Genomic DNA, 205,761 nt, shown 5'->3' with positions numbered 1-205,761 from the left:
TATTAATATATTCCGTTAATTTTAATAAAAATTTTATTTTTAACTAATAATTACTATTATCTTCCTCTAACATACAAGTCAATATATTTTTTGTTTTACCTTAATTTGGTGTTGTCTGATGTCTGATCCGGGAATTTTGGAGGTTGGCACGAGCTGCTGGGCATGAGCAGTGGCTTGACTCAAGCAGGAGGGTCTACGTGCGGCAGGTTAAGGAATTCTATTAAGGGTTTGTAATTTTTGTGATACAGGAGGAGGGTTTCTAGTTAGAAATCAATTGAATTTTACTGTTTTAGGTTTGTGATTTTTAGAGAACTTTTGGGTAAAAATTCACTAGTTATTAATAAGAAAATGTACCATATTAACATTTTAATTACTTAAACAAACAGAATCCATTAACAAATTAAAGATTAGATGCCTTTTTAAAAAGTTAGCAAAATTTGGTGTCCATTTTATAAATGTTTAGGATGTATAAGTCCTTTTCCCAACATAAAAATTAGTTGAAGCAGTTGAGCATTTCTTGTTTTCTTTTCTTTGAATAATTGAGCATCCCTTAGCAAAAATGATAAAAAAAAATTCTTCCAAAATATAAAAGTAGATATTATATATATATATAGATTTAAAAAGTAGAATTGAGCAATTGCATTTGAATTTTCTGAAAAATAGATCAAAGCATATTAAGAAAAGACAGGGATTCAGGAAACAAAAAACGAGAAAGTTTGAAAGTGAATGTGCCTGGCTATAATCCTAATGTACAGAGGCGGATGCAGCACATGACCAGTGGGGGCTCAAGCCCCCACTGGCCAAAAAAAAATTAAAAAATAAAAGAAAAAAATATTTTAATTTTTTAATTAACCCCATTAAATTTATTAAAATAGTCACTATAAAATATAAACCCCATAAAATTTAAACTTTTACTTTAAAAAAATATAAAAACATATATTTTAATTAAAAATAATGATAGCCCACTACTCAAAATATTTTCTATTCTAAAAAATATGGTTAATTATTTCAGTTTATATAATAATAGTAGAACGAACATTTTCAATAACAAAACTCATGAGGAATCATCTTTAGAATCGGATGGGATAAATGATAGTTTGATTGTTTATATAGGAAACAATAAATTTAATAATATTGATAACGAGTCTATTGCATAACATTTTTAAACTATAAAAATGTGTAGAGACTAATTATAAATATTTTATATATTCAAAATTGTAATTTTTTATATTTTACTATTATCTAATTTAGCCCCCGATAAATTATTTTTCTAGATCCGCCATTGCTAATGTACTCGATTAATACTCTCGCTAGGTATAGTACTAATGATGATACCACTGAGAAAAGCAACACAATTGATCTTCCATTTAAACGGATGCAAATTAAGTTGTGCATAACACATCCTTAATCACCATAACCATCATTACTCTTTTGCTCTCTTTTCTTAGGTAACAAGCTTTCCCCGGTCCCGAACGCAGAAACGTATCTTCTTTACCCTGCTTGTACCACCGATACACAAAATAGGAGAAATGTTGAGGATAATTAAGTAAATTTCAAAGAAAATGATGATATTTTAGACAAGGACTGAATAGCTTTTACCCATCATACTAATCTCAATGGAATAAAGCTGTTATACTTTCTAGCCGTCAACTTTGCGAAGTTATTGCCGATCCACGATTCTTGCATTTTCTTTTATACCATCAAATTTTCTTTCGATATCAATCTCCATATATTGTTGTTTACCTTCATAACTGTAGGAGGAATTCATTGTCAATTTTGGTAAATTTGCATCTGTTGTTATCACCGATAGATGCTGTCGAAGACTACAATATTTTTATATTACGTACTATTAGAACCATCAATTACAGAACAAGTAAGCAAAAAATAGGTATGAAATTATTCTTTATTTCTTTCTAGATTTGAGTCCAGTTTATAGTTTATTCATTCTACATATAAACCCAATCTGTTCCTAACGAAAAGAGAAAAATCTAATCGGAGCAAACTCGAATGCAAATATACAAACACAAACGAAGTAGTATATTCCTCTTCGGATTCATATTAATTCCATAATATTTTCGAGAATAAGGATTTGGTGATCGTCATCATTATCAACGTGAGAAACTTGATATTCATTTTTGGTAATATATATTAACTGGCGGTCTAAATTATTGTTGCAGGGAAATTTATATTTGATTGAATCTAAATTAGAAAGAGATGTATGGAGATGCCATGGTCGAAATTCTTTCAACTCTATCAGTAAAAAATCTGTTGCGGTTCAAGTGTGTTTGTAAATCTTGGTATTCTTTGATTGAAAATCCTATTTTTATTTCAAAACATCTAAAAAATGTCAGCACTCGTCTAATTGTTGTTTATGTGGATGAGGATGATGGTACAGACGAGTATTACCATCCCACAGATTTGTCATGTATGTTCCCTGATGAAACTTTGGCAGACTTATCAGTGCAAGATCTTGACCATCAACAGCCTGCTACTGGAGTACTTGGTGGTCCTTATGATGGCATATATTGTATATTCGGACTTCGTGATCGCATAACTTTATGGAATGTCGCGACTAGAGATTCTAGAACGCTCCCAAATTATGGACCTACATGTCCACCCAATACTAAGGTTTACAAGACTAGTGTTGGATTTGGACTAGATCCCAAGCATAATGACTACAAGTTAATTATGATATACACCTTTTGGGATGAAAGAACGACTGAGTTACATGAATTCTCACTTTGTACTATATACAACCTACGTATTAATTCTTGGAGGGATTTAGTATGCTTCAAAACAATTCATTACTGCATCCCTCATTCACATGGCTGCACATATTTGGATGGACTTTGTCACTGGTTATGGGAGTTGGAAGATAGTAAACACAAAATAATTATTTCATTTGACATGGCCAACGAGGTGTTCCAAGAGGTTCAGTGCCCGGACATTGCTAGCTCAGCTTATATGGAAACACTTGACTTGTATCATGATTCTCTCTCTTTACTGTTTTTAAACACGACCAATAATCATTATGAAATATGGGTGTTGAAAGAGAGGATTTGGAGCAAACATTTATCTGTTACTCTCATCGGAGTCGAAGAACCACTTGGAGTTTGGAAGAATGGTGGATTTTTTGTACAATCCGACTCTCGACCTCGACGACTGCTGTTGTATGATCCTAATACCCAGGAAATGAGGGATCTTGGCCTAAGAAGTTTTTGGTTTTCAGTTTATAACTTTAAAGAGAGTCTAATTCCTGTCAAGGGCGTAGATAGTTTCTCTGACATTTAAACAGATACAGATTGATGTTGAAAAGTTTTACTACCCATATAATATTAATAGGATTGCTAGTTGGTTTGATGTAAGAAATTATTTCTTTGATCTCAGTTGCGTTAGGTTACCGACGTCGGATTCACATTTTGGAAACTAATAGCTTGTTCCAAAGCATTCGACGAAATGAATCAAAATCGAGACCTATTTGGTAATGTTGATCGTTTAACGGAATTAAATTTCAATTTACATATGGTCGTATTGTAGTTTTAAGAAACTGAAAATTTTTGTATTTTACCATACGAAAGTCAGATTTTCTTTTTTTTGTTTGTTTTGTTCGTTTAAAAGTCTAATAATTAATTGTTTAGTTCAACTGCAGTCTATAATTATCCAAATGATATGTTCGCATGCGTCTAGATATAACGAGTTGAGAAAGTCATTATACAACCCAGGAGTCACAAAATGTTGAATCAAGAGAGGATGGTTCAGGGAGTCAGGGTTAGGTATCTCTCGTTGGGATTGTAAAAATAAGATAATTTTAATCAACTCTCCTAATTTATGCAAGAGTTTATACTAAAAATAATTATCGAGTACAATAATTTTTTATTATTATTATTATTATTATTATTATTATTATATATAATAGCGAAAGTAAACCTGTTTTGTTATGTTATGTGTGTGAATTGTTAGTGGAATGTATTAGGTGTTGTAGGTGAAGTTGAATGAGTTAGGTTGAGAAATAGTGTGGTGGTTGAGAATAAAGAAGAGATTGTGATTAAATTTATTTAGTTTACATGTGTGGTTTGTATTAAGTTATGGGCACATAAATGCCCTTGTTGTTTGTGTTGTTAGTGTCTAAAAAATAAGAGATCAAGTCTAAGAAGAAAATCTAAGTTGTATAAAGAGCTAGTGAGTGTTGAGTTCAGTGAGTTATAAAAGTGTTGAGGTTTAAGGCAACCAAGATCTCTTTCTTTTGCGAGATTGACACTTTTTTCTTGTATAGTTTTCAGCTTTTACCACTTTTTGACATCAAGGGCTATTCTATCATTCTATCTATTTGCCCTCTTGATTGATTGGCGGAAAATTTTCAAAGATTGACATTAAGATCAGATCAACATCAACATGGCATTTCAATTGCAAAGTAATTGTAATATTAGTAAGATCTTATCTAAAATAGACACCAAGACTATTCTAATTAGTGAATTCTACTTATTCAAATGTAAAATTATAAATAAGATAATATACTATAGGGAAAGGACAGTGAATCCCCTAACGTTTGGGAAAAGAGACAAAATCTCTCAACGTTTCAAAAAAGACATTTAACCCTCATTTTTATTATTAAATTTCATTTGTTTTAACAGTAAATTTATTTTTAATTTACAATTACTATTATGTCCTTATAATAAATAATTCAATATATTGACTTAAGACATGTCATTGATAACGTGTATAATGAAATCAATAACTTTTTTATCTAAAACTTAAAATTGAGTTGTAATTATCTTTTACCCAAATTATTCACTCTAAATTATGAATATACCTTTCCCAATGATAGGATGATAAAAAATGATGAATAATAGGTAAAATTAAAATCAAATTTATCATTTGGAAGGGTATGTTCGTAATTTAGAGTGAATAATTTCGGCAAAAGGTAATTACATCTTAATTTTAAGTTTTAAATAAAAAAATTGTTAATTTCATTATACCCATTATATGTTTTAAATCAATATATTGAATTATTTATTATAGGGACCTAATAGCTATTGTAAATCAAAAATAAATTTACTATTAAAACTTATGGAATTTAATAGTAAAAATAGAGGTTATATGTCTTTTTTGAAACGTTAAGGGATTTATATCCTTTTTTTCAAACGTTAGAGGGCTGACTATCATTTTCCCTATACTATAATCATCAAAATTAGTAATTAGAGTACTAAATTGTCCTCAGTAATTGATCTACTAAACCGCCAATATCTCCACCGAGATTAATGTACATTATATCACTATCTCCAGAGGCGGATACAACACATGACTAGTGGGGGCTCAAGCCCCCACTGGCCAAAAAAAAAAATTTAAAAATAAAAGAAAAAAATATTTTAATTTTTTAATTAGCCCCATTAAATTTATTAAAATAGTCACTATAAAATATAAACCCCATAAAATTTAAACTTTGACTTTTAAAAAATATAAAAACATATATTTTAATTAAAAATAATGATAGTCCACTACTCAAAATATTTTCTATTCTAAACAATATGGTTAATTCTTTCAGTTTATATAATAATAGTAGAATGAACATTTTCAGTAATAAAACTCATGAAGAATCATCTTTGGAATCGGATAGGATAAATGATAGTTTGGTTATTTATATAGGAAATAATAAATTTAATAATATTGATAATGAGTCTATTGCATAACATTTTTAAAATATAAAAATGCGTAGAGACTAATTATAAATATTTTATATATTTAAAATTTTAATTTTTTATATTTTACTATTATCTAATTTAGCCCCCGGTAAATTATTTTTGTAGATCCGCCACTGACTATCTCCCTCTAAATCCGTCGAGCTTTGATACAGTGGGGCCTAGTTTTTATGTAAATGCAAATTAAACTTGGGTTATGAATGCATTTTTCCTTATAGAATCAAAATTAGAAAGTGGGGAAAAACGAATTTTGGGTTGGTCTAACTATCAATTTGTGATACATGCCATGGAATGTCAAAAAGATCCAATAAAACATCCCCTCCGTTCACACCGATTAGACTTTCCTTGTAGCAATGAACACTATTTTCAGGTGCGGCTGCTCCCTGGAAAAAGCAATACCAAGATCTCTTACTTCTTGGATAGCAGGATCATATGGGAGTAATCTTCCATCATCAGATTCTGTGAAAAGTGCACCGTTTTTCCACAATCCAAGTGGATAACAAGCTCCTTTGATAGGTTCAACAGGTAATTGCTTGAACCAGTCATTCATTTCTTTCATCACCCATATTTTGAAAGTTAAATTGATTGTTGGCATCCAAGAGTAGCAAACTCAGACAGCCATTTTGTATTCCAAGAGTCTCGTATGCTAAATCAGGAATACGTGGCTTTTTTATCTCTTGAAACTTCTCATCACCTATGCGAAATGAAAGGATTAATTTGGTGTACGCTTCATCTTTTCTCGATGCCAGCCAATAATATACTCCATTCAAATACGTGCTTTCACCCGCCGGCAGGTCTTAAGGAATCCAATTAACATTGTCTTTTAAACTTCTCCAACAGCCGGCACGTGAAGCGTATATCATAGCAAACGAATGCTCCTCAATATTGTCGTAAATCTTCTCATCAATCGACTTGCATATGCAAATTACCTTATAGTCAGTACTTGTTGGATCAACTAATCCAAATCCAACATTAAAGTATAAAGGATATGCGTAACGTGGAAGACAAGGCTTCCATTTTGGAAGAACCTTATATTCTTTTTTCGCAAGGTTCCATAAAGTTATAAGAGTGCTGTTGCATACACAGAATATACCATCATAAGGACCCCAAACGATTCCAGGTTTCGGCATACAGACATCTTCATACGATATATCTGTTAGTGTTCCGTCAGGGAAAACATTTATTATATGGTCTCGTCCACAATCGATAATAAGATGAGTATTTTCATCATTATAGTATTTTAGGTGTTTGGAGATGAAATGAGGACTTTTTATTAAGGCACTCCAAGATTTACAAACACACCTCAATCGCATCAAAGATTTTACGGACAGTCTTGATAAAATGTCCATCCACACATCCTCGTGCATGACTATGCTGCAAGCATTTTTCGTCGGGGTAGACGACTGCAAATAAAAGATAAGATAAAGAATAGCATTAAAGCTGCGTGATCAAGACAAAATCTTAAAGAAAGTAAATATGGGAGATCTCATTATGCTGCCAAACTCATTAAAATATTATTGCAGCACAAAAACAACGAATTAATCAGTCTTAACAAATAGTAACTGCAGGATTAATGATTCATTTGACTTACAAGAAAAAATAAATTAACTTAAATAACAGATTAGCAACTAAAATTTTGTTATCTTGTTTTGGGTAAAAGCTTGTTTAGTCCCTATATTATGAGGTTAATGTCCATTTAGTCCCTGTATTTTTAAAAACACCTCAAAACATCCCTGCTACTAAATATTGACCCTTATGCCATTATTTTTTATTATTTTTAACTTGCTTTTACAATATTACATTTTTACAATAATGTTTCTTTTTTGGATATTAATAAAAAATTAAATTATCAAATTAAACTCAAAAATAAAATAAAAACAAAAAAGGTATATATTAATTTTTGTGGAAGCTCACGTATGTCTAAAAAATTAATATCTTAAAAAATTACATTATCAATTTTTTTAGAAAAATTAATATTTTATCTCAAGAGTGTGTTCCACAAAAATTAATATATATTATTTTTTGGTGTTAAACTGGTAATTTATTTTTTTCTTTTTAATAATGTCTAAAAAAATTATTATAATAGGGTTATTTTTTTCTTTTTAATAATATCTAAAAAATTATTATAATAGGGCAATATTATAAAAATAAGTTAAAAGGAACAAAAGATAATGGCAAAAGTGTCAATAATTTAATGGTAGGGATGATTTGAGGTATTTTTAAAAATATAGGGACTAAACGGGTACTAACTTCAAAATATAGGGACTAAACGAGCTTTTACCCTCTTGTTTTCTTGCATTCCTAAATGTGCTTGATTTCCTTGAATGTTGATTTCCAATAAATTTCAGAATTTTGAAAAAAAAAATGTAAATTTATTTTTGCCACGTGATTTGAGTTAACTTCACAAATTTTTAATTACTTTACACAGAACTGCAGCCTGCAGGTGCCATATTTGCTTTAATTTGCATGTTCGATGGTGTCATTGTTAGAGATACTGGAAGGGTATTTCGGGAATCACAAAATATTCATTAAAAGTGTGCTTGTGCGTCAAGCACTATTTTCAAAGAGCATCTATCAAAGGGGTATAAGCCTGTGACTAAAAATCAGAGCTTCCGATATTTGGATCGAGTAATAACTAAAAATCACAGCTTCCGATATTTGAAATTTTGAATCGAGTAATACCAGTAAATAACTACAAAACAACAATAAAATCATATAGTGTTAAATAAAATATCGGCACTATTTTTTAAATATTATTATAATACCACATGATTTGATTATTAACTTTATCACTGTTGTATCGCTGAAGGGGCTTTTTATCATTTTTTAAAATCACCATGTTTTTTAAATTTTATTTACGATAAATATTTTAGATTATATTGTCAAATACATGTACAAGTATTTTTAAATTAAGTCAAACTTTTAAGCTAAGAAAACGTTTTTCTAAAATATATTGCCAAAACTATACATGTAACAACATACATTCTTCGACTTCTTACAAAATTATGAACAAGCGTATGAAAATCTCAGATTTTTGAGAAAAATTGCTTAACACAAGGATATGAAAACACATTCTACCATAAATTTTCATTTATTCTAAACAAATTTTCACATGAAAAATTTAAAGAGTTAATAATTAATTGCCCTTTCATTAGTTATTTATAGATTATTTTTTCATTTACATAAAGAGTGTAAAATGAAATTTCTTAAAATGAAAATGTTAATATGGAGAAAGGAAAATACCGCCGAAGTATTGCAAGAATGAAAAGAGAAAATATCGGCGTACCATGGCTTGTCTGCGAAGTAAACAATTATAATTAATCGATGGGATTTTGATCTAAACAGTGGATATCATGGCCTCCCGGACCCGGACGTTGAAGAGAAATGAAAATGGGAATGTCTTGGACGAGGAAACTTTTAACCAATTGAATCTCGTCTTACACACAACTTCTCCAGGTGTCTATTAGAACTCACTTGTATCTTTCAACAGATCAAAATCTGACCGCAAACTGGCCACATATCTTGCAGTCAATATGGTTGCGAGCGCGAGGTCATTGCCCGTCCAGTAATTTTCTTTTCCTTTAGCCTTTATATTTCAGGAATATTTACCCTTATTTCATATTTGTTGCCTTACTCGAAGATCAAGAAATCCAATTAGTATTATATATTTTAAAAATACAACAGTAAAAACCGACTGCCTCTTATAAAAAATATTAATTTTAGAGATATGAGAGAAACAAAAGAAAGAAGGTTGATTTCGAAGAATCACTCTCCAAATGAGAAGCACAGTCTGTAGATAATAAAATTCCTCTCTGCCTTGTTTTCCTTTCATGATTCATTTAAATACAGTGTTGTGAAATTCAGCTCCTTCTCCAATCTTGATCAATCAGTAATCCAAGTTAACTTGACCAATTCCTCAAGAAACTAATAATGCTATCTTTGAAACCAAGAATCAAGAACAAAATAACCAAAAGAAAGAGAGAAAGAAACAAGAAAACCAGAAATAGAAACACAGCAAGATTACGTGGTTCGGTACCAAGGTACCTATATCCACGGCTGAAAACACCCTTAGGACTAGAAGCTTTTATTAAGAGACTCATTACAATAGATCTTGAGACTGCAGAGAACAAATCTCTTCTTTACAATTTTCTAGAACCCTCACTTAATCCTAATCGAAATCTCCTCATAAATGTCTGTACTGACCAGGTCTGCTCCTTAAATACTAAATCGAGAAGCATAAAGAACTGTAACAGAATTACCCACCCAGGGACCCATTTGCCAGCTCACTAAGCCACCTCAGCAGTTACCCATAACAGAATATAACTAACACGTTTCACATACAGCTAATAAGATAAATTATACAAGACTACTTACAATCTAACTACCTCAAACCACTACTACAATATAACTACAATATTAAAACTACAGTAAATTAGCACACATCAAAAAATGTGCGATACATTCATTCTAAGTAGGTTATTAATTCTTTTAAATTTCTCCATTAATACTGTGGTTGGTCCTCTTGTTTTACTCTGAGTTTGATTGATTTAACTCAAAGCGTTTCTTGTGCTGTGTTAATAGATAATAGAAGAGGTTTTGGAGACAAAGCGGTCGGTCTTTGCCATCAGGCAGTTGGATACTTCTAATTCCTAAAGCTAAGAAAGTTCGTGAACATATTTTGTAATGCGCAGTTGGATAATGTCCTTCCGAAACCAGAGGGAAACGTTTACAAATTCTGCAAAAACTAGATAATTATTAAACGAAACGAAAATTCCATTAATTCTCTTAAATTGTCATCATCAGGATTAAGACCGCGCAAATGGTAATTGGTAAAATGTACAAGTAATCGTTTTTCTGGGATGCTCCTTTTAATTCATATCCCTCTCTTGATTGTGAATTGAGAAAATAATAAAAATGTTAGTTTATGAATTTTCATTTTCAGTTTACACTAGAAGAGCTGAAAATTCTATGGAATTTAAAATTAAAGAAGACCTAAGGTGTAATCTTAAGTGCAAGTTTATCGAGTAAAATAATTTTTTTAATTATTAGTACTATTATTATTATTATTCACTGAGGGGGTCTAATTTAGAGTTAAATTCGAATGAGTTACAAAATAACAGATTCGAAATTGTTCCAGTACGACTAGATCACCTCCTTTTCAGGAAGAACTAATGCTTGTTAGGTATTTTAGTTTGACACTGCTTCACACCCAAAAAGAAGCGAGCTACGCCTGAGTTAAACTTGGAGAATTCATTAAAAGATAGATTTTTGGTTGCAAAATAATTATTTTTTTTTATCATGTCCAAAAAAGTTGATAATTAAACTAGCTGGATATGCATCCCAAAATAAATTATATAAAAAAAAATCTAGGAAACATCAATTTCTATTAATCTCTTTATTTAATTTCTATTCTTTTTAGTTTAAGTTTTGATATTATCAATTGCATTTGCCAGATTGTTATTTATGTTGGCTATAATCTAAACATTAAGTTTAACCATTAAAAAAATAACAAAAAAATTAATTAATTGATGAAAATGCTATTCAATAAATATACGCTCTTAAACAATATAGTTTAATAGAGTTATTTTTTAATTAACTATAACAAAAGACTCTATAAGTGTGTGTGTGTGTAGAACAATCCATATATCATATTCGCCAGTACTACAAGTACGTAGCCAGTGCATCGAATTAGAAATCAAATATTGTTTTGACTTACATGCCGGATAAAAGTTATCAAGCTTCCCAGAATTCAGGAAGCCCTTTTAATTCTGCTAAGGAGGGAAGGCTCAACAAGCTGGACTCCACAAAATTAACAAGGTCCAAACTTGATGCATCACATGCTCTTTCCACGCCCACTTGCTGCTTCTCCATTGATCTTGAGCTTTGTCCTTCAGCTTCAGGCCTCTCATCAGTATCTAAATGGTTCATCAATACCTCACTTGGATTAACATTTTAAATTAGCTAAGATGCATCGTAATCTAGCTGCTGTTTAAACATTTTTTCAACAAAGAATAGTTATCTTCTGGGTGTCAGCTTGAAACTTTTAAAACAGAGTAACACAGAATTTAAAACATCACTCAACTTCAATACCTTCATATTAAACTTTTATATCTTTTCGTTACTATATATGTGGAGGAGTCTTTTGTTAGATGTAGTTAATCTCAGCTATAATTGTGAATTCAAGCATCCTTCCACGTCCACCAATGATTAAATTTTAGTATTAGATTTCTCAATATGAATGTTACATTGTTGATTGTCACGTGTTTTAAAATATAAATGACGTGTTACGTCCATAAGATTCTCTCTTCAACTCTTGTTGTAAAGCATTCTTCAACCAAAGGGCAACACTTTTGTGTATCAAGCACACTTGCTTTATATCCCCAAAACTTTTGAGCTTCATGCAAGTTGGATGCGTTTCTCTTGTTTCTGGTGGCGTAGTGGCTCCAATCGGTGGCTTGGCGACGGGCTATTATTTCAGTTGTAGAGCACAACCCCTAATGATTTTGTCATTGTGCTGTTTGACTGTGAGGGCGCTCTAAGCTACAAGGATCGTTCACTGAGCTCGTCAGAATTTTGGATCATCAACTTCTCCTATTCAAACAACTGTGGAGAAATAGATGGGCAATTAGGTGGAACTTAAAGTGGCTCCAACTTTTTATTCACTCATTGGATAGATACATCCCATTTTATTATAGAGATTATATAATACTGCTGTAAACACTATAAACCGTATATAGTTTTATCCCAAGTTAAATGCACCTCACTTGAATACAAATAATATATCCTAATCATGTAATTACTTGAGAATCGACTCAAGAAAGGAAAACACTTAGTTAATAGATTTTAGTCCCTATTTGATATTGAGGTAAAAGTTATAGTTGTGATAGAAAAAATAATAATAATAACTATAAAGTAAAAGTTAATAACGTATTGTGAATATAATTTTTAAATAATAATTTTAATTTAAAATAATAAAAATTTAATAAATTTTTTATTATATAAATATGAAATTAAATTAACTTAACTTTTAAATTATAAATGTGAAAAAAATATTATACTTATTTACCTTCCCTTAATTGTAGGAAAGAAGTAAACGTGAAAAATTAAGTAAATTCCATTTTTGGGGTTTACATTAAACTCGATAGTTCCATAACTGCCCCACATCTTTTATGTGACCCAATAACAAGGAAGATAATGATGAAATGAAGATAAAGGAATGGTCACTGTCTACTGCATGCCATAGCAAAATTAGCAATAAGCCCCAATCCAAAGTCGAAGCCAGATTTCGATTGGCACCTGCCATTCACTGATTGGAGGAAAACAGCACACATCCCAATCTCCATCGCCATCATAATTCATAAATGAAGGGATTCTCTTAACCACCGCTCAATTTGGCTATATCTCAAGTTGATTAAAGTCTTATTTAGTGTCGAGGGTACTATAATTTTTAAGTTATAACTGTTGTATAAAAAATTATAATTATAAAATAAAAATTAATTATATGTAATAAATATAATTTTTAAATAATAATTTGACAAAATTAATAAAAAAATGTAATAATTTTTTCATTATGCAAGTATAAAATAAAATCAACTTATCTTTTAAGATACATCAACTAGTGTTTACCAAATAGTTTAATTCTGTAACTTAAAGGATACAATTGCCCAACCTCAATTCTAAACATGATCTAAAAATTTGTTCGACTTTTTTTTTTCCTTCCAGTACCTAAGCATGTGGTTTTTCAAATTGTTTTTATTTAACTAATCATCTGAATTCAAATGTTAATGAGATAGAAGATTAAAAAAATTGTCTTGTATTTGGTTAAAAATTTATGAATTTATTACTCTCACTAATAATAATAATAATAATAATAATAATAATAATAATAATAATAATGTTGCACTTAGTTTGGGTAGTTAGTTAAATACTCACTAACGAATTATCCATCATTTAATACTATAAATATGCATTAATTAATTTTATTATTAATTATTAACTTATTATTTCGCCCACTCAATAAAAAGATACATAAAATTCCACATGAATGAATATTCCAATTAAATATCAAAAAAGAGTGAACATATATAATATTCTCAAATATATTTTTCTTTAAGTAATGAAAATATTGTTAAAACTCAAAAGAAGAATACAACAAGCAAATCATCAGTTTTATAGGTGTTTTTGTATGTAATTTGAAATCTAACTACCAAAAACTTGTATATTGAGAAAACAAAAATTAGGGTGGGGTTATTTACTTTCTAAAAATTACTATGTACACTCATATGCTTGTATATTGAGAAAACAAAAATTAGGGTGGGGTTATTTACTTTCTAAAAATTACTATGTACACTCATATGCTAATTTTGAAAAAATTAAGTTTTACTTTGTACACTCTTTAAAATTTCAAAAAGATCCTTATTCAAACTATTTAAATTAATTACCTTTATTTACTTAGAATACCAACAAAGCTATTGAATACACCAAATTTCAAGAGATTTAAGAAAATTTTACAATAATATAATCAAGTTAAGTTGTATAAACAAATTATTTGACAAAAATATACTTATTAGTTTTTTATTTATGTTCAATATTGAATTTTGCATCCAAAATAATTTGCAATTACAAAATTATAATAAAAAATATTCCATAAATACTTTTAAAAAAAAGAACAAGAAGAGGATGTAAAAAAATGCTTTATAGTACTTTTGTTTGCTTTATTTTTGAAAAAAAATGAGTACAAAATTTATTTATTTATGGAAAAAAAGTAGAAATACTGATTTCATCATTAGTTCATCTAACTATTGTTTAAGATGTTGGAAATAAAAGATTTAAGGTTTAGAGCATGAGAATTATATACATTAAATAATGAGTGAGCTATATGAGTGTTTAAAGTAATTATATAATATTGACTTATTATCAATTATTTTTAATAGTACTTCCTATGATGAATATTTTCATAATAAATTTTTTATTAAAATTGGAGTATTTAGAGTAATTTTTAGAATGCAAATAAATCCACCCAAATATTATTGTGTTATTGTCATTAATTTATTTATGAAACCTACGGTGGCAATTTGGGTAAGGATTCATTTATCTGATTTAGTTAGATGCAAATTTAGTGGGTTTGAATTTGAAAAAATTGATTCATTTAATGAATGGGTGACATTGAGTGGATTCGCTAATTAAACTAATTAAATTTGCGTTTATGGACATTGATTCCTTTATTCATTTATGATTCATTTAATAAATGGGTCATAATCGAATATGATCCATTTGTTTAAAGATTCATTTACTATTTATTTTATTAAATTATTTATTTATCCTTAAAATGTATGAAAACTTTTGAAGTTTGAAGGCTAATTTAGTAATTATAAATGATAATGAGTTTGTATTTTGTAGGATGTTAAATTTGTGGTCTTTTTATATCTATTTTGTTTAATTTTTATTTATTAATTATTTTTATGTAAACGAACTCATATTCAATTCGATTCGTTGTGGACATGTTATAGAATGAATGAACAGTAAACAAATCCAAATTCAATTCAGTTCGTTTAGTCCGTTTAATTTTACTAAAGGAATTAAAGGAATCGATCTGAATATTCATTTAATAAACGAATGAAATCCGAATTTTAAAAAACTCGGATCAGCATAATTTTTACCTAATTTGTTTAGGATTTGACTCTAATATAATTTATTTATTTTGTCACCCCTAAATTAAAACCTCCTACTGTTATGCACCCAAAAATTATTGTAATTGTCGTTAATTTATTATTGCGAGTAATTTATTTGACCTATCAAAAGGCTTAACTCTAGTTAAAACCGTCAACTCTTATAAAAGACACGGAACAAAAAGAAAAATCCGCCCATAGGCTGTCTCGTCACAACACAACGACTCGTCGTGTACAATGCTCGCCTCCTCTAAAGTTCCCTTGTCCCTCAAACTCTGCCTCAAATTTTGAAACCTCCACTCGGCCGCCGCTACGTGTCGGAGTCTATCTACCAATCGCAGCAGCCGCTACAGCAGCTTGTTCATACACATCAGCACAGAACACAACTTGGACTAATTCAACGGTGTCGAATCCTCCTTAGCACCGGATGGCGTCGTGCGCTTCTCTGTACGAGGTTCTCGGTATACCGATGGGGGCCACCAGCCAGGATATCAAAACGGCGTATCGGCGGCTGGCGAGGACTTTACATCCCGATGTCGTCGCGATTGAAGGCAAGGACTCAACGGCCGACGAGTTCATTAAGATTCATGCTGCTTACAGCACCCTATCGGATCCTCTAAAACGCGCCGTTTATGATCAGAGACTCTTTCAAACAAGAAGAAGACCGTTGACCGCCGTGTCCGGATATTCCGGGTATTCTGGAAGGAATTGGGAGACTGATCAGTGCTGGTAGCGAGTTGACTCACTGTACTGCTTAGGTCACCAGTAATCTTTCTAATTCTAGCCAGTAGTAGATCTGTATATTTATAAACACTAATATTTCAACACCTTCAAAGCACCGTTAAAGTAGAAAATAAGATACTATGTAATAACTAGCGGTTCGTGTCAAAGGTATTTCAAAATATGCTCTCTCTCTTTCTTGTGATTTTAGTGGATTAGAATCTTCTCCTGTCTTAACTCTCCTGGGCCTTTGTTAATCTTATGCCAAATGAAATGAAATGAATCTATTTAATATTGTATTTGTATGTGGAGCCCTTACTGTTTCGGAAAACTTACGTTAAAAAGATATGAAAGTAGTTAATATGTATGTTAATCGGATATGCGAACATATGATTTTAGAAGTTACGGATTACGATGATGAGAATTCAGGACGAGAAATCAAAAAAACAGAAGGCTGTAAAACTGAAACAGTCTTGCTGGCTAGCACCATCAACTTCGATCTGCACTGCAAATGGTGCATGCCCAGCCCTTCAAGTTGCAGGTCGACTTCATTAATTAAATGGTATGAATTAAACTGGAGATGATTAGATGTGTTGACGAATTTTAATTTAGTCTATAAGTTAAGTTGTAAGGATAAGCTTCGTGCAGATTGCAGAGAACCGAGAAAGTCCAAAAACTTTCATTTTTTTAATTTTTTAATTTTATATTTAGTTGCTCTTGCAACATGATGTTAAGTGAAAAGCACAGTTAATTAAAACCGCTGTTATTAGTCCAGTGGCCAATCATGGAAGATTACCACTAGGATCCCAATCAGAAGAGCTAAATGCTAATATATACATATATATCAATCATCACTCAGCCATATATATATATATATATATATGTCTCTCACCCATGGCCCATGAGACATGGACATGGTAGTATATCTTAATTATTTCCAATCACGATGCGCTAAATTCATGTGGTCGGTCTGGATTTTATCTTAAACTTTTTCTTAATAAATAGCTTGACACTGAAACCCATATAATTAGTCACCTATATTATATATGAGAGGGAGGCTAACTTACAGATTCTGCACCTTACAGCCACCCTTGCACAGTCAAAATGAAAAGTGGGCCCAGGTGGAGCCCACGACCATTTTGTGAGGGTGCTGTAAGGTACAGAGTCTGTACCTTAGCATTCTCCTATATATGATGTAAACTATGCTCTCATGAAATACTTTTAAATGAACGTTGTAGATCATATTCACCCATATAATATTGTCACAAATTGTTCCTATTATTAAAAAAAAAGAGAGAGAGAATTGTAAGGAGTAGAAAGAGTAGATGTAGATGAATAGGACGCAGGAGTGGAGAAGGAAAAAAAAAAAAAAAAGAAGAAGAAGACAAGATCATCATGGGGACATGTAAGGTGGCGTTTGTTTTTTAACTTAATCAGTTAAAGTGATTTAACTTAATTAATTAAGTTAATTAGAGGTGTTTATTTTTATAACTTAATGAGACTTTTTAGATAATTTTGACTTAATAAAATAAACTAATTTTTTTAACTTTTTACTTAATGGAGAAATCTGAATTAAGTCAATTACTTGCTAATGTCAAAAATATCCATGTTTTATAATTTATTTTTCATGTCTATCCCAAAACTCACCCATAGATATTTACCCCACATAAAAATATCCTTGTTTTTTCTTTCTTATAATATATACGATAAAATTTGAAATTCATGGTATTTTATATATTAAATTCCAAAATAATTATGTATTCACTTGAAAATAGTTTTACCTATAAATGTTAAAATATTGTGGTATTTAATATATTATTTATTTGACATTCAAATTTAATAAGGATACAAATGTAAAAGTATATATTTTCAGTTTTTTAAGTTGAAAAAAACAAATAACTTAATACTTATTTTCTGAGATTCAGACGAAAAAAATAAACATATTATTCAGATTTAGACATTCAGACATATTCAGAATTCAGACTAATTCGAGTCTATTCAGATTTCAGACAAAAAAACAAACGCCACCTTAAGTTGGAAATTGATTTGTTTGCCTATATCATCGTGTCTTTCCTATTTTTCAATAACACGCGCTTACAAATTGTCAAATTGATACCCCACTTGTGTGAGTGTATGCAATTTGTCTTTTTATTTGGAAAAAATGGAAATGAATCAGAAGAAACCTTCTACAACTGCATTTAGAAAAAGAACACATTAGTCCAAAGAAGCTGGACCACCCACCCCTTACTTTTTTTCAAAGGCCAACTTAATTAGCAAATTGCCTGTTAAGATATCTTGAAAATTATTTATGAGTTCGACAAAACGACAGCGAGAGAATGAAAATGAGAGTATTAATTTATTTATCAAAACCACTTTCTAGAAAAATTAATAGTCCAAGCTGGTGGGGCCTTGGGGGGGGACATGATTTTGGTGAAATTATATGTATCAGAAAGGGGGCACTCTAGTGTGTCCCTTATATTATTTATGTTTTAATACTATTGTAGATGGTTAATTTACCTATTTTGGCCAATTATTTAACTTCTAGGAAGCTTCTTATAAAACAAATTTTACTGTCTTTTTTTTTTTTTTTTGTCAGTAAAAAACTAGGCTGAAATAATTAATTTAGGGGAAAGAGCAATGTTCTATAAAATAAGCAACATGCAGCTGAATCTCCGCATTGAAATGGTGTCCGTGCTGAACAAATTAACCACCTCAAGGAATCCATCATGCACGCGCATGCTTTTGAAAGAAATTACGCCACGCCCGCACAAATTTGACGGCAAGCACATATTTTTCTCTGAAAAAAGATCGATGTATGAGTACACTTCATTTTCAAAATACTATAAATTCATAACGAAGATTTGGAAAAACTTGATTAAAGAAAGACCATGATAGATGATAAAATAAATAAATAAAAGATGATGAGGATAAATACAGAATGTGACGATTGTATGAATAATCATTATCATCATTTACGAGATTGAAATTTGATGGTTATCATCGTTTATATAAAAAGAAAAGGAAAATAAATAAAAGATGATGGGAATAAATACCATATTGCTTTTTTTAATACTCAATAATCTCTGATACCAAAACTTTTAAAAGAGAGAGAGAGAGCTAAATGAGTTAAATATATTTTTGCTAAAAAAAGTGTAATAAATAATAGAAGTATAAAAAAAATATTATTATTCATTCTTTTATTCGTATCAAAATCTATATTTCTTATTTTTAATATTTAATATTTTATTTTTATTTCAATTTATATGATTTATTTAATTTGTAATAAACATGAATAAAGTGTATATGAAGGTAGGTGCAATATTATAAATTATGACACCAAGGAGGTATTAGGTATTATGAAAATAATTACAGTCAAATGTTATATGTTAACTTTAATAGAGAAAACTGACCATCTCCTTAAATTTAAATTCATTAAATTTAAATTAAAAAAATAAAATGAGTGAGTTCATGTTACCTAAGAAAGAATCTATTTACATGTTTAACTATTACAACGCCATTCAATTCTTTTATGCTAGGAGCCCTTACAAAGGAGCAAATGAGATAGAATTTCGACTCGATTGATTATGCGACCAAGGGCCCCAACAAATAAAAGAAGCCCACAATTCAATTATTTACTCATTTACATATGTTCATAGCATGTAATTGAATAACTAAATTTTGTTAATTAATTTTTTTTCCTAAAATAAAATCTTAAAAATTAATACAACTTCCCTAATCAAAATATTTTTGTGAGATACATGAAATCGAGAAAACTAAGCTTTATAGATAACAAACAATTCTTTGTTATAATTTTCCTCAGGGACCAATCTTTCACGAACTGTCTAAACAAAATATTTGCGTAATTAGAGACTTCATAGATATCATTGTAGTTTCTAGGTTTATTTTGAGTTGAAATGATGCCAAAATCATAGTGAAATTACACACAATTACAAGGTAATTAATATTTAAATACAATGATATATCAATAGAATGTTAGTATTTTTTTATTTTTCTTTTTATTTTATTTTTATACGATTAGAATCTTAGAGATTAACCCAGCCAGCAGGGCTAGGGAGCAAGTGGGGTTTTGAAGAGAATTTCGTAAAGGTGCTGTTTTCTTACCTATTGACACGTAGGTCCAGTTTTAAACTTTTGCATAAGGCCCGAGGTCTATTGATGGCCCTGAAGAGAAAATAGATAGACAGACACCCCAGAGAGTATAGTTAAATTGTATCCTAACACACCCCCGACATTTTCAAAGACACCAACATTTTAACACAAAATGCAATGCCTGCATCTTGTTTTGGAAACAGGCGTAGTCGGCAATGCTTGGCTGCCCACACTCACTACGACAGTGTTTGTCAATATTTGCCTCGTGAGTCGTGGCGGTCGTATTTTTGGTTTCAGGATTCTAAATTGGCACGACAGACACAATATGGTTGATGAGTCGTGAAATGCTTTATATTCTGTCAAGCTAATGATGGCTGCCCCTGCCCCCCACACTAACTTGATCAAATCCATTATCCGTGCATTTTCGGCAACTTTTGAGGATATTGGTGTCTAATCCACTTTAACTCAAACTTTTTACAAATTAAAAACCGATCATCTTTGTCCCCCAACCTAATGAAAATAAGCACGTCCTTTGGATCCCCTGTTAGTTTAGAAGCGATACCGTCTCTAAGCAAAGCTCTAGCGCCGTCTAGGGTTCTTATAGTAACATCTTGGAATGTATCAGTACATCTTTTTTTTTGTTTTTGTTGCCCCCCTCGGCCCCTCCTCTTCATTCGAAAGGTATAAAACAGGATTACGAAGATGAAAAGTGGGTTCAACTGAACATTTTTTCTACAAATACGGAACGAGGCCATTAACGTTGGCCCAAAACTAAAGTTAGCTGATGAAAGTGAACCCATAGCCCAATACCAACGAGGACTCCGTTGCACTTACCTGTGACTGTGCTCTAATCAGCATATCTCGAAATCTAATCACAAGTTTTAGCTCCATTATCATTGCGTGTGAATCACTCACACCTTTAAATTCAAAATCACATGATTATGATTCTCCACCATTATCAATGGAAACACTTACGTCCCTATATTCATCATGCCCCACTTTTAAAAACAAGTGGGGAACACATTACAGAAGCTTGCTGGCACAGATACTAGCAGCATTTCGCACACCGTTCACGTGTCACTTCCTGATTTCATGCCACCGTTCAAATACATGTATGCACACATTAATTAACTCTATAAATAAAATATTCAGTAATATGTGATAACATATAGTATATTTTCTTTATCACCCACGCTACTTAGTTCTAGTCAGTTCGTTAATTAATTAAATAATACAGAAAAAAAAAAGAGAAAGAAAAATGGATGAGACTCTTTTTCTTTATGGGTACATTGTTTTCGTAATTGGCATCGTGATTATTTTGATCATAATGAATACAAAGAAGATGCTACGGGGTAGATCAACGGTTTCTATTCCTCCGGGCAGTGAAGGACTACCGTTGATTGGAGAGACCTTGCAGTTCATGGCTGCCATTAATAGTAGCCAAGGCTTCTATCAATTTATACAAGTTCGTCATCTCAAGTACGTATATTTCATCTGTTCATGCATGCATCGCTTCATCAATACTACATGTACATGTACATATTTGTTTATTAATCAATGTTTGGATGTGACCTCGACGGAATGAGAGAAATTAAACTGAATTGTGGGCGGTGCAGGTATGGGGATTGCTTCAGGACCAACATATTTGCGACAACTAATGTGTTTTTTTCAAGCACGGGGGCAGCAAAGATTATACTAAATAATGAAGGGGAGAATTTTACGAAGAGATACATTAAGTCAGTGGGAGAGATCGTAGGCGATAATAGTGTGCTCTGTGCTTCGACCCAACGGCACAAATTGATACGCAGTCGTCTTGCTAACTTGTTCTCCTTGAGTTCTTTATCAATTTTCACTAAACAGTTTGATCAACTTGTTTTGGAAAATCTTAGTGACTGGGAACACAAAGCAGCCACCGTTGTCGTTCTCAGAGAAGCACTAAAGGTTATATTATTTTTTTATAATTATTTGTATTATTATAAATACGTACGTTAATGGGTTTTTTATTATTATTTTAATTAGTATTACTGTACATTTTGTGTAGGTAACATTTAAAGCAATGTGCAAGATATTGTTGAGTTTAGAGAGTGGAAAAGAACTAGAGATGCTTGAAAATGATGTGACTCGAGTTTATGATGCCATGCTTGCATTCCCTTTGAAGTTACCGTGGACCAAATTTTACAGAGGAGTTAAGGTAATATAAATTGTTACTACTTAACATGTATCAGGGTGATGATAACTGAATTAATTATCACTTTGTTGTTTCTTTAAATGATGATGATTTCAGGCAAGAAAAAGAATTATGAGAACATTGGAGAAGATGATTAACATTAGAAGAAAAGGCTTGGAAACTCACGAAGATTTTTTACAGTGCCTTTTGGCAGAGGATGCTGTTGACAAAGATAGAGCTTCTTTGTCTTCTTCTTCTAGCGAAACCCCAAAAAAGTTAACGGATGAAGAGATCCAAGATAATATTTTGACCATGATCATTGCAGGTGATCAGAACTTACAAAAATTCAATGTTGTCTACACCAAAAAAGGAAAAAGAAAATATAAAATGTTGTCATAAATTATTCGTAGTATAAACAAATAATTGGCTGCAGGTCAAGATACCACAGCAAGTGCAATCACTTGGATGGTCAAGTACCTGTCCGAAAATGAAGAGGTCCTAGACAAACTCAAGGTATTATTCTGCCAATCATCATTTTCATTCACTATTTTATTTATTCGTTCATTTTCCTATGTCCATTCAATTAAAGTTGACTGAAGCAGGCAGAACATTTTCCGCTCATGGAAAGAACCAAAAAATCACTTCTCACCCTGGAAGATCTTAACAGAATGCCATATGCTTCCAAGGTATATCATATTTGATCGCACAGAAATTATTAGTTAATTACTTTCACTTTTAAGTTGATTTCTTTAATTACTTTGAAATTTAACAAGAATTAGTAAAAATGGTAATTATCTAACAGGTAGTTAAAGAATCTCTGAGAATGGCCTCTATAGTGGCATGGTATCCAAGATTAGTGATCCATGACTGTGAAATAGAAGGTTTGTTTGATTATCAACAGCAATAAATTAAGGGCGATTAATTAACGATTATCTTGTATACTTGAAGTTTATTTGAATTCCAATTGTTTGTATTTGTCAGGCTACGTGATAAAGGCTGGGTGGAGTGTGAATATTGATGCTAAATCAATACACCTTGATTCCACGGTCCACAGCAATCCCTACAAGTTCAATCCTTCAAGATTTGATGTAAGTGATTGTTTTGAATTAATATAAACGAATTCTGAATGAATTAGAAATTAATGCAAAATTGAGTAATCAAATTACTTGTTATTATTCCTGCGGTCACAGGGAGATGAGTCAAAACCATATGGATCCATACCTTTTAGCATGGGGGGCAGGGCATGTTTAGGAATGCACATGGCTAAAGCTATGATGCTTGTTTTTCTTCACCGGCTTATCACAACTTATAAGTGAGTTTAAAGTCTTTTTAATCTCGTTAATTATAAGCAGTTTGGCAATTAATTGCTGAGATTAATCATGAACGTTTATATATGAAAATTTCTTTCTTCAGATGGGAGATGATTGATTCGGATTCAAGTATTGACAAGTGGGCAATGTTTGCAAGATTAAAGAGCGGATGTCCGATACACGTCAAAAGTACTAACATACAGGATAAAGCAGTTGCTGCATAAATAAAGCTTAATTATTATTAATCAATTAATTAAGTGAATAATTGATGAAGCTTTTAGTCTGTTAATATGGATATCAAAATTAGAGGATGATCAAGGTTTTATGTCTGCTTAATTATTAGCATAATTATATTATATTGCGTTCTAGGTTCGAAATTAGATAGGTTAGCCTTATTCTAATTAATGTCCAGTCAAATATGTATTGATTTTGGTGTGCAGATACTTTCTTCTAACGACATATTTAAGGTAAAAGGTGTTGTATTTCAAGTACATGAAGAAACAAAAGTATGATAAGCTGATTATATGGAAATGAAAAAGAAGAAAAAATATATTTACTTTTTAATATTTTTCTTGATCAACTTGTCATATACCCTTTTGTATTCACAAAGATAGAAAGTAGAAACATCCATGGCGTCATCTAATGGCCAACTGGCAAGGACACAAATCCTAGCACTAATAAGCATTTTATATATTGTCTTATATGATTTCACTTCATCATTGGGCAAAAGTAATTAAGAGAAAATGGAATGTGTTAGTTAAAATTATATTTAACACAAGCATATTTAATCATGTTTAGTAAATTACTAAAACCAAATTGAAGAGCTCTCCCATTGATTCATCTGCACCAACTTCACCGCCAATGTTGATATCTTTTTTCAAGTTTTAATCTATCTTAAAATTGAGAAAATGAAGCTTTTTTATCATTCTTCATTTTATATTATGCTATGGCACAACACAATACACACTTTTTAGTTTAAATTTGATCATTGTAAAGGGAATATATAGTTTGTCAACACTATATAATTAAAAATGCTAAAAGACAACTCCACGATAAATATCTCATAAATACAAGTGTGACGAAGATTATTTGGCATGGGAATTGGACAAACTCAAGCAACTAGCTAATCTACCTGTTGTGATGTTGAAATTGGGCAAATCGAGTGCCTTTTTTGTTTGAATATAGATTTAGTCCTCTGTATATTAAGTATCACCTAGTCCTAATACTCGTTTGTAGTTGTTCGGAGGAGGGATCATTATTCATGCAGGTACAGGTTGATCAATTGGGTTCTTATGATGTGTGGGTTCGTTCGCACATTACTTGGGCAACTCAGCTCACATTGTTACGAATTATTTAGATTAGAGCCACTAGCACTACGAGCAGGCAGTTAGATTGGCATTGGCCAGCCCACGTCTAAGAATGAATTTTAATATTAATAAGGTTTGAAATCGAAGACATGTCGTACGTGTAAAACATCCAAATTCATTTAATTTAGCTGCAAAGTCAAAATCAAGAATCATAACTACATACAGTACTTTCAAATGGTCAACGTGATAAGTTATTCAGAATACGAGTGATTTGTCCATTGGTGTGTCCTCAGTCAAATAATTAAGAAGCGAAAACCGGAACAAAGAATAAACATGTATGCTTGGCCTGCTCTATAATTTTCGGAATCCCGCCTGGTTATGTATATTCATTCGATATATGTACGCATGGCCAACTCGCCATTGCTTCTACTCTACGTTGATTAATCATTATTTTTAACTGTTACTCTGAATCATTCATTCTGAACTATTCTGTAACTTTTTCTGTTAATCATAAACGCGTGCTAGCTGGCTGCTGGATATACAGTTGCAAAGATTGGACAAGTTGCGGTGACCGTTGCTTTACAACCATCCAAAATGAAACTAAACCTTTCAGAAGAATCAGAGGAATCTCTTGAAGACGCAGGATAATTAATTAACGTTGCTCCAACTGGCCTGGCACCTTTGACTCGTAATTATGGATTCGTCCACATTCTGCCTCATGAATAGGAATCCCTTAAATCTGAAATCTTTACAATCGCTCCAAGCACATCATGCCGTTATAATTATATCTCAGTAGTAGTTTCAGAATCTGGTACCAAATTTTGTTTTGTAATACTTGGAGCGATATGAGATGGGATAGTCTTTAGCTTTCTGATAATCGAATCCACAAACTATCGAATTCATTTCGTTTTCTGGGTCCCGAAAAGATCTACTGACACCACCACTTCATCATCTGACAATTCGATTTTTGACTCGCAGCTTCAAATTTTCACTTTTCATATTTAGCTTTATTTTACTCAAGGATTGGGCCACTGAAGAATGAAGAGACAACGTGAAAAAGCCAACTCCATCTGATTGCTGGGCCAACCCAACCCAACCCAATCGGGTACCATCATCTTTCCAATGAAGGCCCCATTAAAAAGCCCTAGGCAACAAATCCAGATAATAGTTTATTGGCTAAGTGGCTCCTAAACATTGGAAAGATGATGGCACCCGAGATCCTTTCTGCTGGTCCTGGCGTATTTTGTATAAAGTAATAATCCTAGCAATAATATACACGCTCTCCATTAGGATGTTATTAGTAAAAATATGGGATTCCCCTTAGGTGCAACTGTGGCACGGTGCCACTGTTGCCCCTAGCCGTTGGATGCAGTTGGATTGGTGGGATCCACTGACATCCAACTGCATCCAACGGCTAGGTGCAACTGTGGCACGGTGCCACTGTTGCACCGTAGCCTGATCCAAAAATATGAATAAGACAGCAAACAAAATTAGGTTAAACTACAATTTTTTATCTTGAAGTATACGGGTGTCGAAACCATAAGCACCTTCTCCCATAAAATGTCTGAAGACGGAGCAGTCACTTGTGTAAATTTGCAAATTGCCCACTCTGTGAAAAATCACATGAAATTCCGCGTCAATTGTCTAGTAGTTACCAAATTTGGGAAAATCGTCAATACTTACTATGGTCACTAACAACGAAAAAGAAAGCAGTTTTGCGATGGCGCTTCTTTTGATTCACTACACAAATATAGTAATATTATATATATATATATTAAAAATAAATATGGAAGCCATTAAGCCACGCATAGAAAGTTTCCTACATTCCTTTCCTTTCCTTTTTGCCCTTAACAAAAACAAAAAAAGAAAAAGAAAATTGACCGAACCAAATATAAAGGTCAACAGAATTTTGGAATTGATAAAGTCGTGGCTTAAGAGTTAAGAGCATGAGAGACGTCACGTTAACATGTTTGGGTGTCGCTAATGGTAAGCCAGCTATTGGGTTCTAGTTTTATATTCTTTTAAAGGGAAAAGGACACGTATAAATTTAGAAAAATAGTGATGGAAATCTTCAAATTTTTAATAAAAGATATCAAGACCTCACTTTTATTATATTATTTTTTCTCTATCAACTAAAATTTTTTGACTCTAATGTTCTATAAAAAAATAAAAATATAATAGTAAAATAAATTTAACAATATATACATTTAAAAATAATTTCTTTAAAATATTATTTGCAATCTTATATTACATTAAACTAAATTTTAAAATAAATAGAAACACAATATTAAAATAAATGTATAAAAATTTAATATTTTTGATATTATACAAAATAATTTTAATATTATTATTACATGAGATATATTTTATTAATTGTAAAAACTATTTAACCTAAAGTTATTTTTTTTAGTCAATTGAACCAAAAGATACTAAGGATGGCAATATTTCCTGTTGGGATGGGATCCTAAGGGATCTCATTTCTTTTGGGACATGATTAGGATATATTTTTTGTCCTAAAAATATATTAAAGAGATGAAAATAAATTTTTTTTTTATCTCATTTGCATATACGAGATAGGATTGGGATTGAGAAATCCCATTCCATTGCCAACCTTAACTGTTGATTTGGTTTATTTTTATATTATTGAATTATTGAATATTTTAATATGGTTGAAGTTGGTTACTATTTAAATCTATAGTTTTTTAAAGTGTAAATCTTAATATTGACGCGCAATAGAAGCAAACAGACAAATAAAAAATGTTAGTATAAAATTATATTGTATTCGAACATGTATGTAGTCAAAATAAAACTATTATTTGATTATTCTACTTTATATTTATTCAAGATTTTTGCTATATTGAATTATGATGATCCTTAAAAGAAAAAAAAAAAGAGTATTAACATTTTTTATTGAAAACATCGAGATTTACACAGCATCTCCCCAAATATCGGGATTATAAGTGTCCATTTCCCTTCTTTAAATCAGAAATGACATCAACATAATCATAAGACCCATTTGGTCATTTGCTATACAAGATTCTCTCTATTTATCCCACCATACATAGAGCTGCCATCTTTCATCTCCATGATAAAAATTGAGTGGCTACCTAGGTTTTTTTATCTTTTTCCCTAAATAATAAATTATTTTATGAAAAATATAATAATAAAATTAATTGAGTGACTTAGCTTGTTTTGTTGAAACAGATTAATCCAAACACGATCCACTAATTTGACTAAAACTTTATATCAAAAAAGAATCCAACTGTATTTTCTCAATTTCTACACAAATTAATAAAGAGAGAGAGGGGTTAAGAAACTAAACTAAAATAACTGCGCGAATAAAAGAAAATCATGCAATCTTCTTTCATAGTAAAATATTTTAATTATATTCACTTAAAATTTGTAATAAAAAACTTCCAAAACCATTAAACATTCAAATAATCAACTCTTAGTACTTGAAAAGCAAATTTGGCAACAACGTCTCTACATAATCAATCGGAGTAAACACAAACCAACACAATTTAGATCGGCAAATACTTTATTTTGATGGATTGGTTTAACTACCCACAAATAAAATTTTGAAAGAATCATTACAGAATTAGCTAAATGCCCACCACATACTGGATCTTATTATTTAATACAATTAATTACCAACCGTTATGCGGCACTCTTTCATTTATTTTGTCATTAATAACGTAACTCTAAATGAGAGGCAGAGAAAAAAATCAAATGGTGAATTAAACTCCCTGATCAAATGAACAGAAACAATGAAGGAGTGGTTGCATCTTCCGTGTCTCCTGTCATGTCGTGTAATGAAAAGATAGAATTGTATTGGAGCAGTAACTGCGAGTGTGACATATATGTATGCATCAAGATGCATGTGAGCGATACTCTGATTGGGCAAACAATGGAATCGGATGCCATTAAAATGAGAAGTATTGTAAAAGCGGTCGCCACTCACCAGATCAACGCTCACCAGACATCAAAACTGGCATTTGCCAAACGAGGTTATAAACAAAGAAAAGAAAACGCGTTTGACCTTGTAAAGCCCGTCCATCATTCACTCACTTTCACCGTGAACATTGATTCCTTGTTCTTCCAATTTCTGAATCTTTCTTTCTTTCAGACTACTACCACTACATCCTGATTTAAAAACCCCCCACAAAGCCCAACAACACACAAAATCTTGCCCACATCAGACATAACACAAAAACAAAGGCACAACTTAATAAGTTGTTAATTCACATTTCCAGCTCATTTGCTCAAATCTCAACTACCCCACCACGCCCCTCCATCATCTCCGCCTTTCAAGGCTTAAGGGGGAAAAAAAAGAACAAAACAAAAAACCCACAATTCATTCAATAAAGCATTTGTTTTTGTTGTTCCATTTCTTGATCTGTTTTGTGTTAGTAGTGAAGGCGGGTGATAACTGGTAGAGGTTCAAGTTTTGTTTGTGTCCGCTGTGACATAAAATGGCGGACAAAGTGAAGCAAATCTTGGCAAAACCGATCCAGTTAGCTGATCAAGTGGTCAAAGCAGCTGACGAAGCGACTTCAATGAAACAAGACTGCGCCGAGCTCAAATCCAAGACTGAAAAACTCGCGGCTTTGCTCAGACAGGCTGCTCGAGCTAGCTCTGACCTTTACGAGCGACCAACGCGCCGCATCATCGATGACACTGAACAAGTCCTGGAGAAAGCTCTGTCCTTGGTAATCAAATATCGCGCAAATGGTATCATCAAGCGCGTGTTCACAATCATCCCAGCTGCTGCGTTTCGCAAAATGTCTTCCCAGTTGGAGAATTCAATAGGAGATGTTTCATGGCTTCTTCGTGTCTCGGCTTCAGCCGAAGATCGTGATGACGAGTACTTAGGCCTCCCGCCAATCGCTGCCAACGAGCCAATCCTCTGTTTGATATGGGAACAAGTTGCAATTCTTTATACTGCAGGGTCTCTCGAGCACAAATCCGACGCCGCTGCATCGCTTGTATCCCTGGCGCGTGATAATGATCGCTATGGCAAGTTGATTATCGAAGAAGGTGGGGTTGGTCCGTTATTGAAGCTAGTCAAAGAAGGGAAACCAGAAGGACAAGAGAATGCTGCGAGGGCAATTGGGTTGTTAGGACGTGACCCTGAAAGTGTCGAACACATGATTCATAGCGGAGTTTGTTTGGTGTTTGCGAAAATCCTCAAAGAAGGCCCAATGAAAGTGCAAGCTGTTGTGGCGTGGGCTGTGTCTGAATTAGCGGGTAATTATCCTAAATGTCAAGATCTTTTTGCTCAACATAATATAATTCGCTTGCTTGTTGGTCATTTGGCGTTTGAGACTGTGCAAGAGCATAGCAAGTATGCAATTGTCAGCAAGGCCACCTCCATTCATGCGGTTGTCGTTGCGAGCAATAAGACTAACAATGCAAATGCCAACGGCAGTAACAACAAGGTTATTGATGATGAGGACAAGCAGTATCAGAGCCGGATTCCTCATCCAATGGGAAACAAGACGCCTAGTCAAATGCACAATGTGGTTACAAATACAATGGCAATGAAGGTTGGGACCAAGCCGGTTCAGAAGCAAGGAAATGTCATAAATCAGGGTACCGATGTGAAGAGTAATGGTCAAGACAACAACGTGAAGCAAAATCATCAGTCTCAGCATCAGCATGGTCTCTCAAATTATGGGGCTAATACTAAGGGAAGAGAACTAGAAGACCCTGCAACTAAGGCTTACATGAAAGCAATGGCAGCAAGAGCACTTTGGCATCTTGCTAAAGGAAATTCACCCATTTGTAGGAGCATAACTGAGTCTAGAGCATTGTTATGTTTTGCAGTTCTTTTAGAGAAAGGGCCAGAAGATGTTCAATACAATTCTGCCATGGCATTGATGGAGATCACAGCTGTGGCAGAGAAAGATGCTGAACTGAGAAGATCAGCATTCAAGCCTAATGCCCCTGCCTGCAAAGCTGTTGTTGATCAGTTATTTAGGATCATTGAAAAAGCAGATTCCGACCTCCTCATTCCCTGCATTAAAGCTGTTGGGAATCTGGCCAGGACTTTTAAGGCAACGGAGACAAGAATGATTGCTCCATTGGTTAAACTTCTTGATGAGAGGGAAGCCGAAGTTTCAAGGGAGGCTTCAATTGCTCTTACAAAATTTGCGTGCAGTGATAACTATCTCCACTCTGATCACTCCAAGGCAATTATTAGTGCTGGAGGGGCAAAGCACCTGGTTCAGCTTGTGTATTTTGGAGAGCAAATTGTTCAGTTATCGGCATTAGTCCTTTTATGCTACATTGCATTGCATGTACCAGACAGCGAGGACCTTGCACAAGCTGAAGTGCTCACAGTGCTAGAATGGACATCAAAGCAAAGTCACATGACACAGGATGAAACGGTAGATCCGTTGCTACAAGATGCCAAAAGTAGGTTGGAACTTTACCAGTCCAGAGGTTCAAGGGGTTTCCACTGATAGAACCAATTATTTATTTAATGTAGAGTCTAATTGGTTGTTTCAGCCAAATTTTTTCAGTTTGTTGTTTTGTTAATGTTCCATCATCCCCATGGAGTGTACATACAATCAAGTGTTGTTATGTGATTGTTTAGAAGTATTCTGAGTCATTTAAATTGAAAAAGTAGCTGCTTGCTTCTTTTTGCTTTTTGTTTCTATTGTTGATAAATATCTATTTGTAAACAAGGCCAGAAACCCAATGATGATCCGCTTGGGGCTTGGCGTATCATTATATTCTCTCATATTCAATTCAATATTCATTTAGAAACTTTTTTTTCCCCAATTGAACCGTAAAGTGCTGATTTTAGCAACTCTGTACATGTTATGTTTTTCATATATGTATGTATGTATGTATGTATACATACGAAATTGGAACGTGATTTTGCTGACCTGGGATTTTATTATCAGGTCAGCTCCAGATGTGGGCTATGGCCATCGCGAGGAGAAACATTCAGAATCAGCCCCACGTGTAGGACACTTTCAAACTCAACCGATTTGATTCCGTCAACTGAATTACCTCAATAACTTACACTTCACACCTAACACGAAAGTGTTTCGACCAGTTTACTCGGCAAATTTCTGTGCAACTCCAAGAGGTTAAAGGGTCTTCGTTTGACCATTCTTTTAAATGTCACTCCATCCTTATCGAATTCAGCCTTATAAATTATAACTTAATACGCAGTCTTGATTTAGTAATCTGGAAATTATAAAGACTCATGTCATCAGAATGCAGGGCGGATATTGACCTTCGAAATTGCAGAATAAAACTAAAGGAACCCATTGAATGGTCAATCTAATTGTTAGTCAGCAGTCAAACGATTCTTAATGAGACCCATTGAATTGGAACCATTTTTTTTAGAAAAAATGCAGAGATTTAATGGGTATACATCTGATCTAAAGCCATGTAGGCAAGTCACGAGCAGGGTGGAAATATAAATAAATAAATAAATAAAAATCTCGGTTAAACTTCAAAGAAAAATGTAACACAGAGCAATGTGAGCTGCAAATATGAAGATATGATTTGTAGCCCAGCAACCGTAGACAGAATAGACTCAATTGCCAAACTTTAGATCCAGACGTGTGAAATTAAATACATTATTACAGCTTTTAAGGAGACCAACTGAACTGATAGATGAAAGGGCCAGTATTAGAAAGACAATGAAGAGTGGAAGTGAAGATTGTCGTTTTAGTTTTCTACTGCAACCAAATTAAAGCACTGAATTTGTAGAACGCTGTCTATTGTTGTATTGATGACCGACTGACTACTTGTAACTTGATAAAGATGAGCTCAACTGCCTAATTTATTGCAGTAAAGTCAACAAGCCTATCCTCATCCAGAGTAGAGATATCACTTCTGCATCAACAATAGCTGAAATTACCAAAATCTTATGCCTCTCTTGCTCTTTCAAGCTCTTAATCAACATTAATAAATTAATATGGCACGAATCACCCAACAAACATAAAGTATCCGTCATGATGATCTTTTAAGACGAAGACAAATCACTTCAATAAAATGGCATAAAGAGGTTTCTTTAGAAGTAAAATAGGTGTATTGAGTTCACGAGTAGTGCTATTACCACCACCCGAAAGTCTTTATGATACCCCCTTTCGATTGAGTTTGCACAAATAGCCCAAGACAAAGTTAATTCTTTTTTAATTGAAATTCAATTAAGCACTTTTATATAATTTTTTTTAACAAAATTTTTACTTTTTACGGCTACACAATCTCATAATCTAAATTATCTTTCGAAATCTTTCCGGAAATAAAAATATAATTTTAAAAATAAAATAAAACTATTTAAAAGAGCATTCTAATTGAAAATTCATTGAACCTTTAATTATTTGGTTTTCTGAATTTTTATTTAAAACCGTGTATACATTAGAAGAGTTCTAATATCACTTTACGTAAGCCCACAAACTGATCGGAGACTCCCGACCCAAAAGGTAAAGAGGATTCTAATCTTGTGCAAAGCTAGATACACCCATCATATTTCCCAAGGGACCAATTGACGTGGTAGGGTTGTGAGGCCCAGCCCATTCAAATTTCTTCAAATAATTTTTTTTCCAATATCAAACTGTGTGTAAATTTGCTATTTGTTACAGTTTTTATTTTTATTTTTGATAGATACTATTTGTTACTTTTTTTTTAAAAGTAGACTTCAGTAAATTCATCATTTTTGGAATTTTTATTTGGGTATTATTTTTCTAACCCTATAAAAAAATATTATTTTTCTATTCGGAATAAAAAAAAGTTGATGAATTATACAAATAACTGATGGTGTGCAGTGAGAGAAAGGATACTGTCACTGTGGTTCAGGTTACTAGATTCACTTAGCAGTCCAAATGCCCATTAACTAACAGATCTTCATGGAACAAATATCAACCGAGACGACAGCATGTCCAAAAACAAAGTGTGAGAATCATAGATTTTACTCATAAACTTATCCTTTCATAAGCCACTGCATTGGCTTTCCAATCTCCTCCACCCAATTCAATATCCATAAACACAACCCACTAAATCAAATACACAAAAATCTCAACCTTTTCTTTTTTCTCATCTCACTTCTTCACTTAAAAACGTCAACACCCCTTTAAATTTTCTTCTCTCTTCATCTAAATTCTTCTTTATCATCACTTATCAATCATGGCTGCAGTGAGTGCTGCAGTTTCTCTTCCGACTTCCAAGTCCACTTCGCTTCCAACCAGAACCTCTATCATCTCTCCTGACAGAATCACCTTCAGAAAGGTAACAGTTTTGCGCTCATGCATGGTTAGACGGCTGCCTTCTTTATTGTTGAATTTCAAGTTTTTTTTGGGTGAATGTGTTGTGGCTTTTTTCAGGTTCCATTTTACTACAAAGATGTTTCAACTGGAGGGAGAGTGGTTTCTGTCAGAGCTCAGGTTACCACTGAGGCTCCTGCTAAGGTTGAGAAAGAGTCCAAGAAAATGGAGGAAGGTGTTATTGTTAACAAGTTCAAACCTAAGACACCTTACATTGGCAGATGCCTTTTAAACACTAAGATCACTGGTGATGATGCTCCTGGAGAGACCTGGCACATGGTCTTCAGCACTGAAGGTATGCCAAAACTCATCATCTTCTTTCGTTATATGTGAAGCTGAATTAGATTTTTTTGTTGATCGGTTAAAGTCATTAGTTTGATACCCTTAGCTTGATTGATAAATGTCAAGAGTTTTCATATTGTGCTGAGTGGCTTATTGGGTTCTTAATTTAGGAGAGGTTCCCTACAAAGAAGGGCAATCAATTGGGGTGATTGCAGATGGTGTTGACAAGAATGCGAAGCCTCACAAACTGAGATTATACTCCATTGCTAGCAGTGCCCTTGGTGACTTTGGAGACTCCAAAACTGTGAGCTTCTTATCCCCAATGGTTCTTACTTTGTTTGCACAAAAGTTTTTTTGATTGCATAAAATATCTGGGTCCTCAGCTCGTGTCACCTACTGCTTGCATATTCAGCACACATGACACATGCAAATCTAGTTGATCAATGAATATATCTCATTTGTTATCCTTTTTTTTTTTTTTGGGGGTTAACTTGCCTTTATGTGATCGTATCTGATTACTGCCACACACATAGGTTTCTTTATGTGTGAAAAGGCTTGTGTACACCAACGAAAATGGAGAAATTGTTAAGGGAGTCTGCTCAAATTTCTTGTGTAAGAATGCCAAACTTCAAGCTTCTCTGTTTAATTCTATGTATTTTGAAAATGGGGGCATTTTAGGCTCTCATTATAGTTTAAAAATATGTAATAATATGCTAAATACAATAAAAGATGCCTCAGTTAATGTAACTTTTTAACTCTTGAATATTTTCCCTTTCAGGTGACTTGAAGCCTGGGGCTGAAGTGAAAATTACAGGACCTGTTGGGAAAGAAATGCTCATGCCAAGGGATCCCAATGCTACAGTCATCATGGTATTGTCCACAATACTAACGTTAAATAAGTGCAATACAGGAATTTAATAGATCTCACCCTGTTTTTGGGTCTAATTTCTGTCATTTGATTTCAAGGCACTGTTATTACTATTTTTCTTTTAATTGCAGCTTGCAACTGGAACTGGAATCGCTCCATTCCGTGGATTTTTGTGGAAAATGTTCTTTGAGAAGCACGAAGACTACAAGGTAGAATGAATTTACTTTTCTGAATAATTTCCTCATACAGCACTGTATATCTTAAGCAACCAACATGGTTGTTGCTTTCAAATCCCTTGGTCCAAGATCTTAAAGAACTAATTCGTATCTTTGTGGTTGCTTGTAGACTGTCATTAATTTCATGTTTGGCACAATTAAGTATTTATTGTATTCAGTGGTGCTATTTTATTAACCAATTTGGTATCCTTTATAGTTCAATGGTTTGGCTTGGCTCTTCTTGGGTGTCCCGACTAGCAGTTCCCTACTCTACAAGGAGGTGAGCAACATTAAGTTTCCTAATTAATCATATTCACTTTACTACTTGCTTTTTTGTTATCAAATGCTGAATAGACCTGTTGATATGTGTTGGGGGGCTTAGCTTAGGATTTTTAGGTATTCAATCCAAAAGACTAGCTTATTGGGTGGAGTGATCTATCCTATTTATTAATCCAAGTATCCTCATTTTATTAGCTAATGTGGGACACAACTCAATAATCCCTCCTTGAGTCCTCAGAGAAACCACTGCCAGAAGCTATCACCAAACTCTGGTCTTTTCGTTCGACACACCTGAGTTGTTCAACCACCATATTCTGGTTACTAGGGTCTATCTCTGATACTAATTGCTAGGCGGGGCTTGGCCTAGGATTTCTAAATATTCAACCTAAAAGACTAGCCTATTAAGTGGAATGATATATCCTACTTATTGACCTAAGTATCTCCCTTCTACTAACTAATGTGGGACACAACTCAACAATATGAAAACTAATTTTTCTCACATTGAATGGAACAGGAGTTTGAGAAGATGAAGGAGAAGGCCCCGGAAAACTTCAGGCTTGACTTTGCAGTGAGCAGAGAACAAAAGAATGAGAAGGGTGAGAAGATGTACATTCAAACCCGAATGGCTGAATATGCAAATGAGCTGTGGGAATTACTCAAGAAAGATAACACTTATGTGTACATGTGTGGGTTGAGAGGCATGGAGAAGGGAATCGATGACATTATGGTGTCATTGGCCGCTAACGATGGTAATTAAAACCTCCCATAAATTCTAAAACCTTTGCTAATTAAAGGATTCCAGTAAATTATGCCTCTAATTGTGTCTTTAATTTGCTGCATTTTCCAGGCATTGATTGGCTGGACTACAAAAAGCAATTGAAGAAAGCTGAGCAATGGAATGTTGAAGTCTACTAATGCTTTACATGTACAAAACATCCCTCACATTTTCATTTTTTTTCCTTTTTGTCCCATTGTATGATATTTCCCTCTGCACTGTGTAGATAGGTAGACTATTTTCAAATTTTCTTTCTATTTTTGTCTTTTTTAACGGAGCAATTTACGGCTATTGTCTCTACAGATTTTTATTCTTGAGGGATCACGTATCTTGCAAATATATATTTGGAGGCAATTCAACTTGCTCAATTTTAGCATTCTGCCATGGACTATTGCAGTTACCAGGCTTTAAAGAAGTAAACAATTTGCTACTCAATTACTATGAGCCTTCCTCTTGTTATCTATTATATTATACGCAGATTCTAGAACCTCAGGAATTTAATACTAGATTACTGTGAATTTAATATAGGTTTCGCCTTTCAAAAAAAAAAAAAATATATATATATATATATATATAGGTTTCGAGGATCACGTGTGAAATTGTGTATCCAAGTCCCAAGATTTTAAAAGTACCTTGAGCTATCTTGATCAGTGATATCAGCAACAAATTAATTAATATAAATAATATATTCAAAAGAGAATTAATTACCTTTTTGTTTTAGAATAATACTTTTTATTAATATTCTTGAAGGTATTAATAAAAAATAATAATTTATCAAAATAACTTTAATACAAATTTTTATATTATTATTTTATTTTAGAATTAATTTAAAATAATTATTAGTAAGATTGTTATAAGGATATTAATATTTTTTAAAGTTTGATGATATTAATTTATTTATAAATAATTATTAGTAAAATTATTCTATATGTATAAAAATTACTAGTTTTTTCACACTGGAATTTATTGATTAATTTGCTAATTAAATTTTTTTTGTAGATAAATCAATTAATTTCAAGAAATTTATTAGAAGGATATTTTGTTAAAAAAAATAAAAAAGTAAAGGTAAGAATATAACATATTTAATTACAAAAGTGTTTTGAAATCCTTTTTAAAAAACTTGGGAGTGCCAATTATCATTTCTCCAAACTTTTGGAGTATCAATATCCTTTTCCCTAATATAAATTCATAAGCATACTACTACAATAATAATAGAAAAAGTGATTGACTGAATGGATACTTATTTTTAAATTTAATTATGATAGTGTAAATGAAAAGTCTCTAATATTATATTTTTTTCACCAAAGGAGAAATGTACTTTTATGCGAAAATTAAAGAAATATTTTCGTTTTTAAGAGAAATAAGTTTTGAGGGTAAAAAAAGAAGAATAAAGATTATGAAATTAGAGCTTTTCAAAAAGAAAAAGAATAAAGAAATGAACCATTAAAAATCGAATAAAGAAATAAAGCAGAATTTTATTTTTTTAAAAAAAAAAAAGGGCGACGCGGATGCGGACGTGGACGCATCAACTGAAACCAGGCAACTTCTTTCGGTAAACGAATCAAGGGACGTTAAAGTCTTAAACAGAGGGGTTCCAAATTGTAGTCAAAAAGTTCAAAAAGGTCTCCCACAGCAGGCCCACGGAGCACCAAATCGGGGTCCACGAAGCCTTATCAAGTACCGTAGAGCACCAAATCACAATCATGATGATGAGAGCAACGCAATAACCGTGTAGAGGAAGGACTTGCATTAGGGTTTCTCCTTACTTCTCCTCCTCTTTATATCCCTTGTTCAATCGGTTCACTTAGATCACGCCCTCACACGAACTCGAAACAATCTTATCCGTTGGATTTCATCTCTCCAACCAACGGCAATGGCGCAGCTCACGAGATCGACTGGCAAGGTCACGTGGTTCGACGGTGCCAAGGGTTACGGCTTCATCAGGCCCGACGACGGTGGCGCCGATCTGTTCGTTCATCAGAAATCCATCAAATCCGACGGCTACCGCACGCTGTACGAGAACCAATCCGTTGAGTTCGATGTCCAGCTCGAAGCCGACGGAAAATACCAGGCACTTGACGTCACTGCTCCCGGTGGCGCCCCCGTTCACTCTTCTAAGAACAACAACACCAATAACAACAGTGGCTACAACAATAACCGTGGAGGACGTGGTGGCGGCGGAGCTGGATTTGGTGGATACTGGAAAGGCAACAACGACAGCAGGAGAAACAACGGCGGCGGTTACGGTCCCGGTGGTGTCGTGTGCTACAATTGTGACGGAGTGGGACACGTGGCGAGAGAGTGTACGAGCAATAGAAGGAACAGCAATTATAACAACAACAGCGGTGGATGTTATAACTGTGGCGATCCTGAGCATTTTGCGAGGGACTGTCCACGTCAGCAAGGCGGAAGCAACAGTTACAATAACAACAGCGGCGGCTGCTTCAAGTGTGGTGGTTACGGACACTTGGCGAGGGATTGTATAACCAGGGGAAGCGGGGGTGGAGGCGGTGGTCGGTGCTATAACTGTGGGAAGTCGGGGCATTTGGCCAGAGACTGTGGAGCCGGAGGCGCAGGAGGTGGTGGTTCGTGTTTCAACTGTGGGAAGCCAGGGCACTTTGCGAGGGAATGCACTAAGGTTGCGAACTGAAAAGGAAAAGGAGTAATGGTAGTAAATATTACTTCTTAAGCGCTGGTTTAATTTTGGGGTTATGGGCTATACATAGTGAGGGTTTATGCGTTTTTGTTTCTATAGCCGCCTAATTTTGAAGAGTAATTCTTCAAGTTTTGATGCATATATGAGGTGGTTATGATAGGGTTTCTATTTTTTTTTCCTTTCTAATATTGGTATTGGTGACTTGGGGTGATGTTCTAATTCAACGGTTATATTTTTATTATGCTTATATTCATATCAAGTGATATTCTGGTGGTTTTACGATATGATATTGTTCTGCGCCTCAAATTTGCCAAAGGGCTGGGTATTTGCAGTTTCAGGCTTCTTGTTGAATTTGCTTGATCTTGGATATGTGATTGCTGCTGTGTTTATAAGAAATAGATGCAGCTCTTTGTGTAGAAATGGAATTGTCTAAGTAGCCTCAGGGTGAATCTAAGACTCTAGTTCACAATGCCCTGTAACCTTAAGCCCTTATGTGTAGGACTTGGTGTACTTGGTTGTGAATGAATGTTAAATTTGGACCCATCTTCACTGGTGAAGGTAAATTAAGTCAGGAAAGGTTTCTAATCACTACAAGTCTACAACCTTGACATTTTCTCAGGTGGACTTGTAATTTTATACAGGGCTGTAGTTTGACAATATCTCTAGGGGCTGTTAGGGTTGTAACCAGAATGCCCTGTTTGCTTGTAGTCTCATATCTAGGGTAATATTTTAAATAAGTTCTGCAATCATTAGGTTAGCTAAATTCCTCTGTTTTCAGTTTCCACTACACAGGTTTTTGTTTCCATTCCAGTAGGATTTATTGAACACCTCATCTTCTCTTTGCTGCTTCTTGTGCTTTGCTCTATTCTTCTCTCTTTAATTTAAAGATGTGCTAACCCTTTATTAGGTGTAAAACGCCATTTGAAACAACCATAACATCGATTTTGTCATATTGATTTCAGACTTTCAATGAGTGATTTTGATCTGGGCTACAACCCCATCAGCTCCTACTCCACTCCTTCTGAGCAGCCTTTAATGCTTTATCCATTTTTCCCCCACTTTTTTTTTATGATGGAATTCATATGTATGATGCTAAGTTGAGGACATGCTAACAGTCATGATTTTATGTTGGCAGCAAAGAGCATTGTGTTGAAATCATTAATTTGAGAATTAGCTTTTGTACTTTGAATGAATTATATATTGGATCCAGTTATATGAGTGAACTGAAGTACTGAACCTTGTGTAAAAGTGACTGTAAAAGTGACTCCAAATTTTCTCATATCAAAGGCCTAAGATATTGCTGCTTCGCGTGAAATCAGTGAAAGTGTTTCATGGATTTGATTAATTATGATCTCTGTGCATTCTAATATGCACATAGCATGTGGAAGGAAAGTAGAAGCTTTTATTTTTTAACAAATAAGAAGCTTCTGTGAGAATTTTCTGGGTAAGACACGTTAAGATTGCGTTTATGACTTTATCGGCAAATGGACTATGCGCAATGAATGCTATTGATTATATTTTCGTGCATGAACTTTTTGTGTGCCGTTGCGTTTGCGCTGTAGGTTAGCAATGCTCCATTGGAACTTGGAAGTGTTTCACAATAATTAACTTTTGAAGTACTTGCAGTTGATAATTACTTGCAGAATACATTGATGCCCTGACAATGCAAAAATGACCTGACCCAAATCTGGGTACATGCAATTAGTCCGAACCGTTTGGGCTGGGTTAAAACTCTGTCGGAAGTCAATCGGATGACTTTTAAGTATTGGGCTTGAGTGGCCTTCGAACTAACATGGCGTGCTACTGGTACTGGGCTTCAGAGTTTTCCAATCCAGTAACCCCTAGGATTTTAACAGGACATTTCCCTTTCCATAACCAGTCCAGTTCCGAGTTCATTCTGTTTTTCTATGATGGTTGTATTTGTCAAGTTGTTTACTTGTTTCGTCGGCATGAAATGATGGTTTGTATAGGATACACTTTGTCAATTTGAGATGATTAACGAAATGCTTTTTTAAGGGAAAAGAAATGTCATTATTAAGAAGCTTTTCAACCCTTTCAAGGGACGCGATCTTTTTTTGCCTATTTGGATCAAATTTATTGGTTGTTTTTTTTGTTTTTTTTTGGTGCCATTGTACTCTTCAACAAAAGGTATAGCGCTTGAGTTTCTCTCTCAAGCGCGCACACACATTTACTAAACATCCGAATCCTTATCACTGGTGATTGATTGATGGAGGCTAAATTTTAGATGAAGAATTTATTTTGATGAGCAACTCATTTCTTGCACTTACGTTGGTCATGTGGTCATTCCTCATTCATGATTTTGCTGTCTACATATAGCAGACGTTTATGCGAACACATTTTTGAAAATTGTTTTGGCTGAAGAGTGAAAACTGAAAGGGAAAGACAATGATGACAAGCAATGACAATTTTTTTTAACATCTTTACTCATCGAAATTCTATCAGGAGCCTTTATCAACGATAATAATGACGGTAGTCGACTTATTGTTTTGACGAGTGGGACCGCCGTACGTCCTGTTCCGTGATGAAACACTGGTAGATTTATCAAACAAGGAACAAATTGCATCCCCTATAATACACGATTAATTACTTTTCGGTAATTGTAATGGCTTGTTTTGTTTACATGATAAGCCTTGTAATCGCGTATTTATGTGGAACTTGGCCGCAAGAGATTTCAGAGCTCTCCCAAAATTGAAACACAAACTTCGGCGCCATCTATTCAGTTGAATATTGGATTTGAATTAGACTCATCAGGTAACGACTGCAACAAGATAATTAATATTCATGCATAGTTTTAAAGTTGGATTGTAGTGATTATTCTTTCCTTTCACATGCTTGATGAGGTGCTCCACGTGATCAGAAGCCCTGGCATTTCTGATTATTATACACAACCGACTCTTGGAGTAGAAGACAAGACAACTCTCTTCATTTTCTAGATTCAGATAGCGTGATGAACGAGGGGCGTTGGACAAAGCAATCAACCATTGGTCCGATTTTTGGAGTCTTCAAGGCACTTGAATTTTGGAAGAACGGTCCTTTTTTTTTTTTTTTTCTTTAATTAGAATCTGAAGCTTACCAACTTCTTTCGTACACGAGGCTTGAGAGATATTGGACTAGAAATTAGAAACTGATGGGAGTGCCTTTTGCATCAGGTACAAAGGAAAGCCTAACCGCTACCGAGTGGGAAGAGGGGGGTAGAAGATTTTTCAACATTCCGACCGATTCCAATTTCCATGGCAGGAGGTATATTGGGTGTGCATCAAACAATTTTTGACTCAAGCGGTTAATTTGCTTTGAATGAAGATAATGCAATCTTATTAGTAGGGTAATCTTCTGTTATACATCTATCTTTCTTTCTTTCTTTCTTGACAGTGGTTAATATGCTTTGAATGAAATGCAAAATTAATATATATATCTTTGAGGGTCCTTGTGAAATTGCTATGGAGATAATTCAAAAATCATTTAAAAAGTTTAAATGGGTTGCTAATTTTTGTTTAAAATTCATTTTAGCAAAATTAACTTATCTTACATTAGATTTTGGTGCAAAATGTGAAAATCCTTTATTTTGAGGAGATCATTGTTTTGTTGTTAAAAAAAAAAAACTTTTTATCGCTTTATCTCATGTAATTTTTATAATACTTCATTATTTTATTGACGTATTCAAAACATAAATTAAAAAAAATTATTAATTTATTAGAAAGATTTAACTGATACCAAAGTTTGTAAACGCAAATATTGAATTTAAATATTTATAATAAATTAACAAAACTATATAAAAATTTTATACTATTTTGACTATTAAATAATTGTTAATATTGAAAAGAATCTACGAAATATTTATTGTTCCAATTTTTGACTTAATAGATAAGTTATATTTCTGACTTCGTTTAATTGCGTCGTGTTTGGCAGTTCACAAGTTCTAATACACATTAGAAGGCAATTGGAACATAATATTTGCAATGGGATTGGGTGGTCATTTCCGTATAAAAAGAATCGAATAATCTAACTTCCTCTGCCTAGAACGAATAAACCATCGACGCCATATCTGAATTTGGAGCCGTCCCCTCTGGAATCTGAAAATTAATCAATCTGCAAAGAGAGGAGAGGTTTAATTAAACTTTAATTCACAGCCCCCGAATTAAAACACCCCTCGCATCATCCCAAAAGTCTCTACTCTCTATACCCCCATATAATTTATACAGTGTACATGTATATTTTTTTTAATGTAACCACCCTAATGGGTAACATCACTAATAGCTTCCTGGTTCCTACAAAATGAAATTGGTGACATAGACAACGTCATCTCTTATATTATTCTTACCGAGTAATTTTTAAAAACCTCCCCTGAGGTTTGGGCTTGTTGCAAGTAGATGGCGAGAATTGATTTATTTGTAAAAAACCCCCTACCGTCAGTTAAGTTTAACATTGACCGTTAGTTGACCGTGCAAAGACAATATTACCCTTAACAATAGTTTGTAAACAAAAATAACTAAAAAAAAACCAAAATTATTGGTGCAAAAAGCACAAATCCTATTTTTTGACAATTTTATCCTTGTCAATTCTAAAAATTTACAATATCATAGGTAAAGATTATGACTATTTCATTTTAAAATTTTAATTTTATCTTTCTTGTAGGAATTTTAAGGAAATATCAATAATTTAAAGAGGATTTTTTAATTTTTTAATTTTAACTTTTTTATAGGAACTTTAAGAAAATATCAATAATTTAAAAAGGGTAAAATAATTAATAATTTTGATTTTTTTTTTAGTTATTTTCGTTTATAAACTATTGTTAAGGGTAATATTGTCTTTGCACGGTCAACTAACGGTCAATGTTAAACTTAACTGACGGTAAGGGGTTTTTTACAAATAAATCAATTCTCGCCATCTACTTGCAACAAACCCAAACCTCAGGGGAGGTTTTTAAAAATTACCCTATTCTTACCCCCACCCCTAAGAAACCAAAGAAACTAAATAATAAAATACACCATACTCAAGACTCGTACACGTTGCCGACCTGACCTCTGTGTCAGTGGCCCGGCGGCGTATATTCGTAATATTATGTATTTTTGTATTTGTGTTGCATGTGCCAACCCCAACTAGGGCAGTGGGTCCTCCCCCCACCCATAAATTGCGCCCCACCTCTGCATACTCGCACACACATACATACAACATATGCAACAACAGCACAAGACCCCCACAATCTCCCCCAACACTCTCTATAAATACATAATCACTCAAAACTCTCTGCCCCTAACCGCGACCACTACCATCAGATTAATCAAGAGTCAAAACCAAACAAACATTTCATTTACACATTTCTTTCTTTCTTATTACAAATTCAATGGCGGCCCCTATTCAAATTTCTATCGCCATAACCACCCTCTGTCTTCTCCAATTGCTTTCCGGTAACATTTCTTATAAAATTAAAATTTCAAAAGCTGAAACTGCTTGTATACATGTAATTCATATATTTTCTTCTAGCTATTTAATTCATGTAGGAAATAAATAATAACGGTTCTTACTTCTGCTTGTTTGTTGTTAATTTTAATTGAATAGAAACATTGTCAGCGACATTCACAATCACAAACGAGTGCAGCAACACAATATGGCCAGGCATACTCTCAGGCGCAGGAACCCCACAACTCTCGCCCACTGGCTTCTCCTTGGAGTCAGGCCAGTCCACTTCGATCTCTGTTCCAGCTTCTTGGTCAGGCCGCCTTTGGGCCCGCACTCACTGTACCCAAGATTCCAAATTCACTTGCCTGACCGGCGACTGTGGCTCCGGCACTCTCGAATGCTCCGGCAGTGGCGCCGCCCCTCCCGCCACCCTTGCTGAATTCACGTTGAACGGCGCAGGCGGCCTTGATTTCTTCGACGTCAGCCTCGTGGACGGATATAATCTCCCCATGCTGGTCACACCCCAAACTCAAAGCGGGACCGCTGGCAATTGTACGGCAGCTGGGTGTATTGCTGAATTGAACAATGCGTGTCCCTCGGAGCTTAAGGTTACAGAGGCCGGCAATGGTGAGGATGTTGCTTGCAAGAGCGCATGTGAAGCCTTTGGTGACCCCCAGTACTGCTGCAGTGGAGCTTTCGCGACGCCGGATACTTGTAAACCCACTTCTTATTCAATGTTCTTCAAGAATGCGTGCCCTAAAGCTTACAGCTACGCTTATGATGATGGCACCAGCACCTTCACCTGTGCCGCTGCCGATTATGTCATCACTTTCTGTCCTAGCCCCAGTACCAGGTAATTTTTTTTTATTTTTGTTTTTTATTTCTCTTTTTAGACTAACTAATTTTTTTTTTGATAAATTTGTTTAATAGTGTTAAAATTTTGAATTGATTTTAAACTTAGTGGTTAGCGGCAAGGAAAACGCGGCAAGATTACAGCCGTGACGGTTTTACAGCTAAAGCCAGTTGTGTGATTGGCGGTTTACTTAAAAATACTCTTGTTAAATAAATATTTGCAAAAAAAAAAAAAAGGGAATAAAATCTTTTGTTCCCTGGTTGGGTCGGGACGGTTGGGGCTTTTTGATTGGGGGACCATTTTTCTATTATGCCCCCCACGTTTTATATAAACGATAAATGTTGCATCCAAGAGTTTGTAATTTTGTAAAACAAAGACAAGCACGGTTCATGCTGTGCTTTCGTTTTTGTTCAAATGGGAATCTAATACGTTATTATGCTCTCGGTTGTGATTTTTGGGTGCAGTCTGAAATCGGCAAATGGGACACTGCCGGTGGCGGCCAATATATCGGCCAGCACTCGACGCACGAGTCCGACTTGCTTCGGTACTGCCGTCGTCATGCTGGTGGCAGTTTGGCGGTTGTGGCGGCTCCATTGAACCCGCCAAGCTACTAGGCTACTCAAAAAGCAAGTACCATCCACTTGCTCCTTTGTTTTGTTGCTTGCCTCTGACATATTGGGCTTTTGGATTTTGCTCACGCCTCAGGCCAACCTACCCAGTGGGTCCTCAAATTTTTCTAAACGGTGCATGTTGCAACAAAATTGGACGGCACAGCTCAGAGGCCCAAAATGGTCAACTTGCTTGTACACTAGCCACTACCCAGCATTAGCTCTTGGTTCCCGTCTCTTCATCTCTCCTTTTCAACAACTTATAAAAATCAAAGGAGAGAGCAAATTCTTGGAATTCTTAATTGGATTTCAGGTGAAAGATGTGATGGAATTCTTGTTATACGCTATAGAGAAGATTACAAAAAATAGCATTATGTCACACATCAGCAGTAACGTTTCTTGATTTGAGGCAGAAACAAATGACTCGGTGTGCTACCGTAATGAAGTTTTGTTTTTTAGCGTTATATTATTTTCTATTGCCAATATAATATTAAAACTAGAGAAATTATGGATTATGAGTTCGTAATCTTTTGCAACTGTCGCCTAATAATGCCAACAGAGAAATGACTTCTTCTCACATTTCTTTTTTCACTTTGTACATATTCCAATTGTCATGAATTGGTGACAGTTGCATGCGTTTTTTAACCTTTTTTTTATTATTAGCATATGCCATATGGTGTGGGATTTTCCGTCATTTCTTAATCACTATTATATTTTAGTAACATCGGATGCCTCTCTCTTTTTTTTCAAAATGGGTTTATTATTCTATTCATTGTTTTAAATTTTAATGGGTTGAATTTAATTTCTCTTTAGTGACGCGGCATATTCAATGATTGAAATGCTAGCCTCTCCATACAACTCCAATCACCTAATATCGAATATAGCTTCTGTATTCATCAAGAACGTAAACCTAAAAGAAGCTTTCATTTGTGTGACAGTGGCTTAATCAATCAGCAAATTAAAGACAAAAATATTCGTTTTCGGTGGTAATCGAAGCGGTCAAAAAGTAACAACGTCGAGAACCACCCACTCGACTTCGCATAAGCCAAAATCCTGAAAATTAATGAGTCTGTCTGATGGCTGCTGTTAAGCCGAAATCCTGGGCCCACTAATGACTGCAAACAATATGAAATTTACAACTTTAAATTCGGCTGACACACAGAGTAAATTGTTTATTATATTCCTGAGTTTGTTGACTATGGTATTGGAGAATGCGATTGTCCGCCCGCATCATTGTCAAAAAATTTTGTGTCAAATTCCACTTCATCTGTTGTAATGTTCACTTGAAATATACAGATTCATTTCTTGTGGTCACAATCTAGTGGACTCACAAATATATGACTAATTAAAATGGGCAATCAATTGCTATCATTTCCATTTCCAGTCAATTTTAACGGTGAAATATTAGAGCACAAAATAAATCAAGTTCACGTCTCCGTCCAGAAATTAAAGAAAAGCAAGTTCAGTTCCCATCAAACTTTCGGATAAGATGATGGAGAGTTGTCTGAGGACTCAGGACTCAGTGACCATTCGAGACTCAAGAAACTGACCATGGCAATGGCTGCCTTGCTAGTCTTAGGGCGGCTTCAATTGATAAAACAGGCAACATTTAACATGTTTCATAAAAGCAGAGGCGAAGTATCCCAGAAAGTAGGCCCACATTTTCCTGAGCTCTTTTTTCCAGGTTTTATGAATGCTGATTGCAGCTAGCCAAAAGTAGTCAAAAAAATTCCATTCTATTACAGTGTATATCGACATGGTTTGAAAAATGTGAAATTGTGGCGCAAATTAGTCGTATGCCGATGTGTTTGATGTATCTGTCTACTTCAATACACGTATTCATGTCTTATCATGCTGGATCTCCATGAATGCAAATGGTTAATTTCTTTCAGATGGGATTGCCTTTTTATCATGAATGACAAGAGTGCTACATAAAGAAATTGAAAACTAATTAAGGTGGATGTAAAATGGATAAGGTCATTAGACTAATTAATCAAAGTTTTCTAAAGGCAAATTTTCTGTCATGGGTGTGGACTAAAATGGTGAATCCAAAACTTGAGCATGTGAAACGGCAGCGTTTTCTGTTTGTGTTTAATGAGCTCAGGTATCACGAGTTTGGCATGTGGATTACTTAAAGTCTGAAACGGCAGGGGCTTTTGACGTTTTGAGCAAAGACTTAAGTGGAACATGTGGAATGCACGTGAAGAGGGGAATCAAGTTAGTTACGAAGCTGTTAGTACAGGTGGCAAGAATCTGTGCATTCTGGAATTGATATCAGCTGTTATATAAGCTAGTTAACAGAGCAGCTTCAAGAGAGATCTGTGAGCGTGATAGAGAGAGTTAAGATACAAAGAAAGCTTAGTCTTGATCCTTGTAGTTAGCTCTTGTATTACGGTGAAAAGATTGCTTGAATCATCAATAAAGCTTGTTCTGTTGGCTTCTCCCGTGGATGTAGATTGTGCTCTTTTGCACATTCGAACCACGCAAAACACTTTCTTGTTCTGGGTTTTGATTAGCTTCTAATCTTGTTTCTTTTGGTACTTTCTGATTATAACCATTTACGTTAAAGGTTCTGTTAACTCTCAAAGTGAGATTGATTAGGTTCTTAGCATCTTGATTGGTCTAGTTTGTGATCTTGGGCAGTGTATTGGGTTGTTCATCATTTTCTAAAGCACCCAATTCACTACACTTGGTATCAGAGCAAGGTTAACAAATCTAAGATCCCTGTATGGCTAACCCAAAGATTGACCTTGAGAAGTTTAACGGAAAGAATGACTTCAACATGTGGAAAGTAAAAATGGAGGCTTTGCTGGTTACTCAAGGCCTTGGCGATGCAATCCAACCAGTGACCAAAAAGGAGGGTAAAGAGTTCTCCACATCCAAGACTCCTGAGCAGGTTGCTGAAATTGATAGGAAGGCTAGAGGGACGATAATCTTGAGCCTTGCAGATTCTGTAATAAGGGAGGTGGCAAAAGAACCTACTGTGGCTGATTTATGGGCTAAACTTGAGAGTATCTACATGAAGAAATCTCTGGCCAATAGGTTATACATAAAGAAGAGAATGTTCACATTAAAGATGATGGAGGGCACACCTTTAGATGACCACCTTCATGAGTTTAACAAAGTGTGTGACACTTTGGAAACTATTGATGCAGCCCTTGATGATGAAGATAAAGCTCTTCTGTTGATAAGCTCTCTGCCAAAGTCATATGGAAATTTTGTTGATGCCTTGATGTATGGTAGGCAGACACTATCTCTGGATGAAGTAAAGTCAGCACTCAACACAAAAGAACTACAAGGCAAACAAGATCATCTGGGAGTTGAATCAGGTCAAGGCTTAACAGCAAAAGCCAAATCAGATGGCAAGAAAAAGAAACAGGGCAAGTACAAAGAGAAACCAAAAGATCTAAAGTGCTTCTTGTGTCACAAAGAGGGACACTTCAAGAAAGATTGTCCAGAAAAGAAGTTTAAAAAGAAAGGGCAGAATGGTGGTGCAGCAGTAGCTGAAGAAGAAGGCTATGAATCTGCTGGAGTGTGCATTGCCACAGACATCAAAGATAGAGGTAAATGGGTTCTTGACTCAGGGTGCACTTTTCATATGAGTCCATATAAGAGTTACTTTACAGATTATTATGAGTATAATGGTGGTAGAGTAATGATGGGGAATAATGCTGTGTGTAAAATCATGGGAATTGGCAATGTCAATCTTAAGCTACATGATGGAACCATTAGAGAGCTAAAACAAGTCAGGTATGTGCCTGAGCTGAAAAGAAATCTGATTTCTTTGGGTATGCTTGACCAGATGGGGTGTAGTGTTAGGATTGAATCAGGAGAGCTGATGATTGTCAAGAATTCACAGGTTGTTATGAAAGGTAGCAGAAAGAATGGGGTGTTTATCTTAGATGGTGATGTAGTTAGTGGTGAAGTTAGAATGTCAGTAGCTGATACCACTGATAAAATCAAAATATGGCATCTGAGGTTAGGGCACATAGGTGAGAGGGGCCTTAAAGAACTTGAGAAACAAGGTGTTTTTGGAGATGATAAACTTGGAAACTTAGACTTCTGTGAAGATTGTGTACTAGGCAAAGCAACAAGGTCTAGTTTCAAAAGATCAGTACATAAGTCCAAGGACAAGATGGAGTATGTTCATTCAGATTTGTGGGGGCCTGCTCAGCAGATATCTCTAGGAGGAAATAGCTATTTCTTGTCATTCATTGATGATTTTTCCAGAAAGGTATGGGTCTATACTTTAAGGAATAAAGATCAAGTATTTGATAAGTTCAAAGAGTGGAAGATTTTAGTTGAAAATCAGACTGGAAAGAAGCTGAAGAAGCTTAGAACAGACAATGGCTTAGAGTTTTGTAATCAGAGGTTTGATAAATATTGTGCAGAGGAGGGAGTTATGAGACACAGAACTGTTAGGTTAACACCTCAACAGAATGGCTTGGCAGAAAGGATGAATAGGACACTCATGGAGAGGGTGAGGTGCATGCTTGTTCAAACAAAGCTTCCCAAGTCACTGTGGGCAGAAATACTCCTAACAGCCTGCTATCTGGTCAACCTCAGTCCATCTTCAGCCATAGAATTCAAAACACCTTATGAAAAATGGACTGGACAACCAGCAAACTATGAAGACCTGAAAGTGTTTGGCTGTACAGCCTATGCACATATAAACCAGGGAAAGCTAGCTCCCAGGGCTCTAAGGGGAATCTTTATAGGATATCCAGAAGGGGTTAAGGGATACAAAATCTGGTGCACAGATATAAACCCTCCAAAATGCATAATTAGTAGGGATGTGATATTCAATGAAGAAGAACTCATAAGCAAGAAACCTGTTAAAAGAAAGTCTGAGGAAGAAGAAAAAGTTTTTGATACACATCAGATTGAGGTGGAGCTACCTAATCATCATGAAACACATGAAGCTGCAGATTCAAGTGATATAAATGATGAGTCAGAAGCTCAGGAAGAAGCTCAACTGGAATCAGAAATACAAGGTTACCAGCTAGCTAGAGACAGAGCAAAAAGGCCAATAAAGCCATCCAGAAGATATGGATATGCTGATCTCATCACATATGCCTTGGAAGCTGCACATGAAATTGATGATGAGGAACCAAAGACCTTTAATGAGGCAATCCAGAGCAAATTCAGAACAGAATGGAAAGAGGCCATGGATGATGAAATCTTGTCCCTACACAACAATGAAACTTGGGAACTGGTAGAAAGACCAGAAAAAAGGAGAATAGTGGGCTGCAAGTGGATTTTCAAAATCAAAGAAGGACTGACCAGCTCAGAACCAAAGAGGTTTAAAGCAAGACTTGTGGCAAAGGGCTATACACAGAAAGAAGGGGTTGATTTTAAAGAAGTTTTTTCACCTGTTGTTAGGCATGCTTCTATAAGAGTAATCTTATCACTCACAGCAGTACAAGACATGGAGCTTGATCAACTTGATGTCAAGACTGCTTTTCTGCATGGGAGACTCCAAGAAGAAATATTCATGACTCAACCTGAAGGGTATGAAGACCCCAAGAAGCCCAGACATGTTTGCTTGCTCAAAAAATCCCTTTATGGCTTAAAACAGTCTCCTAGACAATGGTATCTCAGATTTGATGAATTTATGGTAACACATGGATTCATGAGATGCAGTTATGACTGTTGTGTGTACTACAAACTATTGAAGGATGACCTCTACATATATCTCCTCCTATATGTAGATGACATGCTGATAGCTTGCAAAATAAGGGAAGAAATAGAAGATTTGAAGAAGATCCTAAGCTCTGAGTTTGATATGAAGAATTTGGGGATTGCAAAGAAAATATTGGGGGTAGAAATTGAGAGGAATAGAGCTGCTGGTCTTATGTTCTTATCACAGAGGAAATATTTGACCAGGGTACTGCACTCTTTTCAAATGCTGAATTCTAAACCAGTAGTGACTCCCTTAGCAGCTCATTTTAGGCTTAGTAACTTGCAAAGTCCTAAAACAAATGAAGAGAAGCTGGAAATGGAAGATGTACCTTATGCTAATGCAGTGGGATGCCTTATGTATGCCATGGTCTTAACAAGACCAGACATATCACATGCTGTGAGTGTTGTGAGCAGATACATGGCAGCACCTGGAAAGGAACACTGGAAAGCAGTCAAATGGATAATGAGGTATCTATCTGGTACATTGAGCTGTGGGCTAGTGTATGGCAAAAATAAGGGAAGTTGTGAAGGTCTGCTGGGGTTTGTGGATTCAGACTATGCAGGGGACTTGGACAGGAGGAGATCTTTAACTGGTTACATGTTCTTGTTTAATGGTTGTCTTGTGAATTGGAAAGCAACTCTGCAACATGTGGTAGCCTTATCAACCACTGAAGCAGAATATACAGCTGCCACTGAAGCTGTGAAAGAGGCTTTATGGCTACAAGGATTAATGAGAGAACTGGGGGTAAAACAGAAGACTGTAACTGTGTATTGTGACAACTCAAGTGCACTTCATCTGTGTAGGAACCCTGCACATCATGAGAGAACAAAGCACATAGATATTAAACTCCATTTCATTCGAAATGAAGTATCCAAAGGAGCTGTGAAAATGTCCAAAGTTCATACAGATGAGAACCCTGCTGATATGCTTACTAAGGTTGTTACAACGGCTAAATTCAAGGTATGTTTGAGTTTAGTCAGCTTGGGTGACTGCTGATTGCCTGAGGTCTTGGAGAAGGAAGCAGATTGAGGAGTTTTGGTTCAAGGTGGAGAAATGTGGACTAAAATGGTGAATCCAAAACTTGAGCATGTGAAACGGCAGCGTTTTCTGTTTGTGTTTAATGAGCTCAGGTATCACGAGTTTGGCATGTGGATTACTTAAAGTCTGAAACGGCAGGGGCTTTTGACGTTTTGAGCAAAGACTTAAGTGGAACATGTGGAATGCACGTGAAGAGGGGAATCAAGTTAGTTACGAAGCTGTTAGTACAGGTGGCAAGAATCTGTCCATTCTGGAATTGATATCAGCTGTTATATAAGCTGGTTAACAGAGCAGCTTCAAGAGAGATCTGTGAGCGTGATAGAGAGAGTTAAGATACAAAGAAAGCTTAGTCTTGATCCTTGTAGTTAGCTCTTGTATTACGGTGAAAAGATTGCTTGAATCATCAATAAAGCTTGTTCTGTTGGCTTCTCCCGTGGATGTAGATTGTGCTCTTTTGCACATTCGAACCACGCAAAACACTTTCTTGTTCTGGGTTTTGATTAGCTTCTAATCTTGTTTCTTTTGGTACTTTCTGATTATAACCATTTACGTTAAAGGTTCTGTTAACTCTCAAAGTGAGATTGATTAGGTTCTTAGCATCTTGATTGGTCTAGTTTGTGATCTTGGGCAGTGTATTGGGTTGTTCATCATTTTCTAAAGCACCCAATTCACTACAATGGGCTGTGAGTAGGAAGAGCAGCCGCTATTGGTGGCCTGAAAAGATCGTTTTTTTTTTGTGGGGGGGGGGGGGGGAGGTCTTTGAAATTGTCTAAGAAAGCCCACAATGCGCCAAAAAGTTTTCAGGGCTTCATGTGCATAAACGATAAAGCCGTCGTCTTATCGGCAAGTACACTGTACACTGTGCTAAAGAAGTCATCAAAACAAAGCCAAGCCCTGCCACTTCCAGCTACTTGGGTAGCCAGCCACTCTGCTTTATCCGAATTTTCTGTCAAACCCAGATGCTTAAGTCTTTGTGACAGGCTTTGGGTTATTGCTTCCTTGTCACGGAAGGCCAATCCAGCTTGCTTCTTAGTTCTTAATCTTCAAATCTAGTTTAATTTCTAGCTTTTCTTGGAAGCACTTTTCCTCAAAGTTTCAGGGTCTACTTATTTTCCAATTACTTGTTGATGACAATTGGCTTTACCCTTTCAAAATGCACTCAGTATCAACTTGATCCATCATGATATGATCTAAAATTCTAAATTGTACAATTGTTTTGTCTCTTTGGGCTGTCGAGAGGCTAGATTAATTGAAAAAATAGAACGTGTAAACCCACTCAAGTTGAATAAACTTTTAAAATTCTTGCACAGATAATTTGGGGAGGGATGGATTATAAAAGAAAAGTTATAATAATTAATTAAGAATTGAAAAAAAGGAAACAAAAGGCATTTTCGATTGAGTAACCATATCTAGATAACACAAAACAAAAGCCGTTGCATACACAATACAACTTTCCTTCCTCCAACTAATGTTTGCTTTCATCTCAAAATATTATGTGCTTTGACCCCTCCTTTTAAAAATTGTTTCATCCCTCGCCGCACCTACAATCTTTAACACCTTTGTCGTATTCAATTCTGATTCTCATCAGTCATAAAAGTCTTTCATTATGACTCATGCAGCCTTTGAGTGAGTGCCACTTTTCATTAGTACTCGTATAATACAAGCCTTTTGCCTTAAAGAAACAAGTGAACGAATGAAAAATTTAACTTAACAAGCAAAGATTCTGCTAACCCTTTTCAGAAATTTACAATGTTCATACACTATACTGGAGTGGGATCGATGACGCAAAACTTTAATAAAGAGACACGGCTGATCGAATGCAGAAAGAAAAATTGCAAAAGATGGATGGATGATACATGTTGGAAAGATAAAGCTAAAAATTGTTATCCACGTGGGGCACTTTACACGGCACATTAAGGCATCAATTTCAAGTTTTATGGACGTGATCCGAAGATGTGCACCGTTTAATTACAAAGGACGATTCCCACAAAGTACTAGTTTTCTATTAGTTTCCTTATTGATAAGCGATACGTGGTCTCAATTCTTAATCATATTTTCTGATAAGTTTCATCAAGTTATCATTATCTTATGTTTCACTGGCAGATGAACAGACTTTTTCCTTAGAATTGATTGCCTGTTCATTAGATTGTTAGCCATGATCACAGATCATAACAGCCCGCCAATTCTGTCACGCTCAAATCTTTTGACAATATTTGCATCCTGTGACAATCGTTCTTAATTTCACATGGCCTTACTATGATATCTTTTGGAAGCAGATTGCAGCCATAATTTGGAATATATTCTCTGTAAAATCAGATTTGGAAGTGATTTTATGGACCGAGTGAGCGAGTAGGGTATGGGGCTAGGGGCCTGCTTGCTATAAATTTTCGGCCATCTGAATGTGGTTTGAAGCAAGTTCAGAACTGGGCCCATACTTCCTCTGAAATTGGAAATCCACGTGGATGGAAGTGCAAAATAAAGGAGAGCCAGTTGAGTGAACGAACGATGTTAATTAATTGCTTCAGAAAGTTCAGAAAGATACGGAAGTTGCCAGGTTGAATATGTACTCATGTTTTCTGCGGATAGAGTTGAAAGATATGAAGGCTATGACGTCATTCAGACACCAACACCAGTGGCCACTTGCATGTTCAGTCGTTGGCCTTTCATCCAATCTTCAGACATTTACCCACATTTCATTTTTTTAGTCTTTACACTGACATCAACTTGCAACAGAGCAGACAGTGAAAGCAATAAAAGCATCATAAAATTTGCTCTCATTCCCTGTCAAATTAAGCTCTCTTTTAAATTGAAAGAGCCAATTTTGCGCTACCTTGGTACCTTATATCAACTTTTCATTCTTATTTTTCTTTTTTCTTTTTCATCTTCTGTGTTAAGGTAAAAGTTGCTTTTGACCCATTTGCTTCATCTTTTCCTATGCGATTATACACCTGGAAAAAGTGTACTATTATGCATAACAACTAGCAAACAATTAACAACTTCCTTCCCCCGCACGCCCCCCAATATATATTTCTATAACAGTGAGTCGCTGATTAAGAACAAAGCTATTTTCTTTTCACATGATTTCTATGAAATTTAAGTCTTTTGTTAAATCGTATTAAGAAGGAGAGAATCTGCATGTGCCTCTGACTCAACTAGAATATTTTCTCGAAAGAGAACTCCTAAACATAATAAGTATCTATTAATGAACCTATATGAAGGACCCTTTTTGCAAATTGAGGACCAGGTTACCACTCCTCAATCCTAATTCTTAAATGACAAAATTACAAAGATGGTACAAGAAAATCAAATCTTTTAGTCATCATCGGTCCGACGGTACATAAAAAATCGATTCTTTACTGATGGAAATCAGAATGGTACAAACACAATGAAAATAACTTTTCCGACCGAAAAATGGCTCGCTACAGAAACCTCTCAAAGGGCCATGTGAACTGCAACCTCTTTCCCAGCACTCCCGCTGGTCAAGCAATGATATTGTGCCACGTTTTAACGCCTCCAGGAAGCACCATTCACCGAGACAACCGAAATGATAGAATCGGTGAGTTCCGGGCGCCGACTGACGGTCTCATTTTAATAATTTTCCTCTTTCGGGTGCTAATTTGTATGATGCAACCAGGCAGCACCAACCGTTAGGGGACACGTGTTGCATTGTGTGAATTATAATGTCGAATTGTTAGCTTGCACTGGGTTCCCACTCTCTGAAACTAAAACAAACAATTGAATAATAACAATCCAGTGACAGAAACGTCTCCCCGACACTGCCAAAATTATGAAAATAACACACAAATACTATGATCCACAGTCCTTACAGAGAAATAACAAAAACGTTTTCCAGAATGTTTTATAGAAATAACAAAAACGATTTTCAGCTATTTACCAGTGTAGTATCGAAATGGTAAATTATAAAGAAAATATTTTCGTTAATAATAATATATTTATTTTCCACAATCTCAGTGATTTGAATTGTCAATATAAGGTTTCATTCCATTCAAACCCAAATCATTATAGAACCAGCACAGTTGATGCAACTCAAATATTTCATAGAAATAATAATAAAAGTACCGATCCAAATCTAATAAAAATGAAAGATTGATTTCTAAGATTCATACTCCACTTACAAAATTGGGATAAAAAAATTTGTATCCTAACTGATTGACAAATCAAGTGAACTTCATACAATTAAATTCAGCATGTGATAATTAGATGATGAAATAAGTAATACACAAATACATGACTATATTATAATAATATCATATTAATTAATTAAATACAAAACTTTGTATCTCAAAATTGTAAGCATAAGTTATTACCAATCTAATAAAACAAAGGCAATCACTATCTTACATGCATGTAAGATACATCCCTCTCACATGAATAGTGCATGTGTGGGATCCACACACTATTCATGTGAGAGGAATGTATCAAACTAAAACAAAATACCTCAATGATTGAGTTTATTCCTGTTGTACATATAGCATTATAATATAATCAGTTGATATTATTTTAAATAAATAAATAAATAAGAATGTTAAATGTAAGAAGTAATCTAACGGAAAACTGTGATAATTAGTGCTGTCTGTCTCTTTCATGATTTTTTTTATTAGCTAGCTGGTAAAAAGCAAAGACACAGCAAATGGCAGAGTGCCACGTCAAAAATAAAGAGGGAGTTTCCAGCTAGAGAAATAACAAAAAATCAGAGATATTGTACGATTGTAGCAGCAAGTAGCAATAAGCAGAGGAGCTCCACTGGTCGTTGAGTGGACGTTACCACAGAGCATCAAGAATTTCCAGGAAGTATCGGCCATTCTTTTTTATTTCCTCTGCTTGTCGTCTGCTTATAAATAATAAACCGGCAGTCAAGATTCCCCACCACTCCACTCCCTCTCAATTCTCATCCTCCTTCCTACACTCTTTTCAAAAAGAAGAAAAGAAAAGTTCCAAAGAAAGGAGTGACAGTGAGTGTGAGGGATACGGTACATTCATTTGCTGCCATGGCTGACTACACTACTCTGTTTACCCTCAACCTTGCTCTCCTCTTCATTTCAAAAGGTTGATCATCAAAATGCATTACTCTTTAACATTGTTTTTTTTTTTTCATGTAATTATATTTATTCTTTTACAATTTGAAGAATTCTGTAATTTAAGCTGGTTTCGTGTATGTAGGTGTAACGGCCGCTACGTTCACATTCGTGAACAAATGCGACTACACAGTCTGGCCTGGAATTCTCGGCTCTCCAAAGCTGGACAGCACCGGCTTTGAACTTCAAAAGGGCGGTTCCCGTTCTTTCCAAGCACCAACCGGCTGGTCAGGTCGCTTCTGGGGCAGAACCGGCTGCAACTTCGACAGCTCAGGCCACGGCTCCTGCGCCACTGCCGACTGCGGCTCCAACCAAGTCGAATGCAACGGAGCCGGCGCAGCCCCGCCTGCCACCTTGGCCGAATTCACCCTCGGCTCCGGTTCACAAGACTTCTACGACGTCAGCCTCGTCGACGGCTATAACATTCCCATAGTTGTTGAAGGGAGTGGAGGATCAGGGGCGTGCGCCCCCACTGGATGTGTAACTGACTTGAACAGAAGCTGCCCCAATGAACTCAGAGTCCAAGGCGGCTGTAGGAGTGCCTGTGAGGCTTTCGGTAACCCCGAGTACTGCTGCAGTGGTTCCTTTAATTCGCCCGCCACCTGTAAGCCCTCCATGTACTCATCCATTTTCAAGAACGCATGTCCCAAATCTTATAGCTATGCCTACGATGATGCCACCAGTACTTTCACTTGTACTGCTGCTGATTACACCATCACATTTTGTCCCAGTTCACCCAGGTAACTAGTTCTAACGTTTCATATCTTTTTGTTTTCTTCACCTCGTCCTGTCCTGTTGATTTGTTCGTTCTAATGCCTTATGCATTGGGTCAATTTCTTGGATTGCAGTTTGAAGTCAGCTAGTAATTCTAATTCATCTCCAAATACTGGAGCAGAAACCGGGTCGGATTCGGAGCCAGCTGTACAGGCTGATTCATTAGCTGATAGTTCATGGTTAGCGGAATTGGCCGTCAATGGGGATTCCACAAGAAGCCATCCTTCTTTTGCTATGCAATACGCTCTTGTTCTGGGTTTTTCCCTCTTTCTCGTGTTCTTACAATTGTAGTTTCTCACGTTGTTACAAAGAGACAAGGAGAAAGCAATGACAGCAACACTTTGGTTCTGCAGATCAGATCACTTTGGTGTTCTTTTTTTTCTTTTTTTTTCCCTCCTCCTTCCTTAGATAGGAAAACATGACGACATTCCAGAACGTAAACTACTCACTTCCAATTCTAGCATATTTAATGTTAAGTAGAAGAAGCATTATTAATTAATATGTAAAGCAGATTCTTATTAGAAAATAGAATGTGTTTAAAATCTCAGCCTTTGCTTTTTCGCTTATATTTCTGTGGTCCTCTATCTTCCCAGCTAAAGCGAACGATTCAACAGAAAGTAAAGAAAACATAAGTAAACAACATTGTTAAGTGTGAGACTCGAGTCTCTTCTCTTTCGTTCATTTATTCTTCTTCATAATTAAAAATATTAGCAGACAAAGGCTTGTGCTTCTGTTCGGTGGCTGTGTGGGGTTTGCAAAGCACTTTACGGGCATCTCAAGCCTTTTAACTTTTATGCTGTATTTACAAGTAAAGAAAAATTTAAATGAAGTGAAATCAAAGCAATTAGACAGCTTGGCCCAGTCGAAGGAATTTTTGACAGTTAGTAATGGTTAATGTAGTGCGCGGATATTTTAATACTAGTTGTGATATTTTTTTCAATCAAAAGAAAGGCGCACTTGTTCATTAATCAAATTGACAAACAATTATGGCTCCGTTGAATAATATTACTTGCTTAGAGTTTCAAGATAAGATTTTATGCAATTGACGAAGTGGGAATTAATGACAAGTGAAATCACGATCAACTCTCAATCATTAGCTCTATCTCCACTTCCATTGGGCATCGTCATGCCAAATTCTCGTCTCCTCCTCACATTTTAACGACAACTGTTAGTAAAATGAAATGAGAAAGCACTTAACTAAAAAAAAAAGTCCCTAATTTGGGAGGTGCGATGTCACGATGGATGACTCGACTGATTGAAGGTGTGTTTGGGAGTAAGGTGCTGTAACTTTTAAACTACAACTGATGTGGAGTAAAAGGTACAGCTGTGAAGTAGAAGTTAAAAAAAAAAAATTTACTAAATTGTCAAAACCCAACTACAAGTGTTACCAAACACTTTAGTAGCTGTACTTTGACAACCCAATTACCTCACCACACTCCCAAACGGGCTATGAATCCCAAATCTTGCGATCAGTTCTCCCAAATTAGTGAACGCAGAACAGTCTCGCACGGGTCGATGATGGAAAAAATTGAGGGACCATTTGCTGTTACTGAAAGAAATAAAGCTAGAGAAGACAAATAATCCGAATGACCGTCCAAAGGAGCCAAGCTACGCTACACATGATGTCTCAGTCAGGTGAATGCTAAGAGTAAGAGATGATTCTTTTCACCAACTTGTGTGGGGCAACCATCAGCAAGGAAACAAACCTACTTTTGTTGAAGATAAGGAGAAGATTACGATCTATTTTCAGTGATGCTTCTTCCCCTTTTAGCTTTCTCCAAACTTTTTACCACATCACACACACACAACTTTATGATGAAACAAGTAACATTTAAGCCTATTAGAGTTAAAAAAGAGATTTTGCGCAAAATATTGGTACGATTCTTAATGGAGTAATACCTATACAGATAAAAATACGTTTACCAAGTTCACTGGCACCGTATCACTTGTCATATTTAGTGAATATCAGTTAGAATCTATCGATATGCATTAGAGTCTACCAAACTTAATTACCTTCAACTAACACATTTCGATGGATCGAGATAAAGATAATGATCATCCAAATTTGTCACAGTGGTTAGTGATGGTAACCCTAAGAGCAGGGAAAATGACATGAGCAGGCAAACAGACCAAATGACAAACTATTATAGAATGGTGAATGGAAATATGGAAGGAGGAGCGATTTGATTAAGCAAACAGAAAACATATATATGGCAAGAACAAAATCATTTGATTCAGCAACTGAAGCAAATGAAATGAGGTGAAAATCAAGATTAACAAAAGCATAGACTCTGTATTAAACTCGTGATTGTTGTTTCAATGTTAGGGCGACAATAACTACATTAACAACATATTAATAACGGCATCAATGATCATTCACTTTGTTTGGCCAAGTTGCTTTCAGAGGATTTTTAGCAACCACCCACGTCAAATTCTACTGAATCAATTACAATGATCTCACCTTTATTCTTAGAAAATAGTGCATTTTTCTTTAACATTCAATTGGCTCTCCTTTTAGGATTGGCAATGTGATGATGCATCATAGATAACATAAACTTCCAAGGAAACTAACAAGACGTCAAGAATTATGAAAACAATGTTAGTTCAATGTGTTCCTTAATGGTGATGCAAAAGACTCAAAAAATAAGTAAACAAATAAAAATCCAAAATAGCCAAAAAGAAAAGAAAAAACTGCAATTGCCATAATTCAAGAAAAGCCATTCCGATTTTCAGTCCATGGATTACAGGATGAATATATAATCTAAAAGCATTCAGCAATTATTTCATGTGAATGCTTAGTTTACTTTATCCAAAGAGCATCAGGTAGCTTTTGACATCGTTCTACATCATCCTTTAGGGGGAGCCGTTTTGTTTACTCATTAAGGGCTATATCTTAAGGCAAGTAAAGTTCAACTTTGATGCTCAAATGAAGATAAGGAATCTCCTATAAAAAGTTTCAGTGCACTCATCTATATTGAATTCAAAAAGGAAAATAAAAATAAAAATAAATTAGATCAATCAAAGACAGCATCCATGTACTTTTTCTTCCTATTGGCAAACCATAAATTAGTAGGACCCATGTGCTGTAGTGATATACGGGTATTCACCCCCCCTGTAGACCACAATAGTGTACTTGGCAAGTGTTTATTATTTACTACTCATGCACCTATATCACTAAGGTCAACTAAAGATTTCCCAGGAAGCCGCATCTAAGTACCGGAAATATTTGCAGATATGCAATAAAAACAGGCTCCAAAAGTTCAGAGTGTAATTCTGACCAAAAATGGGTAGCAATGATCTTTATCATAGTTCGGCCAGGACTCGTCTCCACTCATGAGCATCTGATGACGCTTCCAAATTTCAGCATTATAGTTCTCTATTATGCTAAAATGCAAATGATTTCCTTCAATTTCCTCTAAAAATTTGTCCAACGAGTCACCTCTTTTAGGGCTAAAAAATAGAGCTTCAGAGGGGCCCACCTTTTTCAACAAAAATTTGATTATTCGGGCGAGATCTTTGTGGAACTCCTTAAAAAAGGTGCTGCCAAATGACATTACATGTCAAGTTAAGAAGATAAACTTGTCACAAAAGGAAGAAATGTCAGTGTGTGGTTGCATGTGCACATGTGTTCATACATTGCATACTAGGTATGAGTGTTTTCTTTGTTGACTAATGAAGAATACTTGGATATCTCAACACCCCAAGCCATTCAAAATTGTAAACGATGAATGAGCAAGGACTTTATGGAATTACTTAAAGAAAGTGCTGTCGAAATGACGTAAAAGAAGATAAACTTGTCAGAAAAGTGACAATATCACGTCATTTTTGCTTGGATGTGTTTGTTCGTGCATTGCATACTATGTACAAGGACCTTTTGTCAAGTGGTAGAGAAAACTGAGGCCACAACATTAAAAAATTGCATTCGACAACAAGCTTTTCTTGTTCAAACACCACATAAACTCAATTTAAAAAGTTCACCGTGAAAGAATGAGGAACTAACAAAGGGCATATTATAAGAGAAACTTATACTAAAAGTGAGACAATCACGTCATCCCGTGATTTCAAGTGTATGTAGCATGCATTATGCATTATGCATTAGCAACAGATCCAAATTGTCAATTAGTGAAAAGACATGAAATTATCTTGACGTCTCCAGGCCATTAACAATTGTAACCAAAACAAGATTTCAATTTATAAAGTTAGTGATTATAAAAATCCAGGTAGATGAGTATTTAGTCTGTTGTCAGCATGTGAAAGGTGGGTTGGACCCATCATGACACACCTGTACCAAAAGCCATTCAACACCTTCTTTATCCTATGGTAAGGAAGAACATATCATTGGGCAACATAAAGCACTCTGTAACATGATTAATGTGTAAATAATGTTTTAATCCAAATATGATGAATCCCTTTACAGTATACGGACTTAAAGGAAGCATGATGCTTATTGTATTAAAATTGCAACAAAGAGAGTAGAATATACCAGTCACTTGCAACAATCACGTCAAAAGTGTCGACAATATACGGAAAATCATCCTGGTTCCAATGAAGTGTCATAGACTTCACAGTTGTGCCACCAAATGCTCCAGAATTGGCATCCACATTACGCTGAATATCTGGACGTTAAGAACCACTTTCAACAGTAATAGAAAATGAATAAGGGAAAAGAAAAGCAGGGATGGGGTTGCTTCATTAACAAATAGAAAAAGACAAAGCAGAAATGGGAGTAAGTGTGCCCTGGGAAACCAACTAAAAGCACTTATGATGATAATTACCAAAAACACATAGCATCCATATACACGATTAAATGACCAGCACAACCAAGGATCTAAATCAATGGCAAGACTGGGTGAAGACTACACAACCAATAAAAGACATCTCAAACAAATACACCAGAAAATCCACTCGACAATTCCAAAAATAAAATATAAGAAAATGGTAATAGAGATCCCATGCCTGATTGATTGTTCTTGGCACTCCAAAGGCCTAAACCTGATTCTTGGCTCAAGCAATTCATAATGCAGCTGTTAATTGTGAAATTATACAATCAAGTCTTCACATAACTTTATAATTTCACAAACAAATTCAAATTCTTGGAATTAGGCATGAAATTATGAATCTAAAAGGTCTCATAAGCAAGATCACCGTCAGTAAGAAAGTCGGTCAAATATTCACTTAAAGCCAGATAATTTTGGGAAATGGAAACCGTACCAACTTATATGCAATTAGAAATATTTCATCATGCTATAAAATAGCCAATAACACAAACTAGGTTAATGAATTCAATGTATAAGGCTGATTTAGATCTCAGGAATTCAAATCTAAATCAAAAGTCACAACATAGCAAATTATAAAACCTTGCTCCCAGACCTCCTCTTAACAGCTCAAGATTTCTAACATGGAAAATCACTTTTCCACATTTTTGGGACAAAGCCAACCATCTTAAATTCCTGAACTGTGAAGCAGCAGAACACAAATACGTGTTGCCAAATTATTCATTTACATTTTCCTGTCTCCTCTAAAAATGTAGAACAAAGAATTTGCCTTCAGTACCACTATACAGAGAGTAATTTCATTTTTTTGCGTTTAGTTATTAGTAAGTTTCTACCCATCCAATATACAGAACAGGAAGAAATTGGCAATACATTTTCTAGATAATCTGAAATCCAATATTTTGGAATTACCTTCTCCCCTAAGAAATCTAACAGAGAATTATAAGCTTTTCCAACACGCTTGTGGCTAATATGATTCATGTAAAAGGATACAATCGACTACTTGAGGATTTCCATCAGAAATTACAACTTCTAATGCTTCTGTGGTTGCTGCAATAACTAATCCAGCTAAGCCATAGCCTGATCCAAGCTCAATAACTCTTTTAGACCTGGAGAAATAAGAAAAAAGGAGAGGTTCATAACTTATATAAAACTGGAAAAAAAAAAAAGGTTCTAGGTAATGAAGTAAACAAAACAGAGAGCAAAAAGGTAAAGTCGATGTCCAAAAAAGCAATCAACCTAAACATGTCCGCATGTGACAAGGAGAAAAAAGCAAGGACATCTTCTGATGGCCAATGACCTGTACAAGAAAGAACACACTAATTATAAACACAAACATAGAAATTAATAAAGAAAAGAAAACATATACGAGCAGAATCACCAGCATTCCTAACATTAAATGGAACAGAAATACAAAGCAAAGAGAAGACCATCAATTAATTAAAAAAAAAAAAGGCTTTGCAGGCAAGATACACAACATTTTGTAGAATTTTGTTCTCGACTGAACCTAGACCATGATAAAGCAGAGACACATCTCTCTTCTTTCTTAAATAACAAATACAAATATTGACAGATGATAATTAATCTACAAAAATATAAATTGTCAACCCGAAAAGAACTTACAGACAAGCCCTGTGTTATCAATATTGCATCTATTGCAAATCTCAAAGTCACCGAGGTCAGCATGGTTGTCCACTCTTTGGCTGCAAGAAGTGGTACTGACAGTAATCATCATATTGCAAACATATAAAATTACTTACAATAGCGAAGGTTCTACAATCAAAGGCAACAAGGGCATCACACTCAATGCTAGAGCTTCTTTTACAATAGCTATCATTTTTCAGAAACAAAAAATATTAAAACTTCAAAATGGAAAATGCCTAATCTAACTAACATTCAAACTAATGTTCAACCTCACTAACAGTTGGAGAAAACGAACTCACGTGAGAAAAAGTTTGGGAGAGCCAGCGACGGGTAACGTGTAACACACGCGCGCATCTCTAGAGTTGGAAATTTTCTCGATTAATTGGCAGGGAATCAAGTTGAAGCCTTGTGTGGTCTTACGAGATATGCGGTTCATAACGCCAATTTGAGACTGCTCATCTGAGGATTAAGACTAAAAATTATAACCTAATCACAATCATAATCATATTCAAAGTTTTAACTGAAAACGGTAATGCCGACGATCAGAGAAGGAAAATATACCTGAGTTTTGCGGAGAGGAACGACGTAGAAGAGCTTGACGAAGGATTTTCCACCTCAAAGACGCTGGTCTTAGCGTCGTTTTGGTGTTATCGGTTTCCATAGCGCTATTCTTCTTCGAAATCAGCTGCTGCTGGGACTGGGATATTTGAGTAAGGATATTTGAGTAAATTGTCCAAACAGGGTGGGAGTTTGGATAAACGAAATGCCAAACGTAAATATAGTTAGGATTGTAACACAAAAATGATGTGAGAGAAAGACGGAAATAGCCCTGAATGAGAAAGAACAGCACAAGGGATTGATTTCTGTCTGTAAAAACTTTTGAGGAACATGTTTATTTCCTAGTCAACCAAGGTATTCCAACAAAACAATATTTGCTGATTACAAATCTAAGCTGGACCAAAAAACTCATACAGGTATATGCAGTATGAATCAATCGTGTAAATCCACATCCACGCAATTACAAAACTGGACAGCCTTTAACTACAGTTCCTGGTTCAGTTGGGCAAGAAGCCAGTGGACATCCATCAGATTGCATTTTCAACCAGTTGAGGCTAATATGCTCCATCCCCAAGCACAAGTACAACAGTACTCCCATGAAGGCCAATCCAGCATCGAGTGCCCCAGATAGCACGTAATTGTGGCGACTCCACCAATCACGATAATACCTGTAAGCAATGAAGCCCGAAGCAAATCCAATTAGAATCCAGCTGGTGTAGTTGACTGCTGTGGCCGGGGGCATGTTCACTGTAGCTCCTAAGAGCACAGGCATAGTTATATGTCTTATCCAAGGCCTGTTGGGGAAGGCTTTGTGTGCTATCCATACTAAGACAGGAGCTACAGCCCCAGCGAAGAAAAACCAGTTGACACTAGAGTAGTAGCCGAGGTCTCCGAAAATCCTGCGAGGGCCAATGAGACCCCAGATGATGGAGGCATCGTAGAATACATGGTCTCCAGGACAAGTCCATGGGCTGCCTGATGGAAGCATTTCCCTGTCACATATGTCTGGGATGGTATTCATCAACCACCATGCCGTTCCTAAATGTGCCAATGCTGATATAATAGTACCAAATACCTGATAACAAAATCATGCCATTAGAGGATATATATATATATATGAGAAAAATTAAGAGACATGGAGCTGAAGGGACTATATAAATGTATATATATAAACATCAAATGTTAAATCCTGCTCTTTTTTTTTTCCCCCAATGAGAAGAAAAGAGGGGAAGCCAACCTGTGCCATGAACATCGCTCTAGGAGGAATCTTCATATAATGTCCGAGCTTGAGATCTTGCAAAAATGTGATCCCTTGTTTCATGCTTATGTATCCATATACTTTAAAGCATATATTAGCAGCGGGAAATCCTGGATATATGTACCCAATGATATACTCTGTAATCACATTCAGGGCTGGTGTCTGTTAAAGAGAGAATCATCTAAGGTTATGAACTTGTGCAAAGAAGCAAATGGCACCGCACCATATCATGCTGAGTTATATTTCAATTATACAACAAATATCAAACTTGTGATACGCTTTGAATTTACCTGATTTGTTGTAGCAGTGATGACCCCAACAGGAAGAGTGAAAAACAGGGCAAGAACACATGCCAGCAAGACACCCCACCATGGCAATTGAAGTTGATTGTTATAGTATTGGCATGTAAATATGGTTGCTGCAATGTTTATCAAAAGAATGCACGTGAACCACCATTCAGGTACCTGCTTATATTTTCTCATGAGCTTTGTGTGTACGTCCATCCCCTTTTCTTCGAAAGCAGCCTTGCTTAACTGCCAAATTTCTCTGCACTCGTGAAAAAAAAGCGAAAATACCTCAAAAACACAAAATGGAAATCATATTGATTCAATCTACAGGTATGTAATTACAATAGCCAAGGTAATATATATTCTAAGTTAGCTAAGTTCAAATCTGTCTCTGATGCGTCACGGATAGGTTGACATTTAGTATTTATGTCGTAGAGATGTCAAAGTAAAAGTGAGTGATTCCTGGAGAAAAATCTACGAAATTTGAAAGAAAGCAATCCACAAATAGTAATACAGCTTACCTCCCATGAAAGAGGAGAACATGAACAACAGTGGCAGTCAGGCAGGCAAAACCGACACCGTAGGACATAGCAAAGAAGGTGCTGATATAGAGAGGACCTTCCCTTTCATAAGCTTCAGTATCAAAGAGGAAATTGTTGTTTATGATAGCAGATACGTTATAGTTTTGGCCGGTAGACGTGAATAATCCATCTGAGAATATGGGAAAGGTCTTGGCCTTAAATATATTAAGCCAATAAGCAATGGGGGTAATGACATACATGATTAAGAAAAAACCAGCAGCAATGTTGGCAGTGGCAAACCATGGACTGGCAAGCGGGCTCCCAAGGTATGCGGATATGCTAGACCAATCGAATCCTATTGCACCAATGCCTAAACCGTGGAGTCCCGAACCTAACTGGTGGGCTAACACAGAATTAGGGTATATCCAGCATATCCAGGAAACAGAGACAAGCATTGGGAAGAGATAGCCGGGAAAAACGTAGTAAGCAAAGCTGCAGACAAATGCTATGAGGAAGAACTGGTTCCTTGTTAATCCACCTGCAGATCTCTTCTCTTTCTCGTGCAATGCCCTGTGATTTCCCGACATTTAGAACACACAAAACAGGCATATCAATTAGCTTAACAATCTTGACTGTTTCTTGATTCTTGTGATGTGAGGAACTTTTGCTTCCCCCAAAAGTTCAAATTTCGGTGGATTCATCCAATAAAGATACGTTAAGAGTCGTTCAATTGAAAAACAGATATCACTGAAGAATTTTTTTCTCCAAAATCATAAGAGCTCAAACTATATGCATGCTGGCATTAATTAACCGTGTAGGATTGTGAATCTAAGATTCACCGCCGTAAAATTCCTGAAGTATGAGAACGAATAAAATAGTGACTACCCAAACGAAACTAATATAACAATAATGCCATCTGTTATTTCATCCTAGTCAAAGTCCAAACAACACGTCTAACACGTGGCAAAATACGATATGCGAACTAAATTTTACAAACTAATGCTATAACCGTTTGATTGTTAATCACACAACGAATTAAAATTAATTAATTATATGTATATATGGTTGATGAAAATTCAAACGAAAACTTTTGAAAACGTAGGAAGTAGGTACCTAAACAAGGAGACTTGAACAAGATTCTGAGGCCACCACATGGTAGGCGGGTCCACCAAGTAGCGGCGGAATAGGCCGGCCCAGCCGAACCCCAAAACCTGGGTGGTTATGACGACTAGTAATGCCACAAGGAAGGTCAGCTCTTTCTTGTAAAAAAGTTGAAGGACGCTAACAATGTGAATGGCGTAAACATTTCCAGCTCCAGCATTAGCAAAAATAGTAATCAGAACGTGCTCTTTAACATGAAAGGGCCCCGGATTGAAAGTGAATTCAAATCTTCGTCCCTCGAAGAAGACTTTTTTCGGAAGAGTTTTGGCCATGAGATAGCCGAGTGGAACGACGGCGATTTGAGCGGAGATTGAGGAGATGGAGAGAGGCTCTCGGCGGTACCAGAAGAATTGGTTGAGAAATGAAAGGAGGATGCATGATAAGGCTCCTAAAGTCAACGTTCGAAACGTGAAGGTCTGGAGGGAGGGATCGTCTGTTGTGGGGACCGTGAGTGCTACTTGCTCGATCGGTGAATTCTCAACGTCGACAGATGGATCGTCCGCTGATGATGCCTCAACTGCACATCATGGAAACAGAGTTTAGTTTTCAAGAGTACTGTCCTGATGGAAAAGCGAAAACAGAGAGAGGAGAAACGAAAGCCTTACTGAGAGGAGCTGTGATTTCGTTGCTTTTAGACGTTGTCCCCGCGCCCGTGCCTTTGCCCGGGGTCATGTCTTCTGCAGCCGCTAACAGCAATAGCTTTCAAATTTTGAATTGTCCGTGGGTTGTTAAGACTTATGACAAGAGGTCTTTTAATTCAAGGACTTATTTAATCGGTCACTGGACTTGTGCGTGGTACGCCCGCTATATAATAACTGATGTCTGATAGGTATGTGCTCCATGCGAATTCAACTGCCCGTTGGATTTATAAGTATGTCATTGATGACGCACGGAGGTATGTGGTGACAAAGAGTTCGATTCATATAATTTGTTGGATAGCACGTTTAATTATCTCATGTCTCTTACTCATAAAAACGATTAAATGGATTCAGTTAATAAAAGAAGGTTTTGAGTTTGGGCCAATGGAATTGGAATCCACCAACCTACCCTGTGATGTTGCCTTCACTTCGGATTGAGGCACGCGCGAGCACGTGCTCGAACGTAATATGACTTCGGTTGCCATACAAGACGATCTAATGTATCAACGCCGCTTTCCGGGCAAGATTAATTATTGGACAAAACAAAAAAAATAAATAAAATTAAATATGATCTGGAAATAAAGTGTTTACATACAATTGCCAGGTCAGGTGCCGGCTGGAAGGCGAGGAGAACAGTACAAAATATGTCAGTGATGCATTGCTGGATAATTACAGCAATCAATAACAACACGATTACGTTGTAAAAAGATACAAAACCCAAAAAAACAGAGTGCTCTTTCTGGATTTAGAAAAAGAAAAGGATGCAATTTTGGACCATGACATTCCATTAATGCTGAGGTGGATAGATTAGGGTTTACTCACTAATCTAATCTTTCTCATACAAGTATAATTATTATTATAATTATTATTATTATTGCTTTTTTATTATATGTCTTTTAATCAACTTGAAGACGGCGGCCGGCGGATCGGTTTTACAACATTATACACTCAAATAGAGCCGCTGAAATAGATGTAAAACGTTGATTCATTTCTTCGATTTCCAAGCTCGATGAAATTTCCAATTTCTATGGAACTTAAGAGGGATAGAACTAAATGAATCAGACCATTTAACAATAAGATGTGATACATAAAATTAAATCATACGAAATGGCATTTGCTCAATGTCACAACTTTAACAAATCACCTTTCTTTCGTTTCAGCATTTATGCCTCCTTAATAAGAGTTACCAATCTAAAATACCAGGTTAAACAGAAGAAATTAAACATGACAACTTTTTCAAGCTTACACTTGATCTCCTCTTTAAAATAAATCAGGTTCATTCCCTGCTTTCAGCATTCCAGATAAAAATAAAATACGACATGAACTGCATTGGAGAAAACAAAATGATTTTAAGGTTCAGTAACGAGGAGTTGAATAAGTGGCCGTGCTTGAGTGTCCATCAAGAGTAATTTCGAGTTTTCCTACATCACAAAAAGGATCAGTCGAGCTAACGAACACTATTATAATTGTTTGTAAGACTTACAGAAAGAAAAGAGACATTATAAGAGAAGCCAGAGTTGTGCCGAAATCGAGCAACAATTACGGACAAGACAAGCAGGAGAAGAACTCAACTCTCCGTGTCTTTGGTTATTGATTGTATTGTAGGGCTGTATTTGTTTACAAAGTTTTGGTCGAAATTGAATTAATAATATAGTTTAAACTAATGGAATCGCAAAACTTTGGTGATGAGTATTCTACATTTGGCCTCCAATCAGCATCTCAAGAAACTCCTGTTTTGTTAGGTCGGAGGCAAATGACAATGGGTAAAGTTCCTATCTTTATCTGTTTCAATTGACATGTTAACATGCTACTGCTTTATGTTTCTGTAATCTAGTGGTGAACCGCTTTGGATTTTGTGATTGGATTGTTTGATTGCTTCCATTATCATACAAATTGCTGTGAGAAAAGAATGGCCCCTCATAATTTTATTGTAATATCATTAATTTGATGATACGAGACCTTGTCAAAATTTCACTAACTTTTTTTTCTTTTAATGGACAATTGATTACAATATCTACAGTGATGATGAATTATGCAGATGAAGGCAGCAATTAATCACATTGCTTTGAATTGGGTATGCTTCGATCCAGCTCCAAAACATTTTAACCGATACTTCTCAGCTTTTTATTGAAGTTGAATCCTCTGTTTCGCTAATGAATTTCTTTTCCACTTTGCTCTTAGAATAAATATTCTTTGTTCTAACAGCAAGCAAAATGTCTAATCCAAATCCAAGCATGCATGCCACGGCCATGATCACAAACACGAGAAAATAACAATGAGCTCCAACACAAGTGTTGCTTCCATCAACTGAGATAGTGGCTTGAGCATCATACAGATAGCCAGCAAGGAGACCAGAGAAGAGAAATGAACCCAGGGGAAGGTTGAGAATCAGGATATTGTATAGAAGGCCATAATATTTGACACCAAATAGTTCAGAAGCCACAGGTACTGTTATTGTCAGTCGGACACCATAGCATATCCCTACCAAAATTGAACCAATATGCAGAGATCCTGGCAAGGCCATGGCCATTATGATGTATCCAAGAGCCATTAGAATTTGAGAAGCTGCATTCCAGACAGGCCTTGGTGTCCCACATTTCCTGCACGTCACAGTGGGTCATAACTCTTAAGGTAATGCTCAGTAAAATCAGTCATTTACCATGAAAAAGAAAATGAAATACTTGAATTGTTTTTGACCGAGAGCTGGTGAGAAAGCAGACGTACCAAATGTAATATTCTGACAGCAAGCCAGAAACAATGCGTCCAAAGAAACCCCATATGCTCATGAGTGACACAAAGATGGATGCATCATTGAAGCCAAGTGCCAGCCCCATCTGTCCCATGTTGTTCATCACACACATTCCTGTGCCCACGCCACAAAGAAAAGATGCAAACAGAATCCAGAAATCATATGTCTGTAACATTTGCACAACTGTGTGCTCCTCCCCAATTATTGGTTTTCTGTTTCTTTCAGCATCCTCCGCTTTAACAATAGCTGTTACTATTTCTTGCTTCTCTGTTGAAGATTTTTGAGGGGCAAGCAATGGTTCTCTGCTTGGTTGCTCAATGTCTGAGTTGGATTTTGACTTAAACAGAACAACGTATAAAGGAACAGCCAATGGTAAAGCCAGAAGGAAAATGAGTCCTACCGCAAAATATAAAGAGAGCACGTGGCCATGATTTCCAGTGATGTCAAAGACCAACAAATAGACAGCTACGGCAATAGCGAGAACATTGAAAATATGAAAGAATTCAGTTTCTTGTCTATCTTCTACAGGTCCTGAAGCCGGTTGGTTTTCATGCAAGAAGAGCACTGCAGTGAGGCAAATTACTGCTGGGACAATTGCAAGGATGAGGAGAAATGCTGACGGTTTGGAGGAGAAAAGAGCTGTGCAAATATCTGTAAAGATTGCTGTGCTGAGACCCACATAACCCTTGAGGATACCTGACACGGGGCCTCGATTTTTTGGAAAGTTACGCATGCAAGTTACTAGTACTGCTGTGTTCATCCATGTTGTGCTGTTGCCTCCCATGCAAAGAAAAATGCACATCTGCAAGAGCAGCTAGTTAAAATTTTATTCTAAAGCTAGTTTATATAATGGACAAGGTCCTAAAATGGTTGCTTACCAGCCAGTAAGGAAGAGGATGGATTTTCTCACTTACAACAAGCCATTGAACTCCATATCCTATTAAACCTTCAAGTGAGCCAATAATGAGGATAGTAGAAGTTGGCAAACGGTCAGAAGCAAGACCCGAGAGAAGGCCAAAAGCCTTGCCAACATCTTTAGCAACTGAAAGGTTGTTGAGCTGCAACTGAGTAAGAGCCATGAGAGATTTCAGTGCATCTGAGTAGTTGGAAAAAGTGTAGTTGTTGCCACAGGTTGCCTGAACCCAAATGGCTGTGACAAATCCTAACCACTTAGCGGCAGGCAAAGTTGGAAAGGAGAATGGACCCATACTATGAACTAACTAAGGAGGAGATAGGAAGAGAACAACAGAGAATTCGAATTGCTTGCTTTGAGTTTTTGGTCAGTGCAGAAACTGTAAGCTATTTATAAGGTTTGTATTGCGTGGATTATGAATTGTGGTGCTTCTAAAGTTTAAGTAATAATTTGCTCGGACCATGGTTTCAAAATACCAGTCACTTTGTACTACAGAAACTAGGATCAAGGAAGTTATCTGAATATAATATATCTAGAGACACATTTAAAAAGAAGAAGAAAAAACCAAGTTGGGTCGTCCGGGGACCCCATGAAGAAGTTGAAAATATCTCGACATAAACCAAATCCATAAGGACGGGTTACAAGTTATGTTACAGACGTTACTTTTTAAATACCAAGGTTAACTAGATAACCGGACATTATATGTGTGTTAGATCAAGTGGGTGATCCAAGTTGTAAGAGAAAAGAATAAACAATCTTAGATGTCAAAATCCACACGAGCAGACGATAATGAAGAAAATGTTGGCAGCATTGAGCTACAGGGGTTGCAGCCTCCAAAACTGAGTGAACCCCGGGATTATTTTGGCGGCTATGGCCAATCCTCTATCTTATGTCTACTGTCTAGTAGAGCCGTACGGGACGAAATAATGGGCATAAACTCAAAAAAAGGTTTATATCAGGAAGACAAACTATAATGCTAGTCTGATAAATAGGGCATTCATCCCAAGTTGGACTTCTGAGGACTGCGCCTAGAAATATCATATCAATCATTGATATCAATAATAAGCCAAAGAATGCCATTGGTATATACTTCTAATTTCAATTACTTAGAAAACTGATCAGTTGCCGGTGGCATGCATTACTGCAGCCCCGAACACTACGGGCACACTCAAAAGTCCAGAGACAATCTGCCGGAAGCAATTCCCCTCCACATATGTCTGGGATGGGATTTTATGTATCAGCTATCTAGTTGTTCCTGAATCTACGAATGCTGCTATTACAGTATCAATAACCAATGTGCCATGAACATAGCTGTAGGAGAAATCTTTCATGTAATGTCCTCGCTTGAAATCTAGCAGAGAGTCTGATCCTTTTTTCATGCCCATATAGCCATAAACTTTGAAGCATATACACCCAACGATGTACTCCGTAAATCACGTTCAGGTCTGGTGTCTGCTTGCGGAGAGATATTTATTCAACTTATAGAACTACACATTATCTCACGACGACGGATTTATTGTTTCCAGAACAACTCAAATTTACATCTTTATTCAATTTCTGGCCGAGGCAAAATCATATACAGGAAGAGTTAAAAAGAAGGCAATACAAGAAGCAAGTAAAACGCCCCCACCATAGCAATTGAAGTTGATTGGCATGCATAAACAATGCAAATGAGTATTGCAACTATGGTCATGTCAAAACTATTTAAAAGAAATCAATTTTTAGAAAATAATGGGAAAAAAATAAATATCAAATATTAAGATTAATACCAAGAAGTATTGTGACTATGGTCAAAGCAACAAAAAAATCTCAGTCAGTCACATCCATCGACCGTTTAACTAAGCAACAAATGTGCAGTATATGAATAATGAACCCAGATCATAAAACCATTCTTCTACGAAGACATTCAAGAAAAATCAGATGGCCAATTTTGTGAATTTTGCTACAAAAAGTCCACTGGTTTTTGATGTCAAGGGGTCAAAACGCAGGGTCTTTGGTATCCTCCCGCTCTTACAAGGCCAATTTTTGGCAACATCTATCTCCTGCAACTCTGCAAGAAAAAAATTGTTGCTATAACTACCAACAGAAGAGATGTGAAGTCAGGTTCTGTTTATTATAATCAAATGTTTCCTAGAACAGTGGCTGAAAAGTAAATAATTTATTGATAAGAGGTGATATGTCTCGTGAAAGAAGTAACATTTATTGCTTAACAATCACAGCAGTTTATCAACATTTTTTTTCCTGCTCAGAAACATAATAAGTATATTAGCTGTAAAACTGCAGGTTATGAACTTGCAATGCAACGCAACCAATAATTACTTCTGAGAAAGTAATCATTAGACTTCAAAACATAGAGAATCTTACCAGCAGAGGCATTGTCCTTGAGAAACTGCTCCACCACATCTTCATTCTGAGCAGCTGTCAGGCTAATCAATGGAGAAAGATAGAAATACGAAAACATAGAATGCAAATAATTTTGTGTGCTTGTGTTGTGAGCCATCGAACATGATAACAAATATACCTGCAAGTGCTGTAGACAAGCAGGCCCCCAACTTTTAGAAGTCTAAATCCATTAGTAAGAAGTTTTAACTGCAACCAGAGATAAATACTTTCAATATATTAGAAAGATCAAGCGAACCTCTTCCAAATATAAAAGGCCTTGTATGCAAATTTACTACGGAATAACTCAAATTGGAAAAGGATAAAACGTTGCTTCATCATCATTTCAGCAAATTAAACAGATTATATGTGTAGGAACGCAAGTTAAACTCAGCTGAACTTAAACAGGAACCATCGGATGAAAGCAAGGAAACAGTTACAGCTCCGAATTATCTTCCACGCTTAGGTCATTCTACCCATAAAATTCAAGAAAATACATTTTTCATCTTGTTTTCAGTCTTCAGCAAATTTTTTATTACTAAAATTTTCTTTCCAACAAACCCAAAAATTATACCGTCCAATATCCAGTAATGCTCAAATGTAAACTGCTTTAGTTTCTAGCCAGTTATGAGATCAAGTTGCTACATGGCCCACCTTTTTCATTTTACCTCTTTTGTTTTCGCCGGATATACTAAGGTCCTTTAGGAGATCTATCAGTGTCAAATGTTCTCTTCAGTATTCCATTTGTAGCAAAATCATCAACAATTTCAGACAATCAAGCTACAAATCAAATGGAGGCGATAAGAGCCCATGTTGACCCATATGTCAAAAAAATATCTTCTAAACTCTCTAAAAGTCTAATATAAACTAGAATTCAAACTCAAAAGGGAGAAAGAGGAGGAAATCCTTAAAACGGAGAAAGAAAGAAAGTGGAGAGAGCAGGTCCAATAAAACTGGACCGATTACTGCTGGTATAGTGGAAAACTGAATCAAGTTACCTGAAGATTTGTAACACTATCAGTTCTCTCTGGATCCAGCACACGACGTTGAAGAGTTGTCCAGCCCCAATTCTCAAATTTCTGGATATGCTTAATTGATCCATCATGAGTGCACTCTGCATCTACAAGGACCTAAAATACATTTGAACTACTTAGTTGCATTGATGAGTGAAAAAATTTCTGACTCGGCAAGTGGTGCCATTCTAAAAACAAAATAAAATTGCCTTAACTATTCAGGGCTCTTCATTTAACAAAAAAGATAAACGAACAAGTAAAAATGCAACTTCACCTTGTCATAACCAGAGCTTGAGACTTCACTGTTACAAACACTTTGATATATTTCCTCTTTAGTAAGCCCAACTATACCCGAATGATGCCCATAGAATATAAGTTCAGGATGTTCACTCCTCACTATTGCCTTTGAAGCAGCATTTTCCCTAGCTTTCACTGCTCTTTTTCTTTCTTTCCATGGTATTCTAGAAGTCCACTCCCTAAATGTATCATCCTTCTCTTGCAACACAGAATTACCTGTTTAATTCTAGACAGAATGAAAAGACATCAGAACGATGTTGAGGATTTCATATAGAATTTACAAAAGCTTATGGACCAAAATTATAGGATAAAGTAACAAAACACAGGTTCTATCAGTTCATTACATGATCCAGGATCCAAAAGGAGCCGCAAGGGGGCAAGGGAAAATGTCGTTCCATCGGCAACGAAAAGTCGGCACCTATCACCCAGAGCATATTTCTGCAGCAGTGTTCTACAAGCCGCTAGACGATGCCTTGCAACATCAACTCCAGTTACAGAACCGGAATCACCAATAATGTCCAGTATCATACAAAGTTTAGCACCTAGACATACAAAATTTACGGTTAATGAATAAGTGAGCAATCTGTCAAAAGAGTCAGAGAAAATGACAACTAAAAGACATATAACAAAATCATCCAATGTCCTAACATGACTCCATTTATAGACTATATGTTTCCTGAATCAAGTTGGCAACTATCCAATATTAGATGCCAAAAATATCTCTTCATAGTTCTTAGTTCATATTGGTGTAAAAAGAAATCAAATTCATTTTTTTCTTCAATATTCAGATTTGATCAAATTTCCTGTTTCCATGGAACTTAAAAAGGAATATAATCAAATATCGTAGACCATTTAACAATTAAAAGTGAACAAGTATCAGCACTACTACTTTGACCCACAGGTTAAGAAGTTCTCATTGAAGATATCACTTTTCATATCATCAAATTCAATTTCACAACATCACATCAATTAGCAAACAATTGGTGAGAATAACATAACAGAATAAGAATAGAAGATTGCTTACCAGGAGCAGCACAAAGATCAAGAACATGATCTCCTGCTGAGATATTCAATACGGAAACAGCCGCTCCAGAAGCAGCATCAATTCCATATATCTGAAAATGGCATAAAAAATAGAGAACATTCCATGAAAATAACATTTAAAAGATACATTAACATAATTAACGAAGAATTATGAACAACACCACGTCAAGTCATATGATAAGAATGTGCTTTAGAAAAAATAAATTACAAAAGCCACAAATTTGATAAATCACCTTTCCTTGCTTGTATGCCATTGAGGTAGCAATCTTAATATCAGGCGGAAGAGAATAAAATCCACTCAGCCAGACAACTTTTTCTAGCTTACACTTTAACTCCGCTTCAATCTCTTCTAAATCAGCTTCATTCCCAGTTTTCAACCTTCCAGTTAAAAAAAGAAAAAGAAAAAGAAAAATTAGCAGCTTTTTAGATAGGAAAAAACAAAAGTTGCTTACAAGTTTTGTGATAACTGATAGTCTGATACCTTATGTAGCGAGGAGTTGAATCTGCGGCTGAATAAACGGAAGGGTCCAGTCCATTCTCTTTCAGAAAATCAAGGAATGCTTCTGGCAAGGGCAATTTCGAGATTTTCTCCATCAAGCGTACACAGCATTCGATTTCGATTGCACAGCAGGAACGGCCGGCCGAGTCTATACTACAGGAGGAAACCCAGCTGAGAGTTAATAACGCCACCGTATCCCAAGTTCTCTTCTTCAATTCACAGTTTCACACACTCGTATGAATCAAAAGTTAAACGCCAACCTTTGTTTGATGAGGCTCACTCTACGACATCGTTTCAAATATACGTTTGTGATATGATCGTGTGATTTAATGTATTAAATATATGTTTGTAGCATGGCTGTGCTGAAAGGGACAGAGAAACCAAATATCTATGAGAGAGCGAAAAAATTGACAATAAAGGGTATTTTAGATATTTCCTTGAATATGTCCTATTTGTCAAATTATTGAACATGGTGCCGTATTATTACATTTCAACTTCACGGGGATGGGGATGGGGATGGGGATGGGGATGGGGTCGTCGATGGCATAAAGGTGCGAACTCCTCTGGTGTTTATTCCCGTGAGGCTCTGGACGCACCGTTCTGTTCATCGGAAATCTGTTCCAACTCGCAAAGAGCAGAAGGAGCAAAGCAAGAGTCAAAGATGAGGGAAAAGTTTCTCATGAAATTTCTTATTATCTACCTCAACCTCTGCTTTGTCGTTTCATTATCCTCTGCAACTCTTGTTTGGAAACCCCTCTCCCTCCACTTCCCTGACCTTCCCGCCAAATTCGGTACACCTTTTCTTTTGTTTCTCGAGAAAAAATGTAGCATATAATTAATTATACGAATTTTACATTTTCATTTTTATTAAAAAGATGAATTTTGTGTTTTCCTGTTAGCTGTTGATGTTAATAGCTCTGGAACATGTGGAGCTCTCCATGTAGCAGATCCTGCGGACGCTTGCTCCCCATTAAGCAACCCCGTTGCGTCTAATGATGCTGACCATATTAACTTCGTTTTAATAGTCAGGGGTCAATGTATTTTTGAGGATAAAATCCGAAACGCTCAAGCTGCAGGATATCGTGCTGCAATTGTTTATAATGACATAGAAAAAGGCAGTTTGGTTTCCAGTGAGTTCAACAATATTTCTTTTCTTTTCTTCTTCTTTTTCTTTTTCTTTTGGAAACCAATTAGCAATTTTAGATTATTAAACTTTTATATTTTATGCTGTCACTTGTGCTTAGTGACGGCAAGTCATGAAGGTGTAAAGGTGCATGCGATATTTGTTTCTTTGGAAACTGGTGTGTATTTGAAGGAGCATGGTCGAGGTGAAACTGGGGAATGCTGCATTTTTCCAGAATCTAATAGAGGAAGCTGGAGTGTGTTGATGGTATCTGTCTTCTCACTTATTGTGGTCTTTGCATTATTTGCCGTAGCCTTTATTACTCCCAGGCCCTGGAGGCCTTGGCCAGGACAGAATCAGCCGCAACCTAGAAGGTTAGATTCCAAGGTAGTGGAAGCACTTCCTTGCTTTTTGTTCAGCTCTGCTAGTTCAAGTCAGTGTCATGGTGGAGAAACTTGTGCCATTTGCCTTGAGGATTACCAAGATGGGGAAAAACTCAAAGTTCTTTCCTGCAAACATGGTAGGTTCTTGCTCTTGCTGGTATTATTTTAACCTTTTCACCCTATAGTTGAATTTATTAGAAGATCTTCTTTGATTTATGTAAAGTAATTGTGTAACTTTAGTTTAGATGGAAACTTATTTGACTCGATGCCTAAATCAACTGCCTTCATCTTTTTCTGTTGGTTGCATGTTGTAATTTCAGGAGGAGATAATAATTAGCACGGTCACATGTATTTAGATTTGCACCTTGATTAGTAGGTGAACTTTGATTGACATTATTTCCACTACTGCTGATTATTTTTCTCGAAAGCTACTTGCAGAGTTTCATGCAAGCTGCGTGGACTCATGGCTGACTAAGTGGGGGACGTTCTGCCCTGTATGCAAGCATGATATGAGAAATAATAGTGAAAGTAATGAGGTGGGTGTGTGAGGCCATCCTTTGTTTTCATTGTCTTCTGTACCAAAGTTATGAACTTTGGCTAATCATATTCCAAGAATCAGAATTGCCTGTCTTGATATGGGTGAGTTGGCCACCTTGTTTTTCACACTTTATGGAGCATTGTTATGTCTGACTTCTCTATCTCAAGTAATGGGCTCACCTTGTATATTCTATCTATTTGGACTTTAATGTTCGGGCATACAGCTAAACTAAGATGTTTATTTAGTCATGTACTTTATTTGCAGGAGCTACTTGTCTTTTGTTCTCTATGCTAATTTAGAAATCTCAAATGCAAAATATAGAGGCTCTTTTGTTGATTGGATGAAGAAGAACAGTTTGTATATGCCATCATTTTATGAATTTAGAGGGTTAGTTTTAGAGTCTAGGCATGATTCCAAATGCTGCTCAATCCTCGCAGTGCCTTTCTTTAAAGTATTTTCTCTGAACTTGATTATGCTTGTAATTTGCACAAGTCAAATTCCTCAAGTATGTGCATTCGCTTGTTGGATGGTTGGCATCAATTTCGAATAAATGTATATAGGTAGCTGTAAACCAAGAATCTGTTAGGAACTGTGTGAGTTTTAATTCAAATAAAATCATTTGGTATGAGACTTGCTTTGAGACTATAGAATTAGGTGGTATATTTGACCATATGAATCTTTTAACAGCAGTCTGTGACCTTTTTTCTCCTTATAGTTTCCCTTCAACTTATGTCTTCTTGGCTGTAAACAAGGAACATCAACTTTAATGCCAGCCTTTTCCTACTTGTTGTTTCCTGCAAATTAATTTCTTATTGTGTGTAAACCAAGAATGTCAAACTCTTTCCACCTTGTAGTTTGTGTTAAATTTATGTCTTCTTGACTATAAACCAAAAATGTCAACCTTCTTCCATCTTGTAGTTTCTTGTCAATTTATGTTTTGTGTCTGTTATATAAGAATAAGATGGTGTCATAATAATTGAACTTTTCAACTTGGTTTCATATTGTCTGCAATCTACTTCGTCTAGTTTTCATATTGTGGTAAAGCTAGCCATCCTTGGTACAAATGTGTTTAGGTGGCCTGTAGGAGCAGGACCAATACTTGATATTATGGCACAGGAAGTGCAGTAACCCCGGTAGCTGTCATAATATCAAGTTCTCCTCCTGATACTAGACTGAAAGCAATAAGTTTCTAGACAATAGGCGATTACATTTAGCTTTTTAGTAGGTTGTCCAGTTGGGCAAATGCATTCTGTTCTATACTATGTCACAGATTTCATCACTAGTTTTTATGTCACGTAGCATATTTGGTTTTTTTTTTATGGAGTCGCTTATGTTTTTATTGTAGGTCAAGAGAGGAAACTAGGCCTTAAAATCAGTGGATTGAGATGATAATTTGGCTAGCATTTGGAATCAGGTTTGTCGCTAGCTTTTCTTCTGTAGACCAGGAACTTGCGGTTTGCTTTTGCTTTTAAATGTGGAATGGGGGCAAGTTTATATATTTGTTTAGAAAATAAAGCATTGTTATTCAAAAAATAAAATAAAGCAATGTGTTTGAACTTTTTAATTCTCTACCCATGCCAAGGAGTGTCTATATACTGAGGTTTGGTGATTTCTTTGGGCTGCTGATGCAGTTGGAAGTGAAAATAAAATTGATGTATAGCAGGATTTAAATATTCTAATGCTGCAAAATTTTTAACTAAATGTTTACAATGCATGGTTGCTTACGGCCTGGTCTATTAATGGGTCCATCTCTTCAGCTGACTCTTGTTTTTCCTTGTTGTTTTTACTGTTTCAGGGTAGTTTTCATGTTGTGGGGATGTCATTTGAACTTCATGGAATTTTTAACTTTCCCTCAACCTATCCAGAGTCTTGGAGATTAATTGTGTGTGCATATGGTGTTTGACAGCAATTATTCTGAAAATTGCAGTAGGTGTTATTTCAATAGAGCTTCTTTGCATCTGCAGCCACCTGGGAGGAGCTGTAGGTATCTTGATATCTTCCTCGAGTTCCTCATGGAAGTTTGGCATAATAGTGCTATCGGGGTCCGCATAGATGTTTCGCCTGCCTAATCCAGGGGTTGTGCGTAAATAGTGTTTGATTATTTAAAACCATGTGTTGTGCGTAAATAATTTGTTGTTAATTGGTGTATTCACCAAGATTTGGCTGTATCTGCGTACTGTACATCAGAATTCTCACTAATGGAAGCTTAAGTGCTTAACCAATTTGTACCTGGACTGGGGCTTGATATGATGAATTATGTATGACCCCCATCCTCTATATTTGCTGAAGTGGGTCTCAGCTATAACCAACCTTAACCCACCGGGCTGACTCTGTGGGTCTACTCTAAAGTTGGCGACGCAGCTACTAGCCTCAGTTTTAATGCGAATTTGCCTATTTGCCATGGTTGGTTCTTCGCTGGGTAGGTAGGCCAGTTGATTGGAATTTTCCTCACGTGACAAAAGCATGGAACGTTGGTTGAAACTTACCACCAAAACGTTCAAAAACTTTGTTTTCATATCACGTCATTGGAGACCCCTTCGGCTTAACTGTACCTAAATCCATCCATGTCCTTATCTATTCATCAATAATGTTCATACTGGCCGTGACTTGCAATCTTTTTTAATGTGATTAACAATTTTTTAAATACTTTAATAGTAATCCCACAGAAATGTAAAGTGAATAAAAGAAGCATCCGAACAGCTGCAGCAGCAATCAGCGATCGAGTTAGCGCCACAGCACACTTTTTTTCTAACTTCATCTGGTTTTCCCGGCAAAACAAGCAACTGCTTTACTGCTGCGCCACCAGATCCCAACACTAAATAAGGCTCTATATATACAAGCCCATAAGTTCTTCTTCATGGATTCTACTGGAAAAAGGTCACTCACTCACTCACTTCTCTCTAATTTTAATTTCGTTCACGTTAATATATTAATATCGGAACATACCTTCAGCCTTCAGGGATATTCAAATATAACTTTGTAAGTTTGATATGGGTGTTTCCCGCAATTGGGTCACGTTTTTGCGTGGATTGTTTCTCCTCCTCCTTATCTGTCGTAGCTCTGGAGCTGAAGTTATTACAGTTGATGTTCGAGCTGCTAAGAATCTGCTTGAATCTGGCTACGGCTATCTTGATGTGAGGTACGCAGTTTCAATTCAACTACTGGCTTTCTATTTCCTAATTCTGATACTTGTAATTTCTTTTATTTTTTAATCTTTATTTCGTAACTTTGGGCTTGTCTTAAAATACTAGGACGGCAGAAGAATTCGAGGAAGGTCATGTGGATGCAGCAAAAATCTTCAACATTCCTTACATGTTCAACACTCCAGAAGGTATATAACGATTATTTTATTTTATTTTTTTTAAAATTCAACTTCTAATAACCATGAGCCATTTCCTTTTTAATACTTCAGTTATGAAAAAATAATTTGGTTTTTCCTTATAGGTAGAGTAAAAAATCCAGATTTCTTGAAGAAGGTTAGATCTCTTTGCAAGGAGGAGGATCGTCTTGTAGTGGTAATTAATTGATCATGTTCATAAATCAGTTGTCGAAAAATTAATTTTTGTCTTAACACACACACACACACACACACACACACATACATATATCATCCAGTTTTGATTTGGTGTTAGTAATTAATCTGTACAGGGCTGTCAAAGCGGAGCTAGATCTCTTCATGCAACGGCTGATCTTCTTGGCGCTGTAAGTTTTCGTCTTCGCTTTCAATTTTCACTCGCTAAGGAAGCTACTAATTAGCTGAAATTAGAGTAAAGATGAGGGAGCGAGGAAATTTAACGGTCTCTGTACAATTGACAAAATGATCGCTGCAGGGCTTTAAGCATGTTAGCAACTTTGGAGGTGGGCATATGGCTTGGGTTCAGAACGGATTAAAGGTGAAGGCGCATGAAAAGCCAGCAGATCATCGATCTGACCTCTGATTAATCATGACTTGCCATTATTATCACCATGTATTACGCACACTAGTAATGCCCAGAAAACGAACTTGTGGTGGCGCCGTCGTATTTAGTAATTTGTACAATATTTTTATTTTTGTTCGTTTGTTGCAGAAAATGATGGGAATTTGATTAAAGTTATGCTATTTGTTTTTCTTTTTAATATATATGCACATTTATGGATATGGCTGGTGAGCTAAAATTGTAGTCACACAGATTAAAAAGTGAAAATGGTCCGTCGATTGAATATTTCTCGTTCACTGCATGGAAAGATACCCCATAAAGTCTTTATTATATTAATAATTTTAATTAAAATACAGTCCAACAACTTTGGTAATGCCGCAAAATGGCATGCGTCTGAGTGGATTCATAAATCACAATTTCTTTTTTCACGAGACAAAAATTAGAAGACAGAAACACGTTGTTGACTGTCCCAAAACGTGAAATCAGCAAAAGTCCTAACTGGCGAAGATCTTGTTTACCGGGCCCATTGTGCTCAACTGCTTTGGAAGTTATGTGTTGTAACAACTCATGCGTGTCCTCGTGAATTAGCGCAACAAAAGCCCACCATCACAATGACTGCCATTAATGGCCTGAAATACTTTGTTCATAAATCAGACTCAGTCAAAAGAAAAAGAGTTATTTTATTTTATTGGGTATGCGTTTTTAAGGTCCCTGGTTGGTTGTAGACATTGAATGTTATGCTTATGCCCAGCAGCTCAAGTTCTCACTGTCTTTTGGTGGAGAAATGAAGAAAGAAACAGTAAGAGAAGGAGCTTCATTAGCTGACACCCCTACTTGGGCTGTTGCTACTGTCATCACTGTTATGATCATTTTTGGGTTCTTTGTTCATACTTGTTTGAAACATTTTGGCAAGGTAAAACTGACAGTTTTTTTCTTCTAATTTCTTTAACTGTTTCCTTCATTACATGCTGTCTTTATTTGATGGAATGCGAATGTTTGTTTCGATAGTGGTTGGAAAAGACTAAGAGAAAATCTTTGCTTGCTGCTCTTGAGAAGATCAAAGATGGTAAGAGAATTTAATCTTTAGCTATGGATTTGTTCAATCAATATATTGACGCATACGTAATTGTGATGTTCACTTCTGATCCCATGAAATGTTGGTTATTTAAATATATGCAGAGATGATGCTCTTTGGTGTTTTGTCTTTGTTGATGGGGCATTGGATTGTATTTGTGGCCAAAATTTGTGTCAAATCATCAGCCCTGAGCAGCAGATTCTATCCATGTGCGTCCAAGGCTGACTTCACATCAGTAGCTCACACTCTTGTTTCAAGATCAAATTTTTTGAATTCCTCACTTGATAGAGAGCAAGTGCAAACCAGGCACGGGTCGAGCTATTACTGTCCTGAGGTATCCGTTCATGACAGTGAAGTTCATATTACTACTGTAACCTTCAATGCTTTCCCAGTTAAATGTATTAAGTGATGCCAGTCATTATTCATTTTTCTAAACCCTTTTGCTGTTTACTATATCTATACGGACTTTCTTGAAATATTTATTTTTTTGCAGGGCCAAGAATCTTTTGCTTCACATGAAAGTCTTGAGCAGCTTCATCGTTTTATATTCGTCCTCGGTGTTACGCATGTTTCTTACAGCTTTGTTGCCATTGCCTTGGCCATGATTAAGGTCGGAGCACTTCTGTATTGTCAATGTGCTTTTTAGAGCTTAATATTTTCCAAGATGTCTCATCGTTTTATATTTGCAGATCTATAGCTGGAGAACATGGGAAAACCAAGCTATAACCATGGCTATTCAGATTGAACAAGGTGCAAATTTTTCAAGCCAATTAATGAAGGTTTTGTCTGTGTATTTTTAGCTATTTTGTCCTGTCTGTTGCTTTTTGTCATGCTAGATGCTCTCAAAGGACAAGTTTTCCTTTTTGCAATAATATCTTAAATCTAGAGTCTTCGGAAGCTGCATCAAGCAACAGGAAGATGAAGCGACTATCCACCTTTATCTTTCACCGCACATCCCATCCATGGAGCCAGCACAAAGTTCTGGTTTGGCTGGTATTCTTACATGCTCGAAATCATATACTTTTTATCTGGTTCATGAGCTATGTGGTGATATTTCTTATTATCATGCTTGAGAAACAGTTTCTTAAGCATTAATTTAATTAATTTACCCGAACTAGATAAATCTTGCTGAACCAATATTTGTTAGACAAACCTAGTTGCTCAAATCAGCCATTGGCTGAATATAATTGAATTTCAAAAAAGACAAATTGCTCAAAAGTTGCTTGGGTTATATCTTATAGTAGAGTTACCCCATAATGTATAGATGGAAAAAAAAAAAAATTATTTACGCGTGTACTTGGTGCATATGTGTGTTTGTGAAGAAGGGGGCTAATGGATATAAAGACCAGAGGAGGACTCAGAAGTTCTATTCAAATTAGACGTTAAGGACCTTTGTGATGTCTTTGTTGGGGCATTACTGAAGTTGTTGATGTTCAAGTTAAAAGTCTGTTCTCAAATGACTTGATTAAATGATCAGTCTTTCATTTTACATCATTTTTTTGAACTGTTAAATACAATGTTTGGTAGTTCAGGATATTGATCATGCATTGAGTGGAAAAATATATGTTTCATTGGGAAAACCTATAACATCAGAGCACTAAATCCCCGTCACCTGATGACCTGAATGTATGGGGCATTAAATCCTTAAATCCCATAGATACCAAAACTATAAGCAGGGCTTGATTCTTGCAACCACTAATTTCAGTTGTAGTCCTTCACTGTTATTCTATTCTGTTAGTTGCATGACTATGGGCCAACGACTCCAATTGTAAATTTGCAGCTTTGCTTCAGTCGGCAATTTTGGAGTTCTATAAATCGAGCTGATTACATGGCTCTGCGCTTGGGCTTCATCACTGTAAGTTTTATCAGGTTTTAGTGAGGGTATTGCTGTTGAACCATGTAGATGACATGAGGAAATTTTTGAATTTTGAAGAGTGAATAGTCTGCTTGCCTTCATTTGCTTCATTTGTTTTTGTTTTTCCTTCGTCTTCAGTCGTCGTCTTGCAAATAAATATGTCTGAGAAGACAAGTAATTTGAATAGCTAATAACTGTCTCGCTCCTGTCTTTTATATTTGTGTTCCTGGATTTGTAGACTCATCAGCTTCCTTTGACATATGATTTCCATAAGTATATGCATCGAAGCATGGAGGAAGAATTCCGTGATATTGTTGGCATTAGGTAATACTTATTACTCTGCTTTGCATGCCTGTTCTCTTTTCTTCCTTCTTTTTCTAAATTCATTCTCTCTAGTTTGGTATTTTTTTTTTTAATTAAATCAATTTGATTGATTTCTGAGGCTTCTTTTGCAGTATACCACTCTGGATTTATGCCATTGGTTGCACTCTTCTGAATTTCCACGGTAGTTTTCCGTGTTTTGAAAAGCTAATAACTGATGAGCAAACCCCGTTCACTGTGAATTGCATGTCATTATTTTCTAGTGTCATATCTGTGGGAAGTAGGCCACTTGAATGAATTTTCATTTGAAATATATGGTCGTCCAAAAGAAATTTAGTAATGTTCAACAAAGCTTTTGGATGTCCTCAAGAACAGAACAGAAAAATTATACGTCGTTTTGCAGTATCAGTTTCTCATTCAATCAAATAGTACAATTGCAAAATTTTGCTTGTAAGCGTTTGCATTGTCCGACTAAATCATGTAATGGCTCAATTCTCATAGCTGCAATTTAGAGAGTAGCATGTAAGCATATACATTGATTCAGTTTTCTTAAGATATCTTTGCATCTTTTTGGCACGGAATTAATTTGTGAGGTTTTCCCCCTTTATTCCTAAACTAATTTTAGAGTTTGGATTCTGTGATTTTCATGTAGGAACTAATACTTACCTTTGGCTTTCATTCATTCCAGCCATTGTAAGTCATCATCATTTCTTCTCTTTTAGCTTTTCCAAAATGTTAATACCACTCAACTTTGCTAATCTCCCTTGCTCTCTATCTCTTCCTCTGCTGCATTTTCTTATTGTGTTTTATGCACATTGAAGTTAATACTGCTGATTGGTACAAAATTACACCGGGTGGTGGTAAAGTTAGCTGTTGAAATCATGGATAAATGTCCATGGGATGGATATCACCAGTTTAATCTGAGGGATGATCTCTTCTGGTTTGGCAAGCCCAGGCTTCTTTTGCATTTGATACAACTAATATCATTCCAGGTGAGTTAGGCCCCTCTTTATTGCCTTGATATTTTAGTTATGAGTTTGCCCGGTTTTCAGAAAGATTAATTTTTTCTATGGATATGTGCTTGATTTTGCAGAATGCATTAGAAATGGCAACATTCCTTTGGTCCCTGGTAAGGTCTTGGCTGATTTGCTCATTGTAAAATGCCAATCGTTCCAAAAGTAGATGCTTATTTATTTGTTTGAGCTCTCTATAACTTTCTTTATCCTTTGAGGATATTATTTTGTTGGACATTCTAGGAGAAACACATAATTATAACGAACTAGATTTCTCCATCGCTAAAACTAATGCATCTAGCAATGCTTTCATGAAGATGATGGTGATTCTGATTTTTGTTTCCAGTGGGAAATCAAGGAACCTTCTTGTTTCATGGAAAATCGTAGCTTTATTGTTATCCGCTTGACATTTGGGTACATCGTTCTTCCACCTTTTCAATGTTTACGAGCCAAATATTTTGTGGCTTTACCAAGTGATGTTAATTTGTTGCTCAATTGTATATGCAGAACTGTGACACAGTGCTGGTGTAGCTTCATCACATTTCCACTCTATGTTATCATTACACAGGTATATTAATATATTATATATCTAAATACTAAATAGCTTTGCTTTTTCAACCCAGAACGCATATATGTGTCTTATCTCTATATGGCTCTCGATCGATTGCATTTTGTTTGTGGCTTTCGTTGTTGCAGATGGGATCAAGGTTCAAGAGATCTGTAGTTTCTGAAAATGTAAGAGTATCACTAGGAAATTGGAAAAAAAGAGTGCGGGCAAAGCAAAGTGCATCCGTTGGACTCGTTAGTGCAGCATCCAACTCATCCTCAGATTCTTTGGTTGATAACATGAACAAAATGGATGATTTCACATCAGGTGCAGGCAGCATCAGCATGGAAGGAAGCTGCTCAATAGTTAAAGATCCATCGATCCTGAACCAAGACACCTCCGCCCCGGAGCATTCACTTCACTCCAGCCATTCATGTGACACTGACCTTGATGATCATGATGACCTGATTGATGTTGAATAAGATGACATGATGATCTTTAGATGTTCCTTCCTGCAGGGCCATGGATAGTGGCAGAAGAAGTTGCATGTCCACCGGTAGACACTTGAATCGATTGGTTGTATTGTAATAAGAAAAAGGATCCATCGGTTGTTTACTTGGCTTCAACTTTTAGCTCTCGAATTACTTTTCTTCATTAAAATTTTCTAAATCTAACATAATTTTGTAAAAAAGACACAAAATCGGAATGAGAATTTGAGCTCATACTATAATCCGCTGTTATAATATGATATATAGACTGTGTAGAATTAGATGTCCAAAATATAAGGCCTCTTACGCGAGCCATTCCTCGTTTATAATTTTATTTCCAACGTGGCATCATGTAACTGGCTTAAAAACAAATTCCCATTACCCTCTCAAAATTGAATTCCTGTACTTGCCCATTCTAACCAATAATGACCTGGCTAATGAGGCTTTGGCCACGGGTGAATTTTTACTCTCAGAGTTAAGAAGGATTATAAGGGTAGGGGTTCGACTCTTCATGAATTTAAAACTCTCTTAATTAAACATTATATATGATTGGGTGAAGTTTATTTATAAGTTTTTCTCTCTTGTGAAATACAAGTGAAGTAAAATCATCCCTTCTCTGTGAGGATTATTTGTCTGGACATGTACTTTATAAATTTAATGTAACAATATAAATCTCAATTATGTATATTTTATTAAACATGTATTTCATAAATTTAATGTAATAATATAAATCTCAATTATGTATATCTGATTGTAAATATCAGTATAATATTTATTGTAATAACAGTTGTAAATATATTTGTGTAATAAGTAATCTAATATGTAATTAGTATTTTAAAAAAACCAATAATGACCTGACACGCAGGACGCGCTAGTTAGTGAAATAATCTTGAGCACACGAGAACGCCACGATACCTGTCCTGCGGCTAAACTTGAAACTTCTTGCTTTTTCCTTTTCTTATTTGAGAAGCTTAATAGTTCTTACTTGAGTCTTCTTTAACGACGCTGCTCTCATTCTTTCCCGAGCATTGGCATTTGTTCTGTTTCTGATCTCAAAGAGTAGATAGCCATGGTTCTCGAGGTAATCAATAAAATGTTTATTTGGGTTTTCTTCTTTCTCTTTCTCGTTTTCATTTTAATTTCAAATTATTCATTTTATTAACCAATGAAATCTATAAAAAAAAATGTAAAAATTTTAAAAACTAAATTCAGGCAACGTTGATCTGTATTGATAATTCTGAGTGGATGCGTAACGGCGATTACGCTCCTAGTAGATTCCAAGCTCAAACTGAAGCTGCTAATCTTATTTGCGGAGCCAAAACTCAGGTTTCTTTATTTCTTTTTCTTTTTCCTTTTCCTTTTTTCCTTTCTAAATAAATTTTTTTTATCTGTCCTGTATTTCTTATTTAATTAAGAAACTTACATTAATTGGTTATATGTATTGTTTCTTTTTCATGCTCAACTGGGAGTTCATCTTTTTTTTTTAATAGTAACTGCTGATATGTCTTTTAGGGTTTATTTGAAATGAGTTGCTTTGTGTAAACAGTTAAATCCTGAGAATACCGTAGGTGTTATGACAATGGCAGGGAAAGGGGTTCGTGTTTTGGTCACTCCTACTAGTGATCTTGGCAAGATCTTGGCTTGCATGCACGGTTAGTTATCTTTCTTGCTTTCACACCTATTTGTTCAAGATCAGGGGTATGCTTGGGGTTGAGGTCCACTGCTGCAGTGGAAATGAAGGATGCAATTAGTAGTTGTCAACAAGGAGTGGTTTTGTTGTGCATTCAAAGTGCTAAGCAGAAGTGCATCAGTTACAAACATCAGTACTTGTATTGATTTATGTTGCTGGATGCAGGTTTAGAAATAGGCGGTGAGTTGAATCTTGCTGCTGGGATCCAGGTGGCTCAATTGGCTCTAAAGCATCGCCAGAACAAAAAGCAGCAACAAAGGATTATTGTCTTCGTTGGAAGGTGGGTTTGAATTCGGTTCTTTATGCATTTTAATTCTATCATTTTGTTTTCTATCTTGTGTTATGCTTGTGTGTTTGCAGTCCCATCAAGCATGAAAAGAAAGTGCTGGAGATGATTGGCAGGAAGTTGAAAAAGAATAGTGTAGCACTTGACATTGTCAACTTTGGTGAAGACGATGAGGGGAATACGGAGAAGCTTGAAGCACTTCTTGCTGCTGTGAACAACAATGATAGTAGCCACCTTGTTCACGTTCCTCCTGGTCCAAATGCCCTTTCTGATGTGCTTCTTAGGTAATATACTCTGCTTTAGTTTTCTTCATTTCTTTTGAATTTTAGTGGTTGAGTTTCATATGAAATTCTGATTTGAGTTAAAAAATTTCCTCTCTCATGTCAGTACGCCTATCTTCACTGGGGATGGTGAGGGAGGGAGTGGTTTTGCAGCAGCTGCAGCTGCTGCTGCAGCCAGTGGTGCTTCTGGTTATGAATTTGGGGTGGACCCCAACCTAGATCCTGAACTGGCCCTTGCTCTCAGAGTTTCAATGGAAGAGGAGAGAGCCAGACAAGAAGCAGCAGCTAAGAGAGCAGCAGAGGAAGCGGCTAAAAAGGAAAAACAAGGGGAACAGCAATCTAGCTCACAGGATGTAACTATGACTGATCAAGACAGTGTTCCAGCTTCTGAAGCTGATGATAAGAAGAAGACTACGAAGGTTTGTGCTATTTATTGCATTTCACCTTGGTATTTGCTTGCTTAAATTATTCATTATCAACAGAAATTATTCAGTAATTTAACCTTGAATATTTGTAACAGCATGACGAGGGTTTGCTACAGGAGGCCATTGCGATGTCATCAACTCCTAGTTATCCCTCTGGGCGAGATACGAATATGTCAGAGGTAGCTGAAGATGATCCAGAGTTGGCATTAGGTGAGAGTCCTTGTGCTCAGCAGTTTTGTTTTCTTTGGCTGTTTGGCATGGTTGTATGCTTATATATACCGTATACCTCATCTCGATGATAAGTGCACAAGGTTAAGTATTATGCTATTCTTGGACAACATACTGGCTGACTGTCATTTTCACATTACCTTTCCCCTGCATTTCTGTCTAATAGGAATTCTATTTGATTGTGAAGTATCATGCTATTCTTCTGGGTCGATGGTGTTTTGATATTTTCACCTGCTTATTAATAGTTTTCCCGTTTAGCATTCTATAATTAAATAGACACTTGGAAAAAAGTTAAACTAACTTTGGCATTAAATGATTAATACTCTCCCCATATCTGTTGCTTGTAGCTCTTCAATTATCCATGCAAGATGGCACGAAAGACGCACCAAGCCATAGTGACATGAGCCAGTTGTTGGCTGACCAGGCTTTTGTGTCCTCCATCCTTGCATCGGTATGTCTGCTAAAGTTGCAATAATTATTCCCCCCAGCCCGAGTGAGAAACATAGGTATCTCATGACCTGTTCTTTCCCTGCATGTAATAATTAATACATTTTTTGTTCCACAGCTTCCAGGGGTTGATCCAGAAGATCCTTCTGTTAAAGATGTGCTTACTTCCATGCAAAACCAGTCTGAGGTGAGTTCATCAGACTTGGTAGGATGAATAGACAAATCTCTATATACTAAAAATTTGATAGTACCGTATCAGCTAAAAATTTGGATATTGGGTTAGTGTGTCTGTTTATTTCTGTTTGAGTGTGGAATTTTCAATAAATTTTGGTGTTAGATTTTTTATTCTTATGCAAGGTGAAACTGATGAATGTTTTCGATACCTGGTTGTATTGTGTATGCTTGTTAGCCCCAAGAGAAGAAGGATGAAGACAAGGTGTCAAAAGAGGAGGAGGAGAAGAAATAATTCTCTGCAGTTGCTTTTCAATGTCAGGTTTAGACTACTGAATTCACCCAGTTCATGATCTGTATCAGCTTCTGGGGTACAAGATGTTTCAAATTTGATAAATTCATGTAAATTTCTTACTTTTTGGGATCTCCAGGTTACTAATATTTGTGATAACGGTAGTGATTATTAGATGAAGTTTTTATTATCGCAAGTCATTAACCTCTTCATTGTGGCCAATGAATGGTGCAGATTGTGATTTTCATTTGTATTTGAAAAGGCTTCACAGTAACCACTAGTTTATTAATGGCAACTTTCTAAATTATGCACCGAATGAATCAACGCTAATACAGGGTTGCTGCAGAACAGTGTTTTGTCTGGCTATACATATTGTCGTTCATATTTACTCGAGTCTTGAGGTTGAGCCTTTGCTTGTGGGAATACATTTGAAATGCTTATGCAGAGACAAATGTCGTGATTTTGTGGCGATTAAGACACAGAGATTGTTTTTCTCTTGGCCTCCAAAGCAGATTCGAAAAAATAAACTTTTGACATACTTATGTGGGGAAACAGCTGTAAATAAATGACAAAAAAGAAGGAAAAAAGCGTTTCTGTAGAAGCGTCAAAAGCTTGTTAATTGATTATCGTGGCATAAGGATTTTAATGGAAACATCAAACAGTAAGGACATGCATGCAGAAACACATAACAAGGAGTTAACAATGCAATGTAAAAATGTTAATGACTCCTAGAGATCACCCAAATGATCAAGTCGTAGTATTGAAATTTTCTAAAGTGCTTTTGCATTCTTGTTATGGTCAGTGCTTGCCAGCTCCACTGAGGTTTCCGGCCTATTATTTAGCCCTTTATTGCTATTATTTTATTTTTGAGAGATCCTTTGTTGCTATTTTTTAATAAAAACTAGTTTCTGTTAAGATTATATAATCTGAGATAAACCTGTTTTAACTGGTTAATAAAACGGCAAGGTTTTCAAGTGGGTTAAGTTAGCTTTTGTAGCACTAAATTGAGATACGATTTTAATATATAGGGGACCCTTTCTTCCTTGTTTGGTTAATTATTTAAGAAGTATTTAATATTCCAAACCGTAAATTTTGCACATTACAAGAATTGTCAAAAATGGGTAAACAAATCCATCGGGTAATTGCTCATCAATTATACTGCTAATGACTTTCATAAGCTGTCACCATTTCTCCGTTGTCCTTATCTTAAAAATGAAATGTGATCCTCTTTTAACCAAACATGGCGTTACATTTTGTGAGAGGTTTAATCAAGTGTATTATCACATCACTCTAACCTATCACAGCAAGCACAGTGTCCTCTTTACAGTGGCAGCTGCAGTCAATCCACTGCGCCATCCCTTCTCCAATGACATAAGTGAACAACATGTCATGTGGGTCCACGAGCCGTTACCAAAGCACTAACCTACACGCTACTACCTCCTCCTAACATATTAAATAAATTGTCGCTGTTAGATCAATATTATTGACCACGCAAAAGTGTATCAAACGGCCAGGAAACACGCTTACAATAGTCACGGATCACCGTGAAACTGGACTTTTTAAATTTGTTAAAATGCAGTTAAATTCAGGTATGGGCTCCATTATCATTATTAACGTAAGAAAAATAGCCACTTCACTAGCCATAATAAGTCCAAATCCTTAGTTCACACCGGCCTGCACATACTGTCTGTAGTGAAGTACGATGTCAATTAATTGTCCACATTCATGCTACCTAGTCCAAGTAGTGGTCTTTTGACATTACATAGATGTATGCATGCATGTATGTTGATGAACAGAAGAGGCATAGATAGCTAGACTCGCATCTGGGTTGTGTGAGAATGGAAGAGCTGAAGAGTTTGGCTTCTGTATTGCTCTGTGTGCTGTGTTTGTGCTCGGCAGTTGTTAATGGTAGTGATTATGTGAAGTACAATACTGGAGCCGGAGTTGTGGCGGGCAAATTGAATGTTCATTTGGTTGCACATTCACATGATGACGTTGGATGGCTGAAGACAGTTGATCAATACTATGTTGGATCAAATAATAGCATTCAGGTATTAACTGTATATGTTGTTGTTGATCAGTTTGATTTTTGTTATCTCGTGAATTTCCTTTGTTTTATCTCTGCTGTTATCGTTTTTGGTGTAGAGTGCTTGTGTGGAGAATGTGTTGGACTCAGTTGTGGAAGCTCTGCGTCGGGATCCAAATAGAAAATTTGTGTTTGCTGAAATGGTAATTAATTAAATTCCCTTGATTCCTTGTTCTGCGGCGGTGAACGTGGGATTATTGGTATACAAACGATTGTTGTATTGCATATATTCTTTTTTCTTAATTGCCACGTGTGGATGGGTTAATTGTCTGCAACTTTATTGAAAAGTTGAACCTAAAGTAGGTTTCAAATGTTTACAAGTGAATCTTCTTTGAACCATGATGAGTTTTTACATATATCAGTTAATTAACACTTTGCCGGTAATCTTTACCTTTCATAATTTATACGTTTTGTTTCATTAAAAGGGATGGATAAATGGTAAGACTAGTTGGTTGTTACATTTCCAAATAGATTAGCCAATTGCAATGCAATTTTCAATGTGTGAGTGTGCATGTATTTTGCCTCCATTTCCTATTCCTTACTGCTCTTCAATAATTGTATCTTTCTTTTTCTCATATGATAAAGTTTGATACAAACGACAGGCATTTTTCCATCGATGGTGGGTTGGGCAAAGTCCAGAAATACAAGAACAAGTGAGAAAACTTGTTGACGCCAGCCAATTGGAATTCGTGTATGCAGTTATCAACAGCCACAATTTTTTAATTTCTTTTTGGAATGTATGACAAATCCCTTTGTGTCTATCTGCAGAAATGGAGGTTGGTGTATGCATGATGAAGCCACAACCCATTACGTAGACATGATAGACCAAACAACTCTTGGTCATCGTTATATTAAGCAGCACTTTAACAAAACTCCTAAAGCTGGATGGCAAATTGATCCATTTGGACACTCAGCTGTGCAAGCTTATCTACTTGGTGTTGAGGTAAATAATTTTATTTGTAAGATTTGCACACCCTGTTGGTCAGTACCTTTTTTTTTAAAAAAAAAAATGATATAATCATAAGCATGCTTCAGTAAGGCAATAAAGTGAACTGATTTTGGTACCCTTTTGCAACCAAATATTTTCCACTCTTTGTAACAAGTGACGTGTTCTGTTTAACCAAATGTCATGACATAATTGTATGCATAAGGTTTTCATTTGAGAGTCTCAGTTTCCATTTATCATTTATGAATTATGCCGAAGGGGATATGTTTTAATTGATAAAAAGCTTTTACTGGCAGCTTGGTTTCGATTCTGTACATTTTGCCAGAATTGATTATCAGGACAGAGCAAAGCGCAAGGAAGACAAATCACTTGAAGTTATATGGCGTGGGTCCAAGACTTTTGGTTCTTCATCTCAGGTTGGAAACTGTGACCTCCATTACCAGTTTCCATCTTGTTTTCTTTTTGAGTTTTCTCATGATCACTTTAAGCTGTCTGTGTTCTTTTGCAGATTTTTACCAATGCCTTTCCCGTGCATTATAGTCCTCCAAGTGGTTTCCATTTTGAATTAACTGATGATTTTGACCCCGTTCAGGTTCTTATTTTCTGCTAGGTTTACTCTTCTAAAAGGTTGGTTGAGTTTATTTATATTTTTTCTTTTCATCGTAGCTCTTCTGTTTCATTATGACTGCAGGACAATCCACTTCTAGATGGCTACAATGTTGAACAGTGGGTTAATGACTTTATTGACGCTGCTTTAACCCAAGTAAAATTTCTTCATCTGTTGCTCTTATTGTTTGAACACAGATATTTAAGCATGCTATGACAGGAAGTAGTCATGTCATAATCTGTAGGCAAATGTCACCAGGGATAACCATATTATGTGGACAATGGGCGATGATTTCCAGTACCAATATGCAGAGTCTTGGTTCAAGCAGATGGACAAACTGATTCACTATGTTAACAAGGTAGAGTTCATGAGAAGTGTGATTTTATCAATTTTCTGTTATACGTGAGATTATGCATATTTTCATAGATTATCCTTGACAATGTTGTCGTCAAACACCAGCCCTGATGATAACTCCCCTGAGACTCTTCTCTATCAATCTGTCTGTAGTTTGAGTTTTAATTTCCACCATCCATTTTCAGTCGAACTATATATATTGCTTAGTATAGATTATGTAATTCTCAGGGTGGTCGAGTGAATGCATTATATTCTACACCATCTCTCTACACTGAAGCAAAAAATGCAGCAAATGGACCATGGCCTCTGAAAACTGATGACTACTTCCCGTGAGCATAACTAGTGCCATCATTTATTCCCTTTCCTTTTGTTGATAAAAGCATTTTTATCCCTCAAAACAATCTATTTTAAGCATATGATTCTACTATGTATAATTGCTGGCAGCTATGCAGATCGACGAAATGCTTATTGGACAGGCTTCTTTACTAGTCGGCCCGCATTGAAGGGATATGTTCGGGTGCTGAGTGGATTTTACTTGGTACGTTTTTTGGCACGAGATTGGGGGAACTCTTCTCCTCCTGTTCTTTTAAGCTAGGTTATTATGTGGTCTTTTCATGTTTATAATAAAACAGACTCTTCGTAGCTGAAGTTTTTTTTCATCATTTTTTTGGATTTTCCTGATTAAATAGGCATCAAGACAGCTAGAATTCCTGGCGGGGAAGAAATCACCCGGTCCCACCACTTCTGCTTTGGGCGATGCTTTGGGAATTGCTCAGCACCATGATGCTGTCACTGGTACTGCCAAACAACATACAACAAACGACTATGCTAAACGCCTAGCTATTGGAGCCTCTGAGGTGGGTTGATTGACTTCCCTCTGAATTTGACCTTTTAGCTTTAAGCTTTGTCTCTTTCACCACGATTCCTCATGTATGCTGAATTTGTTATTAACCTTTTAGTGCTACCACTTTTTACAGGCTGAAGTTGTTAGTTCTTCTCTATCATGCCTTGCTAGCAGGAAGTCAGGACATCAATGTACAAAGCCAGCATCCACATTTAGTCAGGTAAGATTTTAATTTATTTCAATATAAAGAGATAAATTCCAAAATCAAATTTTTGAGAAGCTATAGATATTGATTTTTTCAACTTCATAATTTCGTATTTTTCTCGGATGGTATTTATATGCATTCATCATGTGTTGTGTTATAACTTTCCTAAGACATCATATAAATGCTGTGAGGTTGCTATGCAGCCTAAAAATTACGTGATTCATAGTATTTTCAGAAGATCATTTATTCCTTGCCTAATTGCCGCTATTCACTCTCCTCTTTTTTCTTCCTTTGTTTTATACTTTTATTGAACAGTGTCCATTACTAAATATCAGCTACTGCCCTCCTACAGAGAAAGGCATTCCAGAAGGGAAGAATTTGGTAACTTTTCATATTATCCTTTTTTTTTTCCCTATTGTTCGTACAAGCATTTTTCATCTTCCATCAAATGGTTACTTTCAGGTTGTAGTGGCATATAATCCTCTTGGATGGAACCGAACTGACATTATTAGAATACCAGTGAGTACATATTTGCTCCTTTTTTGTGGATTTGGGAACAAGTGTGATTCTATTAATTATGTTAGTGAGGACCTGATCAAATGCCTATTATTAGTACACCTTATCAGATTTTAGTACCATGAGCTCTGTCTTGACCTTCTTCTTTCCTATTAACATGCTAATAAAAAGTACAATATTTTCCCTAATTGTGATTTTCAAATACAATACCTACCAGGTTAATGATGCTAATCTTATTGTCAAAGATCCCTTGGGCAATGCTATCAATGTGCAATATGTAAATTTGGATAATGTTACAAGCAACTTAAGAAAATTCTACACAGAGGCCTACTTGGGACAGTCATCAAAGCGAGTACCCAGATATTGGCTTCTCTTTCAAGTAACTGTGCCACCACTAGGTTGGAACACTTACTTCATTTCCCGAGCAGCTGGGAAAGGTACTTGTCTACTCCTTTGCCCTTGCTCTGCCTTAGGAGCGTACAGATGTTGAACATCATTTAACTTGCACATAATCTTTACTAAGGAGATTCTATAAGTCATTTTTGTAGTTCATTCTATTGTCTTGTCTTCTGTTTATGCTGCACAATGATGCAGTGAAAAGAAGAAAGGGATTTTTCTTAGCGGCAGACAGTCCACAGGATAAGACTGTTGAAGTTGGACCTGGAAATCTGAAGATGTCCTTTTCTCGAACCACAGGACAGCTCAAACGGATGTATAATTCAAGAACTGGGGTAAGTTGTATCTTGGTGGACCAAACTACGAATTGTTGATATCATCCACTTACACATAGTGTCACAGTCTATATACCCATTTTCCAGTGCATATATTAATAGATGCATGTGTAAAGAGGTGATAACATTTTACCAGGTTGATGTACCGATACAACAGAGCTTTCTCTGGTATGGTTCAATGGTAGATACTCAGGTAAGTTCTCGCGGTACCCTGGATTAGAATATCCAAATTCTGTTGTGGTGCCAGTTGACATTCCAATTGTACCCTCTCTTGCAGTCTTCAGGTGCCTACATTTTCCGGCCTAATGGGGCACAACCAAATGTTGTTTCAAGATCAGTAAGAACATTATTTGGTTTGCTTCCTATCTTGCCATTCTCACTACACAGAAATGTAAATGTGGAAGAACACATAAAAGTGAAAAATTAATAAGCTACTTCCATCAACACCACAAAGCCTCATCCAAATTTATGGAATTTTGCCTGTGCAATTTCCAATATATTTTCTTTTTTTCCTCGCACCTTCTAATCTCTTCCACTGTCTATTAGTTGTGCAAACATTTGGTAATTACTTTGATCTTCCTTTATATCTATTAAAATATGTTAATTTAATTTGCAGGTGCCCATTAAAATTATTCGTGGGCCAATGGTTGATGAAGTGCACCAACAATTTAATTCATGGATCTACCAGGTCATCAATCTTCCCGTTCAATACCCCCTTCTGTCTATATACATTAAGTGTATATGTACAAGTCCCTACACATACACACCAGGGAATATCAACATCAGTGTTGTGCAACAATACAGGATATGTGTTTTCATCTAGAGGGTTAATTATATAATTTGCAAGATATTGAAAATAGAAACTTTATAATAGTTTCGGTGGCGTATTATCATAACCGCTGCTTTTTCTTCATATTTTGAAGATGCATAAATTTGAAATATAGCTGTAAAGGATGCCATGATTCAAAAAAAAAAAAAGCTTGGGGACTTAACAACTGATTGTAATTTAATGATTTCCATGCGAAAGACCTATTTGAAATTAATTTTAACATTTTTTTTTCGTATTCAGATTCATTATCTATGCTTATGGTTGATTTCTTTTGCCTCCCACAAGTTGATTATTTGTTGACTTTGTTGTTTGTTAGGTCACAAGACTTTACATCGACAAAGAGCATGCTGAAGTAGAGTACACAGTGAGTCACATTACCTAGCTTTTGACACCTTTCTTCCATTATCTGACTTTTTTATCACATAGTTCAACTGTTTATCACGTACCTTTCTTCCTCATTATGGTTAAATTTCTACTCAGTTTTGATAGTAATTAAGTGTGATCGTTCTAGACTCAAATATTATTAGTTCTGAAAATATTTCATTTTGAAGATTGGGCCAATTCCAACAGAAGATAGTGTTGGGAAAGAGGTAATATCACGGATGACAGCCAACATGGTCACAGAAAAGGTCTTTTATACTGATTCGAACGGAAGGGACTTCCTAAAGCGGGTAACCTCAATTTCTCATTTCCTCTTGATGTCAATTACTCCATTCCTTGACTCGTTAATCCCTCTCTCTTTTCAAAGAAGCATTTGAAATTTCGAATATTAGCAAAATAAACAATTGTTTCTCATCATGTCCATATTGGATTATTATTAGATTTTATAGCAGCAATTGCATGGAGTTTGTTGTGAGATTCAGCTGTCTGGAAAAGATTTGTTGCTTTTCTTATAGCAGATTGGCAGCTGACTTTATTAACCAAGACATATAATGTCTTTATATGTTACCATTCTACTAGCAGTTTTTGATGAAAGTCTATCTTTGTTCTCTTGTTTTGATAACTAAATTCATTATCTCTGCTTACCTTGAGTTTCATTCTTCCTAAAAAGTTAAATTATTGCTCATATATTCTACTGTTGCTCAACTATTAACTTGAATATCTATCATGGCTCTTTGCAGGTCCGAGACTACAGAGCTGACTGGTCCCTCCAAGTTAATGAACCAGTAGCAGGGAACTACTATCCAGTAATATTCTTTTTACTAATCTGAACAACATTAAGTATAAATATATGTATGATCTAAATATTTGTGCATGTGAGTTTAGCATAAGAGTGTGCTATGGATGCACTAGGCCAGCTTATTACCTTTGGCCACATCTGCCTGATACTGCAAAGCCTGACCTCTCTAGGTCCTTGGACTTGACAATAGCAGGAATATTTGGCCCAGCCTTTAAATCTAATTTTCCAGACACTCATCATACGACGAGTATTTTGTTCTGCATCTATCTTATTAAAATAGGTTCATGGAAAATTATAATTGCATCAAGGAACACAGAAGTTCAATTGGTATGGATTATTTATTGTACTAATATATGCTCTAAAAGAAATGGTCATGCACTGTTCAATTGAATGTATTGCTGTATAAAATTGCTGTACCAGCTTATATTTATAGTATTGCATGAATGAAGACAAACCTCCTCCCCTCCCATGTGAATGGGGTTCTAATACTAAACATCTTGTACCACCCAAAGAGGTTTTTACCGGTTGAACCAACTAGATCCCTCATTGCTTTCCGAGTATTTCACTATAAATTATCAAGCTGAACATTCTCTTTGGAAGTCAGCAATCCCTGGAGGTATGCAAAGGGCCAAATTATAGTCGCATTAGAACAGTGATTCTTTTCCAACTTGATAAAAATACTCAGTAGTTTTTCTGATAATGAATTGAGAAACTTCAAAAAAAATTCTATTTTGGGGAACACTAATATTGTTCCATACGATTTTCCAGCTTAATCTTGGAATTTTCATTACGGATAAGAAATCTGAATTCTCAGTCTTAGTTGATCGTGCCACTGGAGGAGCCAGCATTAAAGATGGACAAGTAGAGATAATGCTTCATAGGTTCAATTTCCTTGTTATTTTATATTTCTGTATTGAGATCATTTCTACATATTGTGGTACATATGTACATGTAAAACTGACTTTTCATTGTCTATGAACAAGGCGTATGCTTGCTGATGATGGCAGGGGAGTTGGAGAAGCCCTTGATGAAAGTGTTTGTGTTCAAGATAATTGTGAAGGACTAACGGTATAATATCATATAACAACTGCACCTTATACTTGAAGAATTTTATGCATCCTAGCCATTAGAAGAAATGCATACTATATAAGTTGTTAAATTCCTGGTCAGTTACAGCAAATAAAATTCTTTTTTCTGCTGTGTAATTAGTGTTGGACTTAGGTTAGGGGCAAGATACAATTCAACGATCAGCATCAATATTCTTCTCAGTTTTGGATTCTTTCCTCATCTGGAAGTTATTTTTATTCTTGTGTCAGGTTAGAGGAAATTATTATTTGAGCGTCAATCAACTAGGGGCTGGAGCACGCTGGCGGCGAACAACTGGCCAAGAAGTTTATTCACCGCTTCTCTTGGCTTTCACACAAGAAGTATGACTAGATTGTAGCCACTTTGTTATGAACTTGTTACAGATCTTAAACTGACTCAAGAATTTAATTATTCAGAAGTTAGAGACTTGGACAGAATCTCATCTGACAAAATCAACTGCCATGGAATCAGACTACAGCCTGCCTCTCAATGTTGCTTTAATTACTCTTGAGGTAACAGCATCTTTACTCACTGTAGAATGAATTGATAAAATTTATCTGTATCTCAATGAATTGATAAAATTTATCTGTATCTCAATCTAATTACTTCTTGCAGGAGTTGGATGATGGAAGTGTTCTTCTGCGACTGGCACATCTGTACGAGGTAAAGAAAATACACCTGGTGCTCCTCTTCATGTTCCCACTAAAATTCACCAAATGAGACTTTTATTAGATGTATTACAACTAAAACTCAGTAGAGCGATATAGACAAATGCACCAGGCGATGAATATATATAAAAGTGTGAAACTATGAAGTCGTACAAATAAAGATTCGCATTGTAATTAAGTTGATTATGTACTTTTTGTTCCACGGGTAAGTTACACACTATGAGCACAGCTTAATTCCACTTCTCTCATGATTTTATGTGATTAGGAGGGTGAAGATGCCGAGTACTCAACTCTAGCCAAAGTCGAACTGAAGAAAATGTTCAAGGGCAAATCAGTATGTATCACTTCTTACTACTACTAGTATTGCTTCAGTCAAAGTATGTTTTGTGTTTAATGTCGGCAAAACCGATCTTTCTTTCCAAGAAGCTCTTAATTTCATTAGTGCCCCAAAAATAATAATAATGATGATGGCGCTAAATGGCTTTCTGGGTCAATTGGTATTTGAACTTTCAGATAAAGCAGCTGAAGGAAATGAGCTTATCAGCAAACCAGGAAAAATTGGAGATGAAGAAAATGACGTGGAAAGTTGAAGGAGAAAGTGGCAAAACACATTCCCCTGTTAGAGGTGGCCCTCTTGATGCCTCAACTCTTGTTGTTGAGCTTGGTCCTATGGAGATTCGCACTTTCTTGTTGAAATTTTGATGAGGTTTTCTGTGTAATTAAACTTATCTTTTAAAAAAAAATTGATAATAATTGTAATATCTTTCAAGTGGGGAAGTTTTTCCCATTCATGACTCATCAGCTTCTGTATGTTTATTCAGAGCTTCGATTTGGAATATCTTATGCATTAAAATATTGGAATAGTTGTTGGTTTGAAGACAATTATTATCAGATGATTCAATCTATTTAATATGAAAATTAATTTAATTCAATGGGATGGTTAAATTAATTGGATAGAAGAATATGGTAAACTTGTCTCTTTCAGCATGACGTAACCACAAACGGGGTAGTCTTTCTAGTGACCTATTGTTCTACAGCATTGACTATTAACAACGACAGTACGTAATTTGTATACTTAAAACGTAATTAGTAATTTGATTTTTTTTTATCTAATTTAATTTAAATTAACGAAAAACTTAACGAAACTATAGTCATTTATTTACTTAACTAAGTTATTCTATTTTCTCCGTTTAGTATCGCTTTTTAAATGGAGTTCATTTAAGTAAAATTTTTGTTAATAAAAATTTTATAAGTTGTGTTTTTATTAAAAAAAAAAGTTTAATGTTGTTTGGTTGTCAAGGTGCAATTAAACCTTGAGTGCATAGTTTCTACCAATGGATTACTAAGTCATTTTATTTTTAGAAAATAATTACAAAAAGTGCACGCTATTTTTTCAAAATTTTAAATAAAGAAGAATTTTAGAGAATTAACTAATTAAATTTATCTTAATTTACTTTTTTGTAACTTTAATTTTTTTAATTATATTTGATTAGAAATATTGCTTTGTCATAAGTTTAAATTGATTATTTTACTCTTATAAGGCAAAACTACCAAAAATTTGCTTTAACTTCAATATTCTTCTAAATTTTTATCAAATTCACTGTGTCTAATACTACTTTATGAGTATGATTATTAAACTTTAACTTAAATTAATATTGGGTCTTTATAGTATAATATTCATGTAATTTATTGAGCCGTCAAATTTATATAATTTACATGTAAGGTAATTAGATTTCATTCGAAGATATTAAATTATGAATCACAAAATTAAATATCTAAATTATTAGATACAATAACTTATGTTTATTGAGATTCTCAAAAAAAAAACTTATGTTTATTGAGATAATTTAGTTGTTTTTTATTATAATAATAAAATAGTAAAATAAATTTTTTATTAAAATTTATGATCAAATATAATAAAAAATTTAAGAAAAAATTAATAAAAAGATGTAATTGATTAACTGTATAAAATTTGTATTAATTTATATTTTTTAAAATATTGTAAATTTATTGTAATTGTATTTGAAGAGTAGGGTAAATTTACAAAAGTCGTTGGTGGAAAAAGCCCACCCTTAAAATTAAATAATTGTTAACGGTACAAGCGCGGGAATTTTCCCAAGACAGTTCGAAACGTCACGTCTTTCGAAAACGCGACCTCTCCGGATCCCGCCACGCGTCCCTCACTCCACCATTGTCGCCTTCGTCAACAACCATCGACGGAAACCTGTTTGCTCTCTCATTCACATCATAGCCAGTCCAAATTCAGAAAGCGAAACGATGTCGTATCAACAACCAATCCCTAACCCTAATCACACATCCCTCTACCCTCAAGTAATTGATTCGAACCCCGAAGCTCCGATAAATTATAAATCCCAATCACCACCATCATCATCACAGTCACCCCCGTCCAATCTCTACCCGTCGCTTGACATGCGTGATTTAACAGAAAACTTGTTCCCGGAAACCGCAGCAACTGGTAACACCGAACCCTCGGCGCCACCGCAAGCTGACGAGGAAACTCTAATTAAAGTCCCCGGTGCAATCCTTCACCTCATTGATCAATCCTACAGCGTGGAGCTCGCGTGTAGCGATTTCAAAATCATTCGCCTAATTCAAGATGGAAATGTAGTTGCAGTTCTCGCTTCCGTTGGTGACGAGGTCCAGTGGCCGTTAACTAAAGACATAGCCGCCGTTAAGCTTGATGATTCTCATTATTTCTTCTCTCTCAGTTTCCCGCCTCAGCCTGGATCAAATTCTGATTCTGATTTGTTAAATTACGGGCTTACCATCGCATCCAAAGGACAGGAGAAATTATTGCAGGAATTAGATGGGATATTACAACAATATAGTTGTTTCTCGGTGCAGAAAGTTTCGGAGAAGGTGAAGGAGTTCGATGGGGAAATAGCGAAAGAAGTGACGCCGCTGGAGATGACGGGGAAGAAAAGGGAAGTGATGGAGGAAAAGAGTGCAGCTTATTGGACTACGTTGGCGCCTAATGTGGAGGATTATAGTGGGACTGCAGCGAAATTGATTGCTGCTGGGTCAGGGCAGCTGATCAGGGGGATTTTGTGGTGTGGGGAAGTGACGGTGGATAGGTTGAAGTGGGGAAATAAGGTTTTGAAGAAGAGGATGATTCCTGGGGAAACCTCAGAGGTTAGTCCCCGGACATTGAAGAGGATTAAAAGGTAAAAAGAAATGCCAGCGTCAGTGTTATTTGTTGAATTTTAATATAGTTAGAACCCAGCTTCGGTTGGTATTTGGAAGGTTTCGAGTTGTCGTAGTGTTTGTTATTGTCTTTTTAGATTTTAGTTTTTTTTTTTTTTTTTTTGGTTATTGATGGAAATGAGGGAATGTTTGGATGTTTTGCGAAGATCCTAAAAGTGGATGGTACGCTTGAATGCAATGTTATTGTATATTACTGTAGAGAAGCAATTAAGAATGTGGTGCTATCCTACAGTGGGATCTTCATCCTGTCTTTGCTTTTTATTGATGGTTGTTTAATTCTGTATTACATGTTATAGTATATTGGTTTGGTGATTTTATGCAGGGCTAAGAGAGTGACAAAAATGACAGAGAAAGTAGCAACTGGGGTTCTCTCTGGAGTTGTAAAAGTCTCTGGGTTTTTCACGAGTTCAGTTGCCAACACGAAAGCCGGCAAGAAGTTTTTCAACCTCCTCCCTGGAGAAATCGTCCTTGCATCTCTGGATGGATTCAGTATGTTTATAATCTTGAGACTTGGTTTTGTATGTTCATTAAGTTGCATGTATTGCAGAACTTCCAATTTCCATAATGTTTCAATAGTTCAACATGTGCATGAAATGTGGAGCTGTGTACCCCTTTGTATTTCAGCATTGGGTTCATAAACTCATATTGCACGTATGTATTTAATCCTTTGCCGCCATTTTGTCACACCTCAGTCTTGCCTCTAACCATGTTCAGGGTTGTATCTATGAAGTTTGATAAATAGGGTCATAATCTTCACTGAAAGTTTGTATAGGTTAATTGATTTGACAAGGGCATCAGATTAGTTTGACAGTCCTAATTGTCCTACAGAATAACATGTACAAAACTGAATTTTTTATTTTTTATTCCAGGTGATTAACTTAATTTTCACAAGTCTCTTGAGTCAGTACACTTTGATGCATCAAATAGATCAGGCTTTGAGATCTTCCGCTTTTGTGGATGGTCCTTCAACATTTTTTATGGGCTTTTACCTTAGATATAAGGGTTTCATTTTGAACTTTTCTTTTTTAGAAGAGGAAGCCCATTACTTGTGGGACAAACCCATTTATTGAATCTCTATGACTATGGGCCTGGTGTCAAAAGATTTTAAAACTGCTTCTTGAGGTAGTCTTTGTTGTTGGGGGGATTTTTTTTTTTTTTAATAAAAATCTCTATAAAAATTTTTATACAATAGAACTCTTGATCATAAGAACAATAGTTCCAAACCGCACCCTTTTAGCTTTAGTGATTAAGGCATATACATTAGCAATTTCACTTCATACTCACATGGGCCTCTTCGTCGTCTTTTTTTTTCCCCCCCTACTTCCCCTGAAAGGGAACTTAGTACTTATATATTAATGGACATAATAGAAGAAGTTACAGACGTGAATTCAAAACTCTGCATGTATGAGCATGACAAGAAAAATGACCAACGACGACAATAACTGGCTAGATAGATATTATTGTGATCAAGAGTTCTATTGTAAATTTTTTTTTATAAATATGAAGATGAACAGAGAGAGATAGTTTAGATCTCAGGTGGATTTGGGCTATCATGCAGGAAGGTTAGCATTGTTTTTGGTTTAATTACAAAGAATCACGAAGATATGAATGACATTCCTTCCTTAGGTTGTTTTGGAAACTATGATGCTGATCATGGCCTTTAACTGCTAGTCGTTTCCTACTATTAATCTGAAAATCAGGGGTAGATATGAGGGTCCAAGAGTGACAGTGGATGATATTGACATTACATTCTTTCCTGCTACTTCAACTGTGTCACACACCTTGTCTGTTTTCAGGAAAATAAATCAGTGATTAACATAATGAAACTGTTAAAGGCTGAACAATTTGGAGTAATGAGGAAAAGGATCAGTGAGTCAGAACTGCAAGCAATGATAATGGTTCTTACAATATAAAACATATGAGCCAATTGATTTTTTTTCATTGCAATATGTTTAGTATTCTAATGGAATCCCATAATACATGATGCGTTGAATTCGCCACAAGTAAAAGCTTCTTTGAAGCATTTTAAATTGGAACTTGTTCATGTTACTCTTCTTTTCTCTTGTAATTTTCTGTAGGGAAATGGAATTAAATATCAATTAATAAGTTCAACTTCCCACTTCAGATACTCTGTAATCTGCTATAACTTCTGTGAAGAATTGAGCTTACAATCAAATGAGAGACTAACACCCGCGTGAGAGTTTGATAGCATACATTGTGAATAAGACTTTGATAGCTTTGGCATTTAGGTTAGTACATAATACTGTTGAGTGAATAAATTTATCAATTGATATATAAGTGTTTGTACTGGATTTTGATCAAATGCGCACTGTCGCACATGTATAGTACACGACAGACATGACTCGTCTTGACTTTGCATTGGCGGGGCTGTTATGTGGGCCCATCTGCCCCCAATAAAATGGTGACATGTGTGCTATCACGCATGTTATAATGCGTGATGGCATGCATAATGTCATCCTTCATTTGTATTTATATGCTTTTAGCAATTGTTGCTGAATTTCTGGGTCAGCCTATTATGAAGATTGAGAACTGGCTGTTTTAGCTTGTCACTGGAGAAACTTCAGTAATTAAATATTGAAGTATTTTGTTGCAATGTTTTCAAATAATGTCTGGCTACTTGAATTGGAGTATGGCAAGCATTTGACCTGTATGTTATCAGAACACCCTCCAATTACATGCTACCTCACATACACAAATCGTTTGTGATGCATTTATGATGGTTTTGTATTTAATGAGAAATATATATGTGGTGTCATGCAATCAGATAGTAGCGTGAGACGTGGTGGTGCAGGCATTAGCTAGAACTTTTTCCCAGGATGGGGAAATATAATGGTGCAATATCGTAGTCTCACTCTAATGAAGCAAACTATATTGTTATTTTATGTTCTCATTTAATTATATAACAAATGGTTGAGTGCTCCTTTTATATTCAGTAAGATTTTCTTATCATCGGTTAACACTAATTCTAAATGTTGTTGGGATGATTAGAAAGGGACACAAGTCAATCAATTTGTTGACATGTATCATGAAGATTACAAACTTTATATACTGACGTGACAGATCTTTTTCCTGGAATAGATTTTTTGTTTTTCTTTTGCATTTGGTGTCAGCCATTGATGAATCAGTGATTCACTTTTAGCGTCAGCATGATTCCCTCTAAATTTCTTTTAACCATGGCTGGATTCTTGGTGATTTACTGATTTTGATATACCCAAGAACATTGTACTATGTTGATATGCCCAAGAACATGGCTGGATTCTTGGTGATTTACTGATTTTGATATAGCATTTGCCTACCCAAGAACATTGTACTACTACGTTGAACTTTTGAAGAACCACTATCATTGCTTGCATTTCTGACTTGCTGATCCTTTTCCTTCGTTACTCAAAATTTTTCAGCCTTTAACAGTTTCATTATGTTAATCACTGATTTATTTTCCTGAAAACAGACAAGGTGTGTGACGCGGTTGAAGTATCAGGAAAGAATGTAATGTCAACATCATCCACTGTCACGACTCAACTGGTCTCTCACAAGTAAGTTTAAATCCAATTGCACGAACCTTTTACAGTAATGGCAAGAAATTAATCAAGTTACTCAGCCAAGAATAGAAAGGTGAACAAAAGTTCCCAGAAAAAAAGAATAATTGCTGGCAGCCAATTTAACCCTGTGTACTACTGAATTTAAAGTGATTACTTTTTATAATTTGATATCCGTGTCCATAGTCCACAGTCCAGACCCTGTACATAAAATCAATTAAGTATCTCTTTTATAAGCTGTTCATTTGGGAGTGGACAGTACAGATGAGATGATGAAAATAGTTGGTTTAATGAGTGAGCATGAATTCGTGTGCTGTGACTATTCAAGATTGTTGACTTTCTGCAACGCTGAACAACTCCAGGTACGGCGAAAAGGCAGCTGAAGCAACCAGTGAAGGGCTTGATGCAGCTGGCCATGCCATAGGCACAGCATGGGCTGCATTTAAAATTCGAAAAGCACTTAACCCCAAAAGTGTACTAAAACCGACCACCCTTGCTAAATCTGCTGCCAAAGCTGCTTCTGAGGTCAAGGGTAAAAAGAGTTCCAAGTAATTAATAACTCGTGCGCAGTACTGTCTGAAAAAAGTTGGATCTAAGAATCAGGAATGGTAAGTGTCATGTCCCATATATCTCTGCCGAACCCCTTCTGGAGTCTGGACCCCAATCTTTTTACCATTTATGTTTCAACATTCAAGAAACATCAAGTGCTTTCATTGTTTAGTATAGATATTTTGCTAATTTGTAGGTGCAAATGATGTTTGAGAACTGAGATTGCTCTTGTGTAAGTGTTAATGTTCGTTTCTGTTGTTGTACCTGGCAGTGCATCATTGTTGCTAATTTCCTGGAGTTGAATTAGCTTCTGAAGACTCAGAGTACTAACTGACAAATTTTTCATTTTGCCTTGATCCACTGGATCAGTTTGGGCTAAACTTGTATCTATACATTTCCAGGCTGTATTTATTATTTAAACGTCTTTTTATATAATTTTTCTTTCATTTATTAGGTTGTTGTCTCCAACGAAGTGTTGTTCTAATTCTTTCATTTATCATTTTCGGAAGTGATGTTGTTTGTCAAGCATCCAAAGCAAAGTGATGACTGTCAATCGTTCAGTAGTGGTTCGTATTATCAAAAGCGAAGATATTGTATCTCAATTTTTGGACATGAAATAAACGATTTTATGATTTGACTGTGTAACATTAAACATCAACAGATATCACATGTTTCTTCCTCAACAATGGATGAGACAAATGCATATGATATGATGATAACCTCGTAAACTTCAATTTCTTGCACACGTGATTGTGTCTCATACATTTTTTTTTTCTCTCTCATATATACTTATGTATACCTGGTATCTTTTCTCAAAATGTAGTTTGAATTAATTGTTATCGAGAATTGAATAGCGAAGTAAATTCACAGTTCGCTTTTAGTTGTCGGATCATAATTCTTTCCTGATTTAATTATATCTTAAATAAATAACTTAATTACTTATTAGTTGTTAATAAATAAAAAATAAAAAAATTTAAATTTTATTTATACATTGACATTAAAAGACACATAATAAAATATTCTTAAAAATTTAATAGTGCCAGGAGATGATCATATTCCGTCTTATAATTACCAGGAAGTGAAAAAAAATGCAAATTTTGTACTTTTGCGTGCGAAAGTGAACTTTGAAAAATTCAAAGGTAACTTCTTTATCACTTTTCTTTTTTTTTTTTCACCAAAATAGATCTGTTGTCATATTGCTTTAACTTCCTTTATTCATAGAGATTCCTTCATTAAAAATAGACCCAGCAGTAGCATGCATGCAGTTTGCATCATCATGCCTTGAAAACGACCAATCAGATGAAAAACAAAGCAAAAAATGGTCCTTCAAATCTGTCCTCAATATCTTGCCTATGCAAAAATTGGATTTATTTTATCAACGGCCTCTCAGGATTTTCCCATTGATGGTTCTGAAAATTTTTCCCGACTTTTTTTTCGAGGAAAATAGCACACAGGACCGTCTTATTTTCACTTGAGACGTGGGGGGCCCAATAAACGACACCACCATTATTTTTAACTCGGAATCCCAACTTTTACTTTATTCGTTTGAACGGTAAAATCACCATCAACTTTTTCTTTTTTTTTTCAACGTCAAGGCTATTGATTGGGCATTTTCCTTCGGCTGTCACTATTTTAGAGTTTTGTGTGTCAAGAAACGTGAAACTACAAATGGGCCCCAATCAAGGTCAAAGGACATGATCCTCGATCTTGACAATCTAATGGCAATTCGGCAAATAGTGGGCCCATATGACATTCCCAATCGCCATCAATATTAAAACTTTATTATTTCATTGTTCATATACATTGGGTTACGTCAATTTTTATCTCTCTCAGCATTAAAAATTGTTCCATACAAATTCGGGAGAGCACCAAGAGAAAATGGTTGTGAACGTGATGTGTTCCTTTAATGGGTTTTACTTTAAATTTGCACCAGTGGCTTCCAGTAGATGAGAATGAGAAGCTTTTCTCCAGGATTAAGTAAGAGAATCATATGCTTGAAACTTGAGTTTAATTATTGAGTTCATGAACTACCAATTTTCGCAGCATCTACGATCTGATTCTTTGTTGAGGATTGATCCTGATGAGGATTTATTTTTAAGAGTTTGTTTGCCCTAGCTAGCTTTTAAGAGATTCTTTTTATCCCTTCAAAGTCAAGACTGTCCTAATAAGCATCAACTACCACTCCAAAATTTTTCCTCCATTATTGATTTAGTGGCGATCTTGACTTTGAGTGTTTGAATAATTATGGAAAGCATTCATTTGGAATCATATTTGCATAGTCATTGATTTCATACACGGATGATTGCACGATGTAATTAAAGTCTCAATTAGTAATTATATAGAACCTAAATATGTTAAATTCAAATTTTATTATCAACTGACCACTACATCACTGATGCAGATTAAGTATACATATTATATTAGGATATGTTTCTTATTAACTAAGGTTTAGAACTTTTATTTTTCTTCCTAGATTAAAACTTTATTTTCCTTTTTCTTCAGGATTTAGAATATTTACTACCAGTACAAATATCACTCTCTTGTAGCCTTTGAAAGTATATTCGAATTTAATAATATTTTTCAAATTCAAATTTTTGTGTAGTGTTTGATTTTAGTTAATTCTCAGTATTCTGTGAAATTAACAAGTCTTAACCTCTAAATTCGCAGTATTCTTTAAAATCAACGTGAATTTAGTTTGTTCTTTTATTCCGGTATTCTATAAAATCAATGGAATATTTTGAACATAAACTTCCACTGCATCAACTACATAAGTCTCTCTCTCTCTCTATCTATATATATATATATATATATATATATATATATAAAGTATTTGAGATGAAAAGATTAAAAGAATAAAATATGTGTTGGAAATTCGGAAGTGCAGCAGACACGCAACTAAAGTGAAATTGAGAAATAATGATCACATAAGGACACCAGAATTTACGTGGTTCAGTTTTTTGTCTACATCCATGAGTGAAGATAGAAGAAAATATATTTACTAGTGAAAAAAAGTTACAAGTATTGTAATATTTTATCTCACAACCCAAAATCTCAATACACCCAAACTCTCAAAACACTAGAACTAAAGCTCAAAGCTCTCAATACTCTCAACTTACACCTCTTGGCACTCTCACTTGAATTAGATAAAATGGGAAGAATGATGAGGACAAATGAGACCTCTATTTATAGGCTAAGTCATGCCTAAAAAACAACAATAGTGAGTATTAAAATAATATAAATTTTCACCCAACTTTTCTACTCCGGTGCCAAAGTCAAAAGTTGATTCCTCCCACTTACCTTTGTTCCCCACTTACTCAACAAATTTATGCTAAGAGTCAAAAAATTGCATGCTAACCTCATGCAATTGTTTACTACATGCATGCACATGTTCAACAATAAGCAGATAGGCATCTTTCTAGAATATATTTTACTCAAAACGTGAAAGTTAGAACTTGACCAAATGTCCATGCTGACCATGCATGCTTTTCTTTCAGTTATGAAATTATCTAACTTATAACTGTCAATTTTCCATCTACTCTAACCCAATGCATACCAAACTAGATGATTCTTAAGGTTGTCTATTTTTCATTGCCTAGAAATATGAAAATTAAGTCAGAAAGTATAAGATACAGTTCATGCAAAAACATAAACTATAAGGAAATAAACAGAGCATGTAAGTTAATTACTCTCTCAACCCAGAAAAAGTGAAGTCCCATTAGCTTTTTTTTTTCTTTATGGAATTAATCAAAACACATATTGATATAGATGATATTGTTTCTTTTAGTGTCATCTTTTGAGCTAGGCAATAAGCATAATGGACGAGGAGATTTGTATAAGCACTAGTGATGATTATGATTCATGCTGCTTCAAAGTTAAACAAAAACCTAAGCATTTTCATTCATATATCTCAAAGCTAGTGGGTGGTAAAAGACACCATACGTAGAGATGTGGCCTATCCATATACATCTCTTTATGGAATTAATTAAAACACATATTGATATAGATGACATTGTTTCTTTTAGTGTCATCTTTTGAGGTAGGCAATAAGCATAACGGATGAGGACATTTGTACAAGCACTAGTGATGATTATGATTCATGCTGCTTCAAAGTTAAACAAAAACCTAAGAATTTTCATTCATATATCTCAAGGCTAGTGGGTGGTAAAAGTCACCGTACGTAGAGCTGTGGCCTATCCATAAACATCACATATAAATGGATTACTGAGGTGGATTCACAAAAGAAGAATTCTAGAGGATGCCGAAGCAAGCATGCGGTTATCAATGTCAATCCACAACATCATGCATCACGCCCCACTCTTTGTTACTTTCATAAATTCTATATTTCTCTATGCCGCCATCACAAAATCATTATAATCTTTTGCTGTCAACCACTCCACTTCCCCTCAAATTTTTTTGTGAACCAATTTGCTTAGATTTCTTTTTCTTTAGATGTTTCTATTTGATTTTAAAAAATCTTTATTTGTTAGTCTTGTTTAAGCAAGCGGTGATTTCAGTTGATGAATGAGTATCTTAATGTCAAGATTTGGTCTAATAAAAAATTAAATAAATCTTGATTTTTGAGTCATGTACATCTGCACGTTATAAGATTAAGATGTAATCCTAGATTTTATTGGTCATAAAGCGGTTGTGAATAGAAAAATATATAATGTGCATAAGTTGATGCTAAATTCATTGTATAAAAAAATTCAAGTTTGTATATTCTTCCAATGATTAATTGATTTCACAGTACGTATATGAGTAGTTCAAATTTAATATTTTTGGCGAATTCAATAAGTTTTTCGAGATTTTCATGGTTACAAAATCTTAGTATCAAACAAGTCAATGGCATCATAAAAGATCATGTTAGTAAGAATATTAATTCGTTTTTCCAACTTTTTCTTCTTCACAATTTTTCTATATATATATATATATACACACATTCTTTCTTCTATCACTTTCGGTTGTTACTCTTAACTTCATTCCAAAGGGAAATTGTATGTTGTTATTGCTCAGAGCAACACCAATAATTCCAATTATTATACGTCATAGAATTTCAAAATTAACGGCATTTGTTTATTCTTTTCTTCTCCACTGAGTACCAAAGAAGTCACTGGCACCGATTAAACGAAATTATCGAAAACCCAATTGAAAAACCTATATTTCGAATTACAACCATATTTTCACCCAGTAGATAAAAAATTTTTACTCTTCCTAATAAATAGTTACGCAAATCTGAAATCGACCCCTTTTTTTTTTTTTTCCTCCCTTTTAACTGTTGCTAATCCTATTATTTGGAATCTTTATCAAATTAATAAATATTAGAACAAATTGTCAATTATACCGAGAAAAAAATCGTCTTACACGTCTACGTTCATCCATTTAAATCCAATCAAGGTATGTGTCCCTTTTTATATATAAAAATGAAATTTATTGAACAATTGAACAACACTTAGTATCCAAAACTTTCTTTATTGGTCATGAAATTTTTAAATCATATTACCGGAACAAGTAATTTATTAAAGGATGGAGTTATTTGTAGTCTGAGTTATATATATATTTTTTAATGTAAGTACTCTAAGTTGTATTCTAACACTTTATTTCTCTGTACGCTTCTTTAATAATTTTAAAATATTAATTTTTACTCTACACATTCTTGTAAATACTCTATAGCTGTGGTCATGAATTATTTAAAGTACCTAAATAACTTTCTTCTCCTCCTCTTCTTCGTTTTCTTAATCTTTACTTACTCTCCACATTCATAAAATTCTTCGGCGCATTATTGCTGGAGAAGATAATCAAATATGCATAGAGGTTTAGATTTTTAAGTTTTTTTTTTCCAACACGAAGAGTAATAAAATAAATGCTAATTATGTATGGATTAATTAGGGCATTAGAGCTTAATTTGTTCGAACTTTTTATAAGACAAAACTCGGATTATTTGCTTGTCACATACCAAAAGCCAGTGATATATAGATGAGCTGTTTGAGTGTGATTCTTTACTCATCTAGCCTCTCATTGTGCGGCCATCAAAATGTCTTTAACAATTGCCAAGAAAATTCATCTAGAGTTAATGTCATGACCCAATCCAGACCTGACAAGATATTGTCCGCTTTGGGCCTTAACAAGGCCAGCACGAATTTGTTTCTGGGGCACCCATACACCCCAAAACGTGTCTTGCCAATTAAGGTGTGGATCGCCCCTTATAAACCCAACATCTCTTCCGTACTTTGCCGATGTGGGATTCGCCTAAGGTGTTACATACACCCCCCCTTGGGGACTCAGCGTCCTCGCTGAGGTTTGCCCCATCATCGCTCAAGAGGACACGCGGAGCCGCTCTGATACCATAATGTCATGACCCAACCCAGACCTGACAAGATATTGTCCGCTTTAGGCCTTAACAAGGCCCGTACAAATTTGTTCTTGGGGCGCCTATACACCCCAAAACGCGTCTTGCCAATTAAGGTGTGGATCACTCTTTATAAACTCAGCATCTCTCCCGTGCTTTGCCGATGTGGGATTCGCCTAGGGTGTTACAGTTAATATAACTATTATTATTTTGAAGAGTCAAAAGGGTCACACATACCTTCTTGTAATCAAAATCTTCTAAAATGTTGATTTGCTCATTGTTCAATTTAATATTGTTTAAGATACTGAATAAGAGCTGGCATTCATGGAAAGATAATTATAAGTTGATGAGTGTGCAAGATGAGTGTTTAAAGTAATTATGTTATTTTGACTCGTAAAAAATTATCTTTAAGAGTAATTTAGATCATGAGTATGTTTAAAATAAATAATTTTATTAAAATTAGAATGTTTAAAACAATATCTTGATCGTAAATAGCTCCATCTATACCATATCATCAAATATAAAGAATTCATGCAATAAGTATCTATTTGAGTTTTCTTTTGATTTATTCCTCTTTACTTTGATTATCTCTCTCTAGCTGCCAAGTCTCACTACATTCTTATTGTTCTAGAGTGGTGCTATTAGCATCCCTCTGAAATCCTTTAAAAAAAGAAAAAAAAAATCTAAGGGTCAAAGATGCACATCAATTTTTCAATAAAATAGTTTGTATGTTTATCTTTATCACTATATCCCCTTTGTTTTTTCTCTATCTCTAAAATCTCTCTGTGCACCATTTATAAATTTTCATCTCTTGATGTATTTGGTTTTATCTACTATCAACTATTTTGTTACTTGTTTCCTTTAAAAACAAAACTTAATATGATTTCTTTATTTAGTTTCTTAAAATTCAAAAACAAACTATAAATACACAAGTTTAATGGTCTCCGCTCTGTTAAATGAGAATTTTGAAAATAAATATGGCTATACGAAGGGTATGCAAAATTAAGAATTAGGTAGCTTTTCGTTAATGTTTTTCAGATACAAGTTTCACAATTATAGAGAAGGTTCCCTTATCTCAAATGGGGTGTGAACAATTTTTAAGTAATAGAGAAAATATACCTTAACTAAAGGTAAAACGTAAAAATAGATAAAATAATAAAAAAAAAAGTTTTGTGGGAGTATTACAGGCTCCTAGTTGTGCCACTCTTGTTATTATTGGGTTTGTGTAGAGGGAGCCCTTCCAGAAATTCTCTAAGGCCTGGGCCAAACTGAGGCCTACGTACAATTTTGCTCGCCATCAACAGAAGAAACAGAACTCTAGGGATCCAACTGAAAATTTCACTTTCCCACCGATGCCCTCAGTCTAATCAAAAAATTGGTTCCCACTCCGATTTATCTTCAGGTGTATATGGTCCTTGAAATTTCCCAAAATCTTGACCAATTACAAGACACCTCCTTTTCCAGTACGAGGGTTCTGTCTGTGTCACATCTGCTATTTACTCTGGGAAATTTGATTTCTGGCCCCATACAGTAAACCTTTATAACACTAGCTCATTTCAATAAAATTAAGGATCTCCCCTGCAACCAGCAAAAACGAAGACAAATTATGGCGCCGGCCTCACTTCCCCCATTTGTTTGTTACTTATTTTTACTGTTACATGTATTCTGGAGATTGTGTAAAATTAATTGTAGTCTTTGCTATACATTAGCAACTCATATCGACCTTTCTCTAATAACTAGTTACTGCTACTAAATTGCAAATACTTGTACTATTATTAGGATTCTACATATTCTCCTCAAGTTAAGACATTTTAGTTAGCTGCCTTTTTTCATTCATATAGGGTCAATTTGTCATATCTACTTATCTTCTTCAAATAATTATACCCTTTTCATCAAATCAACAAAGACTTCCAATGAGAACCCTAATTATTGGCAAGGAACATTTTTTGTCACTTTGCTCCATCCATAACTAGTGGCATAGAAAGGTTCAGACTTTTCTTCACAAGAACTATTGTACGGCTTACCTAATTATAAAAGGGAGAAAGAAAAAATGATCTGAACTTTATTAAGATATGCAATTTATAAATAATACCCAAGTTTTTGAATGAAAGTGCATTTAAAAATAGGATAAATTGCTAAAACCACATATATCAGAAGGTCGAAACTGAAGTTGGCAAAAGGAATAGGGAGGAAAAAAAAAAGGAAGCACAAGTGGCAAAACATTTGCGGATGAGGAATAAAAGCACCCACCACTAATGAAAAAATTGCATGGAATGTGGTGTTCCGATTGGGGGAAAAAAAAAAAGACAAAAAGAAATGGTGGGAAATGACACTACGCATGAAGCCAAGAAAGTTTATTTAAGTAACCCACCAACAACACAAGCAGCAGACACACGCACACACTTGCACTTGCACAAATAATTCAGTCGCACACTCGAATCCACATATAAAAACAAAAACAAAATACAATCTTTCTTACACTTTCACAAAAATTCACTTAATTCTTTTTTCTTTGAAGTTTTTCCCAGAAGAAAGACTTTCTACCACTGACAGTTTGAACACCAGATAAAACATAGAGATCCTTTCTTTTCTTTTGACTCTCTTGAATAAGAAAAAAAAAGCCTCGAAACACTTCAGGCCAATGGCTACCCCTCTGACTCTGAAAAGGGTGTTTGAAAGTATCTGTATCTCCTCTGGTATTGCTGGTTCTTGGAGAAGCAGAAGAGCTCCACGTAGCAGAAGGATGATTCAAAAGGATGCTGCTGATCAACAACAAGGTGATGAGTTCCAACATGCAGCCGCTCGTTGTCTCTCATCTTATTATAGTGTTTTTGTTGCTCGCCTTGCTATCATGGTTAGTCTAAATTTTGTTTTTGGATTTTTGATGATCGTGTTACAATCTTTCATTTGTATGGATGCTTCACATTTGCTTCAACTTGCAAAGTTGAAGCAAATGTTTTGGTTTTGATATTCTGTAACATGAACAAACATTCAATGGCATGTATCTGCTTTAAAGTGTTCGAAAGTCGTACTATTGTGACTAGATAATTTTCATTAGCTTGAACATGCAAAGTCTAGAACTGTAGCAGTAGACGTGGACAAAATTTTGGTATTTCTTCTTTGTTTTTCAAACTGAAATTGACATACAGATCATTTAGATCAGGTTAGCCTAGGCAAACCAGTTATAATGATCTGCTCAGTCAATAGTCACGGCCTCTTTGAAGTGTTGTTTGAATAAGTCAATCGTAAAGGTATTTTCCTTAACATGAACAAACTTTAGTTATAGAGATGGATAAAATTTTGATTTTCATGAACTATTCTCAAACTTCAATGACACGCGAACCAGATCAGCCATGGTAATTGAAATATAATAGTATATTTTCTGCCTGTCATTTTCTATTTGGAGTGTGCTAGAAATTGCCGAAAGTTTGAACATGCAAATTTTAGGACCTTAATTGCAGAGATGGATTAAAAAAAAAAAATTAAGTTCTTATATTCTGCAGCATGCTCAAACTTCAATTTGACAGACAAATCATTTTAGCTTTGGAAAATGACTTAAGATGATATGGTTTCTGCTTCGTTCATTGTCTCTCTTTGGGGTGTTGCTAGAAACTTTCAATCGTGTTGAAATTTTCACTAGCTTGAACATGAAAAATTTCGGTAGCATAATGGATGAAAGTTTGGTTTCTGTATTCTTTAACATTCTCAAACTGCAATGGATTACATAACAGGCTAGCCATTGTAACCGTGGCTTTAGTATGAATTATAGTCCACTTGCCGCTGAAAAAAAAGAGCTCTCGTTTTCAAATTTTTTCATATTCATTTCTGGAACAGTATACTGACAGTTTTGAGAGCTCCGTGCGAATTCTGTTCGGTCATTAGCTCATTGTAAGTTGTGATAGAAAAACTACATAACAGACTTTCCAATGGAAGAGATCAATGTACTCTGCAACAGCATAAAAAATTAATGGAATTTAATTGTTTTCCATTTGCAAAAACTCAGTTATATGATTTTTCACATTTCAACGGAAGGAGAATTTCTATTTTTGTCATTTTAATGGTGTATATGTTGGTAGAGAGAAAGTATTGGTCTATTGCTCTGTTTTGGTTTGATTTACTGGTTACTTCTGAAAATCGCTTAGTGCAGATCATGCTGGCCATTCTGATTGGACTGCTAACTGTACTGACATGGCATTTTACAAGGGTCTACACAACAAAATCACTGGATACTTTGGCATATGGCCTTCGTTATGAACTTCTACAACGTCCTTTATTGCGCATGTGGAACATTGTGAATTCCACTGCTGAGATAACGGCTGCCCAGGTTAAGCTTTCAGAATATGTAATTAAGCGGTACAACAAGCCTGCTACTCAAGCAGAACAAATCCAGGTAAAGAATTAAGTTTTTGATTTAGTTCTTGCAATGTGATTATTGCGAATGTTGTTGACACCTGGCAAAATTAACTATTAACTTCAGAATTTCTCTGTCAATTCTTGTTAGCTGTATGAAGTGATGAGGGATGTAACCTGGGCAATGTTTGCGAGTCGCAAAGCCCTGAATGCCATAACTATAAACTACAAAAATGGTTTTGTCCAGGCATTCCATAGAGATCACAGGAGTAACAACACGTTCTACATTTACTCAGATCTTTCTAACTATTCAATTGGTACCAGCGGCCCATATGATTCCAATTTGATCTCTTCGCGAGAAGGGTGGAATGATCAATCCATAAAGGGTAATATATCCGCCATTTGGTACCGGGAACCACTTGATCCCATCACTGGTGAGAAGATAGGAAAGGCAAGCCCCATCCCACCGGACGATCTAATTAATATTGCAGGAATATCTCAAGTACCTGATGGAGTGGCTTCATGGCATGTAGCAGTAAGCAAGTTTACTAATTCGCCATTGCTTTCAGCAGCATTGCCAGTTTGGGACCCAACCACTTCCAATAAAAGTATTGTGGCTGTTGTGGGTGTCACTACCGCACTTTCTAGTGTAGGCCAGCTGATGAAAGAACTTGTTGAAGTACATAGTGGGCACATATATTTGACCTCTCAAGAGGGTTACTTGCTAGCGACTTCCACAAATGCTCCTCTTTTAACAAATTCATCAACGGGACCAAATCTTGTGAAGGCTGTTGACTCTGATAATCCTGTAATACAAATGGGAGCTCAATGGCTACAGAGTGAATACGGAAGCAAGGTTCCCCCAGGTCATGTGATTCATGTACAGAACGCCAAGCTTGGCCACAAGCAATATTACATGGACACATTTTTTCTAAATCTAAAGAGACTACCTATTGTAAGTTTCGACAATGTAGAAGACGCAATCTTTTTGTTACATAATTCTGTTGTGTGCCTGAATTTCTTGTGTGATTGCTTATACCAATATTGCATTTATTGCCATTACAAGCGTCACAAGATATTGATTTGATTCACACTGTCTGCAGGTTGGTGTCATTATCATTCCAAGAGAATACATAATGGGAAAAGCAGATGAGAGAGCCTACAAAACTTTGATTATACTGATATCTGCATCTGTATGTATCCTGGTCATCGGATGTATTTGCATTTTGATTTTGACAAATGGAGTATCAAAGGAAATGAAACTAAGAGCAGAACTGATAAGCCATCTTGATGCAAGACGAAAAGCAGAGGCCTCAAACAACTACAAAAGCCAATTTCTAGCAAATATGAGGTCAGTATTCCCACAATATCGAAAGTACTATAACACAGTACATACTAGGTCATTAAAGGATTCATGACGGCATATGCAAAAGATAAATCAGAAACCGTGAATAATTTAAAAGAGAAATCATTCCAATTTAGGCCGGCAACTATCTTCACTCAACCACAATGATTGGTTTTTACACTTGCTGTGCTGCCTGTCAGAAGTAAATTGCCTTTTTGTTGCGTTGCAGTCATGAATTGAGGACACCAATGGCTGCTATAATCGGGCTACTGGAAATTCTTAAATCCGATGATCAATTAACCAATGAACAATACTCCACTGTCTGCCATATTAAAAAAAGCTCTTATGCTTTACTCCGACTTCTTAATCGCATATTGGATCTCAGCAAGGTCAGTTACATTACAAGTCAATACAGGTATGTTCAAAACATTACGTTCCGAATCAGTAATCATTTTCCTACTAATTTCTCTGAACACTGGACAGGTTGAATCAGGAAAAATGGAGTTGGAAAATACAGAGTTTGACTTGCAAAAGGAGCTCGAAGAACTGGTCGACATGTTCTCTGTGCAGTGCAGTAATCATAATGTGGAGACCGTATTAGACCTTTCAGGTACAACTTCATTTTTTTCCTACTAATATATATTTCTGGCTATATCATATTCTGACGTATGATTACAAATCTTTGTTTCCTTTTAGATAACATTCCACGAAATGTTCGGGGGGACCCTGGTAGAGTCTTTCAGATATTTTCAAATCTTATTAACAACTCTATCAAGTTCACATCATGTAAGTGCAGCAATCACACAGCCAAGTTTGCTAGTTCGAGTGTGGCGATACTTCATGCAGACTGATATAACAGTCCCATTTTTGATAAATTTTGTGGTAGTGGTCGCGTGATTAGAGTTAGCTCTTATAGAAAATTGTTTCAAATGTCTTGCAGCGGGGCACATTATTATCCGTGGATGGTGTGAGAATTTGGACACTTCTAAAAACACCGCAGAGTTTCCTACTGATCGCAAGAAATTTGGGCGTGCATTTAGGACAAAATTGAAGCAACAGGCGAACAACGCGATGAATTTTCGGGAGGATAACAAATTAGCACTTTGCTTTGAAGTCGATGACACAGGCTGTGGTACGAATTTCAAATGTCTGAAACCAAATTAAAAATTCCTGTCTGCATTGGTAAAGAAGTATGCCACATCTGAATGATTACTACATGCCTGTTTCTTATGCTGTATAGGGATTGATCAGAGCAAATGGGAAACAGTATTTGAAAGCTTTGAGCAAGGCGATCCCTCAACGACCCGAAAGTAAGTAGTTTATCCTGTCATGGATTCTTCAAATACAAATTTAAATTGACACTTAATCGCATAGATTAACAAAATTTATTCATCAAAAGCATATGAATATTAAGCAATTCATGGAACAATTAAAGTCTTGAGACTTTCAGAATTTTTGTCTAAAGCGTTTTGCATTTTTCCAGGCATGGTGGGACTGGCCTTGGGCTATCCATTGTGCGAACCCTGGTGGGTACACCAATATGAAAGTAGAATTTTTTTTTTAAAGGTTTATTTAATCCGCTAGGTTTGGTTTTGAAATCACTTTCATCTTTGAATCATCCGGGTTACGACAGGTGAACAAGATGGGTGGAGAAATCAAAGTTGTCAAGAAGAACAGCCCAGGAACTCTGATGCAACTATACCTGCTCCTGGGCGCGTCTTCAGAATCAAAGCAGATTTATGATGCTGATTTTCCAAACACTGTGGTGAGCAAAATTACATCCTTTGGAACATAAAACACGTCACGTGGGTAAAAGCTCACACATTATCATGTCAATGTAGGTGGTGCTTGCAACAGTTGGTAGTATGGAAAGAATGATCATTTCCCAATGGTTACGCAAGAAAAAAGTGTCCACTTTGGAAACATCTGAGTGGCATGAGCTAACTCAGATTCTCCGGGAACTCCTTGATCCTATCAGTCCAGTCTCTAGTAATGGTTTTGATGCTCCATATTCATCAAGGGAACCTTTGAAAGCTGAGATGACTAACATCAAAGCCTTGATTGACCCAGTTTATGTTGTAGTGATTGATATAGCACTACTAGACTTAAGTTCAGACTTATGGAGGGAACAGCTAAACTCCCTTGACATATTCCACCGGAAAGCGATGTTTGCATGGGTAGTAAACCATCAAACCACATCTCCTATAAAGACAGAGCTTAGCAGGGAAGGACAGAATATAGTGGTTACCAAACCGCTCTATAAAGGAAAGATGATTCAAATTTTGGAAACTGCCGTGAGGGGGAAAATTCTTGGAATGCAAAATAGAATTTCAAGTACAACAAATGAAGGTATGTAATTCCTAAGAATGTCTTGAAAATAATTAATTCCACTAGAGGTACCTGCAGCTTAGTTAATTCTTATGGATCTGTCTCTTTAATCGCATTAGGCAATGGGGAGGAAATTAGGGGAAGCATTGCAAGTTATAGTGCATCAAAGCACCAGACGTTCAGGAAGTGTTCATTTGAGTTCAGTAGTATATGTCCAGGGGAAAGCAGTTCCAGAAGAGAAGATCTAATTCACACCATGTTCAGGTTAGAATATGACACATGAGATACTATATACGTATATTGCTTGTCGACAATAAACAAGCAATTTCATTGCTGCAAATTAAACTTGAATGTTAAACTTCTAAATGCAGGGAACGGCATCAGATTGGTAGCAGTCGTCGAGATCAACCTTGTTCATCTTCGAAAAATTCCTGTAATCAAAAGAGAATTCTTGAAGGCCTAAGGATACTGCTAGCTGAAGACACACCATTGATCCAGATAGTGGCATGCAAAATATTAGAAAAGGTTGGAGCAACGGTTAATGTCGTGCCAGATGGACTGCAGGCAGTGGAAGCTCTGAACAGAATGCTTGCAGCAGAAAGTTGCAGAAGGAGATCTCTCCTGCAAGGATCTCCATCAGAAACTCCTGATACCCCTCGATTTGACTTGATCTTAATGGACTGCCAAGTAAGCAATCAAGTCTCACTCCTTGGTATCATTTTGCTAACATCGAACGCGTACATTAATTAATTCAACAAAATTCTTTAACGTGTTTAACGTCTGTGTGACAAATCAGATGCCGAAGATGGATGGTTACGAAGCAACAATAGAAATCAGGAAATCGGAATCAGAACACGGTGCGCGCAATATTCCTATTGTTGCACTAACGGCTCATGCAATGAATGCGGATGAGAAAAAATGCTTGGGGGTGGGGATGAATGCGTATCTAACAAAGCCAATTGACTCAGAACGAATGGTATCAACCATTCTTAGACTCACCAAGAACATGCCCTCAGAAGCTACAGGGACTACAAGGTAGGCAATTTGGAGGTAGCCATATCCCCGGAAAAATTTTAAAATGCATGCAACACTAATGTCCTAGGAATATGTCTAATTTCAGCTTTCATTACTGTCGTGAAACTGCTACTCTAATTGCCCTTTTTTGGCCGCTGTTGCGAAACTTAAAAGTGTATGTGAGTTTGGTGTTCTCATTTGATGATGTTGTGGAACTAATTACTATGCATAGTTTATCTTAAAATAAACCACAATATTATGACAGTTTTATCGTTGACTTAATTACAAGCTAAACTAAATAAATCAGGGAAATATTTTTAGAAAACAAAACTATTAATTAGTTTGATCTTCATCATATGTAACATCAACCAAAAAAACCCAATCAATGGGAGGTCAATATTCCAAAGTATATTGACGAAACAGGACTTAATATAGGATTGTACGTGCTTAATGTAATCTTAAATATTGAATTAAAAAACCTCGGTTTCTAAACTGAATACTCCATAAGAAATGATTTTGATTGCTACGTGTGCAAAATATTTTTTAAACCATTTACAGAGGATTTGTTCTCACCATTATATTTATTAATTTTATGTATCATTTCTCAAAATTGAAAAAAAAAAACAAAAAGGTGATTTTAGTATTTTTTTAGACTCTCCTCCAATAAAATAATTTTTTTTTTCATTGTGTCATGTTTATTATAAAATATAAAATATTAGGAGTGTGTGGTTAGGGATGGAAAAATTCGGGTCCGGGTCCGGGTTCAGCCTTTCAGGATCCGCACCCGGACGAATATTTTTCTGTACCGGACCCAGACATAACCCGCATTTTTTCATTCCGGGTCCGGTCCGGGTTCAACCCGGAAAATCCAGGTTTACGGATTGCAGGTTTCCAACCCGGATTGATGAATCTAATTAAAAAAAAACTAAAAATTTAAGTAATATAAAAGAAAAAAAATTAAATTTCATGAATCGAACCCAATCATATAATTCAGTTTGGTTCATATTCAGTTTATGCCTGCCCCTCAGGCACGACACTATAGCTTATGTACTCTGTATGCATTGAGGTAATTTTTGGAAACCTCTTTGGGCATCAAACCCCACACTGCAAGTTGTTAGCCTAAAGGGGTACACATAATGTAATTTTGATGATAACAAACATGTGTCTTAAGTAAAAATAATAAATATTGTATTTCACATTTTCATTAGTTTTTTAAGGATAATATTTATGCAAGTGAATCAAGTGAAACCAAGATTGAAGACACTCAACGGACAACGGCGACATCAAGAATATAGTTTAGAGCTCAACAAACAAATTAGTGCGATAAATTCTTGTAAAGCCAGTATGATTTAATTGATGCATGATTTAGCATTTGAAAAGCTCAAGAGATTAATTTAATTAAATACTTTTCATAAACTAAAAGGTTTTATTTTTATAAAGTAAAGTATTTTGTGGATTTAAGTAATTTGGACTTAAATGCTAAGATTTGAAATCTTTGATTTTAATAAGTATAAATTTCGGAGTTGGACGTTTTTACAAACATTGGAAATGTTTTGGGCCATACTATAATTTATGAATATTTTGGACTAAAGTGAAAGGTTTTGAGAACTTTGAAAAATATGAGTATTATGTTGAAAAGGACCTTTGTGCTAAATAATAAAATCTTTGGGGCCATATCATAATTTTAGAAAGTTTAGGAAAGACAATTATTCTTAGGAAGTTCTGAAATTGGACATATTTACAAAGTTTTATGACTTTTTGGGCCATAATATAATGATATAAAGTTTTGGGCCAAAGTGTAATTTCAGTGAATAATATTACTGTAGCAAAATTCAAAAATAACGGTAATATCACTGTTCCTGAGCGGCTAGCCGGATAATCAAGTGGCTAACCGCTTGGGCGCGGGAATTTGCCTAGAACGGCTAGTTTTCGGGCTTTCATTATAAAAACTCAACTCAAACTTCATTTTAAGCACTAATACAAGAAAAACCAAGATCATATAACATATATTGAGCTTCCATTTCGTAAATCATCATTTGTTGAATCATCATTGAGCTATAATTTGTTTATTCACTCTTAAAGAGAGTTCCATTGTTGTGATTTTCTTTTCTCATCAAATTGTGAGTGTACAAGTGTGGGAAACACTTGAGGTGAAGAGAGTAGGGATATAATCTCTTGTTGTAAAGGTCCATTGACACCTTGGAAGTCAATTGTAAACATTTGAAGCCTTGGGAGGCTTGGATAATGAAATCCTCAAGCCGGGTGAGCTTGGAGGCGTGGACGTAGGCGGGGATAGCCGAACCACGTAAAAATCCTTGTGTTTGTTTTCTCTTCCCTTACTCTTTTAATATTGTGCTTGATTGAATTTATTGTTTTCATTTGATTAAGGCAATAGATTAAATTGTTGTGCGAATTGTATTGCATAAATTTTAAAATCTCAATTCACCCCTCCTCTTGGGTTGCATAACTTACATTTCACAAGTTCCCCCACCTACCACCAGACGGTACTCAGCACCACGCCAAGCCACAGTCACAGTCACGTCTACTGCACCAATTGCTACCGCAGCAGAAGCCGAAAAATAAACAAGTCCATACAAATCAAATGACAAATCAACTGAAAAATCAAATGGAAATACAAATCTAGGATTTCAGCAAATTAAATACAAATCCATGGCCTAAACAAACCAAATACAAATTAGCTTGGTTCGAACCATGTAGGAACAGCCGCGACGCGAAGGTGGGCAAGACGAGCTGCTGATGATGATGATGAACAGCCGCAAAGGTGGGCAAGTGAGTGTGACGACGACGATGTTTTGATTTGATTTGATGAAGATGAGCTGAAGAGAGAGAGGAAATGTGTTGATGCAGCTGTGAAAGTGTAAATGAATTAAGCCCTAAGGCACCTTTGGGTTCTTTTTTTTTTCCTATTTATATTAAAAATATTTTTTAAAATTTAATATTAAAATTAATAAATTTCCGGGTCCGAATTCCGGACATACAGGTTCGCCTAAAACCGGACCTGGACCCGGACATGTGCGGGTTTGTAAAATGGGTTCCAGATTCTGTATTTTTATACATCCGGATCGGGTTGAACCTGGACCAGATCATCCGGGTTCAGGCCGGGTCCAGAAAAATTTGCCATCCCTATGTGTGATGGATAAGGAGGGAGTGGGAATAGATGCTTCTCCGTGCAAATTGAGATCCCCTCAATATTAAATGTAGACAGCAGCAAGAAGTCCGCTCGAAGTAGATTCAATTCGCACTCGCAAAGTGACTAAACTTCCTTAAATTACGGAGTTGCGAGCAGATGATTTCTTGAGGAGGGATCCTACTAGAAGAGATCTAATCCAAGTCAATCTAAAAATTCGGTCGGACTTAAGTCCTGTTTGAAATTAAGATGCTAAAACTTTTAAACTATAATGTAAAAAAAGTTGTAACTATAAAATAAAAATTAATAATATGTAGTAAATATAAATTTTAAATAATAATTTTGACAAAATTATTAAAGATATAATAAATTTTCTATTATGCAAGTGAAAAATCACATCAACATAGATTTCAAGCTACAACAGCTAGTGTTTACCAAACACTTTAATGCTGCCCAACCTCAATCCCAAACGCACTCTTAGAGATCAACTTACGTATCCTCTCTGAAAAATCAGGGCACTAACTTGATTCACTAACGTTCATCTCCCAATTTAAGAGTCATAGGTCTCTAACCTTTATAAGGGCCTCCGAAAAATTCAAATTGGTATGTTTATCTTTCTCTCTCTATTCCACAAACTCTCTTCCTAGGGAAAAAATAGTAACAAAAGTTTATTCTTTTTCTTCTTTTTCTTCTTAATTTTCCGTCCTATTTGTGAAAAGTTTTTCAGTAAAAGTAAGTTAACTGAGGTTAGATACTTATATATTCATTTTATTAATAAACTCAAAGGTAGATACTTATATATTCATTTTATTAATAAACTGAATTGAACGTTGGAGGATTAACACTGCAAAAATCTCTAGTGTTTCTCTAATTGTTCACTATGAACGCAAACATTCTGGAGTGTTCGTGGTTGCCAGTTATTGCTTGAGGCAAGAAGGTGTAGCTCAAAACTATCTTCCCAACTACAATTTTTTGGTGTAGGTATTCTGGTCGAGTAAAAAACAATACATCGAGTTTACCCAAAAGAGAAACTAAAAAAGTTCTATAACTTTTCATCAGAAAAATGATGGCATCTCCTTCACTCATTCTATTGAAAATAACACCATCAAATGCCACACACAAAAATTCCAGCAAAGAATAACACGCTGCCCATCCCCCACAATTCATTGAACTCACTCATTTATATGTAATTAAAGACAAATTGATGAGAAAATAAACCTTGTAGTACAAATTAACAGATCACAAACAGAAGGAACATTGAACATATATAGAAGTAGTTAAAGAGTGCAAACTTCATACATATAGTGCATGTTCATCATGTTCTTCAACAGTGCAGACTGACATAAAAAATAAAACAGGGTTCAAATAATTAAGCACTACAGCTTTAACATAAGACAGAAGATAATTTCTTGCATGCACCTACAAGAAATTATTTACTACATATATCATGATGATTGACCCCTGCTATAAGCAGTGGTGGATTTAGCGGCTGCTCTTTGTCGTTCCTTCTTCCAACGACGGCTCATCGAGTCTCTTTTCTCAAAAAAGTCTATCTGTACTGCCCTGCATTCTAGGGTGCAAAAAGCATAATCATCCCTGGGGAAATTTTTTTTTTTTAAAAAAAAGAACTCCATTAATGAATTGTGAAATTAATATATGTTATTGATGAGTCGAAATTGAAAGTTTTACTTATAATTAGGGGCTTGTGCCCGTTAGCATTATGTGCTAAAAATAGAAAACAAAATTAAATTCCCACAACAATTAATCTCGAGGAATAATTTCCATAAAAGTCAACATTCGTCAGAGCAATAAAATTAATCTCGAGGAATAATTTCCACTATTGAAAATTTTTAAGCATTCCCCGAGAAATTAAATAAAACAAAGAAATAAATAGAAGTATACGTGTGTGTTTATTTTTTTATAAGGGTACATAAAATATTTCAAGCACCAAGAAATCAACTATTTTTTTTTTCCTTTTTATGCGGATAATATTAGTGGACCTTTTACTAAGTAAATTAGAAGTCAAAACCCGTCAAAGAAACCCTCTAAAATTCATAATTTGAGAAAGCATGTCTTTGTTTCATCAAATTCCTTCGTAACAGAAAAATTAAAACACACGCACACACATTAAAGTGTTGAACGAAGAGAGTGAGAAGTGCATCTCCTGTAACATGAAAATGTCATCACCAGTCTCAAACTTCCTACTCCAGATTGCGCAAAAAGAAATAAGGCCTCTCAATGTCGACAGAAGCAGAAGCAGGAGCTGAAAGTGGCTTCTGAAAAATTCTTCCAGGAGAGGAGACCCGCATGGACATGGATGGTCTAGCCAAGTATTGAAGGCCAACAAGTCCTGGTCCCCCACGCCCATGGGCACCAGTGCCACCGTAAGGCAATGGCCTCTGCAGTGAGCCACCATTATCAGCAGAAGAGTGGCTGCAACGGCCAGCACCATGACCCACCACCGTCGGCTTCGGAGTTGTGGAACCAAGAAACAGTTTGCTGCCCCAGCCGGTTTCAAAACCCACCGAAATCTCCCCTTCCTCATTACCCATTTCAAAGACTACTCGATTACTCTTACTCTCGAAGGAGGAGGATTTGTCTTTCTTCCCTTTGGAGAAACTTGCTTCTTCCCAAAATTCATTTTGGAGTCCATTCTTTCTTTCGTTTTGCTCTTCCGTGTTGTGATTGATTTTGTTACAATGTCAGCATCATTTATAACAATATTAGGAATATTGTCCTACCAGTTTAAATGTACAACTCAACTAATTAGGCAGAGATTAGATTACAAGAAAAATAAATCAAATTGAAATTTTATGTTTAGGATGTGAATAAGTCCGCAGTGGCTCGGAGTTCGTGCCATGTTTGAGCTTTTTTTTTTTTTTTTTTCCAAATTTTGCATGGACAGTGAAAAAGAAAACGGCAAGCCATTATCAACATTCTCAGCTAAATTCTGTGCTTCTTCACTTTTGCAACTTTTCAGAGCTAGAGTCCATTATATTCGCATAGACTATATTTACCCGTGACTAAACTGTTGAAAAAATAGCATGTATATATGTTATTTTAAGGCACATTTTGAGTTGGTTGCACTTAACAAAAGTGAGAAATCTTGTGAGGTTCGGATTCTATTCCGTTAATACTTCAAAAGAATAATTTTATTTTCTCAAAATGGTGCTTGAGTGAATGAGAAATTGTCTCTCAAAGTTTACCTTTGAAGTTGGAAATTTGAAAGGAAATGAGACTTATCTCACATGGGAAAAAGAAGCCAAGGGATTAGTGTTTATATATAAACACTTAACCATGCATGAATAAGGATAGAGGCTCTCTCCACACGTGCGTACGCGGGGGGTTACAAATTCAAAACCGATTTGGTTGAACTCGGGTGCGCACGCGAATGTCAGCCCAAAATTATCCAAGCTTGCATGGCACGTTTTGAATTTTTTTTGTAACAGTTTCACACCTCTTTGAATTCAAAAGATTTGTAACAACTTTACAATTATTTTTGGCTGTTACAGCAATTAAATTGCTCATATTGAATTTCGAAATTCAATTCTTTTGCTGCTGTTACCTACCCACATGAGTATAAAAAGGCACCTTCCCTTTTTTTTTTTTAAACGAACAAAAAAACCAGCACATAGAGCACTTGCAATTTTTCCCTTTCCTCCTTTCATCTGTTTTTTTCTAATCGAGTTTGCCACTGTTCTGGTTCGCCGGAATTACTTGTTTGTACTTGACCGAAAATTCGTGCCCGTTGTATCCTGGGAAACATCTACCAAAAGACCTAAAACACTTCAGTAGGTAGTAAATCTGTTTAAGGAAATTGTTCTGTGCAGGCCTCGAGTTTCATTTTTTCTGTTTTGATTTTTCTTTTCACTGCTGTTTTCAGTTGTAATTTCCAGTGTTGCTTCAATTAATTTGCCTACTGGTTTTATTTGTTTGACTCACTGTGTTTTAATTTCTTACATAAACATCATCATCACCACTCTCTTCATCTTAACGAGACCTAACCATCCTTTTTCAGAAACAACCAAAGTAAAAATAAAATAAAAACGAGACCTAACCTAAAAGGGTATTTAATTAATTAAATATATATCTCTTCAAGTATCAAAGAAATGTATGTTGGGTAATTAATGCTTCGAGAATTTCAGGAAATAGCTACTATTAATTAATTAACTAATTCAATCCACTTACGTAACTCTTTGGTTGCAATAGGATTCTGATTCTGGGCTATTTAATTTAATTTTCTCTTCAATTAAATTGCACTAAGATTTGAGATATTCGCTGTGATACCATCTTAGAGAAATTGTATGATCCAAAAAAAAATTAACTTGATATATAATGACCCAATAATAATGAATGTGTGTGTATTCACACACACATATATATAGTTCTTCTATAGAGCAGACACTTTTATTTTTATTTTTTTCATGCAGATACTTTTCTAAATCATATAGTTTAAGAGAGGTGTTTGGGGATAAATAGAGTATTGAAAATGAAGCGCCACGTGTCGATGCAAAGGTTATGTAATTATTAGTTATCCTCCGGGGTACCCAACCTACCCCATAAAATTCGGTATTCGGGATACTCGAGATACCAGACCTACACTATAAACTCGGTACTCAAGATACCCGACCTACATTATAAACTCGGTACCCGAGATACCCGACTTACACTATAAACTCGATACCCGAGGTAACCGACCTATACTATAAACTCAGTGCTCGAGATACCCGGCCTACACTATAAACTCGGTACCCGAGGTACTCGACCGACACCATTAGCTCGGTACCCAAGATACTCAGCCTACATAATAAACTCAGCACCTGAGATACTCGACTTACACTATAAACTCGGTACCCGAGGTACCCGACCTACACCATTAGTTCGGCACCCGGGGTACCTGACCTACCCCACAAAACTCAGTACCTGGGGTACACCGAGCAAGGAAAAAAAGGTGAGGAAAAATGTTCGTAAAATATCAAGAGATAGATGGGCTCCAAATCTCAAAAAGATCGGCTGAACACGTGTCAAAAAGTAAGGAATCGGTGAGGAAATCTCGTGCTACAAAAGAGGAGACAGCCGCCTGTCACGCCAGCGAATCCGCCAAAAGTGTGATATTGTGACAGTTGGGACCACCAGCTTTTCCTGCTACGCCTGCAAAATTACAACGGAATTGCAGAGGTACGCGGGACCACTCCACTATGCCCAACACGTGAATACGCCACAAACTTGCTCTCCACACATATTTTTGAAACGCCTAAGCCGCCATACACATGAAAATAAGAATATTCCTGACATGACAGCAGGAAACGCCACTAAAATAGCTCCAGGTGGCACGGCGACCGGGGTACACCATATAAATACTCAGGTTCGATTTTTATCAGGCAAGTGAACACACTCACCACAAAAAAGAAACGAGGGTTTCTTCAACCTCAAAATCTCCATTACCGAGAGCTTGCAAGCTCTCTAACCTGAGATAACCCAACTCTGACTTGAGCGTCGGAGTGTGGTCGCCGGCCACCCCCGGCTCCACCTCTGACTTTTGTTTGGTTGTTTCGCAGGTTTAAGGCGAGTTTCACCAGCCCTCTACACCTAAAGTCAGACCCCCTCCATATCCTCCGTCATCTCAATCCTCCTCCACTCCACAAAAAGCCCAAACAGCCCGCACGTGCCGAACAAGCGAGGTACCCCGCTCCCCGACAAAAATATAAATTTATTGCTCTTGGGTTGGTTTTGTGGTTTTTTATTCATTGACCCAAAATCAGCCGCAAACAAGAGGTAATTTTTAACTCTCTTAAACCGCACAATTTAAAAGCGTGTTCGTATTAAAAAAATAACAATTACTAGCGTGGGCACTTGAGAATATTAATTATGTATTTAGTAGTTTAAGAGCTTATCAGTATTAAGAAAATTGCAGGTGTCCACACCTAAAAATGATTATATATATATATATATATATATATATAACACCACTATAAATTTTTGCAAATGACCAATGTAGATGCTACTTTCACAATTTTATCATCTAATTAACAAATTCTTAACGCTAATGAATATTTGTCACTAATAGAAGTCTATCTTTAAGAGTTGAAAAGAAAACGTACTTTTGCCAAACTGAAAGGGGAGATGTAATTATCCGTTAAAATTGAAATGGAAAACACCAGTAAAAATAAATTGCACAGTTAGCGACTGGATGGTTGCAAGTTGGTTGAAGCATTTAACTCTTTTTAAATATATATGAAAAAAAAATGTTTGGCCAAAATTAGTTTTTCTATCTTCATCCACGTGAACAACTTGCCGAATATTGATGGCGTTGGACTTACATGATGCTCTACGTCACGAGTAATATGTATCTTACGCAAATTATTGATGCTAAGTACACGAATATAGAACTTAGCTGAGAATGTGCAAAGCGAATAATAATGGTGGCCATTTTCAGTCGAAGCAAATTTGGAAAAAGTACAAACTACCACGAAGTTCACAGAATAGCTCATCACTGACCATTGGATAGTGTTTGAATATTAATCTCATTATTTATGCAAACTAATCACTGAATATTAATTACCAGAAGCTTGAATTGCATAATACAAATATATATCTTCTTTGATTGGTTAGTTTGCCACCGTTTAGCCCAAATTTCTTTTGACGTTTCCAAATTGGGACTATACACCGATAAATATAAAGCATTAAAGTACCTACGAATAAATACCACAGTTAATCCAAAAGATTTCAAGAACAATACAAACCCCCAACCTTTTACTTCTCCTTTCGTTTCATTCAACCCCATTAGTCAATAATGATAAAATAATGTTTTATATTTTACAACTTAATAGTTATAAAAGTGCATCTAATGAAAAAGAAAAATAATTAAGAAACTTTTAATACAAACAAATATACAACATAAACATTTTGATTAATCTTTAAAAATATATAGACTAACTAATTAAGTGATCGGCTTAAAAACTAGGACTTAGAAAATATTTACCTCCAATATTATCATCAATTATTCACCGATCATTCATGTGTATTAATCATTAATCATTAATCATTAATCATCAATTTCATGTGTATTTTATTTTACGCATGAGAAGCCCACAAATCATAAGAAGGTCCTAAGGAAAATATGACCTGATAAAGTTACAAATCATATGAATGAAACCTCCAGAGGGCCATAATAGTGTAAGAAGCCACTAGCATTACGGGACCAATCTTCAAGCCATCTGTGAGAAAGAAAATTGGGCGTTTAAGTTGCATGCACCACTTACGTAAAATTCTTTGAAGGGTTGGATTTCGCGTCGATATAAGATGCGTTTTTAAGTTTTTTACAAATACATGTTAAATGCATATTTATAATAGTGTCTATGGTCATAATTTAATTAGTTGTATCATTTTATCCAAAATCACCAAATTGAAATTTTATATTTTGCTTGAAATCAAAATTCATTCTTTCACGTGTATATTTTAATCATCTATGATAATGTAGAAACACGCATGACAAAAATCTAATAAGATATAACACAAAGAGAAATTCAAAACTCTCTCATCATGCCAATATTTATGCCGAATAAATATTCCCTCCTAAGAGAACATATTAATTAATTGTTGCCCAACGACATGTGTTTGTCCTCTTGATCGCATAAATTTCTATATACTATACAAGAATAAATAAAAACTAAACTAATAGCAAAATTACCTAAATTTTAAATTAATAATAAATTTACCCACAAATTTATTATTGTGTGGTTGAAGTGGGATTTAACGGTGGGGTGCATATAATTTTTTCTCTACTTAATTCATGTCCTTTAGTTAACAACAAATAATATATCTGTATTTACTTAGAAAAAGCTCATACGAATATAGAAAACATTATTCCTTTGTCAATTAAACTACACAGACATGAGTGTCAATTAGCATCGACACAGCCCAATCAAAACCCTAGATCCTGTAAGACACCAGACCGCGCTCTTGCATCTTCTATATATATAAGCAAGGCCTTGAGATATATCCAAACTTGCACCAACAATCAATATTAATTTCTTTCTAATCAAGTAATATATTTTCAATATTAATTTCGTTCACTCATAAATTAATTTTAATAAATTTGCTATTAAAATGGCCAACTACAATAACCGTGGCGAATTTCTCTTGGAAGCACTAAATGTTCGAGTAGTAGGTCAAGGGCAGTCAATCATCGTGTTTTCCCACGGATTTGGGTCTGACCAATCCGTATGGAGTCGCGTTATCCCTAGTTTCACCCGTGCTTATCGTGTAATCAGCTTTGACCTAATGTGCTCAGGAAGCTGCGACCCAACAAATTATGATTTCCAAAGATACGCCACTCTTGATGGTTACGTTGATGACTTGCTCAGCTTTCTCGACGCCCTTGAAATTGATCGTTGCGCCTTTGTTGGTCATTCAGTATCGGCTATGATTGGTCTCTTAGCCGCCATTCACCGTCCCAACCTTTTCTCAAGACTCATTCTCATTGGCGGTTCTCCAAGGTATGTATAATTGTTTTATTTAATTAATTTCTGGATCATTTTAATTCTTTTTTCCGTTTAATTTACTACTAATTTATTAGCTTGCGAGACGACACTGATCTATGAATATGACGAGCAAATTAATTAAACTTAAAATGAATGAATTAATGAATTCATGATCAGGTTCACGAATGATGGGAATTATATTGGGGGTATTGATCCAGCTCACATGGAAGAAGTGTTCCGAAGAATGGAGAGCAATTATGAATCCTGGGTCGCAGGCTTTGTACCAATGGCACTTGGTGCGGACGTGCCTGACATGGCTCTCCAAGAATTCAGCAGGACTTTGTTCAGCATGAGGCCTGACATTGCCTTGCATGTCGCAAGAACAGCGTTTGCAGCTGACCTAAGGCACGTGCTGGGCCTTGTTAGGGTTCCCGTTTGTATAATTCAGAGCTCTGTTGATCTGTCTGTCCCGCCAGCGGTTGCCGAGTATATGCGACGCCATCTCGGTGGCCCGACTGTGCTGGAGTTTCTGCCGACGCATGGACATTTGCCACATGTTAGTTCCCCTGCTCCTGTCGCTAATGCTATCCAACAACTCCTCCGTCGAAGGTTTTGACTCACTTATATATATGCTCTCTCTTCTTCAGCTTGTACTTCTGTACTAGTTAGTAGGGTTTCTATTGCTGTTGTCCGATGTTCTGTAATTTTAGGTTAATTATCGTTTCTGCAAATTCCAGTACTAGTTTTTTTTCTTTTTTTAATCTTATTAAATGAACGTAAGACCACTCTTTACAAGAGAACAGGAGGCGTGTACACACACACACTGACACACACACAAAATGAATTAAGGAGTTTCCATATATCTGAATCTCATTACTTGATGGGCCGGGGTTATTTTGGCAAGAAAAATATCAAGACTCTATCCCTGGAATTCGGTAATGAGATTTTCAAAACTTAACATTATATGTTTATTTTTCTTCAAGAGTTTCATGAAAAATTTGATTAAAGGGATTGATCATGCTATCTGGTACTTACGAGAAGTCGGCAACTCTTTCTTCTTAAAATTAATAATCCCGAAAAGGGTGTAATTTGTTACTCAAAAGCAAAGAAAACAAGGTGTTCGTGATTGAAACAGAAACAAATTAAAATCCATGCAAGGCTGACACGAAAAAAAAAGGGACAAATATACAAAAGCAAAAATAAGAAAATCTACATCATCCTAAACCCAAGTTGCCTGTGGACTATGTGTGTGTCATGCCAAAATGCCTTGCATGCGAATCACATCAAGAAATGAAGATTAAGGAAAACTTAAATTTTGGTTAGAGCAATTAATCACCAATTCCTAGTAATCTTCTGCAGATTTCAAATCGATTGTTCTATGATCACAATTCACTTTACATTCTTTTCACATAGACCACTAGTGTAGATATCTTTAATTTGTTCTATGAAAGATTCCCCTTCTTAATTTGTTCTTTTTAATTTTTCCAATTTCGTAAATCTTAGTTTTTTGTTATTTTTCCAATTTTGGAAATTTTAGTAAATATACACTTAATTCTAATTAACTTCTTGTATATGCTTGGTTAAGAATTAATTTATTCCTTAACTATTTATTATAGATTACATAAGTATTCTAATTTAATTTTAAGGATGTGAGAGGAATTTTGTAAATTGGTTGCAGTAATGGAATTGTGGAACCTGGCAATAGTTGTTCACATTATGAATTGTCTGTAAATTATTGCAGAAACTTACTTGAAGAAGGAAAGATGCTTGTTGTCCTTTTTTCTCGCCAGCTGAACAGGCTTTTTCTTGAATTGCATGTGATTCATTCAAACTTGTGAACATGGCTTTACCACAAAAATAAGCTCCATGCAACTGTTCATATAGGTCTAAGATGTGACAGAAATTTTCAATTAGCTTGGATTTATATATCAAGCATATATCATTTTGGCTGCATCCTTATCATTGCTGAAGATTTTTAATCTTATGGTGTGGCTTTTCTTGTGCCAATTATTTTTTATATCATGAGCTAGGTCTATTTCAAATCTGGTTGTGATGCTTTTTCTGCTTGAAAATCAAAGTTGACTGATCTAATTCATTGAGGGAGTCCCTAGATAAAAAGCTTGCAAATCCATCATTATAATTAGTTATGCATTCGGGATTCTTTTCATATATCTTTCTATATATTCTTTTCATATATCCATGATAAATTATTTGTTTTTGTTCCAAAAAAGAATTTTAATAACTAATTCTCTAAATTTCCATCTATATATCTACGTGCGCACACACACATGGGATTGGCTCAAGAGACACAATTTTTTACACAATTCTAAACATGATTTTTAGACCAGTAGATTACTGGATAATGAATGGTTAAGATTCATTATAAGGGAAGATTTTAACTCATTTAATTTCTTTTCTCCTTATTAATTACTAACTATTTTATCATTATTTTCTCTCTCTCTCTCTCTCTCTTTTTAACAACGTTTTCTCCCTTAGTTGCCTATTCGATTTCTTCTCAAATTTAAAATTTAAATTATAGTAAAATTTACTCTCCACTTAAATTTGTACTCTTTTAATCTTGTAATTGTTGACTAGTGTTTAGGATAAAACTAATGGCCCTAACAAGAACCATCTCCATCAAAATTTTCATTACCACACATTAAATTTGATTTAGAAGTGAAAGTTTCATTCTTGTAAAGCCTATAAAGTAATCATAAAATAACTAAACACTTACGCAGCCTCAAAATTCTACTTGATTACAAAGTGGATTGTATCCGAATCCAACTTTAATAGTCATTCGCTAAATTGCAATATGCATTTTCGATAATATTGGATAATCTTTTGTCAATCTCCACAAAATTAATGTTTTAAATCCATATTGAGTGGCTATCTTTAATTTTGAGGAAATGAGAAGAGAAGATGAGAGCAATAAAGAAAGAGAAGCAGATCAAGACGATGTCCAGAGAAAATAAAACATTTTGACAAGAAAAAATGGAGTAAATAATGTTAGAGAGAAAACGTGAATAAATAAGAGAGAGAGAGAGAGAGAGAAAGTTTAATGATTATTGATTCACCTCACCTGATCTTGACCATTTATTAACTTCTAATCTAATGGCTAGAGAAGTTTTGTTTAAAGTCGTGTCTAATATTGTGTGTGCATATGAATTTCTTCTGCCCCATGAAGATCCATTGTTGACGAAACCATGCTGCGGCGTTTAAGAACAAATAAAAATTGTGGGTAAGGTTTAATTAACACTTCTTTTTAAAGTAAAATCATACAAAAGATTTGCGTTCGTACATATGTTTGTTGTAATTAAATTAAATTTGGCAATTGGTAACACTTGAATGCTTCAGAATTTTCGGTCGTAAAAGTTCTGAAAGCAATTACAGCGGTTTACTTTTTTTGTTTTTTTTCATATGGTTATTAGATCTAGGTTACGTTTAGTATTAAGATATTGAGATTAAAAGCTACAGCTGTAAAAAAAATATAAATATAAAATAAAAGTTAATAGTGTTTAGTAAATATATTTTTTATAATTTTGACAAATATATATATATATATATATATATATATTATAGGTCTTTCATCATATAAGTGGTGGATTAATTAACTTATTTTCTAAATTACAGTAATCAATACTTAACCAAAAATTATAAACGTCCAATTTTAATACTAAATAGGGCCTAATATAAATACCAAAGAGGGTCTAATATAAATGAAAATTATGTATTTGGTAGAAGATTTGCTTTGCATATATGACAACAATTGAAACCATTGTTTGTTTTGGCATTTTTGCCCGAAAACAAGCGTTGTTTTTTGAAAAAAAAAAAAATTAGCTCTATCAAATCTCTTGAAGATCTCACAATGAATTTACAGACTGTGCCCCTCTCTCTCTTTTGTAAGATTGAAATAGACAGTTCACAGAATGAAACTGAATTTGTGCCACTGTTACTGGACGTATTAACATTATTGTACATGTCATTATTGACCAGCTTTTTCAAAATCTCTTTTATTTGGTAATCTTCTCAATCTTTGCTTTAAGATTGCAGAGGCAAATTTATTGCACACGCTCATGCCCTTTTCTATCTTTAAAACATCTTTATATTTTACATCCTGTACATTTTTATGTTAGATCCGCTCAACATTACACTGCATCAATTTTTTTGATGCCCTACATAACATTTTCATTGTACTTTAAAAAATTCTCGCTACATTTCCAGCTTTTTCTTTTCTTTTTTCCTTTTTAGATTATATTACCAGACTGCTATGCATAAATATTAATAATAGTAATTATTAAATTAGAACTTAACTATATAGATAATTATAAAATCTCATGAATAATGTGACTCGATTCTATCTTTTGAATGGGGGATGAAATTATGAATTAATCAAATAACATACGTAATAATAATGGGGATTTTACTCTACAACACGAAATTATTGTAATTCACTGGATCATTAATATCTTGCTTTCACCTTTTACTTTTTTAACGTGTTGCGTGTATATATAGACACACACACACACACACACACACGACAGGCTTCTTTCACTTTCAAAGTAATTAAAACAAGGTGTCCTCATTTCAGAACAAATTCAAAGTAAAGTAATTTTGGAGTATTGACCGCTCATTGAATTGCTAAGTCATTGACCAACTTTCATTTCAACTCAGCCACCTTAAGTTGATAAGAATATTATTGGATACCCTTTGAGTTGGTGTGATTTGTTTTGAAGATATCAATAAAATCAAGGATGTGATTCTGAATGATCAATCAAACCTTGTGCGTACTATACCACTGAATGATGATGAATCGCACTCTTGATTTTCGTGCCAGGCTTTTGCAAATTTGCTCGGGCCTTAAAAAAAAAAAAGAAAAGAAAAAGAAAAGAAAATTAGAAAATTTGCGCAATATTTGATCATTATTGTAATTTTTGGACATTCTGAGCTAACTTCTAACTCTCACTCACTACTTCCACCCCCCCCCAAACTTTCTTCATCCATCACTCATAAGGGTTCCAATGGTCAATGTACATTACTCCACTAAAAATGATTTGTGGCTCGCACACACTAACACACCACACAATCACAAATCACAAGCACCCCATGTTAATTCACTGTCATTGGTACACAAATCTTGCTATAAATGAGTGAAATTATTTGCCCTTACCTATAGAAATTTATTCGAATCATTCTTTAAAAACCTAGACAAAATACAAATGAACCCACCACCATCACCCGATTAGACGGGCTTTTCCGTTGTTATGTGTGTGTCCCCGGTTAATTAAATTAATGGATCCGATTCTCATCTCTCCTCACTTTGCCTTTAAATACCAAAAAGCCCTAGCTAGTTTCTTCACACAGCAACCAGAGCTACAAGCACACAACGAGCTTTGGTCTCTTTTGCATACAAAATACAATATGTCTATTGGCAAAGAGCAAGCTGAAACAACATCCCATCCTGAAAAGCTTGAGCTTGAGCATGGGCTTCACCTTGAGTTTGAGCCTGTCCCCGTCACCAATAATATCATTCCACAGGCTGAAGGCTCTTCCTCTTCTTGTCCCGTGAATGATGATATTACGGGCCTTGATGAGAAGAAAGTTTTGGAAGGCCTAAGCGTTTTGCTTGTTGAAGATCAAGCAGTACTACAAAGGATAGGAATCAGAATGCTAAAAAAGCTTGGAGCTGGTGTTACTCTAGTCAAAGATGGAGAGGCTGCCGTTGAAGCCATGACCCTCATGATCAATGCAGCTGGGAAAAATCATCAAATTCAAAACCTCCACCATGGATCCAATTTGGAAACTCATAATCCCCCTCACTATGACTTAATCCTCATGGACTGCCAAGTACTCATGAGCACCGACATCTTTCTCTCAATATATGCATACATTCAACTTTTTTTTTCTGAATTTTTTTATCTAATTTTCACTCCTCCATTTAAGTTAGGATTTGTGGGACCGTACAGTCATGGTATCTTTTTCTCCTTCTACATTAGGCATATATCACATTAAATTTTGCTCATTTTATTGCATGAGCAAGCAATTAATTGAATTAATTTCTAAGCAGATGGGCAGCATGGATGGCTGTAAAGCAACAAGAGTAATCAGGAAGCTAGAAGCTGAAGCTGAAACGGGTCAAAGCATTCCCATAATTGCATTTACAGCTCTGGTAACCGCAGATAATGAACGAGAATGCTTCAATTCTGGCATGGATACTTTTCTCAACAAGCCAGCGCAGGAACACCTGTTGGCTGCCGCCATTGTTGAGACTATTGCTCGTAAAAGTCACAAGTTCTCATGTGATGAGCAAGCAGAAGCTCAAGATGAAAGGTAAACAAGTTGTCTTAGGGCATCTTCTGGGGTAACAATGTTGCAGATCAAAGTCATGTCCTTAGTTCTCAACAAGTGCATGCGTATGTTTTGGGGTCAAGGACTTTGTGATGATGCTATGTTTAGTTGTTATTAGTAAGTTGTAATTTGTGCTTTCGAACCAAATTCCCACTTTCTATTTATGGCTGCATTATTAGAAAGTGGACGTTATTGCGGTTTGTGTGTGCTTTTAACTAATTATCTTCTTAGGTACTGTTGTTATATATAATTAATGAGTTGTTGTAAAAGGTTTTTGTGTACTGTAATTGTGATATGGAGACTTGTGTAAGTTGTTTGCTTACGATATAAAAGTCTGGTTTGTTTATTTGTTTATGTTCACTTAATCGTCTTAACATTTTTTTAGCTGGAAATAATATTGGCTGTATATAATTTGATGAAAAGTACGGGATACTAAGACAAAAGTGGTCATGCTTCGTTTATGATTATGTTCACTGCACAAACAAAAACTGGCTGTGACTGTTTTATTTGGTTTCTGATAGCGGTCTCTAAAGTATTTACCATGTCATCAAAACAAATTTTGATAAAGAAAAGAAAAAAAAAAAAAAAGATGAACAAGTTATGTTTATAAATTATAAACGGTACAACACATTATCATAGATGATTATACTACTGCTATATATATACACCCTCCTCCCCTCTTTCCACAAAAAGTTTCATCCATTTTTCAAGTTACTATATATTGTTTTTGTGATTCTCTTGTGAATAAGTTAGCATCTTTGTTTTAATTCTGGACCCTAAGGAACCAAAAAGAAAAGAAAAAATCACTATGAATAGTTTATTCATTATACAATGTATTGTGCAACTTTTTTAAAGAAAAAATGTGTAAATTTTTTATTTTTAACAACCCTCTAATGAAGGGTATAAATTCCATAATCAATTGCAAATATCAGTGCATGGTTATATATATATATAGAGAGAGAGAGAGAGGGGGGGGGGGGTATAGTGACACTTCTATCATTTTTAAAAGTTTTTATCAGTTGGATTTTTACTGATAAATGTTTCCTTTTGCCCCTAATATTAAGATAGTGGCATAAAAATACGCTGTTGAAGTATAAATGTAACATTTTCACATACGAATTGATTATTTAAGACCTTCAAATTAGGTTAAAAAAGATTATTTATTTATTAAAATATCATATTTACTCTTCAAAAATATATATTTTTTATTGCGATTGACGATTTTAACACCAAAAATGAATGTTTTAATAAAAGTTCACGTACTCATATAATAAAATTAATTTATAAAATAAACCAAAATGTCGTTACATTTCTCTTCATACACCACCTCACCATATTCTTCTTTCGCATTTACAAAAATTAAATGCAATCTCCTTGGAGGTTAATACAATAGGCTTTTTATCAAATGAATTTCTATATGTAACATCATGTAATAACTTGTTTGATTTGTGTAATAACGTATATTTTTAAGAGAATCTTTAGCATTATACAACTAAAAATCCCTGAAAAGTCATCATTGTTGATATTGATATTACAACTGCAAAATGAAAAGGTGTATTCTTAGTCTACTTGAAGATATTAGATATGCACTCATTGCATTCCCAAATCTATTGAAAAATGGAGGACAAGTTACTTTAATATGTTTTTAACTAAATCTAAAGTAAATCTATTGGAAAATGACACCACAGTTTATCTCTCATCAAGATTCTCTTCTCCCTTACTTTTATCTTTTTTTTTTTGGTTATTTCAATTTCCATGCATTAGTGATCACACATTAATCTTGCAAAATTAAGTAATCTGTACCCCGCTATGTGGAGGGATAAATATATCAAATATAACCAAACATTACATCATTACGAAAAGAATAACAAAAACAACTTGTTTCCCTCAAATTAAAATTAATCTCTAATACTTGTATCCTATTTTAAGAAACTTGTTTAATTAAAGTGGGTCAATCGTCATAGTATTTACAAATAAATAACAACTTGACAAGGCAAATTGACAGTCCAATAATATACTTCAAATGATTTATATTATAGACACATAATGGACTTGTTTTTTAATTTGTCTTTAAGATCAGTTGATTTTGCCTCCAGTCGCGTAAAGGTTAAAATTTTTATCCCACTAATTTTAGAAGGAATTAATTTAATATTATATTCTTATTACATTATGTGGAACCTACATAGAATAGCTCAAAAAGAGCCTATTCTGCATAGTTAAGCCAATAAGAGATGAAACATGTACATATTAATATTGCTACACACCTAGGAATATTTAATTCTACTAATATTTGTGGAAGGTAGATTTATTTTGAGCTCTTTATAAATTTAAGAGCACTAACATGTCATTAAGCTATGGCCTTCGGAGAAAAATCAATTTAATATGAGACAAAAAGAGATTAAATGCATGATAAGTACACGGGGTTTTGTTATAGGCATTGGACAACAACAAGAAAAAATTAAAAAAAAAAATCAAAACTTTTTTTTTATTATTTAAGGATAAATTTGGTCTAAATAAAGATCCACAGATCTCTCATTACTTCTGTAATAATCCTAAAAGGGAGTAATAATTGAAGGTAAAAAAAGAGAGGAAAAAAGAAAAAGTGAGTGACTTGTTCTCTAAGTTGGTTGAGAAAACTCACTAATCACACTCAAAATAAGAAATAATTAATAAGCTGGAAAGAAGAAAAAGAAACTCGAATCAGAGAGACGCAGAAATCGATCGAGAAGAGGAAAATTAGAGAGATTTGACATGGCGAGATACGATCGAGCAATCACTGTATTTTCACCGGATGGCCACCTGTTCCAAGTGGAATACGCACTAGAGGCCGTACGCAAAGGCAACGCCGCCGTCGGCGTGCGCGGCACCGACACCATCGTTCTTGGCGTCGAAAAGAAATCCACTGTCAAGCTTCAGGACTCCAGGTCTCTCTCTCTCTCTCTCTCTCTTCAAAAGATTTCATTTGTTTTTCTTTTAATAAATTTAAATACGAATTAGGTTATTATTAGGGTTTTAGTGATTTCTGAATCTTAGGGTTTTTTGATAAAATTGACCGGTCCCTTCCGGAATTTTGACATCCGTGCTATGAAATTTGAATTGGATTGTTAAGAACTTTTGTTTCCTGCAAAATGAGTATATTCATTTTGTTGATCTTAACGCTGGTGCAAAGACTTGTTGAAGTATTGGATTGCTATTAGTTTGAAGTAGTTTATGGTTGCTCCATTGTTCGATTCATGTTATGCGCTCTTGCTTTTGGAAAAATAAGCAATACTGAGATGCCCTGTTGATTGCGTCCATCAACTGTTAATGGGTACAAATGTAGAATTATATGAGTTGATTTTTGGGTGTAATTTTATGATTGATATAAATCTATAAACAAGTCTATGCTTGCTTTGGTATTTTGTATGACATTGTGGCTAAGATATATCTGCTTCATTGTATCTTAAATTTCTGGAAATTGATACTGAATTGCGAACATAAAGCACCTTTAAATTTTCATTGAGGGGAGGAAAATCTTTTTCTCTGATGGTGATACAAAACCACATCCTATGAAGATGTCTAACCCTAACCTTTCCACCAATGCTTTCTTTTATTGATATTGGAATATATTGTTGGTTAGATGTTGCTTAAACTGTACATTTTGAAATGTTATTATGTGCATATTTGCCTGAGATTGGGCTTTTCTTTACCATAACCGTTTTGCCTCTTCTATAATACAGATCAGTGAGGAAGATTGTCAGCTTGGATAATCATATTGCATTGGCCTGTGCTGGACTTAAAGCAGATGCTCGTGTACTGATAAACAGGGCTCGAATAGAATGTCAGAGCCACAGGCTGACTGTTGAGGACCCAGTAACTGTTGAGTACATCACTCGTTACATTGCAGGTCTCCAGCAGAAGTACACACAAAGCGGTGGTGTGAGACCATTTGGTCTTTCTACTCTGATTGTGGGCTTTGATCCATACACTGGCGTGCCATCACTATATCAGACAGATCCTTCTGGGACATTTTCTGCTTGGAAAGCTAATGCAACTGGGAGAAACTCTAATTCAATGAGGGAGTTTCTGGAGAAAAACTATAAGGAAACTTCCGGGCAAGAAACTATAAAGCTTGCAATTCGGGCATTACTTGAGGTTTGCTCTTTCTTATATTTCAGAATGTCACTTGGCATGGTTATCACCAAGTATTATGAACATCTGTATTATTCTCGTTAAATACTTCAGTATTATGCTGTATATCTATAGCAAGCTATTGCATATTTTCATCTTCATAAACCTAATCTTCAAAATACCAACATCATATGGTCAGGTTGTTGAGAGTGGGGGCAAAAACATAGAAGTTGCTGTGATGACAAGGGAGAAGGGTCTGAAGCAGCTTGATGAAGCTGAAATTGATGCCATGGTAGCCGAGATTGAAGCAAAGAAGGCCGCCGCTGAGGCTGCAAAGAAGGGACCTCCCAAGGAAACATGAGTTTTTAGTTCTGGCTTCTGTTTTTTCCATTGCCTGTTGTTTTTCACCTTTCAGAATTTTAGTATGCTTTTTTTGTGGTTAAGTTTTATATGCTTTTAGATTTGCATTCAAAAGATATAACAGAGCACCAGATTATTGCCAGCTTAAATTTTCTTATATGGTCATTTAATATTTATGGATTATGGTGAGCGTTGTTGGGGCATGAGACCTGTTTGTTCCGAGTCTTACTTTCAACTTACTCTTCGGCTGCAAGATAAATAATGTGGACACCGAATAATTGCATCAATTATTGTATTTTGTCTTTGGATGACTGTAAGCCGTGCCATTCATGATGCCCAGTTGACGCTTTCCCAAATAAGCCAAGGCAGGAAAATAAAAATGATGTCATTTTTTGTTCTCTTTGTACATTCTCAGTGGAAATCACCATGGACCACCTTACCTTCATTTAGAGACTCCTTTTACGACGTTATATAAAGCATTAATTTTTTTTATTACTCTTAAATTAAATTGCAAGTGAATTGTGTGAGATACGCAATCAATGGTGTAGGACAAGTTAGATCATGTGATCTGAAATGCCAAAATCGAAAGAAAGGAAAAAAAAATGGAAAAAGAGTTAAAAGAAGGGTGAGACTATGTGAACTCATATTTATACTCTTTACACCTATTTTATAATAAAATTTTATATCACAAAAATATCTTCATATATAATTACGAAACCATTATCTTTTTATTTCTTATCTCTCTTGCATCCGGCTCTTTGTATATTTTCTCATTAAATTGATTTTGGTTAAGGTAGAAAAATGTCATTCCATGAAATTATATAATTTATTAATAGCTAATTCAAATATAGATGCAATCGAAATTAAAAATAAGCTCTTACTTATCACAAGAAAATTGATTTTTTCCAGAAAGCAATTAAGAACTACCATTTCTTTCCGGTCCAAAATATTTACAGGTGAACCAATATTTTTCAAGGAATCAGTTTCATATATTTAAAAATGCTTGCAATTGATCAACTCATTAACTTTCCTGTTGGGGTGAAAAAAAATGTATCAAAATAGTTACCTTTATAACTTATATTCATTCTTGTATTTGGGAAGATATTTGCTATATTTATTATTTTTTAGGTTAGATTGTGAAGATAATTTTTTTTTTCTCCCCACTCCAAAAGTATTAGAATTTTGGGCAAAATTCTTGCTGGTTGCTGCAATTTCAGATTTTGTTTATACTCGTGTGGAAGCATTTTTTGGAAGCAAATGCATAAGAGAAGAAGATGAACGAAGAAGGGTTAGTTTTGGAACAAGAGAGGGTTTGTTGAGTAAAAATAGATGTTTTCAATTGTAGTGATGGGTGTATAAAGAAGAAGAGTTTAAAGAGTAAAAAATTGGGTTCAAATAGCTTCACCCTTAAAAGAATTGAAAAATGACGTCTGGGTCCCTGTGTCTATGATTGAAAAAAAAATCATTTTTGGCCCATGCAGGTCTCGAACCTGCGACCTTCGCGTTATTAGCACGACGCTCTAACCAACTGAGCTAATAGGCCTGTTGGTCGATGTTGTCGGCTAAATAGCCAAATTTTACTATCATCAATTTGGACGACATCGGCTCATCGACCAAAGCAAAATCAAGCGCACAAGCAGAGAAACGAACAATGGCGATGGGAGAAGATTACGAGGTACATCTTCAGCTGAGATCGTGTTTTTAAATGCGTAAATTTTATGCTCAGTTTCATTTATATTTTCTCAAAAACTAACACAATATCTTAGATTAATTGATAAACTTACATGTCTTGGCAGAATAGTTAATAAATGCCTCTGTTCCTGCCTTATGCGTGGAATCAATTCTTATTTCCAGCGAATTGCGATCCGTCCTAACGTTAATTTGTCAATTTATCCTGAAATTAATTAATTATAGTTTTTCTATTGGTTTTATTTCTCTTTCATGTTTAGTATAGTCTAAAATTTCAATTGGGATTTAGGCTTAGTCGAGTGTAAGTGAGTTTATGATCATATCGTAATCATCCATTTCCTCAGTTTACAACAATAGGAAAATCTCATAATTTGATTATTTAGTGCCCTATGGTTTGCTTATGTGCCAAATGCATCTAACTTCCGATACTAGGTTTTATATTTTGTTTATCAATTTATGTATCTCAGATATTTGTGATTGTTACAATACTCATAGAAAATTTTCAAATATTGGCTTTCTTTAAAATCGTTCTATATTGTAGACTGAAGAAAAAAAGCAAGCTGCTGCCGATGTATTGTTCAATTATTCAAAATTTGTAATGGCATGTATTGGGAATCAAGTTCGACCTTGTGACTTGAGACTGCATTTGATGAAGGTAATATATAATCTCCCAAGCAGTGACATGCAGTGTGAGTCATGTTAATTGACAATGAGAATTTTGTTCTTTTGCTTTTATATTTTTTCAGGAGGTTTCAGGGTTGCCAACTACAGTGAAGAAAGAAACAACTGAGGCTGCAGCTTCTCCTGATCCAATGGGAGAGTCTTCAAGCTCAGGCCCAGCCAGATTGGAGAAAGCTGAGAGTTTTCAGGCAATGTAGTTTGAAGTATATATGGGTTAGTTTCTATATGAGTTGTTTTCTTCTCAATTTTAAACCGGTATCTACAGAATTGCTTGTTATATTAATAAACGTGGTGTGACCCACTTTTTTTTTATGTTTCGATACCAACTTCATTGAAACCTTGGTTACAGTATTATTGCTGGCAGTCATATCTGGAGGTTTTCTTTTGAACCCAAAGAGGTTCCATTAAATTCAATGGCTAAACTATCTAATGAAGCTTTAATTTACATAATATACTTTGTCATTATATACCATTCGGCACAGTCTGTTGAAATAATATTGATGTAGCAGTTGAAACATGCCATAGTTTCCATTTCTGTTGTTAGATTTTGTATAATCAGAATCTATAAATTCCTCCTTGGTTGCTGAAGTGGTGGAACAATGCACTGATACACTGATAGTTCATTTTTTTTCCCTTTTGTTTTCTACTCTCGTTTACTTATGACTCAGATGAGTCACTTGACACTTCGTTTCCTTTTATTTGCAATTTAAATTATTGCTCCACAGTGTTTAAGTTCCAGTGTTCCAACACAATAATACAGATGACAAATTAACGCACATGACAGGGAAGGGAAATAAAAGAAAACAACAGTGTTGCAGAAATTTAAAAAGTATTTACGGTATTTTAGCTTGTGGTTTGCAATTCAAGTCCCGTAATGCAGGCTCAAACCTCTGGCCCCTAACCTTTGTTGCACTTATTGCAGCAGCACTGTTTGGTTTGCAATCCCAAGCTCGAGTAAGAGCAGGAGACTTGTCTTTGGCAAGGAGGGGTTAGAGTGAGTTTAAGATTGAGTTTTGAATGCTTTACTGTACTTGAGTTTGTTTGATTATCGGCAGTTGGCTTGTTGATTTTTTGGGGACTGAAGTGGTTACCATTTTGACTAACTAGCTTCTTCTTTATAACAGTCTTCCAGTAGTTCCTGATATCTGAATCAGTTCCTCCTGGGAGCTCTCTTGCAATCTCAGCCAACTAGAAATACAAACACACATGACACACCATTGAATGTTAATTTTTCTTGCATAAAAACTAAAGAATCATTTAGAGTAAATAAGGTTAAAATGGGAAACTAACCTATTGCCAGCACTACTGTGTAACTTGGTAATGAGCTCCTCCTCTTCCTCAGTAATTTTATCGTGCTTAATGTCAGGACTTAAATAATGGGCCCATCGACGATGGCAACTCCTGCCGCAATGGTGAAGATCGGCAGATCTTGGTAAATATGTCCAGCTGCGGATAAATTTGTGACCTTGAATTTAAGAGATAAGTAGGAAGGACCTTTATCACCACAGCATGAACACCAAGGTCTGCGTCCCATATTTACTAATTACAAGTGGCACTAGGAAGACTAGTGGAGTAGCAGTGATAGTTTTAATTTACTAGTTTAGAAATACGTAGATGAAATGCAACTAGTTACCCAGAAACCAAGTCTATATACAGAGGATTCAAAGACGTTCAAGTTCAACAATAATTCCTCAAATTATAAGTTGGAAGAATTATTGACAGTTTCGGAGAGGATCTGTATACTTCATCAGATAAACAGAAAATGATATGTAGCACTTTCTGTTGAGATCCAATGCATGCAGAACAGTTCGGAGGTATCTTATGTCCCCAATATTCATAAGAGCATTGAGTCTTTATATTTTGACCCTAGCTATTTTGGTGTAGATGTTGAAGTAGGTACAGCTTATAATTTCATTTTGATTGATTTAGATTAGATCAAATAATGTGGCTATGGTGATTGTGTCTCTGCGTATGTTTCAGTTCTAAAACACAATTAGCAGCAGATGCATCACCATTGAGATGGACTCTTGAGGATAAACAGAGAAGAGAAGTACTATCAAATATTTAGCGCCCCCCCCCCCCCCCCCCCCCAAAAAAAATGATGCGTGAATCAATCAAAATATTAATTGTACTTCGAACCACTGCAAAATAGAAAGTAATTGTAACAGTAAGTTGCGTGAATCACATGCAGAACAAATTCAGCCTCCCGCAATTAAGTTACGTTCCCCTTTTCTTTTCTTTTTTTCTTTTTTTTCATCCCCCTGTGTTCATTAATTTTATTATATTAGTTTTACATTTGTTTAATAATAAGAATGATTTCGTTTTATTTGATGCCCATTGCTATGGCGTAGTTGCTCTTTTTTTTTTTTTTTAATTCTGTTATAGACAAATAATTACTGATATTATATCAGACATTACAATTACAATATTTATAATCGTACTAAACAATTAGGACCACCGCCATATATACAATCGTACTAAACAACTGGAACCACCGTCATATATTAACCCACTGAAGCACTTGCCCAAATATTTTAAATCCTCTCTAATATTTTAGGGTTGTCTACTCCACTCACATTACAATATTTACAATCGTACTAAACTACTGAGACTACTGTCATATATTAACCCACTGAAGCACTTACCCAAATATTTTAAACCCTCTCTAATATTTGAGGGGTGTCTACTCCACTCACATTACAATATTTACAATCGTACTGAACAACTGGGACCACCGCCATATATACAATCGTACTAAACAACTGGGACCACCATATATTAACCCACTGAAGCACTAGCCCAAATATTTTAAACCCTCTCTAATATTTAAGGGGTGTCTACTCCACTCACATTTCGTAAGGGAGAGACTGTCTCCACTCAATTAATTGATAATTGAGGAAGAACTGAAACTAACCTCCATAATGCTCTTGTGGAGGCTCAAACCCTTGCACTCAACATTGTAAGTGCAAGACTTCTCTCATTGAACCAAAAGCTCATTGGTGCGTAGTTGCTCTTCGAAGTGTTTCCTTTACACTACTATTTGCTTTAAGGTGTGCAAACGATGCTCTTATTAAGTGATGGTATGTGATATTCTTTTATTTTCCATTGATCAAACATTGATCTTTGTGTACTCCGTAATTTCTTTCTAAGTTTCTCAATATAAATATTAAAATTTCAACTGATGTTGAGTCATTGATATACAATCGTCTATTGGTTTATATCACATAAAATTTCGAATGATAGGAGTTTGATTAATAAACTCAATAATTTTCTTGCAAAGATGTGGGTAATAAAAAAATTAATAATTTTTACTTTCTCATAATTGAGGTTTTCATTAGTCGAGCTAATTTTAAAAATATTTTTTAACTTTCTCCCATTGAGATTTCAATACTAAAACTAATTTTATTCTTACAACTTAATCCAAATTAACTGCTTCGTATATGATATGTGTCTTTTTATGTATGTATAAATGTAATCATTTTCATGTGCAGACATTCTCATTTTAAAACATGAATTTAAAATATCACAACGTTGTCAAAAATGTTGACGGTATTGTAAAATGTTAAAAATCATTTTACAACATTATAAAAATCATTCACAATATTATGAAACTCCAAATTTATATTTTAAAAAAACATGGACATTCGTATTTAAAAGTGACACCGTATAAATGATACCTTTATTTCTGTTTGTACATATGGGAACAATTCACATAAGTAATAAATGCAAAATTTTTTTTTATTTAATATTACATCACAAGATATGAAGAAGTAGTATGTAGTATATAAAAGACAAGCGTGTATATGAATAATTGAACCTTGATTTGATGTAACAACATTTACAAGCCCTGTTTGTACTTTGTGCTAGGTTTTTTTGATGTGTCATCATCATCCATGCTCTGCTCTGCTCTGCTCTAGGAAGGCAACAAAGTCAAAAGAATCAATTATCAAATGAGAAGATATTTTGACACCCTTAAAATTTCTCATAAAAAGTTTTTAGTTAAAATTACTTAAATAATCAACATTAAATTACTTTATTTCTTATTTTGGAAAAAAATTAATTAAAAACATAAATAATATATTTTAAAAAAAAGTTTTACACCACCCCATTTCAGTAATTTATATTTTTAATTTTAATTAAATAATATTGTTTGAACTTAAAATTATGAAGATAGAAACTATATAGTAAACATAAAATAATTTAAGATTTTAGAATTTCTACATAGTTTATAAATAAAAACTTAAAACAAAAAAAAACTATTTTAAGGTGAAATTTTATGTGGCAAGATGTTTAATTTTTAATATCTATGTTTGTATTTTATAAATTAAATTGGGATATTTTAAATTTAAAACGAGTGTTACAAGGATTTTAGGGGGTGTTCAAAAGTTACACTGGCATCAATGAAGAATAAGTGGACGCCCAGTCGCATTCATTGTGAGATGATGCTCCGCGTCGACGCTGTGGGTGTGAACAGAAAAGTTTGAAGTGGACATAGATCTCCCCAATCGGGTAAACCCAACTGGCCCATCATTTTCATGGGTTGGGTCGATTTAATGGAACGAAATTTTGCCGACGCCCATCTTGCATGGTTTATTTTCCTTAATGCTCGAGTAATATGACTTTTCATTTTAATTACAATTCCTAATAAATTTATTCAAACCAAGTTTCTAATTAGCTTTCATGGAACTCATTGTATGATAAAATATAAGAAAAGTCAGAAAAAAAATTCAGATTCTTTCTATTTTCTCTTTGCTCCATAATTGATCTTAAAATAAATATATTAAAAAATCAATTTGAGTTAAAAAGGGATTGAATGTCAAAGATAAAAGTTTGATTATGAATATCACGCATTCAAAAGAAAATATAGTGTAGAAGTGTATACGGAAGAGCATAGGTAACAAAGTGAAAAGAAAATGAGGTAAAATTCAAATTTTACTCTCTCTAATACTTTTTTTTCCCCTTGAAATTTAAGTTAATTGGGTTTGTTAATAGTGGAGAGGGGGCGCTAATTTCATTGTCTATGATAGTAATCTAACTTATGTGTATTTTAGTAATTAATTTTTTAATAAAATATATTATAGTGGATTCAAATAGCTCCACCCTTATTATTATTATTATTCTTATTTTAATTTAATACAACAATATCACTAAACCATATTTATATAGGTTTTACATAGTCAGTTCTCTTTTTCGTACTATTAGAAACCGATAATAATTTTTGTTTATTTATGTTAACAATTGTTTATTGTTATTCTTATATAGTACTTTTTCTATTACCGAAATAAGATTCATCCAATCGTGTGATTCGGTGACAAAAAAATTATAAAAATTGTGATAATCGTTAACATTAATCAATTTTCGGTTTAGGCATGTAAAGTCACGTGTTTAAGGAAGAGTGAAAATGTAGTGCTTTTAGAATTTGTTTCACCACTTTAGTCCTGATAATTTTTAATACTTTTTAATCTTTTGTTCGAAAGTGATATAAAAATACATGATTGTTGGGTAAACGTTACCTTTTAATAAATAAATTAGTTAGTTTTCAATTATTAAGGTCTCAAATAATTAATTTATATGTCAAAATGTCATGCACGCGCGCACATATATTTTTAACTCCAAGGATGAAATATGATATTAAAAATCAATAATTCTATGGTTACTAAGTTTGGGTATTTAGTTACGATACTCATTGATGTGTCACCAATTATTTGATATTATATATGTTATATTAATTGATTTTATTATTAATGATTAGCCTACTATTTTTACAATCTAATCCATGAATGATACATAAGATGCCACATCATTAAATACTACATCAATTGAGTATCCAAAATAAGTAAGTATAGCATTACTTTATTAGAATTTATCGGTAGGGACGTCAATGGGGTGAAGTGGGTGGAGTGGGATGAGAAAACCTATAGCATTCCCCATTCCATTAAAAATTTTGTCTTCATTCCCCACCATATCCACTAATAAATTTAGTGGGGTGGGGATGAGGAATCCCTATATGGGAAATGCTTTTCCTATCCCTACTTTATTCTCTATTTATTTATTTTATTATAGGTATGAATAAATAGTTCAAAAATTAAAAACTTAAATAAAATCATTATCATATTATAAAGTATTTAAATTATTTTAAAAAAATTCCAAAGAGTTGAAACAATATCTTGAAATAATTTCAAACTAAAAAGTGTTTAGAGAGCAGCATCTTGAAAGAAAAAAAAAACATAACAATGTTTGAGTTGAATAAGAATTATAATGTTTCTTTTAGTGATAACATATTTATATTAGGTAAAAAAAGAATATTAACCAACATTGTAATTGATAAAATAAAAAATTATTGAATAAAAAGTAAAAAATATATTTATATATAATGGGGATTAGGGTGGGAATGGGGTGGGAGTACAAAACCAAACCTTATCGCATTAAGAATTTAAGGATTATTTTTCCCTTATTTCACACCCCATTCCCCTAACATTATTAAAAATTCACTTTATTTAGGTTTAGGGTGGAGCGCCAAACCTGATTTTGCAATCCCTATTAGATCAGGAACTAAATAGATTTAAAAAAATTATAAGAGAAACTAAAACTATATTTTCTCCCAACAATCAATATCCAAATAAATACAATTTAAAACTTACAATGCTGACTTTTATATTTTCTAAGAGTACAATCACTATTTTCTTTTTAATTATTAAAAAAAGTGACAAACCACGTATTTAATGAAACAAACTATTTTTTTTTTTTTTCCAAATAACTAGAAATCATAATGCAGCTTCTCCTCTCGTGTGATTTTTTGGCGTTGTTCTTTCGAAACTGGAAGGTCTCGGTGTGTCATGTTTACCGTGAGGTGAATTTTACGGCTGCGCTCTAATTACCTCTTGGTCTCCATATTTTTCATGAATCACCTTCTGGTGTCAATATTTGGCTTCATAGGGACATCAGAGGAACTGCTTTCCCACGCTTCGTTAAGCCTTAGTTTTTGCTAGCCTCGTTTTCTTAAATAAAAAAAAAAAATACCATTTGTTTTTGACTTATTATTTCACAACACAAGTTCGAAATCAAAGCTTTATCTCCACACTTTAAGTAGATTTTTGTCCCATAATATAATCTATAAGCACAACCAAATTACTACTACTGGCTACAGCCTATATATATGTAAACGAGAATCACACGCTGATCCTATTAGAAATTTTCTTTTACCACTTGGTTCCTAACAAATTTTTATAAAACCTCATTTAATCATCCCTCTTTCTATATATATATATTATTGCATCTATTATCGCAGTTGCACTTACAATTCCAAGCTCAAGCAAGAATGTGGTTGATCTTTGAAATGGTGAGCGGGAGGAGTTATTGTGAGTTCCAGATTGATCTGCTCTGAACTGATTGCTATATCTGGGTTCATCTTTTGCATTTTGCTTGGCTTTGGCCCTCCTTCTCTTTTCAAAGCAAACGAGATTTTATCTCTGCATGCCGTCGTCGCGAAACAATGACAAAGACGGACTCATGTGCCGAAGAAGAAATCTCTTCCTCACAATAGTTCTCCATTGGTCTCTAATGTCATTCGCTGATCTATGTGCTAACTTTTTAGCCATAGCAGACCACCTAATTAACATATTTAAAAAAAAGAAAACAGTAATAATAATGTGCTTTCCTTTCGTAAAAATGAGATAAAGCATAAGAAAGAAATAATAATGAATGTATGTAACGATCGAGCAGCTAGCTCACACACTGTATGTTATTAAATGAGCATAGTTGGGGAAAAAAAAGGTTATTTAGATTTGGATATCTGTATATGTACTAACTTGTTACCAACTTGCATGTGTATGTTAATGATGACATCCTCCTCTTCTTTAGTGGAGTTGACGTGCTTAACAATATTAGGGAGTAGATGGTTGAGCCATCGACCCCGAGTGCTAGGCGAGCTACGCATGGCTCTAGGGATATGATGGCACCGTGAGCTTCGACGTATCTAATAAGACGTTCATCTTCTTCGTTTGTCCATGGTCTCCTGCTGAGTATTGGATATCTATTATACCAGTAAATTAAAATAATATAAACGATTAGGTGGCCTTGCCCCCCCTGTCTTGTATGTGAGAGCTATACACTTTGAAATTAATTGGTTCAATTACATGGAGATATGGTCATAAATTATATATATAGAACTGCCGAAGAATAAGGGTGCCTGCAATTGTTGGAGGAATATTGCAAGTGGGAAAACATAATGAAGGTTTTGAAGATAAACGCTGCCCCATACTTGCACACTACGCGTGCTTTATTCTCTCAACTCATGATTCATCTTATTTTGCTTAGCTTCAACGTGTAATAATAGCCATGAATTGTGCTTCTTGTACGAGCGCCTCAATTTCTACAGCATCAGATATTATATTTTGATTTTTGACGGACGTAATGCTTAAACAAACAACCAGCAGTTGAAATTAAACAATGGATTTGGAAGTTACTCGAACACATGTTTGTAGGCTATAAGATAAATAATCATCGTTTAATTTATCCCTTATTATTAATAATACAGTAATTCTCCAATTAATGTTAATTCACTCATTGGCTATATAGATTCATTGTAAAATTTGTAGATTGGAGATCCCAAATCATAATAAATTTATGGAGTGCCCACCTAAATTGTTCAATAGCAAATGTCTAATGACAAACATTCCAAATTTGTTATTTCAAAATTCAACTCAAATTATGTGTCATCCATTAACTAATCGATTATTTTCACAAAATTCAAGTTAATTAATTGTATGGTCTCACCAACAAATTGATCAATACCACATCATTTGAAATTTTTTTTGATAAAAAATTTGAGATGTATAGTTCTTAACAAATTATGAATTTAAACTAAAACTTTACAATTTTGCTTTATTAGTAGTATTTAAAATTTTCAAGCACTCATAATGGATATCATCTCCTTTTAGAAAGAAAAAAAAATAGAATGGAATATCGTCTTGATATGCTAATAAATAGCTCGTAGCATTAAAATATGGGTAAATGGTTGTTTAATCCCTATATTTTGACTTAAGTGCTCGTTTAATCCCTATATTATAAAAGTACTTCAAAATACCCTTATTATTAAATATGTTATATTATTACCATTACTTTTTCTTTACTTTTATAACCAGTAACCAACAAAAATATCAGTATGAAAGAACTGGAATCTTTTGTATCTTTACAACAATCTTGCTAATAATTATTTATAAATTAATTAATATCAGCCAACTTAAAGTAATATTTAATATCCTTACAATATTCATAATTGTATATAAAAATTTAATCTACTAAATTAATCCTAAAAGTAAAACAATAACATATAAACTTACATTAATTTTTATTTTGTTGTAAAGGCTAATTTGATGAATTGACATTTTTTTTGTCATTAATAGCCCATGCAAAAGTATTATTGTAAAAGGAAAGAAAAATAGAAATGTCATATATTTAAGAATAAGAATGCCTTCGGAGATTTTTTAAAATATAAAGACTAAACGGATTTTTAAATTAAAATGTAGACATTAAACAACTATTTATTTATAACACACTGATATTGTCAATAAAATTATCTCACATTAATTGAACGCTAAAGTTGTAGGACAATTATTCATCCCAATTCGAAATCCCCACCATTTCTTCTGATTTGAAGCTCAAATAGAGCTGTTTTGAACAAATTGTCGCCGGATGATTACCTTGCACAGCAACTCATGCGGCACTTAAATAACTTCTGGACTTTGGTTCGCCCAATTTAGCCTCTTTTACTAGAGGGATCGTGACAAAATGGCCTGCAAGCCTAGTGTGTGTGTTCAGGACAAAGGAAATAAGTAATGCTTTTTGTCTCATATATTCGAATGCCATGTGCAATCTTCACGGGAAATGCACGTTTCTGATTTGAGTTGACACGGTCTTTAAGATCTATAACAGTGTTGCGGTTCGTAAATATGAAATGTTCTTGCTTTGAAATTAACAAGACTTATTTTTTATGGGTATCAATTGCCATGATTATTTTATGACAGTAATTGATCAACATACTGTACAAGCTTTCATTGATATATTTTAGAAGAATCTGTCCTTTTTGTTTTTATTTAACCTAATAGATCAAATTCATTCTCTCCCCACTAATGAGCCGATTTCAAGCTTCAAATCTCTTGCATTCTCAACATAAAAATTGTACTAAAAACTTGCTAAAAAGATCTCAATAAAATCAAGTAATTTTTTTTTTGGTTTAATAAATCACTGATTCTAAATTTATTTAATATTTATTTCTAGAAAGAATAAACCATGACATCTTACTTTAATAAATTAGTAATTATAGTTTTATTTATGTCATTTAGATGCGAAAAAAATAAAACATATTATTAAGATTTATTAATTCATCATACATTCAAGTTCAGTCAAATTTAACACTCCATAAATTAAATAGATGTACACAAGACGTGCAATATTATTATTTCCAGCTTCTACAAAGAGTAAGCGGAAATTAAATTGCGATAGTTATTATTACCACCAGTGGATTATTGTTACATTACAACTAGGAAAGCTTCAAGTATGTCAGCTAATGCATAAGACAGTAATAAAATTAATTAGATGATTAAATTCAATAAAACAGGAACTGGATAATAATTGTCACATGCTGCTGCTGCTACGTGCGTTAATTAACGTACCATTGCTGCCTCATATTAACAGTTTCACGACGATTTTTATAGCTACAAGTGTTCGTCCTGGTAAATTTTTTGCTATAGAGTTCTACCTATAATATGTTATTAATTCATTAACACAAAATTAATTCGTCAAATTAGTTACCTCACAGAAATAATATACGTATTAATTAGAACAGTACAAGTACTAATACTAGTGAGTACACTAACCCTTTACACGTGCACAATAGGTTGATAATAAGTTGATCCTCTTGTTGAGTGAACCAGCCACGCTTTAGACCGACCTGGACGTAATTGATGAAACCATCTAAAGCGACAACTTTCGCCACAATGTTGATTGTTGAACACCTGGAAGTCTCGGGACATTTATTCAGTTGCCTACACCTTGAGCTAAGATGTAATTTTCTAATTTCTGATCATCTTCTTCCTCTGTCCAATAAAAATGTGCTTTCCTTTTCGAATCTGAAGAGGAGCTCACCTTTTCCGTGGCCAGGTGTTTGCTCTTCTTTTCTTGGTATTGTCAACTCTGCTGTTGGTGCTGATGCTATGCTAGCCGGTTAGTCTGTGCCGGCAGCCCCAATGAGAGCTTGACATGCGAGCAGTCATGCAAGGCTGTGCCTGCACGCACCTATCAACCCCCTGTGAATATAAACATGAGAGGGTAAGGCAAGTGGAGTCTTTTCAATCATCAATACATTCACTTACCTTAAGTTCATCATCATAGACTTTGGACTTTGTACAGTTGTGGAACAATTGTTATTCACTTGTTCTGTTGCTAAATTATTGAAGTTTAGCGAGAAATTCTTTGTCAGAGACGTAACATTGGGTTACTTTCCTTGGTCTTGGTCTAACGCGCAATATGACTTATTTTCACCGCATAATGTCTGTGATGAGTAGTCTTGTACACTGTGCGATTTCATTGCTTGCGTATAATAATAACTTGTATCCATAAGGTTTCGTCCAAAGCCCTACTCTGTCATATCTATCTATTTTTTAAAATATCATAACGCATGGCCTTTTTTTTTTTATATAAATATTGATTGAGCCATAAATTTGGTATGAATTAATATTGTATTATGGGTCACCCTATGTTACGTTGAGTGTAACATACACACACTCACAACAACAGTAATAAGTTACATTATTAACATTGTTGCTGTGAGTGTGTGTATGTTACACTTACTTACATTATTGTATTAGTTAGATAAAAACACCACATGATTAATATTTTAATTAAAAATAATTATGTCACGTCAATGTACTGAGAAATAAATTTGTGTAAATAATCACTATTTTTTTCACAAATTTTACATTTTCATCATTGATGGGTTGGACTTGGACCCAGTCAAAGAAATTTTACTCGATTTGACCCAAAGTTGTACACTAAATTCATAATTGAAATAAACAACTTGAATAAAAAAAGAAAACTTGTTTGGCCAGGGACGCTAGTTGGCGGCACAGCTTTGTGGTGGCTAGAAAGGGGAGGTGGGAGAAGGAGATGAAGGATATATCTGTCGTAAATAATAACTGCCCAAAATATTCTAAACCTTTTAATTTAATGGGACACTGAACTTTTGTATCTTTTATTTAAACAAAAAAAAAAAACTAGTTACCTGATACCAAAAATTGGATAGTCTGGTTATATTATTTTCTCTCACCTAATTACAAGTTCGAGGGCATGTTGGTCATCTTAAACAGATGTTAATAACGTTGACGAAAAATACTTAAGTGTGATATTAAATTATCATAAATCTACTTAAACATTAGTTAAAGAGTAAAGAGTAGTGTTAAACTTATCAAATAGTATCTTAATTAGTCAATACGATCCAACAATTAAATGAATGTGACCTTAATACTTGAAATCAAAATATTGAGATATTAACCAAAGTTGGTTGGTGTGAGTGGTTCGGCACTCTCACTCCTTAAGAGAGGTCAGGGGTTCAAGTCCCGCTCTTGTATGGAGTCACCACTTTGGCCAGCACTTTACCCCTTATGGGCCGACCCGGTGCGAGCGGGGATTAGTCTGAGTTGTGGTACAGGCTTAAAGGTGCGTCCCACAATTGGGGCCCACTCAGGACCGCCTCGTGGTTCAAACCAAAAAAAAAAATATTGAGATATTAAGATTGTAGTATTTATTTTTCAATTAAAAGTTTATTTCTTTCCATATACTAAGAAGAAAAAAAAAAGTAGTGGTTTTTAGAGAAAAGTAATTGGTGTTAATTGAGTGGAATAAAAATGGCTGAGAGTTTGAGTAATTGCAATTGGCATTCGTGTGTCTTTACTTGGCACTGTGAATTGAGATTTGACCGCAGGGTCTTTGGTTACTAAAGTTAAGAAGAAATACGGTGATATATTTAAAATCTATGTTGCAACCCGAACGTCCAATTTCAATATAAATTAACAGAACATCAAACCACAACACGTGAGCTAATTCAACGGCTGCTGTCGAATTTGATGAAAGGGTTGTTTACAGTTAGATCAATTATGATTCTGGTTGTGTTGATGGTGTCACTTTTACTGTTGCCCCTGCTGCTGCCACCATTGCCGCCGCCGCCTTTGATGCTTCTCCTTGTTCCGGTTTTGATTATGGTTCTCCTCTTTTTGCTGGCCTTTTCTCGTTGAAAACAATCAGTATTTTCCTTGTTGGGGCCCGATCCCTTTGCTGTCTACTACTGTATGATAAGCAAATTCTTCTTGCTTTTTAATAAACAGCAATCAACTTCAGATTTTATATGAACTGATGTTTCCCCTCCATTTTATGCAATTTTATTTTTTAATATTGTATTAGTATGTATGGATCTCGTAATTCTTGTTTTATATATTCATCTGATCTAAAAAAACATTTCTAGAAAGCAGAAACCAGTAGTCTTCTTCTTGAAGATTAATTAATATGATGATATTCACCACATAATCAATGAAAAGAACCCAAATCAATGCTTCGATCAAAAATCAAAATGAAAATCATTCAGATTTCTTCATTTGAAAACTGTATTCTGAAATTATGACAAATACAAATTGAGTCTTTGTGTAACGGATTAGCATCTCTTGCATTCTTAACAAGATCGCTTCGTTTTCTTCTTCCCTTAGTTCCTATCAAAACGCACCATTTTGGTACTTGCTTTCGAAGTTTGTTTAATGAAAACGCACGTACGTTCTTCTAGCATGTTTGGTTTGAAGAATTATAAGGATAGGAGAGGAGAGGAAAGGAGGAGAGAGGGAAAAAAATAATGGGAGAAAAAATGAATTCCTTGTCCATCCAAACAATGAAAATGAAATCGACTTTCTTTTTCACTTGTTTTCTCCCCCTTTCTTTCATTTTCATTCCTCTCCTCTCCTACCATTTCTTCCAACCAAATATGGGCTAAGGACACACAAAGTAAGAGAAGATAATCCCAGTAATAGTCACTTTCCATTCAATGATTAATTTCATGAAATTAATTAGTTCTTAATCCTCCTCATCCTTTCTTGTTGAATTTATATCCAAAAAAGTTAAAAGGTCCTTCTAAACATTAAACAAAAAATTAAGTAACAAAATTATTCTCCAAAATTTTCACCAAATCATCTTGTAGTCTTTGTTCTTCTTAAATTTCATGAATCTCAAGGATATCACAAGAAAGAATGCGCGAGAGAGAAATTGAAATAAAAAATTAAAATTTTAGGGAAAAAGGAGTTTCCTTATACACCAAACTCCCAATTGATCAGTTTGCTATGGTTTACATTTCTAACAGCTGCCCGCCTTATCCTCCCTATTATGTACTCCATTAACAATTCTCTCCATTATTTTTAGTGTATATAAAACATAATGTCACATGTCATAAGATCCTTAAAAGTTAAAAAAAGAAAAAAGAAATTTATGAGCGAATCCTACAATTTGTACAAACAAAAATAAAATTATAGTTTTCTCTTTATCCTTTTTTGTTTGACATTCCTTCCTATGCAGATGTGTTTATATAGAGAGAGATAGATAGATAGATATAGATATAGATATATTGGCCATTGGCCAAATAGAGATATAGATATATTGGCCATTGGCCAAATAGAGATATAGATATATTGCCATTGGCCAAATAGAAAACATTCGTTTTGTTTCTCAACATTGAAGTCCATGCATCCTTGTTAATATATGCTTTAATACTTATCCGAATTTGTATGGATGATAAGGGACGATGGGAGTGGAATCTCTTATTTTACAAAAATTCCTTTTGTTAGTACAAGTTTCTGTTGTTTCTAGAAAAATGTGAATCTCGTTTTCTTACCTAGTAATCACTTATCACTACCTAATTACAAGGCAATAGAAACAAACTCAATGCAATTTCATGCCTATGAAATAATGGGACAGCTACGAAATCTAACAAAAAAAAAAACAAAGATTCATGCAAGATCAAGTTAGCCACTTGGAGACAAACTTCCATACGAGCAAGGAGCTCCAAGTCGACTACAAACTTGAGCTTGCTGGCATATTAAACCTATTTTATAATATAAACATAACTTTTCATGCATATACTAATATACTAATAAATATGAAGTAATGTTAATTTATTTATTTTTTAATATTTTATCACTTATTTAACATTATAATGTTTGAAAGAGTACGTAAATATGTGCAAACATTGAAAACAGATAATTTAACACTTGCATTCGGATATTCAAAAGAAAAAAAAATGTCATTTACATTCAAACATTTAAATTTATTATGATTTCATATCAATTCAGATCTATTTAAAATTCAGAATTAAAAAAAAAAATAGTAACCTCGCCAACAACAAAACTTTATTAACAATTTCAGCCAATGCATTTCTTTAATAATTTCACAAATGAAATACCAAAATTTTCTTGGTTACCTTGAGCAAGGGTTTAAATCCCAAAGTTTTTGTACTATTCTCATAAATTTTCTTTATCTAATAGTGTGTATTTATAATTTGGGGCAATAATGCGGCCTGTGGATTTTATTTTATTTTGATAAATTTATTGGGGAAACAATATCTCGTGGATGATGGATGTTTAGAATCAGAGATGACGAAAGCTGAGTCAATTTTAATCAGTGAAAAGTTGACCATGGCCCACAAAAATGAGTTGATGCACGTTCACGAGCCACGTTTGTTTTTGTTTGTTTTTCGGGGGTGTTCATTCACATTCTTTCGCATGCTTCCTGGAAGCCAGCCAGAGTTGAAACTAAGAAACAGCCAGCCCTGTCCGCAGAAACTGAATAAGTGTTTGGCGTAGACTCCTGCAACGCATTGTAGATCCCAAGATATATTATAATACCAACGGCCGAGATTGCATTAAAAAAGTAGAACGAGCGAGTGAATAAAATTAATTGGCATTCATGATTCATTCATGTGCCTTCTACGTTGCTATGCTCATGCAACTGTCTTTGTTTTCTAGCTACCAGTCTTTGGCTGGTAAAGGACTAACGATGACATCACAATCTCGATTTTTTATGTTTTGATATTGAAATGAGAGTTGAAAAATTGGCCTGCAGCCCATGTTGTGCTCAGGAAAAAGGAGCAAATGCCAAAATACAACATAAGTGCTTTCAGGTTTTTGTCTCGCACACTGAAAGGCAGCATAAAGACACTTCACGGGATAAATATGCATATGCGTGCTCCCGATTTGATGAGTTGATACACCCTTTAGCACGGTCCCTGTTGAGTTACATAATAGTGTAATATATATCAACCCAAAAATTATAATTATAAACCCAAATCTAATTTAGTTGATTCAACTTTTGAGTTATTGGGCACCACTACTATCGAGTTGATGTAAGTTACAGTATATAATGTTATTGGGCACCACTACTATCAAGTTGATATAAGTTATAGTATATAAGGTGACTTATTAACACCCCATCTGGTGGTTGGTCATGCAAAATATCACTTCACTTAATTCCTAAAATATATATTGGACTGATCATCATTTGAAACTCAAGAGTTATTGAAACTTTTGCTTGAGATATAAGAAAGTCTTCAAATACCCAATTCTTAACTCTTGCCCTTAAAATTTTGTTCAGTTGGAGTATTTTATGTTGTCTCATGTTAATTCAAAAAAAAAAAAGATGCATGGAGCAGTTACATGCCGAATGCTTGGAGATTGTGGCATAAAATATGCATTGGCTCCACTTCTTGAGGATATGGTACGTGCACATCTAACGGGTTAAGGCTCATCATGTCATTGAAATGTGTTTTATTTTTATTTTTTCCACCGTGGCACTAGTTAAGAATATGACCCATTTCGTGCAGATGCGCAATCGCTGAACAGAAGGTGGGAAGATGGAGGATATATATAACAACATTTTTATGTAATAAATTGCTTTAAATATTATTAATTTTTTCAGTTAAAAATAATATTTCTTTTATCTTTTTTTCATACACCAGCTGATGATAATAATCAAATTAAACAACATTGATGGAAAGAAAACAATCAATCAAATGATTGATTGATTGATTGTTTTCATCTTAATTAATGATTAAGAAAAATTGATTCACTCAATTTTTCTATCAGTCATTAATTTCAAATTATATCAATTGTATTATTTCCTTTCTCATATTTCAAATACTTGTAATGAATTGAACTTTTGTGCTCATGAATTAATAAGAATAAAATTTATCTTCTTTATATATTGTTTTTTGAAAAGTTTTTAGTTGAAGTAACTAGAATTTTAGAAAATAATATATATCAAAAAAATTTTCCTAATTGACTATGATGATAACATTTTTACTTACCTTATAACATGTCAAGATACACGGTGGTCATTTTACATAAATTGGGTACCTAAATTGTAATTTTCCTTGGTTTTGTGAGCTTCCTTTTTATTCTCTTTTGCATGTAAGCTACCTCGCAGCTTAAAAAAGAAAAACTTTTAAATTTAAAAAAACAAGAAAAAGAAATGAAAGATGGTTTGTCAGAGAAAGGTTTGTGGCATTGAGTGGAACGAAGACGAGTGGAATGTGATAATTGCCGTTGTCATTGATGTGCCTTTAGACTTGTCTTTTCATTGTTATGTATGTGACTGCCGGTTTCTAACTGGTATGTTTTCAACTTGTTTCATTAGGCAGGAATCAATTAACCCTCAATTCTTGACTCTTGAGCAACTATTATTTAGCATCAATTAAGTTTATGGAGTTTTATGTAATTTCATAATTAAATTTATATATGAGTAGACTCATACTATTTTATTAACCGGATTGCATGTGATGAAAACTATTAAAGACATTATCTCATATCAGACGAGAATTAATCTTCAATTAAATAATAAAGTTTAGGCACTCTGAACTTTCGATTTAACTTTTGAATATAAATTAGACACATGATCTTTTTTAAATTAAAAAAACTATTAAAATATATAGTCTAATAGTAAAATAGAATATATGTAGCCATTAAGCTATATATATAGATAGATAGATAGATAGATAGGTAAATAAAAGAGAGAGAGAGAGTTTTATACACCTCAAACATGTATAACTAACCTAACTATTTTAAATCGACGTGGGATAATTTCTTTAACACTATTATCCAATCATAAGATCTATGTTCTATATAAAGATGAAACCCTCACACGTGAGCTAATTAAATCAACGACAAGCTACTTCTTTGCAAATTTGATGGACAAGTATTTTGCCTTTGGGGTAATGTCTATATGCACGTTTTTACTTCTATGGTTGCCGCTGGTAGTGCCGCCATTGCCACCACCGCCTATGATATTTCTATTTATTCCTGTTTTGGTCATGGCTCTCCTCGTTATGTTGGCCTTATCGCGTTAAGAGATGTAAGATTTCTATCTTGGTAGGATCGATCGCTAGCTTGTACTGCCCACCTACTCTTTGTGAAGCCAGTTCTTACCTGCTTTTAATAATCCATGTTTGCTTAGATCTTGTACTCATGTTTGTAGGCTCTAAGCTTTTTGCTTTTAATAATCGATGTTAGTTTAGATTATGTACTCATGTTTTCACCCTCGATTTCATGGAATATTTTTTTTAATGTTGTAATAGTATGTTTTTTTCCCCCCCGAATGGGTAATCGTATGGATCTTTTCCTTATTTTATTCATCTGAAAGATATTTTTTTATTTTAATTTTGTGATAATTTACTGTAACAAAGACATCAAATATCTTATAAGAAATTCATTGGGTGAATTATTGTCATGTAAAAATGCCAGTAATCAAGATCTCAAACAAAATTATTTAAATCTCTCTACGGATACTGTATTTTTTAAAAAATAAAATTACGACAGTATGTATTTTTATCTTTTTTTTTTCTTTTTGTCTTCAATTTTCGTAAATTGAAACTTTGTATAGCAAAGTTAAATATCATACTTATTCTCTTCGTATATTGTTTTTATTCAATCTGTACCATTTTATTGAATTTTCTCCCAAACTAATTGGCTTATCATGTTGATGAAAGTATATCCATCGGATTGTGGCCAAATAATTAATTAATTTTTTTTTTTGGTTTCTTAACGATGAAGTCCATGAATCTTTTTTGGATAATATATTTATCCCAATTCATGTGTGTGATGAGGGGGGATAGATCTTAGCTTTTTTTTTTTTTAATTAGTAATTTACATACTTTGCAATCCCCAATTTTTATTTATTTAACACAAATATGCTCGATAGATTATTAAGAATTGACCATCTGTTGGTCATAGATATAGTAACCGCGACGACAATAAATCTTTACTAACAAGTTGAATCAATGCATTAAAAAAAAAATTTTAAAAAAATTGCAAGAATGAAAGCCAAAATTTTCTCCCCGTGCTTATGAAATTAGTTCAAACCCAACATATTTTGCCATCAACTTAAGAAGGTTTACACATTAAGGCAACCTTCACGCATGAGTTAGAGGCAATGCATCTAGGAATGGTAGGTAATGTTCTTCTTTTTGGTTTGGGAGGAAAATGGTAAAAAAAAAAAACATAAATATGTTCTGAATTAATTATTCTCGAAGGCGAAACGATATTTTACTGTTTATAGTGAGAAAATGAGAAGATAAAATTTTTCATTATTTAATATTTTCATTCAACCAATAAATTGATGCCGTATTAGTTTGTACAAAATAAGTTTATATAAGAGTTTTAAACTGAATCATCACTCAAATATTATCTATAAACGATATTTGCACATAAAATTACAGTTGATAAGTAGAATGACAATACTCGTGTATAAAGATAAAAATTAATAAAATTAATAAATTTACTTTACAATGAAATATATATATATATTTAATTTAATGACTATGTATAATACTGTGTACAACGTTACGCGCTATTTACTCTACTGAAAAAATGGACCATATATAGTGGTGGTGGACCACAAGAGTGATCTTGTCGTGGGGGTTCACGACTCAAGAGCCGTGTTTGTTTTTGTGTTTTTATGGGCTCCGTTCATTCATCATTCCCATTTGCTTGCTTCTTGGAAGCCAACAATATGAAAAAAATGAAAGATGAGAAGAGGATCAGATTCAGGAATCAGGATAAAGTGTTCGGCATTGAGTGGAAAGCAAGCAGATCCCAGAGGCCAGGTCAATAATTCTGCTGAAACTCAGAGTGCGCTTAAAATTTAAAAAAGAATAATAATAATAATAATAACAGACGGCTGAGATTGATTTATTAATTGGCATTCATGTGTCTGTGATTCAGCTAGGTCGGTAGAGTTAATTACCATGAGATTACTTAGAAACTTTTGCATAATTAACAGCGGCCTTAAACTGAAACCTCAGTGAATTGTACGCACAAGCGCACTTTTGCTAACATCTTATTTAAAATTTTCAAAATCTAGTCAAAAGACTTGAGATACATAGAAATTATTTAATTTGACCCCACCAATACAAATTAAGAATCGCAAAATTCATATCCAGATTCGATGTAGGTGCATTCGAATATGAATCCACGTTGAAATTTTGATGTCCAGATCTGCATCATTATCCACAAAAAAATATGCAGATCTTGATACGAGTAATATATGTGCATATTTTTTTGAATATCTGTATTCGCGTAATAATAAATTCAAAAATAAGTTCAAATTCAATAATTTACTTAATAATATCAAATAAAATCCAAGTATAATTCAACAATTTAACGCCAATTCAACATAAATAATATACAACAACTCCATAAATCCACAAATAAAAATTTCACAACATAAATCAAACATAAAAAAAATAATAATCTAAGGTAAACCAATTCATTACAATATTCTATAATAATAATAATTATTATTATTTTAATTTCTTAACATATTTTTCAAAGTCAATGAAGATTATAGAGTTAATTATGCTTCTACATATTAAATAAATAATTTAACTTATATATTTTTCAATTGAAATTTGATTAAATAACAATTTAATTATAAAACTAAATCTTTTTCGATTGAAAAATATAAATCTTTCTTATCTTTGTGGAAGCGAGCTGAAGCAAGATTTTCTTATAATTCCTAATACAGATAATGGAGACTACTAGTCCCATAAGTTTGATAAGTCGAAGGGGGGCAATAACCTAATCGCCATGTGTTCGACAAGTGGCAGACACCGAGGCCTCATAAGCAACTAACAAGACCTGCCCCAACTTAAACCCATCTAATACTTCTTCTCCTCGTGTGTCTGCATTGCAAGTCAGAAAAATATATCCATATGTTTTTGGTTTTTTTTTTTTTTTTTTTCTAAAGTATTACATAAAGTACAACTAATTAGATATATGATAATCCCGCAAGAAATGTACAATAAAGCCCAACTCCAACATGAAGGTTGAATAATTGGCATTCATGTGTCTTCAAAATATTGCGTGACTTCTGTTTTGGTCGCAGAGTTAGAAGAAATACGAATACGATTTTCTATCTTATCTATTTTAACTTTTGAAGAGCGGTTTGACAATGACACACGTAACGTGGATGCACTCTGAGTGCATGTTTACTATGAAACTATGAATTTGGATCACCGTGTTCATTGAGTTGTACTATATATATATATATATATATATTTTTTTTGAAAATCTTACACCATATGTGGATTAGTGACGTTATAGAATTTAAACTTAACTACATATACATTTATTCTTGCATAATAACAATCAATCGCGTCTAATAAAAAAGACAGGCACATAATTAGGGAGAAGAATCGCAAACAAGTCATGAATTGAATACATCGTAATCCCAAATATACAGTTTTTTTTTTTTTTTAAAGGAAGAAAAACTTTCTAACGGTTAATATTGTCGAAGCAAGACTATAATTACCTAATCGCCATGTTTGACAAGTAGCAGACACCAAGGCCTCAACCCTTGAACAATTAAAAGAAAAGAGATGACCGGCGATCTAACAATCTGGGCACTAACTTCTGTAAAGCTGCAAATGGAGTCTCCCAGAGAACATGAGGGCAGCTCCCTGTTGTCACATAACTTTGTTTGGTCACATTTATTATATCAGTAATGTTCATATATTCTAACAGTATCCATGGATGTGGTAGATTTAGCATACTGCAGAATGGACTTCAAATGTAACTAATATTTTGTTAGTTGGCATGTCTCCTATTATTGAATTGACAAGAAATCGCTTTTATCAGATCTATAGAAGCTATAAAAAATTGAACTAAAAAAGAAACAATTCGAACACAATTTCTAGATCAGATAGAAGGAAACAGTATTATCTATTATGTTCATTCATTTTATAACTACAACAGCTCGTTCTGTTCTCATTCACATGTATGTTAGACTAGATTATACCCAAAAGAGAGATAACTACTGAATTAATCATGCGTATGATAAGACTAATCATTCATGACTATTCTACATTCTCCGAACTTTCACAAGAAATGAAGCATTACTTGCAGTTAGACTCTGTTTGTTTTTATTTAATTGAAAAGATCCTTGTCTCTGCTCCGGTAAATCTCATGGCACATCTCATCTCTCTCATTTATCACAGTTGCATTGGCTGCAGTTGGGTCAACACGTACAGCCGCGTTGGTGCATTCCACAAAATCACTCATTTCATTTAGCAAAGTTATTTATATTTTTGGCTTAAATTACAAGGCACCTACTCCTACTCGTCTTCCAGTTTAACAGTTTAAGGCCACTGTTAAACGTACGGAAACCTCAATAAAATGTACAGCGCTCTTTTACATTTGTCAATTAATGTTCGAAGTGAGGACAAAACTATGTTATTGAATAGTAAATATTTGAATATACCTTGCTTGCTTGAGCAGGTACTGATATTCACATTTCGCAAATTCAGCTTAAAATCCAGCCAAGAGAACCCTGTTAACAGATCATGGACTCGTGGATACCACTCCATAAGTTTGACAAGTATGAGCAGGGCATGCAATAACCAAATCGATCGGCATATGTTTGACAAGTGGCAGACACCAAGGCCTTATGAGCAACTAACAAGACGCGCCCCCAACCACTTGGGCTTAGCCCAAGTGGCTAGAGCCCCTCCCTCACAAATGTGAGGGAAGGGGTTCGAGCCCCCGCAGTCGCATTGTAGGGGTTTAATTTAAATATTCTTTCTTGGAGCCCTTGAGTTCGAGTGAAGACAGTCTTTCTCCCAGGATGGGAGTTTGACATCCCTCGAATATTTGAGAGGGTTAAAAATCTGAGCGGTGTCATATCAGTATTCATATCAATAGGGCTCAGTATAAATATATGATTGTACATATCAATTATACTCTCATGTAATATGAGTTGTAATTTGAACTGTAATTTGAGCAATAGTCTCATGTAATCAAAAAAAAAAAAAAAAAAAAACAAGACGCGCCCCCACTTAATCTTTTAATGCCTCTCCTACTGTGTTTGCAAGTCAGAAAAATATTCATAATTTAATGTTTGTATCTAAGTTTCGGCATCAACAAACTAATTGTATGTAGCTTCTTTAGCATTATAATGGAGTATTCATGTATTCATGAGGGCTGCTCATTTAAATGACAATTTTAAAACTGAATAAATATATATAAATTAATGAGACTATTGCTCAAATTTCTAATATTCGAGGAATGTCTTTAATATTCGAAGGACGTCGACTCCACTCACATTTTAAAAGAGAGGAGATTGTCTTTACTAAAATTTGAGGAAGAAAGTTAAATCTCTACAATGTTTTTATGGATATACATATACGTGTGTGTGTGTAAGTGTGGGAAAGTCTAGAAAAATAAATAAACTGTGCAGTTTAAGCATTTTAAGTTTTAAACCTCTTAAATCTCACAGTTTTAAAGTTTTTCTAAACTTTTCCTACACTTTAAAATCATGTACCAGAAAACTACTTTATATATACCTTGCCAGCTTAGCTCATTAATTAGGTTATTATCTATCTATTTATCTAGCTAGCGACCTAATAGACGATAGAGAATTGTAGGGCATGGTTAAATACAACCCGTGAGAGTGACCTAACGACCTGCAAATCATGTGTGTGCTCAGGATAAAGCAAGCAAATGCCAAAATATAAGTACGGGTTTTTGTCTCGTGCGCAGAATCTTTTTCATAGTTTTTAATTTGTTATCTGATAGTCATAGTTAATGTTAAGAATAGTTTTTCCGTAATTAATATGTCTATACATACATGCATGCTTGGCATGGCAATTAACAAAATATACGGCTGATCTGTGTGTCTATCTACTGTATGCATAATTTCATATATACTGGCTCAATGCTAACCACTGAGTTGGGTGATTATAAGGGCATCTACAAAAGACTAGTAATTTTACTTTTCAAATATCTATTTACTTCTCTATGTGGTAAAAATGTGAGTGAAAAAATATGTTATTCTTCAAAAGACTATTCAAATATAAATAAGTTAATGTTATTTTAATCAAATAAATATTTTTTTAAAGGAAAAAAATGGTAATTAAAGCACTTCTCCCTCTCTCTCCAATAAAAAATAATAAAATATAAATTGAAGAGTGAGAAAGCAACTCTACAAAATTGAAGAGAGAGAATTATTTCTTATTTAAAGAATTTTAATTAGAGTGTCTTTTGGAGTCTTAAATACTGATGTGTCTCTTCAAATAAGTAATAAAATCTTATTTGAAGAGCCTTTTGGATGCTCTAAGTCTCAATATTTATTGCTATATAGTAATTATATATATTTAAATAGAAATGTCTAATATAGCACTAATATAAACAATTGTAAAACTGATGGTTGTCGAAGCTAGCAAAAATAAATACCTACTCTAAATAAATTGTGTATAATGATTGAGCAAGGTCGTGTCCACAGAGATCGGTAATTATTTAAATCATTTTAAAATGTAAAATGCAAAATGGGGGGATTGTTGACAATAATAAAAATCAAACTAAAATAACAAGAATGCAAATTCAAATTGTAATTCAAATTGGGAAAAGCTCTGGTTGAAGGAATTAACTCAGCTTGATTCGACTACTGATCATTGATTCAAATATAAATCATTACTACTTATGAATAGACCGGTTATAACTACTGAGACCCTCTAATAGCTAATCTCACCTTAACTAGTCGATAACTAATGTACGACCATTAGTTATTTTCCTAATCAATAGACAACCCTAGATACGATTATAGGATTTAATTAATTGACAACCTGAAAAATCAGAGAGACTCAAATCCTAATCAACAAACGCATACGATTGTTCATTTAAATTAGATTGTTTATTCTCATAACACAACGCACTGCTATGCTATTTGTCACAAACATTAAAATCTTCATACGATAAATCTTTTAATTGACAATAGATTAAGTTGATAATTAAATAGTGGCCAATTATCTAATTAACAAACATAATCATGACAATAATTTATAGAATAAATAAATACCCAAAAAGTAATAAAACAATTAAAGCATAAGAAAGATCTCACAGTAATGATGAATCAAACCTTTTTTAACCTTCAACCAGAATAATAGGTTTAGTTCTTCGTAGAGAGAAGAGAAAAATTTAGATTTAGGGTTTTCTTTTTCTTTAAAAATCTCATCTCCTTTGTTTTTCACGTCTCCTCTCTCTTATAGAGTTTTTCCAAAAATAAAATACTAATATCTAAAATATTATCTAAATATTAAATTCAAAATTACAAAAATAACCAAAAAAATAAAACATGTTAAAATAAAAACTGCAGGCCCTTAGTTGACAGCACGCGCCCACGCCTTATCAACAAAGTTCTTCTGAACCTCATAATTTCTCCAGGAAAATAATCATTCTCAAACATCATCTTGTAACTCAATTTTAGCACCAATCAATAGGATTGCACCTACAAAAACAAAATACAAGTAAATCACTATTATTAAGTGCAAAACATCAATATTAAGGGAAGAAAACAATGCAAAACTAGTGCATAAATTGCACTCTAACAAAAACAGTTTTGTATATCATGTAAATTGAAAGATATTATTCTATCAGCCTTGATCAGTTAATTTCTTTTACATTTTTTATCTGTTAAATGTCTTAAATTTACATGAAGAAGTACGCTAGAAGAGTATGAATCTCTAAAAAGAAACATCATCTTAATTAGAAGTCGCAACCTTTATTAATTCATAGATATATGCAACAAACATGCAATATCATTTTTCCAGCTTCTATAGGTTAGAAAATGGAAATTATTTTCAGATTAATGATTAGAATTAATCATTACACACTAGCTAGAGAAACAGAACCAGTGAAGCGTGTACAATCTCCATTAATATCCAGCTCGCAATGCATGTTAACAGAGGCTTCTTCATTATTCTCTAATCTGAAAGGTGCAGATTGCCATTTAGTTAGGAGTCTTTAGCGAGAGATGAAGATCCAATTTCCCGCTCTTTTCTCCATCCAATTGGTTCTTCGGAATTTTGGACGTAGACTCTTCTTGAATGATGTTTTTCTTTTTAGAAGCAGAAGCAGGTGATGAGGCAGTTGATGACTTCCTTCTCGGTCGCTTATTAGCAAAAGGATCTACACCTCGATTACTCATCTTATACCTCATATAACTTGTCTTACAATAATTCATAACGTCTTTATGAGTTCTCCCAGGCAAAAGTAGGCCTATATTAGTCCACCTAATAAAAAACAAAACACAATATATCTCAAACTCTTCTTTCATCACAACCAAATTAATAGAAATTAATAGATGTTAAATTTATTTATTTTTAAATAAAACATTAATATACAGACTATATATATTAAGTATAAATAAATAAAATTATACTAGTAATTACTTTGAACCAGCCCGGCAAAGATTGATGATAAGCTCATCTTCTTCTAGAGTGAAATCACCACGCCTAATATTAGGGTTTAGATGATTGAACCATCGATCATGGCAACTCTTGCCGCAACGAAGAAGGCCAGCACCTCTTGGGACATCCTCCCAGTTCCAGCCACCCTCCTCACCATTTAGTAAGATAAAACTTTTAAGTCTCTCATCCTCTTCCCCTGTCCAAAATCCTCTCCTGATCATGTGATGATCTTTTGAGACACAGGATGGGCACATCTTTTCCATGATATGTTCTGAGTATCTGCGGTGGAATGAGCCCTTTCAATCATGAATCTCATCAACAATTGCACATAACCTTAAAGAGGGTTCGTTGACGTTGATAAGTACTGTTACTGAAACGCTTGTTTTTCACTGCTTGTACGGCGAGAAATTAAAGATTGCTTTGCCCTACTGCCACTGGTCTTACAAGGCTCTCATTAAAATTAAAGATTGCTTTGCTCCACTGCCACTGGTCTTACAACACTCTTATTAATCTTACGCAATATGATAATATTGCCCACATAATATCCGAGTTGACTCGAGTGGTCTAAATTAATTCATTGGTTGCTTACATGTGTTATGATTTATATATGCACGGTGGTGGGTTTTAGTTCTAAATTGGATAATAATATTTGGGCATATGTATGTGAATGAGGTGTTGTGGCTTTTAATTTCGGAGTTAAAAATATTATACATGTAAAATATAAATCAATGGATGGGCTTTTTTTTTTTTTTCCCTCCGAAATTGATCCTGAAGCAAGACAAATATCTCGCACCCAAAGCGAGGATCATAGCACCAGACCAAACGGCAAACAATTATTGATAGATCGGTAATAAATAAATATTAACGGCTAAACGAAAAAATGAGGATATTAATTTTATGCTTTCAATATGTAGCATAAATTAAATTAAACACAGTAGCTACATACAGATTGCAGGGTGCAGAAGTAACCACTTCACCCACGTAATTAACTTGGACAAACTTTTAGATAAAAGCACTGCTCGAGAACATATAATTTATATATAATCACCAGTGTTGCTCTTGAATATATTCTCCTTTCTTCTTCAATTCAAAGGATTCTTACGCAAGACTCACTTTTTATCCTCTGTAAAGATAACAGAGAGGGAATGTAACACCCCAAATCTAACACGTGCGGAGCACGTGAAGAAGGAGGTTACTCACAAATCATTAATCTTTACTCATAAGTTTCAAACTGAAATTCCTCCAATTCTTATTCAAATAAATCCATAAATCCAAACGTCAAATACTAAATAATCTCTCTCGAGGACATATAAAAATAATAACAAAAGTCTCAAACTCCAAATTACACGTTCATAATAAAAGTAACTAAATAGAAACACAAGTCTATTCCTCCTCTTATTCAATAGCAAACGGAAACTGGAAATCATTAACTCCAAAGCTAAGTGCACCTCTCAAAAGAAACTTAATCTGCAAAAAAGTAATGACGAGGGGTGAGCCGTCAACTCGGTAAGTAAAACCATTCCTAACACACTAGGCCTATCGATACCAAAAATATTGCAAGCCTTCTTTTGTTTAAAGCATATATCATAATCCATAATTTTCATAAAACGATATATCACAATAACATAAGATAAATTCTTAATAATTCAGAATATTCAAAAGCATATTTACTTACGAATCAAATCATGTAATACGTATACAGAAAACAAACAGGTTAACTCATGTCACATAGTGTCACCTATAGTCCCGGTGACCCGGCCAGAAACATAATCAGAATATCGTGTGCACATTCAGAACAGAAACCCAGTACTGGTCCAGACAGATATATCGTATATTACGATCAGAATCAGAATCAGAATCAGAATAACTATGGACAATGAGCCAAAACATTAAGAATCTCATACAATCATCAATAATTGAAATCAAACATAGGTACAAAACATTCGTATCAGTTTCATAAAAGTTCATATCAATAATATAGGCTTGCATAACATTTTAAAGATAACATCATAAAAGGTTGTCATGTCATAAAATCATTTACATATTAAAAAGCATTTATAAAATACTTTGTTAAAAAGAATGGTTTGAAAACATTTACATAAAGCTAATTTTGTTATCAAAATTAGTAATCCTTTAAGTAGTATCAAAACATTTATACTTATAATAATAATATCAAAATACTTCTACATATCCAGTACATTAGGAATGAAGTTACTTACCTTGACAAATGAACTTGGATTAACACACCTCTAAGCTTCTAAGAGCCTCAAACACCTTCAAAACCTTAAACAAATACAAGATATGACAATCAATAACTTATTCTAAGAATTTGATTTTCTAATTCATACCCGTACAGGTCTGATTCTCAGAATTTTAACTCTTAATCCAAGTCTCAGAATGATATAAAATCCTATGGAACCATTCTGGACATCCATGAGTACCCCATGTAAAATTTACAAGAGAATCCGATATCAAAAACATTTTAAAAACTATTTACTTCTCAGCAAATTCGAAACTGTTTTCACATAATCTAAACCAAACAGAACGGGTTCCGTGATTTTTATAAAATAAAATACTAATCCGAAAATTATGAAATTAAAACTGCGAATCCTAGACACATATATTAACATACATATAAACTTTCAGAATTTTTTGAGTTCATTTGGTGGTACAAATAGTCTTGTGAATCTGATCACAATACTGGAATCGTGGATTTCCAGTGCAGTGGTTTCTATTTCCAAAATACGTATAAAATTGAAAACGAAGTTGAATTTAATGAAATAAAATTTAATCAAGAAAGCCTACATGTCTAGTTTCCAGAAATATAAATTTTATAAGAAAATTCGTTCAGAAAATATAGCTTTAAAAATTCGAGATACTCATGCTGTTCAGAATAAACGTTGTGAACTTACCCGTCGCTTTGATTCTCTCCTAAACAAAGGTTTGAATCCTAAGATTTGGGTAGGAGCGTAAAGAGCAGCAGAGAAGAAGGATAAACGTTGTGAACTTAGGGTTATGGAAGGGGGAAAAGTATGTATTTATAGGGGATCTTAAGAAACCCTATTCAATAAGGAAAAATAGCCCTTTTCCAAAATGATCTCATAAATAACCTCTATTTAATTAGTACCCCTTTCTAAATAAGGGTTATAGGCCACCCATAATTCTCAATGAAAGCCCAATTTCCATAATTTAATATGTATGGGAATTTGTGGCGTTACAATTTCTCCCCTCCTAACAAAAATTTCGTCCTCGAAATTAAAAGGTTACCTTATGCATGGAAGAGTTGAGGATACTTCTCCAACATTTCTGCTTCTCTCTCCCAAGTGGCTTCCTCAATAGAATGATTCATCCATCGTACCTTCACTAGGGGAATAACTCTATTCCTTAATACTTGTTCGTCTCGATCGACAATCTCAATAGGCTGTTCCTCATACGACATGTCTTCATTTATCTGAATCGGTTGATAGTCTAGCACATGTAAAGGGTCTGCAATGTACTTTCTTAACACAGACACATGAAATACATTGTGAAGCCTAGACAGACTTGGTGGTAAAGCTATGCGATAGGCCACCGGACCAATTCTCTCTAAAATCTCAAATGGTCCAATAAATCTAGGGCTAAGCTTTCCTGTCTTCCCGAACCGAAACACCCCTTTCCATGGCGATACTTTCAAGAAAACAAAATCTCCTTTTTCGAATTCCAACTCACGTCTACGACGATCTGCATAACTCTTCTGTCTGCTCTGAGCTGTTTAAAGACGTCCTCTAATCAACTTGATTTTATCAACAGTAATCTGTATTAATTCTGGACCCAAAAGTTTTCTTTCACCAACTTCATCCCAGCAGATTGGGGACCTACACTTTCTTCCATATAATGCCTCAAATGGTGCCATGCCAATACTCGAATGGAAGCTATTGTTATAAGCAAATTCGATCAACATTAGGTGCTCTTCCCAACCACCACTCAAGTCTAGGACGCAAGCTCGAAGCATATCCTCAAGGGTTTGAATAGTCCTTTCGGATTGCCCATCTGTCTGTGGATGAAAAGCAGTGCTAAATCTCAATTTCGTCCCCAACTCTTTATGTAAGCTAGCCCAAAATCTTGAAGTGAACAGTGGATCTCTATCAGACACTATTGACACTGGAACCCCATGAAGCCTCACTATCTCCTTAATGAACAACTTAGCTAGTTGCCCTACATTGTCTGTACTCTTCCTTGCCAAGAAATGAGCTGATTTCGTCAATCGATCAACAATTACCCAAATGCAATCACATCCCCTCCTAGAACGAGGTAATCCAGAAACGAAATCCATTGTTATGTGTTCCCATTTCCACTGAGGAATAGGAAGCGTTTGTAAAGTTCCTGCTGGTCTTTGATGCTCAATCTTTACTTGTTGGCAGACTAAACACCGAGACACAAAAGCAGCAATATCTCTCTTCATATTCCTCCACCAAAAACTTTGCTTTAGATCACGATACATCTTAGTACTACCAGGATGCATACTGTAAGATGATTCATGAGCTTCTCTTAAGATCTCCGCCTTCAACTCTTCGTCTGCTGGCACGCATAACCTTTGTCCCAACCATAATCCATCCCCATTATCAAGTCTAAATCCGGGCTTATGTCTTTTGCTCACATCTTCACGGATTTTATTGAGTTCTATGTCGTTCTTCTGAGCTACCTTAACTCTATCAATTAGAGTGGGTTGGACTGTCAAATGTGCTAACACGTCTGCTTGCCCATGAGTAACTACCTCAATCCCACATCTCCTCAAGTCTTTTACCAAATGAGATTGCATGGTGATAAGATGAGCCATGCACCCAGATGATTTCCTACTCAAGGCATCCGCTACCACATTTGCCTTACCTGGATGGTAATTAATAGAACAATCAAAATCCTTTACCAACTCCAACCATCTTCTTTGCCTCAAATTCAATTCCTTTTGAGTAAACAAGTACTTCAAACTCTTATGATCGGTGAAGATCTCACAAGTCTCCCCATACAAATAGTGTCTCCAGATTTTTAGAGCAAACACTATAGCAGCCAATTCCAAATCATGTGTTGGGTAGTTTTGTTCATGATTCTTTAGCTGCCTAGAAGCATATGCTATAACCTTACCATGTTGCATTAAAACGCAACCCAAACCTTTTCTGGAAGCATCACTGTAAATCACAAAACCTCCACCTTCAGAAGGGAGAGTTAAAACAGGGGCAGTCACCAAATGACTCTTGAGCTCTTGAAAGCTCTTTTCACATGCCTCATCCCAATTGAACTTCACATTCTTCTTAGTCAAATTAGTCAATGGTGCTGTGCTAGAAAATCCTTTGACAAAGCGCCTATAATAACCTGCCAATCCTAAGAAACTCCTTACTTCAGTCACACTAGCAGGCCTTTCCCAATTCACAATTACCTCCACTTTGGCTGGATCTGCTGAAATACCATCCTTCGTCACTGTATGTCCCAAAAACATCACACGATCAAGCCAAAACTCACATTTCTTAAATTTTCCATACAACTTCTTCTCCCGCAATGTTTCTAATACAATCCTCAGGTGCGTCTCATGCTCCTTCTTACTCTTAGAGTAAATTAATATGTCATCAATAAAGACGATGACAAACTGGTCAAGATAAGGTTGGAAGATCCTATTCATCAAATCCATGAACGCTGCAGGAGCATTAGTTAATCCAAAAGGCATAACTAAGAACTCATAGTGTCCATAACGAGTTCGAAAAGCTGTCTTCGATACATCCTCACTTCTTATTTTCAATTGATGGTAGCCAGATCGTAAATCAATTTTAGAGAATACCGCTGCACCTCGTAATTGATCAAAGAGGTCATCAATTCGGGGAAGAGGGTATTTATTCTTGACGGTAACCATATTCAACTGCCGGTAGTCTATACACAACCTCATTGAACCATCTTTCTTCTTTACGAACAAAACGGGAGCACCCCAAGGCGACACACTAGGATGAATGAAACCCTTATCTAGTAATTGTTGTAGCTGGACCTTTAGTTCTTTTAATTCAATGGGTGCCATCCGATATGGTGCCTTGGATATAGGTGTAGTACCAGGAACTAATTCTATAGTAAACTCAACCTCTCGATCTGGGGGTAGTCCCGGAAGATCTTCAGGAAATACATCAATAAACTCCCTTACAATAGGAATGTCTTCAAGGCACGCCCCATCGGGATGGTCAGCAACTATATACGCTAAAAATCCTTCACACCCCTTCTTTAGCATTTTCATTGCCTTAACCATAGAAATCAAAGCTTTATGACTCTTATGATTCCCTTGAAAATGAAATTCTTCCTCACCAGGTAGGCGAAAAATAATTTCCTTAGCAAAACAATCTATTGAAACATGGTAAGGTCCTAACCAATCCATCCCCAAAATCAAATCAAAATCGTGCATCTCTAAAGGTAGGAGATCCACAAGGAATTCTTTATCACACAATCTGATCACACATGACTTATAGACATGATCTATAAACTGGCAATCCCCCATAGGGGTACTAATTGTCACGTGAACATCCAGTGGTGTGATAGGCACATTAGCATAACGGGCAAACACACAAGATACAAATGAATGTGTAGCACCAGGATCAAAAAGAACTTTGGCTTCTCTAGAGAATAAGGACAATGTACCTGATACTACATCATTGGACACCTCAGCATCTTTTTCTGTTAGTGCAAAAACACGCCCTTGCACCCTCGGTTTCTTCCTCTGCCCTTCGTTAGTCGAAGTATTTGTAGTCTCGCTACGTCTCTTTGGGCAATCCATAATCCTATGCCCAGATTCTCCACAAGCAAAACAAGCTCCAGTTTTCCAATGGCATTCACCAGGGTGCCTCCTTTCACAATGTCGACAAATGGGGTAGTTCCTCCGAGCAGTGTCATCAGGAACACCCTTGTTATCCCATTTGTTACCTCCACCATTATACTTCTGGGAGTGAGGACCCTGCCTATAAGAACTTCCATTTTGCGGTCCACCTTGTGGATTCTTCTTATTTCTCTGATCCCTTGTAACTTGGGCTTCAAGAATATCCTTCTCCGCAAGAATTGCTTGGTCCACCAAATCGGCATAATTGTTAATCTTAAGGATGGTCAATCGCCCTTTAATGTTAGGACGTAACCCTTCCAGGAACTTCCTACACTTACTACCTTCATTAGCAACCAAGGTATGAGCAAAACGAGAGAGGGCAGTAAATTGTTCCTCATACTCCGCAACAGACTTTGTTCCTTGAGTCAACCTCAAGAAATCAGCCTCCATCTGATGTCGAACTCGTTCAGGAAAATACTTTTCATGAAAAGCCTCCAAAAATAACTCCCAAGTAATGGGTGCATCTTGCAAGTCAGCCCTTATAAGACGAGATTTGGCATCCCACCAGTGGTCTGCCTCACCCTGAAGGACAAATGAGGCTAATATTACCCTTTGATCATCATTACAACCCATAGCCACAAATATCTTCTCCATCTGTTTTAGCCATGCCTCTGCAACCATGGGATCGGCAGTCCCCTGAAAGGTAGGTGGTCCCAATTTCTTAAATCGTTCTAAGTTCACCATAGCCCCATGATCTCTTGCGCCACCTTGCCTTTCAACTGGCACATTCTCTTGTGCCCCAACTCTGCCTCTAGCCATATCTTGAATTAACTTACTTTGTTGTTCCATCAATCTAAGCATTGCGCGCATCATAGGATTTCCTTCGTTAGCCATCTCGTGCAAGGTTGGGTCAGCGTCGTCAGCGATACCTAAAACATCTCTCGAGCTAGAGGCATGCCTAGCACCTCCCTTACGTGACATCTCTTGACTATAACACGGAGAATAAATAAATAATTAAAAAGGGGTAAATAATTCATAGCTAAAGGTCGTGCAAGCGCGCAGAGTACTGAATAAGTAGTATAACTAAGAAAATTTGTCCATCCCTTATTCTTGACACTTTTCATACCCATATTGTCCTTCTTCATGTCTACAAAACAAATGTAATCGATTTAATTAGACAATCTAATTAAACCGTAAAAGAAAGTCTACAGAATCCTAACCTAGTTGCTCTGATACCACAATTGTAACACCCCAAATCTAACACGTGCGGAGCACGTGAAGAAGGAGGTTACTCACAAATCATTAATCTTTACTCATAAGTTTCAAACTGAAATTCCTCCAATTCTTATTCAAATAAATCCATAAATCCAAACGTCAAATACTAAATAATCTCTCTCGAGGACATATAAAAATAATAACAAAAGTCTCAAACTCCAAATTACACGTTCATAATAAAAGTAACTAAATAGAAACACAAGTCTATTCCTCCTCTTATTCAATAGCAAACGGAAACTGGAAATCATTAACTCCAAAGCTAAGTGCACCTCTCAAAAGAAACTTAATCTGCAAAAAAGTAATGACGAGGGGTGAGCCGTCAACTCGGTAAGTAAAACCATTCCTAACACACTAGGCCTATCGATACCAAAAATATTGCAAGCCTTCTTTTGTTTAAAGCATATATCATAATCCATAATTTTCATAAAACGATATATCACAATAACATAAGATAAATTCTTAATAATTCAGAATATTCAAAAGCATATTTACTTACGAATCAAATCATGTAATACGTATACAGAAAACAAACAGGTTAGCTCATGTCACATAGTGTCACCTATAGTCCCGGTGACCCGGCCAGAAACATAATCAGAATATCGTGTGCACATTCAGAACAGAAACCCAGTACTGGTCCAGACAGATATATCGTATATTACGATCAAAATCAGAATCAGAATCAGAATAACTATGGACAGTGAGCCAAAACATTAAGAATCTCATACAATCATCAATAATTGAAATCAAACATAGGTACAAAACATTCGTATCAGTTTCATAAAAGTTCATATCAATAATATAGGCTTGCATAACATTTTAAAGATAACATCATAAAAGGTTGTCATGTCATAAAATCATTTACATATTAAAAAGCATTTATAAAATACTTTGTTAAAAAGAATGGTTTGAAAACATTTACATAAAGCTAATTTTGTTATCAAAATTAGTAATCCTTTAAGTAGTATCAAAACATTTATACTTATAATAATAATATCAAAATACTTCTACATATCCAGTACATTAGGAATGAAGTTACTTACCTTGACAAATGAACTTGGATTAACACACCTCTAAGCTTCTAAGAGCCTCAAACACCTTCAAAACCTTAAACAAATACAAGATATGACAATCAATAACTTATTCTAAGAATTTGATTTTCTAATTCATACCCGTACAGGTCTGATTCTCAGAATTTTAACTCTTAATCCAAGTCTCAGAATGATATAAAATCCTATGGAACCATTCTGGACATCCATGAGTACCCCATGTAAAATTTACAAGAGAATCCGATATCAAAAACATTTTAAAAACTATTTACTTCTCAGCAAATTCGAAACTGTTTTCACATAATCTAAACCAAACAGAACGGGTTCCGTGATTTTTATAAAATAAAATACTAATCCGAAAATTATGAAATTAAAACTGCGAATCCTAGACACATATATTAACATACATATAAACTTTCAGAATTTTTTGAGTTCATTTGGTGGTACAAATAGTCTTGTGAATCTGATCACAATACTGGAATCGTGGATTTCCAGTGCAGTGGTTTCTATTTCCAAAATACGTATAAAATTGAAAACGAAGTTGAATTTAATGAAATAAAATTTAATCAAGAAAGCCTACATGTCTAGTTTCCAGAAATATAAATTTTATAAGAAAATTCGTTCAGAAAATATAGCTTTAAAAATTCGAGATACTCATGCTGTTCAGAATAAACGTTGTGAACTTACCCGTCGCTTTGATTCTCTCCTAAACAAAGGTTTGAATCCTAAGATTTGGGTAGGAGCGTAAAGAGCAGCAGAGAAGAAGGATAAACGTTGTGAACTTAGGGTTATGGAAGGGGGAAAAGTATGTATTTATAGGGGATCTTAAGAAACCCTATTCAATAAGGAAAAATAGCCCTTTTCCAAAATGATCTCATAAATAACCTCTATTTAATTAGTACCCCTTTCTAAATAAGGGTTATAGGCCACCCATAATTCTCAATGAAAGCCCAATTTCCATAATTTAATATGTATGGGAATTTGTGGCGTTACAGGGAACTAAGAGGCACAAAATCACAGAGGGATCAAAGAAACATCAAATCGTCTTAACATGGAACTGTACCAAACACTGGAAACCCACAGGATTTGAATGATATTCCACTAAAACATAAGCATTCTTTTCACCTGTAGTATACTGTCTTAAACTGCAGATGAGAAACTAAACATGGATGGTGTTATTATGAAGATTTGTTTCACAGCTTCACGGAATTAAAGTCTTGCATGATATAGTAAGATGACTATTAATATAACATACTAATATTGATGGCGCAGAATAAAGCCTAGCTAATCCTCAAAATCTAGTACGAAAATTAAAAAACACCTCATGCCATCATCCTGTAAAAGACTGAGAAAGTAGAAGAGATTATATATATTTTGACTAGGCGATTAGGAATGGAGATTATATATGTAAGAGGAAAAGGTACAAATTTGCAACAAGCAGCCATCATTAATGTTAGCAGCAACCACAAAGCCATCCAATTTGCATTTGGATTTCTTAATTACATTGGAACTACTTATCTTCTTCATAATTTGCGCATTATCACGGGATCTGCGACCTGATTTGACATGTTATCCAAGGAAAACGGCGTCGTCTAGCTAGCTAAACGAGGCCCATGAGAGTTACTAGCAGCACTGGTGTCCAAATGATTTGGAGCGGATTAATGATGGTGCCCCAAATTAATCAGCTTCCCATGTTAAAACTTAAAAACATGTTATTAAAAGCCCAACTCGTCCCCCCAGAAAATAAAAATAATAATATCGAAACAGAACAAAGTTGTACAAAATTACAGACTTATTAATAGTTGTAACCAAAACTATTTCTTTCCCCAAAAGACTATTGAATGTGTCTGGTAAATAATGTTTATAAAAAAAAATTAAAATTCACCTAATCTTAACATATTGGCATTTGAAGAAAATTTAAAAAAAGAAAAGAAAAACAAATGTGTTTTCTGAAATCATTTATAATAAATAAATATCATAAATTTGACTTTCTTTAGTATATTAGTTGTTGTTTTTTGTTAGGCGGTACATTTTAAATATTTTTGTATTTTTAATATGGTACCAATTGAATTTGACCCCAAAAAAAATGAATTATTTCAAAAGCCTATATTTTCCATCTGAGAAGTTAATAAGGCAATGTTGGTTAAGCAAAAAAAAAAAAAAAAATGTAAGTGTCTCTAAGAGCAATTTTAGTTGAAATTTATACCCCAAATATACATACATACATACACACACACACACACACAAAATAGATTTTTAGACAATATTATAGATCTCATTCTAATAACTATTTTAATGCACGATTATGTTAATTTACGATGAGAATCCAACTTAAGATCTAATTAGAATTTAGTCATGTATTTTATTTAATTGCATCATATGCCGTAAAACTTTCTTACATACATTTTTTTTAACTTTTTTATTATCTTAATCTAATGACAACTCAAACTCCTCCTTACACCACCCAGACATCATGTGATCAAATAAATATTTGACCTTCAAAATATTATCAGTAACTTATATCATCAAAAGAGTGTTGGCTTTTGATATATATTTTTAGAGTAGTATCAGTGTAGAGAAAAATGAGAGAAATAAAGAAGAAAAGGGAAGAGAGAGGGTAGAGAGAGAGAGAGAAAAGGGAAGAGAGAAAGTGGGTGGGTAGAGAGAAAGAAGATAAATTTCTCTCATCTTTTTGTACACCAAACATTTTTCATATTTTTATGACATTTCAAACACTTTATAGTGGTAAAGATTATTATGGAATTTTTAGAACAAAATGAAAATTTAATTGCCGACGTATCCTAAGAAAAAATAAGAAATGTGAAGCAGAATGGAGTTATTGGTGTGAATTCTGATTTACGAAGAACGTGAACGTCGTATGATGTGACGTTAGTGGAAATAATAAATAAAAACTATTTAGTAAATGAACAATTACGCTTAATATCAGGGGTGGTTTTGAAAATTCCTGTTATTCGAGCGAGTATATGATTGGAGAGAGTCTACGCCAACGGCTAGTAGGAAAACGGTAACTACAACGGTCGAAAATTCAAAAAGTACTCCAGAAAAACCTCTCTAAATCACACTCCTCTTCTGCATTCTCTGCCTCTCCGTCTCTTAAATCTCCCTCCACTTCTCTTCTTCAATCCCAATCTCTTTAATTCTCTCTTCTTCATCTTTAGACTAAATTAAATTACCAAAAGATTTGAAACAAAGATACACTACTAGTTTAAAGATGCTGCAAGAGATGTGGAATGCTCCTCCTGGTTTCCGGCCAACCAAATCGGCTCCTTCATCGCCGGCGAAGCCACTTGGTGTTTCGAGAACCCGGTCGGACTCATTTCATGCCATTCACAAAGTCCCAGTTGGTGACACTCCTTATGTCAGAGCTAAAAATGTGCAGGCAAGTTTCTAAAATTGGTTTTAAACTTTTAATATGCAATTTTTTATTGTGGTCTTTTGGTTCACCTTTATTGATAGGATTTGTGCTGGGTTGATTTTAGTTGGTGGATAAAGACCCTGAGAAGGCGATACCATTGTTTTGGGCTGCCATTAATGCTGGGGATAGAGTAGATAGCGCATTGAAAGATATGGCAATTGTGATGAAGCAACAGAATCGGGCTGAAGAAGCCATTGAAGCTATCAAATCATTGCGCAGCCGTTGTTCGGATCAAGCCCAGGAGTCTCTCGATAACATCCTTTTGGATCTTTACAAGGTCTGCAGAAATCTCCCCATTTTTATACTACTTGTTCTTATTTGGATTAAGCAAGTACCGAGCTTTGACTGATTGGTTTTATGGATAAATTTGTGCACAGAGATGTGGGAGATTGGATGACCAAATAGCACTTTTGAAGCATAAGTTGTATTTGATTCAACAAGGGCTTGCTTTCAACGGCAAGCGCACGAAGACAGCCAGGTCGCAAGGCAAGAAGTTTCAAGTCTCTGTGGAACAAGAGGCAACGCGATTACTGGTGAGAGAAAATTCACTGGCCTTATTGTTTTATTTTAAATGATTATGAAATGAGTGCTTGAGAATTTGAGAGAGTTTTCTGTTCCAGGGAAATTTAGGATGGGCACTAATGCAGCAGAACAACTATATTGAAGCAGAAGATGCATATAGAAGGGCACTTTCAATTGCGCCTGATAACAATAAGATGTGCAATCTTGGCATTTGCTTGATGAAGCAAGGGAGAATTGGAGAGGCTAAAGAAACTCTGCGGCGAGTGAAACCAGCAGTTGCCGACGGTCCCAGAGGAGTTGATTCCCATCTCAAAGCTTATGAAAGAGCACAACAAATGCTCAAAGATCTTGAGTCGGAAATGATGAATAAAGGGGGTGACCGGGTTGAACAAAGCAGGCTTTTTGACGCCTTCCTTGGCTCTTCATCAATCTGGCAGCCTCAGCCTTGCAAAGATCACATCTTACCCACCACCAATGCAATCAAAACTCGAGATGATTTTGCTGATGAGAACATTGATTCCAATGTAGATGTGAATCCAATTGTTCTTTCTAAGCATAGAAGTGTCAAAAAACTTTTTCCTACAGCCAATGCAATCAAAACTCAGGAAAATTTTGCTGATGAGAACATCAACGCCAACATAGTTGTGAATCAAACTGTTCTTGCTCAGCAAAGAGGTGTCCAACAACTTGCTCCTTTTGGGAACTCATGGAACATTGATGCACCGCCATTTTATTCATCCAAATTTGTGAAGGAGCCGATTGTAAAAGACCCAATTGGGAATCAATATCATGAGAGTCTGAAGAGAACAAGGTCTGGTAATGCAACTAACTCTATGAGACTGCCCGATGTGGGAGAGCACACCAGGCCTTTTGCTATGGAACCTGAGAAACCAGAAAACAAGACAAGAAGGCTATCTCAATCATCTGAAGAATCTGGGGACAAACTCTCGTATCTTTTGCCGGACGATGAAGACTTTGAAGAAGCCATTATAGCGGCAGTTCTAGGTTCAACAAATGAACAACCAGGGAAGAGCTCTGAAGCCAGCAACAACAGTTCGGTGATAATTGAGAAGAAGATTGATAAGAGGCTGAAGGTTTTCCAGGATATTACACTTTCTTTGAGTCCAAGAGCCTGACATACTTTAATTAATTAAATTGTTGTTACGTTAACTAATAATTGAATTTCATAATTTATATAGCGTTTAGGTTGGAGATAAACTTGTTCTCCTTGACTCCAATTCCAGCTGTGGAAGGACTTGTATATCTTATGGTAGATTTATGACTTCTTTATATATCCACTCAATTTATTTATGTAATGCCTAAATTAAGGCACATTTCAATAAAAGATCGATGTCTCATTTTCTTCACTTCTACATGATGATGAAATTATGAGATAGAATCGACAGACTCCCACATCTCTGTATCTGTTTTCCATGAGGGATTCTTTCTCATAAACTGAATTCAATCAATATGTCTAGTTCCCTTTTCTTTCTTATATGTTAGAAGGCAAAATAGCAGTCTAAATGCCAAGTGCGAGGAAGCATACTTGAGGGCTCAGACCTGATTCTAGAGGTGCATAGGCATATTAAATGAGGAAATTCATATAAAAACTATCATTTATTCTCGAATCAGAATGGAAGTTTGCAATTAATCAAGTTCCTCAAACACACTTAATTGAATCATTTCCAATAAGGTTGTTTTGAATGAGAGCTGATTAATTTTCATCCTCTTTACTTGGTTTTTCTGTGAACTTCATAAAAGTAACTGAAAATCACTACAGCTGCAGCAACAGCGACTCCTACAGCACTTTGTGCCAACAATGCAGTGTTCTTCACAGCATCCTTAAAACCCAAGGAAGACAAAATAGCAGTCTAAATGCCAAGTGCGAGGACGCATACTTGAGGGCTCAGACCTGATTCTAGAGGTGCATAGGCATATTAAATGAGAAAATTCATATAAAAACTATCATTTATTCTCGAATCAGAATGGAAGTTTGCAATTAATCAAGTTCCTCAAACACACTTAATTGAATAATTTCCAATAAGGTTGTTTTGAATGAGAGCTGATTAATTTTCATCCTCTTTACTTGGTTTTTCTGTGAACTTCATAAAAGTAACTGAAAATCACTACAGCTGCAGCAACAGCGACTCCGACAGCACTTTGTGCCAACAATGCAGTGTTCTTCACAGCATCCTTAAAACCCAAGGAAGGTGGATTGAAGCCTAGCTCTGAAAGTTTCTTGTGTGAAGCAGCATAATCTGTGAAGAATGCATCCTCATCCTGCCATATAAATGTAAAAAGATTGAAAACCACCCAAAGTTTAGAAAGATCACAAGGCGCAAGGTAATTTCCAGAATTTCATCACCTTTGCATATAGCTCCACGTAGTAGCGGAACATAGGATCCTCCAGTAGAGCCTTGTCCGTGGGAAGCTTTAACAATCCCTCTGATTCCCCTTTCAGAAGCTCCCTGATCACCATATTAGTAGGTCAATGATGCATATATAACATGTGTACAAGTGTATCTGAACTGCTTTATTATGAATAAATGAAAGTCAACTAGATATGAAACCGTCAAAGAATTTAACATACACAAAGTAAGAGTTGTCGAATTTTAAAGGCTCCTTTGTCCAGGGTCCCTCATAACCAGACCTTTCCGGATGTGCTCTTCCCTACAAAAAATAAATGAAGAAATTTCTTAAAAAAAAAAAAAAAGTTGTACAATTAATAATCATAGCAGAGAATTAACCAAACAGTTGAATTAGGGATAAGAGTTACCAGTGTGTGGCCTCCAGACAGTGCCACAATGTCCTTATCAGATAGACCCATCCGATAAAAGATGTCCCTCAGATGGGATACACCTGGAAAATAGTTTTATATAAAGAGAGTATAGTCTATTAACCATTGAATGTGCAACTGAAACTATTGTCAGCAATAATAGAAACTATTACATATTCTTAAGTCTACTGCTTACAGGGCTTGTCATAATCAAAATTTCCAACACCAAGAACATGTTAAATTTTGGGGGAAACTTGCATCTGATATCAGATAAGCAGAAGTGTCAAAGGATGAGTGTTCATGCAGATTGGATTTTCAGGGCTGGAAAGCACCCCAGTTAATGATGATTGAAAATTTAAAAGACTGGTTTGAGGACACATGATAGAAAACAGAGAAAGGGACCTATCTAGTCTAACCCAGTTCTCTCTTATCTAAACTTGACACATGCAAGTGGTATCCATGAAATTCAAAAGGAAAGCTAAACATGAATGTTTTGAGAAATTTAATTAACAGAAATAAGTGCAAATAATTAAATAATCTGAATGACAAACCTTGAGCGGCATCAGGAAGACGCCCTTCTTCAGGAGATTCTGACGAGTCCTGAAGAAATAAACAGGATTAGTAATGAGAAAGAACAATGTAATCAATAAGTAATTTAATATCTCTCTCCTCTAACATTACCTTTCTTCCAGGAGCGAAGTCAATAGCAGGTCCTCCAGTGACCTCAACCGCAACAACTCCCGCTAGCTAAGAATCCAAAAAGAATACAGTTCAAAAGTAAAGGATTTCATGAAGTACTAAATGATTTCTTCTTGTCACAAGCTAGCCAATTATATTCAGTTAGTAACAGTTATTTACATCAACCAGTTACCTTCGATACTAGTTTCTATACATAATTTGCTTTAAAAAAAAAAAGAAAAAAAGAATACCTGGTAAAGATCAGCATACGTAATCCTTGGATGCTTGGCCTTCACCCCCTCTGTTACCAAAACAGAGCCCAGAAACAAAAAATTACAAAACATATTGAACAAACTTATTAGCAAAAACCTGTTGCGAGCGGTAATAGTTAAAAGCTCACCACATAAATCAATAGCAATCTTCAAACCATTGTTAGCATTATGAGCGTACTCCTGCTCGTGCCTGATGGAGCCATCAGGTCCGCCCGTCCTTGTCTTCGCATCATAAGTTCCAGCATCGTGCCACCTGTACGGTACCATTCATCCATGAAACATGCAACAAACTCGACGCTTAATTTTAGGAAACTTGCACGTTGATATTACTCTCAAGTCAACCAAAGAAAGTGCCAGAAAGAAAGAAAGCAAGAATATTACGTACGCCAAGCGAAGCATGATAGGAGCGCAGCTTCTGCTGGAGATGAGACTGCGAAGGTCTCGACGAGCCTTCTCGATTTCCTTCAAGTACTCTGCATCAATTGCGATGCTTCCCACCATTTTCACTATCTTGATTTTGAGAAAAAAATAAAAATGACCAATTCAATCGACTTTCTTTACGACTTATTATATATATACATATATAGAAGAAAGATGAAATGCAAGAATGCAAGGGAAGGGATTGATTGGAGAACGAGAAGAAGATAAAAGGAAGAGAGAAAGTAAAGAATTTTTTTTTAAAAAAAAAAAAATTCTTTTACTGTTGACGGAGGGAATGGGCATGGATAGGATGCTAAACGTGTTTTTATTATTGTATTGGCAAATATCATTGGATTTTGTCTTATTTTAATATTAAATAAAAAATACTCTAAATAAATAAATATTATTATGTTGCACAATTAATAAATCTTAAAATGTACTTTTTCACCGTCTGCTTTCTACTAGGGTATGAGTTTCGAGTTTTTCATTTTTTTTTTCCTCGCGTGTGTTGTCTGTTTTTTAAATTATAATAATATAGCCAAAAAAAAAAATATTGAAACTCATGAATGCATTTATTTGGAGATCGATCTTATTTATTAAATTTGCTCAACACTTCGGATCCAACCGTCGCACGTGACACTTGGTACACAAAAAAAAATGTGAAAAGATTAAAAAGGAAGCCTTGGTTTAATTTGTCGATAAAAACGGGGCTGCTGGCTAGTGGCTACTCCGTTTTGGAAGTTATTTGATGAAGGGGGGATGGGATGGTTTTCACTTTTACGGCTTTAGGGGGTGCGTGGATAGTACGTGCTTGATGAAAGTGCGCATTTGTGGACCTTTCGACCATCATACAAACTAATGCGTCAGTTTACAGATTTGTCGTGACAGCGCGCGTGATTGGGAGATGGGTCGTCCTCTTTTTATTGAACTTCGGACCTCAACGAACCCCCGGATCACCTTCCCACGTTATCTGCAACCAACCAACTATCGTTACTTTGGGCCCACAATTTCTTCACACTTTTCCGACGCAAACTGGGGCTTTCAGATCTGAACCCCGTGAGATTATCCGTCCAGCCCAATTATAATCAAAATCCTTGGGCTGTCCAATGATGCATCCCAAATTCAAAAATTCGTATTTTTTAAAGTTAAAAATAAGTATCATATATCAATTTTTGGTTTATTATTAATGTCCGATCCTCTCCTGATCTTTTGGAGCAAATTTTATTAAAGTGAATGGTGGTTAATAAATTAAAAAATAAAAATAATTAAATCATAATCATATATTAAGAATAAAATATGGATGTAATTATATTTGTAAAAGATCAAGAGAGCTCATATTAATAGATGATTCTACTCCCTCGATTTAGACCCCTTACGTTTCAAAATTAAACATCCGTGCTCTCTTTCATAGTTTCATTAGTAATTTCTTTAATTATTTACGGGCATATGGACTTTATATTTTGAAATCAGCATCAACATGAAATCGATTTTACAAAAAAAAAAAAAAAAGATTAATGAATAAATAGTATGAACAATGTCTATGTACTTGTTCTTAAATAATTAAGGGCCTACTTGTGTATTGACATCAACTTTTGAGAGTTTAGGTGTTTTATTTTTATTACATTCTGAGCATATTAAGATAATTCAATTACCTCATAATATGAAATCTTTTGAAGCTTACACTCATTTATAAACATTTAAAAGAAGTTTTTAAAAATCATAGCACAAGTTCACCGCATTAATTTTTTTTTTTTTTTTTGAATTTTACTCCCGTTGAATGAAATTATCAGTGCTTATTGGTGAGTTCGAAGAGTCTTTTTCCCTAGGGTTAATTTTGTCCTGCCCCCAACTGTTTCAACATTTTTCGCCACACACCCATATGTTTCGAAAATACTCACTCCACACCCAATTCCGTTAATTTGACCGTTATGTTTAACGGAGCTATTTGAAATTTAAGTAAATGTCCAAAATACCCCTTATCTTGAATTAGAGAAAAATAAAATGAGATAAAATATTAATTTAATAATTAATGTTTACATTAAAAAAATTTATTTAAAGGTAATTAATAATAATTTCATCAATTAAATTATCAAATAAATTTAATTTATCATCATCAAATAATATTTAGGATATGAATTTCCAAATTTGCCCTTTGACCGTTAGAATAAACGGTCAAATTAACGGAATTGGGTGTGGAGTGAGTATTTTCGAAACATATGGGTGTGTGGTGAAATATGTTGAAACAGTTGGGTGCAGGACAAAATTATCCCTTTTCCCTAATTAGAGACGAGAATGAAGTGGCATGCATCTTACATTACCCAAGACATGATCTCTATCTAGTGCGGACCATGATGCATTGCAATCAGTGATCTTACAGTCCCATGTGATAATTTGTGTTTTATATTACAATTTTCCAGCTATGAGTGATTTGTTGAAGTTAAAGATATCCGGATTCGATCTATTTGATTTTTAGCTGTGTCGTTAGTAAAGGACAATTCCTTCATCCCACCATGAATTTCCAAACCAATTCTCTGTGTTCTGTTGGTGAAAAAAAATGGAATCTCTTCTAAGCAATACTCGATTAGCAGCTATTAGATATAACCATGTAAGTAATTAGGTAAAAGTCTGATATTTATATTAAAACATGACACCAGTAGATCTAATAATCAAAACTAGACAAAATCTAAAAATAAAACTAAAAAAATCAAAAGACATATGGATTCAATAAATTGAATGAAATAGATAGAAAAATTACTGAAACAGAGTGAGCATTTGAACACGTGATGTCGAGCTTTAAATAAGTTGCATCAAGAATAGAATAATCTCGACAAACTTCGAATTATAGTGTCATTAAAATTGATAATGCAGATATCACAGTAGTATTATTAAAAAAAAAAAAAGAAAAAAAAAGGAGCAGGATTTTAACAATAAATAAATTGTAAAATAAAAGTAACTACTGACTAGTTACTTCTTGTTACCCTAACCGCTCTTTCTCTTCCTTGGTTAGATTCCGCCGTCACAGGTACCTATAAAATCAAACAATTAAAATATATGATTTATTTCCCAATGCATCCCAACTTTTGCAAGGCGTTGCTTTATATGTGAACAGGCGAATGACGGACAAGATAGCTCTTATTATTTCAATGGAATGTTTGGTTTAACAAATGAAAGAAAAGGAAAAATTGTAAGAAAAAATAGTTTTTAAAGGAAGAAATAGTTTTATATCAAATTAAAAGAGAAAAAAAATAAAAAAAGAAAGAGAGAATTGCAATCAGGTTTTGTAAAGTCATTTGTGTAGTCATTATCAAGGTCATATTTGAATACTGATCAATTAACAAAAAAAAAAGGGGTCCATTATTGTCATTTTGTTTTGTCTCTATAATTATTTTCAGAATGCATTAAGTAAATCCAATAATAATAACTACATTTCAAAATAAAAAAATAAAAAATGAAATGCAATCGTTTTCATCACCATAACACATTGCAATTTACACATCCTCAAGAAGCTTACCGATTAATTGGCAATAACTGCAGCACTGGCAACACAAAAAATAACTATGAAATGAGACGAAATTACAATTAACACCCTCAAAATTATCCAAATAAAAAAATAACAGAGACCGACAGCCTACGACAGAGAACACTCCATCTGACATCAACATCATAGATTTTGGGATGGCTGAGCTGTCCTGGTTTTGAATCTTGGACATTCAACTCAACTCACCGAGGGCTTGCAATTATAATTATTAATTAATAGAAAAGTACTTGTAGGGGGCAAAATCGTCTCTAAAATTCAAATATATATATTTGGGCATTGCGTTACTCTGGCTCTCTGTCCAAGGCTCTCACTGTCTCTGGACTCCGCTGCCGTCTCTCCACACCTATTCTCTCTTTCTTTTCTTCCACCACCTTAACCACTCACCAGCCACCACCACCATTGATAAAAATAAAAGCTTTTCTGATAACATACGAAAATGGCAACAAAGTAATAGTTTTCTTTCTTTCTTTCTTTTTTTTTTGGTTCACGATACAGGCATGCACAGCCATTACTCTACTTTTGTAAATGTACGAGTGAAACAAACAGTGTTATTAGAGGTAATAAAGATGGACGCTTTGCCAGCAATATTTGCATAGATTCAATATGCTCAGTGATTGAAGTGACTCGTACTAAAAATCTGGAAAAGAAGAAAGAGAGCTGCTTTAGTGTTTCGATTAATCCAATGCTTTGACACATTTAGTATTATTAGGCTCTACACACACGAGGATGGTGAATGCTTGTTCAGAGGCCGAAGCAGCAACTCGTGATCTTAATCAGGTACGTTCATATTAATTATTAAAACAAACCAAGAAACCAAAAACTTCTTTTTTTTTTTTTTTAATAGATTGTGATATATATATATTTTCATTTTGGCAGTAATTTTTTGAGAAAGGCTTAGACACTTGGGTTAGTGGGGCTTTTTTTATTTATTTATTTTCGTTTTAAGTCTTAAAAGCACATTAAAAAACAAAAAAAGGAAACGAAAGGGAACAAGAAGAAGAGAAAGATGGGGTGCTGGTATTCAAGAATAGAGAAAGAAGAGACAGTGACAAGATGCAAGGGGAGGAAGAGATACATGAAGCAGCTTGTGAATGCAAGACAAGCTCTGTCAGCTTCACATGCAATGTATCTTCGCTCTCTTCGCGGCACTGGCTCAGCTCTTCTTCAGTTCTCAACCAACGAAACCTCTCTTCACAAGCAACATTATAATTACCGACCAACAACACCGCCTCCGCCACCTCCACGCCCAGTACCGTTCAGTCCCTGCTCTGACACCTGGACATCATCCACAATGGCATCTCCTCTGCCGCCGCCTCCACCGCCGCCACCTCCGTCCTCTTCGAATTGGGATTTCTGGGACCCATTTGTCCCCGCGGCTTCCCCATTGTCTGCGACTGAGGAAGAGTACTGGGAGGAGGATGTAGAGGCTGAAGCCTTAATGTCCGACGCCGCAATGAACAGGTCAGAGTGTGTGACGGTTCCCCCCTCTTCTTCTGTTGTCAGTGGGAGTACTGAGCTTGCTATTGTGCCAAGAAATAGAAAGGATCTTGGAGAGATTGCTAAGGAAGTTGATGATTACTTTCTCAAAGCTGCTGATGCTGGCGCTGAGCTTTCTGCAATTTTAGAAGTTTCAAGCCGTGGCTTTTCTACTGAAACTAAAGGAGGTATCTTGCTTTTTTTCCTTTGATTTTTCTTGTTACATGTTATCAAGTTTTCAGCAACAATGTCCTTAATTTACATATGTTTAGTTTCTTAATTAGAGTGATTTGCATGTTGTGCTGTTGTAATATATATTTTAATTTATATATTGCAGTTAATAAGGCTTACAATTATGGGTGCACTTTGAATCCAACATCTTGGACATGGGGTGTGACTCCAAGAATGAACACACATCGAGTAAGGGTGGGTGAGGTGGACGCCGGTGCTGGGGCTGCTATCAATGATAGCCATCATTGTACTGTGGAGAGGCTTTATGCATGGGAAAAGAAACTATTCATGGAGGTTAAGGTAAAGATCAATCTGCATTTTTTTTTCTTGAACAGTTTCTTTTGTTAGTAGAGTGCTTGTCCTAGTTTCAATTACTTATAATTTTGTGCTTATAATGAGCAAATAGAAATCTAAGCTTTTGACTATTTTCTTTTCTTTTGGGGCCTAAGAATGGGGTACAAGATTTGGATTATGAGTCAAAAAAGAGGGTTGGTGGGAAATGTGTATTATCCATTATTATTATTATTATTATTATTTAATGTCGAAAGAGTTTTATCCATATTCCATAAGACTGATTTGGTTTTTTCTGTGCCTGTTTTAGAACTGTGAGACTTATAAGAAAGAGCATGAGAAGAAGGTGGGCCAGCTTAGGAGAATGGAGGCTAGGAGGGCTGACTATTTGAAGACTGCGAAGACCAGGAAGGAGGTTGAAAAGCTTGAGTCCCAAATGCTAGTTTCTTCACAGGCCATTGAAACTATTTCAGCAGAAATCATCAAAGTTAGAGAAACAGTTCTCTATCCTCAGCTCCTTGATCTTGTAAAAGGGTTAGTCTTCTTGTAACTTCTTATGCCACTGATTTTAAAAAAAAAAAAAATCTACACACACACACATATGTATTTTGTTCATCTACTTAACCATTTCGTGAAAATTGGCATTTGTGAGCTAGGGTCAATGCTTATGAGATCATTTGACTTTGTTCCATCAATTTTCCTTCTTGGGGAAATTCTAATGACTAGTACTAGATGATTAGGTAGCATGTAATCCTTTGAGTCATCTGAGTTTATTGCCTCCGCAGAAGAATTTATTGCTTCGTCTAGCTACTCTTACATTTGAAACTAGTGAAGAGAATAGCTACACTTAGTCCATTTGTAAAGCATTATTATTATTGTTGAGCAGGCATCCTTTTGCTGACTGCTTTCACTTTGATCTTTTTCTTTTTCTTGCATTGAAATGTTTTTTTGTTTTTTTTTTCAATGTATATTGTATTGTTGCCAGTAACATTGATAAATGAGAACTTGGGACTTTTCTTGTGGAAGTCCATCCTCATATTTAATTACTTCCTAAGATTTGCTTATTTTACAACACAAAAAATCCTTTTGTAACTGCTTCTCCTGGCCCCTCAGTAGCTTTGTTTGTAAAGATGACCTCACACCATCTTTGTTATAGGTCTGTTTCATACTGATGTGCTGTAGTAAAAAAAAAAAGAAAAAAGAAAAAAAGAAACTCTACTTGTAAAATAAAAGTTGATTCTTCTATATAAGATTTATTTGAAGGCTGGTAAAAAGGTGTTATAAGTTTTATACCAAAGAACTGTTAGACAAAATCACCTTGGCTTAAAAGCCATAGCTACAAGCGATTACCAAATACTTTACAGAAGTAGTACAGACCCTAAGTACAATATAGTGAGAGCTATGACCCCAAACTTCAATCTCTTTGATTGAGTGGGTCTCAGTTTTTCTTGAAAATCAAGAGTGGGTCTCAGCTTGTCTTCAAAATCAAGCTTATTCTTCTAATCATTCCTTTTGCCTTTCCTGTCTTCCTAAGACATAACTTTTGTGGCCCAAGTGCAATATATCTTGGAGTGTATGCATACCAAATTTATGGGTGCCTAATTGAGCAGAACTTTTACCGCTCTGCAATATTGATGTCTTTGAAATCCTGCTAATCTGGCTTTACCGTTGAGCTTTAGCTAAAATATTTGTACTTTTTTGAAAGATTTTAGTTATCCAAAATGCCATCTTGAAATTTGACATTCAAATGTACAAATGTAGAATTCCTTAGGATTATATTATGTTGATATTCTTATTCATTTTTTAGGTGGACTACGTAAATCTGTGGATGGACAAGTAGACATGCATGAACAATGCAACAAATAGCACTCACTCTAATTTTCTTGATTTGTAGGATGATGTGCATGTGGAGAAGCATGTACGAGAGCCACCAGGTTCAGACACACATAGTTCAGCAGCTCAAATACATCAACATTATGCCATCTAGTGAACCCACATCTGAGATTCACAGGCAAGCAACTCTCCAGCTTGAGCTCCAAGTTCAGCAGTGGCTCCAGTCCTTCAGCAGTCTAGTTAAGGCTCAACAGGACTATGTCCAGTCTCTCACAGGCTGGCTCCGCCTTAGCCTGTTTCAGTTCAGCACAAGCCCTCTTTCAAGAACTACTCAGGAATCTGGAATTTACTCACTTTGTGAAGAATGGCAGCAAGCAGTTGAGAGGATTCCAGACAAAGTGGCATCTGAGGGAATCAAGAGCTTCTTAGCTGTGGTTCATGCCATTGTTGTTCAACAAAGTGACGAACATAAGCAAAAGAAGAAAGCAGAGTCTTCATTTAAGGAGTATGAGAAGAAGGCAGCTGAGCTTAGATCCCTGGAGAGCAAGTATGGTCCATTTTCAATGCGTGAATCCTTTGGAAAGGACCCGGTTGGAGAGAAACGAGTGAAAGTGGAGATGCTGCGAACAAAGGCTGAAGAGGAGAAGACCAAGCATGAGAAGTCAGTGAGTGTGACCAGGGCAATGACCTTGAATAACCTGCAGATGGGGTTCCCTCATGTCTTTCAAGCAATGGTGGGATTTTCAAGTGTGTGTATGCAAGCATTTGAATCTGTTTACAACGATGCAAAGCACATCAGTCAGGAGCGTGAGGTGAAGAGGATACTACCTTGAAAATGGATGCTAGAGTTAGGATAAGCAGTGGTATTTATATATTATAGATATTTATGGTGTTATATGTATAGATGATGCATACCTGACTCAGTTGTCAGATTGAAGCGGAGAGATGTCCTACAGCACCCATCTCTTTGCAAATTTTGTGCAGAATATGGTAAATGCACGGGGATCCAGGGGGAATGGTGTGAGTCACTTGGGTTTAGGATGTGGTGGAAACTTCCTTGCAGCTCTTTGTGAGTAGTATGTTATATACCTGTTATTCTCTGTAATAGGAAAGCGTTTCCATGCACTGAATCTTCTCCTTCAAGGATTTATATATTTACAATTATGTGTGTTTCTAAAAGGTGAATTGTTTGCCACTGTTTGATTCGTATTTGTCATGAGGTGATTTCCCGGAAGGTTCTTATGGCATGACTTTTATGTTCGATGGCAAGAAATACAGCCCTCCCAGATGAGGTGAGGGAACCCCAAGTGAGCTACCTGTTACAGGTGTATAAAATTGAGATTGAATTCCCTAGAATCTATAATTTCTCGAAAACAAAATATCATTTTTCAAGACTGGCTAAAAACATGCACTAGTTTTAGGGCAGTTCAATACACAAATAGAGGATTTACCATTTACGTGTAGTTGCATACGCACGAGATACAGGACTAACTAAAGTTAAAAGTCAGTTCAGCATGCATGAAGTGGACTGACTGGTAAAGTGCATTTATGCACAAGATACAGGACTAACTAGTTAAGTCCTAAGTTCAGTTCAATATGTGCTCCAAGTAGAAGACTACTCTATAAAGTTCCTTAAAACTGAAGGCACTGTATGGATTAGCACACTTCCTATGCAACCAAATCAATCTTTTTTCACATTTGAGAGACAATAAAGTTTTTATTGCATTAGGGTTGTTGAACAGATTCAGAGCAGCAACATAGACTTCTGCATCGACTAATTTCATTGCATCCGCTTATTTGATACATTTGCAATACTGTATCTGCTATCACAGTAGTTAAAAGCAGCCATTCTCAGCTTTGAAGCAGCTGCCATTTCCTGTATTAGCTTCTGCGATAGAACCATCAACTCCCTTCCAACCTCTTTTCCGCATGGCAATTGAACCAGGCAGAAACTATTGATCTTCTGCTATGTCATCTGCTTCCTCGTAATCTGATGACATTTGCTCTTGGATCACACCCAATGAACCTACACAAGGAAGAGACTCAACTGATGGGTCATGTTTCTCATTTGTTGTCAACTCAGAGAATACAAAACATAGTTGTTTGTAGATTGGGCAGCCATTGACTCATGATGTTTTTAGCATCGGGATGTCCCGAAATAATTTCACTGAGGGTTGGTCATGCACAATCGAAAAAGAACATAAGCAAGCTCCTTCCTAAGCTCAAAACTATAGCGTACAGCACCATTATCTGTTGTCAAATTGAGGTTTTGCCGAGTGAAATTAAGAGTGCCCAATTCTTCCACATATCCTCCACAAATTAAAAAAAATAAATAAATAACCAAAGTGTTTTCAGCAGAAAGAATAAATCTACCAGTAGGCGAGAAAAGTATCACACAAATAAGTTGGGAACGATTTCTTAAGCTCATAGCCCTAGATTTTTCGTACTTTTTTTTTTCTGAATTAATATCATTGCTATTTCCTATATTTTCATTGAAGAGGTGTTTCAAAAACCCTTGTCCATGGATTTCCGACCAATAATCAGAACAATCTCTTTTTCACTCTTCTTTTTCAAATTTTTTACAAAATAATGAAAAATAATAGGGAAATACTTTGAAGTCATCCTTATAAATCAAGCATCTCTTCTGTGTTTTGTGAAATAGTTTTGTTTTTAAGATATTCATATACTCCGTCAACCCAACTAAGATGTAAATCAACATTTATAAACTTAACATCTCTTTGGTATTTTACCGATGTTGATTACCCTAGAGTGTTACAAGAATATTTATTCTCGAGCTGCTCCTTGTCCCACTTTAGACCAGTTATACTAAAGAAGCCGTCAGAAATAAAATAAAACTCCACGCTTTCCTTCGAGTTGTGAAGAACAGAAAATTTAAACAATGCTGCCTTTACTTTGCCCCATGAGTTTGGGACAAAAGGGATCAATTGCTACAGTGCCCCACTATTCTCGTTTATTTATATTTCGGCCCAGTCGACAACCAAAGTTTACGCCCCAACGGTCCATTTCAACTCTCCCCAATAAACACCCGCAATTTCATGATAAGTTACATTTTAAATTCAAAATGTCTTCCTCGTTCACCTGTTACTCTGCTCTATCATAATTTATT

General features: G+C 35.0%; 26 protein-coding genes and 1 non-coding gene across 55 annotated transcripts; 20 read left to right on the top strand and 7 right to left on the bottom strand.

Moving 5' to 3' along the window:
- Positions 1-2,214: 2,214 nt before the first annotated feature.
- On the top strand, positions 2,215-3,291 carry LOC102630190 (putative F-box protein At3g16210). The gene has a single exon (XM_006467105.1). The coding sequence runs from the start codon at positions 2,215-2,217 to the stop codon at positions 3,289-3,291; it is 1,077 nt and encodes a 358-aa protein (XP_006467168.1).
- Positions 3,292-15,544: 12,253 nt separating this feature from the next.
- On the top strand, positions 15,545-16,385 carry LOC107178804 (chaperone protein dnaJ 11, chloroplastic). The gene has a single exon (XM_015534405.3). The coding sequence runs from the start codon at positions 15,792-15,794 to the stop codon at positions 16,095-16,097; it is 306 nt and encodes a 101-aa protein (XP_015389891.1). The 5' UTR covers positions 15,545-15,791; the 3' UTR covers positions 16,098-16,385.
- Positions 16,386-21,390: 5,005 nt separating this feature from the next.
- LOC102630489 (abscisic acid 8'-hydroxylase 4) lies at positions 21,391-24,144 on the top strand. Its single transcript, XM_006467106.4, has 10 exons — positions 21,391-21,673; positions 21,811-22,135; positions 22,236-22,385; positions 22,479-22,686; positions 22,795-22,874; positions 22,964-23,047; positions 23,164-23,242; positions 23,343-23,449; positions 23,552-23,673; positions 23,775-24,144. Exons 1-10 carry the CDS (start codon positions 21,453-21,455, stop codon positions 23,893-23,895), a joined length of 1,497 nt encoding a protein of 498 aa, XP_006467169.2. The 5' UTR covers positions 21,391-21,452; the 3' UTR covers positions 23,896-24,144.
- A 4,723-nt stretch (positions 24,145-28,867) lies between these two features.
- Positions 28,868-31,723, top strand: LOC102621430 (uncharacterized). Its single transcript, XM_015526017.3, has one exon. The coding sequence runs from the start codon at positions 29,451-29,453 to the stop codon at positions 31,440-31,442; it is 1,992 nt and encodes a 663-aa protein (XP_015381503.1). The 5' UTR covers positions 28,868-29,450; the 3' UTR covers positions 31,443-31,723.
- A 2,182-nt stretch (positions 31,724-33,905) lies between these two features.
- Positions 33,906-37,060, top strand: LOC102621724 (ferredoxin--NADP reductase, leaf-type isozyme, chloroplastic). Of its 2 annotated transcripts, XM_006466891.4 has the most exons (10): positions 33,906-34,227; positions 34,323-34,557; positions 34,715-34,848; positions 35,078-35,156; positions 35,323-35,414; positions 35,544-35,621; positions 35,845-35,907; positions 36,421-36,655; positions 36,754-36,831; positions 36,985-37,060. In XM_006466891.4, exons 1-9 carry the CDS (start codon positions 34,126-34,128, stop codon positions 36,819-36,821), a joined length of 1,086 nt encoding a protein of 361 aa, XP_006466954.1. In that variant the 5' UTR covers positions 33,906-34,125; the 3' UTR covers positions 36,822-36,831; positions 36,985-37,060. The 2 variants fall into 2 exon arrangements, with proteins under 2 accessions (XP_006466954.1, XP_006466953.1); XM_006466890.4 differs by having other exon boundaries at positions 36,754-37,060.
- A 956-nt stretch (positions 37,061-38,016) lies between these two features.
- On the top strand, positions 38,017-42,769 carry LOC102622196 (cold shock protein 1). 3 transcript variants are annotated; one of them, XR_008056514.1, is made up of 3 exons: positions 38,017-39,349; positions 40,300-42,109; positions 42,216-42,769. XR_008056514.1 is itself a non-coding variant. In XM_006466892.4 (2 exons), the coding sequence occupies exon 1, from the start codon at positions 38,555-38,557 to the stop codon at positions 39,329-39,331; it is 777 nt and encodes a 258-aa protein (XP_006466955.1). In that variant the 5' UTR covers positions 38,017-38,554; the 3' UTR covers positions 39,332-39,349; positions 40,300-42,769. The 3 variants fall into 3 exon arrangements, 1 of the variants encoding a protein (XP_006466955.1); XR_008056515.1 differs by having other exon boundaries at positions 40,300-42,387; positions 42,508-42,769; XM_006466892.4 differs by having other exon boundaries at positions 40,300-42,769.
- A 1,768-nt stretch (positions 42,770-44,537) lies between these two features.
- Positions 44,538-46,804, top strand: LOC102622492 (thaumatin-like protein 1b). The gene is made up of 3 exons (XM_006466893.3): positions 44,538-44,763; positions 44,915-45,608; positions 46,073-46,804. The coding sequence occupies exons 1-3, from the start codon at positions 44,700-44,702 to the stop codon at positions 46,203-46,205; spliced, it is 891 nt and encodes a 296-aa protein (XP_006466956.1). The 5' UTR covers positions 44,538-44,699; the 3' UTR covers positions 46,206-46,804.
- A 10,991-nt stretch (positions 46,805-57,795) lies between these two features.
- On the top strand, positions 57,796-59,354 carry LOC102622795 (thaumatin-like protein 1). The gene is made up of 3 exons (XM_006466894.4): positions 57,796-58,004; positions 58,119-58,773; positions 58,882-59,354. The coding sequence occupies exons 1-3, from the start codon at positions 57,947-57,949 to the stop codon at positions 59,096-59,098; spliced, it is 930 nt and encodes a 309-aa protein (XP_006466957.1). The 5' UTR covers positions 57,796-57,946; the 3' UTR covers positions 59,099-59,354.
- A 2,395-nt stretch (positions 59,355-61,749) lies between these two features.
- Positions 61,750-66,040, bottom strand: LOC102623289 (calmodulin-lysine N-methyltransferase). Of its 2 annotated transcripts, none has more exons than XM_052444360.1 (7): positions 65,785-66,040; positions 65,523-65,682; positions 65,203-65,282; positions 64,819-64,879; positions 64,573-64,688; positions 63,291-63,423; positions 61,750-62,347 (listed from the first exon to the last, which is right to left on the bottom strand). In XM_052444360.1, exons 1-7 carry the CDS (start codon positions 65,882-65,884, stop codon positions 62,068-62,070), a joined length of 930 nt encoding a protein of 309 aa, XP_052300320.1. In that variant the 5' UTR covers positions 65,885-66,040; the 3' UTR covers positions 61,750-62,067. The 2 variants fall into 2 exon arrangements, with proteins under 2 accessions (XP_052300320.1, XP_052300321.1); XM_052444361.1 differs by having other exon boundaries at positions 65,523-65,695; positions 65,785-65,928.
- A 17-nt stretch (positions 66,041-66,057) lies between these two features.
- Positions 66,058-69,842, bottom strand: LOC102623775 (oligopeptide transporter 7-like). Its single transcript, XM_006466898.4, has 6 exons — positions 69,614-69,842; positions 68,961-69,525; positions 67,848-68,417; positions 67,330-67,585; positions 67,019-67,201; positions 66,058-66,856 (listed from the first exon to the last, which is right to left on the bottom strand). The coding sequence occupies exons 1-6, from the start codon at positions 69,678-69,680 to the stop codon at positions 66,242-66,244; spliced, it is 2,256 nt and encodes a 751-aa protein (XP_006466961.1). The 5' UTR covers positions 69,681-69,842; the 3' UTR covers positions 66,058-66,241.
- Positions 69,843-71,536: 1,694 nt separating this feature from the next.
- On the bottom strand, positions 71,537-74,172 carry LOC102624072 (protein NUCLEAR FUSION DEFECTIVE 4-like). The gene is made up of 3 exons (XM_025102834.2): positions 73,274-74,172; positions 72,371-73,197; positions 71,537-72,246 (listed from the first exon to the last, which is right to left on the bottom strand). The coding sequence occupies exons 1-3, from the start codon at positions 73,601-73,603 to the stop codon at positions 71,763-71,765; spliced, it is 1,641 nt and encodes a 546-aa protein (XP_024958602.1). The 5' UTR covers positions 73,604-74,172; the 3' UTR covers positions 71,537-71,762.
- An 868-nt stretch (positions 74,173-75,040) lies between these two features.
- Positions 75,041-78,858, bottom strand: LOC102624363 (uncharacterized). Of its 8 annotated transcripts, none has more exons than XR_008056360.1 (10): positions 78,523-78,858; positions 78,275-78,419; positions 78,022-78,112; positions 77,342-77,539; positions 76,975-77,213; positions 76,686-76,817; positions 76,342-76,467; positions 75,830-75,897; positions 75,673-75,726; positions 75,284-75,358 (listed from the first exon to the last, which is right to left on the bottom strand). XR_008056360.1 is itself a non-coding variant. In XM_006466900.4 (9 exons), the coding sequence occupies exons 1-9, from the start codon at positions 78,633-78,635 to the stop codon at positions 75,225-75,227; spliced, it is 1,182 nt and encodes a 393-aa protein (XP_006466963.1). In that variant the 5' UTR covers positions 78,636-78,858; the 3' UTR covers positions 75,041-75,224. The 8 variants fall into 8 exon arrangements, 3 of the variants coding, with proteins under 3 accessions (XP_006466963.1, XP_015381022.1, XP_006466964.1); XR_008056361.1 differs by having other exon boundaries at positions 75,673-75,718; XR_008056362.1 differs by having other exon boundaries at positions 75,673-75,718; positions 76,356-76,467.
- Positions 78,859-78,994: 136 nt separating this feature from the next.
- LOC102624933 (uncharacterized) lies at positions 78,995-84,720 on the top strand. The gene is made up of 10 exons (XM_052444367.1): positions 78,995-79,331; positions 79,440-79,670; positions 79,785-80,183; positions 80,485-80,582; positions 82,380-82,484; positions 83,560-83,723; positions 83,836-83,915; positions 84,029-84,099; positions 84,233-84,286; positions 84,415-84,720. The coding sequence occupies exons 1-10, from the start codon at positions 79,010-79,012 to the stop codon at positions 84,520-84,522; spliced, it is 1,632 nt and encodes a 543-aa protein (XP_052300327.1). The 5' UTR covers positions 78,995-79,009; the 3' UTR covers positions 84,523-84,720.
- Positions 84,721-84,876: 156 nt separating this feature from the next.
- On the top strand, positions 84,877-89,953 carry LOC102630798 (MLO-like protein 4). The gene is made up of 15 exons (XM_015534436.3): positions 84,877-85,414; positions 85,510-85,567; positions 85,681-85,910; positions 86,070-86,186; positions 86,266-86,326; positions 86,463-86,569; positions 87,357-87,431; positions 87,670-87,755; positions 87,887-87,936; positions 88,405-88,445; positions 88,574-88,744; positions 88,846-88,881; positions 89,112-89,179; positions 89,273-89,333; positions 89,462-89,953. The coding sequence occupies exons 1-15, from the start codon at positions 85,286-85,288 to the stop codon at positions 89,792-89,794; spliced, it is 1,623 nt and encodes a 540-aa protein (XP_015389922.1). The 5' UTR covers positions 84,877-85,285; the 3' UTR covers positions 89,795-89,953.
- A 760-nt stretch (positions 89,954-90,713) lies between these two features.
- LOC102626734 (26S proteasome non-ATPase regulatory subunit 4 homolog) lies at positions 90,714-93,820 on the top strand. Its single transcript, XM_006466910.3, has 10 exons — positions 90,714-90,881; positions 91,013-91,126; positions 91,347-91,452; positions 91,656-91,770; positions 91,851-92,060; positions 92,164-92,476; positions 92,578-92,692; positions 93,058-93,161; positions 93,276-93,344; positions 93,567-93,820. The coding sequence occupies exons 1-10, from the start codon at positions 90,870-90,872 to the stop codon at positions 93,621-93,623; spliced, it is 1,215 nt and encodes a 404-aa protein (XP_006466973.1). The 5' UTR covers positions 90,714-90,869; the 3' UTR covers positions 93,624-93,820.
- A 1,433-nt stretch (positions 93,821-95,253) lies between these two features.
- Positions 95,254-104,535, top strand: LOC102627207 (alpha-mannosidase). Of its 3 annotated transcripts, none has more exons than XM_006466911.3 (29): positions 95,254-95,671; positions 95,766-95,849; positions 96,309-96,397; positions 96,475-96,649; positions 96,949-97,068; positions 97,161-97,244; positions 97,344-97,415; positions 97,504-97,617; positions 97,842-97,942; positions 98,058-98,151; positions 98,303-98,470; positions 98,591-98,677; positions 98,978-99,043; positions 99,125-99,181; positions 99,396-99,615; positions 99,773-99,909; positions 100,046-100,102; positions 100,187-100,246; positions 100,526-100,597; positions 101,055-101,102; positions 101,290-101,409; positions 101,860-101,925; positions 102,687-102,799; positions 102,902-102,986; positions 103,235-103,345; positions 103,421-103,516; positions 103,620-103,667; positions 103,938-104,006; positions 104,186-104,535. In XM_006466911.3, exons 1-29 carry the CDS (start codon positions 95,459-95,461, stop codon positions 104,372-104,374), a joined length of 3,015 nt encoding a protein of 1,004 aa, XP_006466974.1. In that variant the 5' UTR covers positions 95,254-95,458; the 3' UTR covers positions 104,375-104,535. The 3 variants fall into 3 exon arrangements, with proteins under 3 accessions (XP_006466974.1, XP_006466975.1, XP_052300997.1); XM_006466912.3 differs by having other exon boundaries at positions 95,505-95,671; positions 96,309-96,359; XM_052445037.1 differs by lacking the exons at positions 95,254-95,671; positions 95,766-95,849; positions 96,309-96,397; positions 96,475-96,649; positions 96,949-97,068 and having other exon boundaries at positions 97,222-97,244; positions 97,518-97,617.
- Positions 104,536-105,829: 1,294 nt separating this feature from the next.
- On the top strand, positions 105,830-111,453 carry LOC102627700 (protein EARLY-RESPONSIVE TO DEHYDRATION 7, chloroplastic). Of its 2 annotated transcripts, XR_369446.4 has the most exons (5): positions 105,831-106,857; positions 107,220-107,386; positions 110,367-110,451; positions 110,817-111,062; positions 111,275-111,453. XR_369446.4 is itself a non-coding variant. In XM_006466913.4 (4 exons), exons 1-4 carry the CDS (start codon positions 105,950-105,952, stop codon positions 111,004-111,006), a joined length of 1,350 nt encoding a protein of 449 aa, XP_006466976.1. In that variant the 5' UTR covers positions 105,830-105,949; the 3' UTR covers positions 111,007-111,453. The 2 variants fall into 2 exon arrangements, 1 of the variants encoding a protein (XP_006466976.1); XM_006466913.4 differs by having other exon boundaries at positions 105,830-106,857; positions 110,817-111,453.
- Positions 111,454-119,728: 8,275 nt separating this feature from the next.
- Positions 119,729-126,591, top strand: LOC102628085 (histidine kinase 1). Of its 3 annotated transcripts, none has more exons than XM_015525907.3 (15): positions 119,729-120,203; positions 121,497-121,739; positions 121,851-122,654; positions 122,803-123,050; positions 123,274-123,433; positions 123,528-123,654; positions 123,741-123,830; positions 123,985-124,176; positions 124,285-124,354; positions 124,528-124,570; positions 124,678-124,809; positions 124,886-125,393; positions 125,492-125,636; positions 125,744-126,059; positions 126,169-126,591. In XM_015525907.3, the coding sequence occupies exons 1-15, from the start codon at positions 119,991-119,993 to the stop codon at positions 126,409-126,411; spliced, it is 3,534 nt and encodes a 1,177-aa protein (XP_015381393.1). In that variant the 5' UTR covers positions 119,729-119,990; the 3' UTR covers positions 126,412-126,591. The 3 variants fall into 3 exon arrangements, with proteins under 3 accessions (XP_015381393.1, XP_015381395.1, XP_052287469.1); XM_015525909.3 differs by having other exon boundaries at positions 120,064-120,203; positions 121,553-121,739; positions 121,861-122,654; XM_052431509.1 differs by having other exon boundaries at positions 120,064-120,203; positions 121,553-121,739.
- Positions 126,592-137,529: 10,938 nt separating this feature from the next.
- LOC102628372 (strigolactone esterase D14) lies at positions 137,530-138,748 on the top strand. Its single transcript, XM_006466915.3, has 2 exons — positions 137,530-138,032; positions 138,195-138,748. The coding sequence occupies exons 1-2, from the start codon at positions 137,644-137,646 to the stop codon at positions 138,631-138,633; spliced, it is 828 nt and encodes a 275-aa protein (XP_006466978.1). The 5' UTR covers positions 137,530-137,643; the 3' UTR covers positions 138,634-138,748.
- Positions 138,749-143,263: 4,515 nt separating this feature from the next.
- LOC102628672 (histidine kinase 1-like) lies at positions 143,264-144,708 on the top strand. The gene is made up of 2 exons (XM_006466916.4): positions 143,264-143,861; positions 144,082-144,708. The coding sequence occupies exons 1-2, from the start codon at positions 143,307-143,309 to the stop codon at positions 144,346-144,348; spliced, it is 822 nt and encodes a 273-aa protein (XP_006466979.2). The 5' UTR covers positions 143,264-143,306; the 3' UTR covers positions 144,349-144,708.
- Positions 144,709-146,941: 2,233 nt separating this feature from the next.
- On the top strand, positions 146,942-149,015 carry LOC102628944 (proteasome subunit alpha type-7). The gene is made up of 3 exons (XM_006466917.4): positions 146,942-147,286; positions 148,082-148,496; positions 148,672-149,015. Exons 1-3 carry the CDS (start codon positions 147,114-147,116, stop codon positions 148,831-148,833), a joined length of 750 nt encoding a protein of 249 aa, XP_006466980.1. The 5' UTR covers positions 146,942-147,113; the 3' UTR covers positions 148,834-149,015.
- Positions 149,016-150,301: 1,286 nt separating this feature from the next.
- Positions 150,302-150,375, bottom strand: TRNAI-AAU (transfer RNA isoleucine (anticodon AAU)). The gene has a single exon. It is a non-coding gene; the product is annotated as a tRNA-Ile (tRNA).
- On the top strand, positions 150,344-153,271 carry LOC102629220 (hypothetical protein). 13 transcript variants are annotated; one of them, XR_008050667.1, is made up of 5 exons: positions 150,344-150,507; positions 151,063-151,176; positions 151,268-151,415; positions 151,987-152,031; positions 152,128-152,344. XR_008050667.1 is itself a non-coding variant. In XM_006466920.4 (4 exons), the coding sequence occupies exons 1-3, from the start codon at positions 150,484-150,486 to the stop codon at positions 151,397-151,399; spliced, it is 270 nt and encodes an 89-aa protein (XP_006466983.1). In that variant the 5' UTR covers positions 150,344-150,483; the 3' UTR covers positions 151,400-151,415; positions 152,569-153,271. The 13 variants fall into 13 exon arrangements, 4 of the variants coding, with proteins under 4 accessions (XP_006466983.1, XP_024949140.1, XP_006466982.1 ...); XR_008050666.1 differs by having other exon boundaries at positions 152,125-152,344; XR_008050664.1 differs by having other exon boundaries at positions 151,987-152,040; positions 152,125-152,344.
- Positions 153,272-177,362: 24,091 nt separating this feature from the next.
- Positions 177,363-178,390, bottom strand: LOC107174304 (transcription factor MYB32-like). Its single transcript, XM_015525087.3, has 2 exons — positions 178,003-178,390; positions 177,363-177,843 (listed from the first exon to the last, which is right to left on the bottom strand). Exons 1-2 carry the CDS (start codon positions 178,281-178,283, stop codon positions 177,561-177,563), a joined length of 564 nt encoding a protein of 187 aa, XP_015380573.1. The 5' UTR covers positions 178,284-178,390; the 3' UTR covers positions 177,363-177,560.
- Positions 178,391-190,247: 11,857 nt separating this feature from the next.
- On the top strand, positions 190,248-192,486 carry LOC102629899 (hypothetical protein). The gene is made up of 4 exons (XM_006466921.4): positions 190,248-190,561; positions 190,662-190,874; positions 190,975-191,130; positions 191,218-192,486. Exons 1-4 carry the CDS (start codon positions 190,394-190,396, stop codon positions 192,253-192,255), a joined length of 1,575 nt encoding a protein of 524 aa, XP_006466984.1. The 5' UTR covers positions 190,248-190,393; the 3' UTR covers positions 192,256-192,486.
- A 570-nt stretch (positions 192,487-193,056) lies between these two features.
- LOC102630188 (L-ascorbate peroxidase 3) lies at positions 193,057-195,555 on the bottom strand. Its single transcript, XM_006466922.4, has 9 exons — positions 195,231-195,555; positions 194,974-195,098; positions 194,825-194,874; positions 194,577-194,642; positions 194,447-194,495; positions 193,896-193,978; positions 193,710-193,789; positions 193,485-193,587; positions 193,057-193,399 (listed from the first exon to the last, which is right to left on the bottom strand). Exons 1-9 carry the CDS (start codon positions 195,344-195,346, stop codon positions 193,202-193,204), a joined length of 870 nt encoding a protein of 289 aa, XP_006466985.1. The 5' UTR covers positions 195,347-195,555; the 3' UTR covers positions 193,057-193,201.
- A 3,558-nt stretch (positions 195,556-199,113) lies between these two features.
- LOC102630487 (protein ALTERED PHOSPHATE STARVATION RESPONSE 1) lies at positions 199,114-203,677 on the top strand. The gene is made up of 5 exons (XM_006466923.4): positions 199,114-199,580; positions 199,680-200,467; positions 200,617-200,810; positions 201,112-201,335; positions 202,696-203,677. The coding sequence occupies exons 2-5, from the start codon at positions 199,810-199,812 to the stop codon at positions 203,465-203,467; spliced, it is 1,848 nt and encodes a 615-aa protein (XP_006466986.1). The 5' UTR covers positions 199,114-199,580; positions 199,680-199,809; the 3' UTR covers positions 203,468-203,677.
- The last annotated feature ends 2,084 nt before the right edge of the window (positions 203,678-205,761 follow it).

This window comes from Citrus sinensis, chromosome 7 (assembly GCF_022201045.2).
Source record: "Citrus sinensis cultivar Valencia sweet orange chromosome 7, DVS_A1.0, whole genome shotgun sequence".
NCBI classification, from domain to species: Eukaryota; Viridiplantae; Streptophyta; class Magnoliopsida; order Sapindales; family Rutaceae; genus Citrus; species Citrus sinensis.
Note: the sequence above shows the minus strand (reverse complement) of the source record. Positions and strands in the feature narration are given on the sequence as shown.

Bases quoted from the DNA above. Each gene is read 5' to 3' on its own strand.
- LOC102630487 (XM_006466923.4), top strand. From the start codon at position 199,810: ATGGGGTGCTGGTATTCAAGAATAGAGAAAGAAGAGACAGTGACAAGA. The intron at 200,468-200,616 runs GTATCTTGCTTT...TATATATTGCAG, and splicing joins TTCTACTGAAACTAAAGGAG to TTAATAAGGCTTACAATTAT. The intron at 201,336-202,695 runs GTTAGTCTTCTT...CTTGATTTGTAG, and splicing joins CTCCTTGATCTTGTAAAAGG to GATGATGTGCATGTGGAGAA.
- LOC102624072 (XM_025102834.2), bottom strand. From the start codon at position 73,603: ATGGGTCCATTCTCCTTTCCAACTTTGCCTGCCGCTAAGTGGTTAGGA. The intron at 73,198-73,273 runs GTAAGCAACCAT...CTGCTCTTGCAG, and splicing joins ATCCTCTTCCTTACTGGCTG to ATGTGCATTTTTCTTTGCAT. The intron at 72,247-72,370 runs GTACGTCTGCTT...TGTGACGTGCAG, and splicing joins CTGTCAGAATATTACATTTG to GAAATGTGGGACACCAAGGC.
- LOC102623289 (XM_052444360.1), bottom strand. From the start codon at position 65,884: ATGGAAACCGATAACACCAAAACGACGCTAAGACCAGCGTCTTTGAGG. The intron at 65,683-65,784 runs GTATATTTTCCT...CTTAATCCTCAG, and splicing joins TTCCTCTCCGCAAAACTCAG to ATGAGCAGTCTCAAATTGGC. The intron at 64,689-64,818 runs GTTGATTGCTTT...TTATTTCTCCAG, and splicing joins TCACATGCGGACATGTTTAG to GTCTAAAAGAGTTATTGAGC.
- LOC102630190 (XM_006467105.1), top strand. From the start codon at position 2,215: ATGTATGGAGATGCCATGGTCGAAATTCTTTCAACTCTATCAGTAAAA.
- LOC102621724 (XM_006466891.4), top strand. From the start codon at position 34,126: ATGGCTGCAGTGAGTGCTGCAGTTTCTCTTCCGACTTCCAAGTCCACT. The intron at 34,849-35,077 runs GTGAGCTTCTTA...CCACACACATAG, and splicing joins ACTTTGGAGACTCCAAAACT to GTTTCTTTATGTGTGAAAAG. The intron at 35,415-35,543 runs GTATTGTCCACA...TTTTAATTGCAG, and splicing joins CCAATGCTACAGTCATCATG to CTTGCAACTGGAACTGGAAT.
- LOC102628944 (XM_006466917.4), top strand. From the start codon at position 147,114: ATGGCGAGATACGATCGAGCAATCACTGTATTTTCACCGGATGGCCAC. The intron at 147,287-148,081 runs GTCTCTCTCTCT...TCTATAATACAG, and splicing joins GTCAAGCTTCAGGACTCCAG to ATCAGTGAGGAAGATTGTCA. The intron at 148,497-148,671 runs GTTTGCTCTTTC...TCATATGGTCAG, and splicing joins CAATTCGGGCATTACTTGAG to GTTGTTGAGAGTGGGGGCAA.
- LOC102629220 (XM_006466920.4), top strand. From the start codon at position 150,484: ATGGCGATGGGAGAAGATTACGAG. The intron at 150,508-151,062 runs GTACATCTTCAG...TCTATATTGTAG, and splicing joins CGATGGGAGAAGATTACGAG to ACTGAAGAAAAAAAGCAAGC. The intron at 151,177-151,267 runs GTAATATATAAT...ATATTTTTTCAG, and splicing joins TGAGACTGCATTTGATGAAG to GAGGTTTCAGGGTTGCCAAC.
- LOC102624933 (XM_052444367.1), top strand. From the start codon at position 79,010: ATGGTGCCGTATTATTACATTTCAACTTCACGGGGATGGGGATGGGGA. The intron at 80,583-82,379 runs GTGGGTGTGTGA...TTACTGTTTCAG, and splicing joins ATAATAGTGAAAGTAATGAG to GGTAGTTTTCATGTTGTGGG. The intron at 84,287-84,414 runs GTAAGTTTTCGT...TGATCGCTGCAG, and splicing joins CGGCTGATCTTCTTGGCGCT to GGCTTTAAGCATGTTAGCAA.
- LOC107174304 (XM_015525087.3), bottom strand. From the start codon at position 178,283: ATGGAAAAGATGTGCCCATCCTGTGTCTCAAAAGATCATCACATGATC. The intron at 177,844-178,002 runs GTAATTACTAGT...GTTTTTTATTAG, and splicing joins CTTTGCCGGGCTGGTTCAAA to GTGGACTAATATAGGCCTAC.
- LOC102622492 (XM_006466893.3), top strand. From the start codon at position 44,700: ATGGCGGCCCCTATTCAAATTTCTATCGCCATAACCACCCTCTGTCTT. The intron at 44,764-44,914 runs GTAACATTTCTT...TTAATTGAATAG, and splicing joins TCTTCTCCAATTGCTTTCCG to AAACATTGTCAGCGACATTC. The intron at 45,609-46,072 runs GTAATTTTTTTT...TTTTGGGTGCAG, and splicing joins TGTCCTAGCCCCAGTACCAG to TCTGAAATCGGCAAATGGGA.
- LOC102628672 (XM_006466916.4), top strand. From the start codon at position 143,307: ATGGATCCGATTCTCATCTCTCCTCACTTTGCCTTTAAATACCAAAAA. The intron at 143,862-144,081 runs GTACTCATGAGC...ATTTCTAAGCAG, and splicing joins TAATCCTCATGGACTGCCAA to ATGGGCAGCATGGATGGCTG.
- LOC102626734 (XM_006466910.3), top strand. The intron at 91,453-91,655 runs GTTAGTTATCTT...TGCTGGATGCAG, and splicing joins GATCTTGGCTTGCATGCACG to GTTTAGAAATAGGCGGTGAG. The intron at 92,477-92,577 runs GTTTGTGCTATT...TATTTGTAACAG, and splicing joins ATAAGAAGAAGACTACGAAG to CATGACGAGGGTTTGCTACA.
- LOC102623775 (XM_006466898.4), bottom strand. From the start codon at position 69,680: ATGACCCCGGGCAAAGGCACGGGCGCGGGGACAACGTCTAAAAGCAAC. The intron at 67,586-67,847 runs GTAAGCTGTATT...TCACGAGTGCAG, and splicing joins GTTCTCCTCTTTCATGGGAG to AGAAATTTGGCAGTTAAGCA. The intron at 67,202-67,329 runs GTAAATTCAAAG...TCTCTTTAACAG, and splicing joins TCACTGCTACAACAAATCAG to ACACCAGCCCTGAATGTGAT.
- LOC102624363 (XM_006466900.4), bottom strand. From the start codon at position 78,635: ATGGAGAAAATCTCGAAATTGCCCTTGCCAGAAGCATTCCTTGATTTT. The intron at 78,113-78,274 runs GTGATTTATCAA...TGCCATTTTCAG, and splicing joins TGGCATACAAGCAAGGAAAG to ATATATGGAATTGATGCTGC. The intron at 75,898-76,685 runs GTAACTTGATTC...CTCTGGTTGCAG, and splicing joins ATAGTGTTACAAATCTTCAG to TTAAAACTTCTTACTAATGG.
- LOC102622795 (XM_006466894.4), top strand. From the start codon at position 57,947: ATGGCTGACTACACTACTCTGTTTACCCTCAACCTTGCTCTCCTCTTC. The intron at 58,005-58,118 runs GTTGATCATCAA...TCGTGTATGTAG, and splicing joins TCTCCTCTTCATTTCAAAAG to GTGTAACGGCCGCTACGTTC. The intron at 58,774-58,881 runs GTAACTAGTTCT...CTTGGATTGCAG, and splicing joins TTTTGTCCCAGTTCACCCAG to TTTGAAGTCAGCTAGTAATT.
- LOC102627207 (XM_006466911.3), top strand. From the start codon at position 95,459: ATGGAAGAGCTGAAGAGTTTGGCTTCTGTATTGCTCTGTGTGCTGTGT. The intron at 98,152-98,302 runs GTACGTTTTTTG...CTGATTAAATAG, and splicing joins TGCTGAGTGGATTTTACTTG to GCATCAAGACAGCTAGAATT. The intron at 99,182-99,395 runs GTGAGTACATAT...AATACCTACCAG, and splicing joins CTGACATTATTAGAATACCA to GTTAATGATGCTAATCTTAT.
- LOC102621430 (XM_015526017.3), top strand. From the start codon at position 29,451: ATGGCGGACAAAGTGAAGCAAATCTTGGCAAAACCGATCCAGTTAGCT.
- LOC107178804 (XM_015534405.3), top strand. From the start codon at position 15,792: ATGGCGTCGTGCGCTTCTCTGTACGAGGTTCTCGGTATACCGATGGGG.
- LOC102628085 (XM_015525907.3), top strand. From the start codon at position 119,991: ATGGCTACCCCTCTGACTCTGAAAAGGGTGTTTGAAAGTATCTGTATC. The intron at 120,204-121,496 runs GTTAGTCTAAAT...CGCTTAGTGCAG, and splicing joins TTGCTCGCCTTGCTATCATG to ATCATGCTGGCCATTCTGAT. The intron at 126,060-126,168 runs GTAAGCAATCAA...GTGACAAATCAG, and splicing joins TGATCTTAATGGACTGCCAA to ATGCCGAAGATGGATGGTTA.
- LOC102630188 (XM_006466922.4), bottom strand. From the start codon at position 195,346: ATGGTGGGAAGCATCGCAATTGATGCAGAGTACTTGAAGGAAATCGAG. The intron at 193,979-194,446 runs GTTTGTCATTCA...ACTATTTTCCAG, and splicing joins TCTTCCTGATGCCGCTCAAG to GTGTATCCCATCTGAGGGAC. The intron at 193,588-193,709 runs GTATGTTAAATT...TATGGTGATCAG, and splicing joins TTCGACAACTCTTACTTTGT to GGAGCTTCTGAAAGGGGAAT.
- LOC102630798 (XM_015534436.3), top strand. From the start codon at position 85,286: ATGAAGAAAGAAACAGTAAGAGAAGGAGCTTCATTAGCTGACACCCCT. The intron at 87,937-88,404 runs GTAGTTTTCCGT...ATTTTCATGTAG, and splicing joins CACTCTTCTGAATTTCCACG to GAACTAATACTTACCTTTGG. The intron at 89,334-89,461 runs GTATATTAATAT...TCGTTGTTGCAG, and splicing joins TCTATGTTATCATTACACAG to ATGGGATCAAGGTTCAAGAG.
- LOC102622196 (XM_006466892.4), top strand. From the start codon at position 38,555: ATGGCGCAGCTCACGAGATCGACTGGCAAGGTCACGTGGTTCGACGGT.
- LOC102628372 (XM_006466915.3), top strand. From the start codon at position 137,644: ATGGCCAACTACAATAACCGTGGCGAATTTCTCTTGGAAGCACTAAAT. The intron at 138,033-138,194 runs GTATGTATAATT...ATTCATGATCAG, and splicing joins CTCATTGGCGGTTCTCCAAG to GTTCACGAATGATGGGAATT.
- LOC102627700 (XM_006466913.4), top strand. From the start codon at position 105,950: ATGTCGTATCAACAACCAATCCCTAACCCTAATCACACATCCCTCTAC. The intron at 106,858-107,219 runs GTAAAAAGAAAT...GATTTTATGCAG, and splicing joins ACATTGAAGAGGATTAAAAG to GGCTAAGAGAGTGACAAAAA. The intron at 110,452-110,816 runs GTAAGTTTAAAT...GAACAACTCCAG, and splicing joins ACTCAACTGGTCTCTCACAA to GTACGGCGAAAAGGCAGCTG.
- LOC102630489 (XM_006467106.4), top strand. From the start codon at position 21,453: ATGGATGAGACTCTTTTTCTTTATGGGTACATTGTTTTCGTAATTGGC. The intron at 22,687-22,794 runs GTGATCAGAACT...AATTGGCTGCAG, and splicing joins TTTGACCATGATCATTGCAG to GTCAAGATACCACAGCAAGT. The intron at 23,243-23,342 runs GTTTGTTTGATT...TGTATTTGTCAG, and splicing joins CCATGACTGTGAAATAGAAG to GCTACGTGATAAAGGCTGGG.
- LOC102629899 (XM_006466921.4), top strand. From the start codon at position 190,394: ATGCTGCAAGAGATGTGGAATGCTCCTCCTGGTTTCCGGCCAACCAAA. The intron at 190,875-190,974 runs GTCTGCAGAAAT...ATTTGTGCACAG, and splicing joins TCCTTTTGGATCTTTACAAG to AGATGTGGGAGATTGGATGA. The intron at 191,131-191,217 runs GTGAGAGAAAAT...TTTCTGTTCCAG, and splicing joins AAGAGGCAACGCGATTACTG to GGAAATTTAGGATGGGCACT.